Source organism: Corythoichthys intestinalis, chromosome 7, assembly GCF_030265065.1.
Source record: "Corythoichthys intestinalis isolate RoL2023-P3 chromosome 7, ASM3026506v1, whole genome shotgun sequence".
NCBI classification, from domain to species: Eukaryota; Metazoa; Chordata; class Actinopteri; order Syngnathiformes; family Syngnathidae; genus Corythoichthys; species Corythoichthys intestinalis.
In genome coordinates this window covers 34,783,974-35,045,941 of record NC_080401.1, presented here as the reverse complement: position 1 = coordinate 35,045,941, position 261,968 = coordinate 34,783,974, and the positions used below count along the sequence as shown (strand labels likewise).

At 38.9% G+C, this 261,968-nt stretch overlaps 6 protein-coding genes across 9 annotated transcripts; 2 read left to right on the top strand and 4 right to left on the bottom strand.

The window, feature by feature from the left end:
- Positions 1 to 62,800: 62,800 nt before the first annotated feature.
- Positions 62,801 to 89,059, bottom strand: fam20b (FAM20B glycosaminoglycan xylosylkinase). Its single transcript, XM_057841794.1, has 8 exons — positions 88,837 to 89,059; positions 78,005 to 78,194; positions 77,689 to 77,936; positions 73,711 to 73,797; positions 72,530 to 72,811; positions 65,672 to 65,863; positions 65,541 to 65,600; positions 62,801 to 64,578 (listed from the first exon to the last, which is right to left on the bottom strand). The coding sequence occupies exons 2-8, from the start codon at positions 78,131 to 78,133 to the stop codon at positions 64,347 to 64,349; spliced, it is 1,230 nt and encodes a 409-aa protein (XP_057697777.1). The 5' UTR covers positions 78,134 to 78,194; positions 88,837 to 89,059; the 3' UTR covers positions 62,801 to 64,346.
- Positions 89,060 to 94,506: 5,447 nt separating this feature from the next.
- ralgps2 (Ral GEF with PH domain and SH3 binding motif 2) lies at positions 94,507 to 220,400 on the bottom strand. 2 transcript variants are annotated; one of them, XM_057840156.1, is made up of 21 exons: positions 220,232 to 220,400; positions 191,262 to 191,364; positions 190,622 to 190,754; positions 189,568 to 189,675; positions 188,304 to 188,354; positions 178,817 to 178,900; positions 170,624 to 170,713; positions 170,445 to 170,537; positions 166,994 to 167,120; positions 125,915 to 126,052; positions 125,224 to 125,314; positions 123,158 to 123,225; positions 122,935 to 123,073; positions 120,634 to 120,785; positions 119,243 to 119,297; positions 118,802 to 118,879; positions 115,466 to 115,571; positions 111,977 to 112,069; positions 104,355 to 104,460; positions 104,148 to 104,239; positions 94,507 to 97,121 (listed from the first exon to the last, which is right to left on the bottom strand). In XM_057840156.1, the coding sequence occupies exons 3-21, from the start codon at positions 190,679 to 190,681 to the stop codon at positions 97,092 to 97,094; spliced, it is 1,761 nt and encodes a 586-aa protein (XP_057696139.1). In that variant the 5' UTR covers positions 190,682 to 190,754; positions 191,262 to 191,364; positions 220,232 to 220,400; the 3' UTR covers positions 94,507 to 97,091. The 2 variants fall into 2 exon arrangements, with proteins under 2 accessions (XP_057696139.1, XP_057696140.1); XM_057840157.1 differs by lacking the exon at positions 118,802 to 118,879.
- On the top strand, positions 137,144 to 165,123 carry angptl1a (angiopoietin-like 1a). The gene is made up of 6 exons (XM_057840158.1): positions 137,144 to 137,418; positions 154,833 to 155,083; positions 159,144 to 159,764; positions 161,551 to 161,744; positions 163,925 to 164,195; positions 164,276 to 165,123. Exons 2-6 carry the CDS (start codon positions 154,894 to 154,896, stop codon positions 164,461 to 164,463), a joined length of 1,464 nt encoding a protein of 487 aa, XP_057696141.1. The 5' UTR covers positions 137,144 to 137,418; positions 154,833 to 154,893; the 3' UTR covers positions 164,464 to 165,123.
- Positions 220,401 to 223,209: 2,809 nt separating the features above from the next.
- LOC130919218 (cytochrome c oxidase assembly factor 7) lies at positions 223,210 to 226,488 on the bottom strand. Its single transcript, XM_057841747.1, has 3 exons — positions 226,095 to 226,488; positions 225,874 to 226,014; positions 223,210 to 224,854 (listed from the first exon to the last, which is right to left on the bottom strand). Exons 1-3 carry the CDS (start codon positions 226,198 to 226,200, stop codon positions 224,406 to 224,408), a joined length of 696 nt encoding a protein of 231 aa, XP_057697730.1. The 5' UTR covers positions 226,201 to 226,488; the 3' UTR covers positions 223,210 to 224,405.
- Positions 226,489 to 227,128: 640 nt separating this feature from the next.
- On the top strand, positions 227,129 to 242,175 carry zyg11 (zyg-11 family member, cell cycle regulator). Of its 2 annotated transcripts, XM_057841751.1 has the most exons (18): positions 227,129 to 227,532; positions 227,610 to 227,775; positions 227,887 to 228,098; positions 228,184 to 228,501; positions 228,592 to 228,705; positions 228,843 to 228,959; positions 232,275 to 232,415; positions 232,475 to 232,651; positions 233,562 to 233,626; positions 233,705 to 233,804; positions 233,870 to 233,920; positions 233,995 to 234,156; positions 236,761 to 236,808; positions 236,932 to 237,129; positions 237,202 to 237,254; positions 237,343 to 237,440; positions 240,400 to 240,592; positions 240,756 to 242,175. In XM_057841751.1, exons 1-17 carry the CDS (start codon positions 227,509 to 227,511, stop codon positions 240,579 to 240,581), a joined length of 2,226 nt encoding a protein of 741 aa, XP_057697734.1. In that variant the 5' UTR covers positions 227,129 to 227,508; the 3' UTR covers positions 240,582 to 240,592; positions 240,756 to 242,175. The 2 variants fall into 2 exon arrangements, with proteins under 2 accessions (XP_057697734.1, XP_057697733.1); XM_057841750.1 differs by having other exon boundaries at positions 240,400 to 242,175.
- echdc2 (enoyl CoA hydratase domain containing 2) lies at positions 241,669 to 261,644 on the bottom strand. 2 transcript variants are annotated; one of them, XM_057841753.1, is made up of 11 exons: positions 261,556 to 261,644; positions 252,342 to 252,409; positions 252,177 to 252,264; positions 250,349 to 250,435; positions 250,185 to 250,277; positions 245,724 to 245,780; positions 245,579 to 245,641; positions 245,380 to 245,504; positions 244,561 to 244,611; positions 244,444 to 244,491; positions 241,669 to 244,354 (listed from the first exon to the last, which is right to left on the bottom strand). In XM_057841753.1, the coding sequence occupies exons 2-11, from the start codon at positions 252,390 to 252,392 to the stop codon at positions 244,277 to 244,279; spliced, it is 741 nt and encodes a 246-aa protein (XP_057697736.1). In that variant the 5' UTR covers positions 252,393 to 252,409; positions 261,556 to 261,644; the 3' UTR covers positions 241,669 to 244,276. The 2 variants fall into 2 exon arrangements, with proteins under 2 accessions (XP_057697736.1, XP_057697735.1); XM_057841752.1 differs by lacking the exon at positions 261,556 to 261,644 and adding an exon at positions 255,244 to 255,483 and having other exon boundaries at positions 241,670 to 244,354.
- Between the last annotated feature and the right edge of the window lie 324 nt (positions 261,645 to 261,968).

Below are 261,968 nucleotides of genomic sequence, written 5' to 3'. Positions count from 1 at the left end.
AAATGTATATACATACATATATATATATATATATATATATATATATATATATATATATATAGACACTCACCGGCAACTTTATTAGGTACACCATGCTAGTAACGGGTTGGACCCCCTTTTGCCTCCAGAACTGCCTTAATTCTTCGTGGCATAGATTCAACAAGGTGCTGGAAGCATTCCTCAGAGAGTTTGGTACATATTGACATGATGGCATCACACAGTTGGTGCAGATTTGTCGGCTGCACATCCATGATGCGAATCTCCCGTTCCACCACATCCCAAAGATGCTCCATTGGATTGAGATCTGGTGACTGTGGAGGCCATTTGAGTACAGTGAACTCATTGTCATGTTCAAGAAACCAGTCTGAGATGATTCCAGCTTTATGACATGGCGCATTATCCTGCTGAAAGTAGCCATCAGAAGTTGGGTACACTGTGGTCATAAATGGATGAACATGGTCAGCAACAATACTCAGGTAGGCTGTGGCGTTCCAACGATGCTCAATTGGTACCAAGGGGCCCAAAGAGTGCCAAGAAAATATTCCCCACACCATTACACCACCACCACCAGCCTGAACCGTTGATACAAGGCAGGATGGAGCCATGCTTTCATGTTGTTGACCCAAAATTCTGACCCTACCATCCGAATGTCGCAGCAGAAATCGAGACTCATCAGACCAGGCAACGTTTTTCCAATCTTCTATTGTCCAATTTCGATGAGCTTGTGCAAATTGTAGCCTCAGGTTCCTGTTCTTAGCTGAAAGGAGTGGCACCCGGCGTGGTCTTCTGCTGCTGTAGCCCATCTGCCACAAAGTTCGACGTACTGTGCGTTCAGGGATGCTCTTCTGCCTACCTTGGTTGTAACGGGTGGTTATTTGAGTCACTGTTGCCTTTCTATCAGCTCGAACCAGTCTGGCCATTCTCCTCTGACCTCTGGCATCAACAAGGCATTTCCGCCCACAGAACTGCTGCTCACTGGAAATTTTTTCTTTTTCGGACCATTCTCTGTAACCCCTAGAGATGGTTGTGTGTGAAAATCCCAGTAGATCAGCAGTTTCTGAAATACTCAGACCAGCCTTTCTGGCACCAACAACCATGCCACATTCAAAGTCACTCAAATCACCTTTCTTCCCCATATTGATGCTCAGTTTGAACTGCAGGAAATCGTCTTAAATCATGTCTACATGCTTAAATGCACTGAGTTGCCCCCATGTGATTGGCTGATAAGAAATTAAATGGTTAAATGGTTTTAAGCACTTCAAATGGAATAATTTTAAGTTTTAAACATGTTACTGTCCCACCAAATTATTTTTAAACAAGAATAAAGTAGAAAAATGCTTGTCTTTATTAAATGCGTCATTGAGCGAGTCCACTTAAAACCCGCTCAAGCTGCTCACTTACACACAATGAGTTGCCACAGCAACTGTTTAACAAGTTAAACGATGGTTGACGCATGCGGCGCTTTGAAGTTTCTGCTTTTCAAGCGTCTCTGGCAAAATTAAACCTTAACATTCGTCAATCATCTTTAACTTTAATAAGCAACTCCAGTACACTGCTCTGCTCACTCTATGAAATAAGGGCGCGACATTTGAAGCGGCAAGTAGCGAGGAATCACTGTGTATGTACTGTAGCGTCACTAGGATGACTGCCCGTCACAGCCGCAATAGTGTGTAAACGTGACACCCCTATTGGTGCGTTCGATGTGCCAACGCGACGCTCCCATTGGTGGGATTCACATGCGCACATACTTGTGTGTTAACTGGCACTAATATTGTAAATAGAGTGAGTGAGTGAGTGAGTGAGTGAGTGAGTGAGTGAGTGAGTGAGTGAGTGAGTGAGTGAGTGAGTGAGGGAGGGAGGGAGGGAGGGAGGGAGGGAGGGAGGGAGGGAGGGAGGGAGGGAGGGAGTGAGTGAGTGAGTGAGTGAGTGAGTGAGGGAGGGAGGGAGGGAGGGAGGGAGGGAGGGAGGGAGGGAGGGAGGGAGGGAGGGAGTGAGTGAGTGAGTGAGTGAGTGAGTGAGTGAGTGAGTGAGTGAGTGAGTGAGTGAGTGAGTGAGTGAGTGAGGTGTGAATAAATGTGTGTGAAAAGTGATTATGACTGTTGGGCTTACTTCAGGGGAATCAAATTCCTGCTGTAAATTATCAATAAGTACCCTGTTGTGTGAAGAGGGATAATTACCGTGTTGGCCCGAATATAAGACGGCCCTGATTATAAGATGACCCCCTCTTTTTTAAGACTCAAGTTTGAAAAAAGACTGCTTTAAAACCAAATGAATTTGTATACAGAAAATAATTACAGTAGATCTGAAACAAATGATTATAACAATATATTTGAGAGAAGAAGCATGTTATTTTACCTCATTCAAATCTTAATATCTGAACATTTAAATATGTAAACTAAAGTGCAATCACATTTGTAAATGAATGGCTTCTGGTTTTTGAAATGTAAATAAACCAATTTATTGTGATAAAACAACAAAATTGCAATAACTGCATTAACTATCAAAGTGAAGTCTAACTGTAAATGTAGTCTTGAAACAAATCTGAATAAGGAAAAACATTGCAATAAAAAATTGCAAACTGGTTTAACTAGTAGCTGAGATCTGTCATGACTTAACGTCGCTTCAATGATATCTGGCGCCATCTAGCGTCGTGAATGGGGAGAGTAGCTGAGATTTGTCATAACAGAGCATCGCTTCAATGATATCTGGCGTCATCTAGCGTCGTGAATATAAGACAACCCCTCTTTTTCAATCTTATTTCAATGCAAAAAACCCCGTTTTATATTCGGGCCAATACGGTAGATTAATATGCAGCAATAGGTCGTTTCGTATACATTATAGTACACCCATGCAAATTTGTAGTTAAGGACAAATGGATTTTCAAATTGTTCTTTTTTCACAATTTCATTTCCTTCCCTTTAATAAAAATACATTTTTTATGTAGTTTTTTTTTTTTAAGTAGTTTTTTTCCCCTTCATTTTAACCAACATAAAACCATACACCAGTAGTTTATTGCATGTTTTCCTCAAATGTAGAGATTTTGAGAAAATTGCCATCAGATTCTCACGGATATTCATGGATAATACTAATTTGCAGGCGTTCCCTTGCGAAAGGTGCGAAAAGTGTGGGTTAACCGTAATGCTGAATGATTAATTTTAAATCAAAATGGTAATTCCAGAGAACACGATGTTGAAATCGGCAAAGCCATTATTACCTACCAACGTCCCCATGAAATTTTACACAGTGGCATGCAAAAGTTTCACTAAGCATCTCACCTGTCTGCACAGGTGCAAGTAGTGGTACACGGCGGCTGTTACTGAAGCCCCAAGCAGCAGTGCTCCAATAATGCCGACTGCATATTTGATGAGGGTCCAGCGTCTCAGCACAGGTTCTTTCATGTTATGTTTCACCCCACCAGGCATGGGGGAGCCTTCCAGGAGAATCTCTTCTGCTTCTGCTCGGTGTTTCTCCATTTGCACATGTGATTCCACTGAGCTATTTATAAAGGAATTGTGACGCAACCCTATCAAAACACACCTCTCAGATCCAGCCTTGGTGATTCCCCTCTGTTGTAAAATGGAAGAAACCTCTCCGACCATAAACGTTGTCATTAAATAATATCACTATTAAAGTGTTTCCACTCTACAAACGTTTTAGTTCTGTATTATTCGTCTGATAAGGGAAGTTTAATCTCACACTGGAACACAGCCCAAAGAATTTTCTGTGGTAAACAGCACACTCGTCATTACGCCATCGACAAGTTTGACATTCTTTCTGCAGACAAGAAATAATAGAGAATACAATATCCCAATTCCAAATCCTTTTCAATCTAGAAGATGCAATCCCTGGAGAAATGGTTTGGAAATTCTTTCACACTCTTTGGTAAACTCCTGTGGACTTTGGTCCCTTTCTGTTGGTTTATGGGGCATTTCCGGACACTTCCTTTATACCGTATTGGCCCGAATATAAGACTGTGTTTTTTTGCATTGAAATAAGTCTGAAAAAGAGGGGGTCTTTTTATATTCGCGGTCTAGACTTTATACCCATTCACGACGCTAGATGGCGCCAGATATCATTGAAGCAATGTTCTGTCATGACAGATCTCAGCTACTTTCAAGTTTAACCAGTTTGCATTATTTTATTGCAATGTTTTTCCTTATTCATATTTGTTTCAAGACTACAGTTACAGTTAGGCTTCACTTTGATGGTTAATGCACTTATTGCAATTTTGTTGTTTTATCACAATAGATTGGCTTCTGGTTTTTGAAATGTAAATAAACCATTCATTTACGAATGTGACTGCACTTTAACTTTACATATTTAACTGTTCAGATATTAAGATTTGAATGATGCAAAATAACATGCTTTTTCTCTCAAATATATTGTTATAATCATTTGTTTCGGATGTACTGTAATTATTTCTGTATAAAAATTAATTTGGTGCTCAAAAAGTCTTTTTTGAAACTTGAGTCTTGAAAAAGAGGGGGTTGTCTTATAATCAGGGCCGTCTTATATTCGGGCCAATACGGTACTCTTACTTTCAGGTAACTGAGTTACTAACTCAATTAACTATTACACATAACACAATTAACTAATTAATTTTGTAACTGTAATTACTTCTTTAAAGTAAGATTAACAACACTGGTCATAAAGATGCAGTCTGCGGAATGAAAAGTGACGAAGGCGGAGATTTTATTCTGCCAATTTGGTGCCGAACACAATTTGCCTGCAACTATTGCTGATCGCTTCTCAGAATTAGCAAAAGAAATGTTCCCTGACTCAAAGTTTGCATCGGTAAGTTAATTTTATCAATTGACCTTTGTAATTTATAAATTAGACACAGTAACAAACTACCTTCAAGTCAAACTGAATTGCGAGCTGAAGTGCAACCATCAAAAGACATGATAGAAATTGCCAAAAGTGCTACATACAATTATAACAAAAGTCACTGTTAAATTTTAGTAATCATGATGTAGCTGACGATATTGCTTGTTCTTTGATTGCACCAGGTTATATGTGACAATATCACCAATAAATTCATATTATTTGGAAATTGAGTTTTATTTTTGTTTCATATTGCACGCTATATAAAACGTAAGATTAGTCATCAATTTGTAAGGGCATTGTAAGATTGTCAATGGCCTTGTGTTGACAGGTATGGTGATGGCAAAGAGGAAAAGTGTAAATCACAGAACAGGAAATTGGTCTGTATCCTGATTGCTCAGGCCTGCTGTCAACCCTTTCGAGCGCTAAATTATCAATAAGTACCCTGTTGTGTGAAGAAGGATAATTACCGTATTGGCTCGAATATAAGACGGCCCTGATTATAAGACTACCCCGTCTTTTTCAAGACTCAAATTTGAATAAAGACTTTTGAACACCAAATTAATTTTTATACAGAAAATAATTACAGTAGATCTGAAACAAATGATTATAATAATATATTTGAGAGAAAACGCATGTTATTTTGCCTCATTCAAATCTTAATATCTGAACATTTAAATATGTAAACTAAAGTGCAATCACATTTGTAAATTAATGGCTTCTGGTTTTTGAAATGTAAATAAACCAGTCTATTGTGCTAAAACAACAACATTGCAATAACTGCATTAACTATCAAAGTGAAGTCTAACTGTAACTGTAGTCTTGAAACAAATCTGAATAAGGAAAAACATTACAATAAAATAATGCAAACTGGGTAAACTAGTAGCTGAGATCTGTCATGACAGAACATCGCTTCAATTATATCTGGCGCCATCTAGCGTCTTGAATGGGGAGAGTGGCTGAGATTTGTCATAACAGAACATCGCTTCACTGATATCTGGCGTCATCTAGCGTCGTGAATGGGTATAATGTTTAGACCGCGAATAGAAGACAACCCCTCTTTTTCAATCTTATTTCAATGCAAAAAACACCGTCTTATATTCGGGCCAATACCGTAGATTACTATGTAGCAATAGTTTGTTTCGTATACATTATAGTACACCCATGCACATTTGTAGTTAAGGACAAATGGATTTTCAAATTGTTCTTTTTTCACTATTTCGTTTCCTTCCCTTTAATAAAAATACTTTTTTTATGTAGTTTTTTTTTTTTAAGTAGTTTTTTTTCCCCTTCATTTTAACAAACATAAAACCATACACCAGTAGTTTATCGCATGTTTTCCTCAAATGTAGAGATTTTGAGAAAATTGCCATCAGATTCTCACGGATATTCATGGATAATACTAATTTGCGGGTGTTCCCTTTCTCTGCGAAAACTGTTGGTTAACCGTAATGCTGAATGATTCATTTTAAATCAAAATGGTCATTCCAGAGAACACGATGTTGAAATCGGCAAAGCCATGATTACCTACCAACCTCCCCATGAAATTTTACACAGTAGCATGCAAAAGTTTCACTAAGTATCTCACCTGTCTGCACAGGTGCAAGTGGTCGTATACGGCGGCTGTTACTGAAGCCCCAAGCAGCAGTGCTCCAATAATGCCGACTGTATATTTGATGAGGGTCCGGCGTCTCAGCACAGGTTCTTTCATGTTATGTTTCACCCCACCAGGCATGGAGGAGCCTTCCAGGAGAATCTCTTCTGCTCGGTGTTTCTCCATTTGCACATGTGCTTTCACTGAGCTATTTATAAAGGAATTGTGACGCAACCCTATCAAAACACACCTATCAGATCCAGCCCTGGTGATTCCCCTCTGTTGTAAAATGGGAGAAACCTCTCCGACCATAAACGTTGTCATAAAATAATATCACTATTAAAGTGTTTCCACTCTTAGGGCTCTATTATCAGTTTGACAAGGGAAGTTTAATCTCACTCTGGAACACAGCCCAAAGAATTCTCTGTGGTAAACAGCACACTCGTCATTACGCCATCGACAAGTTTGACATTCTTTCTGCAGACAAGAAATAACAGAGAATACAATATCCCAATTCCAAATCCTTTTCAAACTAGAAGATGCAATCCCTGGAGAAATGGTTTGGAAATTCTTTCACACTGTTTGGTAAACTCCTGTGGACGATGGTCACTTCCTGCTGATTTCGGGTCCCTTCCTGTTGGTTATGGGGCATTTCTGGACACTTCCTATATATTTAGGGCAGTGATGTCCAAACTTTTTGCAAAGGGGGACAGATTTGGTTTGGTAAAAATGTGGGGGGCCGACCTTGGCTGATGTGCTTTATGTTGAACAATATATTTAAGCAAATTTTAGCGAGTCATTATGTATGTCACATTTGCTTTATTTTATTTTTTTTAATTCATAATTTCAACAGTCTCGACTTTGTGGCGTTCTCTTTCGACACTCGGGCTCTTGCGAAACACTGGTGCTGTAACATTAAACTAAACATTAAACTTTTTGATTAATTAAACAATCTCGCAACTAGCCATTGTGGCGTTCAACTCTCAGGATCTTGCGGCTGTGAAATTAAACTAGCTTCAAGTTGCTTCAATTTCTCGCTACGTATCTTCCCTGTAATCTTGTCGTACATGTCAGCGTGTCGTTGGTAAAATCGCCATACATTGAACTCTTCAAAAACAGCGACTATCTCTTTGCAAATGAGGCAGACACAGTTGTTGCGTATTTTAGTGAAGAAATAGTCCAATTTCCACCTATCCTTGAAGCGTCGGCCGTCACAGTGAACTTTCTTTTTTTTTGTTGATTGTCGCCATTTTAGAAAATTAGGAGTAAAAGGTCACACGGGGTGATGTTGCTTAGAGTAATGTTGCTTTTTAATGGGTAAATGAGGAGCAGCATTTAGTGTGTAAGCTACCTCATATGATGGTAGCAGTACTGCTGACCAATTTATTTAGTCTGTGTGCGGGCCAGACGTTATTGATTTTATGACAGATGCTGGGGGCCGGATGAAATTTGACCACGGGCCGCATTTGGCCCCCGGGCCGGACTTTGGACATGTCTGATTTAGGGTGACCATGTTGATTTTGGGGCATTTCAAGGCCAGACTCTGTTGATTTTTAAGTCATTTTCTGTTGATTTTCGGGCAATCCTGCAACAATTTCCTGTTGAATTTGAGCAATTTCTGGTCACTTCTTGTTGATTATTTTTAATGACAGCAAAAAATAGAAATATGAAAAAGATTTTTGTGTGTGTGCGTCTAAGTAAGAAGCCAAACGAAGCAAATAATGTTATTTAATAAGTAATTAAATATTTTTTTGTCAGCGGTAATCAGTGACAATGACAACTGATTAAGCAATGTCAATATGTCAGGTTGAATGTGTCATGAACTGGAAAAGAATGAAGACGAAGTGAATGGTGTGGTGAATGGCGACATTTTTGCAATTATTTTCATTTTTAATTTGATGTCTGCAGCACGTATCCCAAAAAAAAGTTTTTGCATTGCACTGTTGAGCAGGTTACAGGTAATTGGAAATGGAAAAGTGTTCTATGGTACGGTGGCCGGGAAATGTCAGGTGAACTGCATCTTCCAAGTGCTTTACAAAAAAAAAAAAAAAACAACGCACGAATGCAAATTGCTACTACATGAACGGAAAATGCTACAACACATACCCCAATTGCCACAATACAAACCCCAATTAGCACAGCGCGAACCCCAATTGCCATAACAGGAACACCAATTACAGTGGGGGAAATAAGTATATTACAAAATATTAGAGAGGCCTGTAATTGTCAACATGGGTAAACCTTAACCATGACAAACAGAATGTGGAAGAAAAAAAAACAGAAAATCACATTGTTTGACTTTTAAAGAATTTATTTGCAAATCATGGTGGAAAATAAGTATTTGGTCAATACCAAAAGTTAATCTCAATACTTTGTTATGTACCCTTTGTTGTCAATAACAGAGGCCAAATGTTTTCTGTAACTCTTCACAAGTTTTTCACACACTGTTGCTGGTATTTTGGCCCATTCCTCCATGCAGATCTCCTCTAGAGCAGTGATGTTTTGGGGCTGTCGTTGAGCAACACGGACTTTCAACTCCCTCCACAGATTTTCTATGGGGTTGAGATCTGGAGACTGGCTAGGCCACTCCAGGGCCTTGAAACGCTTCTTACGAAGCCACTCCTTTATTGCCCTGCCTGTGTGTTTAGGATCATTGTCATGCTGAAAGATCCAGCCACGTCTCATCTTCAATGCCCTTGCTGATGGAAGGAGATTTTCACTCAAAATCTCTCGATACATTGCCCCATTCATTCTTTCCTTTACACAGATCAGTTGTCCTGGTCCCTTTGCAGAGCAACAGCCCCAAAGCATGATGTTTCCACCCCCATGCTTTACAGTGGGTATGGTGTTCTTTGGCTGCAATTCAGTATTCTTTCTCCTCCAAACACGAGAACCTGTGTTTCTACCAAAAAGTTCTATTTTGGTTTCATCTGACCATAACACATTCTCCCAGTCCTCCTCATCATCCAAATGCTCTCTAGCACGTCTGGCAGTGCAGGATTTGAGTCCCTGGCGGCACATTGTGTTACTGATAGTAGCCTTTGTTACTGTGGTTCCAGCTCTCTTTAGGTCATTCACTAGGTCCCCCCGTGTGGTTCTGGGATTTTTGCTCACCGTTTTTGTTATCATTTTGACGCCACGGATTGAGATCTTGCATGGAGCCCCAGATCGAGGGAAATTATCAGTAGTCTTGTATGGCTTCCATTTTCTAATAATTGCTCCCACAGTTGATTTCTTTACACCAAGCGTTTTACCTATTGCAGATTCAGTCTTCCCAGCCTGGTGCAGGTCTACAATTTTGTCTCTGGTGTCCTTCGACAGCTCTTTGGTCTTGACCATAGTGGAGTTTAGAGTGTGACTAGAGAGTTGTGGACATGTGTCTTTTATACCGATAATGAGTTAAAACAGGTGCCATTAATACAGGTAACGAGTGGAGCCTCGTTAGACTTCGTTAGAAGTTAGACCTCTTTGACAGCCAGAAATCTTGCTTGTTTGTAGGTGACCAAATACTTATTTTCCACTCTAATTTGGAAATAAATTCTTTAAAAATCAAACAATGTGATTTTCTGTTTTTTTTTTTTTTCCACATTCTGTCTCTCGTGGTTGATGTTTACCCATCTCGACAATTACAGGCCTCTCTAATCTTTTCAAGTAGGAGAACTTGCACAATTGGTGGTTGACTAAATACTTATTTGCCCCACTGTACCACAACACACAGTATATAGCATATGTTGCAATTTGCATTTGTACTTTTTCGCAAAACGTTCAGAATATGCAGTTTGCCTGACACTTTTCGGCCACCGTAGTATGGTCTTTCGTGTCTGCACTTCAAATTTTTTTTGAAAATCACAGACATCTGATAACAGTGATAGAGTTCCAGTCCATTTGAACTGGGAGGACTGGCAACAATCCTTCAGAGCCAACCTCTCCCAGTTCAAATGGTATGGACATCTATTGCTATTGCACTGAAACACGATCATTAATTGGACGTCTCAATAAAGTTGATCAGTTTAAACATGTGCTGTCTTTGTCGTGTATTGAACTCAATGCAGGTTGAAAAGGATTTGCAACTCATTGGATTCCGTTTTTTTTTTCTACTATGTAAAACTGAACAATCCTTTTGGACTAAAGGTAAAATGTTTAACAAACAACAACGGTCACCGTTGAGCTGATTGTGGGTTTCAGTTCAATGTGTTAAATTTAGAATCCCCACGCTTTTCAGAGAAACTTCTTCCCCCGTCTTTCTTGCTTCTTTTTATGACTGTTATTGTTACGCCCGTGCTCACTTTCTCCAGACCTTGCGTCACCACCCACAGCTGTTTGGCCTGCTTTAAAGTCTTCACGGCGGAATACGTGGGCTGAGTTTCATCACTCGCTGCAGTTTTACATGCGCTATCAGCTCTTTCACTCATTGTAATGACACCAATACACTTGGCTACTGTCTGTCAAGTCAGCTGAAATGTGTCAAGGTTGAACGATTAGCAACGATTAGCGATTAGAACCTCAGAAAACAGGAAAATATTGTTGCTTTAATTTTTTTTTATGACAATTAAAATAAAAACAGGTCTACGATTTACAAGTAATTATGCACTCACAAAAATAATCTGCTATAGAGCCTACCCACGTACCACGTGCTCGCTGTATGGTTCCGCCCACTTGTCCGTCATTTTGACTCTGTATTAGCATTGTTTTCAATTGATGGCGGAATTTAAAATGCATTTCATGGAAGACCCGGTGCTTTCTGATGCCGCAAACTCACTGGATCTGTTGCATAAAAGGCATTCGCTATAAAGCTTCGTTTTATACAGTCGCCAGATCCATATTTGATGCCCAAATCGATGTTTTTCGACCCACTGTCTTCGCCCTGTCTGCCTGACATCTGCTACGCTGATATTTACAATGATCTTGTCCACACAAAATCAGCCTATTCTCACGAAAAACTTCAAGAGCTTGGACGCTTATAAATACTTCGTTGCTGGTTGGGTGAAACAGGTCCTCGTTTGGCAGGAATCTATCTTGTGCTTGGAAAGGTGAGTTACGAAATTTTCAATTCGAATTCTTTTGTTATTGCTAACATCCACTGTCAAGTCTAAAGAATTTCATGTCGTTTGTCAATGGAGTTAAGGCTTTTAATGTTTATATGGTTTAGCGATATCACTCACTACATACATACGTGTATGTTGTCGGCGATTAGCTTAGCAATGATCTTAATTGTGGTTATTTGTCAGCCCCGTAGACGAGGCCAGTTTCTTTCACTTGGTACAGCTAAATATTATTCAAAAAATAACGATGGTGGAAGAAAGGGAAGTCACAAACATCTTGAATTTGAAACTATGTCGTACTACGTCGTATGTTGTCGGCGATTAGCCTAGCAGTGATCTTAATTGTGGTTGTCAGGCCAAAACCCTCTAAATATATATTAAATGCATCTTACCGGATATAAAATGACTACTACATAGTCTGTGGTGATTTTTTGGTGTCCAGTTTTCACGTCGAATTGCAGCCGTCCATTTCGCTCGTCTCTTTGGATCCCTCGGAATACGGTAAAACTTCAAGTCTCTCCTTCCATCTTCTCTGTTAGTGCAACCAATAGCCACACACGCCTTCACCATTTTGATTATTAATGTTAAGGAGCAGAAAAACACGCCGTAAATAGGAGAAATGTACGTAGCCGTAATAGGTTAACACTATGTTTTGACGGACAAGTGGGCGGAACCCTACAGCGAACACGTGGTACGTGGGTAGACTCTATAGGATCCAGCCTGAGGTAGGAAATTAAAGGTGTATAATGTAGGCTTGGTGGCGAAAAATGGTACTGCAACTGGATCAAAATATTGACAAGCACAAAATGCTTTGGGTTGCCAGAATACTCCTTCACATTGAAGAACTTGCATAAAAAGAACCTTAAGTGGCAAGCGACGGGTCCTCCGCAGAAGGTATCTTATTTTTGATTTTCATTTAAAAAAGAAACATCATCACCTAAACAGTGAACATAACATTTATCGTATTATATCAGCTATATATTGTTCGATGGCCGATCTTTAAGAAAGTCAGCATACCAGCCCGATATATCGTCGACTTTTAGTTAAGACCTTTAACCCTTTATAGAGGAAGTGAGTATTTTTGGTCATTTAAAAAAATATACATTGGCAATTATTATATATATTTTATTTATTAATAATTACTGTATTTTTATATTTTTTATTATTATAAATAAGTGTATATATTACTACAGTGTTATTAAAAGCTAAATTAATAAAGTTAAAATGAATAAAACAAATGCTCGGCAGTTGCAGTTGACGTCCAATCCGTTCTGACTGGGTGGGATTTGCCCTTCCCTGTTAAAATGGATTATACTGTATGTCTCGCGCCGTCAATGAGAGCTCTTTAAGGCAGGGGTCGAGAACCTACAGTATGTCTCGTCTAATATATGGCTCTTTTGATGAGCGCATATGGTTCTCTGCCAACCTGTCATCTTAAATGTGGAACCCGCCGGATCGCTTGACATGAACCAGCTATGATTAGCTGATGGCGCATTTGCACATTAACCTTAGACACTTCAAATGTGCGTTGCAATAATATGCTTCAAGTCGGGTCGCGCTGAGATGGACGAGATCGCCTCGTGCGTTAAGTCACCACTCGGCAAGTGGCGGGGTCGGCCCTCCCAACTCGATGCCGAGCAAAATGGAGTATATTAAAAATACTTTGGGAAAATTAAACCACTAAATGGAACCTCGTGGTACCCCAAGTCACACAAGCGCACTTTTGCTTTTGTGACTTTTTGGACTGCCAAATTCAGCGAGACTCACGAAACGACCATCCCGAGAGGTTCCGCCTGTCTCGGCCACTGTTACACCCCTGATCGTCCCCGATTGCGGTTTCCACTTCTACGAAATATACGCGGCGCCACACCGTGTTTCTATTTATTATTTTCCTTGTGGTGAGTGCACAACTGCGCAACGATTGTAACAACCCAAGTAACGATGTTAGACTTTCTTTGTTGCTTTGCCAAGATATATTTCAATCGCAACTCGGTGACTGCTCGCAAAAGCAGAGTGTGACTACCCTCTGCCTCCTGTGTAATGCATTCAAATGCGTTCACGAAATAAACAGTGCTTATAAAACGGAATCGGACAAACTGACAAAAGAACATAGAATATACAGTGTGTGTTTTTATACACAAATATACATAGTCACACACTGTATGGCTCTTTTGGAATCACATTTTAAAATATGTTAGGTTTTGGCTCTCTCTGTCTAAAAGGTTCCTGACCCCTGCTTTCAGGGTTTTAAAAAAAAATTGTGCATTAAAGTGTTATATAGATTGATGGATTGATGGTCGTGTGTCCATTTAATGTGGGTTCTAATCTTTGCAATGCAACCACCATGACAAAAAAATGAATCCCTTAAATGGATAAGCTTTTATTTTTAGAGGGAATTTGTTTTAATTTAAACACATGCTGTGTGCTGTTTATTGTTTACATCAGGACTTTGAACTCAACTACAGTGTGAAAAAGTTTCGCTTCAAAAATATATTGATGGCAGTTGAGCCTTTAACTTAAATCTGCTGTTGCAAAAAGCTCAAGATGTTAATATTTTTTTGTGCCAATCATACTATTATTCTAATGTAGACTGATCAGAGTAAGTCAATTAATTGCACCTATGCTTGGCAGAGTGTCAAAGTTAGCTGTAAGCATTCTATCAAGGTAGAAACCTTTGAGCTCGCCTTGAAGTTACTATCATTTTATGACCCAAATGCAGAAATAGTTGCAGCACAGTGTACATTCAAGCCTAACTCATTGGCAGCAGTTGAAGATGATAGAAGTCAAATCCATTTCAACTTTTTCTTTGCCATTGACTTTGATACATAGATATTTAATTCATTTGAAATGTCTAAAAAAAAAAAACTCTATTTGTAAAGAACTGTTAGAACATGGGTGGGCGGGGACGTGTCTTGGACGACTTATTTACTTATTTCTCAACATGCCTATACAATACTCAGCTATCTTGATATTCTTTTTTTTTTTCCTTTTTTTAACAAGAAGGTGCAAAAACATGAGCTGTTTCAAAGGCAGTACTTATTTCTCTCAACAACACAATAACATTTCCATTACGGAATGAATTCCACATTTTCTGTAAACAAAGTGTCTTTAGAAATAAGACCATAACCAATATACTTTGTTTTCACAGATTTCTGTACTATTTCACATGTTTGAAGTATTTCCGCTCTACTTAATCCTGGTTTTAAACGTTCTGCATCTCGAGTAAGTTATGTCGCTAATTAGCATAATGCTCGGCGCTGACTAGTAACATCTCAAAAACAACAGTAAAGGCTAAACAGTACAAGAGGGTTTGTGTACTCACCTCTGATAGACGGACATGGGACTTAGAAAATCCCTAGGGACTTCTTCCAATTAACATGACTTAAACCTACTGCTGGAAAACTGAAAGACAATTTACAGTATATACTCTTCTAAACGTTTTTTTTTTTTTGGGGGGGGGGGGGGTGTATTATTTATCATCTAAAATATCAGGGAAAATACGGCAGTAACCAAAAAAATACAATTAAGCGATAGTTATGAGGTAGATAACCGTGACTTACTTACAGACACACAGTAACAAAAAAAAATACAATTAAGCGATAGTTATGAGGTAGATATCCGTGACTTATTTACAGACACCAATTTTTTTCATTGTGGAGTAATTTGTTTAAAAGTTTAAAATATGCGAGTGAATAATTTTTTAAAGTTGTTTTTTTTTTTTTTTTTTTTTTTTTTTTTTTTTTTTTTTTTTTACAGATATTATACATTGATTAATGATTCTAAGCTAAAAATGACGGACAATTTGAATAATAAATATAATTACTTACCTTCTTTTAATGGATGGGTTGAAACAAAAGCGGTTGCGCGACGTCTGTAAACGGGGGTTTCCAGGGTAAAACAGACAAATTAAAAATTGTTTGGGGGCTTAATGCGCCATGAATCTGCTATGGCAGCATATAGACATATTGTTCTATCAAACACAACAGTTCTTTTGGCTTAAAATACAGCAGTTTATTTTAAAGTGGGGTGCAAGAGCAGAAACTGCTTTTTCAGCCTTGTCTGTGTTTTCCGCCATATATATATATATATATATAAGCATTAGAAACTACAACAGTAAAGAAAAGTGGAAAATAGAATTTAAAAGTTGTGACCACAAACCCAAACTTTTTGGGAAACGTGTTTTTATATGTCAATGTGACGGAACAAACTGGGATGTACCACTTAGAACTTGGGAACAAAATATGTAATACATGGTGTTATCTTTAATATATTACCACGAGTAGGTGAATCACGGAAATCTAGACATTCTCTGGAAAAACAGTATTCCAGTTTTGAAAAAAGAAAAACCTAAATCATCTTGGATTTCAATGTAAAATTCGATTTCCTGTGCTAATGCTAACACAAACATGAAAATTTCACTCCACAACATGGGAAAGTTCACTTCTGCGTAAGAGTTTACATGGTTTTCAGTTGTCACCTTACCGCTCCAATTTTAAAACTAGCATTTACATACAGTGGTGCAAATAAGTATTTATTCAACCACTAATTGTGCAATTTCTCCCACTTGAAAATATTAGTGAGGCCTATAATTGTCAACATGGTTAAACCTCAACCATAAGAGACAAAATGTGGAAAAAAAAAGAAAAAAAAGAAAATTACATTGTTTGATTTTTAAATAATTTATTTGCAAATCATGTTGGGGAATAAGTATTTGGTCAATACCAAAAGTTCATCTCAATACTTTGTTATGTGCCCTTTGTTGGCAATAACGGAGGCCAAATGTTTTCTGTAACTCTTCACAAGCTTTTCACACGCTGTTGCTGGTATTTTGGCCCATTCCTCCATGCAGATCTTCTCAATAGCAATGATGTGTTGGGGCTGTCGTTGGGCAACACGGACTTTCAACTCCCTCCGCAGATTTTCCATGGGGTTGAGACCTGGAGACTGGCTAGGCCACTCCAGGACCTTGAAATGCTTCTTACGAAGCCACTCCTTTGTTGCCCTGGCTGTGTGTTTGGGATCATTGTCATGCTGAAAGACCCAGCCACGTCTCATCTTCAATGCCCTTGCTGATGGAAGGAGATTTTCACTCAAAATCTCTCGATACTTGAATGTGTCTCTCGACGCATTCATTCTTTCCTTTACACAGATCAGTCGTCCTGGTCCCTTTGCAGAAAAACAGCCCCAAAGCATGATGTTTCTACCCCCATGCTTCACAGTGGGTATGGTGCAATTCAGTATTCTTTTTCGTCCAAACAAGAGAACCTGTGTTTCTACCAAAAAGTTCTATTTTGTTTTCATGTGACCATAACACATTCTCCCAGTCCTCTTCTGGATCATCCAAATGCTCTCTAGCGAACCGCAGACGGGCCTGGACGTGTACTTTCTTCAGCAGGGGGACACGTCTGGCAGTGCAGTATTTGAGTCCCTGGCGGCGCATTGTGTTACTGATAGTAGCCTTTGCTACTGTGGTCTCAGCTCTCTGTAGGTCATTCACTAGGTCCCCCCGTGTGGTTCTGGGATTTTTGCTCCCTGTTCTTGTTATCATTTTGACGCCACGGGTGAGGAGGGAGTTGAAAGTCCGTGTTGCCCAACGACATCACCAAAACATCACTGCTCTCGAGGAGATCTGCATGGAGGAATGGGCCAAAATACCTGCAACAGTGAGTGAAAAGCTTGTGAAGAGTCACACAAAACATTTGGCCTCCGCTATTGCCAACAAAGGGTACATAACAAAGTAGTGAGATGAACTTTTGGTATTGACCAAATACTTATTTTCCACCATGATTTGCAAATAAATTCTTTAAAAGTCAAACAATGTGATTTTCTGTTTTTTTCCACATTCTGTCTCTCATGGTTGAGATTTACCCATGTTGACAATTACAGCCCGCTCTAATATTTTCAAGTCGGAGAACTTGCACAATTGGTGGTTGACTAAATACTTATTTGCCCCACTGTATATATGGTATAATGCACAGGTGTCAAACCGATTCCAGAAAGGGCCAAGTGAGTGCAGGTTTGCTTTCCAACCAATGAAAAGGACACCTTTTCACCAATTAGATCTTTTACATGTGTAATCAGTTAAACTTTGTCAGATGCTGCTTGTTTCAGCAGGAAGTTCATTGGTTAAACTCTCTGTGTGGTATCGGTTGGAACAAAATCCATCACCCACTTGGCCCTTTCTGGAATCAGTTTGACACCTGTGGTATAATGCAATGACATACTCAAACAAGTACTTTGATGTATGATTTTATCGCAATTACCGCTGTCAGTTCCATTGAAAACCCCTACAGCGCTGCTTGCGCTTGGAACTACTCACACCCTACATGAACCACGTGACCACCTGCGGCGAGATCGAAGAGTGTCGCAACTCTCTTCGCTGGGCAGAGTAAGTGGAATGTTGACACTCGTTTTCTTTTTCAGTTAATGGCACTTGTTGGTGCCATTTGACTTTATAAATACATACAGATTTTGAAAGCATACATGGTCTGGGTAAATATAATTAATTTCTACTCTGTTGTTAAAATGACTTGAAAGGGCTCAAAGCTCAAAGTGTAAGACCCGTGAATTAACTTAAGACTCGAGACTTGACTCGGGACTTGATTAAGACTTACAAAACAATGACTTCCACCCATACTCAGGGGTGGAAGTGGGCCAGAACAGTCAGGAACGCAGTTCCGGTATAAGATTCAGGGCCGCAATGCTGTTCTGGTACATGGTGCTTTGATTCTGAAAATATGACGACAACTGTCAAAACGCGATGTAAAAAAAAAAAAAAATGCTAAGCTGCCACACATGCATTTCATCTCCAAGAAGAAAACAATCTAACAACATCAAATTTACATACACATAATAAAGTGCTTGTGTAGCATAATCCATTTCCACCGATATTTATTATTTACTTTATTCCACGGACGGCATGGAGGTTTCCCCAGCTGCTGCAGTTTTCTGAGTCTGACGTCGATGAGTCAAGTCAATGTTTGCGCGTTCCTCAAAATATATTCCATTTCACTCTGCGTAATATAAGTAATTTGTACTTATTTTTCTGAATGTATGTTATTTATGTCTTTATAATTAAAAAAACAACGAAAAGTAATATTATATCTGTTTTTGTTCAGTTTTATTTTGCAACTCATTGAAAAAATACAATTTTGATTGAAAATCAGTTTATGTATGTCTTATAGAAATATCTGACCAAAAAGGTTTTCTTTGTATTTCAGTAGTTTTGACCCCCCCCCCAAAAAAAAAATTTTAAAAAAGAAAATAATAAAATAAAATAAAAAATGACATTTCTGGCTCCGTGGCGACCTCCACGTCGGGGAGTTCCGGCAAAAAATTCCAACCACTTTCACCCCTTCCCATACTGTATGTGCATATTTGTGCAGAGGACGGGCATGGGCCATGTTGAAAGCCGTTTTTAAGTCTATTAATGGATAGTGAAAGTATTTTTGCCCAAACATGTTTGGAAATCGCTAGCTTAATCATTGTGCATTACTGTAACATGGTACAAGTTCAGACAATGGGTACAAGCTCAGACAATGGTGTGAACATACACATTTTATGAAACTTTCGGAAATGCTTTGGAACAGGCGAGTTCTGTTGTGTCAGGCGAGTGAGTGCGTTACACAGGCAATTGCACTTTTACTTTAACATCTTGTATAATGTTTAACTAAGTTCAGCTGCCAATGAAACCACAGAGTGACACGCAACAACGTCATGAAACGCAGAGAACAAAAAACAACCCACACAAGTTATTGAAACTACTATTGGCAGATAATAAACATTCAAATCTTTAATTGAAGTTTTTCTTTATCAAATCATGTGGCACCGTTGAAATTCATCCTCTCAACTCTGGGACCATTATTTCCAAAAGAAATCCAAAATGGACTTTTATTAGAAAAGAAGACTTTTCTTAACATTTGTCCAGTTCTTCTTCTTAGCCCAGTTTGGACATTTCAAATACAGTTACTGGTTCAGGTCAGGGGTGAATCGATACAAATCAGAGCTGAGCTCGGGGCGGGACTCATAACCTGGTGCCCTGAACCCTATTAATAAAGATCGTTATGACATTTTCATCATTCGTGTGCTCTCAACAGTCTCGCTTACAAGCTTATGGGTTCCATTTTCTGAGGTGGCTGGCTCACAAAAAAAAATTGAACTTCTTCAGAATAATCAATTTTTTTCTCTGTAGTTGAAGTGTTATTTCAATAAACAACTTCTTCATATTACTGGTGCACAATAATTATTGGTCCAATAACTATCGGTCCAATAATAGGAATTATGATGTCATCCCAATAAATCCAATAATATTATTCATAGGACTGATAATACAGGGTGTCCATAAAGTCTCTTTACCAATTCAAAAATTTGTTAAAAATGCTAGTGATTAGATATTTTATTCAGATTTGTTACAAAGTAATCAGCGTTTAGTGAAGGGTTTTTTTTCCTCTTTTAATACACGTCTACATGGGCACCATTAGTTGCACGAAGCACATCAAGACGGTACTCGATTTCTTGCCATGTTCGCTGTAGCATAGCCTCATCAATTGTGGCAATGGTATGAGTAATCCTTCGCTTAAGGTCAGTAACGTCCCTTATCTTTGTTCGCTACACGATATCTTTAAAGGGCAACTGAAGAGCTCCCCGGATTTTGGTGTAATTTTACGAATATAAACTTTGGACGAGTTCGTCAAAACAACCATGACAATATCAACACGTAATTGCAAGGATAATTTGCGGTTTTTTTTGTTGTTTTTTTTGCACTCCGTTAAATGTCCCTTCCCAAACCCGGAAGTGTGACGTAGATTCCCCGACGCAACAGAAGACTAATATCCACAGCTAGCATAGCAGCAACAACTAGGCCTGAACGATATATCGTTTAAACATCGCCATCGCGATGTGCGCATGCGCAATAGTCCCATCGCAAGGACGTGCGATAGTTTTTTCATTTCATTTTTTTAAATCCACAAACGTTTGTTTTGAGGAAGGAGCGCGAAGGAGAGCGCACAGCCTCTCATCTCATTCCCTCCAACTCGCAGTCATCGGCTCCTCCCCCTCCCCTGCTACAGCGGAGTGGAGGGAGGAGGGGCCGAACAGCAGAGCGGAGGGAGGAGGGGCCGTTTTCAAAGTGAAAGCAAGCAACACGTTGAATAGGGAAGACTGTCTCCAAAAGGAGTTTTGGAAGTATTTTGGCTATCGACAAGAATATAAGGAACAAAAAACAGCCCTGTTGACAGTGCCTCGCCATGGTTGCCTCAACAAGAAGTAATCCGTCGAACATGTGGGACCATTTAAAACGCAGGTATCTATGCATTCCTGCTACGAGCTTCCCATCAGAGGCTTTTTAGTACAGGTGGGAACATTGTTACGTGCCAACGTTGTTGTCTCAAGCCTGCAATGGTGGATAAACTAGTAGTCTTGGCCAAAAACCTATGAGACCCAGTTGAGAATTGCTGAGCAAGGAAGGTGGACGATATGCAGACAAATACATAACACAGCTGCAGGAATGTCTTTTCTTCTTTTTATTCATGTGACAGCTAACAGGAAGGCAGGAAATTTGGGAGTTAAAATGGTTCTGTTATTCATCAGTTATTTGCTGTTATTCAGTTCAATTATTTACAAGTTCAATTGAGTTTCTGTTTCTTTTATATTTAAATTAATTGTAAATCGTATTTTTCAAATAACTATAGTACAGCTGCACATAAAGTTTTGATACTTAATATTTTTTAAATATTTTTACAACTTTGTTGCAGTTTTGCAGTTTTATATTGTTATATTTTGTGTAAACAACTCAGGGGACTAATGCACTTGCACTTTTATTTGACAGATTTAATATTTAAGTTCAAATATGTTGACAACTTTATTGTTTTACTGAGGTTTTTATTTATTGTTATAGTTTGTGAACAACTCTTATTTGTCATATTTAATATTTTTGTTCAACTATGTTTACAACTTTGTTGTTATTTTACAGAAGTTTTTATTTATTGTTATATTTTGTCAAAAACTTAGGGGACGAATGCACCTGCTCTTTTATTTGTCATTTAATGTATTTGCTGCTGTTGAAGTGTCAAATATTGTGTTCAATAAATTATCTATTTTGTGCAGACATTGCTTCCTGGATCCCTTCATAATAATACAGCAATCTTAATCATTCACAAATGAAACGGTATTATATGAATACACTGTGGTCACGGTGTGTCATGCAAAGTATTTCCAAACAGCTATTCAAGTCATCTAGTGAAAATTTCTTTAAAAAAAAAAAAAATATATATATATATATATATATATATATTTTTTTTTTTTTTTTTACTATCGCAATATAATATCGCAATATATTGCACACCTCAAAAAAATCGCAACAATAGTTTTTTCCAATATCGTTCAGGCCTAGCAACAACTATATCAGTTATATTTCCACCAAAGGTAACCATTCAGGATCGCTCTTTCGTGACGCTACCGATGGCAAAGGCTCCCAGGAAGGATGATCTACGATTAATCCCTACATGTTTAAACCTGAGGCGTCAGATGACGACGATTTACTTGACACAGCAGATGTCGTCATGACGCCAATTGACAGCTCGACACTTCACTAACGGGAGAGTGAGTGGTAAGCCTAAGTCCAGCATCATAATTTTTCTATTTGAGAGAATGCGATTACATGGTTGTATATATTTTCCATGCTCGCCACATAGCTAAAACTGGATATTAGGTTATGGGATAGCTCCTACTGATCTAAAGATGGTAAAGCTAGCCCAAATGTGGCTAAATAAATGATATAAGTTATTGATTTTTCAAAATAAATGACAAAACGATTTTATTTTCCAGGTGTTGCTGTAAACCTTCAAGTAATTACCCTTCCAAGAGTATGCCTGTGTTGTCAGGAGATCCCAGACGTGAGAGCCAAACTTGAGAAGGCTGAAGCACTGACAGGGGCATGAATTACATTAAAAAAATAAAACCATAAATTGTAAACAACATTGACATATTTTGTTGACTGTTCAATGTATTCTATTGTTATTAGGGCTGTCAAACGATTAAAATTTTTAATCGAGTTAAATACAGCTTAAAAATTAATTAATCGTAATTAATCGCAATTCAAACCATCTATAAAATATGCCATATTTTTCTGTAAATTATATATATATTCTGTAAAATAAATTGTTGGAATGGAAAGATAAGACACAAGATGGGTATATACATTCAACCTACGGTACATAAGGACTGTAGTGGGCATTTCACTCTACTGTCATTTAAATCTGTCTATGCTGTCCTCACTCCGAAGCGTCTACTTTTTCCAAAGCTAGACAGCTAGTGAACGACGCCTTCATAATCAGACTTCTTCCTTTTTCATCGGATTTATTAATAAAATGGCCTCAAACCATTGTCCTCTTTAGACCGTTGTAAAACTACAAAAAAAAAAAGTACACAAGCATTGCATTAGCAACAACGTTAGCTTAGCACGCTATACAGGTTCACTAAACATAAACAAAAAGCGTCTCATACAAAAAATATAACATTTCGCTTACTAACATAATATGTACATTCTTTACAACAACCATACTTACGGACAAATCTTGTCCAAGAATCATATAAGCACAATATTACAACGTAGGCGTCAGCCCGAGACGTCATGCAGCCATATTGAACTGGCAAGAACACAATAAACCATGTCGCAAAGCAACCACAAGAGTTCGCTGTTAGACAGCACAAAAAGCCTTGCTGTAAAACTTTCCAAAAGGCAGAATACTGTCTGAGCGGGACATATGCGATAATTGCGTCAAATATTTTAACGTGATTAATTTAAAAAATTAATTACCGCGCGTTAACGCGATAATTTTGACAGCCCTAATTGTTATATGATATACTGTAATTCTATTACAGGGTGACCCAAAAAAAAGTTTACACTGCCATAATACAACTTAGATGCCATGTTTATTCATCTTAGAACTAGAATTTAATCACAAATTATACATTATTGTAAAGAACATGTACAATACACTCTATTTTTCAATGTGTCCTCCCTTAAGAGTCACAACAGCCTCCAGGCACCTGCGGAATGCTTGACAGGTCTTCTTTACGTAGGATGCTGTCATCTTTTCCCAAGATCTAACAATGGACCTCTCCAAGGCTGCCACAGAAGTTTGTGGCTTCTTACAGGCACTGTCCTCCACAGTTGCCCATATGCCATATGCAGGGGATTGAGATCTGGACTCTGGGGTGGCCACATATCACCTTGTCAATCAACTTTTTGGTCCGCACAGATCGCCACTTCCAGACCCAGGTTTTCGTGAGGCTGTTCCAGTATCTTTCAGCTTCTTTTTAACTTGTAGACTGCACATCTGGATATTCTCAGTTTTGCTGCAATCTCAGTAGGCGTCAGACCGGCACGCAGCAATTCAGGTACAGCTAAAGTTTTCTTCATTTTCAGCAGGAGCACAGGAACTGTAAAGACGAGAGATTACCAGCTGCATTGAGTGACCTTAATGAATCACTTAAGCATGACAACCTATTTAGATATGTTTCAATGGCTTTTAAACAAGCAGTCAACTGAGTGTAAACTTTTTTTTGGGTCACCCTGTACATTCTGAAACAATATTCAATAGGCCACAATAATAAGTGATACCAGATTTATGTTGAATCGGCATCAGCTTTCGCTGTCAGATTGTGACACAACAAAGTTAAGTTTGGCACACATCAAAGAACATAAATTTAGTAAGCAACACAAAGTTAGGATAGCAACGTACTAGCCCAACATTGAAAAATGATAATGGCAGTGGGAAATATGTATTTACTCTTTTTCTGTAGCATTAAGTGTTCTTTATACCAAGATAAATCATAATTATTAAAATATGAAGGTAACTAGATTTTTCTTTTAAAAATGTGTACTGTATATATGACTAGTTTATGATTTCATTTAATCAAAATTTGCTACATTTATTTCTCCTGTCATCGTCATCTGATGTCGCAGACGGTAGAAATTCAGCATCTGGCAGGCCTCATAGGATCTCTTCAGTCGTCATCGCTGGAGACCGCATCACTTGAGTCATCATATGACTCGACCCACTCCCTCTTGATTTTGGGAAATTGGGTGGCGACTGACTTGCAACCCTTTTTTCATCGTGTTGAGGGTTTCTGCCGCTTAATTTTTTATGTTTGGCTTCCTGGGGGGGGGAAAAATCACAGCAGCATGAAAATATTGGATGAATCCTAATTTTAATAATTATTAATAATAATTTCTTGGTGATCAAATAATAATGCTCAAGTCAAAGCAGCATCTATTTGACGCTATTGTTCCCTCTTCAAACAGGCAGACCTTGATGTTGATGCTGTAGTACAATAGTCATTGTTTTATTGAGATGTATTTGGTACATTAGGGTCTGGCAGGTGGATTGTTTTAAATATAGGCTTTACATTTACCCTGTGACAGGCCAAAAAACAACGAGCCAAGGACCTATTTGGTGCTGGGGACATTTGAATTTACAGAATACCTATTGATATAGTAATAAAATCACATGAGTAGAACACCTGTCAGCAAACCTATCTACTTATGACAGGCCAACGGCAACAAAAAAAAATTGTCGCACTTCAACAAACAGGCAGTTGGAGTCCCCCTCGTTTATCAATAAAACCCAATAATGGTCTACTTACGTCTTTGTAAAACCAAGTTTGCATCGTTGTAGGTTTTCAAAGCTGTCGTCGCTGAAATGATGAAAACAATGAGCCGATTAGGGACCTGTATGCATGCTCACAAAAACGGTCCAAACCTTTGCAGGAGAAGTTTTTTTGGACCACTCATAGAGTCTCAAGTCTTCCTGTGAGCAAATCATCGCTTCACATCAAGATGGCATGACGAATCTCGCGAGTAAAACCCAGAAAATGTTTGCAATATATGGCGAGGATAGCGTGGTGCTATATTTCCGTGTTCAGAGTGGTGGCGATGCTCCCTGGAAGCTACGTCATCAGGTAGCGGTCGGCAGGGCGGCGCGTCCCTCGTTGCTATGGTGTTGCTATGGCCATAACTTAAAAACTACGCGGTCAATTATTTATTTTATTTTTTTTTTAATGTGACTTTTTGAGACAGCGAATGATGCATTTAATACAATTCAACCGAGTAAAACACTCAAGAACAAAATCCGAAAAGCTCTTCAATTGCCCTTTAAATAGCATAGCCCCATAGAAAGAAGTCCAGGGGAGTGATATCTGGTGAACGTGGCAGCCAAGGAATTGGCCCATCCCTTCCAATCCATCGGTCTGGAAATATTTGATTGAGGAACCCATGAACATGCAGCCCCCAATGTGGTGGTGCACCATCTTGCTGAAAAATGATGGTTGGTTGAAGGTCAGTCAGTTGTGGTGCCACATATTCAGTTAAAAGGTCAAGGTAAACATTTGCAGAAATTGATGTCTCGATGAAGAAAAACACACAAATGCAGTGTAATTAAAAACTTTAATAAACACTGAATACGATAAAACAAATCTGAATAAAATTGCATTGCATTCAATTGCATTTTTAATACATTTTTGAAATGGTAAAGAGACTTTATGGATACCCTGTATGTACTGTAATATTTTTGGCAAGGTGTTGGTGGATTGGGATGTGTGCGTTTGTAAATGAAGCGGTCCCTTTCTGTGAGGTCACACTCAAGTGTGCCGCACGCATATTGATTATTACAAGGCAAGCCATTAATCCTTTTTTTTCCTACCATATTTTTTGTCATGAGGAATGAGTGATGAATATATATAATGTTTGTATTTTAGTTTTAGCATTTAAGTTATTGAGAGGCCTTTTGGTTATTGATAGGCTTTCTGTCCTAACGTGTCTCCCAGGTTAAGAAAGTTGTTTCATGGACCAAGACCAAAATAGTCTCCTTTCCTGTATCACCAAATATTTTTATCTGATGACAAAGCACGATATCCATTGGGTTTATGTTTTAGTTCAATCATAAGTGGATTTTAAGGGGAAGGCAGGGGGGCCAGCCCCCACCCCCACCCCCCACCCATGTGTCCGAAAAGTGTCATTGCATGTAATTGACTTTCCTATATTTATATAAAAGTTGTAAAGCAATAAAACTGCAACAAAAATGAATGAAATTAACCCAAAAATATATTTTTATAATGGGTCAAAATTATTTTTCGAGCATCTTAGACGGTCATTTGCTTTGCATATAATTTGAAAAATATATATAAGAAAAAAAATATTTTAAATAGATTTTTTTCTTTGATCAATTTTTTTTTATTTTTTATTGAAGCGACTTTTTTTTAGGATTGAATGATTTAGAACAAATGTCCTAAACATAATATGGCCCAACCAAAAAATGATTACTTCAATCAAAGAAAACTTTTTCAATGAAAAATTAAGTGTTGCAAAATGCAAATGCAAATTTTTCAATCTCAAATATTTTTTTGCATTCAAAAACTTTTTCTATGACTGAAATTTTTCTTTTTTTTTGATTGAAGTGATTTTCTTTTGAAAATCTATATTTTCTGAAGCAACTTATTTTTTGATTGAATAAGACAAAAATGCCCTAGCCAAAATGTGGCCAAAAACCATCGACATTACTTCAATCAAAAAAGTTGCTTCAATAAAAAAAAAAAAAGTGACTTCAATCAAACAAAAAAAAACAAACAAAAAATCAAAGAAAAATAGCTTCCACATGCATTTTTTTTTTTTTTAGCTTTTTGAGTTTCTAATTTATTTATGCATTCAAGCACATTTTTTTTTTTTTTTGAAGCGTACTTTTTTTGGTTGAATAATAAAGACACTAATCTACCTCTATATGGCTCCGCCCAGGGGATACAATTTTTGACTGGTGTAACTACATTGGCACGACACCAGTAGGCGTACCATATTCAATGGATGACGATCTTGGCAAAAAGTATTACCTAAGCAGCCTGATTTAGAATTCCCCTCAAGAATGATGGGGGGGAAAAACCCTCATCGTCAACTTATTATTATAAATATTCTTGTAAGTTAATTTTATTGCTGACACTGCGTTTCGGGGTCATCAACATGTTGTGCCCCCCCTGCCCCAAAAGTCAAACTACGCCCATGAGTTCAATGCTCATTGTTCAGGAAACTCATATTCAATTATATTGACTAATTGATTGACTCAAATTATATTTATTTGAAAAAATAAATATTGGCACTTTATTTGACGTCAGGACTCTTCTTGTCTTTGTTTTGTTCATTATAATAATGTTATCATTATGAAAAATCTGGTTAGGTCAAAGGCAAATCTATGTTGAATCCACCACTAGTTTATTTTAAACCTTGAGGTGTTCAAAAACTCGGGTGAATATACATTTTAAGGATTATATACCATATCGGCCCGAATATAAGACGGCCCTCTCTTTTTCAAGACTCAAGTTTGAAAAAGACTTTTTGAACACCAAATGAATTTATATACAGAAAATAATTACAGTACATCTGAAACAAATGATTATAACAATATATTTGAGAGAAAAAGCATGTTATTTTGCCTCATTCAAATCTTAATATCTGAACATTTAAATATGTAAACTAAAGTGCAATCACATTCGTAAATGAATGGCTTCTGGTTTTCGAAATGTAAAAAAAACAATCTATTGTGATAAAACAAGTCTAACTGTAACTGTATTCTTGAGATAAATCTGAATAAGGAAAAACATTGCAATACAATAATGCAAACTAGTTGAATTTGAGAGTAGCTGATATCTGTCATGACAGAGCATCGCTTCAATGATATCTGGCGCCATCTAGCGTCATGAATGGGTATAACGTCTAGACCGCGAATATAAGACGACCCCTACTTTTTTCTTCTTATTTCAATGCAAAAAACACAGTCTTATATTCGGTCCAATACACTATTTATTATCGGTTATCAATATCGGTATCGGCTTTGAGGAGCAGGAAGTTATAGAAAATTGGTATCTGTTTCAAAAAATGGATATCGTGCACCCCTACTTCATATGTTAATTTGCAGTTGCGAAACAGTTAACTAAGCTGGTTTGAGGAAATGTAAGGGGTACAGGTGGGTATCAAAATTCTCCACACCCATTTTCAATTGCCAGGTTTTTGTCAGCCAAAACATTATTCCAATATACATTGTGTTTAAACATTTCCCACATATATTTTTCTTAAAACTGGCATCTAGTGCAATTCAAATTGAACCCCATTTAATTTATGGTAAAATTCTGGCAGCTCTGATTGGTAAAATTGAGTCATATGACTATTGTTGCAATGTCTCATTGGTGAAACTGGAAGGCCACTGTTGACATTTTTAAAAAAAAAGTAAAATCTGATATGTTGCATGTGCCTGTATGATATTCTGACAGTATGATAACCTTAAGTCAAAAGTTCACAGTTTCTCTGTATCACGGTATTGCAATTTCAACTCTAAAATGTGTTACTTTGATATATCTGGCTTTAAGAATTTTTTTTTTTTTTTTTTTTTTTAACTTTTTTCCGTTGAACAGGGTTTTTATTTTTCAAAACATATTAACAAATGGGAACATAAGTATAACGTAAAGTTGAAATAAGATTAAAAAAATAAATAAAACTCTAAATAAAATAAAAATAAATGCAGTCCGTTAGGTGAGGCTTAAACCACAGCCACAGATCAACATTATTACCATCAGAGCAAAAATAACTGGATTATGTTCCATAAAAATCATGTGTGTATCGCTTGTATCATGTTTACATTTTGCACACACTCTATTTCTCAACACAGACAGTTGCCAGAGAGAAAAAAAAACACGTTCTACCACCGCTAGACACACTACACACGCTGGAGTTAACTCTCCTAGCTGGTGGGAAACGTTCATGACAGTGCCTTCTAACCTTTAATTTTGTATAAATGTGAAATCATTTTAGAGGTATGGCCTCCTCGGCAGCCACCCTCCGCAAATATGTTTTACATGTCGGTTGGCCCTCCTCTTCTAAGCCGCGGCCGTCTGTAACTTTTCTGTAGCTTTATTCCGATTACAGCGATTTCATTTTTTTTTCGAAGGCGGAAAAGTTCAGGAGTTTCACCTCCACCAGCCATCGTGTAGCACAGCTGACTCACTGACACTGAGCAACAACTGGTGGAGGAGTGTTAAGCCTTGCAGCCGCAAGTGAGGAATTTCTCCATGCATTTTAGGCACAAAAAATAGCTAATACCTTAGGGACGGAATGATGGAAAATATATGCGATTTTGAAATCTTGACGTTTTCATACCACAGTATATGTAGAGACAAGTAATTGGCACATGTCTACGTGTAGCCCAAAGTGGCGGAGTAAGAGTAGCGTTTCTTCTTCACAAATCTATTCAAATAAAAGTAAAAAGGATGGCTTCGTAAAACTACTCTTAGAAGTACATTTTTCTCTAAAAGATACTCAAGTAAATATAACGGAGTAAATGTTACGCATTACTACCCACCTATGATTATACACCATGTTACAGGAAAAAAATAATACAATTTTCTTCCTGGCGTGTGATCATTTTATTTGTGTAGCTTGGGTCCAAACTTAATGGAAAAAGTGCCACTACAAAAGGTAAAAGTTTGGTTTTCGGGAGTAGAGTGGGACTTCCGGTTTGAGCAACATGGACGCGTGAACGAGGAGCTCCCACAAGCCAATTGATTAAACTCCATTCAATTCAAGGTAACACGACAAAAGGGCTTAAAATTGAGGAAATGAGTGGAGTTGCAACAAAAACGAAGAAAAAAAAAAAGAACCCGATCGCCCAAGGTGAAGAAAAATCTGCCGAGAACACGCTGGACTCTGAATCTAACATGGAGACGCCCCAAAGCGGGTTTGACAACATTAGCCGACAAATTCAAGTCTTACAAAAAGAAATGAAGATCGACTTGAAAACACACCGAGATCAAATCACAGCACAGATGAAGAGTGAGTTGGCTGAATTCAAGGCCGATATAAATCAAAAGTTGGTGAAAATAACCACTGACATTGGTGTACAAAATGAGAAAATTCAGGTTACACTTGATCGCACGGAGGAAATTGAGCGATGGAGCCATGAAGCTAGCGGCATATTGCAAAAAGTCACCCACGATCAGCAAACACTTATGGACAAAATGGACGACTTGGAATCAAGATCACGGCACAACACCCGAAGAGTCCGAGGCCAAGAGTGAATCTGCGGCGCAGTTTATTGACAGCTGGCTTCGGGAAGAACTTTCCATGGACATTGATTTACAAATTCAGCGGGCGCACCGGGCCCTTGCGCCAAAGCCGAAGTCCGGTCAACAGCCAAGATCCATGGTCATCGCCTTCTTGCAATTTACGGTAAAGGAGATGATTTTTTAAAAAGCATGGGAGAAGAAAATAGTCACTTTAAATGGTCACCGGATCTATTTTGACCACGACTATTCAGAGAGGATTCATCAGCAACGTAAAGCGTACTCTAACGTGAAGAAAGTCCTGAAGAAGGAGGGCGTCCGATTTCAATTACTGACCCCTCTCAACAAAATGCGCATATACTGGTCCAGCGGCGTGAAAACGTACAACAGCGCGGAGGAAGCTGCCAAAGAGTTGATGAAAAGAGGATACGAGGTGGACAACGCGACGTCGGAAGGTGGGAGGACAACGCTCGTGGGGAGTCTCCAGCCGGCCGGGATCGCGACGTGGGAACTCGCTGGGAGCAGACGCACGGAGGCGGCCATCAAACGTGTACGAGGACGACCTCGGGAGTATCAGCTGAGGGGCGAAAGGGCTGAAACTACGTCCTCGGCGTCATCTAAGAATTGATGGGAAATTCGCATCGCAGTAAGGTACGCTTTCTTTGGAGGGTTCATAAGAAAAATGAAGTTGGCATTGGGAGGACTATACCAACATGACCGGTAAATGTACATTAATCCCTAGTGGATTGATCGTCGTTACTGGATGGGGGCCCTCTCTCCAAGAGAGGCAATCCCCCTCACAACTAAAAGAGGGTCAGCAAAGTAGGTGGGTGGTTGACTTTTCTTTTTGGAAGTCATTGTATGTAGTTTTGACAATTTTAATTGTTTTGTTTTATTGGGGAGCCTGTGTGGAAATTTCGAAGACAGAGCTGAAACGGAATATGAGTACACAACAAGCTATAGTTAAAATAATTTCCCTGAATGTCAACGGCCTGGGTAACCCAGTTAAGAGAGCACGTGTCATGACTAAATTAAAAAAGGAAAAGGCTGAAATAAATTTCCTACAAGAAACACATTTGCCTAAAATGGAACACGAGAAATTAAAGAAGTTTGGCTTTAAAAATATATATTACAGTTCACATTCTAATCCGAGGAAAAGAGGAGTAGCAATACTCATGCCTGATGCAATTAAATTTAAACTTCAAAAAGAAAGAAAAGACAAAGAAGGAACTTTTATTCTGGTTAAGGGAACAATAGCTCAATCAATGCTAACATTAGTGAACATATATGCTCCACCAGAGAGTAACAAGGATTTCTTTAAACGTATACTTGACATAATTATTATGGAAGCAGAAGGAATTTGCATTTATGGGGGCGATTTCAATGTGGTAATGAACTATGACCTGGACACAACTAGCAATAAGAGAAATATGAAATCAATCTCTAAATTAATAAGTAATACATGGGAGGAGATGGGCTTCTTTGATGTCTGGAGAGATTTAAATCCATCACGGAAAGATTTCAGTCACTACTCGGCCACACATTGTTTACTCCAGAATTGATTATTTTTTCATGCAAAAAGAAAATAGAGATACAGTACAAGATTGTCAAATCGGAGTGGCAGATGTGTCTGACCATAGTGCCATCTACTTAACAATTTGTTTGAATACCAGAAGGATGAATACAATATGGAGAATGAATGTGGGGATATTGAACAATAACTCAGTCATTGAACAAATTAAGGAGGAAATAAAGACTTATGTAAAAGAAAACAATAACGGGGAAACAAACCCAGCTATATTATGGGATACTCTGAAAGCAGTAATAAGAGGGAAACTGATTGCACTTACAAGTAACCTCAAAAAAGAAAAAATGAAAAAATATAAAACTTATATTGCAGAGTTAGAATCTCTAGAACAAACACATAAGGGGAACAACAATCATGACCCCAAAATTAAACAGAGCCTGAAGGAAAAAAGGAAGGCAATCAATGATTTGCTTCAATCTGAAATTGAAACCAAAGCAAGGTATTTAAAACAAAGTTACAATGAATCAGGCCCCAAAGCAACAAAACTGTTGGCGAGACAATTACGAAGACAACAGGCTGAAAGGACAATTAACAAGATATATGATCCTAAAGCAAACCAACTTAAATATGAACCAAAAGAAATAGAAAATATTTTTAGAGATTACTACAAAACTCTCTACTCTCAGTCATCTTCACTAGATCAGAGTGTTTTCAAGACCTTTTTTGACTCCTTGGATCTACCTTCCATTGGCACACAACAAAATGAGAAATGACCAGCAGAGATTACAGCTGGTGAAATTCAAAAAGCAATTGGGAAATTACGATTGAACAAGATGTCAGGAAGTGATGGCTACCCGTCAGAGTGGTACAAGTCATTCAAGGAAGAATTGACACCCCTGTTATGTGACGCCTTTAATTGGATTCTAACACAAGGAAAAATCCCCCCATCCTGGACAGAAGCGATAATTACAGTTCTTCCCAAGCCACAAAAAGATAAAGATTACTGTCAAAATTATAGACCAATATCAGTTCTGAATATAGACTACAAGTTATATACGTCAATTTTATCAAATCGTCTCCAAACTTTTTTACCAGATCTGATAGACGAAGATCAGTGTGGGTTTGTCAGAAACAGGCAAACACAAGACAATGTTAGAAGAACGCTACATATCATACAAAAAATAAGAAAGGATAAAATACCATCAGCTTTAATTAGTCTGGATGCAGAAAAAGCATTCGACAGGGTAAATTGGGAATTTTTATATTTGACTTTGGAGCGATTCGGTTTTAATGCTAGATCGATCCAATGTATCAAATCAATTTATTGCAAACCCACAGTAACAATCAAATTGAATGGTTCACTGTCTCAAAGATTCCAGCTAGAAAGGGGGACCAGGCAGGGTTGCTGTCTTAGCCCCATACTATTTGCTCTGCATATAGAACCCTTGGCCCAAATGATAAGACAGGATACATCAATAGAAGGGGTGATGGTTAATAGTCAAGAACATAGAGTGAGTCTATTTGCAGACGATATTATGATTTATTTAAAGAATCCAAATGACTCCTTTTCATACCTTACACAAATACTTGACACATTCGGTTTGCTTTCAGGTTATAAAATAAACATACTCAAAACCCAACTCCTCATGTTCAACAGTTTACCTTAATCTCAAGAATTAAGGAAATGGCAAATAAATTGGGATGCAAAATCAATTAAGTACTTAGGTATAAACATACCTAAAGATTTTTCAAAATTATATGAAAGTAACTATCCACAAATAGATAAGACCATAAGAGATGACATGGAAAGATGGTCTACCTACTCACTGGGATTGGGAGATAGGGTAAATGTGGTAAAGATGAATATCTTGCCACGTCTGCTCTATCTATTTTTGTCCTTGCCTGTTCATGTTCCAAAAGACCAATTCATTAAATGGGATAGGTGCATATCTCGATTTTTATGGGAAGGGAAGCGGCCACGAGTAAGATACACTACATTACAAATAAGTAAAGACAAAGGGGGGTGGGCACTTCCAAATTTGAAGCATTATTTTCAAGCTGCACAGTTGAGACATTTGATTTTTTTGGTGTAATGAGGGATATACGGCAAAATGGAAGGATATAGAAGTTTTTTCACAGAAGTACCCGTTACAATCACAAATTGGACAAATTCAAAACCTAACTAAAAAAATCAAGGATGGAGCTGGCAATGTGGTAGTGTCTTTTACACTAGACATATGGTATTCTGTAGTCAAACTTTTAAAGATAGATAAAGAAATAGGTCTACTAAAATGGATATCATATGATGATAAATTCATACCTGGAAAATTAGATGATGGTTTTAGCAGGGGTGTCCAAACTTTTTGCAAAGGGGGCCAGATTGGGTGTGGCAAAAATGTGGGGGGCCGACCTTGGCTGACGTCCTTTACGTAGAACAATATATTTAAGCAAATTTTAGCAAGCCATTCTGTGTGTCACATTCGCTTTATTATTATGTTATAATTAATAATTTCAACAATCTCGCAATTCGCCTTTGTGGCCTTCTCTTTCGACTCTCGGGCTCTTGCGAAATACAGCTGCTGTGAAATTAAACTAGCTTAAAGTTAATTCAATTTCTCGCTGCCTAGCTTCCCTATAATCTTGTCGTACATGTCAGCGTGTCTTGTTTGGTAATATCGCCTCACATTGAACTCAACAGCGACTGTCTCTTTGCAAATAAGGCAGACACAGTTGTTGCGTATTTTAGTGAAGGAATAGTCCAATTTCCATCTATCCTTGAAGCGTCGGCTGTCGCAGTCAACTTTTTTTTTTTTTGTTAATAGTCGCCATTTTAGAAAATTGGAAGTAAAGGGTCACACGGGGTAATGTTGCTTAGGGTGCTGCTGCCTTTTAGTGGGCAAATGACGAGCAGCATTTGGTGTGTAAGCTACTTCATATGCTGGTAGCAGTACTACTGACCAATTCATCAATCTGTGTGCGGGCCGGACGTTATTGATTTTATGACAGAAGCTGGGGGCCGGATGAAATTTGACCCCGGGCCACATTTGGCCCCCGGGCCAGACTTTGGACATGTCTGGTTTAAGACATGGACAGATAAAGGAATTACAACTATAAGTAAAGTGGTTAAAAGGGGAGAAATAAAAAGTTTCCAAGAACTGAAAAATACATACAATCTTACTAACCAAGACTTTTTTAGATATCTGCAAATACGCGATTACTATAATAAGGATGTTAAGATAGGTGGGGACGAAGTACACCCTATAATACAGATGCTGGTACGATCCTATGAGAATGTTATCCCTAAAACAGTGTCAACTATATATCGCATATTGAGAGACTCAGTAACTGAGTCAACACTATATGTGAAAATGAAATGGGAAAGAGAGCTGGGCGAACTGATACCAGAGGAGAAATGGAACAACATGTGGCGGTCACACTTATCAACATCACAATCACCTAAATGGAAGGAATTCAATTGGAAAAACTTAATTCGATACTTCATCACACCCAAAATTAAAAGTAAACAAACAAGTAGCCAACAATCTTGCTGGAGACGATGCAACGACTTGAATCCAGACCATACACATATATTTTGGACATGCATTAATATTCAATTATTCTGGGAGAAGGTTCACTCAGCTCTCTGTGTTATGTTGGGATACGCAATTCCCAAATCCTGTCAGGTATTATATCTGGGACTTTTAGAGGATGTAATACATAAAGAGGACCAGTATATTGTAAAAATTCTCCTTGTGGCTGCAAAAAAGGCCATAACAAAGAACTGGTTAAGAACTGAATCTCCAACATATGAACAATGGCTGCTAATAGTGGATGAAATACTTGACATGGAACGGCTAACATATGGGCTAAAGATAAAAGAATATTTGTTTTGGAAAAACTGGGGGAAGTGGCTGTCTTACAGGGAAAAAGGGGGATAATATGGATTTCTGGCTCATCATGATAGAGGAGAACACAGGCCCGTTTGGTGCTCATTAGTTATTTTTTCTTTATGTTTGGTGTTGGTGTTATTCGGTGGTGGGGAATGTTGTATTTGTGTTTTTGTGTGGAAAATTAGAAATAAATAAAAAAAAAAAATTGTAAAAAAATAAAAAAGTTTGGTTTTCGCTAAAATTTGAGGCTATATTCATAATTTTTGATTTTACGTCCTAGTTATGCAGAAAATATTAAATGTCATTTCTTCGTGTTTCAGGTCAAACTAACTCTATAAAATTAGGAGGAAAATGTAAATACAGTGCCTTGCAAAAGTATTCGGCCCCCTTGAACCTTGCAAACTTTCGCCACATTTCAGGCTTCAAACATAAAGATATAAAATTTTAATTTTTTGTCAAGAATCAACAACAAGTGGGACACAATGGTGAAGTGGAACAAAATTTATTGGATAATTTAAACTTTTTTAACAAATAAAAAACTGAAAAGTGGGGCCTGTAATATTATTCGGCCCCCTTGCGTTAATACTTTGTAGCGCCACCTTTTGCTCCAATTACAGCTGCAAGTCGCTTGGGGTATGTTTCTATCAGTTTTGCACATCGAGAGACTGACATTCTTGCCCATTCTTCCTTGCAAAACAGCTCGAGCTCAGTGAGGTTGGATGGAGAGTGTTTGTGAACAGCAGTCTTCAGCTCTTTCCACAGATTCTCGATTGGATTCAGGTCTGGACTTTGACTTGGCCATTCTAACACATGGATACGTTTATTTTTGAACCATTCCATTGTAGATTTGGCTTTATGTTTTGGATCATTGTCCTGTTGGAAGATAAATCTCCGTCCCAGTCTCAGGTCTTGTGCAGATACCGACAGGTTTTCTTCCAGAATGTTCCTGTATTTGGCTGCATCCATCTTCCTGTCAATTTTAACCATCTTCCCTGTCCCTGCTGAAGAAAAGCAGGCCCAAACCATGATGCTACCACCACCATGTTTGACAGTGGGGATGGTGTGTTCAGGGTGATGAGCTGTGTTGCTTTTACGCCAAACATATCATTTTGCATTGTGGCCAAAAAGTTCAATTTTGGTTTCATCTGACCAGAGCACCTTCTTCCACATGTTTGGTGTGTCTCCCAGGTGGCTTGTGGCAAACTTTAAACGAGACTTTTTATGGATATCTTTGAGAAATGGCTTTCTTCTTGCCAGATTTGTGCAGTGTACGACTGATTGTTGTCCTATGGACAGACTCTCCCACCTCAGCTGTAGATCTCTGCAGTTCATCCAGAGTGATCATGGGCCTCTTGGCTGCATCTCTGATCAGTTTTCTCCTTGTTTGAGAAGAAAGTTTGGAAGGATGGCCGGGTCTTGGTAGATTTGCAGTGGTCTGATGCTCCTTCCATTTCAATGCACAGTGCTCCTTGAGATGTTTAAAGCTTGGGAAATCTTTTTGTATCCAAATCCGTCTTTAAACTTCTCCACAACAGTATCTCGGACCTGCCTGGTGTGTTCCTTGGTTTTCATAATGCTCTCTGCACTTTAAACAGAACCCTGAGACTATCACAGAGCAGGTGCATTCATACAGAGACTTGATTACACACAGGTGGATTCTATTTATCATCATCGGTCATTTAGGACAACATTGGATCATTCAGAGATCCTCACTGAACTTCTGGAGTGAGTTTGCTGCACTGAAAGTAAAGGGGCCGAATAATATTGCACGCCCCACTTTTCAGTTTTTTATTTGTTAAAAAAGTTTAAATTATCCAATAAATGTTGTTCCACTTCACGATTGTGTCCCACTTGTTGTTGATTCTTGACAAAAAAATTAAATTTCATATCTTTATGTTTGAAGCCTGAAATGTGGCGAAAGGTTGCAAGATTCAAGAGGGTCGAATACTTTTGCAAGGCACTGTATACTGTATTTAAAAGCATTGGAAAGTAGGACTGCACAATATATCGTTTGAACATCGCCATCATAATTTGTGCATGTGCAATAGTCACATCTTAGGACGTGCAATTGTTTTTGTTTCATTTTTTTACATGTAAACTTTTGTAATACTTCATAAAAGCAGCAAGTGTGCAGATCCTGGATAATTTTTATATACAGCAAGCCTGGATTAAATTGTATTATATAAATTAGGGATGTCCCAATCCAATCACGTGATCGGAAATCGGGCCGATCGCGCCATTTTTCAGAGGATCAGAATCGGTTGAAAAGGATCGGTTTATATTCATGTTTTTCTGCTTCATTATCATACACAACCACAGACCATCACGCTCCCTGCTGCTAAGCAGTGCGACCAAACTGTTTTTCTTGGTCACCGGTGCAGCGGGCATTTGGTACTAAACATTAACGATGATTGACATGTTTGTAGCTTTGATCTGACCAGAGAAGCCTCGCTAGATCGACAGCCAAAGGCACAAATATGTTAATCATTGTTGTACTTGCGGCCCAGTTTGAAGTGGGCTGTGCCAACTCATTCATTGTGTGAGAGGCTGTTCTAGGCTGCGTGAGCGTCAAAGCTTAAGTGAATTTGAGTGGACTCACTCAATTAAGCATTTAATAAAGAGAAGCCAAGAGAGTGAGCCATTCAAATTATCCAGTGAAAATTCTCGTAGTTTTAAAATTGCAATATAATATCGCAAACCCCCCAAAAATCACAATGATAGTTTTTTCCAATATCGTTCAGGCCTATTAGAAAGTACAACAATTAAGAAAAAGAGGAAAATAGAATTTCAAAGTCGTGACCACAAACCCAAACTTTTTAGGAAACAAAAGTGTTTTTATATGTCAATGCAACGAAACAAACGAGAAAATACCACTAGGGTTGTTCCAGTCATGTTTTTTTTGCTCCCGATCCGATCCCGATTGTTTTAGTTTGAGTATCTGCCGATCCCGATATTTCCCGATCCGATTGCTTTTTTTTTTCTTTTTTTTTTTTTTTTCTCCCGATTCAATTCCAATCATTCCTGATAATTTTTCCCGATCGTATACATTTTGGCAATGCATTAAGAAAAAAATGAATAAAACTCGGACAAACATATACATTCAACATACAGTACATAAGTACTGTATTTGTTTATTATGACAAAGAATCCTCAAGATGGCATTTACAATATTAACATTCTTTCTGTGAGAGGGATCCACGAATTGAAAGACTTGTAATTCTTAAAGGATAAATTTGACTTTGTATATTCTGACTAAATATTGCCGTCTAGTGTATTTGTTGAGCTTTCAGTAAATGATACTGCAGCCATTTAACTTCTGCCCAAATGCATGATGGGAAGTCCAACCATGACTGTGCGTAGGGGCACCAATTGATATATCTTCTCTGCGTTGGGAAAGAACATAGGGTGTTAAGAAAATGATCAACTACGACCTTTCTTCCCACATTGCCTCCCACGTTAGTTTTAATTGCTGAGAGAGGTATTGTAAGGCTTTAGCCACATAAAAAAATGCTCCAAAGGCTGTCAAAATTCTCTCTACTCATTATACGCTGCCTTTTAGCGCTATCTTTAGGTAAAATGGCGTCTTTATAGATTGAACGCGACAATGCGTGAGTGGGTCGCGCAGCAAATGCGTTAATTATTTAACATGATTAATTTAAAAAAATTAATTACCGCCGTTAACGCAATAAATTTAATCCAAAACTACTCTGGATGAGTGTAAGATTTTTGACATTTTGACATTCATACAGACATTTTGTCTGTAAAGGTAGATACAATTAGAAAACGATTTTAAATAAAATATATATATATATTAAAAAAAGGCATGTCCGATTTTTTTTTGCCGATTCCAATACTTTGAAAATGACGTGATCGGAACAGATCGATTAGCACATCTTTACTTAGAACCTGGGAACTAAATATGTGTTACGTGTTGTCATACTGTAGCAATCAACTGAGGGTCATTACATCATTTATTCCTGTTGGGAAAAAGAGTTGTTGTTGTTTTGTTTTGTGAGTGGACCATTTATTTTTAGCGGATCAAGCACCCGGCTGCTGTTTGAGTAATCAGGGTGGAATGAACAAAAGTCTCTAGTGGAGTGTGCATAATCCTCAAAACTCACAGCGCCTGCCCAGCTGGTAGTTGAGGCCCACTGTCACATTTTTTATCTTGAAGCGTCCTCTGGAGCGCAGTTCCAGCTCAGCCTTCTCACCGGCCCGCAGGTAGGCGACTGCATGGAGTCCCTCACAGGCCTCGCGATGGCCCGCCAAGTGGAAGACACACAGGGGTTTCACCCTGCCCACTGCTCTGAGTTTCAGGGTCCCACTGGCATCCTCGTCAAATCGCAGGTAGCAGACATCCGCGTAGAGCACGTAGGGCCCGGTGCAGCTCACTTCAATTTTGCTTTGCCTTTCGTCTGCTAGGCGCATCAGGTAGTTGCTGCGGATGTTGCTGAAGGACAGTGTGGTGTTCCTGGGAATATCTACCAAAGGCCGAAACAATGTTAAAACAAAAAAAAAATTTTTTTTTTCTATAACCTGTCCTGTTCAGCTGTTTGACACAGAGAATGGAAGTCTAGGTGTCCAGTTGGTCTGAACAGTTTTAATGTTTCACATTGAGATCATTCAACATATCTTGTTTATAATGACAAAACAGCGAACAGGAAGGGGTTATGGGGGGACAAAAGAAAAGAAACACAAGAAAAGAAAGCAAACAACAGGCCACCCATGCTCCCATCAACCGGCCATCAGGGATGGGAAGAGGGGACGCACCACCAACCCCCAAAATCACGAGGGAACCGGGCCAGGACTGTATGGCCCCGTCCCAACTCTCCTCAGTGGAATGAATGAGTATGTAGGTGCTAGGGTGAAAGATATTTACAGTGCAGAGGAGTGCGTGAATTTAGAGGCGGGCTCCCGCAGACGTGGACCCGTTTGCCAGAGCCACCGGCCACAGGGCGGGAGGAGCCCCAGGGGCCCCGATCAACCCCCACCCCAGACCACCCCTGGCGCATCCGCCAACCTTCCCCCCGCACCCCGAGCACCCACCCCGCACCCCGAACAGGCGCTACACCAGTACTTCTCAGATAGTGGGGCGCGCCAGGGGTGGCGCGTGTGACCTCGGGGAACATTTTTTTTTTTTTTTTGCCTTACTAGAATAAAGTGTACTTGCACATCCACTCAGTGGGTGGCAGTGGCGCTCTCCTTTTCAAAGTGCTCGCAGTATTTTTGAAGTAAGCAAGAGCACACGGATTCACGGAAGAGACTCATGAAGAGCTGGAGAGCTGTGTGCCGTTTTCGAAAGCCATTTTCCGGCCGGACTCACGCAGCGACCCACTGTCTTCTCCGGTTCTCACATGTCTGCCCGAGAAGTGCCATTTTCGCTTGGGATCGTCACGACGACCGCCCTCACCTACGGTTCTCCCTCGGGCGCCAAGAATGCGCTTTTTTCGGGCCGTTTGCCTTTTGGCTTTGACATTTAATCCAGTGGTAGATGAGGAAAGACCACTGTTTACTGTGTCTAAAAATGATTATAGCGGACAGCCGGAAGCCAAATCAATTAAGACGCCACTTAAAGACATTAGACCCTAATCTCATTGATAAGTCGCTTGGTTGTTTTTCCAGCGTGCCGAATATTGCCAACAATCGTCCCGCTTTGTCAGTGTGATATCAGTAAACCAGTGAGCATTGTTAGCATGCTCAGTGCAAAATAACCCCACATCATTGCAAACTGGAGGTGATACTGGGAGCAGCGAAAATTAAAAACTGTCCTTCTGTCCAAAGACACTTTTTTTTTCTTCTTCTTCTATTCAGTTTTGTTTTTTCGGTCAAATTTTTTGGCATATTCTCCTCATGAGTTAATGTTTCTAATCAATATGAATTTGTTATTATTTACTGATTTTATTTTTCAGTATCAAATGGTCAAAAATGTACCTTGACTGTATTTTTACAGTTTGGATGTGACTTTTTTTTTTTTTTTTTTTTTTTTTAAATTCAGGCAAATTGATGCACGTTAAGTCTTTTCTGTTACAAAATAAAACAATGTTAATAAAGTTATACTTTATAGGTTTATTTGTTATTTTCTCTAATAGAAAAAAAAAGGATACATTGTGAGGCAGAGGCGTACTTATAATAGTAATATTATAGACAAATGATGCTATTTACAGTGGCGGCAGAGTTTGGGGGGGTTCGAAACATTTACGTCTTCCTTGGGGGGGCGTAACAGAAAATAATTGAGAAGCACTGCTCTAATCACAAACAAAAAATTCAATCAACGAAAAATAGCTTTGACGTGCATTTTTATTTAGTTTCAAATTTATTTTTGCAAACACATTTTTTTTATTGTTGAAGCGACGTTTTTTTCGGTTGGAAATATATATTTTGATTGGGGCAACTTTTTTTTTTGTTGTTGTTGTTGGAAGCAACATTTTTTTGATTGAATAATAAAGACACAAATCTACCTCCATATGGCTCCGCCCAGGGGATACAATTTTTGACTGGGGTAACTACATTGGCACGACACCGGCGGGCGTACCATATTCAATGGACGACAATCTTGACGAAATGTATTGCCTAAGCAGCCTGATTTAGAATTCCCCTCAAGAATGATGAGAAACAAAAAACGCTCATTGTCAACTTCTTATTATAAATATTCTTGTATGTTAATTTTATTGCTGACACTGCGTTTCGGGGTCATCAACATGTTGTGCCCCCCCTGTCCCAAAAGTCAAACTCCGCCTATTCTACATAAACATTTCAAGCTAAAGTTACGCTATTTTTTTCCATTCATTTCATTGTTTTTACATTTCAAAGTGCATGCATGGTGCAAAAAATATAATTGCCTTGAATCCTTGACCAAATCACACTTGAGAGACTCCTGTCCGCTTGTATGCACTAAAACGTTTGTCCTGTTTCCGTTTCCACCTTTCCAACCGGCGTTGCACTAAAACTTTTGTCCTGTTTCCGTTTCCACCTTTCCATCCGGTGTTAGAACGCAGCGTGTGTATGAGTTTATCTCAGTGAAAGAAAACCACGGCGCTCTGCCTGGCCCGGCCCCCTACGGGAAGCCGTGGCGCAATGACTGTAGTAGCTGTCTCGTCAACTGATAGTGAATTCTATGGTGCAGTATTATTTTTTATTTTATTAATATGATGTATAATACATGTTTTTGGTAGTTATTTTGGATTGCATTTAGGGGTACTTAAAGGGTTAATTCCAACTCGCAGAAATTCGGGTTACGTTGCCAGTGTCGGAACTTGTTCGTAACCCGGGGACTACTTGGAGTGGTAAACCAATAATTGAAACTCACCTGAGATCATGTCAAAATGAATGCACAAAAATTTGTTGTAAGCCAATTAAGGAAACTCACCTGAGATCACGTCAAACTGGATGTGCACGTCCTCTGGTGAGGCCTGTACAGGAAAACGGAATTAATTTTCTTCCTTGATGTAACGTAGGACGTAATTTGAGTGTGCAAAAGTACAGGGTACAAAAGCATGTTTGGCTTTTTAAGGTCATTCCAGAATTTCACATCTTACCGTGCAAATTTTAGGTAATTCTCATACAAAATTCTAAAACATGTAGTTTCTGATTTACCGTATTGGCTCGAATATAAGACGGTGTTTTTTGCTTTGAAATAAGACTGAAAAAGTGGGGGTCGTCTTATATTCGCGGTCTAGACATTATACCCATTCACGACGCTAGATGAAATGTTTCTTGTCATCATCATCGGTATCATTGACAATCACAATATGTGATATGATTTGCCCGAAGAAAGAAAGAACAGAAGAAAGACAAGGGCAGACGGGAGAAGCATATGCTTATCATTACCCGTCCCCCTACAGCCAAGGACGCACAATCAAACATAATAGAGCTGCATACATGACATTACATGAGCCTTTTTTTTTTGTTTTTGTTTTTTTCTTTTTCACATGAATTATCTTACCAAAAGTTATTAATTAAGCAATGTTGTCGATTAGTGTGAGTTCATTGATTAGGGTGATTGTCAAGTTTTTGTAGGGAGGGATAGCCGAGGCAGTCGTGGAGGCCCACATCCGCTGCAATCCGCTCAGGTGGGTTAATCGTCACCCGCCCTGGCCCGGTTCCCGCGAGTGAGCCTTTCTTGATCCCGGATCTCCGTAATGATTTCGTCACCATTTGAGCGGCGGCATCACTAGATGCTGCTTGTTCCTTCTTCACCTGGGACAGTTCATCACAGGCCTTGTTGACAGCGTCACCGATGTTACGTGCAATCTCCATTGCCTCTTTGTGTTGCCGCATCACTCTCACCGAGAATCGGTGTATCCAGAGGGCACCAATAAGCAGCGGGAGGGCGAGCGCCAGCAGTGAGCCGAAGATAAAGAGGTCTTCCACTTCCTCACTCTAGAGAGCCTTCAAGCATATGGGCCTCCATTTTCCCCAGGCATCCTCCGCGTATCCAGACGTGAAGGTGTTGGCCGGACATGGCCATTGTTTAGGAGTAGGCCGCATTGTTGAGAAAATTTTGTCCAGATAACTCAGCGTCCAGTCAAGCAGCTCCATTGTGCGGTTGTTGAGATCACACAGCAGGCTCGTGCACAAGCAGATTAGTGGTCTGAGTTTGCTACAGGGCGTATTTTCAGGGCGTACAAAGTTATGGCTTTGTCTCTGTCCCTGACATTCCATCATCTATTTGTTGTGGGAACATTTTGTTGTGGCTGTGTGTGTAGCAACAGTGTCATGTGTTATCACAGCTGGTGTGCAAGTAGCGACTCAAAATGCTTTTCTTATAAGTCTCTTTGAAGTAACCAAATGATTCTATACTCGTAAGTGCTGGGTCACTAATATTCCATCGGCGAGCGCCAATGTTTGTAACCGAAAAGGATTTTAAGGTTGTTCTGACTTTCCGATAAGAGAACAATCTGATTCCTCTCAGGTCGTAATTGGATTCCCTCAGTTGGAAGCTGGCGCCAGATATCATTGAAGCGATATTCTGTCATGACAGATCTCAGCTACTCTCAAGTTTAACCAGTTTGCATTATTTTATTGCAATGTTTTTCCTTATTTAGATTTGTTTCAAGACTACAGTTACAGTTAGACTTCACTTTGACGGTTAATGCAGTTATTGCAATTTTGTTGTTTTATCACAATAGATTGGTTTATTTACATTTCAAAAACCAGAAGCCATTCATTTACGAATGTGATTGCACTTTAGTTTACATATTTAAATGTTCAGATATTAAGATTTGAATGAGGCAAAATAACATGCCTTTTCTCTCAAATATATTGTTATAATCATGTTTCAGATGTACTGTAATTATTTTCTGTATAAAAATTCATTTGGTGTTGAAAAAGTCTTTTTTCAAATTTGAGTCTTGAAAAAGAGGTCGTCTTATAATCAGGGCTGTCTTGTATTCGGGCCAATACGGTAGTTCTTGTCCTGAGACCTGTGACAAACAAACACTTTTTTTCTATGCCTACATGTTCTATGGAAAAAACACAGAATTGCATCGCTTTCATGGAAAGTTCTTGGGCTTTTTTATGCATGTATGTATATGAGTGTTGTTATTGGAAAGGTCACGCCACCAAATAAACCACAAAATAAAAGCGTCCGAAGTAGTGATTCAAGAGGAGAATGTGGGGCATGAGAACATTTTGAGTCATCCACGTCAGCCGTCCAACTATGACTTTTACTGCTGGTGTAATGGTCAAAGAATGCAGTTGGACAGAAAGGGTTTTTTTAGGGACATAGAAAATGAAAAACAAAGGGACTACTGATTTAAAAATTATGACTTAATATACATGCTACCTGATATGAGCAATGTTTTCGCAATATGACTCATCTCTTAGTAAGCAGAGGGATCATTAAATATTTGCAAAGATCTGCTTTTGCTTTTCAAAACAATGAGTTAATTACATTTTATATGATATTCATACAGTAATCCAACTTTTCTCAGTGCATAGTAATACAGTATTAAATAACGTGATTTATATATGAGCCTATTAATTGCAAAAACAATTGATGATTGATTGGGTATAAATTCTTTTGTGGCAGGCCAACAGTCAACACAATGGTCAACACCAAATTATTTGGGGTACTCACCAGATGCTGGAGATCCCAGTAGACGTACAGTGTAAGCGCCAGGCAGGCGGCCACCAGGACACTCGGCAGCACTGACACCACCGTTGTCAACCGCTGTTTGATCGGACTGCATTGTTCTGCGCGCATCCTCCTCCACTTCCTTCTCGTCGGCATCCGACCCCACAAGTGAGTTGAGGCAGCTTTTAAGGCCATCGGTTGGTGTTGACAGGAAACGTGGGTGTGTCCATATGTCATATCAAGCTGGAGAAATTGCGTGGGGATGCTACTGGTCGGTAAACTTTGGTAGGTCACTTTTTTTTTATTCTGGAGCATTTACTTGTCACTTTTTGACTTGCTGATTTTGGGTAATTTCTGGCTCACGTTCCTATGTGCTAATAAGGTTGACAACTGTGCCCAAATTTTTGCACCTGTGTTTTGTTTGCATTGGATATCTTCCATTAGCCCGATGAACCAGTTTCCTTCCTGGATTGTTACCCTGTGCAACGGTTTGCTTATTTATTTATTTAAAAAATATTTTTTACATGAGGCGGAAAACCCTCAGGTGTCTTGGAGTTCCGCTCTGAGACCCCCAATTTGGCCAAATTTCAAAATTGTCCTATATGCATGTGTGATACATCATTGAAAAGCTTAAAATCTCAATTTTCTGGGGGAAGAAATTTTTTGAACCAGAGGGAATTTTAAAAAACAGAACAAAAAATGTAAACCCTAACTTCAGATGAGAGCATGAGGGAGCAGGGCAATTTTATTTTTCAAATGATTTTTTTCTTTGAATGAAAATATTTTTTTTTGATTGAAGCAACATTTGGGGGGGTGACTGAATGATTTAGACACTAATGAAACAAAAAGGATTGCTTCAATCAAAGAAAACTTTTTCAATGAAAAATGTTCAAATGCAAATTTTTAAATCTCAAACATTTTTTCGCATTCAAAAACATTTTCTATGATTGAATTTTTTCTTTATTTTGATTGAAGTGATTTTTCTTTTGAAAATATATATTTTTTGCATGAAGCAACTTATTTTTTGATTGAATAATAAAGACAAAAACTTCCTAGCCAAAATGTGGCCCAAACACAAATCAACATTACTTCAATCAAAAAAGTTGCTTCAATCAAAAAAAAATTGACCCCAATCAAAAAAACAACAACAAAAAATTCAAACAAAAATGGCTTTCACATGCATTTTATTGAGTTTCAAATGTATTTTTGTATTTAAACACATTTTTTTATTGAAGCGACTTTTTTTTAATTGAAAATATAAATTTTGATTGAAGCAACTTTTCTTTTTATTGAAGCAACTTTTTTTTTTTTTTTTTTTTTTTGATTGAATAAAATAGACACAAATCTACCTCTATATGGCTCTGCCCAGGGGATACAATTTTTGACTGGGGTAACTACATTGGAACGACACCGGCGGGCGTAGCATATTGAAGGGATGACGATCTTGGCGAAAAGTATAGCTGTCCTAAGCAGCCTGATTGAGAATTCCCCTCAAGAATGACGGGAAACAAAAAAACGCTCATTGTCAACTTATTATTATAAATATTCTTGTAAGTTAATTTTATGGCTGACACTGCATTTTGAGGTCATCCACATGTTGTACCCCTCGTGCCCCAAAAGTCAAACTCCGGCTATGCTACCGTCCTTATGCAAACCTATGCCCTTGGTGTTGAGAGTTTTGAAGAGATGATGAAGACAATTATGGCTAACAATTTTCAAGCTAAACCGTCGTTATAACGATATTCTTTTCTCCTGCAGTCAGGTGGACACGAGTTATAACATGTTAATACCATAGGTTTCTTACTCGATTACTTTTCTCTAACTTACTTGTCTGCGTATGTGGGCATTGATCTGTACACCTCACAGTAAACCTTGTTTTTGGTCTCATCGTAGCCGAGCCAATTCCAGCGGTTACCCACTCTCTCTCACTTTCCCTCATCTCTCGCTTTCCCTCATCAACGCCTCCAGTGACTTTCTCTTTCTTGAGAGGTCTTTTTTCCCCAGTGCTTGGAACTTGTCAGGGGTGCCAAATCTTTTTCATACCACTGCATTTATACAGTACGTATGTAAATTTGTACATCCTGAAGATGGTTTCATGGATTTGTGAGAGCACTTCGACAGAGCCAGCTCAACTTCTCATAGAAAGGTGAAAATCAGTACTGTACTTAACATATGCGGAGTCTAAGGGGGGACCAGGCCCCGCCTGGTGGCCGAAAAGTGTCGTTGCATGTAACTGACTTTCCTCTACATATAAAAGTTGTAAAGCAAGAAAATAAACAACTAAAATGAATGAAATGAACAAAAAAAGATATTTTTATAATGGGTCTAAATTATTTTTCAAATAGATCATGTGACTAGCACCTTTGACGGTCATTTGCTTTGCATATCATTTTCAATTTAAAAAAAAAATGGGGAGGGCAATTTTATTTTTTATAAATGATTTTTTTTCTTTGATTAAAAATATTTTTTATTATTAAAGCAACTTTTGGGGGAATAGAATAATTTAAACACAAATGCCCTACCCATAATATGGCCCTAACACAAAAAGGATTGCTAAAATCAAAGAAAAATGCAAATGCAAATTTTTGAGTCCCAAATATTTTTTCGCATTCAAAAACGTTTTTTCTATTATTAAAATTTTTCTTGTTTTTGATTGAATAATTTTTCTTTTGAAAATATTTTTGGGGGGATGAAACAACTTATTTTTTGATTGATTAATAATGACAAAAATGTCCTAGCCAAAATGTGGGCCAAACATAAAACAATATTACTTCAATCAAAAAAATTTACTTCAATCACAAAAAAAAAAAATCAAATAAAAATAGCTTTCAAATGCATTTTTTTTTTTTCAAATTTATTTCTTCAATTCAATTCAATTTTATTTGTATAGCCCTAGATCACAAAAATGTTGTCTCAAAGGGCTTTGCAGAGGCAATATGATACACAATCTGAAACAGCAAACGAAGCAACAAAAATTAATAAATAGACCCTCCATGTCGGCAAGGAAAAACTCCAAAAACTCCAGAGTCTTCGGGAGAAAACGAGAAACCTTGGGGAGTACCACAGTCAGGAGAGATCCACTCCCAAGACGGATAGACAGGAAGCCCCAGGACCGCTACTGGGATTTAGTAGGCGAAGTTACAGTCCGTAAAAAATGCGGTGGAGTAGAGGTCCATCTAGCCAGATGAGACGGGGGTAGCAACGAGGACGTCCATCCAGCTAGGGGTCCGGACAGTCAGGAGGCTGCAGCTGAAAAATAGCCTCTCCCCAGAGGGGAGGAGGGAAAGGGGACACCGGGTGACTAGTGATGAAGAGACTAGACAACTAGATATTAACATTAGAAAATAGAAATAAAGTAAGATAAGTGGTAGGTAGAGTGAGAAGAAAGGAGATAGAACTCAGTGGCTGTACTTCCTCTAGCTTTATAGCTTCTAGTGCAGCTTAGACTAAACTTTGAGTCTACTCCGACTTCAACTAGCCTGACCATAAGCTTTGCTGAATAGGAACGTTTTTAATCTAATCTTAAATGTGCAGACTGTCTCAGCTTCTTTAATATTAGCTGGAAGCTGATTCCATATAACGGGCTTGGTGGCTAAAGGCTCTAGCTCCGACAGTACTCTTAGTACTGTCGGAGCTAGAGCCTTTAGCCCTACCCTGGGAACTACCAGTAGACCTGCATTCTGAGAGCGGAGTGTTCTGCTGGGGCGGTATGGAACCAGAGCATCGGAGAGATAAGATGGCCCCAACTCATTAATGGTCTTAAATGTAAGAAGGAGGATTTTAAATTTAATTCTAAATTTGACTGGAAGCCAGTGAAGGGCCTGGAGCACAGGGGTGATGTGCTCTCTTCTATTGGTTGCTGTTAAAAGTCTTGCTGCTGCGTTTTGGACAAGCTGAAGACCTTTTAGGGAACTTTTAGGACAAACTGCAAGTAGGGAGTTACAGTAATCCAATCTCGATGTAACGAACGCGTGAATTAATTTTTCTGCATCGCTTTTAGATAAAATATTTCTAATTTTGGCTATGTTGCGCAGGTGAAAGAAGGCCGCTCTGCAGGTTTGTTTAATGTGAGCTTTAATGTGAGTCAAATAAAACTCCTAGGTTTTTAACTGTGGTGCTGGAGGCTACACTAACATTGTCCAGAATGACTATCTGGGCAGTTAAAGAGTCTCTCACACTTTTCGGGCCCATTATAAGGACTTCTGTCTTTTGAGGATTAAGTAGAAGATAGTTAGTGCTCATCCAGGTATTCATATCTCGGACGCAGGTGCTTAGTTTGTCCACTTGCCTGATCTGCTCAGGTTTAATTGATAAATTCATTTGTGTGTCGTCAGCGTAACAATGAAAGTTAATGCTATGTTTTCTGATGATATTACCTAGAGGAAGCATATACAGCGTAAACAAGATGGGCCCGAGTACCGATCCTTGCGGCGCACCATAACTAGCCCTAGAGTACGGTGATGATTGCTGGTTTACATTGACAAACTGGTACCTATTAGATAAATAGGATTTAAACCAGCAGAGGGCTGCTCCTTTAATGCCTATGTCACATTCTAATCTCTGCAATAAGATATTATGGTCGATTGTGTCAAAGGCTGCACTCAGGTCCAACAGAACCAGGATCGAGACTAATCCAACGTCAGCGGCTAGAAGTAAGTAGTATTTCTGCATTCAAACACTTTTTTTTGATTGAAGTGACTTTTTTTAATTGAAAATATACTGTATATTTTGATTGAAGCAACTTTTTTTTGATTGAAGCAACTTTTTTTTTGGATCGAATTATAAAGACGCAAATCTACCTCCATATGGCTCCGCCCAGGGGATACAATTTTTGACTGCGGTAACTACATTGGCACGACACCGGCAGGCGTACCATATTCAATGGATGATGATCTTGGTGAAAAGTAAAGCTGTCCTGCCAGCAGCCTGATTTAGAATTCCCCTCAAGAATGATGGGAAACAAAAAAACACTCATTTTCAACTTATTATAAATATTCTTGTAAGTTAATTTTAATGCTGACACTGCGTTTTGGGGTCATCAACATGTTTTGCCCCCCTGCCCCAAAAGTCAAACTCCATCTATGGTACTAAATCAATTTTAGAAGTTCCTGTGCCCTGCTGTTTACTTCAAATGTTCCTTTCATAAGGACTATCAAATGGATTGTCAAAATCTGTTCAAAAAAGGTGCTGTAATACCCACACGAAAACCTGCTTAAAATATTTGGATGGATGGATGGATAAAAGACCTGTAATATCGCAGATGTGTGAATTATGAACCACAATTTTGTGGTAGAACACTATACCCAGAACAGTTTCTTAGCGGGTCACGTCTGAACATGCAGAGGCATGACATCAGGAGTGTGGTTGCATTGAGCAGAACAAGTGTGTTCCTGATGAGTACAAACGAAACAGGTGTTTTTCACGGTCAGAGTGTGGGAAACAAAATCCCACCGCGTTTAAAACCAACAAAACCCCCAGAAGGCAAGGCAAATATTTTTAAATAGCACAATTCAACACAAGGCAATTCAAAGTGCTTTACATCACATGAAGATCATAAAAAATCACATTAAATCAATACAACGTAAAAACAAAGACAATCGAAACAGGAAATAAAATTATACATAAAAATCGCATTTTAATCACGAATAGCATAAAGAAAAATACTACTAATAATACCGTATCCCCGAATATAAGGTGGCCCTGATTGTAAGACGACCCCCTCTTTTTCAAGACTCAAGTTTGAAAAAACTTTTTGAACACCAAATTAATTTTTATACAGAAAATAATTACAGTACATCCAAAACAAATGATTATAACAATATATTTGAGGGGAAAAGCATGTTATTTTGCCTCATTCAAATCTTCATATCTGAACATTTAAATATGAAAATTAAAGTGCAATCACATTTGTAAATGAATGGCTTCTGGTTTTTGAAATGTAAATAAACCATTCTATTGTGATAAAACACCAAAATTGCAATAACTGCATTAACCATCAAAGTAAAGTCTAACTGTAACTGTAGTCTTGAAACAAATCTGAATAAGGAAAAGCATTGCAATTGTTATGAACGGCAAGCCGTTGATGTGGATCCCAAAAACAGACAAGGAGATCAGGTAGAGCTAATGTTTGTATTTAATAAGTACAACAAAGGGAGCACGCCAAAAATGCGAGTAGAACTGAGAGCACGCCAATAAACGCGGATATAATAAAGTACAACAAAGCGAGCACGCCAATAAACGCGGATATAATAAAATACAACAAAGGGAGCACGCCAATAAACGCAGATATAATAAAATACAACAAAGGGAGCACGCGAAAAATGCGAGTTTAACAAAGTACAACTAAGAGAGCACGCTAGAATGCATGAATATAACACAGTACAAGAATTTGACTACAAAGCCCAAAAGAGCACTAAAGTAAAGATGACCAAACCAAAATACGACCGTAGAACGTCGGGAAACTCGAAGGATGACGATGAACACACAGGCGGTAAGCAAGGCATATAGCAAGCAATAGTCCGACACTTGCAGATGGTGACAAGCTTCCTTAAATACTGAGCTTTCCTAATCAAGCACAGGTGTGTCGCATTACCCCGCCAATCTGGCTCAATCAGGTGCTGCATAAAGGAAAGAAAAAGAACTGAGATACACACAAATATGACAGCAATAAAATAATGCAAACTGGTTAAACTAAAAAGAGTAGCTGAGATCTGTCATGACGGATCATCGCTTCAATGATATCTGGCGCCATCTAGCGTCGTGAATGGGTATAATGTCTAGACCGCGAATATAAGACGACCCCCTCTTTTTCAGTGTTATTTCAATGCAAAAAACATTGTGTTATATTCGGGTCAATACGGTAATAATTGAAATCAGCAATGGAGATAAAGCAGAAAATGAATAAACCGCAAATAGCTTGAACTATATAGACAGTTATGGAAACGCTGTGCTAAATAAAAGCGTTTTTAGCCCTGATTTAAAGGAGCTAACAGTTTGAGCATACTTCAGACCTTCAGGTAACTTGTTCCAGAGGTGAGGAGCGTAATAACTAAATGCTGCCTCACCTTGCTTGGTTCTTGTTCTTGGAACATACAGTGGGGCAAATAAGTATTTAGTCAACCACTAATTGTGCAAGTTCTCCCACTTGAAAATATTAGAGAGGCCTGTAATTGTCAACATGGGTAAACCTCAACCATGAGAGACAGAATGTGAGGGGGGGAAAAAACTGAAAATCACATTGTTTGATTTTTAAAGAATTTATTTCCAAATTAGAGTGGAAAATAAGTATTTGGTCTATACCAAAAGTTCATCCCAATACTTTGTTATGTACCCTTTGTCGGCAATAACAGAGGCCAAAGGTTTTCTGTAACTCTTCACAAGCTTTTCACACACTGTTGCTGGTATTTTGGCCCATGCAGAGCTCCTCTAGAGCAGTGATGTTTGGGGCTGTCATTGGGCAACACTGACTTTCAACTCCCTCCTCACCCCGTGGCGTCAAAATAATAACAAGAACGGGGAGCAAGAATCCCACACAAACCACACGGGAGGACCTAGTGAATGACCTACAGAGAGCTGGGACCACAGTAACAATGCCTACTATCAGTAACACAATGCATCGCCAGGGACTCAAATCCTGCACTGCCAGACGTGTCCCCCTGCTGAAGAAAGTACACGTCCAGGCCCGTCTGCGGTTCGCTAGAGAGCATTTGGATGATCCAGAAGAGGACTGGGAGAATGTGTTATGGTCAGATGAAACCAAAATAGAACTTTTTGGTAGAAACACAGGTTATTGTGTTTGGAGGAGAAAGAATACTGAATTGCATCCGAAGAACACCATACCCACTGTGAAGCATGGGGGTGGAAACATCATGCTTTGGGGCTGTTTTTCTGCAAAGGAACCAGGACGACTGATCTGTGTAAAGCAAAGAATGAATGGGGCCATGTATCGGGAGATTTTGAGTGAAAATCCCCTTTCATCAGCAAGGGCATTGAAGATGAGACGTGGCTGGGTCTTTCAGCATGACAATGATCCCAAACACACAGCCAGGGCAACAAAGGAGTGGCTTCGTAAGAAGCATTTCAAGGGCCTGGAGTGGCCTAGCCAGTCTCCAGGTCTCAACACCATCGAAAATCTGCGGAGGGAGTTGAAAGTCTGTGTTGCCCAACGACAGCCTCAAAACATCACTGCTCTAGAGGAGATCTGCATGGAGGAATGGGCCAAAATACCAGCAGCAGTGTGTGAAAAGCTTGTGAAGACTTACAGAAAACATTTGGCCTGTTTTTGCCAACAAAGGGTACATAACAAAGTATTGAGATGAACTTTTGGTATTGAACAAATACTTATTTTCCACCATGATTTGCAAATAAATTATTTAAAAATCAAACAATGAGATTTTCAGGTTTTTTTTTCCACATTCTGTCTCTCATGGTTGAGGTTTAAGCATGTTGACAATTACAGGCCTCTGTAATATTTTCAAGTAGGAGAAATTGCACAATTAGTGGATGACTAAATACTTATTTGCCCCACTGTACAGGAGACCGGTTCCAGACGACCTTAGGGGTCTAGATGTCTCATAGGAATCTAAAAAATCAAGCATGTATTTTGGTCCAAGGCCATTAACTGTTTTGTAGACGAGCAGTAGTATTTTATAGTCTATCCTATGACTCACTGGAAGCCAGTGTAACGATTTCAAAACCGGTGTAATGTGGTCCAGTTTCCTTGTATTTGTGAGGACTCTGGCTGCAGCATTCTGTACTAGCTGCAGCTTCCTGATTGATTTTTTTATCAAGACATGTAATGGTTTTCCCATTGGCAGTGTATCAAATACTTGTTCTCCCCACTGTATACCGTTGCAATAGTCCAATCTACTGAAAATGAATGCATGCATAAGTTTTTCCATGTCTTTTTGAGTCAGAAGCTCCTTAATTCTGTTTTATTCTATATATTTTAAGTGGTAAAAAGCAGATTTCGTGACGAACTTTAGATGGCTTTTAAATTTTAGGTCTGAGTAAATAATTATGCCAAGATTTCTGACTTGATTTGTAGCTGTTAGTGACTTTGTGCTAAGGTGCCTGCTTATCTTTGACCTTTTCTTTTTTGTCCCAAAAATGATCACTTCTGTCTTCCCCACATTTAGCTCGAGAAAATTCTGGCACATCCATTCATAGATTTGATGAATGCATTTACTCAGGGAGACTAAGGGACTATAATCATGTGGGGAGACAGAAATGTAGAGTTGTATGTCATCTGCATAAGTGTGGTAGGAGATGTCATAATGTTCCATAATCTGAGCTGGGGCAAGCATATAGATGTTAAATAAGAGTGTTCCAAGAATTGACCCCTGAGGGACTCCACACGTGAATTTGGTTCATTCTGACTGATGGACTGATGGAAGAAATCCCTATCATGTAATTAAGATGTGAACCACTGAAGAACAGTGTCAGTAAGCCCTTCCAGTCTGGTGAGTAGTATGTTGTGATCAACCGTGTCGAATGCGGCGCTGAGATCCAGCAGAACAGATGATTTGCCTGCATCGGTATTCTGACGAATATCAGTTCGGACTTTGATAAGCACGGTTTCGGTGCTGTGTTGTGGCCAAAATCCAGACTGAAATGAGTTAAAAAGATTGTTTTGCATTATAAAAGCCTGGATCTGTTTGAACACAACCCTCTCGATAATTTTCCCCAGGAATGTCAGATTTGATATTGGCCTATAATTACTAATGGTTGAGGCATCCAGATTAGGTTCTTTTTAGAAGAGGTTTTATTACTGCAGTTTTTAAAGTCTGTGGAAACTCTCCTGCTTGGAGAGAACTACTTATAATCTGAAGTACTGTATGTCTGGGGCTATGCAATGAAAAACAGTTCTGAAAAAGTTTGAAGGAAGGATGTCAAGGCAGCATGTTGTGGGCTTTAATTTTGACACAAATTTTGTAAAGGTGGCATAGTCCAAGAGGATAAACTGTCTAAGATTGACGTGGGGGACATTTTGGGAGGCATTTAGTGTTACAATTGGTTATCTGGAGTTGCACACAGTCTGTCTAATCTTTAGTACTTTGTGTGTAAAGAATGCAGCAAAATCATTACAGGACACCTTAGATGCCAAATCCTGAGGTAGGATGCTTGTGGGTTTGTCAGTTTGTCAACAACAGAAAATAGTGTGCGGGTATTGTTGATGTTTCTACTAGGGCTGTCAAACGATTAAAATTTTTAATCGAGTTAATTACAGCTTAAAAATCAATTAATTGTAATTAATCGCAATTCAAACCATCTATAATCTATGCCATATTTTTCTGTAAATTATTGTTGGAATGGAAAGATAAGACACAATACGGATATATACATTCAACCTACGGTACATAAGTACTGTATTAGTTTATTATAACAATAAATTAACAAGATGGCATTAACATTATTAACATTCTCTTAAAGCGATCCATTGATAGAAAGACTCGTAGTTCTTAAAAGATAAATGTTAGTACAAGTTATAGAAAATTTATATTAAAACCCCTCTTAATGTTTTCGTTTTATTAAAATTTGTAAAATTTTAGATAAAAAAAATAAACTAATAGCTCGCCATTGTTGATGTCAATAATTACACCATGCTCGCTCATGGTGCTGAAAGCCATAAAATCAGTTGGACCCAAGCGCCAGCAGAGGGCGCCAAACACCAAAAAACAAAGCGGACATTACACTCTGCTATCATTTTAATCTGTTTGAGCGGGGCATGTGCGTTAATTGCGTCAAGCATTTTTCAGTTCCTTTCTACGAGATTCTCTTTGTAGATATCATAAAAAACCAGGAGTTTGTTTTTCCGCCATCTGCGTTCTGCTCGTCTGCAATCTTGCTTTTGTTTTAAAGCTAGTCTAGCATTTCTCCAGAGTGTCCTCTTCTTTCTTGACAAAGTTTTTGTCTTAATCGTGGCAAAGGTGTCAATTACAGTCATCGCGCTGGAACTGAAACTATTTACCGTACAAATTCTTCCACTGGAGCTGTTGTAAGGCTGCAGTAGAGGCTTTAATGGCAAAAATGTCAGTAATACAATGTGGACGTCTCGAAACAAGTAAAGGCTTGTAATGCTAAAGTCGGGAAATTGGGAAGTTTTTGTTCCGATTGACAGCGATTCATTTTGACTGTGAATCATCAGAGTTGGGCAATCACGTATCGCAGTATGATGCTGTTTTCAATGGGTAAAAAAAGAAATATTTGACATTAATGTTCTTTGTCATTTTTTCTCAGAGATGCCATCTTACCAATGTGACATCAAAGGTGGTGATTTAAAAAAATAATAAGTGTTCATTTATTGCTTGTTTTATTTACAGGTGGGATGAACAATAAATGTGTCTTGAGCACTTAACCCTTTCATTCCTGTTGGGACAATGCGTCCCACAGCTTTTCAAAAAATCACAGTGGGTACAGGAATTGTAGCAATTTCATGTATATCATTAATTATATTTAATTTTTCAAGAAAAAAAACTCGGTAATGTAAGGGTTAGTGTACTGAATTACTGTGCTATTATTCATTTATTTTTTATGACCTTTACAGGGCACTCATTTCACTCATTGGTTGGCATTGACGTCACGAGATATCCAAGGCAATTTGGCGAACGAACGTTAATTCGCCCCTTCTAGTTAAAAGGGATTGGACGTCTAGCGCCGTCAACGGTCCTGAAACGAGCGTTCACCGCCATTTTTTTTTTCCCCGTTTAAATTAGGGTTGTTCGGCTCATGTGTTTTTTGCACCCGATCTGATCCCGATCATTTTAGTTTTGAGTATCTGCCGATACCGATATTTCCCGATCCGATTGCTGTTTTTTTTTTGCTCCCGATTCAATTCCAATCATTCCCGATAATTTTTCATTTTGGCAATGCATTGAGAAAAAAATGAATAAAACTCGGACGAATATATACATTCAACATACAGTACATAAGTACTGTATTTGTTTATTATGACAATAAATGCTCAAGATGGCATTTACATTATTAACATTCTTTCTGTGAGAGGGATCCACGGATAGAAAGACTTGTAATTCTTAAAGACTTTGTATATTGTGACTAAATATTGCCATCTAGAGTATTTGTTGAGCTTTCAGTAAATGATACTGTAGCCATTTAACTGTTCTGCCCAAATGCATGATGGGAAGTGCAACCATGACTGTGCGTAGTGGCACCAATTGATATATCTTCTCTGCGTTGGGAAATAACATAGGGTGTTAAGAAAAAGATCAACTACTACCTTTCTTCCCCACGTTGCTTCCCACGATATTTCTAATTGTTGAGAGAGGGATAGTAAGGCTTTAGCCAATTAAAAAAAAGCTCCAAAGGCTGCCAAAATTCACTCTACTCATTTTACGCTGCCTTTTAGCTCTATATATAGGTAAAACGGCGCCATTATAGATTTAACGCGACAATGCGTGAGTGGGTCGTGCAGCGCATGCGTTAATTGCGTTTAATAATATAACGTGATTAATTTTTTAAAAATTAATTACCGCCGTTATCGCGATAAATTTGATAGCCCTACTTTAAGCCAAAACTAAAGACTCTGGATGAGTGTAAGACATTTTGTCTGTAACGTTAAATACAATTAGAAAACGATTTAATTAAAAAATATATATATATATTAAAAAAAAGGCATGTCCGATATTTTTTTGCCGATTCCGATACTTTGAAAATGACATGATCGAACCCGATCGATCGGTGTTGAGAGAAATGTTATGTATTTATGGATGTGTCCTCAGTTGATGTGGAAAAAATGTTCCTATTGCTTGTTATTATTGACATATTATCTTTTCGCCACAAGATGGCAGGATGGGACTTAATTGTCTAAAGTGCTACTTTTATTACTTCTTTGTGTTTGACTTTGATTGCTTTGATTTGAGGAATTGCCTGTGAAGACAGCAATGAGAGAGGATGTATCCGCATGTCGATGGAAATTAAATACGCCGAGTTTTGGCTGAAAGACAACTTATTCTCCGTCAATTTTCCTACGAATGCAACGTTGAGCTGCAAACACCTCAACAATCGGGATGCCGATCGATCGGGACATTTTAGTTTAAATCCATCTTATTTTTATTTTATTTCTATCTGATTTTATCTGTGTTTCTGTCTATTTTTGCTTTTACTCTTTTATTCTTAGTCTTTTTATTTTCATACATGATAATTTGCACTTTGAGATTTGTTTTTCAAATATAAAGTGCGTTAGAAATAAAATGTATTATTATTTATTAAATGTATTGGATGTCTAGCGCCATCCATGGCATGCGATGAGTTACAGTGGGGAGAACAAGTATTTGATCAAATACTTGTTCTCCCCACTGTAAATACTATGAAAAAAGTATAAAGCGTATTACTTTGAGCTGTAATTGGTATGCATTTGTTTAAATTCAATGCAATTTATGTAGTTAGAATAACAATGGATTTATTCATATATATCAGGGGTCAGCAACCTTTTTGGTGTGGAGTGCCACTTTCAAATTTTCTTGTCAATTGTGTGCCACACCGAGATTAACGACGCACATCCAATTTTTTATATCCAACAGAGCTGTAATTTTACCCCAAAGAAAACAACATAAACATATCCTGAAATCGTATAACTACCATTCTTTTTCAATTAACTAAAAAATAAATGCATATTGTAGAAAATGTCAAAAGTTGAAAATAAGTGCAAAAGTTCACTAGCTAGTTGTTCACTATCAACTTAAACAGTAAATTATATGCAGCATTTTAGATATTCTTTTATATTACAAAGATAAAAGATGCCTACCTTAATGTGATCCCTGGCCCTGTTTTCCTTGGCTCAGCTCTGATTTCGGGGTTGTACTTTGTGACTTTAAGCTGCTTATCCTTTTTTTTTTTTTTTTGAGTGTCTCTTTGTTAGTCAAGCCATCAACCAAAACCTCTGAGCTTGACAAGATCGCCTCTTTGATATATTCGCCATCAGTAAATGGTTTTCCTTGCTTTGCAATGCTGTGAGCAGTGATAGCTTGCTTCGGTGGCGGTGTTTTTAGCAGTGACAAAGGTTTTCAGGGTGTGTTTGTTTACTGTACCTGGACACAGCACGTTTTAATGTCTCTGCCTTGTCAGACTCATCCTTGAATGAATTTTCATGTTTTGTCTCGTAATGGGTGGAGCCGCCGCGGCCCCCAGGAGGCTACCTCTTGCGGTGCGCACGAAAGGCTCGGGCGCGGGCCCGGGTGGAGCCGCGAGGAGCGAGCCTTTCCCCGGGGAGAGAGAGGCTCGCTCTCGTGGTGCCCACGGAAGGCGCGGGCGTGTGGGGCTAGAAGACTGATCTAGCCCCATACCAGCCCGGGTGGAGCCGCGGGTGCAGATCTTGGTGGGGGAATAACACTCTTAAATACAGTCTTGATGAGATTGAATTGGCTGCAGTTACGACGTTGGGAACGCTGACTCTGGAATAAAACACGATTTGACCAACATTGTGACAGCCGATGCCTACCAAAAACGACGTAATGTCAGAGGTTATAAAATCGCGCCAGCGGCCCTTCCCGCACAGAGAGCGCCAGTGGGCAATACGGGACAAGTCTGTGAAAGCGTCCAACCCGCTCCATTCTCGGGACATCTTTTTATACGTGAAAGCAATGACGTGAGTAAATCCCATGTCTCTTTACACAGGAATTCCCTTGGATGTGTGTGTGGCTTAAATAACAGGGCGCGCAACAGAAAATGTCTGAATTTCAGGTAAAAAGGCGCTTTTTTCTTGTTTTTTTGCCATGCGCTCGCGTGTCACTGGTTAACCCTTCGCGTGCCAGTGCTGACACGCGTGTCATAGGTTGCCGACCCCTGATATATATAATCTTAACATTTGTTTTGTTTTTTTATCACCAAAAAATAGTCACTTGCCCTATAAAGGGTGGAAGGTCTTAAATGTCAACTTTTGAATAGCTGTCCACCAGTGTTGTTAAAGTGCCTGTGACAGCATTAAAAAATCTTAAATAGGATTATTATTTGAATTAGAATCATATTTTGAGACGATTTGACGATATACAACAGTTTGGCAAAGCACAGATGACGAAAAATTAGTCTTTTAATCTGCCGTTTAGCCCCGCCGGTCATTATAGCGCTCTAGCGTCCCCAGCTGGATGATGACGTCAGCGGGGTCACGATTTCATCTAATTTAGAATTATGGGGAAGATTGAGGGGAAGATTCAGAATGAGGAAAATAGGACAGAGAGCAGCAAAATGTCATTATTGTTTTGATCTCTCTACTCCAACATTTTTACAGGATATTCTTTTTATCCAAGTATTTTTTTCCCCAATTGCTAAAAAAAATGGTATGGTCATGACAAACAAGTCTTGTGCTAAATGGAAAATATTAAAAATGCATGTATTCAGTACGACGGGGCAAAATGACTGCATAATGGTCAAAACTGCCAACTTCGTCCTCTCCCGAACTGTATTTTATGCCACCAGAGTTGGTCGGGCTGCCCGTGGCCAAGCCGAGGAAAGCGCATTCTTTGCGGGCACACGAATAGGACAGAGGGGCGGAAGTGACCGTGGTGTGTGACAAGTCATCGGCTGATTGGCCTTCTCGGTGGACAAGAAGCATTGCCACCCACAAAATGCAAGCCACCTCCAAATTAATAAGTGTGCCACGATGACATAATATTAAACCCGTAGCTTACTTCCTCGTCGCACCAATGGTCCCACAGTTACTTGTTTTAGCCATTATTCGTGGTGAACAGGAACTTTTTGAAAACCGAAAAGGCTCACACGCCTCTCCCTGGTGCAGCAACAAAAGCATGCAGCACATTGGGCTGGCGGTTGCTAAAAATAAACAAAATAATCCACAAAATCAGCTGAATTGCAATCGTTCTGCATACTGTAGTATTAGCTGTATACTGAAGATGATTAGCCCGCTGACTACATTCGCATTCTTCGACAATCCAGGAAGTCACTCATTTTCATGGCGCGGGATTAAAAAAATTGATTATATCGATCGCTTTCACACACATCCAAACACACATGCATAAAATACCGTGTGAAATATGAAAAACATACTTTTTGAGAATTTTTATGTCAGTTACCTCATTGTAAGAGTAGTTACTCAGCAAAGTAACTGACTTATCATGTTATACAAGTTATTACATTATACATTGTATATATCTTTCACATGAAATATTATTGTGTCAATTATCTTTGCACTTAATTATCTAACATTGCACTACCCTCCCCCCACAATCCCATCACGGTGCTGGGTAATGGCTGCCAGCCGGGAACCTGGCAGCCACAGTAATAGGGTGGTAGGTGGGTCCCACACTTTTTCCCCCATGGCATGACTCCTGGGGCGTGGCCTCCCCTCTGCCTGGGCTGCCGGCCGCAGGAGTCGGGGCGCCGATCTTGCGTCGCCCCGTGGCGGCTCCTCGGCGTTCTCCTGCCGCCGCCTTCCCCTCTCTTCTCTGACTGGGTATCTGCCCTGTGCTCCGTCGCGGGTCGCTGGCTGGGCGCCGGTGTATCGGCGGGGTGTTGCCTGCTCCGGCGGGGGACCCTGCTCTGCCCTGAGCTTGGTGGGCCACTGGGGGTCCCGTGTCGTGCCGTACCGGTTGGGGGGGCTGCGGCTCGTGGGCCAGGTGGGCAGACGGGGGTGGAGGTGGGCGTGGGGTTGGTGGTGCATCCCCTCTTGCCATCCCTGAAGACCGGTTGATGGGTGCGCGGGTGGCCCGGGGGACCACCCTGGATCCCGGTGGGGGCGGGCGATAGCTCCTTTGCTGGGCTGCGGGAGGAGGGATGAGCTGCGCTGAACCCCCCCGCCCGCCCTCCCTTCCCAGGGTGGCTGGATGGGGGGCCGTGGCCCTGGGTTGGCAGCCGCGTGGCGTCTCCGCTCATCTGTGTGGCTGTCGCGTGCCTTGCATGCGGCTGGATGTGATGGGGCACGCTCGGGTGGGGGGTCACAGGCCAGGAATTGCTGATATGGGCGGCGTAGGGTTGGTCGCCAACGGGCTTACACTCACAAGGGATTCACACGATCACTGGGTTCTAGATCACAGAACTGATTTGTGTACACTCTACCCCTTTCAATCACTTAGCTTATAGACTCCCCCACCCCCATCCCTCTCTTTCCCTGGTCAACAGGTCCCCCACATGGTGTCAACCAGAAATACATCTAGCTGATGATAGCGCCAACATATTAGTATTAAGTACAGTATAGACGTTCAATGTATTTCTTGTAGTTTTTTTCTTTCTTGTGTTTCTTTTCTTCTGTACACCCATAACCCCTTCCTGTTTGCTGCTTTGTCATAATAAACGAGGTATGTTGAATGATCACAATGGGAGTATGTCAGACTCTCAATGTGAAACATTAAAACTGTTCAGACCATCCGGGCACTTAGACTTCCATTCTCAATGTCAAACAGCTGAACAGGACAGGTTAAAAAAAGGGTAAATTATCTTGACTGAATTGAACAGAATTTTTCCATTCTCATGACTGTTGCACTGTTCATGGTTGCATCATAATCAGTGTTTGTTTTGTTGTTGTTGTTTTTTTTAAGTTTTTCTGACCCATAATGCACCACAAAGAAAGTAAGGCTTTTGTAAGGTAAGGACAAGCTAAGATTGTTTGGCCTTTTTTGATATTAATTTTTACATATGCCTACTTCCCCACCATAGGCGATCATTACCATAATGTGTAACATTACATGATTTTAGAGCTTAATCAAGTAGATATTTTACTGCAAATAAAATAATAGGGAACTCAAACAGTTGATGAAAAAATGACAAGTCATCATTGCATTCTGCTAGCTTTGGTAAATGTCTTTCATTACCATCATGCATAGCTGTCATGAGAATCACCCAAAAGCTGACAAGCAAAGAGGTAATACTTGTACACAGTCAGAGAAGGCTAAGCTCCGGGGAATGCTTGGAGTCATACCTGGTCTGAGGCTTTATTATTTTTTCATTGTGTCAAATATGAACCTTAACTGATAAAAAAAGTTTTCCCCCCAAAATGTTATACCAAAAAACAGACAAGTGAAATGGAGGTTATGTTTAATATTGAAGATGGACCTCTGCATGCCCAAGCCCCGCCCCCTTTCCCCCCTTTTCAAGTCTGTGATGTCAGTAGCTTAACGGCACAGTATGGCGACTTTCCTCTCACAAGCACGCGCGCAACAACACCCACACACACTGTTATGCAATAATATTATAATTGACACACTTTTAGTGTCTGGTATTTCTTTTAACTATTTACACTTGGCTTTTTTGTCTCCTATCTGACAACTATCACAATGGCGTCTGCTTAGCGGTCTTCAGAGTTTCACTCAGAAAAAGTCTGCTATCATTTTCATGGATGCGGCAGGTTTACGCGGTCCTCCACTAGGGTGTTTTCCGCACCGTGGGCCTCAATGCACTGCTTGACGACAGTCGCCACGCCGGCTAGGCGGCGGTCCAAAGCGGCCAGGTGCGGCTCGGCCAGGACGGGCCGGATGGGGTCGAACGCTAGCGCCTGCCGCATGGCCGCGCTCAGGGCACCGCCCCGCAGCAGGCTGAGCCGGTTCCAGGTGGACACGCGGATCCTGACCAAAGACGAGAAGGTGGATTTTCTCGAAAGTAAAAGACAGTGTTGTTAATCTTACTGAAAAAAAGTAATTAATTATAGTTACAAATTACTTCTCCCAAAAAGTAATTGCGTTAGTAACTCAATTACCTGAATGTAAGAGTAATTAGTTACTTGGCAAAGTAATTGGTGATAATTACTTCTTTTTTTTTCCCTCAAAAAGATAAAAAAAAAAAAAAAAAAAACATTGGCCACACTATGTGAAGTTTTTTGTGGAGGTTTTTGGTACAATTGGCCCGAGCCCAATTCTTTACCCTAATTTTACCCTTTACCCTGAATCAACTGTTAAAAGTTGTTAAAATTGCTCCCATTATTGCATTAGTTCCCTTCTCTCTACTTTCGACATATGAAAGTTTTAAAACTGTTTCATCATTTAAAGATAGATTCAAGTCAAGATTTTGCCGATTTAGAAGTATTTTAGATAAAAAGTTATTTAGGTTCGCTAGGAAGGTTCTCTACAACAGAGCCGTCCTAAAAAGCCTACTGCTTTAAGATGGCGGCTGTCTACTAATGCATTTAGTGCCATGTCTGTCATTTTGCATCTAGTTATATCTATATACAGTACATGTGATATCTACCATGTCTAACATATCTACCATAACATGCGGGCGTAATTTGTCGGCTATCGGCTACAACATGTATTATTGGAGCTACCTAGCATCGCGTTTGCTCGGCGTCACAACTTTCTTGCCTCCTCCCCGCGCCTGCTCTGCTCTGTCGTCTCGGTGAGTCCGTCTCCCTCAGACTTTTCGACCAATATAGTAACGCATAGTAAGGCATGCCTTTCCGTCCTCAGTAACGGTAACGGCGTTGCCAAGATGAGAAAAGTAATTAATTAGATTACCCACTACTGAAAAAAATAACGCCGTTATTAACAACACTGGTAAAAGATCAAACACTGACGTGGAACAATGTACTCACATGCAGCACTGGTAAAGCGGTGCCAGGATGCTGCGCTCGTCCAGAGCGGGGTTCCCGAAGCTGAAAATTGAACGCAATGTTGTGGGGCATGGTTACATATTTATTCCCTAAGAACAAGAGTGAGCCCAAACCTTTTGGCGTTGTCCAGCAGGATGAGCATGCTTGCACCGCCGTCATCCTGGAAAGTCTCATAGTGATGGCGGTCGGCGTTCCCAATCAGATAATCGAAGACGGCTGTGTCGATGATGTCCAGCAGGCGTGGCCCGGCGTCGTACAGCGGCATCTTCTTCACCGCGGAGCAAAAGCTCTCATCGTACTCCCACCTTACGAATAACAAATGCACAGGACATTGGCATATACAGTAGAAGCCTTCAAAAACTCTTTTTAGTAAGTTAATGTTTCATTCTTTCATAGAATTTATTCAGAATAGGTTTGTCAAAATTTGGTAGACATTTACATGTTAAAATGTGGTATTTATTTGGAGTGTAATCGTAATTTTATGTACAGTGGTATGAAAAAATATCTGAACCTTTTGTAATTTCTCACATTTCTGCATAAAATCACCATCACATGTGATCTGATCTTTGTCAAAATCACACAGATGAAAATACAGTGTCTGCTTTAACGAAAACCACCCAAACATTTATAGGTTTTCATTTTAATGAGGATAGCATGCAAACAATGAGAGAAGAGGCAAAAATAAGTGGAGACTTAAAGAGCAATTGAAACCAATTTTTACCATTTTTACACATTTTAAGTCAGGTGTGTGCCCAATCACGGATGAGTGGTTTAAAGGTACCCTGCCCACTATAAAACACACAACCAGGTAAGAATTGTCTTGATGATAAGCACTGTCTGATGTGCATCGTGGCTCGGTCAAAAGAGCTGTCTGAAGACCTGCGATCAAGGATTGTTGATTTGTATAAAGCTGGGAAAGGATACAAAACCATCTCTAAAAATCTGGATGTTCATCAATTGACAGTCAGAGGAGTTGTCTATAAATGGAGAAAGTTTGGCACTGTTGCATCTCCCCCAAGGAGCGGCCATCCACCCAAGATGATGCCAAGAGTTCAGCGCAGAATACTCAGAGATGTAAAAAAGAACCCTAGAGTGTCTACAGAAATCACTGGCACAGTCCAATATCTCTGTGCACACATCAACTATATGTAAAACAATGGCCAAGAATGGTGTTCATGGGAGGACTCCATGGAGGAAGCCACTGCTGTCTAAAAAAAACATTGTTGCTCATTTAATGTTTGCAAAAAGGCACTTGGACACAGACGATTTGGCAAAATATTTTGTAGACTGATGAAACCAAAGTTGAATTGTTTGGGAGTAACACACAACGTCATGTGTGGAAGAAAAATTGAACAGCTCACCAACATTAACACCTCATCCCCACCGTGAAGCATGGTGAGGAAGCATCATGATTTGGGGCTGTTTTGCTACCTCAGGGCCTGGACAACTTGCAATCATTAATGGAAGAATGAATTCAAAAGTTTGGTAGGAAAACCTGAGGCTGTCCATCAGACAGATGATCCTAAAAAGAGGATGGATGCTGCAACAAGACAATGATCCAAAACAAAAAAGTAAATCAACTTCAGAACGGTTTCAGAGGAACAAAATACACGTTCTGGAGTGGCCAAATCAAAGTCCAGACTTGAACCCCATTGAGATGCTGTGGCATGACCTAAAGACAGCGATTCATGCCAGACATCCCAGGAATCTGACTGAACTACAGCAGTTTCGTAGAGAAGAATGGGCCAAGATAGGTCCTGATCGATGTGCCAGACGGATCTGCAGTTACAGGAAGTGCCTGATTGAAGTTATTGCTGCCAAAGGGGGGGCCACAAAATTTTAAATGTGATGGCTCACTTATTTTTCCCGCTTCTGTCATTGTTAGCATACTTTCCTCATTAAAATATGAAAACCTATAAATGTTTGGGTGGTTTTATTTAAAGCAGACAGTTTTTTCATCTGTGTGGTTTTGACAAAAAACGGATCACATTTGATGGTGATTTTATGCAGAAACTTGAGAAATTCCAAAAGTTTCAGACACTTTTTCATACTTTTTCATGATTTTACTTCATATCATTTTTCATACTGTACTTGAAAAGTTAAACATCAAACCCTTTCACTCCCCAAAGTGACATGGTGAGAAGACCAATAACTACACAAAATTTAAAAGTACATACCATCCCATAATACATAATTACAACCAATACATAATTAAAAGTCAGTCTACTTTCATGTAGAACTTTATTGTCATTGTCAGGGAGTGGGAAGAACTGCAATACTTGGAAATATATTCAAGTTTCAATTGTATAAGATATTTTAATTTTTTTATTTTGTTTCTGTAAAAACAGGTGGTAATTATTTGTAGTGTTTACACATCATTTTACTTGTGGATATTATTTCAGGGGTCCAGAATGTGACCATAATACAACAGAGGAAAAAGAGGGTGGAGATGGGCGATGTGTGGAACAGGTTATAATTGGGGGAGCAATGGGAAAAAAATTAAATTTCTTTTTTTCTTTTCATACTATGCATGAAAAGTTCAGAAACATCATTTAAATCATATAACCACCCAGAAATGACAGGGTGATTAATCCAAATGCACATAATTAAAACTACATAGTGTCATAAATTATTAATCAATAATAAAGTACATCTCTATGCAGTACTTGAAATCTGTGATTAAAATAGAATTGTTCTGAATTTAATCATACATTTTAAATTATTAAATAATATAGTATGTAAGTTATATTTAAAAAATACTTTTTAATTTATATTTTTTAATTTCTTATTGAAATGAATATATTTTATTGTGCACCAATAATAAAATGACCACGTTAATTTGTAATTAAGTAAATTATTGAGCTCTAGCATTTTTTTTTAAACTATAACAACTATAATATTATTAATAACTAAAGCAATTATTTTGAGTATTTTTCTTTTTTTAAGTTTAATTCAGTAGGGATTTAACCCCTTTAGACCCGCATTTTTTTTTCTTGCAGGGCAAAAAAAAAAAAAAATCTTACATATATAATTTTTTTTTTTTTAATGGAAAAAACACTAAACTTCACGTAATGTATATGGCGGAAAACACAGGAAAGACTGAAAAAAACAGTTTTTGCTCTTGCACTCTTCTTTAAAATAAACTGCTGTATTTTAAGCCAAAAGAACTGTTGTGTTTGATAGAACAATATGTCTATGTAGTGCCATAGCAGAATCATGGTGCATTAAGCCCCCAAACTATTTTTAATTTGTCCATTTTACCCTGGAAACCCCCATTTATAGACGTCGCACAACCGCTTTTGTTTCAACCCAGCCATAGATTGAAGGTAAGTAATTATATTATTTGAAATGTCTATCAGTTTTAGCTTAGAATCAATCATGTCTAATGTTTAAAAAAAAAAAGAAAAGAAAAAAAAAAGACTTTAAAAAAATTATTTACTCGCATATTTTAACCTTTTAAACAAATTACGTCACAATGAAAAAAATGGTGTCTGTAAATACGGTAAGTCACGGATATCAACCTCAAAACTATGGCTTGATTTAATTTTTTTTTTGTTACCGTTGCATTTTCCCCGATATGTTAGATGATAAATATTCGATCCAAACAAAGAAAAATTGAAAAAAAAAGTTGAAAAGGGTAAATATACGAAAAAGAACATCTCGACCACTCCTTGATGTCTGCGATTTCTGCATTGCGACCCTTGTTATATTACCATGTTTCCCCCATAAAATCCTCCAAGAATCCGGCTGTGACCATTCACAGCTGTGTCTTGACACCCGGTGATACACGCTACATGGCGTTTTTGGATCGGAACAAGGTAAGAACACGGTAATATATTGTTACAATCATGGTATCTTTAATTATGCCCCCTCATGATCTCACCTCAAGTTAGGGTTAAGGGGTTTACTTTTTTTTTTTTCTTAAATGCCCTTCGGTTCAAATTTTTTCTTCCCCCAGAAAATTGAGATTTTAAGCTTTCCAATGATGTATCACACATGCATATAGGACAATTTTGAAATATGGCCAAACTGGGGATCACCTCAAGTCACCTGAGTGTTTTCCGCCGTATACTTGTTTTATATATGTGCTTTGTAAATATTGACATATTATTGACATATTAACCCCTTAAGACCCACATTTTTTTCTGCTGAACAAAAAAAAAAAAAAACTGCTGATTTTTACTGTACTCAAACACCAAATCAAAGTGCAATTTTTGGTCGGGGTTATTTTTTATCTGTTTTTGATAAGAAATGAGCACTTACGTTTGTTTTTTTTAAGTTGCGTTTCGTCTTAGCCATTTTCAAAGATCCAAAAATAGCAAAAAGGGAGCGCTAAACCTCATGATTAAGTTTCGTCCAATCATCTCCAAGGGGCAATAGCTACTAAATTCAGAGTATTTTTTGGTTTCGAGACGCGAACGCGTCCTGTCCTTCAGCAGCAAGCTCAGGTCTGAAGGAGTTAAATATTGCAAGAGTTTTAATAAGTTTTTGAAAACATGTTTTGATTTAATTTGATGAAATTTAGGGATTATTACGGAAGAGGAATTGGGCCACTGAAGAAGAAAAAAACCAGTGGCCAAGATTCTGAAAAAAGTCAGAATTCTGAGCTAAAAGTTAGAATTCTGAGAATAAAGGCAGAATCTTGGCCAGCTTTTTTTCTTTCGGTGGCCCTAAACCTCTTCTGTAGTTTACTTATCATTTTATTTTCTAATAATATGTAAGTCAGGGGTGCCCAAATCCGGTAGTCGAGAGCCCTTGACCAGCTTCTTTTCCATGTCTCCCTCCTTTAACACACCCGAATCAAATGATCAGCTCATCAGCAAGTTGTGCAGGAGCCTGATAACAATCCTGATTATTTGATTCAGGTGTGTTAGAGGAGGGACAAGCCGAATACAGGCTTCAAGGACCGGACTTGGGCACCCCCAATTTAAGTTGTCCTTTTAAAATGAGAAATAAACTATAATTTTTTTTTTTTTTTTTTTTAAACGCAGAATTTGTTTTTGCAAAATCCTCACAAGACAGTTCAATTTCTCCTTTGGTAGTTTTTAAATATAACATCCCGAATGGTTTTACAATGTTACTAGAGTTCTTCAATTTAAAAGGTATAAATTCCTGAATGGGTAACGATCGAGATTGGAAAAAAAGCAGTATATAGTGCAGGGGTCGCGTTAACCGAATATTTTCCGTCGTTGACCGGTTTTTTAAAACGGTGACGGAAAAAACTGAAGTCCATCCGTCATTTGGACAGGTTGCAATTCACACCCCAGACCACAGGGTGGCGAGTGAGCATATTAATTAGCTATTGTCTCTCTTGATGCATGACGTCATTGGCCTTACTCGGAAAAATGTCAAGGCAACGGAGTGTTTGCCTGGCACGGCCAGACTGTTCTCCCTGTATTTTTCAAACACTGAGAGAAAAGTCTGGGACACAGCCTCTCGAGTAGGTACAAAATCAATCGACAAATCAGATTTATTTGCGTGACGTGTTCTTCACGAGCAACGTCACTCTTGCGCGCCGAAAGTCGTCTCTACATCAACACGGTTGGCGGAAGGGTGAGCCGAGAATATGTTCCAATCCGCGGTAAATTCGGTTTTAAATGAGCTAAAACACATCCATTCGAGACATTGACAACAGTCTGTCTCGCGCTAGCCATGTTGAATAAACTCCGTTCTCCTCGTATGTTTACTTCCGCGCGCAAGTCCCTCGTCCTGCCCTCGTCGCTTTGCTAACGGCATGTCTGCTCGTCGCTGATTGTTGCACTCCGCTGGTTATTTTGCCTCTTGTTAAGCTTGTTCGGACAGAATATTAATTAAAAATGAATGAAAACTAAATACTATTGAATATGTCATTATTATCATTTTAAAAATGTAAGTGACGGGTAAAAATAGATTATGACCGGACTTTTATGACACTGTCCGTCAAAATGAAACGAACAACAACGAAAAAGTCTAGCGCAACCTCTGATATAGTGATACCTCTACATACGAAGTTAATTCGTTTCAGGACCTTGTTTGTAAGTCGAAATTGTCGTATGTCGAGCAGCATTTTCCCATAGGAATACATTCTAATTCAATTCATTTGTTCCACAGCCCAAAAACCTTCACTAAATCCTTAATAAATACTGCTGGTACTATTGCAAATGGCAGTTACACATAGCAAAACAAATAAGTTATCAATAAAAATCAGAATAATATAATAATAATAATTCCTGTAAATAATGTAAGGAATCGGGTTCTAATGTGGATGACGCTTTTTCCTGTACCTGAACCCACCACGGAGCTGACGTCACAGAGAGATAGGTCGGCGCGGTAGAGATATTCCTTTCACTTTTAATGTATTCTTGAGAACACCGTCAACAGTGGAGGACAGTAGGTGTTTTTTGTTGAATAAGTCTTTAAATAAATGATAAAAACGTGACAAAGCTGGCGATTTCTTTGGCGATGTTACCACAATAATTGTCACTTTAACTTATGAAGACTGGCATCGGCATTGGCGTCGGAGAAGGACCGTGGAGAAGTATTGTTGAGCTAGTTCACGGATGCGCACCCCAAGCTCATATTTTTCTATAATTTGCATCTTCATTTCAAAGGTAAGCATCACCTTTTTCCTTGTTTCACCACCTGTACCAACCTTTTTGTAACCTGTGTTGATTTCTCATACAAGAAAATCTGCCGTGCCCTCTGCGGTGCTGTCATGTCGTCATATTTCGAGCATGTCGTCGGATGTAGAAACAAATTCAGAGTCAAATTTTACTACGGATGTCGAAAAGATCGTGTGTCGAAGCAATCGTATGTCGACGTACCACTATATGTGCCATTCTTGTTTTTTCCAATTTTATTATTTAATGCTAGGTTCTTTAATGCTTTGTTGTTCTTCACTGTTTGGCTATGTGGTTTTATACTGAAAAGCCCTTAATTATTTTTTAATCGTAATATTTTTGGGCCTTCTGTAAAAGGAGCAAATGCCCTACCTGGCGAGCTTGCCCTCACGGTACGTGCGTCCCCAAGGGTGTCTGTGCTTCTGCAGCGGCCACACGTCAGGCAACCACAGCGTCAAAGATCCCTCCATGATGTCGCCCTGGCCGCACGCAGGCTCGCTCTCCCGACAGTAGTAGCACTTTCCGTAGAAGCACGTGTTGTTACCCTGCGACAGGAAGGTGGCGAGCAGCTGCTCGCTGGCCACAGGCTTGAGCTCTGTGCGCAGGTTGATGTACCTTCCCACCACAAGGGGCGCTCTCCTGAAGCCCAGGATTCTGCCGTTGAGTGACGTGACGTGAGATTCAAGTTGCCTTGACAATGAGCACAATTCTACACACCAATGTGGGGTTCGTCTACAAAGACGATAATGAAAATATTTCTTCGACGAACAATTTTTTTCATGATGATGACAAGACAATAACGAGCTAAAAACGTGTCTTGAGAGACAAAAACATAACTCGAGGAATGCCCATTTTCGTCTGACAAGACGACAACGAGAAGAAAACGTGCCATAACTTCCGTCAAATGTTCACAATGTCTGACATTTTTTGATAAATACGTAGTTACCCTGCATTGTAGCAGTGTTTGGTTGTGTCGTGATGTGCTGCACCGCCCACTCATCGGTGTCCTCAGGCTTTTTTGTTTTGAAACACACAATAAGATTTGTTTTCAGATCTTGGCAAGAAATAACATGCAATGTTGCTTTAACCTTTAAAGGTCTGTCCTGAGTGATCATCACACACTCTACGTTAACTCGAGCGTTAGCTTTCTCGTTAGCATTAGCATTTAGTGTGCGAGCGTCCACTTAAACTTTTACAACTGTTTTTTTGACATACCCATCTGGACACTACAAACTGTATAATTCATCGAAAATAATTTAGAGTACTGCTTTCCTGCTGAGTGTGTATTATCATCACCAAGTTGGCGTTGTCCTTGTAGACGCTACAATATGTGCTCGCCTGTCAATGTTCGTTACAAATTGTTGAAAACTTTTATTTATTTATGGACTAAAACTTTTTGAGTAAGAGTCGAAAGCTAAAGAAAATTTGTCGTTGTTTTCCTCAACGAAAACGAGACGAACACATTATGAAATGACTAAATTATGACCAAGACCAAAAAATATACATAAAAGACTAAAACTAGAGAGGATCCCAAAAACATCACTGATACACACCTGTCCAAGTGAAAAGCAGCCACCTCGGCATTGTGCCGATCGTAACCGGCATACGGCTCCCCTTCCACCACGTGGTCGCGACTGTATCTATCAGACAATAATAACAAAAGTTGATTAACTATTTAGCTGCAATTGACAGCAAAAGATGTTCAATCCATTTTGACTGGAATCTCAATCCAATTGAAAATACGTAGTGAAAGTTAAAATCGTCCATGACAAGGCCCCAACCTGAAATGGAAACTTCCATCACGTATTTGCGATTATCTTGGAGACATAACATCATAATACATACTACTATTCCTTCTTAAAAAATTAACAAATTGTGATAAAGTTCATTACTTTCTGTAATGTACTGAAAAACATTAGGCTTTCATATATTTTAGATAAAGATACACGATAATATCGGTCGCCGATAATTATCGGCCGATAATGGCAATTATGACGTCACACAGATAATCCAGATAATAAAAAAATTCAACCGATAATGCAATCCAATAATTATATACTTGATTTAGCCTCCAAATGTGCACAACCCAAGAATTCAGCACGCCGCCTCCTCAACCCCTCCCCTTTCTGAAGCCCCTGAGGGAGGAGGGGTTGAGGAGGCGGAGTTACACGACAAGAAATAGTTGAATATTATGGCGGCTGGTACTAAAAAAACGACGCTCTCGCCATCTGCGAAACATGTACCGCAGAAGTTCCACGAGGCCGAAAGAAAGCGTCCTCATTCAAAACCACTTACCCAGCATCCATTTAAAACTGCATCACAAAGATTTTTGGAACGAATACGAGGCTGCTGCTAGCGGGAATGCTAAAGCTATTGTAAACACTAAGTTAACCTACGGGGCTTGTGACGATACAGAGTTGGGTTGTTTGGGAAAGCAGCCCAAGGCGGGTGGTAAACTCGCATCTAAGGCTAAACACCGGCACAACTGGAGACCGATAGTCAGCAAGTAGCAGTCTTCCGACGGAGCCCACCGCTCTGGCCGGTCCGGCAGGCCGCGGGGCAGAGCCCGCTTCCCCGGCTTCAGGACCTCCAGCGAACACCCCGGTTTCTTGAACGGTCCCTCACGGCGTGCGAACAGAGCCAGGCCCCAAATGCGCCGCGGCGAACCGGCCGGTGCGGGCGGATTATCCGGTACGAATGTAGCCGCCGAGACGAGACACGATTTTTTTTTTTTACCGAAATGACCCTGAGAGCCAAAGCCCTGGATAAAAAAATAATGCAGTTTATACGACCACCATTCTTCATGAAAAACACGCCAATCACATTTTCACCACGTACATTTGGAAAAGTGATGTCCAGTAAGCAATCTTATCATGACGGCACAGTGGTTAGATGATAATTTAAACATGGAGAAAACGAAGTCAGCCAGTCAATAATGCATTCCGTATGTAAATTGACGAGCGGTCAGATGACTTTGTAACGCTGCCTTTATTTTCGGTTTAACAAAACTCTGGCACAAAACAACACGCACAGAGATACAAGCTCCAACTCCATCCAAATAGTACTGCCGTGTATCAGTTTAGCTGCTGTAAAGCAAATGTCGTGAGTGCCGCAAATGTAAACAAAGCGCTGCAGAATGGGTACATGACATCTCGCTCTTTTTAGTTAATCATTTTCACAGTGTGCAACAAAGCGTATAACATTAGCAATCACTTTTCAAATTAATTTAACTTATTTGTCTGCTCAATTACAGTCACAGTAGATAATCAAAACTAACTGGCACTTATTAACACTAATTAATTTAAATATGCAGATTCCTGTTGTAATGAAATAACAATAATATTCTGTAGCCACAAATATTATTCAAAATCTTTTCTTCTTCCAAGTTCTTTTTTTTTTTTTAGTATTAAGTATAATAATTTATTGCTTAAAATAAGGCTGTTAAGATTATATTCAGCTAGCTATTTTTCTTCCAAGAAATCTGAGAGATATACACTTGAAGCGCTGGCAGATAATTTCACTTATTTCAAATAGATTTACACTTAAAACTGACTAGTTTTAAGGAGGTGTTTTGCAGTGTATTAATGTTATATATGTTAGGAATGGCTTACTTTTAAAGGCATTTTTGTGCAACTTAGGTATTTACTCTGTAAGTAATTGTTGCCAAAAGTTTACCATTACACAATGTCAGACAATCTGTCATTATTTAGATGTTGGAATTGACGACATGCTCATATTTTATGTTGAAAAAAAAAGAGCAATAAATTATATTTTTGCACAGTAATATTTTCTTTTGTGTATACTTTAAAATTTTACATAAATCTTTTAATAGAATTATTGGCTTGACATTATCGGTTATCGGTTGGAATGAGGAGGAAATTATCGGTTATCGGTTGTATTATCGTGCATCACTAATTTTAGATTAATTACACACAACTGAAGTAGTTCAAGCCTGTTATTGTTTTAATATTGATGATTTTGGCAAAAAAGTCAAGAAAAAACAAAAATCCCAATCTAAAAAAATTAGCATATTTCATCCGACCAATACAAAAAAGTGGTTTTTAATACAAAAAAAGTCAACCTTCAATTAATTACATCAGCTATGCACTCAATACTTGGTCAGGAATCCTTATGCAGAAATGACTGCTTCAATGCGGCGTGGCATGGAGGCAATCAGCCTGTGGTACTGCTGAGATGTTATGGAGGCCCAGGATGCTTCGATAGTGGCCTTGAGCTCATCCACAGTGTTGGATCTGGTGTCTCTCAACTTCCTCTTCACAATATCCCACAGATTCTCTATGGTGTTTAGGTCAGGAGAGTTGGCAGGCCAATTGAGCACAGTAATGCCATGGTCAGTAAAACATTTACCAGTGGTTTTGGCACTGTGAGCAGGTGCCAGGTCATGCTGAAAAATGAAATCTTCATCTCCGTAAAGCTTTTCAGCAGACGGAAGCATGAAGTGCTCCAAAATCTCCTGATAGCTAGCTGCATTGACCCTGCCCTTGATAAAACACAGTAGACACACCAGCAGCTGACATGGCACCCCAGACTGTGGGTACTTGACACGGGACTTCAGGCATTTTGGCATTTCCTTCTCCCCAGTCTTTCTCCAAACTCTGGCACCTTAATTTCCGAATGACATGCAAAATTTGCGTTCATCTGAAAAAAGTACTTTGGACCACTGAGCAACAGTCCAGTGCTGCTTCTCTGTAGCCCAGGTCAGGCGCTTCTGCCGCTGTTTGAGGTTCAAAGGTGGCTTGACCTGGGGAATGCGGCACCTGTAGCCCATTTCATGCACACGCCTGTGCACGGTGGCTCTGGATGTTTCTACTCCAGACACAGTCCACTGTTTCTGCAGGTCCCCCAAGGTCTGGAATCGGCCCTTCTCCACAATCTTTCTCAGGGCGCGGTCACCTCTTCTGGTTGTGCAGTGTTTCCTGCCACACTTTTTCCTTCCCACAGAAGTGCCTTGATAATGCAGTCTGGGAACAACCTTTTCGCTCAGAAATTTCTTTCTGTGTCTTAGCCTCTTGCTTGAGGGTGTCAATGATGTCCTTCTGGACAGCAGTCAGGTCGGCAGTCTTGCCCATGATTGCGGTTTTGAGTAATGAATCAGGCTGGGAGTTTTTAAAAGCCTCAGGAATCTTTCGCAGGTGATTTGAGATAATTCGCTGATTCAGATGATTAGTTTAGTAGCTTCTTTAGAGTACCTTTTCATGATATGCAAATTTTTTTGTGATAGGGATTTTTGGTTTTTCCTGACTTTTTGCCAAAATCATCAATATTAAAACAATAAAAGGCTTGAACTACTTCAGTTGTGTGTGATGAATCTAAAATATATGAAAGTCTAATGTTTATCAGTATATTACAGAAAATAATGAACTTTATCACAATATGCTATTTTTTTAAAGGACCAGTATAATAAAAAGCTAAATAAAAGTAATAAGCAATAATAAGCCAAAGAGTAAAATTATAAGCAAAGAGCTAAATCAACAATAATGGATAAATAAGCAAAGAAAAACAAAGCTAACCTCTTGGGTTTGAAGACCACCTTCTGTCCGCCGTCCAGCACCAGCAAGGCCTTGAGCTGCGTGCCCTTAAAGCCAACATCGGCACTCTCAACGCGGGCTTGGCTAAGTGCGGTGAGTACAGCGGCCAGCTCAGGCGCATCTTCGGGGTACACCTCTCGGGGGCCTACCCACTGGCTAGCTATCTCCCACGGTGACTGCAGGGTGTGAGTCAGTCGGGCTCCCCGCGACAAAGACAGCCCGGCCTCCATCTAAAGGACACTCCACCTTAGCCAGGAAATGGCGGGTCGCCCGGCAACGCCCGGCGCGAGCAACCCACCTTGCGGAAGGCCCGGAGGTCACGCCGGCTGGCCGCCGAGCCATCACCGCCATCTAGAAGGAATATCTTGGCCAACCCCAGCAGGAGGAGCACGGCGCACAGCAGAACCACGCGCTGCTTCAGCTTCATCTCCGCACTTCCCCCGTGCTGTCACCCTTGCCACATGGTGTGTCGGCAAAATGGCGGCCGCCTAGAGAAGGCGAGAACAGATAACGTGACTATATTGATTTATCTCTTTGTGTGCCCCAGGACATCCGCTGACCCGCTCTAATAAACACCATGTCCTAATTACGGCCAAACCTAGCTTTTAACTCATTCAAAGTTATTGACGGCGACATTTACGTTTAATCCATCGCAACTGGCCATCGCAGCGAATGATCACCAGCTCTGCATTACACATGTGCCGGTTACCTGTTTCAAAGTATACCATGGTATGAAAACGTCACTGTTCCAAAACCACTAAAATTTTCCAACATACCATTCCTACAGTATTAGCTATTTTTTTATGTCCCAAAGGTAGAAATCATTCGCTTGCGGCTGCAGGGCTTACCTCTCCCCCTCCAGTTGTGGCTTAGAGAGTCAGCTATGCTACACGATGCCTAGAAGAGGTGAAACACCTGAAGTTTTCCCCCATTAAAGTAAACGAAGTCGTTGGTATGGGAATACTTTGGCAACAGAAAAGTTACAGATGGCCATGACTGAGCGAAGAGCAAGGGCGTAAGTTTGGTCTCAATATTGGTAGGGATGATATAACAGCATAGGCTGCATGTACACTTTTTGCTGGGGACAGGACATTAATAAGACCAAGCAGATTGGGTGATTGGCGGTCAGCGCTACATTTCGCACTAATAAGAACGTAATTAATTCATAGGCTCAATGATTAATGCAAAATAAATCAGTATTTACCTGTAATAACTTTCACACTGCAAATTTTGCAGCATAACGTCCTAAACTGATAATTTTTCTTAAATCTAATGGAATAATTTTTGTTCGTCTTGTTTTGAGTTTTAAAGGCTAGTTAACAGATAAATGAGTCAGATTCTTCCACTTACTTTTAGTAAATATTACCATTTGTTCGTATTAGGCCTATACATCTAAAAGTCGGTCATTTTTCACCTAAATCAAGAAAAAAATGCTCTCAAATAATGTTTCGAACAATATCTATTCTTGAATTAAGAATATTTTTTTAAGATTAAATATATAAACTTTGTTTCAAATAAGTCTTATTTTCAGCTAGCAATTTTTATTTTAGGAAATCCGAGTAAAATTTACTTGAAAATCACTGGCAGATAATTTCACTTATTTCTAGTAGATTCACACGGAAAACAAGGGAATTAAATTTGTTTTTTTCATCTGTTTTAAGGAGGTGGATTTTTGCAGTGCATATGTATTGGTTCAGGTGATACATCATTCGATTGTACCCTTTGTTTTCAAAAACTACTATAAGACACATTTTGAAAACTTCCAGAATAAATGTCTGGATTTTATTAGCAAATTTAAATTGCATTTTTTGAACACAAATTATATTAACTTACACAAGAAATACAAACTTGTTAATCATCTCTTAAGTATCCAGAATCGCAAAAAAAAAAAAAAAAACATTTTTCTTAACACCACTCAAAATTGTCTTTCTAAATAAATTAAATATAACAAAAAAGGTTCTTGGCCATGGAATTACAAAAATAAATAAAAATGGAGGCTTCTTTCAGGATTAACACTTTTTTTGGCCAAAAGCACAAGTCATCGGCCAATCAAAAATGGAGCGGCACATTCAGCAAGTGAAAAAGGGGATAAATGTAAGTCTGATGAAAATAATTCATTTAATAATGGTAGGATCAATACTATCGTTACAACATATGGGAAGACAATCTAAATGACCTATAGGAGTGGGAACCTCTTGTTACCTCACGATACGATACGATTTGTGATACAAAGCTCACGATAACGATGATCTGACCATATGGCGATACATTGGTCAGGAAATCATTCTAGGATATTCTAGAACTAATCTACAGAAAAACAAGCTTCTGCTGTGAATTGGAATGAGTTTATCACTAGTAGACGTCCAATCCATTTGAACTGGGAGGGTGGCAGCGAATGAACGAATTCGCTGCCATCCCTCCCACTTCAAACGGATTGAACGTCTATGGCCATTAGTGACAGTCAATGCCAGGCAATGAGGTAATTTTGGGCCATTTAAGATCATTTACCTGTTTATTTTCAGTTACTTCCTGTTGATTTGGGGATATTTTATGAGTCACTTCCTGTCTGAGTTACAGAACAGGAAGTGACTGGGAAATCATCCAAATGCATAAGCAGCAACTCAAATTCAACAGGAAATGACCTCTAAATGTCCAAAAATGAACAGAAAGTGACCTGTAAATGCCCTGAAAACCAGACATAATAACTGTGAATGCTCTGGTTTTGAATGAACAAACATTCCCAGTCTAAATGGACTGGGCGTCGAGCACCGTCAATGCAGCCTTAGAGTTAACTGAGACCAGGTGTCGCGTTAACCGAATATTTTCCGTCGTTGACCGGTTTTTTAAAACGGTGACGGAAAAAAATGAAGTCTACCCGTCATTTTGACAGGTTGCAATTCACACCCCAGACCACAGGGTGGCGAGTGAGCATATTAATTAGCTATTGTCTCTCTTGATGCATGACGTCGTTGGCCTTACTCGGAAAAATGTCAAGGCAACCGAGTGTTTGCCTGGCACGGCCAGACTGTTCTCCCTGTATTTTTCAAACACTGAGAGAAAAGTCTGGGACACAGCCTCTCGAGTACGTACAAAATCAATCGACAAATCAAATTTGTTTATTTGCGTGACGTGTTCTTCACGAGCAATGTCACTCTTGCGCGCCGAAAGTCGTCTCTACAACAACACGGATGGCGAACGGGACAGCCGAGAATATGTTCCAATCCGCGGTAAATTCGGTTTTAAATGAGCTAAAACACATCGACACGAGTCATTGACAACAGTCGGTCTCGCGCTAGCCATGTTGAATAAACTCCGTTCTCCTCGTATGTTTACTTCCGCGCGCAAGTCCCTCGTCCTGCCCTCGTCGCTTTGCTAACGGCACGTCTGCCCGTCGCTGATTGGTGCACTCCGCTGTCTGTTTGCCTCTTGTTAAGCTTGTTCGGACAGAATATTAACTAAAAATGAATGAAAACTAAATACTATTGAATATGTCATTATTATCATTTTAAAAATGTAAGTGACGGGTAAAAATAGATTATGACCGGATTTTTATGACACTGTCAGTCAAAATGACAGACAACGAAAAAGTCTAGCGCAACCTCTGACTGAGACACTATTATGGTGGAAGATTTTGGTAGCTTTCTGGTTCCTTTTTTTTCTTTTTAAAACATTGACACCATTTTAAAACGATATCTCAATTCTTGGCAGGAGTATATCGATAACCTTTTGGGATACAAAGTATCATGATATATCACCATTTAGATATTTTGTCACACCCCTAATGACCTATGTAAGTGAACACATTATATAATGCAAATAAGCTTGCTTAAAAGTTGGTGGGGACAATTTGAGCATCCTGAAAAGTTGGTAATGTTTAATTTGTCCCTACAGTCTCACTCTCTATGCAAACCTACGCCCTTGGCGAAGAGGGCCAACCGACATGTGAAACATATTTGCTGAGGGTGGCTGCCAGAGGAGGTACTTCTTCCAATATGATTTTGCGTTAATGTAACCATCCCGTCGCTTTATACAAAATTAAAGGTTAGTATACTGTACGCTGTTATGAACATTTCCCACCAGCTACGAGAGTTAACTCCAGCGTGTTTAGTGTGTCTAGCGGTGGTAAAACAAATATGGAAATTAGACAATATTTCAATTATTTTTGTTCTGATGATAATAATATAGAGCTTTGGCTGAGAGTTTAGGCTCACCTGAAGGATTGCATTTATTTTAATTTTATTTAGAATTTGTCATCGCACTTATGTTCCAATTTCCTTGTATGTTGTTTTGAAAAATAAAAATCCTGCTCAATGGAAACGTTTTTTTTAACCCGGACATCTCAAAATAACAGATTTTTAGAGCTGTAATTGCAATACCGTGATACCGTGAAATTTTTGCTTAAGGTTATCATACAGTCAGAGTCTCATACCAGCACATGCCAACTCAGCATGCCTTGCGGTGGCCTTTTGGGAAAAGTTTATAATTCCACGTTTGTTGCTTTTGTTTGCGGCTAATTCTTTCCCAATAGTTTTTTTTAGTTATTTAATGTTGCAAAGTTTTGAGTCATGCCACTGTTATGACACTGTTTTGTTGATTGAGACATGCTAGAAGTAACAGCTCCTTTAATGTAGTGTTTGGTCAACTTGTATTGCATACATAGCCAGAGTCTAATAAATGGCGAGTTTTCCTTTTTGCACTGAATATTTTAAGTCCCCCCCCCCGATAATAACTGAACTGTAAAAATGACTCCATTAATCCCGATGCTAAACTTGAAGACAATTATTTCGATATTTGTACATTACTTTAGAAAAAAAAAATTGACATAAAGTACATTATTATCAATTTATTTCTGAAACTTCATCTATCACTCAAGTACACACAGGGTTTCCCGTACGTATCAAAACTTGTGGCGCACTGCCACAGCAAAAGAAAAGCCGCCACGCCATGCAAATGTTTCTTTTTTTTTTTCCCAAGAATTTAAAGATACATTCTAATTTATAATTTGTATTATTTAACAATATGGCTACATTAGGCATGTGCCGGTATGAGATTCTGATGATATGATAACCTTAAGCCAAAACATCCCGGTTTCACAGTATTGCAATTGCAGCTCCAAAATGTGTTACTTTGAGATATCTGGGCTTAAAAATACACACAAAAAACAAAACTGTTTTCCATTGAACAGGATTTTTATCTATCAAAACAATAATGTTACGTTAAAATAAATGTCTTAAAAAATCACAAAATATTCTAAATAAATGCGGTCCTTTAGGTGAGCCTAAACCCACAGCCACAGCTCAACATTATTACCATCAGAACAAAAACAATTATTTTCCATAAAAAGCACGTGTGTATGACTCGTATCATGTTTTCATGATACACACACTGTCTTTCGCAACACAGACAGTTGTCAGACAGAAAAAAAACACATCTTTTACCCCCGCTAGACACACTAAATTATTACGTGGGGCTAATGTAGCTGAATAAGCAGCTACATACTTTACGTAAGAGCGTTGGCGCCTTGGTTAAAATAAAAAATATTGAGGGCATCTCGTGTTTTAGAATTGGTTCTACCAATAACGAAATTCTTGATATTTTGCCTCATCTACACCAAACTATTATCCATAAAATGATTTATCTTAATTTTAAAAATTCCAAGATGTATTTATTATAACGTTACTGTTTCATTCACTGAGGTGTATAAACACTCCAGTAATGGCGGCCACCACTAGAGCGCAAAGTCCACGAATATCTACTCGGATTAGTCTACAAGCATGTGTATAAAGCACAACTGCAGATAGATACACACGAAAAAAGTTTAAAGTACCAAAAAAAAAAAAAAAAAAAAAAAAACAACACCAAAAAAATAGGATCCTGCTTCACATCTTGGGTCTATTAAAGGGTGTATTGTTTATAGAAGCTCCAAGTACAATGGGTAGCCAATAGAGGTGTGCAAAATTTCCGATTCTTAGATTATTCGCGATTCGGCCGTGGAAGATTCGAGAACGATTCACAAACATCCAAATTCCGATTATTGAAATATGCGAAGTAAAGCGGAAGTACACGACACTCAGCGCGCCGCGCGGTCTTCGGGACAGAATGGAGCGAGAGTAGCTAAACATCATGCTTCCCATTACCCGGCGCCTCGGGTAATGCCAATGCTCAACTCACGGCTCTAGCTCAACTCATGCAACGAGATAAAAAATACACAACAACATACCTGACTGCTGCCGAAAAACTGTACATCCATATAATGTTATGGTGGATATAATTTATATAAGACTAGATGCAATATAGATTTGGTAGTGTTAGCAGCACATCTACAAAAAGCTAGATGCGGACGTTATAAACGGCCGCCAACTTAAAGCAGTACACTTCCCTGCAAGGCTGTTGTAGCGAACCTTCCAAGCAAACCTAATTAACTTTTTATCTAAAATACTCCTAAATCGGTAAAATATTGACTTGAATCTATCTTTAAAATAGTTTTAAAACTTTCACATGTCGAAAGTAGACAAAAGGGAAATTATGGAATAACGGGAGCAATTTTTACAAATTTAACTGTTGATTCACAACATTAAATTAATTGAATGTCGTTTAAAGCTGCTGATACAGAAGAGTTTTTTATTTAATGTTATTTTTGTATATTTGTTTACTGCTATATGTTAACTTGATACTGAAATAGTAGTGTGGTTTAACCTGAGAGTATTTTTGAACAATTTTGGAACTAATGTACAAAACTTTTTTTTTTAAAAAAGAGAAAAAAAAAAGGAGGGGGGGTGCATCAATAATCGTTTTATAATCGAATCGGAGCCTCTGAATCGTAATCGTAATCGAATCGTTAGGTGCCCAAAGATTCCCAGCTCTAGTAGCCAATATGTAAGGAGTACCGTAATTTCCCGAATATAACGCACACTTTTTTTCCCCAAAATCAACTTGTAAACTCATGGTGCGCATTATAAACGGGTACATGGATGGAGACAGAAATATATATGTATTACATATATATATAAACCGATTTTTTTTCATTGACACGGCCACGTTGTGTTGAAGAAACGTATGCGGCGACCCGTTGCCGACCATTACGGTACGTGACGTCACCATTTTGTTTCGGTAATACTTCACTCTAATCGGCCGAATGATTTCGTCTGTGTTAAATTCTGCTTTTTTCACTCTTCATAAAGCACAGAATTTAGTTTCTTGAACTCATTTGAGTCGACGTTTATTGCAGCTCCGCAATTCGGACCATAACAAATGTAAGGACACACACTTCCTGTGTCCGTCAACTATATCGGTCCCTCGTGAAACTCAAACCCAAATTACAATAGTTCCTTTGGTTACTGTCGTGTTGACAGTGATGAGCTCTCACGGATTTCCGACTTACGTTCTGACTTTCATTTTACCGTATCAATCCATGGAAGAAACATTTATTCATCATGAGGAAACGAGCAAGTTATACACCAGCCTTTAAAAGAAAAGTCACATCAGTTTTGTTTTCTCCTAGATTCTGGTAAGTTGGAGAAATTGTCAAATCATATTATTACCGTAAATATTGTCAGTTTACGGTAATGTTTTGAACTACCAATGTGCTATGCTTGTGCTGTTTCACCAGTCAGTAAAATGACATCTCTGTATCTGTACACGAGCTCTGTTTTCTTGTATTCTTCTATTTATTGGTGCTAAAATTAGGGTGCGCGTTATAAAGGGGTACAATAATTTCCCCTAGATTTTACAAGTAAATTTGGGGTGCGCATTATACACGGGTGCGCCTTATATTCGGGAAATTACGGTAAGCGGGACAATTTGCATTTAATTGTCTAAAACAGCACTGGCATTTAAAAATGTCTGCCAACGGCTTTTTCATCTACTTGAGGAGTGCCTTTTACTTACATTTTTCTCTACTATAACAAATCAGAAAAATAAAATTGTGATTTTTTTTTGTCATATTAATCAACAATTGTAGACTACTTGGATGCACATAAAACTGTTGTCTTTCCTTTAATACCCATCAGCCTGAGAACATCACTAAAGGGAAGACCACAGCATTTGATATTGTGCATGTCCTGAGTATATACTCTAGTAACACAGACACACACACAAAATTCTTGCTGAATTAAAATGTTGCTCCAATGAGATTTACCCCAAATTATATTTTGATAGTTGAACAAACTCGTTATTGCGATTAGTTCACCAATCCGCTTGTATAAAAATTGCATAACTATTCATCTTATTTACCTTAAAATAATTCTGGGCTTCCACCCTTGCTAGAAATGCGGATTGAAACCAAAACCTACGCGCTAAGAAATGTTGAGAATAACCATATAGCTCTAGCTTTGTTTTCCAAAGCATAAGCTGATTTTTGAAGTTTGATTAATTACAAAGATATCGGTTTTGAATGAGGACCATTGACTATTTTTAATTTTTTTTTGTTTCTAAAAATAAATAATTGAAAATATAATCAGGAATGGCGGCACGGTGGCTTAGTGGTTAGCACATCTGCCTCACAGTTCTGAGATCAAGGGTTCAATCCCGGGCTTCGGCCTTCCTGTGTGGAGTTTGCATGTTCTCCCCGTGCCTGCGTGGGTTTCCTCCGGGAACTCCGGTTTCCTCCCACATCCCAAAAACATGCATGGTAGGCTGATTGAACACTCTAAATTTTCCGTAGGTATGAGTGTGTGCGTGAATGGTTGTATGTCTCCTTGTGCCCTGCGATTGGCTGGCAACCAGTTCAGGGTGTCCCCTGCCTACTGCCCGTAGTTGGCTGGGATAGGCTCCAGCACCTCCGCGACCCTCGTGAGGAAAAGCGGCATGGAAAATGAATGAATGAATAATCAGGAATGTCCCGATCCAATCCCGTGATCGGAAAGCGGTCGGATTGTGCCATTTTTCTGAGGATCGGGATTGGGTGAAAAGGTCTGTTTTTTAATTTAAAAGATATTTTGTTTTTTAAGGCTGCAGCTATCGAATATTTTGGTTATCGAGTAATCAACTGAAAATTATATCGATTAATCGAGTAATCAGATAAAACATTTTTATTTTTAGGTTGAGAATAATTATAAATATACATGAGAAAATGAGACATGTCATCTAATATTGAACCATTTTCAGTCAATCAATGTCTTTATTTTCGATGTACATTGTTGAAAACAGCCAGCAATTGCATCTCAGATATGAAAAGAATAAAAACACTAATTCGCTGCTTTTACTTAAAAAAATTTCTAGATCTTAAAAAATATACATATTTCTTACCTAAAAATGTCTTTACGCTTGATAACACACATCACTTAAAAGTTTGGTGTTTTTCCCATGTGTTTCAATTGAATTTCCATTTGTGTCAAGCTATTTTTAAGTTCTAGTTAAGTTTTAAATTAGTCTGAACTGTAAGTCTTGATAAGATTTTGAGTTTTTGCAGTGTTTAAAATAAATGTATGATACCTGCTGTATTAGAGCTCATTAAGGTCCAGTGATACTTAGTGTTTTATCCAGCAATGACCACTGAGCTAAAATTGACAGTTAGCATTATTTTTTATTTTACACCCTCATCACTCTACAGCGCTATGTTTTCATAGATTAAATAAAGCCTGCATGTAAGACACGTTAGCCACGCATTGACAGTGGTCATAATTAATAGAAAATTAGCCCTCCGCAGGGCTAACGTTACGTAAGGGAGTGACGTAAACGTTAATCTTATTTATTAGCGCTATGTAGTCTACTGCTTTAAGATGGCGGATGTTTACTAACGCCACCCTGTCTGTCATTTCGCATCTAGTTCTACTTACATATGATATCTATGAGACACATCAGAAGCTACCTGCTCCCACCGTAGCATCATGTGGGCGTAGTTTAAAGCAATGTCGGCGTAGTTTGTAGCGGCTGTCGGCTGCCGTAAGGTTTTTTTTTTTTTTTAATTGCTTCTTCCTCTACGCACGTGACGTCAGTGCGTTGTCCCGCTTTAAAAGTACTCCGGACAAAACGTGATGCTTAAAGCTGGCAAAATGAAACGATTCCTCCAGGTGAATAAAATTACTCGTATCAGTTTTTTAACTCGAGTTACCCGAGTTGCTCGAGTATTCGATTCAGCTCTAAATATGCTTCATGCTCGTACACCGCCACAGCCTCTCACCCCCCCTCCTGCTGAGCAGTGCAGCCAAACTGTCCAGCTTGCATTTGGTACTTAAAGCGATGGTTGACAGGTTTGTAGCTTTGATCTTGCCAGTGTGTCAATGATTGTTAAACTTGCATAAGTGTGCTGTGGCAACTCATTGTGTAAGTGAGAGGCTGTTCTCAGCAAAGGGAGCGTCAAAGCGTGAGTGGATTTGAGTGGACTGACTTAATGAAACATTTAATAATGACAAGCATTTTTGTACGTTATTCTTGTTTAAAAATAATTCAAATTATGACGGCAGCACGGTGGGACAGTAACATGTTTGGAACTTTTGTTCAACAAAAACTCAAACTTTTTTCGGTATTTGATCGGGAATCGGTATCGGCATTCTCAAAATCAGGTGACTCAGACTCGGGTGCAAAAATATGCGATTGTGACATCCCTAAATATAATATTTATAGGTTTTGTTTATTTTTTTGTTCATTATTATTAAATATAATATTTATAATCGTGAAAATAAAAATCCCAAAATGTGAAAGTTTTTTTTTCCTCCCTGTTTTTGTATTCAAAACATATTATTAAAAAGAAGCAAAACAATTTAAAAATACGTCGAGTATTAAGAACAACTTTGGCACATTAATAGGTCCGATATCATATAATACAGAAACACTACAACTTGTTTCACCAGTAGTGCAGGATAAACAGGATACTTCATAAATTCTCGATTCATTTCTAAATGAATGGAGAAGCCACGCAGGCAAAATCTCACCTCATTCAGACACAATCGCTCTTTCATTACGTCCATGCAGTTTAAAAGAAATCCTAAACGTACACATAATTTTTCAAAGAGAAGTCAAGTGTTTAATAGTTTCCTTGTCATGTATATCGAGTGGCTGCTGCGTTTCAAGCTGGCTGTCTTCTTTATTTATTTTTATCCAACCCGTGTCTACTGTTATGGATGCACCTGGCTGATATAGCTAAAGCTAAGCTAGTTAGCGACCGAACGTCATCCGTATGTGTTTTCTCACCTCGCGGCCATACGCGGTGCACCTTTGGCTTTTTTTTTTTGCCCAATACAGATGGTGAAGATGGAAGATGCTAAATGAGCAACTATCCCTTCCGGTGGTGACGTGACGGTCAGTCAATCGCCCACGGTGGCTCCCTTATGGTTGATTCCGGACTGGCTCGTGTCTCTAGTCGGTTTCGTCCACTTCCTAGACATTTCCTGCGGCTCCCTTTACTGACTTCAGGGGGCGCCGTTGTACCGAGAGTAGGGGCAGTCCACACGATGCATTCAGGCAATATCAGATTTTACGGACGCAAGTCAACTCCAGTCGGGATACTGCGATAAGTATACGTTTTCATCCACTAGTTTTAATATTTTGATTATAAAATATATATGTATGGCGGAAAACGCAGAAAAGGCTGAAAAAGCAGTTTCTGCTCTTGCACCCCTCTTTAAAATAAACCGCTGTATTTTAAGCAAAAAAAAAAAACTGTTGTGTTTGATAGAACAATATGTCTATATGCTGCCGTAGCAGATTCATGGCGCACTAAGCCGCCGAACTATTTTTAATTTGTCCATTTTACCTCGGAAACCCCCATTTACAGACGTTGCGCAACCGTTTTTGTTTAAACCTAGCCATAAAAAGAAGGTAAGTCATTATATTTATTATTCAAAATGTATGTCATTTTTAGCATAGAATCATTCATTGGTGTCTAATATTTAGTTTTAAAATAAAAAAAATACTTTAAAAAATTATTCACCCGCATATTGTTAAACAAATTACGTCACAATGAAAAATTTGGTTTCTGTAAATAAGTCACGGATACTACCTCGTAACTATCATTTAATTGTATTTTTTTGTTACTGTTGCATTTTCTCCGATACGTTAGACTATAAATAATCGATCCAAACAAAGAAAATCTGAACGTTTAAAAGGGTAAATATATGAAAAAGAAAATCTCGACAACTCCTTGTTGTCTGCGATTTCTGCACCATGACCCTTGTTATATCACCATGTTTCATCCATAAAATCCCCCAAAAATCCGGCTGTGGCCATTCACAACTGTATATTGACACTCGGTGATACATGCTACATGGAGTTTTTGGATAGAAACAAGTTAAGTACACGATAATATCACGTTAAAATCGAGGCGTCTTTAATTCTGCTCTGGCGTGTTCTCCCCTCCAGTTAGGGTTTTGCTGTTTTTTTGTTTTTTGTTTTTTTAAATGCCCTCCTGTTCAAAAAATTTCTTCCCCCCCAAAAATTGAGATTTTATGGATTCCAATGATGTATCACACATGCATATAGGACAATTTTGAAATTTGGACAAATTAGGGGTCTCAGAGCATAACTTCAAGTCACCTGAGTGTTTTCCGCCATATGTATATTAATGAGAAACTACATGAATAAATTCAGAATTAAGGTTTTAGTGGTGCAATGCCGTGCTTTCTTAGACTACTCTCTAAAACAGTGGTTCTTAACCTGGGTTCAATCCAACCCCAGGGGTTCGGTGAGTGAGTCGAAGGGATTCGATGAATGTAAAGAAATGCAAAACCCTTTTTTTGTTTGCTGATTAAATCCAAGCAAAGTGTTTTCTTAGACCAGGTTTTGAACTGGTTGGAGCCCAATTTACAGACTTAATCCATTTCTTTTAACTTCTAGACCTCGATCAGATGGGAGGAGGAACTGGTTTGCTCAGTGGACGGTTGACTCACACTTGGTATAAGGGAATACAACAGACAATGGGCAGTGCGGCCTCAAATTTTGACCTGTTTATAAAACATGCTGTCAAAATGAGAATAATTTTGAATGGGTATTTGCAAAATGCATTAGCTTGGTAGCTTTGATATAGCGGTTTTGAATTTGAAAATAATTGCTTTATTATCCAATTCCGAAGGGTTCGGTGTATCCACATGTTAAACTTGTGGGGTTCGGTACCTTTAGCAAGGTTAAGAACCACTGCTCTAAAAGTACCATAGAACCTGAACACTAGTTTGGAACCCTAATTGAAAGCCATAATTTAGATTTTAAACCTTACTTTGGAACCAAAGCCCTAGTTTGAAATCCTAATTTGGTAATTTGAGCCATAGTTTGAAACCCTAATTACAAACCCTAAACTGGGATTTAAACCCTACTTTGAATTTATGACCTGATGTTGAAACCCTAATTTGGAAGCCTAAAACTTTGGACGCTAACCAACCCTAAGTTCAAATCCCTACTTTTGAACCCTAACCTTCATTTTAAACCCTAATTTGGAACCCCAGACTTCAAACCTTGCTTTGGAACCCAAACCCTAATTTGGAACTCTAGGCTGATATCCCCTACTTTGGAACCACAATCCTAGTTTGAAATCCTTATTTGAAACCTGAACCTTAGTTGAAAACCATAATTACAAACCCTGAACTGGGTTTTAAACCCTACTTTGAAATCCTAACCTCATTTTGAAACCTAAAACTTGACCCAGTGACACGTTTGACCCTAACCAGAGTTCAAATCCCTATTTTGGAACGGTATTTCTTGTTTTATACCCTACTTTGAACCCCAACACAAGTTACAAACCGTAATTTGGAACCCCAAAACTAGTTTGAAACCCTAATTTAAAGCCATAATTCTGACTTTAAACCTTACTTTGGAACCCAAACCCTAATTTGGAACTCTAGGCTGAAATACCCTACTTTTCAACCACAACCGTAGTTTGAAATCCTACTTTGAAACCTTAACCATAGTTTGAAACCCAAATTACAAACCATGAACTGGGATTTAAACCCTACTTTAAAACCCTAACCTGATTTTGGAACCCTAATTTGGAAGCCTAAAACTTTACCCGGTTACACTTTGGACCCTAACCTGAGTTGAACTCCCTACTTGGAACCCTATTTCTAGTTTAAAACCCTACTTTGAACCCTAACCTTCATTTTAAACCCTAATTTGGAACCCGAACACTGGTTTGAAACCCTAATTTAAAGCCATAATTCAGACTTTAAACCTTACTTTGGAACCCAAACCCTAATTTGGAACTCTAGGCTTATATACCCTACTTTGGAACCACAATCTTTGTTTGAAATCCCAAATTGAAACCTCAATCATAGTTTGAAACCTTAATTACAAACCCTAAACTGGGTTTCAAATCCTACTTTGAAATCCTAACCTGATTTTGGAAGCCTGAAAACTTTACCCGGTGACACTTTGGACCTTAACCAGAGTTCAAATCCCTACTTTGGAACCCTATTAATAGTTTAAATGGTAAATGGTGTTATACTTATATAGCGCTTTTCCACCTTCCAAGGAGCTCAAAGTGCTTTACACTATCTCGCCATCCCCAAGACAAGTTTCAAACCCTAATTTGGAACCCAAACGCTAGTTTGAAACCCTAATTCAAAGCAGTAATTCAGACTTTAAACCTTACTTTGGAACCCAAACCTTGTTTGAAATCCTAAATTGAAACCTCAACCATAGTTTGAAACCCTAATTACAAACCATAAACTGTGTTTTAAACCCTATTTTGAAATCCTAACCTTATTTTGGAAGTCTAAAACTATACCCGGTGACACTTTGAACCCTAACCAGAGTTCAAACCTCTATTTCTGAACCCTATTTCAAGTTTCAAACCCTACTACTACCGAACATTCATTTTAAACTGTAATTTGGAAGCCCAACACTAGTTTGAAACCCTAATTCTAAGCCATAATTCAGATTTTAAACCTTACTTTGGAACCCAAACCCTAATTTGGAACTTTAGGCTTTGAAACCCTACTTTTGAATTACAACCCTAGTTTAAAATCCTAACTTGAAACCTTAACCATAGTTAGAAACCCTAATTACAAACCCTAAACTGGGTTTTAAACCCTACTTTGAAACCCTAACCTGATTTTGGAACCCTAATTTGGAAGCCTAAAACTTTACCCAATGACCCTTTGGACCCTAACCAAAGTTCAAATCCCTATGTTGGAACCCTATTTCTAGTTTAAAACCCTACTTTGAACCCTAATCTTCATTTTAAACCATAATTTGGAACTCGAACACTGGTTTGAAACCCTAATTTAAAGCCGTAATTCAGACTTTAAACCTTACTTTGGAACCCAAACCCTAATTTGGAACTCCAGGTTTACATACCCTACTTTGGAACCACAATCTTCGAAATCCTAAATTGAAACCTCAATCATAGTTTGAAACCCTAATTACAAACCCTAAACTGGGTTTTAAACCCTACTTTGAAATCCTGATTTTGGAAGCCTAAAACTTTACCCGGTGACACTTTGGACCTTAACCAGAGTTTAAATCCCTACTCTGGAACCCTATTTATAGTTTAAAACCCCCACTTTAAACCATAACTTTTAAACCCTAATTTGGAACCCTGAGTCAAGTTTCAAACCCTAATTTGGAACCCAAATGCTAGTTTGAAACCCTAATTCAAAGCCATAATTCACATTTCAAACCTTACTTTGGAACCCAAACCTTAATTTGGAACTCTAGGCTGATATACCCTACTTTGGAACCACAATCCTTGTTTGAAATCCTAAATTGAAACCTCAACCATAGTTTGAAACCCTAATTACAAACCATAAACTGTGTTTTAATCCCTACTTTGAAATCCTAACCTTGTTTTGGAAGCCTAAAACTTTACCCGGTGACACTTTGAACCCTAACCAGAGATCAAATCTCTATTTTTGAACCCTATTTCTAGTTTAAAACCCTACTACTCCCGAACCTTCGTTTTAAACCGTAATTTGGAAGCCCAACACTAGTTTGAAACCCTAATTCAAAGCCATAATTCAGACTTTAAACCTTACTTTAGAACCCAAACCCTAATTTGGAAGGCTTTGAAACCCTACTTTTGAATCACAACCCTAGTTTGAAATCCGAACTTGAAACCTTAACCATAGTTTGAAACCCTAATTACAAACCCTAAACTGGGTTCTAAACCCTACTTTGAAACCCTAACCTGATTTTGGAACCCTAATTTGGAAGCCTAAAACTTTACCCGATGACCCTTTGGACCCTAACCAAAGTTTAAAACCCTACTTTGAACCCTAACCTTCAATTTAAACCCCAATTTGGAAGGCTAACAAGTTTCAAACTCTAATTTGGAACCCGAACACTAGTTAGGGTTTCCCTAATTTAAAGCCATAATTCAGACTTTAAACCTAACTTTGGAACCCAAACCCTAATTTGGAACGCTAGGCTTATGTACCCTACTTTAGAACCACAATCCTAGTTTGAAACCCTTATTACAAACCCTAAACTGGGTTTAAAACCATACTTCTAGTTTAAAACCCTACTTTGAACCCGAACCTTTGTTTTAAACTGTAATTTGAAACCTCAACACAAATTTCAAACCCTAATTTGGAAGCCTATCTAGGGTTTTACACCCTACTTTGGAGTACTAACCCAGTTTAAAATCCTTCATTTAAAACTTCAACCCTACTTTGAAAACCTACTTACAAACCCCAAACTGGGTTTTAACCTACTTTGAAATCCTAACATGATTTTGTAGCCCTAAAACTTGACATTTTGGACCCTAACCAGAGTTTAAAACCCTACTTTGGAACCCTATTTCTAGTTTAAAACCCTACTTTGAACCCTAACCTTAGTTATAAACTGTAATTTGGAACCCTAACCCTAGTATAATTCTAAAATAGTCATGTAAACAAACTACACCATTGATGAGACCAAGAGTTGCAGGCGAATATGTGGAGTAAAAAACAGGGCAGAGTGTTTATTGGTTCTCAGTGTTCACACATGGGAGCACATCACTCGGCAGTGAGGTCACGGCGCTCCACAAACACATGCACTCACACACACACACATCAGCTTCGCCACCTTTTCGTCTGGTTGTGGACGGCAAAAACGCTCAGAGGGTAGGCTTCATTCACAGCATAGAGACAATGACCAAATCATGTATTCAAACACATCAATACAGGAGGGGATGTGGGGGTCCACTGTAAACTGAATAAGCGTGAGAAGAATTTTTAAACTGGAGTCTATTCTAGCTGACACTTTTAGTGAGAGTTGTTCACATTGGACTGTTCACCAGTCAATGGCAGCACACAGACAACCACTAAAACGCAGGTCAATTTAGTCTCTAACTCATTGACGGACATATACGTCCAATCCATTTCAACTGAGAGGGCAGGTTGGAGCCTTTTTTTCTTTAAATTCCATTTTAAGATTTTTTAATTTGATTGATTCAATAACTATTTAAAGAAACATCACTAAATCACTTCCATATCCTCCCAGTCCAAACGGATTGGACGCAGTGCAATCAACAGTAGCTCATGAATTAACTGAAACATGCTGCCCTCTAGGTCATTTCAAATGCATTGATATCTGGTGTTCAATCATCCCCCAAAATGGTGTTTGTGTGGCCCCTAAATTTCATTCACAGCCTCTTTTTAGATGCCTTCAAGTCACCACGCAGATGATTGTGTCACAGCTACTAGTGGCTCAAGTTAGGACCTTTCAAAAATATATATCTATATATGCATTACGTACAGGTGTGCAGGTATCTGCCGAGCCTGGCTTTGGTTTCTTCATTCATTTCTCCACAGGATCGCCTGACTTGTGCGAGGAAGTCTGTTAATATAGTTAGGGCCAAGAAAGGGAGTGTGTGAAGCGCCATTAGTGGGAGCTCACCGTGATGTAAACGCACACATGTAAACATCCGTTTCAGGAATAAACAGCCAAATGCGCGCAATACCTTTTTTTCCCCACTTTGGGTGCAACACTGGCAAAGTGAGGACACCAATGCTGAAATCTAGAGGCGGGGGTGTGTCATTAAAAAGGCGCCTATAACACAAAGGAGGAAAAGAACACGAGGTAGATCTGTGCCAGCTGAGTTGGATTGAATTTATGAGTTTGGGGGGGAGGGGGGGGATCCTGACAGAATGATCTTTTTACCATCAAAATATTTCACAAAAAAAGATATATTTGCAAAAATTCAATGTTGAAAAGAAAATTTCATCTAAATTTTATATTTCTCTGATTTCCAAGATGTTGACTTCAGAAAATGCAGCGCAAAACTGAAAAAAAACTTTACTTTGCATACGATATGGATCTAAAACAATTGAATTAAACCTATTTTTTACACAAAACATTAAGATTCAGAATTTTGTTGAATTTGTATTTTTTTTTACCTGAGATTTTTAAAATGACTTTTTAAAGGAACATTTTGATGGTAAAAAAAAGTAAGCATTCCAACTTCACAGGCTTTCAAATCAATAACTTTTTTTTAAACAAAGCTAAATTGTGTTTTTCATTTTTTGGGGAGATAATACATTATAATTAGGATTTTTTTTTTTTTTTAAAGATGTTGACTGTGAATGAATATTTTTGAGATCCAACTTTTTACAAGTTATTTTTTTTCCAACTTTTTGTGGTTTAAAAAAAAAAAAAAAGTTCAAGTAATTCATATCCAAACTCGGATAGCACGTGGTCTACTTCCAGAACAACAACAAATGTAACAGTTTCAATGTAACAGACACACAATGTGCAATCAATCTACTGCGTGATAATACTGTGTCAACTGCACTGACGCTCCCTAAAAAAGAAAACACTTTGTACTTTTTTGTAAATATAAAAAAAAGGAAAGAAAGACTACTTTGTGCAGAGCTCCAGGTCGCTTTAACGTCCACATCACAGACTATCTGCTTCACAGTCTGCTTGTTTTGTTGCCAACCCAAAGCTGTTACAAAAAGGAGGATGCATCCAAGCGCCATTCCATTTTTGGAATATCGTACCTGGTTGGTATGACAAATGGGCCTCCCCACAAACACATTTTATATACAAAACACTATACAAAAACAAAAGAAGACGGTGGCGGGGCTTGTAATAAAAACATTCACAACGCAACCAATTAGTGGAGCCCTTTTTTTTAGAACTCTATTTCCTCAGCAAAAGTGTGGGCCAGAACCCCGAAATGTTTTAAATGGCCCCAAAGTGAGTCCTATGAATGCCTCCTCATTTGCAGAGAGCTCATAAAAAGAAAACTGTACATCAAAAGAAAAAAAAAACATAAAAATAAAAGGAGAGAACGAGCTCCGTCTGATTGATGACGAGTCCAATCACTCAATCGGACACGAGAGCAGTGGTGCGCTTCCTTGTTCAGTAGTCGAAGATTGTTTGTCCACGTGCACACAAACACACAAATAGGGTTCTCTGTTAAGGCAGTGGTGACAGGTGAGCCTGCAATGAGACCAGCAGGGGGCGGTGATGGGTTTATCGGGCAGTGAAAGCTTCCAAGCGGTGCGTTAAAAAGCTCCACCGCCTCCTTGGGCCGCTCACTCAAATGACATCAGATTAGCTGGCACCTGCATACAAACGAGAGAAAATGGTTAAATAGCTTCCTTCCTACACAGCACACTCATGTGACTGTTTCATTGTTTTGTTGCATCGGGGTCAAAGTGCTCCTTGACCTGTTCAGGGACTGTGGACAGCTATTCAAAAGTTGATACTTAAGATCAGGAACCTTTACAGTCCAAGTGACTATTGTACTATCATTAAAAAAAATATATTTATATATATATAAGCAATTTTTTTTTTTTAAAGATTATTGCGGTAATTTTCAGACTATAAGCCGACACCCACCAAATTAGACACGAAAACCGCATTTGTTCTTAGAAAAGCCACACCGATAAGAAGCAGCTGTCCTCACACTATTATGGGATATTTACACCAAAACACATTAACCGGTAACACTTTATTCGACAGCGGCATCATATGACTGTTATAAGACCAAATGAAACGCCTTAAAGCTCTGAAACAATTGGATGCAAAGCTTCATTGCTTCAAGAAGCTTCATTTGGCCATTGCTGTTAACACTGTAGTCGTCCAACATGCCTCCAAGTAGAGATGTCCCGATCGATCGGGATGTCCGAGCACGTCATTTTCAAAGTATCGGAATTGGCAAAAAAATATCGGCCATGCCTTTTTTTTAATATATATATATTTTTTAATTAAATTGTTTTCTAATTGTATTTAACGTTACAAACATAATGTTACACTCATCCAGTCTTTAGTTTTGTCTTAAGGTAGGTTTATCAAATTTATCCCGATAACGGTGGTAATTAATTTTTTAAAAAATGTATCACGTTAAAATATTTAACGCAATTAATGCATGCGCTGCACGACCGACCCATGCATTGTCGCACTCAATCTGTAATGGCGCCGTTTTATCTATATAGAGAGAGAAAAGGCAGCGTAGAATGAGTAGAGTGAATTTTGGCAGCCTTTGGAGCTTTTTTTAATTGGCTAAAGCCTTACAATCCCTCTCCCTACGATTAGAAATATCATGGGAAGCAATGTGGGGAAGCAAGGTAGCAATTGATCTTTTTCTTAACACCTTATGTTATTTCCTAACGCAGAGAAGATATATCAATTGGTAGCACTACGCACAGTCATGGTTCCACTTTCCATCATGCATTTGAGCATGGCTACAGTATCATTTACTAAAAGCTCAACAAATACACTAGATGGCAATATTTAGTCACAATATACAAAGTCACAAGTCTTTCTATCCGTGGATCCCTCTCACAGAAAGAATGTTAATAATGTAAATGCCATCTTGAGGATTTATTGTCATAATAAACAAATACAGTACCTATGTACTGTATGTTGAATGTATATATTCGTCCGAGTTTTATTCATTTTTTTCTTAATGCATTGCCAAAATGTATATGATCGGGAAAAATTATCGGGAATGATTGGAATTGAAAAAAAAAAAAGCAATCGGATCGGGAAATATTGGGATCGGCAGATACTCAAACTAAAACGATCGGGATCGGATTGAGAGCAAAAAAACATGATTGAAACAACCCTACCTCCAAGCATGCTTTGCGGCGCTACAGACAAAAATTCATGTTCTATGCTAATTATGTCTCCAATTACTTTTCCAGTTGTTTCAATAATTTCTCGTTATGCTATTTGGTAACACTTCATTTGACAGTGGCGCCATAAGACTGTCATTAGACAATCATAATTATGACATGACACTGTCACGAGCATTAATGAATGCTTATAACGGACGTCATTTATGATGTCATCTGGGAAATTATCTCACTTTTGAATGGATGTAAAAGATGCAAACTAGACATAAATCGAGTTAGTGACTTAATTTGCCGGATGACAATTAATGACATCCGTCATAAGCATATGTTAATGCCCATAATAGTGTCATGTCATATTTATGACGGTCTTATCACAGTCTTATGATGCTGCTGTCAAATTAATTGTTGCCTATTAACCCAAATAGATCAACAAATAAGATGCACTGGACTATAAGCCGCAGGATTCAAAATGAGGGAAAAAAGTATCAGCTTATACTGCTTACGGCTTATACGGCAAAAATAACGCTAATAGTTTTTGCATTTTTTTATCTTTGTATGTATGTATTTTTTTATAATAACAGTATATATTATTCATAAATTAGTACAATGTTAACAAAAACTAAGTTAATGAAATTACAATCAGAAATACCCACTGTGATTATGGCACCACAGTAACACTCTAAATTTGTATTTTCATAGTATGTAACGCAGGGGTGTCCAAACTTTTTGCAAAGGGGGCCGGATTTGGTGTGGTAAAAATGTGGGGGGCCGACCTAGGCTTACGTCCTTTATGTAGAACAATATATTTAAGCAAATTTTAGCAAGCCATTCTGTGTGTCATACATGTCAGCGTGTCTTGTTTGATAATATCGTCTCACATTGAACTCTTTAAAAGCAGCGACTGTCTCTTTGCAAATGAGGCAGACTAAGTTGTTGCGTATTTTAGAGAAGAAATAGTCCAATTTCCACCTATTCTCGGCCGTCGCAGTCAACTTTCTTTTTGTTGATTGTCGCCATTTTAGAAAATTGGGAGTAAAGGGTCACACGGGGTAATGTTGCTTAGAGTGCTGCTGCCTTTTAGTGGGTAAATGAGGAGCAGCATTTAGTGTGTAAGCTACTTCATATGCTGGTAGCAGTGCTGCTGACAATTATTTTAAGTCTGTGTGTGGGCCAGACTTTATTGATTTTATGACAGAGGCTGGGGCCGGATGAAATTTGTCCACGGGCCGCATTTGGCCCCCGGGCCTGACTTTGGACATCTCTGATGTAACGCATTGCATGCCATTGATCATAGTCATCCAGTAAATTTAAAGTAATACTAGGTAACTTTTCAACCTTCATAAAATAGTTTCATAACATTTGTGATAATATGTTGACTGAAAACTAGTTGAATGACACCTCTTTTATATCTTGATGGCGTCTGTATCGCTTTCACCTGCACTAATTGAACTTTGAGAAGGGTGGCCACACAAACAACAAATGTGCTTACGGCTTTATGGCATGCGTCACTTCCCCCTTTCCCTAGTCATTATAAAGACGATGCGAACGCTTTCGTGCGAATTTTGCAAAGATGCAGAGCAACCAAAAGAAAAAAAAAAGTTTTGTGTGACGCGGAAAAAAAGGGAGGCTACCAGGATATACAGTGCTGCTCAAAAGTTTGTGAACCCCCTCAACATTTTGGAATTTTCTATTATTTCAACCTGATTTCCTAATCAATCAATTCAGTAGTTTTTTTTTTGGTTTTTTAACAGTTGTGTTGTCGAGACTAAATTAAAAAGAGTTTTCATCAACTGATGTAGGTGCAAAATTGAACTGTTTGGTCACAACCAAAACCGCCATGTCTGGCGAAAAGTCAACACTGCATACCACCAAAAGAACCTTCTCCCAACAGTGAAGCATGGAGGTGGGAATGTCAAGATCTGGGCTTGCTTTTCATCCTCAGGACCTGGACAACTCCACATAGTCCAGGGAATCATGAATTCTGAGGAATATTGTCAAATCCTAGAACATAACCTGACGCCATCTGTTTTGAAGTTAAAGCTTGGCAGAAGGTGGATCATGCAACATGATAATGATCCAAAGCATTCCAGCAATACAACCAAGGAATGGCTGAAAAAGAAGAAGATTCGTGTTCTGGACTGGCCCAGTCAAAGTCCTGACCTAAATCCCATTGAAATGCTGTGGCGGGACCTGAAGCGAGCAGTTCATGCCAGACGCCCATCAAACCTCTCTCAACTGACTGCGTTCTGCAAGGAAGAATGGGCAAAAATCCCCCAAAGTAGATGTGAGAGGCTGATTAGTCACTACAGAAACCGTTTGGTTGAGGTAATCTCTGCAAAAGGAGGCGCAATATCCTATTAACTGAAGGGGTTCACATACTTTTGCACACATGATGTCTGAGTTTTTCTTAAATCAACCACTTTTGTTAAATAAAGAATGACAATATAACTATTTCTTTTGTTTCAGTCCATTATTTGGAATGTCAGTATTGTGGATTTGGGTATAACTTAACATTTAATAAGGTTATTTTAGTTTTTTTTACAAAAAATCTGACCATCGCTGTGGGGTTCACAAACTTTCGAGCAGCACTGTACATATACAATGGTACCTCGGCATAAGATCGGGTGAACACACGATCTTTTCGACATCTGACGTAAAATTCGACTCGCCATTTGTTTCTACATCCGACGACATGCTCGAAATACGACGATTTATGACAGTGTCATGGACAGTTTCTATGTTTTTCCGCAACACGGACGCATGGCGGATTTTCTTGCGAGAGAAATCAACATGGGTTCCAAGAATGTTAGTGCAGGTGGTGAAAAAAGGAATAAGGTTGAGGTTAACCATTGAAATGAAGATGGAAATGATAGAAAAATATGAGCGTGGTGCGCGCGTCCGTGAAGTGGCTCGACAATACGGCCGTAGAATGTCTACAATCTCAACGGTCCCCCTCAGACCGCCGTTCGTCAGTCTTTATAAGGTGACAATTATTATTGTGGTAACATCGCCAAAAATCGCTAACTTCGTGAGGTTTTTAATCATTTGACTCATTTGTTTCAAAACACAAAATGCCTACTGTCCGCCGCAGCTGAACATGAAAAGTGAAGATAAAAAGTCCTCTCTCACTCTGTCAAGTCAGCCACGCGGTTCATTCAGATACACCACGCAAAACACATCCGCCACATTAGAACCCGATTTGTTGCATTGTTACAGGTATTATTATTATTATTAGGGTTGTTCTGATCATGTTTGTTTGATCCCGATCGTTTTAGTTTGAGTATCTGCCGATCCCGATATTTCCCAATCCGATTGCTTTTTTTTTGCTCCCGATTCAATTCCAATCATTCCCGATAATTTTTCCCGATCATATACATTTTGGCAAAACATTAAGAAAAAAATGAATAAAACTCGGACGAATATATACATTCAACATACAGTACATAAGTACTGTATTTGTTTATTATGACAATAAATCCTCAGGATGGCATTTACATTATTAACATTCTTTCTGTGAGAGGGATCCACGGATAAATGACTTGTAATTCTTAAAGGATAAATGTGACTTTGTATATTGTGATAAAACATTGCCATCTAGTGTATTTGTTGAGCTTTCAGTAAATGATACTGCAGCCATTTAACTTCTGCCAAAATGCATGATGGGAAGTGCAACCATGACTGTGCGTAGGAGCACCAACTGATATATCTTCTCTGCGTTGGAAAAGAACATAGGGTGTTAAGAAAATGATCAACTACTCCCTTTCTTCCCCACATTGCCTCCCACGTCATTTTTAATTGCTGAGATAGGTATTGTGAGGCTTTAGCCACATAAAAAATGGCTCCAAAGGCTGTCTAATTCTCTCTACTCATTATACGCTGACTTTGAGCGCTATCTATAGGTAAAACGGCGTCTTTATAGATTGAACGCGACAATGCGTGAGTGGGTCGTGCAGCGCATGCATTAATTATTTAAGGTGATTAATTTAAAAAAATTAATTACCGCCGTTAACACAATAAATTTGATAGTCCTACTTTAAGCCAAAACTACTCTGGATGAGTGTAAGACATTTTGTCAGTAATGTTAAGTACAATTAGAAAACGATTTAAATAAAATATATATATTAAAAAGAGGCATCTCCGATATTTTTTTGCCGATTCCGATACTTTGAAAATGACGTGATCGATCGGCATCTCTTTAATTATTATTACTGTTATTACATTATTATTCCGATTTTTATTCATAATGTATTTGTTTTGCTCCGTTTAACTGCTATTTGCAATTGTACCAACAGCATTTATTAAGGATTTAGTGTAGGTTTTCGTATGTAGAGGCACCCCTGTATAGAATAAACATTGGCCCTGCTTTTACTCGCTGCCGTGCCCCCCTCAACCAAACTCGTCAGCGTTGGGGGTTTAGCAACACTAGGCCACACGCTTGCTAACTGTCATATGCTATTGTTTAGCCACAGCTGGATTCATTACCTTTATAACTATTCATCCTTCAACCAGCCGCTGGAACCAGAAATATTTTTTAATCCACCTGCAGGCGACTGGGAGATTGATTTTTGATTGATTGATGATTTTAAGACACTGTGCGGGTATTACAATGCAGTCTTCCTTACGGCAAAACACTACCGATTTTGTCCACCGGCGTCAATAAAATCGACCAAAACTGAAAAGTTACCAAGTGTTGCTTTTAATCATGAAGACTGGCTGTGAATGCTCATGTTTAAGTGCCATTGACGGCACTAAACGTCCACTCCGTTGACTGGGAGGGGAGGGCGGATGAGCGAATGAAGGGGTGTGGGGTAAGGTTCGATCGCTGCTAGCCCCCAAAACAAATTGGATTGGACGTCTATCGCTGTAAATGGCAGGGAAACATGATCACTCAACACCAGCTTTCCCAGTTGAAATGCATTTTAAGTCTATAACAAGTAAATGAAGGGTTTAATAATAATTGCTAACATCATGAATATTAATGAGCAAAAGTGACATGTTGCTCGCGGTACGCCATTGCTTCAAAGCTTCATGGTGGTTCATTTGGTTTTATGACAGCCTTATGATGCTGCTGTCAAATAAAGTGTTACCGGTTAATATATTTTGGTGTAAATATCCCATAATACAGTGAGGACAGCTGCAGCTTACAGTCCAGTGCAGCTTGTCTATGAACAAATGTCGTTTTTGTGTCAAATTTGGTGGGTGGCAGTTACACTACTGAAAAACTGCAAGACAAAGAGAAAATGTCTAGCGCCAGAGAAAAAGTCAGTAAATCACAACCAAAATAGCTCACTTTATCAGCTTGGATGATAAAATCATTTTTTATATAAATTTATGTAAAACAAAATATTTAAGCCTAATTTGTTGATTTTGGAAAAAAAAAGACATTTAAATAAGCTTTTTCCCCCACCTTAATACATTTCCGAGGTATCGGATCAAGACTTAAAACCTCAAAATCAGGTGACTTGGACACACATGCAAAAATATGTGATCGGGACATATGATATATGACACCTGTTGTCTGTTGCTCTGACACGCAGCACTCAGATGTTTAAACCACAGCAAGGCGTTCATCCTGTTGCCTGCTTGGTACTTGTAGGTGTTACCTGGGTAACAGAGACAAATTTAAAAAATGAGGAAAAAAAAGCAAGACTATATTGCGCTGTCATGATGTTTAAAAGGCACGTTTGCTAAACCCCTGAGCGAAAACACGAGACCTACCGTGCTCCGAGTCGGTCAACATGAAGACATCCGGATGCTCTGGATCGTCCGCCATCATCGCCATCAGACCCACCACGCACACGCTCTTACTGGACTTTGACTTGAACTGGCAGGACGACACCAAGAAACCATGTTAACGTACTGTACATGTGTGTTCGCCCAACACAAGGTTCTCATTATCCCGTGATTGACAAGCGGAATGAGAGTGATGTCATTGTTCTCATTAGTCAATGAGTGCTACCATCTGTCTGCACACGCGCACACAGCATGGCTCCTGCACAGTTTCACTTCACATTGCCATCAATGTGATACAGCCCAACAAGAAGCTTTGTGCAGCAATTTTTAGAGTCGTACAACCTTTTTCGGCATTTCGTCTAAACATGCACTTAGAGCGGGGTACACGCATACTGACAAAATGGTCAGCAATTTTCCTCCTTGCAATTCCTTTTTATCCTGTGGTTTGCAGTTTGATGAGCGATTTTCTTTTTGACTTGCCAGGGTCCCCCGAGAATTTATAAATCTAAATTCAAGACTTTGAAGACCTTTTTTAATGCCATTTCAACTGAAAATTAATACTTTCCTTGGACCCATTATTTAGACCATATTGAATCATATTGAATAAATAAAGCACTGAACATCAAATTTAAACTCAATTACTAAGTGTGTTTCACAAAAGAATGCACATATATTGAAGATACAATTTAAACACATTTAAAGTAACATTATAAGTCTGTCAGAATTTTTTTAAACCCACACACGCACACAATAATTATGGACAAAAAGAGGAGAAGGACAGGACTCAGACCAGCCATCTTCTGTAACAGGCTAGCTGCTAGTGTACCTGCCAAGATCCCAGTAAACATGGCTAACTCTTGAGTTTTAAAACGGCGAAATTCACATTCATTCGAAAGGCAAACCTACAGTGCCTTGCAAAAGTATTCGGCCCCCTTGAATCTTGCAACCTTTCGCCACATTTCAGGCTTCAAACATAAAGATATGAAATTTAATTTTTTTGTCAAGAATCAACAACAAGTGGGACACAATTGTGAAGTGGAACAACATTTATTGGATAATTTAAACTTTTTTAACAAATAAAAAACTGAAAAGTGGGGCGTGCAATATTATTCGGCCCCTTTACTTTCAGTGCAGCAAACTCACTCCAGAAGTTCAGTGAGGATCTCTGAATGATCCAATGTTGTCCTAAATGACCGATGATGATAAATAGAATCCACCTGTGTGTAATCAAGTCTCCGTATAAATGCACCTGCTCTGTGATAGTCTCAGGGTTCTCTTTAAAGTGCAGAGAGCATTATGAAAACCAAGGAACACACCAGGCAGGTCCGAGATACTGTTGTGGAGAAGTTTAAAGCCGGATTTGGATACAAAAAGATTTCCCAAGCTTTAAACATCTCAAGGAGCACTGTGCAAGCCATCATATTGAAATGGAAGGAGCATCAGACCACTGCAAATCTACCAAGACCCGGCCGTCCTTCCAAACTTTCTTCTCAAACAAGGAGAAAACTGATCAGAGATGCAGCCAAGAGGCCCATGATCACTCTGGATGAACTGCAGAGATCTACAGCTGAGGTGGGAGAGTCTGTCCATCGGACAACAATCAGTCGTACACTGCACAAATCTGGCCTTTATGGAAGAGTGGCAAGAAGAAAGCCATTTCTCAAAGATATCCATAAAAAGTCTCGTTTAAAGTTTGCCACAAGCCACCTGGGAGACACACCAAACATGTGGAAGAAGGTGCTCTGGTCAGATGAAACCAAAATTGAACTTTTTGGCCACAATGCAAAACGATATGTTTGGCGTAAAAGCAACACAGCTCATCACCCTGAACACACCATCCCCACTGTCAAACATGGTGGTGGCAGCATCATGGTTTGGGCCTGCTTTTCTTCAGCAGGGACAGGGAAGATGGTTAAAATTGACGGGAAGATGGATACAGCCAAATACAGGAACATTCTGGAAGAAAACCTGTTGGTATCTGCACAAGACCTGAGACTGGGACGGAGATTTATCTTCCAACAGGACAATGATCCAAAACATAAAGCCAAATCTACAATGGAATGGTTCAAAAATAAACGTATCCAGGTGTTAGAATGGCCAAGTCAAAGTCCAGACCTGAATCCAATCAAGAATCTGTGGAAAGAGCTGAAGACTGCTGTTCACAAACACTCTCCATCCAACCTCACTGAGCTCGAGCTGTTTTGCAAGAAACAATGGGCAAGAATGTCAGTCTCTCGATGTGCAAAACTGATAGAAACATACCCCAAGCGACTTGCAGCTGTAATTGGAGCAAAAGGTGGCGCTACAAAGTATTAACGCAAGGGGGCCGAATAATATTGCACGCCCCACTTTTCAGTTTTTTATTTGTTAAAAAAGTTTAAATTATCCAATAAATTTTGTTCCACTTCAAGATTGTGTCCCACTTGTTGTTGATTCTTGACAAAAAATTAAAATTTTATATCTTTATGTTTGAAGCCTGAAATGTGGCGAAAGGTTGCAAGGTTCAAAGGGGCCGAACACTTTTGCAAGGCACTGTAAATGTTTAAGCAGGTGTACTGCCTTCGCATGATCCATAAACTGCAACCTAAAGTATCTGGATGTAACTTGAGCCTCTATCACATACTCCAAAACAACGGGAATATCGCGGGACTTAACCGTGCAGCAGTTGTGTGTGAAAACAATTCCCCGTGTCGACTGACATGGGAAGCAGTGTGCGTGAAAGCAGGCGTTAAATTCCCGGGTCACAGCAGATGGCTGATGACTTAAATATCATAGCGGCGGCCGATGTAACTTCCTCCCTCTTTGCAGTAAGAGGAAAAGCGGTAAACAAACACCGCAATTATAAACACAGCGAGCTGGAAACAGCTAAATTAAACTGAAAACATGACCAAAATTAAAATGTCAAATATTATGTCGGGCCGGGCCAGGGTTCTTTCTCGCTAAGTTTTTGAAATAACTATATATTAACGATGTATGAATGATAAACTAAGGAATACTTGTTATAAAATAAATAATTTGGATTAAAAAAAAGAAGGCGCTGTATGGTCATTGCAGAGCCAGAGCATGCCTATACGCCCTTTTTAATCTTCCCCTCTGCGAGTCCGCAAAACCGCATCTGTTTATTTATATTTAACAAGCATACAATTTTGTCTCTGGTGTCCTTCGACAGCTCTTTGGTCTTGGCCATAGTGGAGTTTGGAGTGTGACTGACTGAGCTTGTGGATAGGTGTCTTTTATACCGATAATGAGTTAAAACTGGTGCCATTAATACAGGTAACGAGTGGAGCCTCAATAGACCTCGTTAGAAGAGGTTAGACCTCTTTGACAGCCAGAAATCTTGCTTGTTTGTAGGTGACCAAATACTTATTTTCCACTCTAATTTGGAAATAAATTCTTTAAAAATCAAACAATGTGATTTCTTTTTTTTCCCCCCACATTCTGTCTCTCATGGTTGAGGTTTACCCATGTTGAGAATTACAGGCCTCTCTAATCTTTTCAAGTTGGGCAACTTGCCCAATTGGTGGTTGGCTAATTACTTATATGCCCCACTGTATATAATACATATATATACTAGTATATACAGTGGTACCTCTACATACGATCACTTCGACACACGATCTTTTCGACATCCGACGTAAAATTTGAGCCGCCATTTGTTTCTACATCCGACGAGTTGCTCGAAATACGACGACATGACTGCACTGCAAACGAACCCACGGTGGATTTTCTCATGTGAGAAATCAACACAGTTTTCAAAAAAAGTTGATACAGTTGGAGAAACAAGGAAAAAAGTGATGCTTACCTTTGAAATGAAGATGCAAGTTATAGAAAAATATGAGCTTGGGGTGCGCGTCCCTGAACTGGCTCAACAATACAGCTCCATGGTCCTCTTATGACCACCGTTCGCCACTATTTATAAGTTAAGGTGACAATTATTATTGTGGTAACATTGCCAAGGAAATCGCCAGCTTTGTCACGTTTTTATCATTTATTTAAGAACTTATCCAACACAAAACGCTCATTGTCTTAAGCAGTTGACTGCTCTCAGGAAAACGAAAGTATTATCTCTACCGCACCGACCTATCTCACTGGAGACGTCACCTTCGCGGTGCGTTCAGGGACAGTAAAAAGTGTCCGCCATATTAGAATCCGATTCGTTACATTATTTTCAGGAATAATTATTAATTCTTCTTCTTCTTCTTATATTATTCTGAATTATTTATTTATAACTTATTTGTTTTTCTATGTTTAATTGCCATTTGTAACAGTGCCAGCAGTATTTATTAAGAATTTAGTGTATGTTTTTAGGCTTTGGAACGAATTAATGGAATTATAATGTATTCCTATGGGAAAATCCTGCTCGACATACGACCATTTCGACTTACAAACAAGGTCCTGGAACGAATTAAATTCGTATGTAGAGGTACCACTGTATATATTTTTAAAGGTGGCTTGTATAATTAAGAAAAAAAAAACTTGGCGTAGTACAGAAAAATTGAGACCAGTTTTCGTTTCCGCACCTAAAAATTAGTTAAGGACCTAAAACAACAAAAAATGTTTTGCCAGTTATCATCTTTGTAATTAATCAAAATAAGATTTTTGCAAAACCCATGCTTTTACGTTGGAAAACAATGATACACTTACATTGTTTAAGTAGTCATAGTACATAGTTTTGGATCCAAAGCGCATTAACAGCTAAAATGTTAAGCCTAGAGTAATGGAACAGTAAATTACATGTACTTTATAAACAATTACTAAACTATTCACAAAAATAATCGTGGGTTCGTTGACTATCAAAGTAATAGTTTGTGGCAGACTTACTGTATCTATAATCTATATTACATAAATCATGCTATAGCACCAAATCATTGCAACTGAAATTAAAATAATCACCCAGAATCATCTTTTAGAAATGCGTTATAACACCATGTTACAGAAAAAAGAAAAAAAAAATTGTTCCTAGCTTGTAATCATTTTATTTGTGTTGCTTGGGTTCAACCTAAAAGAAAAGTTTGCTAAAATTGGATGCTATATTGACAAGTTCTGGTTTTACATCTTAATTGTTAGGGCCTCTGCCCCTCCCTCCTGAGACCTGACACACATTGGGCAGGTGGACATATTTTTATATGATTACAGGTTGGGGCGTCAGATGGGTGGATACAGATCGTCATCTTTAAAAGCCAGTGGACGCCGCCAGCTCGTCGCCCGATCAACTTGTCTGTTTCCTTCCGTCAGTTGCATCTTGCGTTTCTGATACATCGTTTTGATAACCGGTTTCTGACTATTTTTGCTCTCGCCCCAGGAACTGTTATGATTGTCGGATCCTATGCCGGCTTCCTTCCGAGCCTCATCATGCACCCCCCGCCCCCAAACTACTCTGAGCCAAACATCACCTGCCTTCTGCCTTGGCTCTCACATCACTAACGCCCGTCTTGTGTTCGCCCATAAATTATTATTCATCACAACCAGCTTGTCTGCTTCGGGATCCCCCCTGCTCACGCACCCCTAACAATTATGCGGGAAATGTTAAATGTCATTTTTTGTGTTTCAGGTCAACCTAAGTCTATAAAATGAGAAAAATGTACGCACATATATATATACATACATACATAGTATATATACTAGTATACACACACACATATACTGTATATACACATGGCGGAAAACTTGCACCCCTCTTTAAAATAAACTGCTGTATTTTAAGCCAAAAGAACTGTTGTGTTTGATAGAACAATATGTCTATATGCTGCCATAGCCGTTTCATGGCGCATTAAGCCCCCAAACTATTTTTAATTTGTCCGTTTTACCCTGGAGACCCCCCGTTTACAGACACTGCGCAACCACTTTTGTTTCAACCCAGCCATAAGAAGACGGTAAGTATTTATTATTCGAAATGTCTATCATTTTTACCTTATAATCATTAATTGATGTGTAATATGTAGTTAAAAAACGACTTTATAAAAATGATTTACTCACATATTTGAAACTTTTAAACAAATTACGCCAAAATGAAAAAAAAAATGTGTCTGTCAATAGGTCACTGATATCTATATCATAACTATCCCTTAATTGTATTTTTTGTTATTGCCACATTTTCCCTGATATTTTAGATGATAAAAATTGATTCAACAAAGAAAAATGGAGAAAATAAAAATGTTTAAAAGGGTAAATATTTGAAAAAGAAAATCTCGACCACCTTGATGTCTGCGATTTCTGCATTGCAACCTTTGTTATATTCCCGTGTTTCACCCATAAAATGCACAAAAAGTCCAGCTGTCACCATTCATAGCTGTGTCTTAACACGCGGTGAGACATGCTACACGGAGATTTTGGATCGAAACAAGGTAAGTACACGATAATATCTAGTTAAAATTATGGCTTCTTTAATTACGTATGCTCTTACCTTGAGTTTAATTTTTTTTTTTTTTTTTTTTTTAATCCTCATGTTCAAAATTTTCCATCCCCTTCAGAAAATTGAGATTCTAAGCTGTCCAATGATGTATGACACATGCATATAGGACAATTTTGAAATTTAGCCAAATTAGGGCTCTCAGAGTGGAACTACAAGTCACCTGAGTGTTTTCTGCCATATATACACACGCACATATAAGAAATAGAAAGTACAACTGTAAAAAGAGTGGAAAATAGAATTTCAAAGTCATGACCACAAACCCAAACTTTTTGGGAAACTAAAGTGTTTTTATACTGTATGTCAACGTGACCAAGCAAACTAAGAAATGCAACTTAGAACCTGGAAACAAAGTATGTGTTACATGGTGTAATAGGCCATTTGGAGAGTTTAATCAGAAAGAAGGACGTAAAGCTCAAAATCAGATGAATAATCAGATGTTACACCCCCCCATTTATTCAAATAACAAATACCAAAATCAAGCCTTAAAGGGCCAGACAACACCTTTATTATGTGCATCCCAGTGGAACGATTCGTTAATAAATAGAAAAAAAAAACACAAAATTTCCTTTTTGTTTGTAATAGTGTTATAAAAACGTGATTAAAAGCCAGTATTTCCAGGGAATGGTCTGCCTGCGGGCAATTGTTTTAGCCAATCAAATGTGAGACTCCTAGGTTGCCCACCCTTCTTCGAGATGTCATTAAAATTCATTATCACATGCATGTGTGCTTGTGTATCAGCGTGGGTATAATTGACATCACAAAATTTCATGTGTGTAGACAACTAGACATACAGTAATTTTCTCCATAATAAGAAATGGGATTTGTATACTTAAATACTTTGAGCAACCGTTTTTCACATGAAGGTCATTTATACTGAGTGTTGTTTCACAGTCTTCTCATCTCCAAAGAGACACTTTTAAAAAGAAAAAAAAATCGATCATCTCTCACAGCGACCATTGTTTCCCCTTTATGCCGCACACCGAGAAGAATGTTTCTCCTTGACATCATTGTGTACAGAGAGTAAATAATGGCTATCAGATGTCTTACGAAATCGATGATGTTTGTGCGGATCATTTGTGTGGCCGTTCTTGCGCTGCGTTTAATGGCTATCACCTGCGTCGGCATAGACAGATTGGAAAACCTGCAGTCTCTCATCAGTACGCATGCTCTCAATGTGTATGCGTGTGGGACTTACATGTTTTCTCTCTGTAGCCTTCAAGGACTTGACAGGATAGAAGTAAAGTTGGGTACTGCAAAGAGCCACCCAGTATTTGGTCCAGGACGCCACCTGCAGGTGTAGGAGATTAATAATGTCAAATGTCACAAGCGAGCCTCAAGATAAGAGTTGGGTTTGTTCTGTGAACAGACTCGTAACTTAAAACCCCATTGAAATGAATGGAAATGCTATTCCTCACAGGCATATGGATCAATCCACAATTGGACGACAATTTGTCTTCAAAATTCTTGGAAATATAAACCTTCACTTCTATGATGCTATATAATCATTAATAATTGGTAATAAACTATCAAGGGTTTGATTAGCTCATCTCGCAGATCAATGGTAATTTTTTTGTTGCATGATGTACGTTATATTTTCAATATTTGGCAAATCACAGGATCACGGTTGCATATCCGTACTGACGTTAGCTTTTCTCAACAGAAGAAGCTAGCCGTTTAGCTAGCTAGTTACAACTGATGAAGTGGACAATGTTACTGACGTAAATGAGTAAAGAAAAAAAAAGTCACGAGGAAGACTGAGACATTCATTCAAGACTATTTTATATTTAATAAAATTATAATGCTTTTCCAAACATTAAAAGCTGCTCAAAGCGCTTTATGATACTTATAATACTTCTTAAATTATAGATGTAGTTGTGCACTAACCCTGTGTATCTTAAAGTGGGCTGCATTTGATAAAGTTATGGCCGCCACCGTTATGAGTTATTGAAAATTTATGTTGTCATATTAAATATGAAATACACTTGATGAGAGTCCAAATGGTTATTAGGGGAAAAACAATACCACCACAATAGTGTAAAGGTATCTGCATTTTAATACAGAAAAAGAGGCAGCCACACAACTTTACGAAATGCAGTTCAGTTATCCTACCAGCGGTTAGCCCGCAATTACATCCATAAATTAACAACTTAATGTGTGAAAAAGCACTATACAGGTAGTCCCCGGGTTACAACGTACCCGACTTACGTGATTTCGACTTTACGACGCCGGAGTCTACAGTCTTTTTAAAAAAACATTTTTAATTATAATGTAATAATGTTGACTTTTGTTTTGTGATCCATTCTTTTATTTTGGGGCAGGAGAAGTACGGCAGTCAGTACTTCCACATGTGAGTAAGAGCACATGTACACACAAAGAAGAGTGCATGTACACACGCGAGGAAGAGCCATTTGCTCCATCGAAGGGAGAGCCCAAGGGCAGTGCCGCCACTGTAAATAGTATCAATTATCTATAGAATTATTATAAGTACACTTCTGCCTAACATTATCCTTTTTTTTTCTATTAAAGACAAAAAAAGGGAACATAGAACAACTCAAAATAGTGTATAACTTTATCAACATTTTTTGTCTATAACAGAAAAGATTTAAAGCACATCGATTTGCCTGAAGTAAAAAAAAAAAAAAATCACATCCAAACTGTAAAAATACACTCAAGGTACATTTTTTGACTATTTGATACCGAAAAATAAAATTTAATAAAATCAATAAATAATAATAAATTCAAATGGATTAGCAACATTAACTCATGAGGACAATATGCCAAACAATTTGACCGGAAAAAAAAAAAAAAAAAAAAAATAGAACAAAAACGACAGTGTCATTGGACAGGGGACAGTTTTTATTTTTGCCGCTCGCGGTATCAGCTCCTTTGCAATGGTGTGGGGTTATTTAGCATGGAGCATGCTAAACAGTGCTCGCCTGTTACTGATATAACACTGACAAAGCAGGACGATTGTTGGCAATAATCGGCAAGGTTTCGCTGACAAATAATCTGGCGGCTTATCAACGAGATTGGGGTCTAATGTCTTTAAGTGACGTTTTAATTTATTGGGCTTCCTGCCATCCACTACAAACATTTTTAGACACAAGAAACAGAGTGGTCTTTCCTCGTCTTCCACTGAATTAAAATTGGAAGCCAAAATCCAAACAGCCCAAAAACAGCGCATTCTCTGCGGCCGGGGGAGAACCGGAGGTGAGGGCAGTCGTCATGACGCTCCCAAGCCGAACATGGCACTTCTCGCGCGGACACGTGAGAACCGGAGAAGACAGTGGGTCGCTGCGTGAGTGAGCCCGGCCCGAAAAGGGCGCATAGCTCTTCATATCGTTTTGCTGTGTGCTCTTGTTTGGTTCAAAAATACTGCGCACACTCTGAAAATGAGAGCACCATTGCCACCCACTGAGTGGATGTGCAAGTACACTTTATTCTCGTACGGCAAAAAAAGTATGTTACCTGGGGTCACATGTGCCACCCCGGCATCTTTCTGCGCCCCCCTGGGGGGTCGTGCCCCACTATTTCAGAAGTACTGGCTTCGGGGAATGAGCTGGAAGCCTGCGCGCACATTTGTTGCTTGTGAAGCATCCACAGAGGCAACACCTGTATATAACACCTTTTGCACTGTTTATCGTGCGTTTTTGATTGTGGTCGAATACTTAGGGCAGGGGTGGGCAAACCGGCCCTCGTGGGCCGCAGTGGGTCCTGTTATTTGTTTCAACTGATTCAGCACAGACAGTTAAACCAATGAGGTTTCAGTGGAAACCAGAAGCACCTGACTTCAATCGACTAATTGCACTTGTAAGGAACCAGATTGTTGAAACGCTGTCCTTATGATTGGTATGAACAAAAACCCGCACCCACTGCGGCCCTTTGTGGAAGAGTTTGCCCACCATTAGGGCAAAGTGATATTATTGTTTTTGATGTTGTGCAAACGCTAACTGATACATGCTAATCATTTTTTTGGATTGTTATTGCTGTATCAGCAGCTAGTCATAATCGCAAATTTGAATTGCTGTTATTTTATTTTAGTTTCATTCTGCCAGTGTTGATGTCATGAGCAGCTAAATAAAGTCAGCAAACCACACGGACGTCTGACATCGTCAGTTCGGAGCTTAGCTCGCTGTCTAGCTAGGACTTAGCTCCAACATCTTGGTGAGGACAGTACAATGACGTATAATACATATTTTTTTTATTTTTTTAGTCAGATTTACGCGGTAATTCGGGTTATGTCGCCAGCGTAGAAACTGACTCGTTCGTAACATGGGGGCTACCTGTATAGTCATACAAGTATGCTAATCTGATAGAACACCAGTTAGCAAGCAGTGATCATTTGGTGCCAAGAGCCAACCCTCCAAGTAAAAATGGTCTAGATGTCTAATGGCGCTGAAACATTATCATTAGCTCCTTAAGGCTGGAGTACGAGAACGGAGAAAAAAAAGTCATTAATTAATATTCCTCATATGTGTTGGCAAGATTAACAATGGAGACTTTGTTGCAGTGCTTCGTCCACCTCATTAATCACCCACGATACCAGGAGCCAGATTGTAAACACCCACAAAGCTTCAGATTTGTTAGGATAACCTCAAAAGAGGCTTACGGACCACAAGAAAAACAATGACCCGTAAGTCAAAATCATTCATCAACTTAAGCCATGCCCTCTGCATGTTCTCACCGTTGGTTTCTTGCCTTCCTTGAGTACAGTTTTCCGCCTCAGCACCCCCTGCACCGTCACCGCTCCGGGATACAAATGAACCGCCAATTCCTCAGACTCGGCAGAGCTACAAAAAAGGGGGACATAAAATCTGACGTCAACTGAAACGTGTTATACAAAAATCTGTGTAAAATAAATAATATGACAATAATGACAGACGTAAGCGGTTACAGAAGGAGATGAGAAGTAGCAGGAAACGTAATCTGAAAAGCCAACTTCAAACTTTAGGTTTTGGCAGCAGATGCGTTGCAAGGAGGTGTTCAAATTGTAATTGGAGCTGAAAAACTTGAAAACAAAGATTATTCGGGTGTATGGAGCGCACGAAGGGTTCTTGGTTTGAAATGTTAAGTTATGAAGATTGCTTTTAAATGTATGTTATAGTCAAGTGTTTATCTTGGAATATTTAACGTGAAAAAATGACGTAAGAGCTGTGAGCGTAGTTTGTGATAGACTACAGAACTCCAACAAAAAGTGGTATTTTCATATAAATTCTGGTTACTTCGGTGCCGTAGAAACATGAATTACCATGACGTTTTTAGGAGACTGTATTAAGAATAAATGAGTGAATAAAAATGATCTTTGGAGAGTACAGGGATTTCCACAGTGTTTTATAAGCCTGGCGGTCCGCCAGATATTTCCAATAGAGATTTCGCATACATGAGGGAAAATAAAATATTATTATAATTATATTCTTATTCAAGCAGTAATGAAGTCTTTGGTTTTACAATGGTAATGAAATTCAACCTTTTCAAAGTTGTGTGCAAATAAATGCAGGAAAGGAAGACAATGGCAGATAACACCGGGGAATAATTTTTGTTGAGTTAGATGTTTTTTTTTTTTTTTTTTAAAACAAATTTTTGGGTGAGAAATTCAGAACGGATTTTAGTTTTCCTCTATCACGTGTACCGGTAATCTGAATCTGAAGAGTACAAAACCCATTTTCTAAAACATATTTTAAATTGTACTGCGTTACTGGGAGCCATAACCAGAGTGTTTTTAATCATTTTAAATTTTTAAACATATTCTTAAAAATTAAAACTTCATAACTGAAATTGTAACTATTCATTAAAAACACATCAATATAGTGGTGTCGTATCTGCAGAGGTGGGTAGAGTAGCCAAAAATATTACTCAAGTAAGAGAAGCGTTATTTTAAAATAATTTTACTCAAGTAAAAGTAGTCGACAAAAAAAATGTACTCAAGTAAAAAGTATTTGGTGAGAAGAATAATCAAGTAATGAGTAACATTGTGTGTAACTGCTTTTATACTCTCTCTCTCTCTCTCTCTCTCTCTCTCTCTCTCTCTCTCTCTCTCTCTCTCTCTCTCTCTCTCTCTCTCTCTCTCTCTCTCTCTCTCTCTCTCTCTCTCTCTCTCTCTCTCGTTTTGAAACATTGGTATTTTTTTTCTGAGAATTGTTATCTATAAGGACTGTTGTTATAATGATACTGTACAATAACCCATTACATAACCCCAATAAGCCACTGAGATACAAAAAACAAAAAATCATTGAATTTCAACAAGAGAAAAAAAAAAATTACATAAATGAAGGATTATTCGTCCAAATAGCATGACTGCCCTCTGGTTCCTAGTTTGAATAGTAAAGAGTTCCTTCATAATAACCGTTTTGAAATTAAAAGGATTCTATCTCCGGTTTTCCGCAGTCAATCGGTACCAAATAAAAACTGGGAGAGAGGTTAAAATCCGCACTTTCACGTCATGTTGAGGGCAGCCCTCTATATCAAATAATTCATTTTTTACGGTGCTTTAAAGATGCTAAATGATTGAACAGGCTGGTGTGAAAATAGAACGGCGAGCTTCTGTCTGATTGGGTATGATGGGAGTCATGTGATTATTGTTGTGACGTCTCATTGGTGAAATCGGTAGAGCAACCCCGGTAATATCCCAGACACGTCTCTACTCTTGGCATCGCAGGCAAAATAAATACAGGGTGTTCCATGGTTGACCCCGTTCTAAATGCCCATATCTAGGAAACTACTTGATGGATCTTAATGAAACTAAATACACTTTATGTTCAAGGTCATACGTTTTATTGGTTAAATTTATTTTTAAAAAAGTACGAATATTTGTTGGTTCTATGACAGATTTTCATAAATGTTCAAAATGAGCACCGTCTGTGACTGCACACATTGAGTTGGTATTCGAGCTCGTGGCAAACTCGCTGAAATTTCTTGAAATTTTTGGGGCCAAATCCTGATTTGTTTTGTAGTTGGTGCCTTCTTTGCACAATTTGTGAAGAACTGCACTGTCTTCGGTGACTGAGTCCGAGCATACTCTAACACGCAAAATGCCATTTCTTTTGAAGTGAATGGAAATTCTTAACCTGAAAAGATAGACATGCCAAACGTTACACACAAAAACTTGAAATGTTCGTACACAAGCTGTGAAAATTTGAGGTAATTCCAACGAAAATTGTCAAAATTATTGGCCTACGAAATGGGGTCAAACATTTTGGAACACCCTGTAAATAAATAAATGTAACATGTAGAATAAAGAGGGAAAATGTAACGACTTTTGTGTAGCCCAAAGTAGCGGAGTAGGAATAGCATTTTTTCCTTTACAAATCTTCTCAAGAAAAGTATAGCTTAGTAAAACTACTCTTAGAAGTACATTTTTCTCAAAAAGTTATTCAAGTAAATGTAACGAAGTACATGTAACACGTTACTACCCATCTCTGCGTAGCTGTATATCAAAATGTTAATAGTCTGATTTACGTGGTCAAAATATGCTGCCGGGTCTTTCTAGGGTTAGTTTTTTTTTTTTTTTTTTTAAATTACCAAAAATACTACTTTTCATATAAAGGGTTAATGAACTTAATATTGATAAAATATTAACATACAAAAAAATAAGATACAGACTTAACTGCAATGACTATTTCATGTTATCTTTTTTTTTTTTTAATTTTTTTTTAACACATGATATTGCTATTGTAATCTGCATATATTAACAAAATGGTAAGTAATTGTAAGTGGTAGGTAAAAAAAAATGACAGGCTAGGAAAAAAATATATAGTTTCAATCAGGATAAAAATCTAACTCAACTGATTTTTTTGTTCATATTATTCTCCAGTGTTATAGACAGATAATCAATTTTCCCCTTCACCTGATTTGTGATTTCACCCCAACACAGCAGAAGATCAGGCCAGCATTAAAATACAAGCACACGCACTCACACATACAGCGTCTGCCCCTGGCAGGTGCTGAAAAGGGGGCACCAAGTGAGGACAAAAGAGAGATTCGGTTTTAGGTGGGGTCGGTTTTCCGGTCGGGGTGTGTATACCTGCTGGGCCTCAGGACTCCTCGGTAGGGGATGCGGGCCACGCGGGTCACTGGGCCCAGAGAGTGATAGAACCGAGTCCTGTTCAGAATGGGATAAGATAGGACAGGGTAGGCGGTACGGAACAACTTTGTTTTCTTGTGTTTTCCCTTTAAGGTGCAAAGGGTGGGATGAAAGAGCGGGGCTTTCTTGTTAGAGCTTTTAGACGCATTTGCAAGGGGATTTTCAGTTCGGTTGGGAGTCAGGTAGCGACACCGAGGGGGGACTCTCACGATTTCAAGACCATCTTAGGTCTTAAAATCTAAGGAGCTTTGCAGGGGATGAGGAAAAGTGTGACGTACAGCATATCACATGATGAAGATACGTATTCATGTTCATCATCTTGATAATGGCTTGCGATGGAACAAACAGTTCAGACAAGGACGATTATCACAGGGTTCTTACCTCTCGAAAGCTGGCCACGTTACTTCCTCGCTGAGTTCTGAGCCGTCGCTGCTTCCTGTTCAAGTCGAAAACACAGGAAATAAAAAAGTCAAATGTGGATGTGTGCTGATAAGGCTGGGTAAGAAAGTGTTTTGATTAATTGAGGCATGTCAGAACATATTTTAACAAAGTCTGACTGATGTGTAGGGCTGCCAAAAACGATCATTTGGACAGTCGATTAAGCAACCATTATTTTTGTCATTGGTTGCCTAATTGGCTCAAATATAAATCACATTGTTTACTGTTCCATTAATGTAGGGCTGCAGCTATCGATTATTTAAGTAATCGATTTAATCTATTGATTTGTAAGCTCGAATAATCGAGTAATCAGGTTACAAACATTTAATACCTTGCAGAATAGAATTAAGGTGAGGTAAAACGAAAGAAACAAGTGTTTATGCTTGAAATAATACTTTTTTGGCTTGCTAAGATTGTACTTTCAAAAGAGCATCGAATGTGTATACAAAATAAAATTCGTGTTTCTTCAAATTATGCAGAATTGCACTTTCATTTCACGAGAGTAATAAATGAATTTAAAACTAAATTAAAACACCAGAGCTTAGCCTCAAACAGTGTGACAAAATAAATGAGCATCTAAGTACAACAAAAGAACAATTGGCTAACTTGCCTAGCAAAAGCTCGCTAACTTAAATGCTATAAAATGCTAAGATTTTTCTTTTTTACAAAGCTCTTAGCAAATCGTTCAAACAAATACTGGGTATTCCAACCAAAAAGTGCTAACGATACTTCAAAACTAAATTTAAAAATGCATAAACACATATTAGCACAAAGAAAAACGTACAACCCTATGTTGGCCTTAACAGGGAGCAGTTGGATTCAGCCTTGATAGGCGAGTTACGGCATATTCACTGTCGCCACTAGAGGCTAGTGTATCAACCAAATCAATAAAACTAAATGCACACTTTCAAAACAAACCATTACAACGGCACTCTAATGAAACGAATCCTCGAAGCAGCAAAATTTGATTTGAAGCTTTTTTCCTAATCAAATTACTCAAGTTAATCGATTAATCGTTGCAGCACTACATTAACGTGCATTTTACATTCTAAACTCGAAATGTGCATTGGAACAAATAACTACACGCCAAGACATGTCGGACTATGAATATTATGTCAGTGTATGAGCATGCTTGAAAAGATCCTATTCTGGATCATTTAATGATCATTCATTGAAAAAATTAAGCTTGAGAGAAAAAATGCACATAATGGGTTAGAAATTTATCAGAAGCAGAACTTGTATTAAATAATGCCAGTTATTTGCTTTTTTTTTTAAAGCCCAAAAACATGCCGATATCTTAATTGAAGAACACATTTCCCATCACTAGTGCTCACCCAGTGAAATGCCGCTAGACAATGTGGAGCTCTCGGCTTGGCCCCGAGTGGGACTGTTGCTCTCCATTACACTGTCGTCAAGCAGGTGGCGAGAACCGGCATTGGGGAAGGTGGCGCTCTTGAACTCCACCGTATTCATCTTGTGGATGAAACTAGCAGGAAGCAAGCAAATATATGTAAGTCTCAACTCGACCTGGGTGATAAATTTAATGAATTAATTTGACTTTTTTTTCCTGCAGATAATTTGAAAAATAATTAATTTTATGTTTCTTGCCAATAAAGGAAATCTAGCAAACAGTTATTCAATAGATTTTTCCATGAGAAAACGCTAGTTTCTTTGCTATCTTATTAATTATTTGGGGGCTGACAGCACAAATAGGAGGGAGAAAAAGATATTAAAAACTGAAGTATTGCACTTTATTTACATTATTTTTGTTTGACATTTAACATTGACTATTTTTGGCGATTACAATAAAATCCTACAAAGACCTAGCATCCACACAGCTGCACGTACATTTAGCATACAGGTGTGACCCACATGACCCAAAATGTGATGGAAACCAGATCTCAATTATAATCATGATTTTTTAAAAGATTAATCATTACAGTTTTTAATAAATTATTTTGAAACGTTAATATAGAAATATTTTAATATTTATATAATATATATATATAATTAATATATAATATTAATATTTTAAAATATTAATAAAACTACTCTGGTTATGGCCTCCAATTATTCATTTTTTGGGGAAAAAAAATAGTATTTATGCTCATTTTTCAGTACCATTGACGGCGCTAGACTGTTCATTCGCCCCTCCCAGTCAGAATGTATTGGATGTCTATTGCCGTCAATGACAGCCCATGAGTTCAGCGAGTGCCTCATAAAGGGTTAAAGGAGAAGTTCAGAATGTTTTACATTAGGCTAATCTTCGAGTTAGCGGGGGTTTAGTTAGTCGGGGGAGTTGATTTCAACAAATTCTGTGCAGTTAGTTATTTATTTATTAGTTTCAGGGCTCTTGAGTGGCTAAGCTAGTGCGAGTCAATGAGCCCGTCCTACCATGCCGACAAAAAACAACATAAGCACGCATGAAAATCACAGATGACCCATTCAATCAATAGTGTTGTGTATGTTTTCAGGATGAAGTTGCATGTCAATAACTGCTGTATGAACAGCAACATTTGTAATCCAGTAACTCTGTAGGTAGCAGGCCGCAGAGCGGAGTGATGATTTTTCCACCGGTGTGTTAATGTCGTAGCCAGCAGCAAGTATCCACAGTTTGTATTGTTCCATGTTCTTCACAGGGAATTTGTGGAAACTCTCATTTGCCCATTTGTTCTGTTTCCATAGCCTCTAAATGCACGTTTCACTATGTTGCCGTTCTTCAGTCAAGACACCGTAGACTAATGCTGCATTTGAGGAAGGTGGGAAGACAGCATTTTCCAACCTTCGACCAGGAAGAATATAATTGGAATGCCACTAGAACTGGAATGCCTTAGTCGCGAAGTCAGAAAAAAAGTACCCCGGCTTCACTAGTTGCTTCAATCCGACGTAACTAAAGAATGTAGTTTACAGTGTGGTCTATTTAGCTAAACCGTCGTTTTTCCTCTACTATTTCATCGCTTATGATAAGGCAGGTTTGCTGGAGGTCAACACGTCTTCTGATGGCCAAAAAAAACAAAACAAAACAAAAAAAAAACCACTTTGAACGCTTTGAGGTTGCAACTGGTACCATCCGAGTGGGATACGTCCGACTTCCCACCTTCCTCGAATGCAGCATGAGCACAAGTGGCCGAAGCACTCCTCTCTATTGTGGTCGCATTACGCATAATAAAAAAAAATAGTCTCGCAGAAATAAATGAATTACAGCAGTTTGGTGTGACATTGTTTTGGCTGCATGGGTATTTTGAGCAATGATCTGCATTTTGAATTCATTTCACTTTGTTAGATCTGTTCGTATCGTTTTTTTTAATGGCATGCTAGGAAGGGACCATTGACTCGCGCTAGCTTAGCTACTCCGGAGCCCTGAAATTAATAACAAACTAACAAAATGTACGGAATTTGTTGAAATCAACTCCACTGACTAATTAAACCCCTACTAACTTGAAGTATAAGCCTAATGTCAAAAATTCTCAACTTCAGCTTTAAACTTTCTTAGCGCTTTATCTGTCTTTTGTTCTTATTGCCTCCTTAAAAAGCTGGGGGCAGGGGGAAGAGAAATTGAAAATCAAATTTCAGACATTTTATTTTTAGCCCATCAATGCACAAAATGAGACAAACAAGACTCTGAAAGGACTGACTTGTAGCCCAGACTGTGACACTTGCGGTGTCCGTATGGCAGCAGGTTCCTTGGAGAGGGCGGTGTGGCTGGGACTTTAGCGCCGTCGGCCGCCATCGAACATTTACGGCCGCATAAAGGAGATGCAGACGCCTCCTGGCCTGTTGGACAAAGAACCACATTAAAAGGAGCCACATTATGGAAAACCAACTAAAATCAAGTTTAAGAAGGAGACAAAAACTCACCCGCAAGATCCTCCTTGGAGGCATTAGCTCGCGGCGTGCTGGTTCCAGGCTCGATCCTTTGTGACAACCTGGAAAAACAGAACGTCAACAATATTAGCTTTTTAGTTGGAAAGAAATTGTTAATGCTTTGATCTCAACATTCTGATTAAATAGGACTTTGTTTAAACTAGGGCTGTCAAAATTATCACGTTAACGCGCGGTAATTAATTTTTTAAATTAATCACGTTAAAATATTTGACGCAATTAGCGCACATGTCCCGCTCAGACAGTATTCTGCCTTTTGGTAAGTTTTACAGCAAGGCTTTTTGTGCTGTCCAACAGCGAACTCTTGTGGTCGCTTTGCGACATGGTTTATTGTTGTCTTGCCAGTTCAATATGGCTGCAGGACATCTCGGGCTGACGCCTACATTGTAATGTTGTGCTTATATGATCCTTGGACAAGATTTGTCCATAAGTATGGTTGTTGTAAATAATGCACATATTATGTTAGTAAGCGAAATGTTATATTTTTTGTATGAGACGCTTTTTGTTTATGTTTTGTGAACCTGTATAGCGTGCTAAGCTAACGTTGTTGCTAATGCAATGCTTGTGTACTTTTTTTTTTTGTAGTTTTACGACGGTCTAAAGAGGACAATGGTTTGAGGCTATTTTATTAATAAATCAGATGAAAAAGAAAGAAGTCTGATTATTATGGCGTCGTTCACTAGCTGTCTAGCTTTGGAAAAAGTAGACGCTTCGGAGTGAGGACAGCATAGACAGATTTAAATGACAGTAGAGTGAAATGCCCACTACAGTCCTTATGTACCGTATGTTGAATGTATATATCCATCTTGTGTCTTATCTTTCCATTCCAACATTTTACAGAATATATATATACAGAAAAATATGGCATATTTTATAAATGGTTTGAATTGCGACTAATTGCGATTAATTACGATTAATTCATTTTTAAGCTGTAATTAACTCGATTAAAAATTTTAATCGTTCGACAGCCCTAGTTTAAACCTTTCATGCTCGAATGACGTTTTTGTTTGTTGTTTTTTATATTTATGGGGCACTCATTTAACTCATTGGCTGCCATTGATGGAAATCTACTTTAAAGTGTTTCTTGGTTCAGTGACCAGAGTGTATTTCAGTTTTTGCGCATTTCAATTTAATTAATTGAGCTTTTATTATCGTATTAATAATTCCAACATTTACTTATAAGTATAGTAATTGCTAATATTTAACTTTTTTAATGACCAAAAATAAATCCTAGCCTTATACAAGGTAAAACCCCTTCAGACCTGCATTTTTTCTGCTGGGCAAAAGAAAAAAAAAATTTTTTTAAATCTCTTTTTACTCAAAATACCAGAACAAAGTGCAATTTTTGGTCAGGGATATTTCATGCTTTTATAGATTATTTTTAACGTTAAAGTTACATTGTTTTCATGAGAAATGAGCACTTATGTTTGCCTTTTTGAAGTTGCATTTTGTCTCAGTCATTTTCAAAGAGCCAAAAATACCAAAGAGGGCGTGCTAAACCTCATGACTTGATTTCGATGGGTAAAGCTCCGTCGAATCATCTCCCAGAAGTGGCAATAGCAACTAAATTCGGTGTATTTATTGATTTAGAGCAGCATGCTCAGGTCTGAAGGGGTCTTAATTTAAAAATAAATAACTAAATAAATAAATGTAATGACCAAAAATAGTCACTTGCCCTATGAATGTTTAAAGGTCTTATATGTCAAATTTTGAATAGCTCCACTGTAGTGACCACTCTCCCTGAAAGGATTGAGTAGTTTGAAAGCATTTTAAACAAAATGGACTTCACTTCAAGTAAGTATGTAGTATTTTGAACACAACAACGAAGCGTGCAGACAACTTAGCAATTACCCTGTTGCTAGGACGCCCTTTTCAAGGAACCGGAGTTGAAGTTTACAATATTAACTTAATAAAATGAGTTAGGAATACTCTGAACAACAATTCTCTCTAGAGAACTGAATAATTTGAGTGTTGTTAAAATCTTTAGTTAGCATGACTAATAGGAAGTTTTTTTGGTTTTTTTTGCTGTGATGGTGGCTTACTTGTAATTGTCATCCTCCACAAACTTCTGCAGCTCCTCGATGTATCTGACAGAGTTGAGATACTTTTGTACGTGATGTAAAAGAGGAATATCTGAAATACGCATAAAGACATGAAGGAAATCAGTGGGTCGGCATGGAAAATGGCAAAAAAAAAATTGCAGAATATGCTTCACACAAGGAGCTGGGGTGGCTTTCTCTTCTGAAGCAAGCACATTTGCCTCTTATTTAGAGAGTCTTTTCATTTTCTCAGTGAATCTCGACTGCGAGAAAGTGGGAACACGTACTTTAATAAGCATATGGGAAAGATAAAACTTACATTCACACAGACACGTTTGCAACAATCCTGTTTTAGATGAGCGGAGAATGGTGGGACTATTGGGCTGTCTGTAATTCTGCAACTTGTCAAGAATATGGAGAGTTTCGTTCCATAATGTGGAATCAGATGCTTCTCAAAGGAAATGACTACATGGGCATCATTTAAAAAATTTTTTTTTATACAGTATATATATTGAAATGGGGAGGTTTTCATGCCATGAGTATCACAGGTCTGTCAATCAGGCATTGAACGTTGCATATTTTAGCCCATTATAAAAACCAGAAGAGACATCATCATCAATGCTGATGGACTGCCATCGGCAAAGTGGGCAAACAAGGGCAATACTCAACAAGGAAGGGATGTCGGTCCGCTCACCGTATGTACAAGATCTCTGCAGATCTGATATAATTCTGAGAATGTTATTCATCAGGTTGGACCGCTGCTCATTCTCCAGGATGCTGCCCGTGGATGGGTAGGCTGAGTCCACGTAGGTCAGATCAGAGAGGTACATCCCTGAAAGAGAGCAGTATGAAGTCAGGTTAAGCTTGGTCACATTGGGTGGAACGTTGAAGCTATGCTCTAAATGCAGATCGGAACCATCTCTTGGCAGTCTAACAAAACAAACAAAAAAAAACAACAACAACACATTTTCTCAGGAGTTCAGCTCATTACAAAGCAAAGGCAAATACACAAACAAGACTGGGACACGGAGGGGCCAGATGCTAGGTCCAATGTGTGAGTGTGGTCGGCCTCGTTTCATGTTTCACTAGTTGTCGAGTAGACAATGTGAAAACTCCCCGTGGAGTTAAAAATATTCCCCCAACTTTTGCCTTGGAGACACTGACTTGTACTCTTCATCTCACATGATGTAAATCACAGGTGTCAAACTCATGACCCTTGGAGCCAGATCTGCTCCTCTAGATTTTTTTATAGCTAAAATGAAATTATATATAACAATATTTCTGTAGTCCTCTAAAATAAAGTGCTGCAGAAATTTAGTTAGATTTATGAAATTTAGAAGTTTATGACTTTAAAAAAAGTGTTTACTGTTTTTCCTTTTTTGTTTTCAAAATTAAAGAGAAATTGGAGCTCATTAACTGTTTTTTTAATTAAAAAAAAAAAAGTTTCCTGTTTTTGTTTCTTAAATTGAAATACAAAAATTCATAAAAGAATCAATGGTTTCCTAATTTTTTTGTTTTTCTTAGTAAAATATGCAAAAGGATAACAAATTAAAAAAAACACATTTAAAGAGAAAAAAAGACAGGATTTACTGGTTCTAAAAACAAACAAAATAATTTTTACCGTTTTATCCAATATTAAAAGAGCATACGACACAAGAAAAAAAGTCTTAAATGGCATTATTATGTGAATTAGAATCATATTTTGAGACGATTCGACGATATAGACCCTACCCACCGACGTCACAAAATCACGTGCTCGCTGTATGGTTCCGCCCCCTTGTCCGTCATTTTGTGTCTGTATTATCAATGATCTCAATTGATCGAGCAATTTATAATGCATTTCATGGAAGACCCGGTGCTTTCGGATGCCGTAAACTCACTTGATGCGTTGCATAAAAGGCGTTATGTGGAAAAGCTTCAGTTTATCCATTCGCCAGATCCATATTTGATGCCTAAATCGATGTTTTTCGACCCGCTGTCTCCGCCGTATTTGCCTGACATCTGCTAGCTACCCTGATATGTACAACTATCTTGTCCACACAAAATCAGCCTATTCTCACGAAAGTTTGAAAAACTTTAAGAGCTTGGAGGCTTATAAATACTTCGTTGCTGGCTGGGTGAAACAGGTCCTCGTCCACGAAAATTCGGCAAGAATCTATCTTGTGCTTGGAAAGGTGAGTTACGAAATTTTCAATTCAAAATCTTTTGTTATTGCTAACATCCACTGTCAAGTCTAATGTATTTCATGTCGTTTGTCAATGGAGTTAGGGCTTTTAATGTTTATATGGTTTAGCGATAGCACTCTCACTACATACATACGTGTATGTTGTCGGCGATTAGCCTAGCAATGATCTTAATTGTGGTTGTCAGTCCAAAACCCTCTAAATATATATTAAATGCATCTTACCAGATATAAAATGACTACTTCATAATCTGTGGTAATCGTTTGGAGCCCAGTTTTCTCGTCGAATTGCAGCAGCCCATCTCGCTCTCTTCTCTCCGGGTCTCTCGGAATCCGGTAGAACTTCAAGTCTCTCCGTCTATCTTCTCTGTTATTGCAACCGACCGCCACACACGCCTTCACCATTTTGATTATTAATGTTAACGAGCAGAAAAACACGTCGTAAATAGGAGGAATGTACGTAGCCGTAACAGGTAAACATGATGTGTTGACGGACAATTGGGCGGCACCAGTCAGGAGGAAGGAGTTGTGACGTCACGTGGGTAGGGTCTATACAACAATTTAGCAAAGCGCAGATGACGAGAAATTAGTCTTTTAATCTGCGGGTTAGCCACGCCTACCATTATAGGGCTTTAGTGCCCCCAACAGGTGGATGATGTCAGCGGTAGACCGGGCTTATCGGTTTTACTATTCAGCCCATTGAGGGGGAATTATTCAAAACGAGGAAAACGCGACGAAGAGAGCCGCAAAATGTCATTGTTTCAGTCTCTCTACTCCAGTATTTTTACAGGATATTCTTTTTATCCAAGTATTTTTCCCCAATAGCTATATAAATGGCTTGAGAAGGACCAGTCAGCCCATCGAGGGGGAACTATTCACAACGAGGAAAACGCGACGAAGAGAGCGGCAAAATGTCATCGTTTCTGTCTCTTTACTTCAATATTATTACAGGATATTCTTTTTATCCAAGTATTTTCCCCAATTGCTAAATAAATGGCATGGTCATGACAAATAACAGTCTTGTGCTGAATGGAATATGAAATAATAAAAATGCATTTATTCAGGACGACAGGGCAAAATTACTCCATAATGGTCAAAACTTTCGATTTCACCTTTACTGTCGCACCTCCCGAACGATATTTTATGACACCTAAATCGGACATATGTCATTTCCCTTCCCCGGCTTCGGAGAATGTAAACAAACCAGAAGGCGTGACAGCTAGCCGACATGCTAACCCGAACCGAGTGATGTTTCAAAGTCTTCGAAGCGGAAAATCACACATAACTAGCCTGGATTATTTGACATGACGACCTGGTTGTCGATTGTCTTCGCGGATCGGCAAACCGCCCGGCGGAGAGCAATTTACAGTTCGTTCCCCGGAGGAGGGTGGCTGGAGTTGTTGTGCAGCTAACGTGCCGCTAATGAGCATGAGGAGAGCTTTTTACATGCCTATCAATGATCAAACGTAAGTAGTCTTTTATTTAAAGGAAGTTTGTAGTGTTTACTTTATAATCGCTGTATTTGTATTTGACATAATACAAAAGAAGATGTTTACTCACTCCCTCGTAAGTCCAATGGTCCCAAAGTAAATATCCAAGGTGAATGGGAACCTTTTGAAACTCCAAAAAGGCGCATACGCCTCTCCCTCATACAGAATGATTTTTCTGCAGCCGTTTGGCTGGTGTGATCCGAAAAATAAACGTATTAATCCGCAAAATCAGCTGAATCCTTCGTCCTCATACATAACAGTACACTTTATAGTGAAGAGGACGTCTTCTACCGTACACGTCACAGCGCCCTCCTCCTCAATGCAAGACCGAAGCCGGAAGTCACTCATTTTCATGGCGCGGGATTCCAAAAACAAAATAAATATAGCGATCGCTTCCACACACATCCAAGCGGTCCATATCATTCAGGGGCATAAAATACAGCGTGTGTTATGAAATAAACATGCTTTTTCGTGTCACATGCACTTTAAGATAAAACAATGTAAATAAAAAATGAAATATAACATTTGCTATAAAGGGCCTCGAAAAAGACACATTGGATCACTTTAATGTCAACAATTTCTTTAAATGGTTCATCTATTAAAATAGCTAGTGATGTCCCAATATGATCACGTGATCTGAAATCGGGCCGATCAGGCCATTGTTCAAAGGATCGAAATCGGGTGAAAAGGATTGAGTTTTGAATTTATGCTATATAAAATTAAAAAAATTAAAACTTGTTCTGACTAGAGTCGCCTGTGTTTAGAGCCAGTTAACATTTTTCAGTACGCTACTCCCACCTTGTGGTCATAATAATTTACTGCATCCATCTTGTGATGCAGTTTGGAACACATGCTCATTCACTTTTACAGTACACAGTATGTCGGTTGCACTGATGCTGACTATGCAGCATATGTGTGTTTATGGAGAAAAGCTATATGAGCAGAGGTTGCGCTAGACTTTTTCGTTGTCTGTCATTTTGACTGACAGGGTCGTAAAAATCCGGTCATAATCTATTTTTACCAGTCACTTAAATTTTTAAAATGTTAATAATGACATATTCAATCGTATTTAGTTTTCATTCATCTTTAATTAATATTCTGTCCGAACAAGCTTAACAGAGAATCCACACCGCGCCATCACACGTCAAGCAGCTGTGCGTCATTAGCGCCTAGCTTGCCTTAAACACGGCTTTTTCGGAAGGGTCGGACTTGACAAGTCACAAAAAAAAAAAAGGGTTTGAGGATAAGCCTGAGAATGATCGGTTTTCTCTCTGCTCCATATAAGCAATATTTCAACATTGCTTACACGACCAAGAGTCGGGGCAAACTGCTTGGATGTGTGTGTGACATGCACGAACAGTGCGTGCATGCTATCGATCCATATACTTTGAATATAAACCTGTACAGGGATTATTTATGCCTGTTATTTGTGTCCTCTTTTTAATAAGCAAAATATGATATCCCTAGAATGACGGATGACAGCCAGCATGTGTGATTGTATGGTCATTTGTTTTGATGCTTCTGCGCATGCGGGTCGTCTTGCTCAGCGCATGTCGGACTGCGAATTAGTGCGCAGATATGACAAAAAATCGGATTCGTGCATTAAGACCTGTAGTATGAACGTAGCCATAGGCTTGTTGCTGTTAAAAAGAGGACACAAATAACAGGCATATATAATCCCCGTTTAGGCTTATATTCAGAGTATATGGATTGATAGCATGCACGCACTGTTCGTGCATGTCACACACACATACGGGCAGTTTGCCCCGACTCTCGGCCGTGTAAGCAATGTTGAAATATTGCTTATATGGAGCAGAGAGAAAACCGATCATTCTCAGGCTTATCCTCAAACCCATTTTTATTTTTTTATGACTGTTGTCAAGTCCGACCCTTCCTAAAAAGCCGTGTTCAAGGCAAGCTAGTCGCTAATAACGCACTGCTGCATCGCTACTGTACCGTCTCTCGCTTTTTGATGACGTAATTGCTGCATTAAATCCGATTTGCGGGACTGGACAGTACAGACCGCCGCGACAGTCTGGAAAAATGTGGCCCAGATCGGATTTAGATTACATACGAAAGTGACCCAGATCGGATTTGAAATGGTCCCGTTCCATGCGATTTGTCACGTTCAGACCGTCAAGTTAATGCCTCACTCGAGTCGGAAAAACACGAAAAAATCGGATTCATGCATTAAGACCTGTAGTATGAACGTAGCCTTAGTTCGGACGCTCAGTTGCCTTGACATTTTTCCGAGTAAGGCCAAGGACGTCATGCATCAAGAGAGACAATAGCTAATTAATATGCTCACTCGCCACCCTGTGGTCTGGGGTGTGAATTGCAACCTGTCAAAATGACGGATGGACTTCAGTTTTTTCCGTCACCGTTTTAAAAAACCGGTCAACGACGGAAAATATTCGGTTAACGCGACCCCTGTATATGAGCGAAATTTGTTAATAAATCCTGCTGTATGGAAGCTAACCTGTACTCAAGACTTGGAGCTCAAGGGAAGTGTTGTGTCTACATGGCATTTGTACAGTGGCGCTTCATACAAAAATAAGAAAAGACCAAGCCTCGTGTTTTATTGGAGGCCATACAATGTTAGCTGGCTGTTGGGCAGTGCACATGGAAATACACAGTTTTGAGCAGTACACTTATATATATTTTTTTTAAGACCTAAAAAGAAAAATAATCCAGAAATACAATGGCATTGCCATAAGAAACAAAAAGATATGTTTTATCCTCCATAACACACCCAGAAAAAGAGGAGGAAATATTGACAGTACAGTACTGTAACATGTTTGGAACTTTTGTTCAAACTAAAAAAAAAAATCTATACATTTTTTTTCGGTATCGGATCAGGACTTGGTATCAGCAGACTCTCAGATTCAGGTGACTCAGACTCAGGTGCACAAATATGCAATCGGGACATCCCTACAAATAACTGTTGATTTGATAATAGATTAGTTGTCAATTACTCGATTAATCATGACAGCCATAGTTGGGAGACAAGGCCCTGTGTAGGCCCGCGACAAAGATGAGTTGAGATGAGACTCCTGATGTAAATGAACAGATGAACTCATTAGCTCCCATTGGCGGTAACGTCCAATTCATTTAAACTTGGAGGGGCTGCCAGCGAATGGCATCCCTCCCGGTTAACCCTTTAACACCGAACGTGTCGGCAGCGACGCATTTACGCATGCCGTCTTTGAAGCTTCGTCACGCTGTAATTACGTCACCCACGTGCCGCTGGTTGGTCTCATTTGAACGTGCGGAAGTTGATGTCCACACCAGTTTTTATTTGAAGTCAATCGACCAAGAAAAACGGGAGATAATGTCATTTGAGTTTTATAGTTTTATTGCACTCATAAATATGCATTAAAACGCTGCATGGACCATGTATCTACCTCCATATTTCCATCATTTCTTGTCCTTTTTCAAAACCGAAAGCAGCACAAAAAAACTACAGATCCCACGACCGTTGTGATGTCAAGAAGGACGACCCAAATGTGGACATTTTTAATAAATTTCCGAGCGAGGCGCCAACTAAGGAAAAGGAGGCATGCGAAGCAAGCAACGGCCGGTGTTGTGCACCGGTTCGATTGAGCGAGCGACTTTGAAACGTGCAGAATGAATCTAAAACTAAATTTAGCATGAGCTAATGCATTATTTCATTAACTCAAGGAAGAAGATGAGCCGTATTTGTCGTTGTTTTCCTGGGACGAGTCGGCGTCTCGGCGAGTAGAAGTGACAGCAACGCGCTAAAGAGTAGGCTGTGTGACGTTGTGTGTGACGCAACTCCGTGACCTGTTCATGCAGAAGCTTTATTTAGTGAGCAAAAAAAAAAAAAAAAAAAAAAAAAAAAAAAAAAAAAACTTTATTGGGTCGTATGCCAGAAAAATTTAAATTGAACTGAACTACTTGTCAATATTTTTGAAAATACTTTTTTTCAATGTTATATATATTTTTTCTTCACTATAATCTTTTCAATTATATAAAGATGAGTGTTCGAGAAGCTTGATTGCATGTACGTATATACTTTAGATAAGGTGATGGGTATAATACCTAACTTCACAAAGAGATATCCTCCAAACCCTTTTTGTATTAGATGATTTTTGTTTTCTCACTATTTTGCACTGTATATAACCTGTTTTGACCATAGTATGTGTAAAGGCCAAAAACGCTTATGACCATACTTGCTGTTTGTGTTGAATTGTCAAACATAAAACTATTCAATCTTATTTTTTTCTATTGAATGTTTATCCTAACAAGTTGAATAAATATTATCAAGCTTCAAAACGGTTGGTCGAGCATGTTTGGTTGTCAATGCGACATCAACATTACAAATTTTGAAAAAATATTTTGGGATTTTTTTGTCTTTTTGGGTCTAAAATGTGGATTATAATTGGTCAGTGAAGAAAACAGTTTGGACATGAAGTTCAAGGTGTCCTTAAAAAAGGGACCCAACTTGGCCATTGTGAAGATTTTTTTCTTTGAAATATAAAGGCAACATCAAATGCATGCAAATTCGGCCAAAATAGGCTTAGGTGTTAAAGGGTTAATATGGAATGAATGTCCTGTTGACGGCAGCCGATGAGTTAAGGACAAAACAGAGCAGATGGAAAGTAACTCATCGCACAATTGATATGTCAGCTACACCTCAACTTGTTTTCTAGCAGTTGCAAGTGCGAGTCACATAAATGGCGATAGAAAAAAGGTGACAGTTACTACAAGATTAGGTGAAAGTGAGCGAAAACAAAGAGGTGCGAGATCCGACAGGCTCGACCAAACACGACGAGAATATCAACTGTTTTTTTCCACTCTGAATGAATGAAACCCAATACAAATGCACACACGTGGACCGCAGTTGATTTAAAGTGGCAAACATACATAGAGTATGAATGAGGTAATGGAATATCACCGTCTGAATCTTTGGGAGAGGAAAAAAAAAAAGTTCCCTTGTGTGGTTAGGCCCTAAGTAGATGACGGTGTTGATAAAAAACAAGTAGGCAGGGACAGACTACACACCCGCGCAGTCAGGATAGCTCCAATTATCATGTCAATCAGTTAGGTCTCTGCTACAGCCTCTGGAAGTACCGGTGGTAGTTAGTAATCAGTCTCTAAATTGTTAGGAAAGTGGGCAATCAGAAGGCTGGTAGTCTCTAGGCAGCCTTTTAGGAACAGCAATGATGTAAAGCAGGGTACACACATACGTATGAATAATGGAGCCAAATTTGAGCTAGGTTCCTTCGCTTCTGATCCAAGCCAGCAATTGTCCGATTGTCGGATTATCTGATATTATTTTTTAGTTGGGGACAATTTTAGAGATTTGTACCTCTTACTAGTCAAAGTTTCTAAAAGATTTGAGATTCCTTGAGATTATAATATACCACAGTATGGAGTGATTTTAAGGTGGCTAGTTGAGTGGCCATTCGTGCCAAGTGGCAAAAAAGAGGAACAGCTAGTTGAACTGAGTCATTGTATTACGGTATCTGTCTCGAGGATACCTCGAGGACGAGGAAAGAACAATAACATGATCAAATCTAAGCCAGATTTGACCCCTTCTGATCAAATTTCACAAAGGCCTGATTATTGGATATAACTGAAAGACTGAGAAATTACACTGAAGCCATGCCATGGACTAAATTCTTTCATTTCTATTACTTCTGCTGTGCATTATCTAGATTTTAGACATCCTCTGCTGCCTCTCAGAGTTCAGTTTTGGTATAATCTCGCCTATCGTTTGGGGTCGGGTCAGACAATTTGTACAGAAAATTAAAATAAATAAATAAATAAATAAAATAAATAAGGTTAGGAGCATGAAAACAGATATAAACAAAAAAGATCTTGTCCATATATGTAATAATAGTAATAATAATGATAATAATACATTTTATTTCTAGAGCGCTTGGTTGGAAATAAGGCAAATGCAACTTTTTAAAATACTGTATTGTTCAATAAAATAAAACTTTCAATTGGTCATGCTAAATTAAGATTTTAAGCAGACATAACTCAGATTCTTAAGTTCTTGTAAGTACAGTGATCCCTTGCTACTTCGCGCTTCACATATCGGACCCTCAGTCCATTGCGCCCCCCCCCCCCCCCCCCCATTAAAAAAAAAAAAAAAATACAGATGAGCTGTCCCGATCCGATCACGTAGTCTAACTCTCCCTCCTGTTCCTTTTCTTGGTCAGGCAGTGCACTGGAGTTGCTTATTAAATTTAACGATGATTGACAGACGTTAAGGTTTGATTTTGCAAGAGATGCCTGGAAGCTGAAACTTCAAAGCACTGCATGCATCAATCATCATTTAACTTGTTAAACAGTTGCTCTGGCAACTCATTGTGTGTAAGTGAGCAGTTTGAGCGGATTTGAGTGGACTCACTTAATGAAGCATTTAATAAAGATAAGTATTTTTCTACTGTATTCTTGTTTAAAAATAATTTGGTGGGACAGTAACGTGTTTAAAGTTATCATAATTATTACATTTAAAGTGCTTAAAAACCATTTACCGTATTGGCCCGAATATAAGACGCCCCTGATTATAAGACGACCCCCTCTTTTTCAAGACTCTAGTTTGAAAAAAAATAAGACTTTTTGAACACCAAATTCATTTTTATACAGAAAATAATTACAGTACATCTGAAACAAATGATTATAAAATAATATATTTGAGAGAAAAAGCATGTTATTTTGCCTCATTCAAATCTTAATATCTGAACATTTAAATATGTAAACTAAAGTGCAATCACATTTGTAAATGAATAGCTCCTGGTTTTTGAAATGTAAAAAAAAAAAAAAACAATCTATTGTGATAAAACAACAAAATTGCAATAACTGCAATAACCATCAAAGTGAGGTCTAACTGTAAGTGTAGTCTTGAAACAAATCCGAATCAGGAAAAACATTGCAATAAAATAATGCAAACTGGCTGAACTTGAGAGTAGCTGAGATCTGTCTTGACAGAATATAACTCCTCAAGTTCAGCATGCGCTAGAATGATCTGGCGTCATCTAGCGTCGTGAAGGGGTATAATGTCTAGACCCAGAATATAAAACGAATCCCACTTTTTCAGTCTTATTTCAATGCAAAAAACACTGTCTTATATTTGGGCCAATACGGTATTAAAATACATATAAAAATAATTTAAAAAAAAAAAAAAAATATATATATATATATATATATATATATATATATATATATATATATATATATATATATAAGGTTTACCTTGGGGGGGGGGGGGGGGCACTACTTCGTGGTTTTTCACTTATCGCAGCGGGTTCCAGTCCCCATTAACCATTAAGAACGAGGGATCACTGTAAGATATTTTGAATGCTCCTATCTTATTTTAACAAGAGGTGCATTAACTTGAGGTCTCAAGTTTACGGGTAATACGTACATTTCTGAGTAACCTGTAGGCTACCCAATGCCGTTCACAAGAGCATGCCATCGAGTGGCTTAGTCAGGGTGTTTCGCTCAGTTGTCTATGCCTAGGTCAGGGGTTCCCAAACTATTCCACATCGGGTCCCTGTGGGTGCTGGATTTCTTTCCAACAAAACAGGACGACACATGTGTACCAATCTGGTGTTGTACAAGTGTAATCAGCTGGTTGTAGTCAGGTGCTGCTTGTTATAGCAGAAACCTCATTGGTTAAACGGTCTGTGCTCGATCGGTAGGAACAAAAACCCGTACCCAGAGGGGTCCTTGAGGACCAGTTTGGGAACCACTGGCCTAGGTGCTGCCATTCAGGTGGCACGATTTCAAATTTTGCTTGAAGTTTATTATATACTGTATGTCATCCATACTGAAGTTCAGTTTATTTTATTTACTTTTGCCCTGGCATTTTTTTTCTTTTTAAATAAACAATAAAAACGTGTCTTTTTAGTTGTATCTACCTACCAAGTATCAATGAAAAGTAAGCATTTTTGTTGCAACCAATCACCTGTATGCATCTTGTTACTAGGGTAGCCAGACACCACAAAATATATTACAATTAATACCAACGTGTTGCTGAGATTGGCTAAAATAGCCATACAGTTCAACAGTAATGAAGCACCTGTTTTGGAATGCAAATGAGAGATTATGAGTTGCAACCAAGTAAGTAGTGGTAAAAAATGTAATTCCACTTTTCTCCAATCAGTGACATCAGAAGTAGGCTGGGCCACTCCAAAGAAAACAGAGGGGGGAGAGAAAAGAAGGGGGCAATCTGGAACTCTCACACCCCTTCTTCTCCTCCTCCTCCTCTTCCCTCCCTCTTTAAGTCACCCCTATCCTTTGTGGAAAAAGCGGAGGCATCCGTCGTCAAGAGTTCATTCTGCGCAAGAGGCCGGCTTTTGAACCTTGGCCTGGCAAACATCTTTGGGAAGTAGTAGGCCTCCGTAGTTAGGATAGGTTGATTTTGTAGCAGAGCTAAAGGAGAAGAAGACGATAGAGATGAATCCTGGACGCTGCTGCTGGGCGAAATCACAACACGGCGCACACACCAAACCCTAACTCCAGGACACGCACTTCACCGCTCAGAAAAAGGTACGAGTGTATTCTCCTTGCTCTAATTGTGCATGCACGTGGAGGCAGTCTGCAGTTTTTGTGCCTGGAAGCTCCAGACAGAACTATTTAGCAAGACTAATCTTCTCTAGATCGGTGTCAGGCACAAGAACACACGTGATCCCCACCATGACATCTGTGTCAATTCAGGCCGGGATTCACTTGAGAATCATCAAGTGACATTTTAATATGTGGCTGCCTAGCAGCAAGGGAGAGAAAAAGCACAAAAGGAAGGAAGCAACATTCCTGCCAAAACACTTGAGGAAGGTTGACCCGATCAAATGGGGTAGATAGGAAGATGTTTTTTTTTCCCCTTAAAGGCACAGCATCACCTGAGGCTTGGCTCCTCTCCAGGTTGAATTTAAACATTAGCGCAAAATACTGTGATCTCTCGCTATTTAAAATGACGACATTGGACTACTTGTGAAAAATATTCAACACAATGTATGGAATTGCTGTGAACTACCAGGACAGAGAAAGGACAGGCTTTTAGAAATCTTCGGATCATGAGGTAGGTAGACCTGGCGTACCAAGAGTCAAGAGAAATAATGTTCATCCATAGCTCTGATAAGTCTGGAAATTGAGAGCGTAAGGGAAGATGCAGATGTTAAAAAAGGGGGAGCAGTAGCTTGATAAACATCCAGGACATTCCTGCCTTCACCTGAGACAGAGTTACCGCAAGCTCAGGAGTAGTTTTCATGACACTTGGGAAGCGTATGACAGGCTGTCAGTACCAGTTGGCGGGAAACTGATACTCACTCAGGTTGGTGACCTCAAAGTCCGACCAGAGGCCACGTATTGAAAACTTGCTAATGCAGATGTCCAACAGACAGCTCCAATGGGCTTAGTGACTGAATTATACTACTTGCAGTTCAGTCTTGGTCAACGTAGCTGCATTTTATTGCCTTTCCATTGAAAAAGGTCCAAAAATCCATGTCAAATAGCCAGCAACAATGATCGGTTATATTGAAAGATTGAACAAAAACACAGAACTATCTGATGATTGGTTGACAAACCCAGAACCAGAATTTTCAAATGTGAGGCAGGCATGTGTCGTTCTCCTCGGGGTTGTGTGGGTTTTTTGTGGAAAACTCAAAAACATGCGCTTGTTTGATGATGCCCGATGATTTGCTGGCAACTCGTCCAGGGTATATACAGTCTTGCGGTCAAAGCCATCTGGGAGCGGCTCTACATCACCCTTAATAAGGACAAGCGCTCAAGAAGATGTATGATGAGTACTAATGGCACAGGCAGAGGGGATGAAGCCCACGTTGCAGTTTTACCACCGGTGTGACAGCAATGATGGGACGGGTGACAAGTTTAATCACTTTCACCCGTCGTTCTCCCGTAATTTTGTGGCAAAAATGATTGTCATTAAATGAATCGACAAATTGATTGATCAGAAAATATTTTAGATCAATCTCGGTGATAAGCCGTGCCATATTTAACCTACCATATGGATATGTAGATGTAAACGGACTTGTTTAGCGGATTTAAACAGTCCCATAAAAATAGTCCAACGTTGATAGATCTCAGACTACAGTGATTCCTCGCTACTTTACGCTTCAAACTTCGTGCACTTATTCCATCACAGATTATGAATGAATAAATGCAGTATTTTATAGAGCTGTCCCGATCCGATTATGTAGTCTCTCACTCACGCTCCTGCCGCTTTTCTTGGTCAGGCAGTGCATTGCAGTTGTTTATTAAAGGTAACGATAATTAACAGACTGTTAAGGTTTGATCTTGCCAGAGACTCTTGTAAGCAGAGACTTCAAAGCGCCGCAAGGGTCAACATGTTTAACTTGCTAAACAGTTGCTACTTTGCAGTTTTTCACTTATCGCGGTGGGTTCTGGTCCCCATTAACCGCAAAAAACGAGGGATCACTGTATATTGTTCGTTGTTGTAAAGCACTTTTTAAAAAATTTCAGTTTTTTCTAAAGGGCTGCATAAATATATTATATTTTTTTGAACGACTGCTAGCTTACTGCTAGTAGACGCCACTGTATAAAAACTAGCAGTTAAAAAAACAACATAAAAGACAAGTTTAAAAAAAATCCGAAAAGAATCAAGATTGGACATGAAAAAAAAAATCCTTGTCTTTTTTGACCAGATTGCTGAGCTCAATCGATGACTATTTTTGTAGCCGATAAATCCTTTAGACATTGTTGACCTCACAATTTTCCAAACCTTTTAGCTACTTAGTAGTAACTACTCTTTATGATTATTGTCTTTATATTTTCAGGTTTATATGTTTACATTTGTTTAAATAAATAAAAAAATACGGCACATGTAAATATTCTTTTCTCTGATTTTTTTCTATATTATTTTAATTCTAAAAGGAAATAAAACGTGAATATTCTATGATTTGTGTAATACAAATTATACAATACAAAGTTTTCGCGGTTAATTGTAAATTAAAAAGAATTTTTTTTCTCTTTTTTTGGCGTGTTCAATGTATTTATTCAGATTTAACAGCATTGCAAAGATATATATATATATATATATATATATATATATAATGTTTTGCCTTTTTATACATATGTTTTTTATATGTATATGTATAGTTTTATAAATGGTTTTTAAGCACTGAAAATGTAATTACTGTATGAGATACATAAGAAAACTGATTTGTACATGTACACATGCACATATATATCAATTTTTACATAAAATACTGTATTTTTAAAAATATTTTTATTGAAAAAAATGTACAATAGACTGAGGGTGGGAAGTTTGAAGGGTGAAGTAGCGAGGGATCACTGGACAGTAATACAAAAAATAATCTGTGATTAGTCGCATATCAAAATAATTGTTTTAAGTCGCAAAAGACATGGGACACAGCCAAGGTCATTAAAAATGTATTTGAGAGATTTTACTTAAAATGTACACTCAAAAACCAACAACCTTGCACTAAAATAATAAGATGTAAACAGAAAATGAGCACATGGATTTGCAGTGTAAATGCAGTATTTTTTATAGCTGCTTGGTTGTAATGAGAAGCATGGACACAGTTGACAGGACAGGTCATCGCAGGATTAGTAGGAGGACAAAGAATGTGAGGTTATTCATGGAAACCTTCAACACAACACTAGCATTTACACTCACTCCAGGATGAATATGCGGTGAAAAGAAACAATACCAGAAGTGAATCCTTAAAATTAAGGGGTTTTAATTCTCTTCCGTTTCTCCACTCTAACCTGGATCCCCGGACGGCTCGAGGCACAACTTTCAAGGGACAAGCACTATATTACGTCAAAAAGGGGGAACCCGCCGCAAGAGGCTCCAACAGTAGGAGTTTCCAGAATTGATCAGGTTTTAATACAATGTCTGTGTGTGTTTAAGGCAACCACACAGGAGGTTGTGTGTGTCCTGCAGTGATGGAGGAGGGTGATGGGAAATTGCAGGGTCCTTATCCTGACAGAGTGTGACGGACAGCAAGTGAGAGAGTGCCTTATATGAACTGCCATGAAAGCTGAATGGTGGCAATTGGGCTCCATTTGCCACCATTCAACTTTTGCCAAGACTAGGATGATTGAGAATCAGGAGCCAGCAAAGATACTCACACTCTGTTCTAAGGATACGTTGAGAGTAAAACTACAAAAAGAAAAAAATGCTCATGTTCAGTCAGCGACAGGAACTTCTGAAGGGTGGCGTCCTAGTATAATGTCCGGGACTTAACCGGAATGCGGCATGTATGAAAGCAGCTTGTTAAAGTGATGAAAAGACTTGTTCTTAAAAGATAAAGTTATTATTAGTTAAAATAATTTGATATTGAAAACCTCTCTTGATGTTTTCGTTTTTTGCAATTTGTAAAATTAGTTTAACTAGTAGGTCGCCATTGTTGTTGAAGTCGCAGGGTGGTGACATCACATAGGCTACGTTCATACTACAGGTCTTAATGCACGAATCCGATTTTTTTGTCATATCTGTTTTTTTGACGTGCCCGTTCAGACTGCCTTTGTCCATTGAGACCGTTCAAATATTACGCATGCGCACTAATTCGCAGTCCGACACGCGCTGAGCAAGAAGACCCGCATACGCAGAAGCATCAAAACAAATGACACATGTCATCCGTCATTCCAGGGATATCATATTTTGCTTTTCAAAAGGAGGACACAAATAACAGACATAAATAATCCCCGTTTAGGCTTATATTCGAAGTTTATATCGATCGATAGCATGCACGCACTGTCCGTGCATGTCACATACACATACGGGCAGTTTGCCCCGACTCTCGGCCGTGTAGGCAATGTTGAAATATTGCTCACTTGGAACAGAGAGAAAACTGAGCATTCTCAGGCTTATCCTCAACCCATTTTTTTAATTTTTTATGATTGTTGTCAAGCCCAGCCCTTCCCCAAAAGCAGTGTTCACTGCAAGCTAGGTGCTAATAACGCACAGCTACATCGCTACGGTAGCGTCTCTCTCGCTATTTGATGACGTAATTGCTGCATGAAATCTGATTTGGGAGAGTGGACAGTACAGACCGCCGCGACAGTCTGGAAAAATGTGGCCCAGATCGGATTTGAACCACATACGAAAGTGACCCAGATCGGATTTGAAATGGTCCAGTTCTATGCGACTTGTCACGTTCAGACCGTCAAGTTAATGCCTCACTCGAGTCGGAAAAACACGAAAAAATCGGATTCGTGCATTTAGACCTGTAGTATGAAAGTAGCCATAGTAAAGCTGCCGGGCTTCCACAGCATGACTCTAACGATATAAACATCTCATCTGTTCAACCCTTACAATTTGAGCCCGAGAGGAGCATTAATGAGTATGACAGCACTGTCAATATTTCACAAAACGAGCAGCAAAAGCAAAATGAACCGGAATGACTTGTTGAGAAAAGCAAAACGGTGTTCTGCCAAAATGTGCTGCACCAGCGAAACGTCTTACAAGAGGCGAATTTGACACCCAAAGTACTACCATGTGCTTTCAGCTTGTTATGTTTAGATGCATACAGAAAGAACATACTAAAGATGCCTTAAGAAAATACTTAAACATAGTAATGTCAAGTAATGGTGGCTTAAATGTGCTATCTGACTAATGTGGTCAACAAATCATCAATCTGCTTTAAAGCTACCACAAGAAAACATAATGCTAAAAAAGTATGAGAGGGAAACGCATGCAAAAGGTATTTTGAGGCAATTAAAAGGGATTAAAAGACTCAATAAAAACACATAGTAAGTACTCGCCGCTTTTAACCGATGAGCACATGTGTTGGACTTCTTGCCGCGTAGAAGGAATTAAAGTAACTCGGTAGTATTCGTCAAGTGGCAGTGACAATCTACGTCATCACCCCGAGCGTCCATTGCGCGCTTAAAACATGGCACCCCCCGTAGGTCAAAACGTACTAAATATTATAGATTTCTAAATCAATGGCAATATTTTATATGTTCTAATAACAAATTTTAGTAAAAGAGAACAATTGTGTCGTATTAGAGCCTACAAGTCTTTCAGTCAGAGGTTCCCTTTAAATCCCGGGTCACAGCGCGAAGGCTGATGACGTATACTGTATATCGTGGCAAGCCGATCGCCATTCCCTCTTTCTCCGCAGTAAGATGAAAAACAAACATGGCAATCATCAACATGGCAAACTAGAGGGATAGCAAAATTAAACTGGAAACATAACAAAATTAAATTGTAACTGGATCTTAGCGCTGAGGAAGAGACAGTCAATCATCGATCTTTGGAAATGTGTGGTATATTTTGTTGCCGATGCCGTCCAAAAATGACATAATGTCGTGGTTCTAAAATTCCACACGCCGCCCTTCCCGCACAGAGAGTGTCGAGTCGCCAACACAGCACAAATCTGAAAGTGTCCAACCCGGATAATTGCCAGTACATCTCTCCATGTCTGAAAGCAATGACATGGGTAAATCCCGCCTTACATTACGCCGGAATTTAGCCGGATATAAGTCTAAAAGGGGCTTAAGTCTTGCATATGGGCAAAGAAATCTGAATTAACCTGCAGTGCTAACACAGCCAAAGACTCACAAAATGTGGCCTCCAAACCGACTGGTCTTGAGAGATACAAGTTTCAACACCAGCTGTCAATGGTAGAGAATGATTTCCGTACAGTAACCGACTCTTTGTGCTTTGTTACTTTCCACTACTGCTTACATCAGCCAACTCTGAATCACAAAAGTCAACGGTAAATGCTAACTAAATAAAAGTATCTACACAAGACAAATCCTATGTTTGTGCATTTATTCAAAAAAAATGGAAGAGTGGGTGGGAGCAGAGGTGGGTCCTCACAAAGAGCAATTGATTGAAGCAGCAGATGGGTGTTGGCGGGGTGAGAGGGGGGTTAGTTCGAGGAAGGGTGGAGCTATACCCTAATCCAGTGTATCGACCTCTGACCTGACCATCAGCCAACATGTTTGAGGTTTACCTACTAGAAAAATTAAAACAGATTTGGGGTGAAGGAGCTGCCGGTCCACATTGTTGGGCTACTAAGGTGTGCTACAACTCAGTAGCCAGGCCACAAGACATCTTCTACAAAGTGAGCCACTTAATCTGAGCAAACATCTCCATTTTACCCCCCACCCCCATCTTTCACTTTCTAATCCCGAGGGAAGGCTCCGACAAGACCGCTGGCTCACGTCCCGTTCAGCGAAGAAAATCCTTCGTAGCACCATTTTTTAAATACATCACACATGTGGCGTTTAACAGCAAGACGTAAAACACCACCGCTCATACAGCAACACAAAAGCATTTTCCATCGCACGCTGGTGGCGAAGGCTAATCTCTTAGAAGGTATTTTTCATTTTACATCGCTGCATTTTTGTGCTTGGAAAGGTCAGCGTGCATGCTGTGCTCAACTCACATCTTGGGTTTTGTCAGCTTATCATCACTTTTTCTCCCCTTCTTCCACATTATTTGGCAGTTAGTGTTGAAACATCTGTGTCAGTAAGCTGTGGGAGGGAGTTCATTTGTATGTAGCACAAACAGTGGCTGGTGACATGATGTCGTAATCAAATACTTGGATGACAGCTGGAGACTTTTTGGGTCTCTAAAATTGCTCATTTGTTGCAGATTTCAGGGACCTTTTTGACAAGTGGAAAAATAAAAAATCCAGGGGGCGGGTGGGGGGGGGGGGGGGGGGTTTAAACTGAGAAATACTGTACAGGGGCAATAAAAATACATACATTTTTCCCCAGGTTACAGCGTTTGTAAATCACCCAAGACAATAAGGTCTTGAAAGTATATAATCTGATGGTCGGAAAATGCATTAGGACTTCAGAAATGAACTATTGCATCCATAAATATGTAATGAATCACTGGAGTCAAATTCAAGGCTCGGGGGCCAGATGTGGCCTGTTAAATAAATTTTGGTGGCAAATAAAGTACATCTGTTTCATGTTTCTTGGCTATGTTGATTAGCGCCCCCCCCACCCACCCCCATTTTTAAAGAAAATGTATCCCATATTTTTCTAATATACCCTAATTTTCGCACTATAAGGCGCACCTGACTATAAGCCACAGCCCACCAAATTTGGCACAAAAATGGCATTTGTTCATAGATAAGCCGCGCTGGACTATAAGCCGCAGCTGTCCTCACTGTATCATGGGATATTTACACCAAAAGATATTAACCGGTACAACCTTATTTGACAGCGGCATCATACGACCGACTGTCATAAGACCAAATGAACCATCATTAAACTTTGAACCAGTTACTGCAAAGCTTTATTGCTTCAAGAAGCTTCATTTGGCCATCACTGCTCCCTTGGGGGAGACAGTCTACCTCTGCTGCCACCTGCTATTGACTGTTGTCATCCAACATGCCTCTTAGCATGCATTGCAGTGCTACAGATGTAAATAATCAAAAATCATGTTCTTTGCTAAATATTTCTTCAGTTATTGTTCCAATTGATTCATCAATTGCTAGTTATGGTATTTACTGACACTTTATTTGACAGTGGTGCCATAAGACTGTAATTACACAATCATAATTATGACATGTCTCTGTCCTCAGCATTCATGAATACTTATAACAGATGTCATTAAGTGTTATCCGGCAAATGATCTCACTTTTGAATGGATGCAAAAGATCCAAGATGGACAAAAATTGAGTTAGTGACATAATTTGCCAAATGACACTTCATGACATAAGCATTCAGTAATGTCCATGATAGTGTCATTTCATAATTTTGATGATCTTATGACAGTCTTATGACACCGTTGTCAAATAAAGTGTTACCTAAAAAAAAAAAATCAACAAATAAGCCGCACTGGACTATAAGCCACAGGTATCAAAATGAAGGAAAAAAGTAGCGGCTTATAGTCCGAAAATTACGGTAAATAATAGTGATGGGCAATATGGAAAGAAAAATCATCCTTCACAATATGGGACATTTCAAGGCAAAATAACGATGTGCCATGATTAGGTATATTTTAATTATTATGATGTGCTACCTCCCAGTTCAAACGGATTGGACGTCTATCACCGTCAATAGCACTGAAAAATGATCATTCACGAACAGCCCTCAGAGTTCAAATGGATTTGACATCAATCACCATCAACGGCAGCTAATAAGTTTCATTTATGCACTACTACATGTGTTTGTGTTGTGTGGTGATTTATCACACCCCTGATTTGGTGGTATAGGGACATCTAGCAGCCATCCCGCATAATAGATTTTTTTTTAAAAGTATGTGTGTAATATAGTATTGAACATTACGATAGAGACAATACTGTCGTAGGAATTTTTGTGCTGTATCACGTCATATTGCCTAGCACGAATATTTAATGGAAAACAAACTGCAGCTGTGATTGCGTATATGTAATAATAGGATTAGGCCCTCTGTGGGAAGGAACCCCTAACTATGATGTGCCCCACAATGAATACAAGTTTGACACTCCGTCATGGTTCAAGTGACACAGTGGTGATTTACATCTCCCATGTGACTCCCCCTGCAAAATGCATGGAATTGGAAAACCTCCTAGTGAAAGTTTATTATTATTATTATTTCTTTACAAATGGAGACAAAGAGCCCTTATGTGATTTGGCTGCCTGTCATTTTAACTGGTTAAAATTGAAATTTTGTCTACAATGCTGGCTTGCACAAACAAGTTTTACCTAAACAACACAGAAGGTGATATATAAGTCAGTCATTATCCATAGTCATAGGCTAAATTGGAATTGGATATAAATTTACACAGCGCACCAGTTTTCGCACGAATCCTGACTTATGTCTGACTTTGTGTTGGGGTTTTTGTGTATGTGTGTGTGTAAACCGGGGGATCAGCAAAGAATCTGGCCTCTTCATAACTCATTAAACATTGATTATGATGTCATCTAAAAAGTTTTTCCATCTTCTTGTAACATATGCAGTTTTGCTTAATGAGCTAATATCTCAATCTTTTTTTAAACCCCTCAGACATGCACAAACTATTATTTCTCTCCCTTATAAACCAAAAACATTCTCCTCTGCAACCAGCAACACATGGAAACGTTTACATATTGTACCAACATACGTATATACTGTATGTGCAGGAAAACAACTTAAAGCATCAGGGAGTCCAACAAGCTACTACCAAAGTCTCTAATTATTAAGAGAAGGGGATGGGAAGGAAAAGACCTCACCTCCTGTTCATGCTGTCTGAGACAAAGAGCCACATTCAGTGGGAACAAGTAGGGTGAAAAACCTTTAAAAGGACCATAAATATCAGGAACTACTTGGCTCGCTGTAGCACACACATCTCTCCCAAGGCCATTTTTCACTCTGTCAAATTGATTAAATGGGTTACCTCTTGTTACTTCCGCAAAGTGGTCTTCTTTATGTATTTTCTCCTTCAAAAAACATCCTGGACTTTAAGGTGTGACACAACAGCTATATGGCATATTTAAAAAGTAATTACCAACACTGGGTAATCATTGCTTCGTGTTAAACCATGGGTGGGCAATGTTTCATTTCATTTTCAGTTCATTGACAATTTATATAACCAAAAGTCCAGTAAATTATAGTTGGTGTTTTATGTGGCTCCCTAAAATATGTATATTTGTACATTTATATTACAGTTTCATTGAACTTTTGAACAATTGTGTACACAGGATTCAACAGGTTAAATTTAAGAGCACTTATACAGCCAACTTCACACACTCACAAAAAAAAAAAAAAAAAAAAAAAAAAATCAAGCCCCTTTCACACACACCAGGCACCGTTAAAATCCCCGGATTTAAACATGTGGCCCTTATGTGTGAAAGCAATTTCCCTGGTCGACTGACACCACGAGTCGCGTCTTAGTATAATGTCCGTGACTTTCCCGGGAAGCAGTATGTGTGAAAGCAGGCGTTAAATTCTTGGGTCACAGCACGAAGGCTGATGACGTAAATATCATGATGGGGCGATCGTCATTTCCTCTTTCTTTGCAGGAAGACAGAAAGCGGCAAACAAGCATCGCAATTATCAACATGGCAAGCTGGAAAGAGCCAAATTAAACATAAAAGTGAAACATAATGAAATGAAATTGCTACTGGGTGGTAAAGCCGAGGAAATTTGTGTTTGTTTTTTTTTTTTTTTGCTGGTTTATGCCGACCAAAAATGACGTAATGTCCGGGTTATAAAATTGCGCCAGCCGGAATCCCTGCACAGAGAGTGCCAAGTCGGTAACACGGGACAAGTCTGTGAGTGTGTCCAACCTGTGGTTTTCCTAGGATATCTCCCAATGTCGGAAAGCCATGATACGATGAAATCCAGGGTCACCTTTCACGGGAAATTACCGGGATATGAGTCTGAAAGGGGCTTCAATAACCCTGCAGCTATTGATTATTTTAGTAGTCGATTAATCGATGAACTAGTTAGTTCAAATAATCGTGTAATCTGATAAGGAACATAAAAAATTAAAATACCTGACCTGAGACTCAAATGGTATGAAAAAAATATATAAATAAATAAGGATATATGTACAACAAAAGAACAATTGGCTAACTTACATAGCAAAAGTACGTTAGTTTAAATGCTATAAAAGTCCAACTTTTTTTTTTTACAATGCTCTTAACAAATAGTTCAAACACATATTCCCACAAAAAATGCCAAAATGTACCTTGAAACTAAATTACAAATGCATTAAAAACAACATTGGCTCAAACAAAAACTTAGCTTATGATGGTCTTAACAGGGAGGAGCTGGATACAGCTATTTGAAATGAGGCAGACTAGAGGGCAGTGTATCCACCCATATCAATAAAACTAAAGGCAAACACTTTCAAAACAAACCATTACAACGCTACTTTAATTAAACGAATACTCGAGGCAGCAAAATTTCATTTGAATACTTTTTTTCTAATCGATTACTCGAGTTAATCGATGAATCGTTGCAGCACTAAATAACTGAATAAAATTTCTTGCAATACAATTCAATTTAAAATTTAAGGACGGTAAGGCTTAATAGATGAAATTCAAAGCCTTTTTAAGACACCTTCAAGATTAGTTGATTTTCAGACTTTTTAAGACTTTCAGAAATCCTGTGTACTGTACATCTTGCTTGAATAATTGTTTGGGAATTTTTTTTTTAAACAAAAAATGACCCAACCCTCTATCAGTTTAAACCTTTAGAGGCATCCGACTATTTTTGGACATTTAAAAAAAAAAAAAAAAAAAAAGCCTTCACCCCCCTCATAAGGTTCTGGTGTCCACTGACACTATGTGGACATCACATTTTTCGTCGCGTATGCCACAATAGTAACACTTGGTACACAGGTGTGGTCAAGATGAAACAAAATGTGACGTTCACATACATTGACACCAGGTCTCAATTAAATATATTACTAATCAATAAATTATAAATCAATAAAATGTTTTTTTTTATTATAATATTAAAATTCCATAGTATTTATTTCTTAACCAGCAATTGACAACAATAAATGTCCAATTCATTTACAATTGGGGGACTGGTTGTGAATGCTAATTTTCAATTCCATTGATAGCTAACTAATGCTTGCTTGCCACTCAGTCAAAATGGATTAGACGTCTAGCGCCGTCAATGCCAGCCAATAAGTTCCCTTTTGTAGGGTTAAAAATCAAAAAGCTTGAGTTTGCCCACCACTGTGTTAAAGCGAAAATGACTAAAATTCCAAATGACCAAAAACCGTGTGATCTGAAGTACAAAGCAAGTAGGTGACACACAAAAAAACATTAGTTTCTTTCATGAATATGCCAAAAACAGCAAAGTAGTTGAATGAAACCACCGTGCAGAAATGGCAAGCTGGGAGGAGAAGCCTGTTAATAACTGTTAGAAGGTTGAGGACCCGGCTGTGCACTTAGAAAGACTTATGGCACAAGCCCTGTTGCCAAAGTACACTGTAAGGCGGGCGGGGTTGGAGGCCAGCAGCGGCTCCTTTGTGACATGCTGATTTTTGATGCTTTCACAGCTATGTTATTGAACATGCACATTGAGAGTGACGAACAAGGCGAGTGATGGAATCGATTCTACTGCTCGAAAAATCTGAATCAAGTTCCTCTTTGTATGCCAAATTGCATTCAGTCTAAGTGATTTAGCAGAAACCGCAAAGGGGAAGAGTGGGAAGACAGCAGAATGTGTGATTACAAGCAAGGAAATGGACTGAGAAGTGAGTGCTAACTCGACTAAGGTAAAAGGGGAATAGTCTTATCATGGATGAGAGGCTATGGTTCAACTGAGGATCAGTGCGTATACATTCCTAGAATCTGCCTACCAAATTTGATCCTGATATGTCCACGAATAACACAGGAGTAGCCAACTTAGCTTTTGTCGTTTCTGACAAGAACAACAACAAAGCGAGTGACCTTTTGAGCCCTCCTTCTGGGCAGCCTAAAAAGTGTGTCACAAGTACAGTATAAGAGAAAATGACCATCTTTACTGTGTGAAAAACAAACACCATTAACATTAACTTTGTGCCATACACCGAGTCAGCGTCACACGTGGTATGTTTCATGATTGTATAGTTGTAAAGATTTTTTAAAATCAAAAGCCCTGTCTTGTTTTTATTGTTTACAGTTTGAATCTCACCCAATAAAAAAAAAAACACAGCACCAAAGTCACTATTCTGCTTTTTTCCAAGAAAATGCTAACGTATTTTTCAGATTGTAAGTCACACCTGAGTATGACTCAGAACAGCCAAAAAATGCACAAAGAAGAAGAAGAAAAAACATAAGAAGCACCGGAATATAAATAGCATTCTGTATGGAATTATATTTTATCAGGGATCACGAACAAACATTACATGTTTAGTAACCCCCCCCCCCAGAAAAAAAGGACGACAACAGGCAAAATAAGCCATAGTTATTCCGAAAAATGGCTTGTTGACTAAAACTCCTGATCTCACGAAATCCAAATGAGTCTATATCTTCTTCATTACTCACCCAACTAGAAGAAACGCATACACCTACAGTAGAACCATCTTCTCACAACTGTCAGTGTGCAAAAACAAAGTCAAACCACAGTATACAGTGGGGCAAATAAGTATTTAGTCAACCACTATTTGTGCAAGTTCTCCCACTTGAAAATATTAGGCCTGTAATTGTCAACATGGGTAAACTTCAACCATGAGAGAGAGAATGTGGGGGGAAAAAACAGAAAATCACATTGTTTGATTTTTAAAGTATTTATTTGCAAATCATGGTGGAAAATAAGTATTTGGTCTATACCAAAAGTTCATCTCAATAATTTGTTATGTACCCTTTGTTGGCAATAACGGAGGCCAAACATTTTCTGTAACTCTTCACAAGTTTTTCACACACTGTTGCTGGTATTTTGGCCCATTCCTCTATGCAGATCTCCTCTAGAGCAGTGATGTTTTGGAGCTGTCGTTGGGCAACACGGACTTTCAACTCCCTCCTCATCCTGTGGCGTCAAAATGATAACAAGAACGGGAAGCAAAAATCCCAGAACCACACGGAGGGACCTAGTGAATGACCTACAGAGAGCTGGGACCAGAGTAACAAAGGCTACTATCAGTAACACAATGCGCCGCCAGGGACTCAAATCCTGCACTGCCAGACGTGTCACCCTGCTGAAGAAAGTACACGTCCAGGCCCGTCTGTGGTTCGCTAGAGAGCATTTGGATGATCCAGAAGAGGACTGGGAGAATGTGTTATGGTCAGATGAAACCAAAATAGAACTTTTTGGTAGAAACACAGGTTCTCTTGTTTGGAGGAAAAAGAATACTGAATTGCACCATACCCACAGTGAAGCATGGAGGTGGAAACATCATGCTTTGGGGCTGTAAAGGGACAAGGACGACCAATCTGTGTAATAGAACGAATGCATGGGGCCATGTATCGAGAGATTTTGAGTGGAAATCTCCGTCCATCAGCAAGGGCATTGAAGATGAGACGTGGCTGGGTCTTTCAGCATGACAATAATCCCAAACACACAGCCAGGACAACAAAGGAGTGGCTTCGTAAGAAGCATTTCAAGGTCCTGGAGTGGCCTAGCCAGTCTCCAGGTCTGAACCCCATAGAAAATCTGCGGAGGGAGTTGAAAGTCCATGTTGCCCAACGACAGCCCCAAAACATCACTGCTCTAGAGGATATCTGCATGGAGGAATGGGCCAAAATACCAGCAACAGTGTGTGAAAAGCTTGTGAAGAGTTACAGAAAACGTTTGGCCTCCGTTATTGCCAACAAAGGGTAGATAAACAAAGTATTGAGATGAACTTTTGGTATTGACCAAATACTTATTTTCCACCATGATTTGCAAATAAATTCTTTTAAAAAAATCAAACAATGTAATTTTCTGTTTTTTTTTTTCCCACATTCTGTCTCTCATGGTTGAGGTTTAACCATGTTGACAATTACAGGCCTCTCCAATATTTTCAAGTGGGAGAATTTGCACAATTAGTGGTTGACTAAATACTTATTTGCCCCACTGTAAGTCAATTCTCTACTGGATGGCCCAGCCAAACTGACCGATCAACTTAAATACAGTAATTTTTACCACTTTCTGATCATAAAAAGGTGTTTTGGGAGAAAGAAATGCAGACGTTTCTCACAAAACAATATTCTGTGAGTCTTGATTGAACAGTCGATGTCAATATTGGGAGGGGGGGGGGGGGGAGATTGGCAGTAAATGTATTAATAAAAAATTTTACAACATTTTGTGAGAGGCATCAGTTACTAGCGTTTTTTTGGCTATTCCCGGCAGATCTTATGTCGGTTTACTGCACTGCTGCCGCTTAAGTCATTCCCAGCATTCGTCTCAGCGCTGTCAACTAGCCCTCTGGAAAGATTAGTAACTCATCCGAATACTCACACATGCGACCCATAGTCGTAATCCTGTCCTTTCTTAACATGGATCCAAGGGATGGGGGCGGAGAAGTTGTTAGAATCCCTCAAAAACCACAATAGCGTCATACGGGTAGACACAGAAGGGACCAGGTTTCATCGTCTTTGCGATGAGTCAAGACTGTCTGTCAGGAGCGGTGCCGCCAGATTAGAAGAAGGAAAGACGAAGGCCAGGGAGCTAAATGGTGTGGCGTCATCGTTGTTGTGCCAGTTGTTTGATGAAAAACAGAAATAGGATTAACACTACATGTGGGTAAAGACTACTTGGTGCCTTTGTTAAATGCTCTATGGTTCGTTGACTCATGGTTTAGCTGGATTTGTACCGCATGGGTCAATTAAGATGATTGTACATAATCATCGTAGATGTTCAGAATTCAGCAATTGTCTGCATCCAGTCTTGTTCGAGCAGTCAGATTGCGTTACAGCAGCTTCCTCAATTTTAAACGTTTAACTAATAAAATGTTGACTCAACAATTCAACAGTAGATGGCCAAAATTGTAAAGGAAATTTAATATCTGTGTGCTGATTTTACAGCAGTCTGCGGTTGTCTTTACATAAACAAGTAGTTAATTAGAGACAGTGGTGGTGAGATTAGATTTAAAAGAACAATGAAACCAAACAAATGTATAGAAAAGGAAACACGCTGGGCAATTGAGTTAGCACTAAGGAATGCACGGCTTGAACACTTTTAGGGTTTTGGGACTCAAGTTTACATGTCATAGCAAAACCCAATGACTGACTAATATGTTTGACATTTTAAGATTAACATGGCAATGAGGAGGCATTTTTTCCCCAATCCTAAACGCCTCTGGCAAACCTATCAACAATCGTGAAGTGATATTCCACTACTTGTTTCAAATATTAACATTATACACTCCCAACTTATTAAAATGGATACCAAATGCAAGGTTGTTTGTTTTAAACTGAGACCTTTGGCGACATGAAGCGCCGATGATTGCCCAAGGCCCAGAAATTAAAGATTGCGCCAGCATTCTTGCTTTCCCTATTAGTTTTGCATTCCTTCATAATCACGTAGCTGGTCCCAAAAGAATTTATTTAATACCAATAATTAGGGATAAACAATAGAAATTCAACTTGTGCGTTGTTCTGAATGTGTAAAAAGATCTTCTGCTCAACTCATTGGCTGCCACTGACTGCGCAAGGGGGCGCCCCCTCCAAGTCTAAATGGATTGGACATCTCGTGTAAAAGGAAAGTGAAAGATGAACATTCACAGTTTTCCTAGTTTAAATAAATTGGACGTCTATCTTTGTGAATGGCAGTGAATGATTTCACAATTATCTATTTATGCAACGTATATGTACGTAGATTGTAAAAACCCAACAACAAATGGCTATAAAAACCTCAGATTTGTGTGATATTGTGAGAACATTATATCAGCTTTCTGTTCAACTAAAGGGGTCCAGATTTCGCAAAGAGTTAGTCACTTAATGAGTCAGACAAGATCGTCATCACTTCAGTATGCATTTTTTTTTTGTGTTCTAGCATGATTTATTTTTTAAACATAAAATATGTACCTTTCCAAGGAAAGCCAAGTAGGTGAATAGGTAGCAAAGACAAAGCTCAGTCATCAGCTGCCACACATTGGCTCTTAACCTACAGGCCCTCAGATATACAGAGTGCCTGAAAGTGGTGGAAGTAACAGATGCAAAACAGACCTCCTGTTGGCAGGACATCCATGTGTGTTCTTTCAGGTTATTCCATGCTAACAAAACTTAAACGCTGACACACTTCTTTAAACAACCACTCACTGAAATGCGTCAAATAAGGTCTCTGTAAAAGCCAACAGCCCGGTCGTAATCGACTTTGGTGTGCACTCTACACTGCGGCTGCTGCATTTTTGTCACAAGCTATTTATGAGAGCTATCATTGCCCAAGTTCATTTTACATAGTAATGCGTCATATTTAATTCGTAATTGATAGAGCGCTTGGGTTAAAGCAAAGGTAGGTAGTGAGGAGAAATTGGTTTGTGATGTTTTATAGGTTTCCAGTCATTATATTTAGGTAAAGCAGATGCATTTTATTGTTAATTGTTTTTGTAAACCACCAAATTACGGTTTGAGAAACATTTGACTTTCAAGATCTTATTTTCTTGCAGGCGAGCCTGGGGGGGCTTGGAGGAGGAGGGTTGGCACAAGTAGCTGTCCATCAAAGCAGCAATGGGGGGGCTGATGTGGAGCCTGTGCGCCCTACTCTACCTCTCCCTGTGGGAGGGAAGTTCCTGTCAGAGTTCTGGTGAAACCCGGCGGACTAAAGAGACATCTCTTCACAGAAGTAAAAGAGCTCCCGTAGATCCCGATGTCAAAAAGTGTTCCTACACCTTCCTGGTGCCTGAGCAGAAAATTACAGGTGTGAAACTTTGGTAGTTTTTACAGGTCGTTTCATTATAGGGGGAGCTAACCAATTTCATCTGTGCTGGTTGCCTTCTAACATTGCATCTTATCCAAATATCATCAGTTCACATTAATGAAATTCCAGCTATTTATTACCATAATTAAAGGCACTGCAATACGTGAGTACCCATCTTACACAGCCACAGAACATTTTAAGTTCCACCCCATGAAATTGTAAAAAATATTAGGGCTGCAGCTATTAAATATTTTAGTAATCGAGTAATCGACTGAAATCCTACCGATTAATCGAGTAATCGGATAAAACATTTTTTAGGTAAACGGCAATTATACATATACATGAGAAAACAAGACATTTCATCTAATATTGAACCATTTTCAGTCAATCAATGTCTTTATTTTCGATGTACATTGTTGAAAACAGCCAACAATTACCTCTCAGATGTGAGTAGAATTAAAAAAAAAAAAAAAAAGACCAATTCACAGCTTTCACTCCGAAAACTTTTAGATCTTATAATATATATATATATATATATATATATATATATATATATATTAAATGTAATTACACTTGATAACACACGTTACTTAAAAGTTAGGTGTTTTTCCCACGTGTTTCAATTGAATTTCCATTTGTGTCAAGCCATTTTTAAGTTCTAGTTAAGTTTTAAATTAGTCTAAACTGTAAGTCCTGATAGGATTTTTTGCAGTGTTCAAAACAAATGTATTGTAACATATCAGGTTATAATATGGCGGGGATATTTGCATGCGTTCCTGAATGCACCGGGTGATGTGCGAGGGTGAGGGAGGTGCGGGAGAGCAAGAGACGTGCCTTCCTGTTGTTGTTGTCATTCCACAAGTTGCCAAAAAAGAAATAATTGCAACCTAACGAAGCGGGTGACTCTTTGTCAACGTTACAGTATGATACCTGCTGTATTGGAGCACATTAGGGACCACTGCTACTTGGTGTTTTATCCAGCAATGACTACTGAGCTAGAATTGACAGTTAGCTGTATCATATTTTCATTTTACACCTTCATCACTCTACAGCGCTATGTATTCACAGAACCCTTTAATGCCAGCAATTAGAAGCAATCATCAAAGAATCCCAAAATTTGAAAAATAAGGTCGTAATGAAACCTTTTTTTCAAATTTGTAAAAAGAAAAGTCCAAATGAATATGTGTAATAAGCACTCAGATATATATAGATATATATATAAAACCCTTGCTAAATCATGTTTGTTTTTTAAATGGAACCTGCAGATGCATGTGTTGACTTGCATCCATATTTTTTTTTCCAAAAAGAAATGTCAAAATTCTGAATTAGTCTCAAAATCATGAAATTTTAGGTGTATCAAATGTGATACATTTGGCAATATAGGGTTAAATAAAGCCTGTATGTAAGACAAGTTAGCCACGCATCGACAGCGGTCTTAATTAATAGAAACCTAGCCCTCCGCAGGGCTAACGTTACGTGAGCGAGTGACAGTAACGTTAATCTTATTTATTAGCGCTGAGAAGTGTACTGCTTTAAGATGACGGCTGTTTACTAACACCGCTGACTCTGTCATGATATCTATGAGACGTATCAGATGCTACTTGTTATCACCGTAGCAACATGCGGGCTAGTTACAGCAACGTTGCCGTAGTTTGTAGCGACTGTCGGCTGCAGAAAGGTTATTTATAAATTTTTATTGCTTCTTCCTCTACGCACGTGACATCAGCGCATTGTCCCGCATTAAAAGTAGGGCTGCCGCTATCGAATATTTTAGCAATCGAGTAATCGACTAAAAATTATATCGATTAATCGAGTAATCGGATAAAACAAATATTTTTTTTTAGGTAAAGTATACATGAGAAAACATCTAATACTGAACCATTTTCAGTCAATCAATGTCTTTATTTTCAATGTACATTGTTGAAAACAGCCAACAATTGCATCTCAGATGTGACTAGAATTTAAAAAAAAAAAATAAATAAATAAATTAAAAAAAAAAAAAAAGAGAGACATTCACTGCTTTCACTCAAAAAACTTTTAGATCTTATAAAAAATATTACTCTTACCTAAAAATGCCATTATGCTTGATAACACACATCACTTAAAAGTTAGGTGTTTTTCCCACGTGTTTCAATTAAATTTCCATTTGTGTCAAGCTATTTTTAAGTTCTAGTTAAGTTTTAAGTTAGTCTAAACTGTAAGTCCTGATAGGATTTTGAGTTTTTACAGTGTTCAAAATAGATGTATTGTAACTTATCAAGTTATAATATGGCGGTGATATTTTTATGCGTTCCTGAATGCACCGCGTGACGTGCGGGGTTGAGGGAGGTGCGGGAGAGCGAGCAACGTGCCTTCCTGTTGTGGTTCTGGCGATTGCGTGTGTGTCGGCTTTGGCAGACAGCAGTCTTGTGTTGGTTGTTCCACAAGTTCCCAAAAAAGAAATAACTGCAATCTAACGAAGCGGGTGACTCTTTGTCAACGTTACAGTATGATACCTGCTGTATTGGAGCACATTACGGTCCAGTGGTACTTGGCGTTTTATCCAGCAATGACGACTGACCTAAAATTGACAGTTAGCATTATTAAGTTTTTGTTTTACACCCTCATCACTCCACAGCGCTATGTTTTCACAGATTCAATAAAGCCTGTATGTAAGACACGTTAGCAATGCATCGACAGTGGTCATAATGTATAGAAGCCTAGCTCACCGCAGGGCTAACTTTACATGAGCGAGTGCTTTAAGATGGCGGCTGTTTATTAACGCCGCTGTCTCTTTCATTTCGCATCTAGTTCAACATACATGTGATATCTACGAGACGCATCAGACGCTACCTAATGCTACCACGGTAGCATCATGCGGGCTAGTTTTTAGCAACGTCGACGTAGTTTGTAGCGGCTGTTGGCTGCAGTAAGGTTTTTTTTTTTTTTTTTAAATTTATTGCTTCTTCCTCTACGCACGTGACATCAGTGCGTTGTCCCGCATAAAAGTAGCCCGGGCAAAACGTGATGCTTAGAGCTGGCAAAATTAAACGATTCCTCGAGGCGAATAAAATTGCTCGGATCAGTTTTTAAACCCGAGTTACTCGAGTATTCGTTTCAGCTCTAATTAAAAGTAGTCTGGGCAAAACATGATGCTTAGAGCTGGCAAAATTAAACGATTCCTCGAGGTGAATAAAATTATTCAAATCAGTTTTTAAACTCGAGTTACTCGAGTTGCTCGAGTATTCGTTTCAGCTCTAAAAAATATACACACAATGTACACTTCCTACGGGCAACACACAGCCTAACCAGTCCCTCTCATGTTGTCGTAGCTCCCGCTCATGCACTACATTTGCAGTGAGATGATGTTGACTCTGCGTTTAAGCATTTTTACATGCCACATGCATAACACTATAACACTCTTTATAGGAATATAATTACTTGACCCAAGACCCATAAAAATCCTTGAAATGCTTTAAATCCTTTGACCCCTTTGAAATGAATCAAATCAAAGAGACAATGGCAACACCTCGTGGTGGAGATGGGAACAACGATTTGTGTCGTATCAATATCACAACAAAATTAATTATCGGGCCATCCGTTGAGCAATCGCTGACCAACACGCACTGCCCCAGTAAGTTTGAAGACCGTGCGCGACGTAGTTCTGATAAGAGGGACGATGTCTTCTAGGAAACCAAAATTATTCTGTATAGTTTGATATCTGGAAACATAAGGCACCAGGCAACTTCTGGGTGGCAGTAAGTAAGTGAACTGCACTGACAAGAACTGAATACGATGACAAAAACTTACTATGTATGGGGTTGTGCTGCCAGTTACACCCCAAAAGATTTTGTTCAGCAAAATTTATCTATCAGAACATGTGGTGAAAACACAGTTTCCCCCAAAATTGACCTCACTTGTCAACCAACACTTCAAACATTTAAACTACAGTGGTTGAGATTCATGACATTTCTCCATTGTTCTAGACTGTTTGTTGACTACTGGTACCCCGGGAGGTGAATGCTGAACAGAGCTGTAGCTGTTTCTCACTTCTCACTATTCGCACGTCATGTTTTATCAGGTCCAATCTGTGCCAGCTCCACGGGCCCCGAGCCAGACAAAGACAGAGTGACCCGCATGGACCTTGCAGACGTGCGAGAAGTACTGAACAAACAGCGGCGCGAGATCGACACGCTACAGCTGGTGGTGGATGTGGACGGCAACCTAGTGAATGAGATGAAGCTGCTGAGGAAAGAGAGTAGGAACATGAACTCCAGAGTGACCCAGCTCTACATGCAGCTGCTGCATGAGATCATCAGGAAGCGAGACAACTCCCTGGAGCTGGCCCAGCTGGAGAACCGCGTCCTCAACGTGACCTCTGAGATGATGCGTCTGAACTCCAGGTACAGGGAGTTGGAGGCCCGCTTTGCCAGCATGGCTGGGGTGGTCAACAACCAGTCCGTTCTCATCTCAGCCTTGGAGGAGCACTGCCTGAGGCCCGTGGGGCGCAGCGATCTGCCTGCGGTACCTCCGCTGGTTCAGGTGGTGCCGCAGAATATCCCTGTCAACAACCGCTTCACCAATGAAATACAGCGGGACCACAACAACCAGGCTTTTTCGCGAGGATCACGTACGAACTCGCCCACTCCAAGCCCCTTTGGAAATGAACCTCCGCCGCCGCAGGGAACACTCACTTCTGACGGTGAGTACCTGTTACATACGAGGAGTGGCGGTCCTCTATTTCCTGTGTCCTGACATCCAAAGCCAAAACAAAGGCGTGCATCCAGCAAGGAATGTTTTTAAACCGGCAAGACACAAACCCTATAGAGCATGCATTTTAACTGCTAAAGAAGAGACTTGAAGTAAATAAAAAGCAGTTAGATGTCAATTTAGCTTGCAATTGATCAATGACAGTTCAATCATGCGTCTCCCATGTTCGTTTTCATACATTTTTACAAACTACCATCTCAAATATTCTTTTAGCGTGCAGACAGGAACATTTCTGATGTATCCTTGGCATGTGAGTGAGACAGTGAAATCATCCAGTTCTCTACTGGGCCGCTGAGCATATGTACCCAATTACGCCAGATTTTGGTCCAACAACAAGAAGGAAATAAATCATCTAGCCCTACAAATCCTTATAGAGGTTTGAACATCCAGTAGACATGAGCATATCTTTTATGACAAAACACAAGAAAGGGGTTGCATAAAAACCTGAGCATCCAAACGCAACATTAAGGGTGTTCTCGGGTTATGAAGAAGTTTTATCCCAACAGCGCAGACATAACTGGAATTTGTATGCAAAAGGGAATATGCTACAGTCCATTACGTTAATATAAAACAGAGAGATTCCTTGTTTTACTTGAGTATAGGTGGTTAAACAAACATCAATATTGTCATCATCGCTTTCCATCAAACAAGGTTAGGTAAAGATCACTTACAACAACTGGCATTATAACTAAAACAAGTCTTTCATTTCATTGTCTTTACAGTGCACAGTGGTTGAAACAACCATTCTCACCATACTGCAGTGACAGTTAGGATGCCAGAGAAAAGGTCATATTTCACCCGACCAAACGCAACATCAACCACTAATAGAATCTGGTCCGTGCACGCTCACGACTACTATAAATACACATTAGTCGACCACAGTTTGGACTACTTGAGACCCTTTTTGAAACCGCTGTGGCTTTGCGGGTGGATTTAGTTTGAAGTCTCAACATCGCAGAGCCTGTGTTTGTACAAAGTGATGTGACATTGACATAAATGAAGAGCTACTGGCGAATGGGCAGGAGATCCATCAGTAGAAAATTAGAAAGGAGATTATGGCAGAAATACTGAGACCTTACAATGGGTCCTGGGGTGATCCAGAACTCAGCTGAGAAAATCATCTTCTAGAGGCCTCTAGGCCCCACACATAACACTCACAAAAGGGCAAATGAAGGAAATGCGAATAGATGATTCAGCTGCTTTTGCTTTGGCACTAGCCGCTCACTTGTGAACATTCATTCACATAACAATCAAAAATGTGTTTGGATGGCTTTAGACGACAGGATGTTTGGAGGGTTGCAGCTGAAAGCACTTGTTTTGTTTTGCAACCCCTCTAGACACGGATATACTTTTTTCCCCCACCAATTACTTTGTCTCTTTTTTTGCTAGAGGTAGAATACTTTTAAGATCTTTGGCACTAAAGTATCAGGAAAATGTATTCAAGTGTATGTTTTTGTAATGTTGGGAAATTTATTTCAATTATTTATTTATATTATTTTATATTAATATTTGTTTTGGATTCATTTTAGATTTCGCTCTAAAAATACATTCTTTTTATTACTTATTTTGATGTCACTGAATTATTATGCATTTTATCTTTAAATTGGCTTGCATTTTTGCAGAAGTTTGGATCCTAAAATGTTTTATTATTTTGGGAGGAGTTTGGGGGATGGAAATATGTAACCTGGATTTCATTAATATACATTGTTTAACTTCAGGTCCATTCAAGGACTGCTTCCAGGTGAGGAAAGCTGGTCACACCACTAGTGGGATATACCTGCTGAAGACTGACGGAAGCGAGCGTCTGATCCAAGTATGGTGCGAACACGGCCTCGACAACGGCGGCTGGACCGTGTTGCAGAGGAGGCGAGATGGCTCGGTCAACTTCTTTCGCAACTGGGAAAACTACAAGGTATGCTCCAATGGTGGGATTAAAGTAAGAAAGTAAACGCCTCAAGTTGAAGTTACTGTGACAAAAATGATGCAGGGAAAGACGAGGACAAAGTGGTAGGCTCTTGCTCAGACCCTAATGAGGAAAAGTGCTATAGAAATCAGCTGGATGTATGGAGGGTTCGTTTCGAGGCCATCAAGCTAACGCATGTTCCGTGACTGTAAACAATTTAGCTGCAGATTTTCAAAAAAACTGCAGTTGTGGCCAGGGACCGTAACGCAAATATACAGAATTAGTAAAGAGCCAGCAGGCTGAGACAGAAATGCGGCATGTTTTTATCCGTCCCCATGTGTCAGCTTATTTGCTTCACAACTTCATTGTGATACATAACCCCCTTCAGAAAATGTCTGCCCTGGGAGCTTTCAGCAGAGTCATAAAAAAACAGTACATTAAGAAAACAAACTCTCTGTTTGGCAGCACAGCAAAAAGGCATCTTAGCGCCTATAATGAAATCCCGACTGATGAGCTTTAGCTTTAATAATTATAATCTGCAAGAGTATGACGCTTCTTTCTGTTTACTTGATTGGAGGACTCGATCTTTTTGAACTCTTTGAGACGATCGAATTAGTTGCACTCTGCATGACTTGTTTGTGATTCTTAGGAGTTGATTGGCCCACCGTGACTGCAAAATAAAATGGGCTCACTTGCTGGGTTAAGCGATAAAACGTCGAATTATCAACTGGTAACCAATAGAGCTGGACAAAAGGGTTCATAATTAAACAGAGGTGGGTAGTAATGTGTTACATTTACTTGGTTATATTTAGTTGAGTAACTTTTTGAGGAAAATATACTTCTAAGAGTAGTTTTATGAAGCCATACTTTTTACTTTTGCATGAGTAGATTTGTGAAGAAGAAATGCTACTCTTACTCCGCTACTTTGGGCTTCCTCTTTATTCTATATATTAGATTTTATTCATTTATTTTTGCCAGATATGTCAACAGTGGCGCTACCAGTTTCACCAATGAGACGTTGCAACAATAATCACTTGACTCCATTTTACCACTTGGACTCAAGCTTGCCGTTCTATGATCACGCTGGCCTGTTCAATCAGGCGGCATCTTTAAAGCACAGTAAAAAATTTAAGCATTTGTAGAGCTGCCGTCATCATGACTCGAAAGCGCTGATTTTAACCTCTTTCTCATTTTTTTGGGGCACCGATTGACCACGGATTTCTCATTTTTTTGGGGCACCGATTGACCACGGAGATATGATCCTTTTAGTTTCATAAGAGGAAATATGTTTTCCCACTAGTGAGCACTCATGCTCGTTGAACAAATGATGCTTCATTTCTGTATTTTTTTTCTCTCGCCAGAATTCAATGATTTTTTTTTTTGTATTTCTTTGGCTTAATGTGGTAATGTAGTAGGGTATAGCCTCATATTTGTTCAAAGCATAATAATAACAGTTCATATCAATTAAAAAAAAAACACTGTTAAAAAACTGCGATTGGCTGGCAACCAGTTCAGGGTGTCCCCTGCCTACTGCCCGTAGTTAGCTGGGATAGGCTCCAGCACCTCCGCGACCCTCGTGAGGAAAAGCGGCATGGAAAATGAATGAATGAATGAATGAATGAATTGTTTAAAAAATAAACAACGTAAGCAGTTACTCACATTGTTACTCATTACTTGAGTATTGTTTACACCAAATACTTTTTTACTTGTACTTGAGTACATTTTTTGGATGAGTAATTTTATTTTTTTTACTTGAGTAATATTTTTTTGAAGTAACGCGTCTCTTACTTGAGTAAAAGTTTTGACTACTCACACCTCTGTAATTAAAATATGTTGAAAAGGGTTAAATAGGGTTAAATTCTGATTTGGAATTTTTCCCTGCCTTGCTTGTTAAACAAATATAATAATAATAATAAAAGAAACGTCATTATTGTTTAAAACAAATATAATAATAATAATAAATGTCATTATTGTTCTATGTAGCTTTCTGTCTCGACTCCCAAAGCTATTTTGTTTGCAGAAACTGAGGTTGCAAGTTGACCCCAAAACACACACAAAAAAAGATAGAATGTTACAAACTGGTGCAGAGTAGGGGTATTATCTGGTCCCTCACCAATTTCTGAAAATCTTTTTTTTTTTTTAATGTACAACATTGAACACTGCCTTACAAAGGTCATATGCCTTCGCAGAGAGGCTTCGGTAACATTGACGGCGAACACTGGCTCGGTCTAGAGAATATATACAACCTGGGCAAGCAGGGTGACTATAAACTGATGGTGGAGCTGGAGGACTGGAATGGCAAGAAGGTGTACGCCGAGTACGGCAGCTTCCGCCTGGAGTCGGAGAGCGAAGGCTACCGTCTAAGGCTGGGGGCCTACCAGGGCAATGCTGGTGACTCCTTCACTAGCCACAACGGGAAACAGTTCACCACGCTGGACCGGGACAAGGACGCGTTTTCAGGTAATTAACTGTGGCAGAAAGGGGAAGCTCTCTCTTTTCAAACGAAGGCACTAATTGCCACTACTGTGTTCCTCCTCAAGGAAACTGCGCCCACTTCCACAAGGGTGGCTGGTGGTATAATGCGTGCGGCCAGACCAACCTGAATGGCGTCTGGTACAGCGGTGGAGTTTACCGCAGCAAGTTTCAGGATGGGATCTTCTGGGCTGAATACGGAGGGGGATTCTACTCGCTCAAATCCGTGCGCTTGATGATCCGACCTATTGACTAGAACCTCGCTACAGTGGCTCCCTGAATTCCGTTGTCTTATTCTATTTTAAGTATCCCTCAATAAACACTGTACGAGGATAAAGACTGACATTTAAGGAAGAGAAGGAGGAATGTGTTTTTGCAAGGACTGAGGGATTCTGAGCATCTCTAATGCAAAAAACAACAACAGAAACTTTCAGGACGTCAAAATTTTAAATTAAAAAAAATATGTGTCACTTGAGTGTTAATCTAGCCTAAGGCTCCCGGGACTATCAGTATTATTTGCAAGTGTCCCAAATGACTCCTGTTGGAAACAGGGAATAGGTTCCTTTTTTTCCCCAATATGAAAAATGTAATTCTCAGGATCATCTTACCTATGGAAGTACTGTCTATATGGAAGGTTAATTAATAAAGTTGAATATTCATATTCCGTGTGTCACGTTATATCGGTCATTTCAGAATCGGAGTACAATTTGGCTTCAAATTTTTTTGATAAATAAGCCTTCACTTCCTCTGGTTTTCTGCTACATATTCATCAAAAATAGGTAATAAACTCTTAAAGGCTTGATTAGCTCATCTTACAGATCAATGTTAACATTTTTATGACAAGATTTATGAATATCATCATCACAGTAACAGGGTTGGAAATCCGTACTACTGTTAGCCTTTTCTCAGCAGTCGAAGCGAGCTGTTACGGCTGATTGACAAACTTGGTCGTGTAAAGTGTTATTCTGATCATACTGATCATACACATAACAGGGTTGCATGATGTAGAGAAACATTTAATCAAGGCTAACTTCTTCATAGAATTACAAAAATAAAACAGATTTTCTGTAGCTATTCTTTTGGTTAACTGCCTTATGTCAAGTCTTGCTTATCATGTGATTCCACAAATTTTGGTTGATGAAAAGAAATGTTCCCACAGTTGCAGGAGACACCAAGAAAATGAAGAATACCATCCAAATGTTTTGACATTCAAGCTAAATTTTAACAGTTTTGTTTGAGATTACATTTGGTCACGGGGGATGGGGGAAATTGTATTTTATTGGGTATTCCAGGCTTATTTGGTGTTAAAAAATATATTTTTGAGCATTCTTTTCTCTTATTATTATTATTATTATTTAGATCCCTCGCCCCAAGACAAGCAAATTTAAACAGCACTTTTTTAAATGTTGTAAGTAGATTATTAGAAGAACTTTGACGGACGGGAAGTAAAATGTGTAACAATTCTGAAATGACCCCTACACTTTTCTACATTTTGGGGGATTCCTGATACTGAAACGCGCCAGCATGTAATAACTTATGCTTTTACTTGTGACAGTTTAACTTAAGAGCCGAGACTCGACTCAGGCCAAAATGTTCACAGTGCCATTTTATGTCATTCGCTGCTCGCTTCTATCACCGGATATCTGAGGCAGTTTTAACTGATTGATTTTTAGCCCAGTCATGTCATGTGCTAAGTCAATTTAAAAACCACATGGGATAAATAGGCTTAGAGCAGAGCAAAGATGGAACAATAACTTTAATTTGGGGAAACGTTTTCCCTCTCTCTCCATTTGCATTCCTTTTACGTTTTATAGAAACCAAAAATATTTATGCAAAATGCCACAAAACACTGTTTCAGATGGGTGAAATGGGGGTTTTGTATGAAGGAAAGTAATGACTGACACACAGCAAGTTGTCAGTCAATTTGTCCAATTTAAAGTATTTTTAAAACCTCCAAGAGTCCTTTAATGCTGTTTTTTTTTTCTTAATAATCAAATACAAGTCTGTGGCAGACAGTGAAAAATTTGCAGAAGGGCCTTCTGCCAAGAGAAAATTCACTTACAGTATGCGAGAGTCCCCAAAGGAGCCATGCAATTACTGCTACTGCAGACAAGGGGCTAAATAATGACTTTGGGAAGCCATTCAAAGACGGTGTGTGTTTTATCACAGCGGAACCACAGGTCTCTGTGGTCTCTTTGTGCATGAGATTGACTTGTGTGAACAGGCACGAGTTAATCAGAGCGTTGAACAGAGTGGCACTGTGAAAAGTGCAGACAAGGAGGTGGTCTGTGTCTACAGGGTCTAATGACAGGTTTGACTTTCGAGTCCCTCAAGTCGCTTGAGTATGCAGAGCTCAGCTTCACACACGCAAAAACCATGACTACATTTCAGTAGCTACAATATGAAACTAGAAAATCTGCCAAGCGAAAACCAAAATACACAGTCCGACGATAAAACACACACGAGGATTTTCCTCGCTGGAACGCGTGTATGATGTCACCTTGGCGGCCACAGCAAGGAAAGGATGGAAATATGACACTCAAAGCAGCTTATTCCTAAATTTCTCAGTGATTTACACATTTGTTCTAGCTGAAAGGAAAAGTGGTTTTGTAAATAAAATAACAGCCAGCCAGATTATATATTCAAATAGGGAGGACAAAGCAGATACAATTTTGTGTTTTGTTTCGTTATGTGTCCCCATAAAACAGGACATTCCATGGAAATAAACAATCTTTATAAGTTTATGGGACAAATGTTTCTGTAAAAAAAGTGTATGAGTGCATTACCTAGGTATGGTATACATGACACCATGCTCTGGCTGCTAATGTAGTCCCGTAGCCGCTTGTAATTGTCCTCTTTTGACATCAAGAAGTCAAGACGGTCAAATGTGGCCTTGTCCTTGCGGCTCAGTAACTGGAAGAATCCAATGATAGGATTGTTTTAAGACTGTGACTTGAATGGGTACACTCACAGTCTCTCACACACACTCACAGACTACACCAGTGGTCACAGTAACCCTGCATCATTTTTGAATGTTGGAGCATTACAGTAAAGTCAACAGCCCTGAAGTTGGATGTGGACCATTGAAGAATTGGAGGACATTTTGACTTTTAAATTCTTTAAAAATAAATCTTCACTTCTAACGGTGCAAAAAAACAGTAACAGGGTAGTGGTAAAAAAAGGGTAACAGGAAAACACAATAGTTGACAACCCAGTAACAGGGTGAACAAAAGCAGTCCGTGCACGCATGCAAAAAATTGTAACGGGGTGGATAAAGCAGTAATAAGATTAGAAAAACTATTTTATGTTATGTCCAGTGTATCATGTGATTCACCACTTTCTTCTTCTACCATGACACATGAAGGTTAGGGTAACAGGGTGTATAGTGTAAATGTTGCGGGACATGCATTCAATGAATAGCAATTCATATTTGAAATCAAATCAAATCAAATCACAGTTGCAAGAGACAGCATTGAAACAAACAATATCCAAAATGAAATTTAAAAATTTAAAACCATGTTATTCAAAATTAAACACATTCATTACGGTGTGGGACAAGAGAAAATGGCATTTCAGGGGCTACCTCCAGACATCCCGTAATTTTCCGACTATAAGCCGCTACTTTTTTCCCCTCATTTTGAATTCAGTGGCTTACAGACCAGTGCGGCTTATTTGTTGATTTATTTGGGTTAATAGGTAACACTTGGCGGCGTCACAAGACTGCCATAATTATGACGTCACACTATCATGGGCATTAATGAACGCTTATGACAGATGTCTTTAGGTATTATCCAGCAAATATGCACCATTCATGTCAAGCTCGGATCTTTTACATCACAGGTGTCAAACAGATTCCAGAAAGGGCCAAGTGGGTGCAGGTTTGTTTTCCAACCAATGAAGAGCACACCTTTTCACCAATTTGATCTTTTACATGTGTAATCAGTTAAAGTTTGTCAGGTGCTGCTTGTTTCAGCAGGAAGTTAATTGGTTAAACTCTCTGCGCGGTATCGGCTGGAACAAAATCCAGCACCCACTTGGCCCTTTCTGGAATCGGTTTGACACCTGTGTTTTACATCCATTCAAAAGTGAGATAATTTGCCGGATGACACAAAATGACATGTGTCATGTCATTCATTAATACTCATGGCAGTGTCACGTCATAATTATGATGATCTTCTAAGCTTTATGGCACCAATGTCAAATAAAGTGTAACCAAATACCATAGTTAGGAAATAATGAAACAACTGGAACAGTAACTGAAGAAACAATCAGCATAAAACATGAATTTTGATTGTTATTTACATTGTTTGATTGTTATTTGTTCTTTAGCGCTGCAATGCATGCTAGGAGGCATGTTGGAAGACAAAAGTGTAGGGCTGCAGCTATCGAATATTTTAGTAATCGAGTAATCGACTGAAAATTCTATCGATTAATCGAATAATCGGATAAAACAAATATATTTTTAGGTGAAGAGCAATTATAAATATACATGAGAAAACAAGACATTTCATCTAATCTTGAACCATTTTCAGTCAATCAATGTCTTTATTTTCGATGTATATTGTTGAAAACAGCAAACAATTGCATCTCAGATGTAACTAGAATAAAAAAAAAGACTAATTCAATGCTTTCACTCAAAAAACCTTTAGATCTTATTTAAAAAAAAAAAAAAATATATATATATATATATATACATATATATACACAGTATACATATATATACCTGTATACCTAAAAATGCCGTTACGCTTCATAACACACATCACTTAAAAGTTTGGATTTTTTCCCCACGTGTTTCAATTGAATTTGTATTCGTGTCAAGCCATTTTTAAGTTCCAGTTAAGTTTTAAGTTAGTCTAAACTGTAAGTCCTGATAGGATTTTGAGTTTTTGCAGTGTTCAAAATAAATGTATGATACAGGCTGTATTGGAGCACATTAGGGACCAGTGCTACTTGGTGTTTTATCCAGCAATGACTACTGAGTTAAAATTGATAGTTAGCATTATTGAGTTTTTATTTTACACCCTCATCACTCCACAACGCTATGTTATGTTAAAGCCTGTATTTAAGACACGTTAGCCACGCATCGAAAGTGGTCATAATTAATAGAAACCTAGCACTCCGCAGGGCTAGTGACGGTAACGTTAATCTTATTTATTAGCGCTTAGCGCTCTTTATTAGTGCTTAGCGCTCTACTGCTTTAAGATGGTGGCTGTTTACTAACGCTGCCCATACGCAGCCGAGTCTGTCATTTCGCATCTAGTTCAACATACATGTGATCTCTATGAGATTCATCTGACGCTACCTGCTACCAACGTAGCATCGTGCGGGCTAGTATTTAGCAACGCCGGTGTCGTTTGTAGCGGCTGTCGGCTGCAGCAAGTTTTTTTTTTTTTTTGCTTCTTCCTCTACGCATGTGACATCAGCGCGTTGTCCCGCATTAAAAGTAGTCCGAGCAAAACGTGATGCTTAGAGCTGTCAAAATAAACGATTACTCGAGGTGAATAAAATTACTCGGATCAGTTTTTAAACTCGAGTTACTCGAGTTGCTCCAGTATTCGTTTCAGCTCTACAACAGTGTTGACAGCAGCTGGTAGCGGAGGTTGACTGTCTCCAACAAGGGAGCAGTGATGGCCAAATGAAGATTCTTGAAGCAATGAAGCTTCGCAGCCAATTGGTTCAAAGCTTCATGGTGGTTCATTTTGTCTTAGTCTTATTTTGCCACTGTTAAATAGTTTTACCGGTTATATCTTTTGGTGTAAATATCCCATAATACAGTGAGCAAAACTGCGGCTTATAGTCCACTGCAGCTCATCTATGAACAAATGCCATTTTCGTGTCAAATTTGGTGGGTGGCGGCATATAGTCAGGTGTGCCTTAGAGTCCGAAAATTATGGTACTTTGTATTTTTACAATGTTTTCGGAGTTTGGTTTTAGATTTGGTCTCAAGGGAATAAAATTTACTCAGAAACTGCATGTTTTAGTATTTGGTATGTTGAGTGTTTAAAATTTGAAGGTTGGGACATAAAAACAATTCTAACAACAAAATTGAGAGTGTGAGCAATGTTGAAAATGTTTTATTCCAAAGTCTTCTTTTGACATTGTTCATTTTCCCCACACCTTTTGAACCATTTTATGGTCATGTGTGCTAGTTTTCAAATGCCTTTTATTTATGTGGCCCAATTTCCAACAAAATAAACCTGGATCAAGCTTCAAAGTGAGGACAAACATACTCACCGCCCATGTTTTGGTGAGCCGGAAGATGGGAGCGCTCTGCAAACCCGACACCACTGCCATGACGGCGTGGAGGTTGTTTATTTCGCACAATTTCTACGATCAGTACATGAGACGTCAGTAAGTTTTCAATGCAAACAATCGGCAGGAATTTATATTTTGTAGAAGTAGGGGATGTGTACCTTGGCGGTGCGTATGTATAGACTCAGCACCTCGGCTCTGATCTTCAGCGTTTGCGCATGGAGGATCTCCCGAACCACCCAGAAACTTGTCTGGATCAAACACATACAAGAAGAAATATTGGTAGAACTGAGTAAAAGCAGATTCGCTATAAAAGCCATGACCGAAAACGTGTGACATTTTTCAAAGTCCTTATCTAGAGTTGCTGGAAATCTTTCCTGGGCCATAGCTCACAGACAGCCATGACGTCAACTCTGGCAACCTGTTAACAATATCACGCTCCATGCCAGGGGCCACAAAAGGCCTTTTACATCGTTTGATCTAGTTTAGCGGTGGAACCTTGAAAAATTGCCCCAATTCACAGTGGTTTTTTTGGGGAGAGTTACAAGCTGTTTGGGGGACTTTTAGCCCTGTGTTATGAGACAAAATGTGTTATGAGGGGAGATTTAGATGTGTTTAGTGTTGTTGCTGAAGGGTAGCCCCCCCCAAAAAATTGGTGAGTGTTTCATATCGGGCTTATCTTCACTTCCGGATTAGTAGTCCATTGAAGACAGACTTTGCTAATACCTTCTTGGTGAATCAAGAGAACTTAATTAACAGCAGGCATGAATCCTAATCCTGATGATCAGCGAGGCTGGGTGTAGATAAGGCTTTTCTTCCTTTTGGTTTCTGATTTGAAATGACAAGAGGCAACCAACCCATGAAGAGTTAGTCTCAAAGCTCAGATTCTTGCCCTGGTTGTTATGGTAACATAACTCAAGAGTGTATGGAAAGAATGAGGGTTGGCTAATTTGGATGAGACAAAAATGTTAATTAGGGGCTGACAAGACATGGATTTGTAAAGTGTAAATTATGCATTTTATTCAATGGGATATTTAGAGCGCGTTTGCCACAGATGTACTAAAGCACACGTGTCAAACTTGTGGCCAGATCGGGTCAGGCACATCATTTTGTGTCGTTCGTGAAAGAATCATAAGCATCGACTTGATATTTCTTATGGATAGATAAATAGAATTGAAACAAACTTTCTCTAGTTCTCTGAGATATTAAAGAAATCAAGCAATATTCCTATATTCAAGGAGATTCCAGGAATGTGTTTTTTCCCTTCCTTCTTTTATTTTTAAAAGGTAACAGTTTTTTTCTGAATTAAAAAATAATACTTACTGTTTCTTAAAATACATTAAAAATATATATCGTATTGGCCCGAATATAAGACAGCCCTGATTGTAAGACGACCCCCTCTTTTTCAAGACTCAAGTTTGAAAAAAAGACTTTTTGAACACCACATTAATTTTTTTACAGAAAATAATTACAGTACATCTGAAAAAAATGATTTTAACAATATTTTTGAGAGAAAAAGCATGTTATTTTGCCTCATTCAAATCTTAATATCTGGACATTTAAATATGTAAACTAAAGTGCAATCACATTCGTAAATGAATGGTTTATTTACATTTCAAAAACCAGAAGCCAATTTATTGTGATAAAACAACAAAATTGCAATAACTGCATTAACCATCAAAGTGAAGTCTAACTGTAACTGTAGTCTTGAAACAAATTTGAATAACGAAAAACATTGCAATAAAATAATGCAAACTGGTTAAACTTGAGAGTAGCTGAGATCTGTCATGACAGAACATCGCTTCAATGGTATCTGGTGCCATCTAGCATCTTGAATGGGTTTAGCGTCTACACCAAGAATATAAAACGACCCCCACTTTTTCAGCCTATTTTCAATGCAAAAAACACCGTCTTATATTGGGGCCAATACTGTATATTTGCTGTATCGCCCATTTTAAAAAAAGGAGAATATTTACAGTTTTTTCCTTTATAAATAAATATGAATAAGAATTTTTTTTTAATCCTTCATATGAAAAAAAAGTACAGTAAATAAATAAAATTCAAAAATGTCAAAAGAAGCTTAAAAAGGGGATTCGAAAAATATTTATATTATTTTTTTTTTTTTTTTTTCTCGAAAAGATTCACATGTAGACAGCGACATAGATGAGTTTGACTCCTCTGGCTTAGAAGAGCTGGTTTTACTTCCTTCCTTCCTGGAAAGAGCCTCTTAAGAGTTGTTTTTCTTTCGAGGTAAAAGCGCAGAGCTGTGAAGTGGTAAGTTCATCCTACTACTACCATCTCATTCTTTTTAAGTTATTTGAACATGAAAAAAAAAAAATTGTGCTTGTTTTCACCACTGATTCTAGCTTCCTTCCACCTTCCAAAATATATTTGGGTTCACTGAAGACTAAATTATCCATATGATTGGATAGTAGCTAGCCTATATTAGCCCTGCAATTGGCTGGCAACCAGTGCGGGATGCAGTCTGCTGGGAAGGATGGATTGTCTATTTTCACTGCACTAGCTCAGCCAACTGATTTATTCTGAGTACAGCACTCGTAACCATGACAACTAAAACTGGAAGAACTCGAGCTCTGACACTAAAAAAAGTGAGTGAAATGCAACAATATGGAGGGTAAAATTGGTGCACGTCGCACAACATTGCACAACCCATAATTTGGGTCACTCATATTTCAAAATACCTCTGTAAACAGATTACCAAAAATTCACTTGGATTAATAATTTCAAATTGGTTGGGTGGCCAGGCAGTCCAAAGACCCAAACATTTGTAAACAGTGAATCTTCATCAGTTTACAGTAGAGATCTGTCTTATGTCAGGACCGTCTTAAAACCAAGGACCTCCTTGGTTTTATAATATTCCAATTAGTGAAAGTCATGGCAGGCAAGCACTCCAGAGAGTCAACTATTTGTATAGAATCCATTAAAAAGGTCAGTGTTTCCGCTACATTTACAGTGCCTTGCAAAAGTATTCGGCCCCCTTGAAACTTGCAACCTTTCACCACATTTCAGGATTCAAACATAAAGATATGAAATTTAATTTTTTTGTCAAGAATCAACAACAAGTGGGACACAATCGTGAAGTGGAACAACATTTATTGGATAATTTAAACTTTTTTAACAAATAAAAAAACTGAAAACTGGGGCGTGCAATATTATTCGGCCCCTTTACTTTCAGTGCAGTAATTCACTCCAGAAGTTCAGTGAGGATCTCCGAATGATCCAATGTTGTCCTAAATGACCGATGATGATAAATAGAATCCACCTGTGTGTAATCAAGTCTCCGTATAAATGCACCTGCTCTGTGATAGTCTCAGGGTTCTGTTTAAAGTGCAGAGAGCATTATGAAAACCAAGGAACACACCAGGCAGGTCCGAGATACTGTTGTGGAGAAGTTTAAAGCCGGATTTGGATACAAAAAGATTTCCCAAGCTTTAAACATCTCAAGGAGCACTGTGCAAGCCATCATATTGAAATGGAAGTAGCATCAGACCACTGCAAATCTACCAAGACCCGGCCGTCCTTCCAAACTTTCTTCTCAAACAAGGAGAAAACTGATCAGAGATGCAGCCAAGAGGCCCATGATCACTCTGGATAAACTGCAGAGATCTACAGCTGAGGTGGGTGAGTCTGTCCATAGGACAACAATCAGTCGTACACTGCACAAATCTGGCCTTTATGGAAGAGTGGCAAGAAGAAAGCCATTTCTCAAAGATATCCATAAAAAGTCTCGTTTAAAGTTTGCCACAAGCCACCTGGGAGACACACCAAACATGTGGAAGAAGGTGCTCTGGTCAGAAGAAACCAAAATTGAACTTTTTGGCCACAATGCAAAACGATATGTTTGGCGTAAAAGCAACACAGCTCATCACCCTGAACACACCATCCCCACTGTCAAACATGGTGGTGGCAGCATCATGGTTTGGGCCTGCTTTTCTTCAGCAGGGACAGGGAAGATGGTTAAAACTGACGGGAAGATGGATGCAGCCAAATACAGGAACATTCTGGAAGAAATCCTGTTGGTATCTGCACAAGACCTGAGACTGGGACGGAGATTTATCTTCCAACAGGACAATGATCCAAAACATAAAGCCAAATCTACAATGGAATGGTTCAAAAATAAACGCATCCAGGTGTTAGAATGGCCAAGTCAAAGTCCAGACCTGAATCCAATCGAGAATCTGTGGAAAGAGCTGAAGACTGCTGTTCACAAACACTCTCCATCCAACCTCACTGAGCTCGAGCTGTTTTGCAAGGAAGAATGGGCAAGAATGTCAGTCTCTCGATGTGCAAAACTGATAGAAACATATCCCAAGCGACTTGCAGCTGTAATTGGAGCAAAAGGTGGCGCTACAAAGTATTAACGCAAGGGGGCCGAATAATATTGCACGCCCCACTTTTCAGTTTTTTATTTGTTAAAAAAGTTTAAATTATCCAATAAATTTTGTTCCACTTCACGATTGTGTCCCACTTGTTGTTGATTCTTGACAAAAAATTAAAATTTTATATCTTTATGTTTGAAGCCTGAAATGTGGTGAAAGGTTGCAAGGTTCAAGGGGGCCGAATATTTTTGCAAGGCACTGTATATAGGAGCGGCAGGCCACAGTTCCTTCAACTTTACCTATCATTGTTTTTAAAATTAATTTTGATTTAATTAACTGTTAACGTACAGTGTATCTGCTGCCATTTTTTTCCACTAACAAAGTGTCTAAGAAAAACAGGAATGTTACAATTATATAGTGTTGCTGTATGTATTTACAGAAATTTTGTAATGAAAAATTCTCTATCTCAGCAGACCACAATAGTTTTGATGAAAGATTGTCTACAAAAGTGCAAAAATATAATATTTGATTTTTTATTCCATTCATAAACAGTTTGTCTCTTTAATAGTTGCATTGTAAGATATCAGGAGCCTTGCATCGCAAATCGTATAGTGAGATACCCAGAGGATTCCCACCCGAGTGAACAATGTGAGGATTACATGAAAAAGCACCAATAAACGTGACCATTTGTCTTGCTTTGCGGTCTTCTGTTTAAAATGCGAAGGGGGTACTCCAAAAACGAACTGTTGATTGCCTTGCTCAAAACGTGGCATCAGAGAAGACCAAATTGAATTGAAACGGGGAAAAAAAACAAGTCCAGAACATTCAAATAAACTAATGCTGAGCCTGTTATAACACAGAATCAACCGATTTAATAGTGGGAAGGTGACTAAATATTAATATTTTAACGACCTGGAAGCAATGACGGAATATATGGAATATAGAAACTGTGATTATATCAAGTTGGAGGTGTTTGACAGTCTGCTATCTCTGCATGTCCATTATTTGTGGAACACTGGCATTTACATCTGGTATTACAGGATGTAAGCCATTACTGCATCAGCGTTTGTGACAAAACTCATAAAGCCAGATCAGGGTGCATTCGTCAACCAATCTGTAAATTATTATCTGTGCTTTTTTTTTTTTTTTTGAATAGCCTGGCTGGGCTCCACCCTTGGCGTATAACAGTGCCAACAAAGCCACGAGTGAAGGACAAAGATTATTGCTGCTCGGCGGGAGTCCTGCAACCCAATCTCATTATCCGAGCGGCTAATTATCTTTGGCTTTGGTTGGAGTGCCTGACATCTTGAATCGTCATTTGGGATCTGCCACTCGAAGACTGGCTTCCTCAGCGACGCATTCTTGGTGGATGGTCTCATCCGTTTACACTCTGCTGGCGCTTAATATGATTTAAAGGAGGCCGGTGATATGGATTAAAAATTGCCATCTTGACTACTCCAGAGTTTCATTTTCCCAACTGAGGATTTAGAATACAGGTGACGCTACTACTATGTTAACTCATTGTCTGCCAGTGACGCCCAATCCATTGTGACTGGGAGAGGCTGGCAGCAAGTGATCACTGCCAACTGTGTTTGACTCCCAGTCACAAAGGACTGGATGCCTATCGCTGTCAATGGCACTGAAACATAATCATTCACTGCAGTCCTCCCAGTTCAAATGAATTGGACATTTATTGTTGTTAATGGCAGTAAATGAGCTAAATACTATGAAATTTACAAAAAAATAATCAACTTCTGAGTTTTTCAAGGGCCATAAGCATAATTTGAATTTGGCGAATTAGGAAGTTTGTGCTCTCATAGTGCTCCTCTAGTTTGTATTTGTTATACTGCACTTGTGCTGCAACGAATAATCGACTAACTGGAGTAATTCGATTAGAAAAAAAGATTCGAATTAAATTTTGCTGCTTTGAGTATTCGTTTATTTAAAGTGTCGTTGTAATGGTTTGTTTTGAAAGTGTTTGCATTTAGTTTTATTGATTTGGGTGCATACACCTCCTTCTAGTGGCAACGTTTATTATGACATAACTCATTTCACATGGCTGAATCCAGCTGCCCCCTGTTAAGACCAACATAAGAAGTTTTTGTTTGAGATAATGTTTTAATGCATTTGTAACTTAGTTTATAAGTATATTTAGCCGTTTGAACCATTTGTTAAGAGCATTATAAAAAGATTTTTAAAAAAAGAGCATTTTACCACATTTAAGCTAGCGGACCTTTGCTATGTAAGTTAGTCAATTGCGCGTTTGTTGTACATAGATCCTCATTTATTTATTCTTTTTATACCTTTTGAGGCTCAGCTCAGGTATTTTAATATTTTATGTTCCTTGTACGATTACTAGAGTGTTCGCACTAATTAGTTCATCGATTAATCAACTACTAAAATCGATAGCTGCAGCCCTATACTGTACTTTTATTGGAATGCTAATGATGCAAAATGGGACCAATGTCCGTCATCAACACTTGGGGGGAAGGGGGGGCTGTGTAGTCGGACAATATAACAATAATCAATAGAGTGTATTCTTTGGCTTTTCAGAAAAAAACTGAGTACTAAAGCATAGCTGCAATTTACTGGGTCAGTTGTTCAACTCTTCCTTGTGTGTGTCCCTATCAGTGTTGTTAATAACGGCGTTACAATATAACGGCATTACTAACGGCGTTACTTTTTTCAGTAGTGGGTAATCTAATTAATTACTTTTCTCATCTTGGCAACGCCGTTACCGTTACTGAGGACGGAAAGACATGCGTTACTATGCGTTACTATATTGGTCGAAAAGTCTGAGGGAGACGGACTCACCGAGACGACAGAGCAGAGCAGGAGTTGGGAGGAGGCAAGAAAGTTGTGACGCCGAGCAAACGCGATGCTAGGTAGCTCCAATAATACATGTTGTAGCCGATAGCCTACAAACTACGCCCGCATGTTATGGTAGATATGGTAGACATGGTAGATATCACATGTACTGTATATAGATATAACTAGATGCAAAATGACAGACGTGGCACTAAATGCGTTAGTAGACAGCCGCCATCTTGAAGCAGTAGACTTTTTAGGACGGCTCTGTTGTAGAGAACCTTCCTAGCGAACCTAAGTAACTTTTTATATAAAATACTTCTAAATCGGCAAAATCTTGACTTGAATCTATCTTTAAATGATGAAACAGTTTTAAAACTTTCATATGTCTAAAGTAGAGAGAAGGGAACTAATGCAAAAATGGGAGCAATTCTAACAACTTTTAACAGTTGATTCAGGGTAAAGAGTAAATTAGGGTAAAGAATTGGGCTCGGGCCAATTGTACCAAAAAACTTCACATAGTGTGGCCAATGTTTTTTTTTTTTTGTTTTTTGTTTTTTTGAGGAAAAAAAAAAAGTAATTATCACCAATTACTTTGCCAAGTAACTAATTACTCTTACATTCAGGTAATTGAGTTACTAACGCAATTACTTTTTGGGAGAAGTAATTTGTAACTATAATTAATTACTTTTTTTCAGTAAGATTAACAACACTGGTCCCTATATCTGTATTATACTCCCCCAAGGTGGCCAAGGGGCACATATCACAAACACCAAACCATTAATTGAATTGAAGCAAAAACATAAACAATATTTCTTACCTCCTGACATTTTATTTATGTCATTCGTGTATGCCTTCATAATGTACAATATTACAGATTGTGATTTAAAAAAAAAAAAAAAAAAAAAAAAAGATGAAAAAAATACATTCAAAACATTTTCGTTTCATTTCATTGGGGAAACAATTTTGAGATGAGTGTTAGGTTTCAAGTTTCATAAATTTAGCAAATATCTCAAAGCATCAGTTAAAAAAATACAAACAATTGAAATTACTATAAAACGTAGTAACCTGTACAGTTACTAAGAGGGCTTCAGAAGAAAGATTTGCTCCATCAGGGATGGAAAACGAAGAAAAACAATAGAAGGATGAGGTGTAATCTGCCCAGTTGCAGACAACTTTGAATCCCGGATGATACAGTGTGCTCACCTGGTTGAACCGCCGAGTAAAAGCAACAACATTGGGAGCCGAGCTGTGTTTTTCCTTCTTGTTCCAACCGCAACTTGACAGCTCCTGAAAACACAGAGAATCAGGGGAATTGACATTAGGAGCCACAGCACACTTAGCAATTTTTATAAACCATTTTTTTGCTCGCAAGTCACTGAAAGGGAGGAAGCTTGAGGAATGGATGTAAAATACAAACTGTAGTAAGTGGAGAACAGACTTATACTAAGGCTTGACGATGCCAAACACATCTGGTCTTCCCTGGTCTCTCACCTAGCCCCAATGTCAGCAGACCATATCCTTTATATTATTAATTGTTTGGGTGCCGAGAGTTCCGCTTTTGAGAGGTAGGATGCACTCTGTCTCTAAGTGGTAAAACCACCAGTCAGCGCTTCCTTTAGCCCATGTCTGTCTGTCTGTCCGTCCGTCCGTCTGTCTGGAGGCTAAGGAGACTGATCTAACTAAGGTTATCAAGTAATACCCATCAAATTGCTAAACTTAAACAAAACACAATCTGCTGTATCAGGACTACACAAAATAACCCCTGTGTGACCGTCTGCATAGAAACTTGTAGCAACAGAAGAAAGAACCACATGTGGACCTCAGCATTTGTAATATCCGATTACAAATGGTAAAAGCAGACAATAGTGAGGTAAGAGTAAGACCAAGAGTCCAAAATGTTGGTACAGTCCAGACAAGGATTTGGAGTCAGGATGTGGCTTTGCAGGAAAGTAGGAGCATGTCTCATTAAGGTGAGTCAACTGTTTATTTGATATACTCTGCTTCCCCACGCTAGGCTTGCCAATCATCTTCCACCACTGAGCAAGTATTCCCAAATAAAAGTGCTTTATGGTCCATGATCTTAACATGTCATGACCACCAACCAGGTAGCCCAAGCAGGTGTTTGAAAACACTAAGACAGAAATAATGGACGATTATATTGAGGAAATTGTGAGAACCTGTCATGTCAGCAAGACGATCACAAGAAACCCCAAACACTAGAGCTGGGAATCTTTGGGCATCTAACGATTCAATTACGATTACGATTCAGAGGCTCCGATTCGATTCTAAAACAATTATTGATGCACCCCCTCCTTTTTTTTTTAATTTTTTTTTTTTTTTTTTTATGTTTTGTACATTAGTTCCAAAATTGTTCAAAAATCCTCTCACGCAAAACCAAACTACTATTTCGGTATCAAGTTAACATATAACAGTAAACAAATATACAAAAATAACAGTAAATAAAATACTCCAGTCCCCATTCTGTATCAGCAGCTTTAAACTACATTCAATTGATTTAATATTGTGAATCAACAGTTACAGTTGTTAAAATTGCTCCCGTTATTCCATAATTTCCCTTCTCTCTACTTTTAACATGTCAAAGTTTTAAAACTGTTTCATCATTTAAAGATAGATTCAAGACAAGATTTTGCCGATTCAGGAGTATTTTAGATAAAAAGTTAATTAGATTCGCTACAAAAGAGCCTTCTACCGAAGTCTACTGCTTTAAGATGGCGGCTGTTTACTAATGCCGGCAAGTCTGTCATTTCGCATCTCTGTTCAATAATACATGTTCTAACAATGCCGTCTGTCATTTTGCAACCCAGTTCTACATATATATGATATCTACTGTAGCCGTATGTTTGTAGCAAGTGGGCGTTGTTTGTAGTGGCTGTCGGCCGCATTCAGGTATGATTTGTTTTTTGTTTTTTTTATCTAGCGGCATGAGTTGAACATGATGTTTACTCTGGGTCCGTTCCTCATTGCGTCCCAAAGACTGCGCCTACTGTGTTTTACTTCCACTTTAACTGGTATAATTCAATAATCGGAATTTGGATGTCCGTGAATCGTTCTCGAATCTTACACGGCCGAATCGCGAATAATCTAAGAATCGGAAATTTCGCACGCCTCTACCAAACACCTGTTTAAACCAATCCACAGACTGTCGTGCTTCTTCTGTAATGTCTTAAACTGCCATGCAAAAACCAGGGCGCTATATGACAAAGATAACAGCAAAGTACCGTATTTTTTGGACTGTAAATCGCACCAGATAAAAAATGCAAAGAGGAAAAGAGATATAAGCCACACCTGCAAAGTCGCAAGCCCAGCCACATTATAAAAAAAGTGCAAATTAAAATCCAGAAAATATGGAAGTTTTTCTGGGGTTAGCTGCCGTCTGATGGCCAGTTAGTTTTGATAGCGAGCAACAATGTGATGTAATCTTATCTATTTTCATTATGGCTTTGTCACTAACCCCCGTGAATAATAACAGTTAAATGCATTACAAATAATACAATACTAACATGTCCTTGGAATTCGGATGTACCACTGTGGTGTACACTGTGGTGTCTTCATGCCTTATGGCAGGGGTCCCCATCTACCGGGCCGCGGACCGGTACCGGTCCGTGGCGCATTTGCTACCGGGCCGCACAGAAATAATGATTTAATAACGACCGCATTCTGGCTGAATTAACCCTGTGCCCCTGCTTAACACACCAATATCCCTGTCTACTCTAGATATAATACTACGGGATAGATTAGAATGTCGTCATAGAAATCCATTGATTGGACTGCTAGCAGTACATCTTGTTTGTGTATATAATATATCTATGTGCGCTTGTCCTTGATAATAACGTATTGCTAGGCTGCGGGCGCAGCACATTTGTTCCCGGAAATAATTAGCCCCCACACGAGCGAAGATGACTGAAAAACAGACGTCTTTGGAAATATTTTTACGGCGAAAAGGGCACCTGACGAGCGTACAACCTCGAAGACCCACGAACTGCGAAGGAGTGGATTCGTGACCCATTTGTTAATAAACCGAGTGATTCGAGCATGTCTGTGCAACAGGAAGATCAACTTGATCGCAAATGACGGCGACATTGTTAAATGTACATTTAAGACAACAACTCTACCGAGGTTCTGGATTAAAGTCATTCTGGAATATCCTGACATCGTTACAAGAGCATTGAAAACCTTGCTACAATTTTCAACATCGTATCTTTGTGAAGCGGGCTTCTGTTTAACGACAAGGGGAAGTCGTTAATGGTGAGAGCGGTGTGCAGTTGTGTGCAGCTTAAATGGCAGGATGTATTGAGGAGAACTTTTCTACAAGTCCTTCCATGATCAAACGTAAGTTAATATCCCTTTTTTTCAAGAAAGTTTGTAGTGTTTACTTTGGAATCGCTGCATTTGCGCATTTTGCGGCTATGTTTAACGTTACGTGCATGCGCAGAACCGCATCGTTGCAATTTTTGATGGGTTGCAAAATTTGTCAGAACACCGGTCCGTGAAAAAAAGACCCAAATAACACCGGTCCGTTGTGCAAAAAAGGTTGGGGACCCCTGCCTTATGGTCACTGCAGTAAGCACAGTGTCACATGGAACATCACTTGACACTGCCCAATAAAACTCGAAATTTTGATGATCAAGCACAAAGTAAGGCTTGCTGAGAATAACTGACGTCAGCTCATTTTAATTGCAAATGATCAGCTAACAACTACAGACATACTTTTGCTCCAAAAGGTCCTACGAGTGCGTCATGAGAAGTATAATGTAAACAGCCTCTTGGTGGAGAATAAGATAACCAGCTGTAGTGCAACCGCAGATGGGAATGACCTCATGAGTGATACCGCAGCAGTTCCTTTTCCCATTGTCTACATTGTAAACGGAAACCTGCAGTGCCGGGGTACCCTGGGAGAAGTGAGAACTCGCAGCGTGCCAGGACGAGCAGAGGAATGATGGAAAAATTGATTGAACAAGCGTACATCAGCTTGCGGCGAGGCAGAACGGTCAACTGATTGCCAGACTTCGCCAAGTTTGTGCAACAGACATACTTGTTACCTCTTGTTTTGATAAAAAACAACAACCACGGGAGGGAAGAGAGAATTACAACAGGGATAAGGCTGACTGTATAATGCACCGCTGCCTCCGAAATGTAGACTCTGGCCGGGATCTGCTCTGTGTCCCAGGCAACATTACTACCTTTTCCTGTGCACACCAGCAGAGGTGATGACTTAACCAGGCGTGTTTTTGCTACAGGCCAGCGGATTGATCGTTTGTCAAGAGCAGTAAAATTACACTGAGCGTGTTATAACATCAAGTCTGCTTTGCAACCTTTGCCACAGTTAGTGTAGATTAGTGGTTATCAACCGTTGCGCTTTGAAAAATCATCAAATTCATTATACCAGTGCCTGAAAAAGTATTTATAAAGGGGTCATTTGTCTTGTGTAAAAGGTACCAACATGGGATTTGTGTTTATTTACAGTTTATGCTGTATAAAAATAAAACCCTGTGGTTGGGTTATGTGCGCCCCACGAATTCGTTTCAACTTTTTGAAATGCATATTTTAGCCGTCAGCAAAGAATCACATACAACATACACCAACATATAGTATGTTTAAATTGGTGGTCAGCAACTCACGGCTGTAGAGCTACACACGGCTCTTTAGCACAGCCCCAGAGGCTCCCTGGAGCCGTTTCAAAAATGTTTGAAAATGGAAAAAGATGGGAGAGGGAAATATACTACTATTTATTGTTTTAATTTGATTTCTGTAGGAGGGCAAACATGATTCCAATTCAATAATATTGTAATTAAGTTAAACTTCAGGCTGCATCGTAAAACAGTAGTCACGTGGTGCGCCATACTGCAGGGGTTCCCAACCTATTCCACTAAGGCACACTGTGGGTGCAGGATTTCATTCTTACCAAACAAGATGACAACACTTTTTCCCCAATCTGGTGTTTTACAAGTGCAATCAGTTGATTGCAGTCAGGTGTGGCTTGTTTTAGCAGAAGCCTCATTGGTTCAACTGTCTCTGCTGGATCGGCTGGAACAAAAACCAGGACCCACAGTGTGCCTTGAGGACTGGGTTGAAAGTCTATAGGATGCACTACAGGGAAAATAAACATTTAATCATGAAGGCTCATTGTGTATTTGTAGCCAACTTAGTCATTTTGATAGTAAGCTACTATAGATACATTCAGCATGTGCTGCCTTCATTATAAGGCATAATGTTTTGCGGCTCCAGACATAATTGTTCTTTTTTGTTCTTTATGGTCCAATATGTCTCTTTCAACATTTTGGGTTGCCGACCCCTAGTCCAAATCCTTCTACTTTAAATTAGGACTGCCACAATGGCTCAACAACCTTTGATGACATGGAGTTACTGAGGAGGATACTGGCAGTTGGCACAAGACAGCCAGCACTGGAAGAAACTGGTTAATCTGGCCCGCTCAACACAGGAACTTCAAACAAGCAAAGGAGACTCGACCAATCCGCACCTAATCAATAATAGATTATCCCCTCTTCTTTTTAACTCATTGGCTGCCTTTGCTGGCGATAGAGGTTTAATCTAGAGCTGTCCCGACTAGTCGACATAGTCGACGTCATCGATGACGTAAATCCGTCGACGAGCACAACATCCCGTCGACGGTTAATGAAGGGTTAAAAAAATATATGCGTGGAAAGTTAGAATGTCGGATGCTCTGTTTGCAAGCGGTGAAAGCGGCACAAAGCCAAAAAAAGCGCACCAGAGTGTCCAAAACATTGACTTATTTCAAAGAAACAAAGGAGCGTACACTCTTCTGTCCTGTCTCTTCAATGCCAAGCTTGGCTGCACGTCGGCCGTGAATAAACACCTCAAGCGCCTTCACGCAGTTTGTAATTTTTTTTTTTGTACACCAGAGGGTGCTGTCGCCTTACTAAATAATAATGTTTCATTGACAATGGGCCTATAAGTGCTATTAGTATTGTTCTTAATGCTAATTGAAAGGTTTATTTCATGTTATGGTTTATTTTATGGTATAGAAAATTATATAAGGTTAAAAGGTCATAAATATATACAGTATATATAATGATTGCACTCAAGGGAGAGATTGTCAATGATAAGGTAATAAGGTAAAGGCAATTCATATAGGCAATTCATTGATATATAAATAAGGTTTGAAAGGAAAAAGGTGAAAAGTTTTTGTTAATTTCTAATTGTGTTGCTTTATTTGTGTGCACCGTAGCTCTACGGTGTGTTTACATCAAGGATGGAATAAAAGTTGTAAACCATCAGTTTAAGAGACCGTCTTTTCAATCGGGATGCTACACTAGTTAATTCTATCAGCATTTGAACTCATTGTTTATTTGTGATTTATTATTGTTATTTACGTATTTATTTGTACTTTAATAAATAATTTGAGTGTTTCAATGTTTTTTGTGAATTGATAAGCGTCAACAAAAATTTCATTGCTAAATTAGTAAAAAAAAAAATAATAATAATTAATTATTAGATTAGTCGACTAATCGTAAAAATAGTCGGCTGACTAATCGGGAGAAAATTAGTCGTTTGGGACAGCCCTAGTTTAATCCATTTTTAACAGGATCGGATGTCTATCGCTAGGAGCTAAAGAAATAACATTAAATATGATCATATTTATTTTTGAAGAATGTTTGCTAATTTTTATTTATTTTTTACATTTCATTTTTTAATCAAAAAAGGAAATATTGAAAAAACTGTCAACATATATATATATATATATATATATATTTTACTTGTATATAAATATACATACTGTAAAAGACAAGATTTGACTGAGTCTCACATGGAGCACTGAAAGCCATTATGAATACAGGAGGCCATGCTTGAGGAACACAACCTTCCATCTGCAAGTCTGACACGTCTACAGGATTTCCACAGCGTGAAAGTGCAAGAAATGCACACGCCGAGACATAAAATGGAATCTGATAGCCATGTTTCCCGAGGACTTAAAAAAGTGATGCTTGGCAGACGGGAGACACACCACATAACTCAATTGGCTGATGTGATCATGAGTGACTTTCAGGCAGTGCTCTCTGTCACTTAATATTTCATCGACTTCCATCTTGAGGTGATCAACTTTCAAATATTTGAAGGGGAAAAACATTGTAAAAACTGTCTCTGGGTATAGAAAATTATTGATGACCATAGAATCCAAAATATCTGGGGGAAATGTTGACTTTTGGCAGCACAGCCAATTACATGTCATATAAAGACAAACAAGCAATCACAATTATATACCATTCTCTAATCTATGGACAATTTATAGTCTTCAATTACTTGAAATTATTTGTTGCTGGAATACGGCAGGAAGTTGGGGTATCTGGAGAAAACCCACATAAGCACGAGGGTGACATGCAAACTCCTCCCCAGATTTGAACCTGAAACCTCAAAACTGAGGCAGATGCGCTAACCACAAGACCACCGTGCCTTCTATTGAACAAAATTGACTGCTGAGCAGTGAGGTCAAACATAGGTTAGCTTTCTTTGCTGCATATTGTTTTTAATAAACTCAAGATCTTTGAATTAATCCTGTGGAGGACAGGCTGGAGCCATTTCTTTGACGATTATGCAAGAGCATCATATAAAAACATCTGATCTGATATCATGTGAAGAGCAAATACGGACGAGTGGGAGCGCTGCAACGCGTGAAAATCAATTTACAACATCCAAACACAGAGACCCTCTCATCTCATCCTGGAGGAGATTTTTTTCCCGTGTTACCATTTTGCTTCCTTTATCCAAAAGAAAACAACACAGCACAATGATAATATCCATTTAAATCACTTCTAATTTCACATTTGACAGATGGGAGCATTTTTAGTTAAACCAACATTTTCTGGCAGAAACGTGCCTCAGAAACCAGTCAAGAAAACCTTTTGACTATGACATATCAGATCATAAATCATCTATAATAAAAAGAGCGATACTCTTTTTTGAAAGTTACATAAAATAATTGTACCAGTAAACCTAATTTAAATTTTTATTGATGACAGTGACTTTGGCATATCACCTCTTGCAACACTCAAAAAGCCATTCAACAAGCTACTTACTATTTTAACTGCTTTAATGTCATTTCATGAATTCGCTCATAAGTTGCCATTGACAGCAATAGAGACCCAATTATTTTGAGTGAGGGCCCCAGTCGCAGGCCAAGCTATTTAAAATAAGTGTGGAAGCCATTGACAGCACGAGAAAGCCAATGCATTGTGACTCATTTATGCAACTTCTACAGATTTTTACCTGGTTTGTGTTCCAGACTATTTACAGGCCATGATTGTGCCAGCCTGTTCCTGTCAAAATAGATTGGACATCTGATCATCGTCATTGGGACTAAATGATCATTCAATGTCAGCCACCCTAGCTTAAGTGTATTCTACACAGAGGTGGGTAGAGTAGCTAAATATTTTACTCAGTTAAGAGTAGCTTTACTTCAAAATAATATTACTCAAGTAAAGGTAGTCATCCAAAAAATGTACTCAAGTACAAGTAAAAAAGTATTTGGTGATAAGAATACTCAAGTAATGAGTAACATTGTGAGGAACTGCTTACATTTTTGTTTGTCAAACACTTAATTTTTTACGGTCCTTTAAAGACCCCACGTGGTTGAACAGGCTGGCGTGATCATAGTATGGCAAGCTTGCGTCCGATTGTTATAATGGAGTCATGTGATTATTGTTGCGATGTCTCATTGGTAAAACTGGCAGAACAACTCTTGGCATTGCTGGCAAAAAAAAAAAAATCTAATATGTATAATAAAGAAGAAAAATGCAATGACTCTTGTGTAGCCCAAAGTAGCGGAGTAAGAGTTTTTTCTTCACAAATCTGCTCAAGTAAAAAGTATGGCTAAGTAGAACTACTCTTAGAAGTACATTTTTCTCAAAAATTTACTCAAGTAAACGGAGGACATGTAACGCGTGACTACCCACCTGAGATTCTACATCTATCGCTGTCAATGGCAGTGAAAAAGTTAAGGCCACTTTGAAATTGACACAAAATGAAGGCAGAAAAGAAAAATATACAAATCCTGCTCTCATCAAAATTATGCTATTATTAGCCGAGTTTTCTCATAAAACAATTAACGTCTGTGCACTTCTATGACTGTCTAGAATGTTAAAATGGCCTGGTACAAATTAATTGACAGACATTATTATGTGGGAAAGGTATTCAGTACAAAATTTAACAGGTGCCAAGTTAAATGAATATTACACAACCAGTTATTTAATACTTTATTGCTTAGCCAGGGAACACAATTGAGATGGCGGGCAGGCGAGCACATACACACACGCGCACCTGCTTTTTGCATTATATGACCGCGAGAAGGACGGGGAAGTGGAAAATAAGACTTTCAATCACTAAAGTGTATTTTCCTCCAACACAGACCAAACTTACAATAAGCGTGGGCTCATAAATCGTACCCGGTGGCTGAATATAAAACAGACTTGTGAATGTTATGGGGGGTTTTTTTCCACACAATTTTAAAATGGCCGGTCCTTTTTGTCAGTCATTTAAAAAACCCGGTACCGTTGTTTTGCCTTCATTTTTTTTTGTCTGATCCTGTTATTTGTATGTTTGTACATGAAGAAAATTACTTCATTAAAAATATATATATTTTTTATTATTTATTTTTTTTAAGCCCATCTTTGAATGTATTCATAAAATATCTCACCTCTGGCTGGATGGCTTTGAACACTGGAGCATCCATAAGCGTAATCTGGCCCTGGGGGAGATCATTTAAATAGTTATTAAACAGTCAGTTTTTCTTTATGTAAAACTAAGACTAAAAGATTGAGAGTGCCCTCTTGTGGTCTAGGAGAAAGGATAGTTGTCAAACGTATGCTCTCACATTGCAGCACTAGTGAGCAAGGTCACTCCCATTAATGCTGGATTTACACTGCAGGTTCAAGTGCAGCCTTTTATCAATTTACCATCGTAATTTTCAGACTATAACATCATCAAAGAACAAGTTTATTTTCATACATCAGGTGCACCTGCCTGTAAAGCACATTTAGTGTGTCAATGCACTGCATTGTTCTTTATCTTTTAACATTATTTATTTATTATTTGGTTGGTTAATTGATTTTCATCTTCAATGAGTAATTTTAAACTACTAATTAAAGTACTAGTAATTTGAATGGAAATGCAACACCTAGTATAAATGAAATTAATGCAAAAGATTAAGTGCTTGTTCAAAGTATTAATGGCAAAAATGTTTGAACAAATGACAAAATGAAACTTATGAGCGCAGCCATTTTGTGATGTTATAGCAACGCACATACGCACTGATAGACTGGTGCATAGGTGTATGTGATGATGGGAATTAATGACATGACGAGAAAGGTGGGTAATTTGGGATACTAGCATTCAATTAGCTAAAATTGCACAAGCATTCACAGTGTCTGCCCCTGTGTCAAGCAGGCATTCCTTGGAATAACTGTCTTATTTACATTCTTCTCCACTATCACACAATACAAAATACATTGCTGTGTTTTTTTCCCCCAATGAATTAAAGATTTTTTTTCCCGCTGGGATGAAAATGTTAAAGACAAAAATATAGGATTTTAAGTACACTTTATAGTCTGAAAACTACGGCATGTACATTTGATGTAACACATATACCACACCAAGCACACTAATGCATAAATCATACAAATATAAAACATTACGTAAAATGTATTGCACCTGAGTAATTAAATATCAAACGTGTCATTTTAATCATGAAGTGTCCAATATTCGCCGAGGTGATTTGAAAATTTCCATGTGAAGTTCACTTCAGTCCAAAAAACTTTGGTTGTATTTTTGACATCAGTCTTCAATCTGACACCAGTTATCATTCCACCTTAGCTGAGTGCATCACGTTTGTGCTTACGTTTCAAAAATACACAGAGGTAAGTCGGACAAGGCCGTCCAGAAATGCAGACAAATGCACTTACAGCATATTCTTCTGGTGTGACCTTCAGCACGTCGAAGACAACCGCATCAAAGCTCTTCTTCAGCTCGGAGGAGCCCTTGTCACTAAGAGACTCTGAGCTGCTGCTCCTCTAGAAAATAAACATACAGTTAATCACACGGGCAACAACTGGGAAAACCAGCAGGCAGGTATTAAGAGGTAAACGTATGGGTTTGTAAGGCTTAAATATCAGGAAATGGAAAAAGTCGTTTGTAAAAGTTATATAATGTAAACAAAAGATGGATTTTGACATTACCAATAAAAAATGTATCGTTTATTCTATACTTATGCAAGTGTTATCTCTCCAAAGGATGTAAGTTTACGGTATACAGATGAACTAGCAGCATGAACATATTTATTTGTATCATTAATACTTTGTTAAATTTATATGTGTGTATACAAAATTATTTTTCTTTTATATATGTGCCAACAAAAAAATCTAATATTTTACATATACTAGGACTAGCCAATTTTAAGGTGGAAGATGGAAACAAATTACATCAATCACGGTGATCAGCCATATCATAGTTAACCGAACATCTGTGCAGATGCAAACTGATTTGTTTGACAGTGACCCTTGGCCTCATTCGCCCAAAATTTCATTACCCCTTCAGTTTCATATTTAAATCATATCATTCAAGTTTGATCATAATCCCTTTGCTTGTTTTCGTGAAGAAAAACATGCAGACAAATAACCAGACAAACAGACAGAACTTTTCAAGCACCCGCTAGTTTAATGCTAATTTCTATGGTAGAGACCATTGTACAAAAACTACCAGTTAAAACATTAGATTTTTTAATTTTATCATTTCATAGCATGATTGTTACATTGCCATTAACTGTGCTAGCCATCTAATGCATCTTCACTGGAAGGCCTGGCCACGAATGATCCCTGTAAAAATGGATTGGACATTTAGTGCCCTCAATGGCAGCCAATGAGTTGAATGAGTGCCCTATAGGCGGTTAAGACCAGTCCAAAAATACCTTGCTAAATGCCAACTGACGTGAAGAGAGAAGTATTGATGAGGTGGCCTCACCTCAGAGATAGTGGCAGCAATAGGGGCGAGGCTTAATTGGCCATTGGGGAAGTCCATCATTCCCACAGCATGCAGCTCTAGCGCAGAAGACTGCCGTTCATCATGCTCCGCTGCAGCAAAAGCCCGCCCTGCTCTGTGAAAATATGAAAATCACGACAATACATAAAGTAATGAATATCATAAAACATACATGGCTCTCACAGTAGAGTAGCACTACCACCTGGTGGCGAGCCTCCTTACCACGTCAACAAAAGTGAATTCCTCTACTGCACAAGATTAGTTCACTGACATTAAATTGTAGTGAGAGGTGACAAAATGAGATTAGGTTTTAGGGAGATCAGTGCTTAACACATGGAGACTTTCACAGTCGTTCAGTAAGGACAGAATGAAAGTGAGATTAGGAGAATGATCTGAACTAAGCATCTTGCATGGCCCAATAATGATACCCTTGAAATGCTACAGCGTGCATGACCTCATTGTATGTTCGGTGTTATTTACCCACAAGGCTGAGAGGACAGGACCAACGGGTGCTTCACATGCAAATGCAATTTTACGCTGGCTGATCCGGCGACATGCAACAGAGGTTTTATAACCCTCGCAGACAGAATAGTGCTTGATAAACAGCGATTCCTCAGCTCACCGGTTGTGTGTCAGATGAGCATGGTTTCAGAGGTGAGTTCAGTCTCTCGCCGTGTGTTGCTTTCTTGGCCTGTCACGTCGTGCCTGCCAGCTGGAAGTTGAAACTTTGAAGAAAAGAGAAAAGAGTCAATATTTCATGTAAATGGTGACATGACTTAGTTCCAATTTAATAGGTGTTAGGACACATGGGGATTTGGGCAGGTAGTTTGAATGTAAAACTGCATTAATACACAAATGTATTTTCCCCTAAAGGGATAAACAACTAAAACACAGACAAGACTGAAAAGCCAGTTTCTGCTCTTGCACCCCTCTTTAAAATAAACTGCTGTATTTTAAGCCAAAAGAACTGTTGTGTTTGATAGAACAATAAGTCTACATGCTGCCATAGCAGATTCATGGCACGCTAAGCTTCTGAACTATTTTGAATTTGTTCGTTTTACCCTGAAAACCCCTGTTTACAGACGTCGCGCAACCGCTTTTGTTTCAACCTAGCCATAAAAAGAAGGTAATTAATTATATTTATCATTCAAAATGTCTGTCATTTTCAGCTTAAAATCAATAATTGATGTCTAATATTTAGTTTGGGAAAAAAAACGACTTTAAAAAATGATTCACTTGCATATTTTAAACTTTTAAACTAATTACGTCACAATGAAAAATTTGGCGTCTATAAAAAAGTCACGGATATCCACCTCATAACTATCACTTAATTGTATTTTTCTGTTACTGTCGCATTTTCCCCAATATGTATATGATAATCGATCCAAACAAAGAAAAATTTTAAAATAACGTTTAAAAGGGTAACTATATGAAAAAGAAAATCTCAACCACTCCTTGTTGTCTGCGATTTCTTCATCGCGACCCTTGTTATATCACCATGTTTCACCCATGAAATAAAAACAAAATTCCGACTATGGCCATTCACAGCTGTGTCTTGACACTCTGTGATACATGCTCAATGGAGTTTTTGGGTCGAAACAAGTTCTCAATAATATCTCGTTAAAATCATGGTGCCTTTAATTCTGCTCTCGCTTCCAGTTAGGGTTTTGTTGTTTAATTTTTTTTTTTTTAAATGCCCTCCTGTTCAAAAATTTTCTTCCCTCGGAAAATAGAGATTTTAAGCTTTCCACTGATGTATCACACATGCAGATCGGACAGTTTTGAAATTTGGCCAAATTGGGGGTCTCAGAGCGGAACTTGAAGTCACCTTAGTGTTTTCCGCCATATACATATTTACACATATATACATATATATGAACTCAGCTCAAAGGTTGGAAAAAAACACTCATACACTGTGAAGTAGTAGTACATAACGGCCGCTAGGTGTCTCAGCAATCAAAGGAATGTTAGCTGCGATGCACTAGTAGGGGTCGGAGGAGTGAAGGAAAAGCAGCTGCAGAGAAATGCTGCATGCTGTCAGGCCTCTGGACATCAGTTGGGGGTTAAGATTCCCTCATTCCCTTCAGGTTGTTATCACAGAGGACGATAAGGTAAGGAGTTTAGAAAATTCAGGAGCGGAACAAACATGGGATTAAGATTTTTTTTTTTCCGGGGTAAAAATAATCTCAAACAGCCATTGTTTCTGACGTCTTGACATTCCTTTTACACTTAATGAACACATGTTTTTTTTTTAATTGACATTTTAATGACTTGCATACAAATATTTGTGTTTCTGGGGTGTTTGGCCATTTACCAAACATGAAATTAACTACCATGTAAATCACTGGTACATTGCTTCAGTCTGAACATGTCTGTGAATCCTTTCTGCACTTGTACTTAACTATGTAGATGACACACAACTCTACATTTCAGTGCCCCAAGATGATTGTAGTCCCTTTGTGTCCCTGAGTAAATGCATTCATTAAATCAATGAATGGATGGATGTGCCAGAATTTTCTCCAGCTAAATGTGGGGGAGACAGAGGTGATCATTTTTTAATTAAAAAACAGAAAGGTCAAAGATCAGCACGCAACTTGGCACAATGTCACTTACAGCTACAAATCAAGTCAGAAATCTTGGCCTATTTATTGACTCAGGCCTAAAATTTGCCGAACGAAGGTTTGTCTGCCTATTACTACCAAAAAAAAAAAAAAAAAAAGCCAGATTTAATGGGCTCCTGTTTAAACAAGACATGGAAAAACTAAACCATCGATTCATTTTAGTAGATTGGACTATTGCAACGGTATATTGACAGGTCTTAATAATAAAAAATAAAAAAAATCAGTCAGGAAGCTTCAGCTAGTACAGAATGCTGCTGCCAGAGTCCTTACAAATACAAGGAAACTGGACCATATTACACCATGGCCTTGCTTGATTTGTTTGACCTCTATGAAGCATGTAGACCTCTAAGGTCGTTTGGAACCGGTCTGCTGTATGATCCAAGAACAAGAACCAGCAGGGTGCGTCAGCATTCCGTAACTATGTTCCTCAACTCTGGAACAAGTTACCTGAAGGTCTGAAGTGTGCTCAAACTATTAGCTCCTTTAAATCAGGGTTAAAACGCTATTGTTTACCACAGCGTATTCATAACTAAATATATTTCAAATTTCAAGTCATTGCTTTTTATTCTTTTGTTTTATTTCTATTTCCAATTTCAAATTTTTTTTAATTTCTCTTGATGATTTAATGATTTAGCACATTTTAATTTTTATAATAATTTTAATAATTTTATCATTTTGTTTACTGTTTCAACGGTCTTTGTTTTTAACTTTTTTTTTTTTAATTTAAGGTGATTCTTAGGAATCATTTTATCTCCTTGGATCTTCATGTGATGTAAAGCACTTTGAATTGCCTTGTGTTGAATTGTGCTATAAAAATAAAATTGCCTTGTCTTAAATTTGGGGCTAATTTGCATAGTAACTGTCACCCATTATTTGGCTGAGTTACTTTTTAGCAACTGTCTGAAAACACGATCATGAACAAACATATATACCCCAACGGCGAGTTATTCCTGCTGGTACAATCCAAAGTAAGCAGATTTATATTAAGAGTTGACAATATTAAATTGTGGGTGGGGAAAGATCTCTATTGAGATTCAAAAACACATTTCAGCTCTACAATGTGGTTGTCAGATTACCTAATTGAGCCATGTCAAGATGTAATAAAGCTCGTTTGCCATTTGTCAGCAAGCATCCCCCAACACAACAGCGCCCACACAGAGCAGACACCACCTCCTCCTTCTGAGTCACCACCATTTCGAGTTCATCTCAACTGCCACGTAAAGAGAATATTAAACTATTGGTGACAAACAGGCCAAGTCGTGCCAAGGCTTGTCGGGGAGATTTGGAGCCTGGCTGCTAAATGACGCTCACACACTTACAGACTGACTGCAAGTTGTTGTGACATACACAAGAGGCATACTTGCGCACGTGACTACACATTCCATGACCAAGCCTTTGTTTTAGAAACTTTAGCGACTTTAGAGCCGAGACACACTTCTATTGTCAACAGCTGCCCATCTCATTTTTAAGTCAATTTCCGCTGAGTGGAAAAACAAACAATCTTTTGCTACTCACATCTTGTATCAAATTCATAGTTGTCACATCTTAGTTATGGCTTTCCTTAGAGGGCCATCACGACTGTGAACAAATATAAATGGATGATCCCTTTAGACATACACAATAAATTTAATTACAGTATTGGCCCGAATATAAGACGGCCCTGATTATAAGACGACCCCCTCTTTTTCCAAGACTCAAGTTTGAAAAAAACACTTTTTGAACACCAAATTAATTTTTATACAGAAAATAATTACAATAAATCAGAAACAAATGATTATAACAATATATTTGAGAGAAAAAGCATGTTATTTTGCCCCATTAAAATCTTAAAATTAGAACATTTAAATATGTAAACTAGGGCTGCTGCTATCGAATATTTTAGTAATCGAGTAATCGACTGAAAATTCTATCGATAAATCGAGTAATCGACTGAAAATTCTATCGATAAATCGAGTAATCGGATAAAACACTTTTTTTAGGTAAAAAGCTATTATAAATATACATGAGAAAAAAAGAAATTTAATCCAATATTGAACCATTTTCAGTCAATCAATGTCTTTATTTTCTATGTACATTGTTGAAAACAGCCAGCAATTGCATCTCAGATGTGACTAGAAAAAAAAAATTCACTGCTTTCACTCAAAAAAACTTCTAGATCTTATAAAAAATATATATATTTATATACTGTAAATTATATATTTCTTACCTAAAAATGCAATTACGCTTGATAACACACATCACTTGAAAGCTACGTGTTTCAATTGAATTTCCATTTGTGTCAAGCTATTTTTAAGTTCTAGTTAAATTTTAAGTTAGTCTAAACTGTAAGTACTGATAGGATTTTGAGTTTTTGCAATGTTCAGAATAAATTTATGATACCTGCTGTATTGGAACACATTAGGGACCAGTGCTACTTGGTGTTATATTCAGCAATGACAACTTTTTTTTTTTTTTTTTTTTAAATCGCTTCTTCCTCTACGCACGTGACGTCAGCGCGTTGTCCCACATTAAAAGTAGTCCGGGCAAAACGTGATGCTTAGAGCTGGCAAAATTAAACGATTCCTCGAGGTGAATAATATTACTCGGATCAGTTTTTAAACTCGAGTCACTCGAGTTGCTCGAGTATTCGTTTCAGCTCTAATGTAAACTAAAGTGCAATCACATTCATAAATGAATGGCCTCTGGTTTTTGAAATGTAAATAAACCAATCTATTGTGATAAAACAACGAAATTGCAACAACAGCATTAACCATCAAAGTGAAGTCTAACTGTAACTGTAGTCTTGAAACAAATCTGAATATGGTGTTATGGTGTTATACTTATATAGCGCTTTAAAGCGCTTTACACAATCTCGCCATCTACCTAAGGAAAAACATTGCAATAAATTAATGCAAACTGGTTAAACTTGACAGTAGCTGAGCTCTATCATGACAGAACATTGCTTCAATGATATCTGGTGCCATCTAGCATCGTGAATGGGGAGAGTAGCTGAGATCTGTCATGACAGAACATCACTTCAATGATATCTGGCGCCATCTAGCGTCGTGAATGGGTATAATGTCTAGACCGTGAATATAAGACGACCCCCTCTTTTTCAGTCTTATTTCAATGCAAAAAACACCGTCTTATATTCGGGCCCATACGGTATACCTCATTTTATATTCAATACATTTGTACAACAATATCATTTATTTTAAAAAGCTAGATTGGAAACAAAAACTACTTGCAATCTCAACATTAAAAACAATCTGCATTTATGCTATTTTAGCAAGAAATAAAACATTAGGTCATATGCCTAAATTGTAGACAGACATTCATAAACAACACCACTATGCTTAATGCATTTAAAAGATTTCAAGTGTTGGAGAAAGCATGACTCAAAATTTTGACACAAATCTTTTCTTTTACAGCAAATGAATATTAAGGTTACGGGACTTGTGGCAACCAATAATCAGTATGGCCCCTGAAAAAAAATCATATCGGTTCATTTCTAGTTAAAACTGTTGGGGAAGTGCTGCAAATGTTGGATTTAAGATCGCACAGCAAATGTTTTGGAAAGTTTAGCGGATTTTCAAATATTTAAATACTGTTTTACAACAAAGAATGTTGATTTCTCTGGAAATAACACTGTTTTTGGCTGTTTAGAGATGTTTACAAAAATAAAGAGTATGTGATTTCTTTAATTTTTTTAAAATGTAAAAACCTCTATATATTTGTATAACATGTTCTAAAGAATTTTTTTTAAAAATATATAAACTACTTGCCAATACAGATGTGTTCAGGTGAGAGGTTATAATGGGGCCACCGAGGTCTTAATCTGACCCAAAGAAAACCCTCGTAAAACAGCCTTCAAAAAAGAGAGCACAACATTCGAACTACTTACTTATAATGATTGCTTTGTTGCTTTATTGTATGATTATTTTGAGGTAGCCATAAAAATATCAATAAACCCGGATGGTCATTCATCATAGGGCCTTAATCCCATTTACTCCTGTGTATGTTTTATGTGTCCCAAGTCCAAGCACACAAACATGAGATTAGTTTAAAGCCTGTGGGGGAAATTCAACGGAAATGTCGCTTTAGTGCTTCCAGCGAAAGGTCATAGAGTGCGATATGGAACGGGGTTGGCCGTCCCTACAAGCGTCATTCACACCTCAAGGCCCTGCGAGTGTCAAAATGCCACTAATGATTGTCATTTTGTAATTGTCCTCACTTGAGTCATGTGTACAATGGAGCCTATCAATCTCATCTAACACTGGGACGGTCATTCCAGGTGAATTCACACAAATCCCTCGTGACACATTTTCAATTGGCCAGATATTTTTGGTGGCTTATGATGTAGAATACAAGTATCAGAGGTTTGAGCTTCCAAAGTTTGGGTACTAGTATTACTGGTATACCTGAGTATTGGTATTACCGTATAGGCCCGAATATAAGACGGCCCTGATTACAAGACGACCCCCTCTTTTTCAAGACGGAAGTTTGAAAAAAATACTTTTTGAACACCAAATTCATTTTTACACAGAAAATAATTAAAGTACATCCGAAACAAATGATTAGAACAATATATTTGAGAGGAAAAGCATGTTATTTTGCCTCATTCAAATCTTAATATCTGAACATTTAAATATGTAAACTAAAGTGCAATCACATTCGTAAATAAATGGCTTCTGGTTTTTGAAATGTAAATAAACCAATCTATAACAATAGTGATAAAACAACAAAATTGCAATAACTGCACTAACCATAAGAGGTCGCTTTGGCCTGGAGTCAAGTTCAGCATTCTCTTCAATGATATCTGACGCCATCTGGCGTCGTGAATGGGTATAATGTCTAGACCCCGAATATAAGACAACGCCCACTTTTTCAGTCTTATTTCAATGTAAAAAACACCATCTTATATTCGGGCCAATACGCTAAGTGACGTTCAAATACATATCTACAGGACTTCATACTGCCGATAGACCGACTATCTGCACTGATATTTACAAATTTGACGTATATCGGTATCGGCCTTTCTTTTAATCCGACCGGCCGAAATGAAAAAAATCCATTTAAAACTGGGATATGTCGATTCAGATGCAGCCACGCCTTGCTCTCTCCTGACTGTTGTCTCCTGTAATAGCAATCACCCTGTCCTCTGATTGGTTAAACGGTAATGGTAAATGGAGTTACACATGTATTGCGCCTTTCCACCTTTTTAAGGCCCTAAAAGCGCTTCACACTATATCCTCATCTAGCTACTGGTGACGCAGCACCACGAGCATTGTGGGGTTTAGTATCTTGCGTCTAGTCTCTTCAGCACTTTATTTGCGCATTACTGGCAACAATTAGGCTTCACTGTGGAGTAGAAGTTTGTCAGCCAGAAAAAAATTCAAGAATAATCAAGTTTTAAAAAATTAGAGTCTGCAAAAATCCTACTTGCACAGTTGTAAGTCAGTGAAAATTTTACTTGTGTTGTGTCAACATTTTAGGGGTGACATGCCCACATTTAGGAGCAGTCTGGAGACCTGATCGATACGTATTTGTTAGAAATACTCCCTAATTACCAAATTATGTTCTTCATCAATTTCCTTAACATGTGACGTCACAGATCAAGGTGAAGCGCACACGCATTTGAAGCACATCACTACTATAGACAATGGATTCGAGACTCCTCGCTGAATTTGCATTTTAGAGACAAATACAATCATAATCTCACAATTGTTTTTAAACTGATTTTCACAGTTTTTATAAATGTTAACTATGAAGACCTAGCTGTATGGCACTAGGCAGCGAGCTATGATTTCTGTAACATGAAATGAACAGAATTTGTTAAATATTTTTTTCCCATTTTCCATTAATCTGTTAACATAAAAAAAAAAAAAAAAAAAAAAAAAAAAACCTTCGACATTTTGTATCAACAAATACGCATTGTCTGACTTTTTTCGCCATGAAGTAAGCATATCCATTTGGTACCATTTTTACAAAATTTTGAAAAACGGCTAGATCTACTTTTGGTTTAACTGCGTATTGAAATATTTAATAAAAATGGATCCCCAAACCTGGATTAATAATATCGATTTACTTAGACTAGTAAAGAGGAAAGCCACCGCTGAGATTTCTCCAAGCCTCACTTGGAGGAACTGAGGAAGACATCCAGTAAATGACTACCGTAATTTTCCAAACATAAGGCGCACCCGTGTATAATGCGCACCCCAACTTTACCTGTAAAATCTAGGGAAAATTATTGTACCCGTGTATAAAGCGCACCCTAATTTCAGCACCAATAAATATGAGTCTCGTGTCTCGAACTTTTATAAAGTACGCGGTTGCAGCATTTTTTCATCTTTTTGTCAAATATTTTTTCTTAAAAATAGAATATTAATTCTCTGTGGTAAAATTGCTCACAGTATACGATAATAATTTTCACAAAGTAAGGAGTTGTAGCGAGTTTTAACAGAATTCACCAGCGGAACTAATGTTGGCAAGTTGTGTAGTTCCCGGGGGGAAGAGTTTAGTTAAGGGAACAGCCGGAAGTAAACAAATGTCCCGCGATTTGCGTGCAAGACGTACGTTGTTACTTTGCGAGTTTCAATGTGAATAAAACAACGTGGCTTGGCTCAGTGGTTCGACACTCTTCCTCAGACTCCTGTCCAAGCTCGCCACACGGTCAACATACGAAACGGATCGCCGTATACGTTCTCGTCAAGACAACATCGCCGTGTGCCGGCATGTTGCAACGCAAAGGTTAGAAAAATGTACCTGTAAATAATAAACGAATAGTACCAAAAAAAAATTTTTTTTTTTGAATTTCATTAGATGTGAAAAATATCACGAAAACAATTATTTACCACATGAAACTTGATTATTATATCACTGTCGTTCAGATTAGGTTATATTGTGCTGGTCCATGCTTACAATGGAGCATGAATCATGATGAATTTTTTCTGTCTCCGTCCCTGTACCCGTGAATAACGCGCACCCATGATTTTACGGGTAAATTTGGGGGGGGGGGGGGGAGTGCGCGTTATATTCGGGAAATTACGGTAACTAGTCTACTATTCATTTCACCCACAAAGTACAAATGCTATTGAAGATGAATGGCCCTTATAACTAAGAACCACAGTTGGCACTTCAGCAAAGGAGGAGGATTGCCTTCCAGTGTTACAAAATACCTAGTCCATTGGGGTTGTGTAAAGTAAAAGCTCTACTCATGCATGCACGCATTGTTTAGTCTGGCCGCAGCAGAACGTGATGCGTCGGAGAAGTGTGCCGCTGCTGCGCCAAAGTCAGGCGGACAAAAAGTGGGTCAGTGTGTTGCGGAGAGGAAGTGACAGGCCGCTGAAAGTGCCCTCCTTTTCTTTTGCTTCCCAAGCACAGTGCCGCCTGTGACGTTTCCGATTACTACTTCCACTAGGGTTCCTTTGTTCACCAGCAGAGCCTCTTATCATTGGTGCTTCATTAACGTCAGCCGAGGAGAGCGCTATTGATCTTAGTGGATCACGCACACACGGTCTACACCAGAAGCACACACAGAGACAAACACATACACCTGCTTGACCAGTTACAAATACTTTTTCTCACACACTCTTTCCATGACAAACACCTGTTGCACTCAAAAGGTACTCTTTTCCACAATACACTCTTTTACAACCACACTAACAAAACCAGTTACACTAGCATGAATCAAAAAGAATTTTAACCGTGATCGCGATTTTAGCAGTCACAATTAAGAATTTACATCTAAAATGTGGCGGTGCATTGAAGGAGATCAACATTCAATTACTGGACTTCTTTGAGATTCAGGGAAAGTGATGCCAAACGGGAAAAAAATAAAATATTATAAATTATAGCATGATTTTGATGCTTTTCGTGATTTTTCAAAAATATTTTTTAAAACTGGAATATGCCATGAAAAAAACTACAGAGTAGTTAAACATTTATTCACATTTTAAGTGTTTTGAGACTTAAATAAGGCCAATACAGCTCATTTGTTATTGTTTGTTCATAGATCATGGTTTCCACATCCATAAATTAGCTGAATTGTCAAAAGCAGGTTAAAAAAGTAGCGGCTTATATTCCGAAAATTACGGGAACAATACAATAATGATTAAATTATTCCCTACTATCATTTTGGCCATAATCATACAGCCCTAAATGACACTCCTAATTACACTCACGCATGCACACATGACCTATTAACACATATTCTCTTAGACAAGGTCAGCTCATACACACACAAACACAAACAATTTGTTACAATCACAGTCTCTTTCACAACCACACACTCCTGTGCCCTGTGACACATAGCTGACCTGTTACAGGAACGAACACGCACATGAGCAAACACAACCTTTCATATGCATGCCTACATTTTGCATGCATGCATGCATGTATAAAAGCAGTGGCTCAACCCTGCTTTGATTGTTAATGTGAGAAGTTTTTGCTATCACTGACTCTGAGCTCTCTGTTCATGCCATAACAGCCTTTTTACACCACCACCAAACAGCGACGTTCATCTCCAAATTTGTCTCATTCCTACTATTCTTGTGTCAAGCGAATTAATTTCTCTAAGATCAACACGGAAATGTAATAAAATTACCTCGGTAAACAATATAATATTTTAAGACAATATAAATGTGTGTAAAAAGCTGACCAAGGTGCTGTATGTTAAAACCTATTACACTACTATGCTCACCTACGGTGGTTGAAAATGGATGGCTGGAATCATTTCCAAAGATAGGCAAACGGACCATTTGGCTTGTTGGGCCACCACTTAAAGCTAAATATTGGACACCTTATAAACAAGAAATTATTTTCATTAATGGCCAATTTAAAGCATTCAATAAATCGAATTTATGTGAAAGGCATGTGAAGGAAAACAGGCTGCTGGAGTATCGAGGACAATGTGTGCAAAAATTAAATTAATATTGAAATAAAAATTTTAATAAATATTGAAACAATTGAATAAAAATGGAATTGGATAAATAAAAATGAAAAACATTAAATACTGACATAATGAAACATTTAAATGAATGCATGAAAACCGAAATGCATGTACAAAAAAATTGTAATTATTGAACTAAAAATTGAAATATATATAAATTTAAATAAATAAATATTGAAATAACATTGTAAATGGCAAATGGGATTTCAATTGGATAGTGCTTTTCCACCTACTTAGAACTTTGACACTCTAACCTCATTCCAATTCTAATGACACAGCACCAGGATCAACATGGGGTACATCTAAACTCTGACAGAATTTTTTTTTGCCTTGTAACTCTGACACTATTTTATATCAAGTTTATGGTGCATTCATAAACGCCATGCTCCTGACTACGCCTGTGCAAAAAGGAGCATCTTTGTGTGTGACGTCATCGTCCGCACGGGTCACCTCTGAACCGGAAGCTAATAATTTTTCACCGTTGTTTGATGTCTTCTCCGTAAAATTTACAAGCTCTTTCGGTTCTAAAAAGAGGAACAGAAAAGCCGCGTCTGTACCATTCTCCACCACTGTTTCCGATGCCCTAATGCCACACAAAAATGGCGCTGACACACTCCATGACGCCACTTTTTACACGGGTACCCGGTGACTACATTAAACCAGGTATCAGGCGTTGACGAAATTACCCGGGTCTCTAGCCCGTGTAATAAAATATCCAGACAAGAGGTGCATTAGTGTAGCCGATATGCCGTAGAGTGTAATAAATTGAACGTTTAAGGCCATTATCCATCCAAGTGTAGACGTAGCCTCAGCGTCTTGCTCAAGGATACATTGACACGGTCACCACTGCAGGTGATCGAACCCACACCCTTTGGGATGGAGACGACTACTCTACCACTGAGCCATGCCACCCCACATTTTAGTGACACATTCATTCATTAGTTATGTACTTCCTACTCCTACTAATACAACAGTATTTCCTGTACTTATTGGACACACCTGAATAATAAGCCTCACCCACCAAATTTTAGTTCATATAACGCACTGGACTATAAACCGCAGGTTATATAGTAGTATGGGATATTTACCAAAAGAGATCTGCAATACGGTAGTAAAGTGAGAATTTCATTGAAGGTACAAAAAGTCAAAAACTCTTCCATGCAATAACAAGACAAGTAAATGAAAAAAAAGTGAATGCAGCACTAACTGGAGCAAGCCTATGTGGCTACAAATCCTTATGCTACCCTGCAAACTAACTCATTGTGTGCCGTTCATAACTTCAAAAGATCCTGCATACTGTGCAAATCTAGCATGTTGGTCAAATTCTGTCGGTTCTAAATCTGTATCCTGGCAGCGGCTTGCACCATGGGGTGTTATTATGCTTTTTTTAGATGCGCGTTGCGCGTCTCTCCTTCTTCCTCCTCCAGCCTCCATCCATTACAGATTTCTGCTTTTGATAATTAGAACTTATAGCAAAGGGACTCAGGCCTGCCTCAGTTACTAGAGGAAAGCCAAAATGTTAACATGAGGGCTATGATGTTAACAAAAAAAAAGTTTGGGTAAGTTATTTGTATTTGAGTACTGCGAAATCAGAAGCTTTCAGCCTTTGTACAAGGGCTGGTCACAGCTTAGCACAGGAGTAATTTGGACTTATTGACCATTAGATGTCTCCAAACTAAGATGCTTGGGATTTGTTATGTGAGCAGATCATTTGCATTCATGGTACAAAAATTTAATGAACAATAAATAATTAAAAAATAAAGAATTATATTTGATTTGGTTTTATTTCAGCAATAAATATAGTTGTGCAATATAGGCACTTTTTCCATAACTTCAGTTTAGATTGTTTTATTTTTTTAGAGTGCTTATTTGAAAATCCTTTAAGTTGTTACATTTATCATTATTAAAGCATCTAGTGGAGTGTCACAATACAATTAGCCATAATATGTTAAGTCCGTGAGCGCATATGGCCTATCGGTATCAGATTTTTGGAGTTAAACAATACTGGGATATCGGTTAACAACATGTCATTATCGGACAACGCTACAGTGTACCATTTGGTTTCATGTACCATTTGTAACTAGTCTTGATGGTGACCCTCTCCAACAGGGTTTGAAACCAACAATCTCATTTTTGCAGTTAAGCGGCTAATTGCTAAGTAACTAAGACCAGAATATTTTACTTTTGAACACAATCATAAAATAAAATTTGACTTGTCAATCCTTGACCATCAAAGGTTTCAAGAAGGTCCCAAGTTACTGTGACAGAAATTAACAGTAGACTTGACATTTCAAAACATTAATGATTCAAGCAAGTCATAAGTCAAGTCATACAACCTTGCTTAGTCACATTACATCTCACTAAAATTTGTTACTAAAACTTGACTCAAGTATGACTCCAGCTCTGCTCGACAGTAAATAAAAAACATCCCGAAGTGGTGCCAAGCTTGTAAACGGTGGCATGTGGCCCGGTAGTGCTGTGTGATTTGTTGTCAGTCAGGCAGGCAGTGGGCCCGAGATCAAGTCCACTAGTACCCCGTGAGAGCAAAGTTGACAGATGAATGAAGGAAAAGAACGAAGGCGGAGGAAGAGGAAATGATGGAAGTGCACGGACTGTTAACAAGGAAAGGGCAGCGGAACAATGCAGGGCAGCCGAGCGGTCGGAGGAAACAAGATAACATCTTGATGTCTTCCTCGATGAGTCTCCTAGGATTGGCTAATGTCAACACTGCTGCGCTAGTATAACTAAAGAATTGTGTTTACTAGGGCAGCTTGAATGGCACTCAGTAGAGACCTCCACTCGGGCCAAACAAGACCAAACTGGACCATCTGACTTGTTGGACAAAGCTTTTTTCCGAAGCAGTATCTGGTCCCAATGCATGTAGACTAAGAATCATTAAAAATAATTAAATGATTTGGGGCTGGGCAATCTGGAAAACAAAAACAAATCACCACCATGTTTTTTAATCTCATCTCAAATATTTGATGGTGTATTAGCGACAAAGAAAAAATAGAATTCCGAGATTAAAGTCGTAGTATTAGTACGAGAAAAAAAGTCGTACTGATAGTACGAGGATAAAGTTGTATTGTTACATGACATAATATGTATTAGACGCTTCGTACTTTACGTAGCACTTCACTGCCTCTGTTAAAAATCAACAATATTGAGAGCATCTTGTGAGGCTGTGTTTTAGAATCGCTTTCACAAATAAGGCAATCCTTCATCTACATCAAATTACAATCAATAGAAGGATTTATACTAGGGGTGTAACAGTCCACTTAAATGTAATTTCGGCTTGGTTTGTTTTTTTTTAAGTGCTCGGTTTGGTTAATTTCCTGTACAAAAAAGGCAGGAAAAAATACTTACAATACTTTTATTTTTAAAATGTCAAATATATAATTTATGTATGGTGATATTTCAAATAAATTACAGTTAGATTTCGTAAAACAAATAAAGCAATTGTAACAATTATGAAATCTTAAAATTAGGAAAAAACAAGCAAAACTGTAAGCTTTGAATATTTAGCAGCAAGAACCTGAAAATGACAAATGTAATCATCTATGTTTAGAGGGGGTTTTTTTGCGTTAGAATAACAATTTCTGCAGAAAGCACATATCTGGTTGCAAGGCTGGTTTTCTTACATGGAGGTTCAACATTCAAAACATTCCTTGTTGGATTACGCTGTATTAAAGCGTAGTCCTGTAACGATTAATCGATTAACTCGAGTAATTCGATTAGAAAAAAAGATTTAAATTAAATTTTGCTGCTTCGAGTATTCGTTTAATTAAAGTGGCGTTGTAATGGTTTGTTTTGAAAGTGTTTGCATTGTTTTATTGATTTGGGTGGATACACTGCCCTCTAGTGGCAACATTGAATATGACACAACTAATTTCACATTGCTGAATCCAGCTGCTCCCTGTTAAGACCAACATTAGCTCAAACAAAAACTTAGCTTATGTTTTTTAATGCATTCGTAATTTAATTTATGGGTATATTTAGCTTTTTTGTAGGAATATGTGCTTGAACCATTTGTTAAGAGCATTGTTTTAAAAAAAAAAGTTAGCATTTTATAGCATTTAAGTTAGCGGACTTTTGCTATGTACGTTAGCCAATTGTTCTTTTGTTGTACTTGGATCCTCATTTATTTATTTATTTATTTATTTGAAATTTTGTTTGGGGCTCAGATCAGGTATTTTAATTTTTTATGTTCCTCATCCGATTAATCGATTATTCGAACTAACTAGTTCATTAATTAATAAACTACTAAAATATTCGATAGCTGCAACCCAGTAGGGTTAAAATATACATGCAGCAGGGTTGATATAACTTTGGATTCATCCACCTGCCTTTGTCCAAAAAGTGTTCCCTGTGCTGCCACCGGTTGTAGCATCCCCTACTGGATGCAGCCTGGACATCTGTTGCAATACCACCAGCTACTCCAGGCTGGCCGGCCCATCAGTAGCAAAGTAAAAGGAAGCCCTGTGCGTCCGACATTTAAGGCGTCCGAGCGGAAACCCCACAGTTGGTTCCGCACGTAGGCTTAACTTGCGCTAATAATAAATGTTATGTGGGAAGAAAAAAAATCATAAAACAAAACTGAAACGGTACGTGAGTGAACCGAAAATGCAAAACCGAATCGGTTTGCTACACCCACGTGAACCACTAATACTGCATTGTAGCGCCTTGCTAAACCGAAACGGACCTCAATTTTTTTTTTTTCAAATTAATGATCACAAACAATTGCCCCGCCCTATTTTGATCAGCCCTTTATTCAGTTTTACAATATATTTTCTTGATTGCTTACTTTCACACTCCAAAGATCCAACTATTTGCATACAATCAATCAGTGTGATCCAGTACACTTCTCCACAACAGCCCACTCCACTATTACCTAATGAGGAGTTCAGTGAGTTTACATCTTTGCTAAAGTGATAAGGGAAAAAAATCTGGACGTTTCTCACATCAAGAAAGTATACGGGATGTGTTTATTCTTGCAACATCCCAGTTATTGGAACCCGAGACGGACTCTCGGCTTTTCCCAGGACACAGTTCCGGGTGGGCCCTCGGGGCTCTTGTGTAAGACGCGCGTTTAAAGAGACATGACACGTTTCAACCTGACAGAGCTTATAATTATGTTCAGGGTTCAACACAACAACAAGCGGATTTGATGAGACAAAGACTTCTTCTTGGAGCTTTGCTGTCAAGTATGAAGAGACACGATTTAAACGGTAAATGTCTTCTCCAATCAAAACCTAAAAATGGTCAGATTTGAACACATTCGTTAGTATCCAGTGTTGTAAAATCCGTGCTTAACGAGAAGCTCACATTATGTGGAGATTGCATTCTTAATGAACACAGGCCTTCTAACCATTCTGTCACTGTTCTTGCCATTACTTCTATAATAATCTTTTTAATTATTCACACACATTTCAGTGATTTAGGGCACAAATCATCTCCAATATTTAACAGTGAAATCTGCAGTGTCTTGAAGCAAAATGCTAGCCTCATTTAAGTCAGCCAACTCAGCTCAGTTCCTTCAATAATGCAGCAGTCAAAAAAGCATTTTTTAAGAAGAAAGAGGTCAGTTTTGTTTAAGACTTTATATTTTTTTTGTAAAGAAGCAATACTTGTCTCCCTGAATGAAAATGTGTATTATGAAGATATGGTAATAAAATAAACACATTAGATATCATAATAACGTACAACTACATTGGACATGAATTTATTCTTGCAAAATTATGCCATTTAATCACAGCAATACATATGATTAAGTGAGTGGACAGGAACCTAAAAAAACAGGATCTTTGAGACTAACCACCAATCCGGAACCTGATTAAAATCTGTCCAATCGTAGGAAATCCAGCAACTACCACTTCAAATATTGACACTTTTGAAATTCATTGTTTTTTGCAGGTTATTTTTTTTATCTTGAATCGCTTTGAAGCTGCTTAATAGAGCATAACCGAGATCACAAGCCTCTTGTATCCACAAAACGCACACACAGTACAACACGCATGACTTCCTCTTACATGGCATTGCCCAGTCTCCAGGGTCTGATAAAACGCACAATTACGCTTGTTCCACAAAGGGCAACGTCATCGCTATTGGAAGTTCACAGCCCAGTCACAAGCAAGACCAATCTCTAGTCATTTTTTGAACAAATAAAATATTAACGTAGCGGCTGTTTTATATATTTTTTTTTAATTAAATAAAGATGATGAAGAACTATATGCACACACATGAAATGACACAGTTTGACACTTTCGACTACAGGTTTTTTATTTCTTGAGTCTAGTTGCACCACTTTTGGGACATTTGACTGGAGGCTCCACAGAGATTTGGCAATGTTCTAAAAAGGAAGTAAAAGTACAAACTAAGTCTAAGAAGATGCAGTCGAAAGTAAGACAGGGTAAGACAAGACAACAATCAGAAGATCGTTTTCCTAATGTGGACAAGTGGTCCTTGTGTTTGTGTCTCTGTGGGGAATTCCTATCGCGTCCCATCAGATATCTGATATTAAAGATTGATTTCTTTGTGTCGGTGCATGTGCGTGTAAGAAATGAAAGAGGTACAACAGCTGAGACGTTAAAGGGAAACAGCTGTATCGCTTGTACTTGGACTCCCCTAGAGAAGCCCCCTGCACTTCTTCCTGACCCTCCTCTCCCATCAAGCAAATCAAACAGGGGCAACAAACGCTCACACATGCACATGGGACGCCCCGTTCTGGCCTGAATAGACGAGTCTAGGCATGAGGCATGTTACTTCAAAAACCCTGGTCTATTGACTAAAAATAGGAAAGACAGTGTTTCCTGCCGTAGTGTCGCTCTCCACCTCCTTCTGAATCCCACAAACCCTCTCTGCTTTATTCCCTCATCACCAAACAAAGACCACCATTGCGAGGGAGGTAAAAAACAACAACAGAACCAAATTAAAGCGGTTCCAATATGAAATATCAAATGCATTTGTAGCATGTACATAGCAGATATTTAAAACCTCCTTCAATTGTTAGTGGTCAAGCATTTCGAAATTAACATATATTAGGCCTGCACAATACATCTTTTGAACATCACCATTGCAATGTGCACATGCCTTACAGTCCCATCACAGGAAGTGGATTGTTTTTGGGTTTTTTTTAACAACTTTTGTTTTGCTTCGTAAAGGTAGCAAGTGTGCAGAGACATGTCCTCCTTGATCCCTTTTATATACAGCGATCTTCGTCATACACAGATGAACTCCCTTAGCCTGCATTAAACGCTATTATATGAATACAATGTGGTCCCGATGAGTCAACCAAAGTCTTCCCAAACAGAGCTATTCAAGTCGTCGGCTGAAAAGTCTTCTAGTTTTAACATTGCAATATATATATCACAAAAACTTAAAGTTGCAATGTCAGTTTTTTCCAAAAGTGTTTAGCCCTCGTATACATTCAGTCTACAAAATGTTTTACGACTAAACATAGCTTCTGGCCTGTTATCTGTATGCCTGCAGACTTAAGTTATTTGTTCCCAAAAACGTATACATACGTTATATTTTTATTTGTTTCAGTGTCCCAAAGACGTATTTGTACGTCTTTTACGTTTTTTTTCCACAAGAGACATCTCTAGTTTCTGATGCAACTTGGCTCCAAAGCACAAAGCTGAAATCCATTTTAAAGCAATAAAACTGGCCACTGGAGGGCAGTAGCGCACTTGGTAAGACCCGCAACCCGATTCAACGGAACGAATGGGTGGGCCGCACGGATGGGGCACCGGTGGAAGACAACCGAATGGACGACCAGGAGGCCAGGCGGCGATGACCGAGCGGAACAACTGGGATGACGGCCGGGATGCCAGGCCTGAACGACCAAGCAGAACGACCGGGACCACCAGTGCAGCGGACGATGCCGTTGAGTCCGTGCTTGGCCACTCGCATCCCCTGTTACCCTCCAGTGTCCCGCGACTCAACCGGAAACGCACACGGCCAAACCAGTTCCCCCCCAGGAACACAACATGCCCCACAAAATTCCCCAGGCGAACTCCGCCACGAGGCAGTGGTCACCACAAAAGACAGACTAAAAAAAATCCATCTTGAGAAGACAGGCGGCGAAGAGGGAAAAGTTTACCCTGGCTGTCCCCGCCACAACCACGTCATTTCTCAGTTCGATAGTTTAGTTATGTGTAAATAAATTGTTACTTTGCTATCAAAAGCTCTATTTGTAGGGGTGTAACGGAACACAAAAGTCTCGGTTCGGTACGTACCTCGGTTTTGAGGTCACGGTTCGGTTCATTTTCGGTACAGTAAAAAAAAAAAAAAACGCAAAATGATGTGCTAGTTGTTTATTACACGCTTTTGTACTTTCAACAATAGGAACATTAGCCTATAAAAAGCTAGAATTCTGCTCAAAAAATAGCGGGTATTTAAAGATAATCCAACAACAATTTGCCTTTCAGACCCCGCGTATTGGTCAGCTTTCTTTCTGAAAGAAAGAAGAAAAAAGTCCTGTGCTAAAGAGAAAAGCAAACCCAATGACAAAGATTTTAAGATGTATTTTACAAATGAAATGCCTCAATGAAACATTTTTTTTTCTTATGAACGGTTTTCAAAAGCTTTATTGGTGGATTTTCTCAAGTTAAAGCGCCACACCAAAATGAATAAATTTCATTGTGTAAGCAGGATGTGTGTATTATTCTTATTATTTAATTACAGGTGTTTTAGCTCATTTCAATTTATTTTATTTAAATAGGCTATTATTTATTTCATGATGTGTTTATATTTTACAAAAGTGATGTAGTATTCATTTATATTCAAGGGTGCACATAATTTTTTTGCCCAGGTTCTCAGAGGAGGACCTGGAGATGTGACTTGGTCCTCATTGAGCTTGAGAGCCGACCCGCCTGATGCGATAAAATTATGACAAGCTTTACTTAGAGCCAATTACCTTTAATTAATTATATAAACAATTAACGCTTGATTAACATCAACTAGCACAACAAAATTGCCATTACTTTGAGGGGAAATGTAAAGAAATAAACATAAAAGCACCAATTCAAAATAAAGGGCATTCATATGCGGCTCTCACATTAACTCCAAGCCTTTGTAAAAATGGGATGTCCTCCTCATACGAGCTCATTGAACGTGCATGTTTAGCTTTGTGAAATGCGAGCAAAAACACGTTTGTCAGCGCATGGCGCTGTTCTACAATAACTTTATTCCGCCACTTGTCCATAGGGCGAGTGGGGTCCTATCTGACATCGATAGTTTGCTTAATTGCCACATGCTCTGTTTTTTTCGTGCTTTTCAAAGTTTGGATGGCTAAAATTCTTTGACCCTACATAAAATGCGCTGCTCTTATTAGCGACATTGGGATTCTCACGGCAAATGTTGCACCACATTTCCGTGCGAGCATCATTTGCTTCTAGCCATGGTACCTCCTGCAGCCACTTTTCAGCAAAAGTCCTTTTTTTCGGTAGCTCCGTTGATGTCTCTGTCGCCTGTCCGTCTTTTGACGGGGGTGGGGGATCACGGACATAATTACTCAGTGGGGCCGAGAGAAAGTGATTTTCTCGTGTCCGCCGCAAATACAGTTGTCAGCCATTGGTACGCAAAAGCGTATTGAAGCCGTTGAGGGCCAGCGCGTTTGTCTATGTCCGGTACGCATGCGCGCATGCGGACCACTTATGTGCACCCCTGTTTATATTGTATATTTTGTATTGTATAACTTAAGTCCCTATGTGAATATTAGTTCCTACTTGTTTTGTTGTGGTAGGAGTGTTTTGTATTGAACACGGGGCCGCGTTGGTTATTATTATAGCAGAGAAGACAGCCGTAAATCAACAAAGACAAGTCAACTGTGCCCCAATCTACCACTCAAGAGATCTGATGGACTCAAAAAGTAGGTTACGATTGCATATTAGTTTGAAAATCGACCAGATCCACCGTATTATTACACGAGTGAATTCCGGCCCGATCCAAGCTAGTAGTATTGACGCAGGAGGGCCGCGTCTCGCGTCAAATAATAACTCTGCCGTTCTTTACGCGTGCGTCGCGTTGAGCCGCTTCTGGGACGCATCTAACACGCGGCCGCACTGCGACTGGTGTGCATTGGCTGATTGACTCTAACGCCCGCGTTTCACTGCATTCTCGCGGCGGCCACGTTGTCACGCCGTTGACGTTTCTGGACTGTCCTGCCGTGTTGGTCCTCATTATTGTAGAGAAGACTGAGTAAATAAAATTTACACAAAGAAACTGTAACCCGATCGACTCACAGCCTCGAAAAGTAAGGGTTATATTACATCAAAAACTCGTTCGGTACGCGTCCGTTCCGAACAGACTACCGCGTACCGAAACGGTTCAATACTATATTACATGTACCGTTACACCCTTATCGATTTGTCTTGTTGTTTAGGTGATTTTGTAGAAGGAAAACATTATTCAGATGTTTGGGATGTCACAAAAGAAAAAATAACTGTGTTAAAGTCAATGTTATGTTTGCTTTTACAAAAAGTTTAATTTCTCTGTTTTTTCATCAGAAATTGGAAAATTGCCCAAACTAAGCTATTTTCTAATGCTGATTTCTAAAGAATGGAAAAATACATGAACTTTTCTCCTACTGAAAGAAGAGAGTCTAATCTTTCTTTTGGTGGGTTCCATGTTTATATAGCAATAGAACAGAATTTTCTGTGGGCTTTGAAAAATCAGTCAAAATCCAGTAAAACGGCCGGGAGCGGAGGGGGTTGCACCGGCGAAATTGGCTGGGAGTGAATGAGTTAATAACACAAACTGTGTATGTCTAGCAATGTCTTGTCACCAACAAAAGCGCTTGATCACATCCTCAAAATGTACACACAGCTTTTTCTACACACCCTACAAATATTTTGTTTAGCTGGCACATCCACAATTACACCTAACCTTTCTTGGCTGAGCTCATGCAACCGTGTGTTGAAATGTTTTTTTTGTTTCTTTTTTTTTGTTTTTTTGAGACTGCACTGATGTGTCAAATTAAAAAGGAAGAGGAGTGCATAGAAGTACCATTAATGTAATTTAACAGGCATGTTGGTAAGATTAATAACTTTGGGACCTGTGCTGATGTGTATGATGTTTTCAGTTTAACACTAGCAGGTGACAGCTGTGTTTGTCTATGGTTAATGTGGCAGGGTGCCATATTAAAGAAGAAATTGTTTTTAAAAAAATGAAAAAGACATATGGAGTTTTAATTTCTGGTTAGTTTATATGACAGTATATTTGACATCTGGATCTTTATTATACTAGCTTTAGTGTGCATAGCTCAAGGGACAATTTCCATTGTTGGCTGCAAACCTTCCTGGTTAAAATGGACTGATGTCTATTGCAGCCAGTGACACTTAAAGATCATACAGTGCCAGCCATTGAGATATGAGGCACTTGAAATGTACAAACAAAATCGGATGTAGGCATTAAATCAGTATAGGGCGCTTGGACCTGCAATGTAAATCTAGCCTTAAGCGTATTATTTGCATGAAAGTGTCTTCTCACATATAACAACATCTGCCAAGACTCATAAAATGAGTTGTTTAAATTGCACAAATTCAAATTAGGTTTTTGGATGCCATGGAGATTTGTCCAATGTAAATAATATGGGTTAGCAAGATCGGAAGAATACGAGGCAGGAGCGCAGGATGAAAACTTGGCTAGGTACGGCCTTATCCTCTTACTCTGTTTACTTAAGGCCTCAAAGGAATAAAAAGGGTCCAAAAATTGCATTAAAACGTTTGTCTCCTACGGATGTATTGTCTTTGGCTGGATCGAGGTCACATGTTTCCATGACACAAGCTGCTGTGTTCTGCTCCTCATGATTTCAGATAGTTGAAGCGCTGTGTGTTACCAGCACCTGATACAGGATACAGCATGCAAAGGGGAAGTGGAAAGGAGCGGCATTTGTCTGTTTATGAACAATTGGGTCAGTCGGTGGGCTTGAGGTTGACAAACTAGGGAGGAAACAGTAGGGACATGTTATCATATTGTAAGGATGTCATGTTTCAAATTTAGACTGGGCAAATTCACAGGGCTCAAACTCATGTCTTAAATTTAACTATAACATTGAGAATCAGAACTTTCTTTGAGTTCGGTCTGACAGCACTGCACTCAACATATAAGCTTTTTTTAGTTAAAAAAAAAAAAAAAAAAAAAAAAAAAAAAAGGGATATACAATTTGGTGTTGTATAAATAGGCCCGACTGCAATGTTTTTTTTAACACCTATGTTTTACAAAGCATACAAGTACTGTAAATATAATACTGTACTAAGCAAGTCGTAACAACGTAGTAAGAAGGTAAACTGAAGGGGGGGGGAAATTTTTTACAATTAGCATGCCAATTTCAGTTTTAACCAGCATGAAAATCTATTACTCAACTGTTTTTTTTTTAAATACAAACTGTTCCTCATGATGAATTAAGCTTTCATCGGGACTTTTTGTTGCCAACACAAGACCTTTATCCAAGTCACTAGATTTAATATTATCTAACTGTTGCTGGATGAGTCCCAATACCTTATAATACAGGCACTTCAAAATCACAAAATTATTTGAAATGTCATCACCTTTTACCAGTAATTGCTTTAATCACCAGTCCAAGCAATCCCCATATACGTGCTAAGCAAAGATAAAAGTTCCGCCACTCCAGTCAATCCAGATACACCACATGGCCTAGCAACCCAGAGGTGTCAAGTGGAATGGAACGTTCATAGCTGACATTCTGTGTGCCGTAATAGGCTTTACAGGCACCCTGAACTCACCTTTCACCCTAAGACCAGGACACCAAGACCCAGTCCAAGCAACAGTATGGAACAAGACCCACACATAACTTATTGGGTAGTAATGGCATCCACTCTGTCGTATCGTATGGCTGTTACTTGTGCTGTGCTCACGTTAAACACTTGTGAGACATGAAACTTGATTGTGAGTATAGAATAATACTGTTGTTTTCTGTTTTATTTCCTTATTGCAATATTGCTTGGTGTAAATCAGTTCATTATGCAAAATCGAACAGACCAGTTTTTGGCAGATTTTGAACAGACCCTCAAAAATAGTCGCTATCAACGCTAAAGGCTTTTAAGAGGTTTATTAAGCCCCTTTCAGGCTTATATCCCGGTAAATTCACGTGTAAGGTGACGCGGGATTTAGCCACGTCATTGCTTTCACACTCGAGCGATATCCCGGGAATAACTCGGGTTGGACACTTTCAGAGACTTGTCCCATGTTGCCGACTCGGCACTCTTTGCGCAGGGAGGGCAGCTGGCGTGATTTTACAACCTGGAAATTACGTCATTTTTGGTCGTCATCGACGACAAAACAAACCACATTTCCAAAGATGGACGATGGACTCGCTTCCTCGGCTTTACGATTCAGTAGCAATTTAATTTTGTTTGTTCAATTTTGCTATTTCCAGTTTCCCATGTTGATAATTGTGATGTTTGTTTACAGCAATTTCGTCCTACTGCAAAGAAAGAGGAAATGACGACTAGCCCTTCATAATATTTACGTCATCAGCCTTTGTGCTGTGACCTGGGAATTGAACGCCTGCTTTGCCACATGCCTCATCCCGGGAAAGTCCCAGACATAATACTTAAACAAGACCCATTAAATGACGCGTAATCTCGTGTCAGTTGACCCGGGAAATTGCTGTCACACATAAGGGCTACCCATTTAAATCCCGCGATTTAAACGGTGTTCAGGTATACGTGAAAGGGGCTTTATACTCCAGGTGAGGTAAACATTTTGTGCAGCTAAATACAAAATCAATTTCATTGTTCGAGTGCCCGATGGCTCAACAATACTACAATGTCCAACATAAAAACTAGAGTTGGAAAAAATCTTGAAAAAAAAAAATCGAGCTCAGTCAAACTTTAAAATTTTTCTGCTTTTGTCCCCGAGTTACTTGACACGTGGCCTCTGAAACAAATGAGCTGGAGATGAAAGAGGAGTAAAACATATGTATAGCATGCCATGCTTCATATACGACCTGTTCCACTAAATTTGACAAAATCAACTGCTGTATCAGGCGTCACATGAAAAATACACCGTGATAAAATTGATGCAAATTGATGAGACATCTTTCGGCATCAATGGGAGCTAATGAGTTAAAAGAAGGATAGACTTTGTGATTTTGCACTTGCGCTTACGCAAAAACAACGTATCAGACATTGAACATTAGCCAGGCAACTGAGAACAGAGGCATTATCAGTTGGGAGGGGAGGCATACAGAGTTATTTAATAATACAGAATTGAACTACAATAGCATTCGGATCCTGGGCACTTTATGCATTCTATTACCCGAGAAGAAAAAGTTGTTGTTTTTTTTGCTCAACTTTGAAGGCATTCTGGTCCATTTGCGGGACATTTTGTTCAAACATAAAATAATGTTCAAGACCACTTCCAACATATATATTCTAACCTCTCTCTGGTACATTCTGGTACACTTTATGAACATTCTAACTAGAGGTGTGCGAAATTTCCGATTGTTAAGTTATTCGCGATTCGGCCGTGGAAGATTCGAGAACGATTCACAAACATCCAAATTCCGATTATTGAAATATGTCAAGTAAAGCGGAAGTAAAACACTCAGCGCGCCGCGCGGTCTTCGGGACGCAATGAGGAACGGAGCGAGAGTAGCTAAGCATCATGCTTGTCATTACCCGGCCCCTAGGGTAATGCCAATGCTCAACTCACGGCTCTAGCTCAACTCATGCCGCGAGATAAAAAAACAACATACCTGACTGCTGCCGAAAGCTGCTACAAAGTACGTCCACATAATGTTAAGGTAGATATCATATTTATATAGGACTAGATGCAGAATAGACTCGGTGGCGATAGCAGCACATGTAGAGAAAGCTAGATGCGGGCTTAGTAAATGGCCGCCATCTTAAAGCAGTAGACTTACCTGCAAGGCTGTTGTAGCGAACCTTCCAAGCGAACCTAATTAACTTTTTATCTGAAATACTCTTAAATCGGTAAAATATTGACTTGAATCTATCTTTAAAATAGTTTTTTAAAACCTTCACATGTCGAAAGTAGACAAAAGGGAAATTATGGAATAACAGGAGCAATTTTAACAACTTTAATGGTTGATTAACAACATTAAATTAATTAAATGTAGTTTAAAGCATCTGATACAGAATGGGGATTTGAGTATATTATTTATTTTTTTAACTGTTAACTTGATACTGAAATAGTCGTTTATTTATGCCTGCGAGGCTTTTTTTTTTTTTTACAGTGTTTGTAACTAGTGTACAAAACATTAGCAGCTAACAGTGGGGGGGGGGGGGGGGGCCATCAATAATCGATTTATAATCGAATCGTAATCGTAATCGAATCGTTAGGTGCCCAAAGATTCCCACCTCTAATTCTAACCCAATATGATGACATTGTACTCAGTTTTTGTGTCATTCCGATGCACTCAGAGGACAAAAGTGAACCAGGATTAGGTCATAGTGTACCAGAATGTCACATTTTCTTCAATTTGAGGACTTCTGGAATATTTAGGCCACCCCAGGGACAAAACACTATATTGTCGAAGTGGACATGAATTGTCCCAATTTCTTTTACTTGGATGGCATGCTGGCAGTCTTTGGGAAACCTCCAACATATTCTTTGTGAAATTTACCATGAGCAAAAGCCTGTATTGCTCTAATGCAGGGTACACTGTTCTGGAGATAAAGGAAAGTTCAGAAAGAACCTGAGTTGAACTTGTTGACGCAAAAGCCCTACGGTGTTTGATCCTTTTCTTATGTATTCACCAGGTTTTGGTTCGGAGTTTCATTTCACAGACACACGCAAACACACAGATGTAATCTCCCACTAATCACATTTGCAGGCCTTGGGCTGAGCAGTTACACGACAGCTCTCAACAGATGGGCCTACAAGCAGTGGGCATGGTGAGGATTAGCTGAATCCAGAAGGCGCGGGAAGGTTTGTAAAGTCGCGGGGAGACCATTTTGTCTTGGCCAACCCAAGCAGGTGTCATGACAAGATGGCAGTGAATGGGGAAGGCAGGGGATGAACTGTGCCTTTTAGAGTACATCCGGGAAGTATTTCTAGTGCTTCATCCTTCAAATGTTATGCTACAGCCAAAATCCATGCAATATCTAAACAATCACTCAAACAATGCCTTTTGGTAGTTGCCATGACAGAGCATTGTGCAACGAACAAGTATGTTATTTCTGTGTAGCGAAGGATGTGGAGAAAGAGCAAAGCTGCTCAAGCCAAATAAGATTGATTTCGCCCTCTCAGCATAAACACGACAGTGCTGCAACAAGCATTCCGGTCACGAGTCTGAACCCTTGACCACTGTGTCATATGTTAAGGATGGAAGAGTAAATCTTTAACATTCTAAGGGGGATTTTTTTTTTTTTTTTAAATAAAGTATACTTTACAGCAAACAGTTTGCATATCACATTATTCAAACATGCAAGTGTCAGGCACCAAATGAATATGGCATTAAAAGACAACTGTTTGCGCTTTTGTTATCGATTGACAACGATATGCATTACATTAATGGGTGTTGAGAGTTATAAAGCACTTCAACGCTCATAACAGCTCAAGTAAGGCAAGTCAGACAAGACACACAAATATGCAGTGAATCCTTTGCCAATTTGTAAACTCACGCAAATTAAAGCAAATGACTGATTTGTGCTTTTATTTTGTAACATACCTACAAGACAATTTAGCAGGGAAGTTAATATTTTACCATAATCCTGACTAAAACAACTGGGATTCAAGTAAATACACTGGCACGTTGACGTATGCGCCCCGAATTTGATGTCTATTCAAGCCGCAAGCCATGACGTGGTTCATATCAATAAAAAATATGTAGGCAAGGAGGGTTGTTTTGTCCCTGAATTCTGCTTTCCCATAAAGTCAGAATTCTAGTCTTGAGCAACCACAGAAAGAAAAATGGAATAAAATCACTATTAAGGTGTACGAAATTGACATTATGGCAACATTTTGGACAGTCGTGATTCGTAACCAGTGTGTAGAAATTTATCAGCAGTCAGAAAATATGTACAGTATTTACACACAAAAAAAAGTGCTTGTATATCTATCTATGCAGCAACGCATTCCACCAGGCATAGCAATTAAATGTGCTTCATTAGGTCAGATGTATACATTTTTGTGGCATTGAGCATTGGGACTTTACTCAAGGTTGTAAAACACTGTCATAGATCAACTAATTAGGGAGAAAATAAGACGAACAGCATTACAATCTAACCTTATTGGTCTCAATTTAAGCCCCAGTTTGAGGAAATCACGATTTCACGCCCTTCACACATACACAAATAGAAATTTTCTTTAAATGTTCCCTCTGACACGTTAGATCATTTTAAAGACCTTTATTAGTAGTCTGCAATGTCTAGATTGATGATAACGAAATACCTGAGGTAGTGGGTGGCAAGATCGGGTATGGCAATGTGCACATGCAGCATTGTTCGAGGGTAAACCTCCGCCACACCCAAAGCACCCCCTTGGGGGCTAACCCGTGCAGGGGGTTCCACCTTCCCCATCAAACGCCCACCCACCCCCGGAACACACTACCATCGGGCTACCTACACCAACTGGTCGGCTTAAAAGTCCATAAATAGGACTCCCTGCTCCAGCACCAAATCGGTCAACGATAATGCGACTTAAGTGGCGCCATAAGAAGAGCACACAGAGGCTATTTTAACCATAGTTAGCATGTGGCTAGCTGGACGAGGACGGTGCGCGCGATTTATTGTCCGCGCTATCTCAACCACACTTCCGCGGTTGGACTTGATGTTGTTTGTGGCCTGCGTGTCGTCTTCACGTGGGCTAACATTAAAAATAGTTTATGGTCCTCATACAAATCAAAGAACATTTACTATCGAAACCAAAACAAAAATATTACTCAGATACAAGCTAGCGTCACCACACGTTGCCGCACGCCGACTGCTTTGATGGAAGACGCCGCAATTCAAAACAAACACACCTCCAAAAATAAAGCAGCGCATAAAATTAAGCTGCGCGGAGCGAAGCCAACTCGACGGTTGCGAAGTGAATTTGCAAAGCAACACTCACCAGAGTATCAAAGGTCCTGGAAATTCTTTCTGTATGGTATTCCAGCGGGTTCATGAGACAGTATTAGGGTGGTGGTTAAAGGCAGTAGTCGAGGACAGTCAAGAGAGGAATACGCGGGCGGGCGGAGCGCCCTCAACAGCTGTGTTCTGTTTTGAATGAGAAGTACAGAGGGGGATGCGCGGCGGAGGGGCGGTGCTTTTTCCGCTTCTTCTTCTTTGGTATCTTTTTTTTTTTTTTTTAATTGAACAATACAAAACATACAAATAACAAACAATACAAAACAACTACTTCACATAGAATATAACCCTCTCAACATATTTACATCATAAGACATACCAAAAAAATAATAGTAAATAAATAAATAAAAATAATAATTCAAGAGGAAACTAAATACTAAACAATTTTGTATGAGCTTCTATAGTAGACTTGCATTTATTATTTTGTATCATATTAAGTGATGTGAAATATGATTCAAATTCAACCAAAAAAAAATTAAAGTTCGGATTTACTTTTTGAAATTTAAATTTATGAATATGAAATTTTCCGAGCAATATATAAAGATTTAATATAGTAAATATTTTTTTCATCTTTGGATTCAAATACAGTAATGATCGTTTTCCCGTCAAGTCAATGTTTTGTTTAGTTTGACATAAAATATATTTTTGAAGATCCGTCCAAACTTTACTATAATGGGGAAACCATAAAACAAATGAGTCACGCTTTCAGGTTCAGTCATACAAAATGTACATTTGTTTTCTTCTTTGGTATCTATTGAAGGAGATCTTCGGATGTGACGTTGTCACGGTCTAGTTCGCTGAGAATGTCCTACTAAATGTGTGGAAATTAAAAAAAAAATAAAAAATAAAAAATCACGCACATACTGTATGGCTCTCACTACCAATGACGATATTGTTACTACTCAATTTGAGTCATCGTACAAATAGTTTGCGACTTTTTGGATGGCAATATAGAATGAGGTTGTTTAAACAAAAACCTGCCTTTTCATCTGACCCCACCTGGTGACCAAATAGCTACACTGCAGTGTTGCGATAACCGTTTTAGGTTTGGAAACAAGACCTAAATGGACAATTTGATAGACAGGTGGTGCGTCATTGTACTAAAAATACATAATTTTTATTTATTCTTTATTTTATTCAACCCTTTTGTAAGTGTCCACCTTTTATTCCTCATAACATTATTTTATCTGATGATACAGCAGCATATCCCTCCTGAGAACTTTAAACTTTCAATTTTAGTATAACAAACACTATTTTCTTGTAATACCCCCCCACCCCCACCCCATATAAATTTCCTGTATTAAGACCCCTTAATTTGTAATGTTTTTCCCTACTAGTTTGTAAATGTTCATTTTCATAATATTTCAACTTTTGGTCACGTAATGTGTCTCTCAAATTAGATCTTATTATGGAAAGATACTTCCCCCGTCATATTGCATACAGCTGTGGTCAAAAGTTTACATACACTTGTGAAGAATATAATGTCATGGCCCTCTTGAGTTTCCAGTCATTTCTACAACTCTGATTTTTCTCCGATAGAGTGATTGGAACAGATACTTCTTTGTCACAAAAAACATTCATGAAGTTTGGTTCTTTTATGACTTTATTATGGGTTAACAGAAAAAGTGATCAAATCTGCTGGGTCAAAAATATACATACAGCAACACGAATTAGCAATTTCTTGTGAGTGATTATTGACTTGAACAATCATTGACTTGAACAAGTCAGGAAAGTCACTTGGAGCCATTTCAAAGCAGCTGCAGGTCCCAAGAGCAACAGTGCAAACAATTGTTTGTAAGTATAAAGTTCATGGCACTGTTTTGTCACTGCCACGATCAGGAAGAAAATGCAAGCTATCACCTGCTGCTGAGAGAAAATTGGTCAGGCGGGTGAAGATTCAACCGAGAATCACCAAAAAGCAGATCTGCCAAGAATTAGAAGCTGCTGGAACACAGGTGTCAGTGTCCACAGTCAAGCGTGTTTTGCATCTCCATGGACTGAGAGGCTGCCATGCAAGAAGGAAGCCCTTGCTCCAAAAGCGGCACCTTAAGGCTCGACGGAAGTTTGCTGCTGATCCCATGGACAAAGATAAGACCTTCTGGAGGAAAGTTCTGTGGTCAGACGAAACAAAAATCGAGCTGTTTGGCCACAATGCCCAGCAATATGTTTGGAGAAGAAAAGGTGAGGCCTTTAACCCCAAGTACACCATGCCTACCATCAAGCACAGTGGTGGTAGTATTATGCTGTGGGGCTGTTTTGCTACCAATGGAACTGGTGCTTTACAGAGAGTAAATGGGATAATGAAGAAGGAGGATTACCTTCAAATTCTTCAAGATAACCTAACGTCATCAGCCCGAAGATTGGGTCATGGGCGCAGTTGGGTGTTCCAACAGGACAATGACCCCAAACACACATCAAAAGTGGTAATGGAATGGCTAAATCAGGCTAGAATTAAGGTTTTCGAATGGCCTTCCCAAAGTCCTGACTTAAACCCCATTGAGAACTTGTGGACAATGCTGAATAACAAGTCCGTGTCAGAAAGCCATCAAATTTAACTGAACTGCACCAATTCTGTCAAGAGGAGTGGTCAAAGATTCAACCAGAAGCTTGTGGATGGCTACCAAAAGCGCCTAATTGAAGTGAAAATGGCCAAGGGACATGTTACCAAATATTAGCGCTGCTGTATGTATATTTTTGACCCAGCACGTTTTTTCTGTTCACCCATAATAAAGTCATAAAAGAACCAAACTTCATGAATGTTTTTTTTTTTTGTGACAAACAAGTATCTGTTCCAATCACTCTATCAGAGAAAAATCAGAGTTGTAGAAATAACTGGAAACTCAAGAGAGCCATGACATTATGTTTTTCACAAGTGTATGTAAACTTTTGACCACAACTGTACATTACAGCGCACAATGAAACCTCTCAGCAAGAATATGTCATGTGGTGGGACTAGTGGTGAAAAATATTGTTGTAATAAGAAATAAACACTGGTGTCAACTAAAATGAACATCATCACAACTTCAGTCCAAAATTACTAAGGTTTAACTTAAGTAATATGTAAATGTAACCCGTTACATTTACTCAGTTACATTTACTTAAGTAACATCTAAGAGTAGTTTTACCACACCATACTTTTTACTTTTACTTGAGTAGATTTGTGAAGAAACGTTACTCTTACTCTGCTACTTTGGGCTCCTCTAGTGTCGTTACATTTTTTTCTCTTTATTCTACGTAATTAATGTTTATTTTTGTCAGAGATGCCCACAGCGGCTCTACCAGCTTCACAAATGAGACATCACAAAATAAGCACGACTCCATTATACCAATCAGATGTAACAAGTCACATGGCCACACACAAGCTTGCAGTCGGAAGTCCTATGATCACACCAGCCTGTTCAATCACGTGGCGTCTCTCAAAAAATGAACTGCAGAGTGTTGCTGTCAACACAACTCAAAAGCGTGAATTTCAACCACTCTCCGTTTTTATTTGGCACCAATAAACCACAGAAATCGGATGTTTTAATTTCATGGTAAGAAATGCTTTCTCCACAAGAGGGCACTCTTGGATAGGTAATGTTTTTTAATTTCTGTTGATTTTTCTGGTTGTAATTCGATTATACTTTATATATATTTGGGGCCTAATTTAGTCTTGTAATAGGTTTTAGTACAGTATAATAATAACACTTCATTCAGATGACGTTGTGCTGAGAAAAAAAAATTTAGAAGAAAAAAAAAAAAATTCTGAAATTGAATGCAGTTACTCATTCCTTGAGTATTTTTACCCGAATACTTTTTCACTTGTACTTGAGTATTTCTTTTGGATGACTACTTTCACTTAATATTATTTTGAAGTGACACTACTCTTGATTTTTGTTTTTTGCTACATTATAAACAGAATGTCATGTCATGAAACATGCTAAAATTTATAATTTTGTACATTGTAATGACTGGTAAAAGTAGAGCTTGGTGAAACTGTTTGAACCCAAACAGGTTAATGAGTTCAAATTATATTCAGAATTTTTATCATAATATTTCTTTAAAAACTTTGCCAGAATTACACATCTTTTGTACAATGACTATCACAACACTCAAGTCTGCTGGACATATATTATTTTTTGACACAAAGTTTATTTTGTCAACACACACTCTTCTTGTCACTCTCCAAATTTGAGCTGCTTCTCTTTTTGCATCCCGTGCAGTTCCCTGGCCCGATTCTTCAGTTCCTCCGCCTTCTTTTCATCCTTCTCGATACCGTCGCCCAGCTTGTACATTCGGCTGGCGTTGGCACAGCCCCACAAGTGTCCCAATTCGCAGGCGCGCTCGGCATACTTGAATGCCATGGCCATGTCTGGCTTCACTCCTTTGGCGTTGCCCTCTATGTACAGAGCGCTCAGGTTGAAGCAGGACGGGGCGAAGCCACCCGCGCATGCCGTCTCGTAGTAGCGGCGGGCGACCTCCGGATTAGGGGTGCCACCCTCCATGGCCCGACCGTCGTGAGCCACCAGGCCCACGCTGTGGCAGGCGTCCATGGACTTCTTTCCACCGGCGTCGCATGCTCGCTTGAAGCAAGAGTAGGCACTTTTCAGGCACTTACTTACACCACCTGGTGGCAACAGTTACGTGTTTTAAACGTGTGAGATTTTTCCTACAAGTAACAATTATTCTCATACAGTGATCCCTCGGTACTTTGCTCTTCAAACTTTGCGCCCTCAGTCCATCGCATATATCCCCCCCCCCCAATTAAAAAAGACAAATAAATACAGATGAGCTGTCCCGATCCAATAATGGTCCCTCTTGCTCCTTTTCTTGGTCAGGCAGTGCACTGCAGTTGCTGATTAAACTTAATGATGACTGACAGAAATTAAGGTTTGATCTTTCCAGAGATGCATGGAAGCTGAAACTTCAAAGTGCCGAATGCGTCAATCATCGTTTCAGTTGTTAAACAATTGCTGTGGCAACTCATTTTGTGTGTGTGAGCAGCTTGAGCGGATTTGAGTGGACTCAGTCAATGAAGCATTTGATAAAGAAAAGCATTTTTCTGCTTTATTCTTGTTTTAAAATAATTTGGTGGGACAGTAACATGTTTAAAACTTACCATAATTATTACCTTTGAAGTGCTTAAAATTTTTATTAAAATAAATAAATAAATAAAATCTTTTGATTATCTTAAATAAATCTTTTTAACTAAACATCTTTTCATGAGGGGGTGCACTACTTAACAATTTTTCACTTATTGTGGCGGGTTCTGGTCCCCATTAACCACGAAAAACAAGGGATCACTGTATTGCCCTTAATCAAAACAAATGTCTCTATGGGATTCACAGGCACACAGTTGACCAACAATTACGAATTTACGACATCCTCTGATCTGAACCCTCAAGAGCAAGAAACTACCAGGGGGGAAAAAATCAGAGCTCCAACTAAGTATAGTATTACAGTTTAGCAACATTACCTAGATATAATTTGAAAAACATATAGAATCACAATTTGTTAAAGAAAAAGTAGTAATTGTGGAGAATATTGAACAATTTCAGTATTTATCACATTTATACGTCTCTAAAAACAGTTCGGGCATTTGGATCATGGACTATGCATTTTCATCAATAAACAGATAATTTCTACCTCTGCCTACGACATGGTAAGACCCCAACTTGTAGCAGCTCCCTGGGTGGTTATATGTTTCACAGTTGTGTTTCAGTACTTGTGCAGCCGCCTCAAAGTTTTGCTTCACTCCTTCCATGTAGTCGGCTAACCTCTGGCATCCTGGCAAATACAATGAGGCAAAATCATACAAATCCCTTGAACAGTTTACACGCGTATATAAAAAGTACGCTATTTGTCACCTTCAGGGTTTTTCTCATTGTAGCACTGGAAGCTGTACTCCACCCCCAAATTATCCAAAAACTGTTTTACTTCTTCTTCATCTTCAAAATTGATGAGTCCCGCCATAATGTTGTAAATGTTTTTATGCAATCCAACTGGACATAAATTGTGCTACTGGCTCGTTATGACCTTGCGATGTTATACATTGTCTGTTTCTAAACTGTCTCTTTTAACCTATTTTCAGCGCAGGTGTAGAAATGCTTGACAAAGATTAAATACAAGGCGTTATAAAAGATATTAAATGCTTTAAAACAGCAATTTAACGTAGTTAGATCACGCGTGCCACTTAGCATTAGCTCTCCGTTCCGTCCACAGATTCCGTAGCCCCGCCTCCTCACGTACTACTTCCAGGTTTCGACATAGATATCATATGTATATGGGTAGACGTTCATATGCGCTGCGAGTCAAAAGTTGACGGGCTGCTTCACATAACCACGCCGAATAAGAATGTACTTTGAAATAGTATAGTATGTAATAAATTCATACATAATTGTAACGTTTCCTAAATTTTCAAAGTTGATGATTTTTCACGAGAAAAAAAAAATCTGCTGCAAGATGGCCACCAGTTACTTATGCCGCCGACTCCACCTAATGACATGTAGCCTAATATATAACATATCTATGAGTCATGTAACCTACCAACTTCCGGAGGTCTTCTGTATTTTTCGTTTTTAAAAGGTTTTTTTAATCCAGAAAAGAAAAAACGATGCATCAAGATATTATATTATTATGTTTTAACTAATAAAAATAATCGATAAATGCCACTGGATACAGTTTTTTTTTTTTTTTTAAGAAAAAAAAATCAAAACACAGGCACACATTCTCTCCCTAGGGTTTTTTTGCTAGTCCCTCACAAATTTCTATAGAGATGTTTTCGTTATTATTATTTCTACACTTTTTAATGTGTTTTCTAAAATAAAGGAACATCACTTACTACTTATTTTTGCAAATATATTCAATTTTTTTTTCTTACGTGTTCTCGTTTTGCAACAGTGCCACTCCGGCTTCCGTAGCCCCACATCCTCGCTTCGCATGTACTTCCCTTGTCATGACCATTTGTTTACTGCCTGTCAGGTCAAAAATAGCCGTGGCTACTTAGTTTCTACCTGTGCAGATAGATACGCACTTTGGCTGCTCGTGTTAAAGTAATATTCCGACTGTAAAAAAAACAAAAACAAAAAAAAAATGATTTTCAGCAACGTAGACAGCCATCGACGCTCAGCCCGAACGGAGGCGAGAACAAGTAAGCTAGCTAGCTAGCTTCACCGGTCGTCGGCCCGGCTTTTGGGCGAGAGAATCGGTCAAGCTGGAGACAATCAGAGATCCCTGAGGAGCGCACTTTGCCTTCGTACAAACGAAAATAGTTCCGCAATAATGGCCTCCAGCTTCCTCGACGCGGTAGGTTTTACTTTCTTTTGGGTTTCACGTTTGACTGGTTTCCATGCCTGACTTAAGTGGTGCTATGTGAACCGCAGGACGAGGCGTCCCCAGCGGGCTTGACAGACTTGTGCCTCACCTTTGTGAGCCAGAACCTGGAGTGCTTGTGCGTGAAGCGTGCCGACGGGTCCTTGTGCTTCAGAGAGCCCGTGCTTTTCCCTCAAGAGCTCGCAGATCAGCTTCTTGCCAAAATGGCAACTGAAGGTAAACATACGATTCAATAAAGGTGGCAAAAGTATCAATATTTCCACATGACGGTATTTACAAACCTTTTAAATGAAATTGATTTACGACTATGCGCACATATCCATGCAGGTCTGCTGAACGACAGTACAGTTGGCGTGTTCCGGAACTGCGAGTACCTGCGACTGAGACGGGCTTGTGTCCGCACAGCACGCATATCCGCTGAGGCTTTCCAGAAAGCCCTCTGTCCTCACAGGCTGTCAGAGCTGGACGCCGCTCGGGTCAATGCCGATCTCACCATCTCAGACATTTTGCACGGGTTGGCAACAAATAAATACTGTCAGGTAAGAATAAGATTTGCTATTCAATGTAACATTTCACAGACTAATAAGTGGTTCAATCTTTTCTATGGCACCGCCCACTATACAGGAATCACTCCAGCGATTGGTGCTGACAGGCCTCACCATGTCGTCCTTGGAGGAACCAAGCCACCACGGCTTCAGTGCCCTGCAGGGACTGCGCTCACTTTCTTTGGCCAACGTTGACTTCTACGACTCAGGTCTGGCCGACGTGTGCTCCTTGCCACGTTTGGAGAGCCTGGATCTGTCCAACACGTCTGTCACCAACCTGAACCCACTGCTGGGCCTGAAGGAGAGGCTGCGCTCACTCACGCTCCACCAGCTGAAGAGGCTGGAGATGAGCACCGCACAGTTGCTGGGTGTCATTGGACAGCTGGATGTGTTGCAGGTGAGCAGATGGAGAGCTTCCTCCAATCATGGACGTTGAATGGATTTGGTAAAGTGGGACAGGTTTATGTATGTGCCTATTTGTTAACAGCACTTGGACATAAGCGATGACAAACAGTTCACCTCCGACGTTGCTCGTCAGCTACTGGGTCAACCTGGTATACTACCAGCTCTTGTTTCACTAGATGTGTCTGGAAGGAAACAGGTAAGAACACTTTCCATTAAAAAGCATGCATAACCACGTCCGTCCATCTGTTTTCCCGTGTTTTACAAATGTCTTTGTGTACAAGTTTTAGGAACAGGCAGTAAAATGCAGGTTTAGCTAACAAATATTATTTGCAGGTGACGGATGCTGCTGTGAGGGCGTTTGTGGACGAGAGACCGCAAATGACATTTGTGGGACTCCTGGCCACGGATGCCGGTTTTTCTGACTTTCTCTCTGGAGACGGAAATCTAAAAGTAGGTTTGCACTCGTGCTGCAACAATTAATCGATTAACTCGAGTAATTTGATTAGAAAAAAGAATCAAATTTTGCTGATTGATTATTCGTTTAATTAAAAGTGGCGTAACGATTTGTTTTGAAAGTGTTTGTATTTAGTTTTACTGATTTGGGTGGATACACTGCCCTCTAGTGGCAACAGTGAAAATGACATAACTCATTAGTCATGGCTGAATCCAGCTGCTTCTTGTTAAGACCAACATAAGCTAAGTTTTTGTTTGCGCTAATGTTTTTTAATGCCTTCATAATTTAGTTTATAGGTAGCCTTTTTTTGTGGAAATATGTGTTTGAACTAAGGATGCAACAATACCCTGTTTCAGTACTCGAAGTCCGCCAAAACTTTGTTACTGACTTGACTGCTACAAACAACCTCACTTTGGCAACAGACAGCTGGATGGACATGATGAACAATGAGTGGCAAATTTAGAGCGCTGTTCTTCAAACTCGTCCTGTTTATAAAAGTCAATTGTCATATGCTGGTGTTGTGCAGTAATGAGCAGACGTGACTTCTGTGGTGTTTAACTTTTTTAATGCTCGCTCTGACAACACTCGCGCGCACACACTAGATATCATCAAATCACAAACTATATGTGCTACGTTAGATCCCATGCCATTGGCTACGTGAGCCCAAAATGATCATAGGACACGTAGTCCATATACTACATCGATGAATTATAAACCGCCATGACGGAATGGAAGTTAAGCAGGCCAAATCAATCCATACTAGTGACTATAGATAATGCTGCAAATATTTTAAATTCATTACGTGGCATAGATGGACTCGGACCACAAATGGGATGTTTTGCTCATCTAGTAAACCTAGCTGCTAAGAGACCTGTAGCAATCTACAGTGTGCCCCGCCTCACTTTACAAACACTAAAGATTGTTCTCAGCACTTTTATACAAAATTTCTTCAGATCAGTAAGAAGTAAGCACATAAATATTATGCACTAAAATGTATGTTTATATGATGGCAATTTATTTTTGCTTGTTAGCCAAATAAAAAAACATCGAAACAAAAAATACAAGTGGTTTTTTTTTCAGAGCATTAAATGTATTGAATCGAATCGAAAATCGTGTCCCCCGTATCGAAAATCTTACCAAACCGTGACTTAACTGTATCGATGCAGTTTGAACCATTTGTTAAGAGCATTGAAGAAAAGAGAAAAAAAAGTTTGCATTTAATAGCATTTAAGCTAGCAAACTGTTGCTATATAAGTTACCCAATTGTTCTTTTGTTGTGCTTATTATTTTATACCATCTGAGGCTTAGCTCAGGTATTTTAATTTTTTATGTTCCTTATCCAATTACTCGATTATTCAAATAAAGAAGTTCATCGATTAACTGACTACTAAAATAATCGATAGCTGCAGCCGTAGTTTGCAACAAGGAACATATTTTATATTATTAAAATCTCACGGGAGAACCTATGGCTGGGCGATATGGCTTAAAAATAAAATCTGTTAAAAAAAATAAAATCCCCCAATTCATTTTTCTCCTTCTCTACTTTTAAAATGAAATATTAAGTATGAAATATGGACAAAATTCTAATAAGTTTTTGCCTTTTTACAAAAAATATTTTGTAGCTACTCTCCTCATCTCCTTGCTTTCAGCCCCCAAATACAAAGTAAAAACTAAATATAAATGTATAGGATTAAATTTCTTTTCCTGCTTTTACTAATTTTCTTAACTAAAGGAGCAATTTGTTCCTGACACACCTTTTGTATGTGGCGGAAAACACTCAGGTGACTTGAAGTTCCGCTCTGAGACCCCAAATTTGGCCAAATTTCGAAATTGTCCGATAGGCACGTGTAATACATAGTTGGAAAGCTTAAAATCTCAATTTTCTGGGGGAAGAAAAATCCTGAACAGGACGGCAGTTTAAAAAAAAAAATTTAAACAGCAAAACCCTATCTGGAGGTGAGAGCACGCGAGAACAGAATTACAGATGCCATGACTTTAACAAGATATTATCGCATACTTACCTTGTTTCGATCCAAAAACTCTATGTAGCATGTATCACTGAGTGTCAAGACACAGCTGTGAATTGACACAGCTGGATGTTCTGGGGATTTTATGGGTGAAACATGGTAATATATCAAGGGTCGCGATGCAGAAATCGCAGACATCAAGGAGTGGTCGAGATTTTCTTTTTCATATATTTACCCTTTTAAACTTTTTTTCCCAATTTTCTTTGTTTGGATCGGTTATTTATAATCTAACATATCGGAGAAAATGCGACAGTAACAAAAAAAAATACAATTAAGCGATAGTTATGAGGTAGATATCCATGACTTTTTTACAGACCATTTTTTTCATTGTGACGTCATTTGTTTAAAAGTTTAAAATATGCGAGTGAATAACTTTTTAAAGTCTTTTTTTTTTTTTTTTTTTAAACTAAATATTAGACATCAATTAATGATTCTAAGCTAAAAAAGACATTTCAAATAAAAAATGTAATTACTTACGTTCTTTTTATGGCTGGGTTGAAACGAAAGCGGTTGCGTGACGTCTGTAAACAGGGGTTTCCGGGGTAAAACGGACAAATAAAAAAATAGTTCAGGGGCTTATTGCGCCATGAATCTGCTATGGCAGCATATAGACATATTTTTCTATCAAACCCAACAGTTTTTTTTTGGCTTAAAATACAGCAGTTTATTTTAAAGAGGGGTGCAAGAGCAGAAACTTCTTTTTCAGCCTTGTTTGTATTTTCAGCCATGTGCTGCTTAACCCTTTATTGCCAAATGTATCAAATTTGATACACCTAAAATTTCATGGTTTTGAGAGTAATTCAGAATTTTGACATTTCTTTTGAAAATAAAAAGATGGATGCAAGTCAACACATGCATCTGCAGGTTCCAAGAGAAAAAAAAAACTGGATTTAGCTAGGGTTATAGATATTAGAGCGCTTATTACACATATTCATTTTGAGATTTTTTACAAATTTGAAAAAAAAGGTTTCATTAGGACCTTATTTTTCAAATTTTGGGATTCTCTGATAAATGCTTCATGTTGCAGGTCTTTAAGGGTTAATTGATAAATCAATCACATTCGTGTGGTATTTAGAGGAGAAAAAGCGGCTCTCAATAGGCCTTTCTGCCCTCAGAGCAGAGCATATTACATATTTAAGAGGAGTAATATGCAATAAAAAAAAACTTGAATTAAATAATGCACTCACTATACAGTATAAAAAAATAAATAATACTTGTCTGCCTGTCACTAATATGACATTGCCTTAGCAATAGCAAACATGCAATGACGTGTTTTTCGATCAGGTAACAGGTGAAGCCAATGAAACTCAAATCTGCGAGGCGTTACGCCGCTATAGCGAGCGGGAGGGCTTTGTGAGAGAGGCGCTCTTTCATCTTTTCAGTCTCACACACGTCATGGAGAAGCCTCGACCTGACATTTTAAAGGTAGAGTCATTTTCTGTCCTTCAAAGATAGTCTTGTTCTGAAATAAATTGTCTTTGCAGCTGGTTGTTCTTGGCATGAAGAACCACCAGGCCACGCTCAACGTTCAGCTGGCAGCGAGCGCCTGTGTTTTCAACCTAACCAAACAGGACCTGGCTGCCGGGATGCCGGTGCGCCTGCTCAGCACTGTCACTCAGCTACTTCTGGAGGCTATGAGGACATTTCCTAATCACCAACAGGTAGAGGCTTTTCCTTCTCTGTCACGAAGCAATAGACATCCAATAAATTTGAACTGGGAGGTGCAGCCAATTAGTTAAAATGCTTGTATACATTTTTTTCAAGGACAGACATAATGGGGTTAACAGGTTTGATTTCACAATTTTAACTTTTTAATGAATATCTTCCCTGAATACATGACAGCATTTTAAAACTTGAACAGGTTTACAATGTTGTTTCAATAGAACAGAATACATTAGGGATGTCCCGATCGCATATTTTTGCACAAGAGTCCGAGTCACGTGATTTTGAGAATCTGCCGATACAGAGTCCCGATCCGATACTGGGAAAAAAAGTTTTTTTTTTTTTTTTTGTTTTGTTTTGTTTTTTTGAAGGGAGGGGGTGTTTTTATTTGTACACAATTTCCAAGGATGTTACAGTACTGTACTTTTTACAGTACTTCCTCTTCCGCTTTTTCCGGGAGTGTTGCAGAGTATAAAAAATTGATATTTCTGTATTTTGGGGGGCAATGCCATTGTATTGTTTTGTTACTTTTTAGCCCTTAAAAAGTGAACAATTATATAAATTAGGCCTGAACGCTATTGGAAAAACACAATCATTGGGATTTGGGGGGGTTTTGCAATATATTGTGATATTAGAACTAGAAGAATTTTCACCTCATATCTTGAATAGCCCTGTTTGGGATAGGCCTGAACGATATTAATTAACAATGCAAAATATATTGCCAAGGCCCCACACCTAATTTTTGCATTGGTTGCATTGGTTGCACTGGTGCACGGAACTTTTCCTTAAGGTGCACCAGCACAAAATGTAGGCGAACCCACATTTTTCATTGCATCACTTTTAACACCACACTTTTAATCGACAACCAAGCCTGTACCCCCATACATACTTCTCCTCTTTGTTTTCCAGTTGCAGAAGAACTGCCTACTGTCTCTCTGCAGCGACCGCATTTTACAAGAGGTGCCATTTAACAGGTCGGGATTGAACGTTCACAAGGTCAAACGTTACAATAATTCAACAACATTTTTCAAATTTTGGCACTCATTTTCAAGGTTTGAGGCAGCTAAACTAGTAATGCAGTGGCTGTGCAATCATGAGGACCAGAATATGCAGAGGATGGCTGTGGCTATCATTTCCATTCTAGCTGCTAAGGTATTTTTGTGTGTTTATTTTTATTCATTTTCTCCGTTGTTTGATCTTTAAAATGTTTTCACTAGTTGTCCACAGAGCAAACAGCTCAGCTGGGAGCAGAGTTGTTCATAGTCAAGGTAGCAATCCAAATTTGGCTTTATCAGAGTGGTCAACTTTAATTGTTTATGTACAACTATGTGGTGCCCTGCAGCAACTGCTCCACATTGTGCGTCAGAAGGCCACTCAGGGCATGGTGGACGCCACGCTTAAATTCACCCTGAGCGCACTCTGGAACTTAACGGACGAGTCACCGACTACCTGCCGCCATTTTATTGAGAACAAAGGCCTGGATCTGTTCATTAAAGTTCTAGAGGTACGTACAAACACAGACCACTGTCAATAAAACTGCAGTTTTTAAAGTAAAAAAAATAGGATGCCTTAGTACATTATTTAATAGAGGTGTGCATCGGCACTGCCCTCACGATTCGATTCGATTACGATTCGGAGGGCCACGATTCGATTCAGAGGGTCACGATTCGATTCGGTTCGATTTGGCAATGCATCGCGATGCCTGAAAGCCTGGGATGTATTACAATTCTAAAGCAAAGCATATTTTTGTGAATCATGAGGCAACGCAAGCGGTCAGACATTAAACAACTTTTTATTGGCTCTTGTGTCACTCCTGGTTGAAGTCAAATGAAAATACTTTCAGATGTATATATTAAAGAAAAACAGATCACAGCATTTAATTGGTGCTTTGAATGAGACCAGGGCTTTTCCTCTTTTTTTTTTACACATAGTAGCAGCCTTTCACACAGTGCAACATCTGAACTTCTGTGCAAAATCAGTAATAACAGTCACTGTATTTTAGTCACAACGACCCATCAATAAAAATATTCAAGTAAATATTAAAGAAAACGACAAAGAAAATATTGTAGTGTAGCAGCATCTTTATCGCAATATCAATCCAGGGATCAGTTCAGTTGCAAACAAAACATCTAAATTGCAATGTAGAACAAAAGTCAAATGTAGGCCAAGCCCACTATGTATGTGCAATCAACTTAGAAATGCAATCAGTAACTACCACATAACAATAAAAAATAATGAATTAAAATAAAGTGCAGCAGCATTTTAGCAGCCATAACAATCTGTTTCAACATGAGGAAATATCAGTTTTTTGCAACTGAGAGAGCAGAGAGATAGTAGAGGTTAGATCAGACCTAAAAAATCCAGCCCAACTCGACATGGCCCGCTGGTATTGAAGCCCGACCCGGCTTGGAGTGACGCGAAAAAAAAAACGCAGCAGCAGCAATTTATTTTCATTTCTTTGAGTTAGCAGAAAAAACGCAAGTTTTCTTAATGTTTGAATAGTCTACATATTTTCATGATCATTATAAAAGCATTTACACAACGAAATAATGCTGGGAAAGTTTAATCTAAAAAAACATGCAATTTTGCGGACACACAGAGAAGATTCAAAAGGATCATATTTGTGTTGCCTTTGTGTGCATAAAAAAGTCTTTCATAACGAATTCTCAGATGGCAGAAAAAACCCCAAGTTTTCTTAATGTTTAAATAGTCTACATATTTTTATGATCATTATAAAAGCATTTACATAATGAAATAACGCTGGGAAAGTTTTATATAAAAAAAAACATGCGATTTTGCAGACACACAGAGGAGAACTTTCAAAAGGATCACATTTGTGTTGCCTTTATGTGCATAAATAAAAGTGTCTTTGTAACGAATCGCAAGCGCCACAGCGAGGAGACGAAGAAAAAGTGGGCGGCGCCACTGCATTAATGTGCGTGCACAAGCAAATGCACAATACAGAGAGCCTGCTCTCAGTTTTATCCCATTTTTAAAAAATAATTTATTAGTCCGGCGCGGCGGCCCAACCCGACCCGAACGTGAATGCTTAACATTTTGGGGCCGACCCAACCCGTTCGGGTTCGGGCACAAGATCTAACCTCTAAGAGATAGGACATAACAAAACTATGGCTGGAGCGGAGAAAGAGGGAGCGAGAAAGATTATTGATGCACCTAAGACATTGAAAGCAGACATCTGGAGACATTTTGGCTTCCACGAGGTTGGTGGGAAACGTGACCAGAGTTATGCAGCGTGTAAAAAAATGAAACATGAGAATTGTAATACAAATGGGGAAACCAAATCCGTTGCATCACCAAAATTGCGCAGGGAAGATTTTTGAACATACTTAAATATTTTTAAATGCGCTGAATCGATTCGGCTTGTTGCCCGCATCAAATCGAATTGTCCATGCCCCACTTCGGGATGCATCGCCGCATCAATTATTGTTGACACCACTATTATTTAATACTGTTATTGTAAAATTGCTATTTAAATCGGATTAAACTGCAGCTTATTTCTCTTTGTTTTTGTAACTTTGCATTTATAACCACAATTGTATAATTTTGAAATGCTGCAGTAATTTTTTTAAACTTTAATTGATTTACAGCAATTTAAGTCTTTAAAAGGTTTTTTTTTAACATTACAAGTTGATTCTTTACAATTTAAATCCACTAATTTGTCATTATAGCTACATCGCTAACAGAGATTTAGTGATAGTAGGATCTTTGGTATAATCTCAGGATAAACATGAAATATACATATCTTCTAAATCTTAAATTAATTTGACCTCTAAAGTTTTGATTGCAAAATTCATCATGATGTAAAGTTGAACAGCACGACGAAGACTATTTGAACATTTGTTTGATCAGATGAAATTTATGCATAAAGTACTGAAACATTGAACAGTTGGAAAGGTGCATTTAGATTTTTTTGAATAAGTCAAAATTAGATTCATCTCTAACAAAGTTTCCAAAATGTGGTAGACCTATTTATATTATCGACATCATCAAGACACTTGCCAAACTATCTATTAATGTATGCTTGCGGGTGAGTAATGTATGCCTGCGAGGGAAGCATGACTCACCTGTTTTTCCTCTTTCTCTGCAGTCCTTCCCTAATGAGTCCTCCATTCAGCAGAAGGTTCTGGGCCTGTTGGTGAGCGAGTTGCAGTTTTTGACGCAATTTTAAAGACAAGCGTCATCTTTTTTAAAAAATGCATGCAGACATTCTCATAAAGTGATGGAGGATTCACTGAATGACCTTTTTGTCTTATGGTAGAACAACATTGCGGAGGTTGGCGAGCTGCACAGTGAGCTGATGGTGAACACCTTCCTGGACCACATTAGGACTTTACTGCACAGCCCTGAAGTAGAGGTTAGCTACTTCGCAGCTGGAATCCTGGCACACCTGACATCACGGGGGAAAGACGCGTGGACGCTTGGGCCGGAACTCAGGTCCTCCCTACTGGAGCAGTTGGTAATAGCAAAAACTGAGGGAAATGCTTGCAGGGAAAACTGTTCTGAGCCTCACTGGTTGCTTTTCTGTTAGCATGACGTCATCATGAAGTGGCCCGCGCCAAACTGCGAGATGGTAGCCTACAGGTATAAAATTATGGGAGGTAGTTGAGGCCTTTGTTACCAAACTGCGTACACATTGCTCAATCAAGTATGTGTGCATGTTGTCCTGTAGGTCGTTTAACCCCTTTTTTCCCCTACTGGAGTGCTTTCACACGCCGGGTGTCCAACTCTGGGCTGCTTGGGCCATGCAACATGTCTGCAGCAAGAATGGTGAGCCTTTGTGTACAATTACTGAACACTTCATTAGGTACCATCGAATGGCACCCAATACTACTATCAGAACTGGATGATTGATCAAAATATTATTTAAAAATGTTAATTACTATAAGCTGCACCACCCAGATAAAATATACACATGAGCTGTCCACATTTTAACATGCGATATTTACGTAGAAACATGTTACACAGAAAGATTTGATTGAGGAAAAATCTATTTAGTCATCAAATTATTATTAACAAGGCGAGTTGCATCCTCATTCACATGCAGCCGCCGTGGACTTCTAAAACCACATGGTGAAAATTACAAAAAAATAAAATAAAATACAGCTGCCAGCGCTAGCCCCAGCGTAGCAGCTTCCTCATGGCACTGTGGATGTCCGTACTTTTTTAAATATGTCATAACCACCAATTGTCAGCCTTAATTCTTTCTTCTGTAGTGGTAACCAAGCATCAGAAAGAGCCTTACTCAACGATGAAATCCCACGATGCCTAATGAAATCAGCTAGCAGCATACTAGTGTAGCAGCTGTGTTTTAGCAAACTGTAGAGTTTTTTTTAAATAAGTCAAACCATGCATGGTTAGCCCTCAAATTGTTCATCTATTGTTGCAGGAAGCATCGTACGAAGCCCTCATTGGCGATAAAATCCTTTTCTCAGAACCAGTTGAACCTGGATAGCAGCAAGCTAGCTTAGCAGCCTCGTAGTAGCAAACAACAGTGGATATCTTTTTATTTATTTTTATTTTTTTAATAATCTTTCAAACCACCCATGTTTAGCCTTAGCATGCCATTCTGAAGTGGCACCAAGCATCAGACAGAGCGTTCTTTGTGACTAAAAACCCTAGTGTTTGATCAAGTCTGACAGAGAGGCTATAGCTTTGTCTGCGCCAGCAAACGAGCGCCCTATTGTAGCAATCTTTTTCTGTAGTAGCACCAATGTTCTATTTTGATGGGGGAAAAAATAATACAAATAAAAAAATTGGTATGTACATATAAATAACCCACCTTCTCTCAAACATAGCCTCAGGAATGATATCACTAGGAAATGAAGCTAAGGGTGCGTGGTGTGACAATGCGCTACAATCACACAAAGCTACACCAAGAAACTCACGAGTTGTTGGATAATTAAACACTCACGCACCCTGACGCTGTCAGCCACTGGACAAGATTAATGTCTGCTAACTCAACAAGAAATGATGAAACCTGTTTGCCCGTAAAAGAAATTGTGTATTATTTTAGCTAGCAAGTAGGAACATTCTCAAATGGGTTCACTACAGTATATACTGTAATGAATATTTGTGACCAGGGCTGTCAACAGACTTGCAGGGGCCCGGGGACAAGAGACCATTATAGGGCCCCACCCCACCCCACCGGCTTGTCACAACAACATACGCAGTACTTTTAACGCTTTGCAAGCAGTGACAGTGTAAATTTTCAAATTATTTGAGATTGTAATTAAATTTATCAGACCGTAATGAGATGTGACACAATATAAACCATTTCTATCTATTGTCCCATGTAGGCTACAGTACAATACAACTGAGAGTGCTATGCCTCACTGCTAAGCAACGAAACAGTATTGACCCCAATCACCAACGTCACACAATCACGTGATCGCTGTATTGTGCCGCCATATTGTCCGTCATTGTTTGATCGTAGTTCTAAAGGTGGATTCACTTGCAAATTATGGAAGCCCCGGTGCTTTCAGAGGCTGTAAACTCATTGGATGAGTTGCATAAAAGCCGTTATTTGGAAAAGCTTCAGTCGATCCAGTCACCAGATCCATATTTAATGCCCAAACTGAAATTTGCTTCCGTCCAGTCCCGTCCCGTGCGTCAGAGCTCATCCTGAGACCACAAAATTTCCAATCATACTCCAGTTTATGTCATGATGAGGAGTCGGGTACCAGAAATCGGCACAGGCCCGAATATAAACCAACATTTGGTCAGCTGAGCGTCACCGTTGTCACGATTATAAAATGAAACTTGATCGACAACGGGCCGGTGTGTGCCGAAAAGTAGCTGCCCCGCGTGAAATGTCCCCCCTGACGGGAGCGCTTACTTATAACGCTTTATTGACGTGAAAACATCAAATGTTTTCATGGGCGCATTACAGTAATGGATTTACGACTGTAAGATCAGTTTTTAATAATTAAATTACACAAAATATTAGTACTGTATTTTAGTAACAAATAGTGGACTGGGCCACGTAACCATCTTTGAACAGAAATGTATTAATCTACATGTTTACACGACCATATCCCAATGACAATCACACAGGTATGACATTTATTAGTTCAAGCAGAGTAAAATAATACATTTTCACGGTACAAGAAAGTTGTTTTTGTGTGGGCGCTCCCGTCAGGGGGGACATTTCCCGCAGGGCGGCTATTTTTCGGCACAACACCTGTTGTTGCGCTTACCTTCTTGCTGCGCGACCGTGGCGACGAGCTTCGTGGTCTCTGTCTGATGATGTCTGCGATCGTGTTGGCATTATTGTGATGTTTTCGCCGCTGTCTTACGGCTGTCGACACAAACGCATCATGGACCGAGATAAACAAACCGTGCTGCTTTCGAGATTTGCCCTTTTAACAATGGGCGCACAGCAACTACTAAAATGACTGTTTATCTTCTCTGTTACTGCAACCAACCGCCACACATGCCTTCACCATTTTGATTAATCAATGTTAACGATTGTCAGGCGGGGGGGGGATTGTGCAAAAAAAAAAGGAAAAAATATATATTTGAAATATTTAACATGTTAGTTTTCAAGTATATATCGAGTATAACATAATATTAAATCAGACAAAGATTTTTTAAAAAAAATATATGAATGTAAAGTAAAATAAATTAAGGGTCATTCAGGGGCCCCCATGAGGCCCGGGACAACATACCCAGTTGCCCCCCCTTTCGACGGGCTTGTTTGTGACGGTATTGTACGGTGTGTTTGTAGCCGGGCGCTACTGCAGTATGCTGTTGGAGGAAGGTGGCCTGCAGCAGTTGGAGCGCGTACACGCCAACCCACAAACGCACCCGGATGTCGGGCAGCTGACCGAGAGCATATTGGAAAGCCTGGAACGCCACCAGGCGCGCACTGGACAGCACACCGCCGCCCGCATGCCACCTCAACAATAAGCTCCAACAGGGTAAAAAAATATATAGTTTCAGTAGGTGCCATTGTAATTTACTGCCATTGAGAGCGCTAGACATCCAACCCATTTTGACTTGGAAGGCAGACAGCAATCCTAGCGCATTTTCTTAATTTTTACTTAAATACAAAATAAACAAAGAAAGTTTTTTCTCTTTCAGGTAAACTAAACCTGCAAGACCTGAGTGTTGCATGTGGGGGGGGGGAATGGACAGTACGCGGTTGTTTGCACACAAACCTTATTTATATTACACAAGAATGTTACAATTACGCTTCAATGTTTTTGAGATATTTTTTCTTGTCTGAGATGAAGCATGTCGCAATGATACTTAAGTGCTGTAAATGAGATTAGAAACTGAGGTTAAAAATGTATTATAGGCTACATAGAGAGACAGTGTTATCGAGAGAGTGGCATATGTGTAAATGTGTCAATATGTTAAGGTTGCATTGTGAAGTCCAAATTCTACAGAAAATAATGTAATTTCATGATAAAACAGTAAAAGAATTTGACTTTATTCAAACAATGTGATATTAGTTTCCTAGCTTTGACAAAAAATGTGATTATGATGAACTTAAAATGACGATTTATTCCCATCACATCCCAACTTTATTTCCGTAACTTTTTCGACTTCTTGAGACACGATGGTATTCCCACCTTTTATACTATTATCAGAACTTATGACATTAGCATTTCCTGAATTTTACCTGTTACGTAACTTTGTTTTATCAATGGCAACATCACAACGTCCTACTCTCATTGCTGCAACTTCATATTTGCCAAGTTTCAATCACATCCTTTTGACTTATGACAATTCACACAACTTCAAGACTAAATTCTTGTTCCATAATGGCTGTAATTTTCATAAAAATTGTAACCTGTAATCTTTTAATGTAATACATTAAAAGCATGACGTTTTATTTGTATTCTCCTAAAACTGAAGTTTGCAGTTTGAACAAAAAGTCCAACATTTTGTCAAATTTTGGAAACTGACCGAAAGTTTAAAAAAAAAAAAAAAAAAAAATACAGTATTTGGAAAAATAACTGTTTTCATTGCTCATCAACTGATTCTTTTTGTAATCTTAACAGATTATACGTACATTCTAAAAATACTAAATTAAACCGATAATGTATACTGTTGGGTTACATTACAGTACATCGTATATAAAACATTAGCTGTTATCTCGTCAATATCTTCAATCCTAGGAGGCGTGGCTTTGGTCAGGATCGTAAGTCAACCCATTTGAACTAGGACTGGCGAGTACAATGCTTACTGAACCGTAACTGTCCAACTTAATTGTCACAGCATTTCGACTTCATTCCCATAATGTTTGACTAAATTCACATAACGCCACAAGTTTTTCAATTTTTGAATCTGAATTCTCGTAATGCTACATTTTTATCCTTGTAAGATTTATCCAATGTGTAAGCATGTTTGTTAGTTGCAAAGTGGTATTGGAATGTGTAAATATGCCTCAAAGGAAAAACTGTATTAGCTTGTTCAGAATTGCATCACATTTATTTTATTGTACATTAATGATTATTTTATTTCATTTTAAAGAATAAAAAAAAAATCAACAAGGTCTATGGATCTGTTTTGGTGCTAATAATTTCTTTCCAATTTGGAAACACATTTCTTATTGAATATACATTCCACTGCTTGATTAGTATGTCAAGTCATGCTGTTTAAGATGTTTTGGACAAATTCATTATGAATGTGCAAACTTGGACAAAAGCTGTCCAAAAAGACATGTTTCAGGAATTTTCCAAACTACAGTTTATTAAACTATACTTTGAAGGCTCACATTCAACTGCATACTCGAGAATATGAATAGCAGGAAATATATATGGCGGAAAACACAGACAAGACTGAAAAAGCAGTTTCTGATCTTGCACTCCTCTTTAAAATAAACTGCTGTATTTTAAGCCAAAAGAACTGTTGTGTTTAATAGAACAATATGTCTATATGCTGCCATAGCGGATTCACGGTGTATTAAGCCCCTGAAATATTTTTCTGTTTTACCCTGAAAACGCCCATTTACAGACGTCGCGCAAACACTTTTGTTTCAACTCAGCCATAAAACAAAGGTAACTATATTTATTATTCAAAATGTCTGTCATTTCATCTTAGAATCATTAATTGTCTAATATTTTGTTTAAAAAAAAAAAGAACTTTAAAAAAATATTCACTCCTATATTTTAAACTTTTAAACAACGCCACAATGAAAAAAATAGTGTCTGCAAAAAAGTCATGGATATCTACCTCATAACTATCACTTAATTGTTTTTTTTGTTTTTTTTTTGTTACTGTCGCATTTTCTCAGATATGTTGGATGATAAATAATCGCTCCAAAGAAAGATGTAAAAACGTTTAAAAGGGTAAATATATGAAAAACAAAATCTCAACTACTTCTTGATGTCTGCGATTTCTGCGTCGCGACCCTTGTTGTATTACCATGTTTCACCCATAAAATCCCCAAAATATCCAGCTGTGGCCATTCACAGCTGTGTCTTGACACTCAGTGATTTGTTTGTTTGTTGTTTATTGTCATCATCATCATCGGTATCATTGGCAGTTACAAGATAGCATTGTGATAAGATTAATTAACCCGAAGAAAAGACAAGGGCTTCCGGGAGAAGCCTGGGCTTCTTAAATCCCATCCCCATTAAACCAAAGGATGAAAATCTTCGCATGATAACGTAGGCATTTCACATTGTGATACAAGTACAGTTTTTTTGTTTTTGTTTTTTTACACATGAATTAACTTCCCAAAAGTCATTGATTAGACATGACACTTGGGTCAAGCAGTCAAACATCCGTTTGCTCATTGATTAGGTTAGAGTTTTTCTGCTAAGAGATCTTCCGTTATCCAGACGTGAAAGTGTTGGCCGGACATGGGCGTTGGCTCGATGTAGGTCACATTGTTGAGAAAATCTTGTCCAAGGTACTTAGTGACCAGTTAAGCAGTTCCATGACACATAAAATTGGCACAGATTTAATCAGAACTAGGCAGCATTCGCCTATGTCAGCAGATGGATAATGTTCTGTCTTTGCGACGGAGCTGATTGTTAAGGCATGTTATGACTATCATATCTTTAGTCACTCATATTCCTCAACTTTTTGTTATGGGAACACAATGTAGTGTTTGTGTGTCTGGCTGAATGCCCTGATTTGAACCTTGGGCAATTCTTTATCATGCTAGAGGTCAGTCTCTATAGCGGCTTAGAGTAATCTCTTTATAAGTTTTTTAAAAGGCTGCTAGGGTCCCCGTGTTGATCAGTGCAGGGTCTAGAGCCCCGAGCATGTGATAGTTGCTACATGGAGTTTTTGGATCGAAACAAGGTAAGTACGCGATAATATCTCGTTAAAGTCACTGCGTCTTTAATTCTGCTCTTTCATGCTCTCACCTCCAAATAGGGTTTTGCTGTTTGAATTTTTATTTTATTTTTTTTTAATTCCTTCCTGTTCAGAATTTTTCTTCCCCAAGAAAATTGAGATTTGAAGCTTTCCAATGATGTATCACACATGCATATCGGACAATTTTGAAAGTTGGCCAAATTGGGGGTTTCAGAGCGGAACTTCAAGTCATCTAAGTGTTTTCCGCCATATACATTTAGTTGGTTTGTATAACATTCACTGACTCCTTTTTGAGTAAAGTGATTCATCCCAAAAATAAGAACAACTCATTCACCAATATATCGCGGAGGTCTCTTCTCTATGAAGGCTGCCATACCCTCCCGCCTGTCCCGCGTCGGGATGACCTGAAACGGTCGACACCCACCAACCACTTGATTAAGCACACCTGCACAATCGAAGCCGCTAAACACTCCAAACCCATGAAGTTGTTTACCTGAGCGTAGCACATCCTCTCTATGGCCATTGCTGAAGTGATGTCAACCTAGCAAGAGTCAAAAATCAGTCATAGCACAAAAGTAGTGTAAACAAGAATAGCAAACAACTTGTGTACCTCCATGCCTCTGATCATTGCCTCTTTAGCCATCCGCACAGCAATGGGGGCCTGGGGGACAACAAAACTTAGATTTTTAACATCTTCCTCATTAGAGGTCGACCGATATGGGATTTTCAAATGCCGATTGCCAATATCCAAAGCCGATTTTGTAAACTGATATTTGAGTCCGACATACTTTTTAAAAAATTTTAAGTACATAGCTTATAAAGGTTTTTTTTTTTTTTATTGCTTCAAGAGCAGCAAATTTACAATGATGACCTAGGATTCAACGAATTAATTCAGTCTAGTGGTACTAAACCAATGAACGCAGCACTTCAACAAAATTTTAACTAGATTAACTTTAAAACAACCATTTCAAGTCAAACAATTACAATTTTGAACCACAATTCACAAGTCCAATGACTACAATTTTGAAAAAATAACCATGACACCAATGATTAATTGAGGTCGATTTACCTATCATCATAAACAATATCACTTTGTCACCAATTGGTCGCTTCTCCCTTTGAGAAGTAATTTTTTAATACTGTGCTTTTTTAAAAATTCGCCATGAAAGAATTCACTATAGTTGATTTGGAAAACATGGTGTATTCCATAAAATATTTTCAACTAGTAGTTTATAGTTAACTGATGTGAACGCTACGGTTGGCCCATTTCTCCACTCCACTGCCACCGCGGCCTCACCGACTGCAGGCGTCTGAGCTGGAGTAGAAGAAATACGGAACGACAGAAGCCCGCGGAGAAAGACGAGAGGGGGTGGAAAGGGTAAATTGAAGGAGGATTTAATAGTCTGTGGAGGGCAAGACGAAGGCAGACCTGGGGCAGGATCTCTCTGGCCAGGCCGAGCGCTTCCGCGTACGCCGCCTCACCCGTCCCGTCCTGCTGCACCACTCTGTTCACCAGGCCCATCTCGGCAGCCGCCTTCCCTCCCACGCATCTCCCTGTCGCGATTTAAAAAAAAAAAAAAAAGACAATATTTATTCTGTCCATGCAAGATTTTTACTGTATTTCTCACCTGTGAAGATAAGCTCCTTGGCCAGGGCCAAGCCCACAGCACGAGGTAGCCGTTGACTGCCCCCTGTGCCGCGAGGAAAATAACAAAACTCAAAGTCAACGCTTTCTTTGCCCCCGTTAAAAGATTTCGCAGCGTGACGTCTTACCGGCCCCCGGGAGCAGCCCTCGCGTCGTCTCAATCAGGCCCATCTGTGCGGAACACGCTGGGGAAAAGCCAAGCGGACGAGTGAAGGTCGGAGATGATGAGCATTGTTACGGCCTAAGTGTCAGTTATTATGGCCACCTGGACTGGTTGCATATTTATAACAAGATGGTAGAGGTGTGACAAAATATCGAAATGGTGATATATCGTGATACTTTGTATCCCAAAAGGTTATCGAAATGCTCCTGCCAAGAATCGAGATATCGTTTTGAAAAAGTGTCAGTGTTTACAAAAAAAAAAAATAAATAAAAAATAAATAAATAAGGGACCAACAAGTTGCTACCAAAATCTACCACCATAATAGTGTCTCAGGTAACTCAAAGGCTGCCATTGACGGTGCTCGACACCCAATCCATTTATACTGGGAACGTTCGTTCATTCGAAATAGGGCTGCAGCTATCGATTATTTTAGTAAACGATTAATCGATGAACTATTTATTTCGAATAATTGAGTAATCGGATAAGGGACATAAAAAATTTAAATACCTGAGTTGTGCCTCACACGGTATATAAAACTAAAAAAAGGATCTATGGTATATAAAATTAAAAAAAGGATCTATGTACAACTAGGGATGGGAATCGAAATCCGATTCCAATTCGGAACCGGTTCCGAGTGTTTCGAGGCCTCGACATCAAAATGAAAAAGCCTTAACGATCCCTTTAACGATTCCTAAAGACGCGTATTGCGTCGTGACGTGTCTTGTTGTCCAGACGCATCAAACTAGCATGGCGCCAAGAACCACTCGCTCCAAAGTTGGACTACACTTCACCAGGAAAGAGTGTGAAAATGAAAGGTTACGATGGGTAAGCACGAGCATTGCAGCCATAAACATAACAATGACAGCACGTAGTTTCAAACGCTCGAAAGTGTGTCTTCACTTCACGAGGAAAAATTACAACAAAGCGACTTGCAGTCATTGCAAGGTGGAGATAACTGCATCGGGAGGGAATAGACTGCACTGTCCTCACCGAGACAGCTATACAGCTAGCTAAACTCCGAAATGACGATACAGAAGACGTTGGTATAATTTGCTGACTTTATTCAACCATCACTTGAAGAGTGAAACTAAAAATAGAAATGAAACAAATCAATTTCGTCCCCAATAACAAACAGGTTTGCATCAACGTAAATCAGCGATGATTAGCTGCTAATAACAGTATGGTTAGCATTCGTTCGCTAGCATTAGCACATCGTTCAAACCACTACACAACAGAATTTAAGTGTCCGATCGCGAGTGGAAACACAACAACAACAACACAAAAGATTATTCATACAGGCGTTGCCTCTGTAGATATTAACATTAACAAAGAACGTAGGCTCGTAGAAGTGTATCCCTCTCTCACTTCGCACGCTCACTCGCTTGGATGCGGCATTTCTTCGAGTGCCCAAACTGCGGCCCGCGGCCCAAATACGGCCCGCCTCCACATTTGGTCCGGCCATTTTGATTTTTTTTTTTTCTCAATCGTGTTATTTATTTCCTGGCCTTTTTCCTTGAAGAATTCAGAGCGGTTTATTTGGTTATTATCTATTTAATTAATAGTGTTTTTATTATTAATTATTATTATTATATTATTATTTTTATTTTATTTACTTTAATTCCGTGAAGAATCCAGAAAGGGTTATTTGATTGTGGCTTTCTGAAAAACAATATTTTTTTTACATTTATGCACTTCTGCAATCGTCACACTTTTTTTGTTACAAACTGACCCCGGCCCCTCATCAGAGAAGGGAAAAGTTATGTGGCCCTCACAGGAAAAAGTTTGGGGACCCCTGCTTTAACACATATTGCCAAACGCAGAACAACAACCTATCTCCCAATATATACCAATATTTTTTATTTCTATTAGATAAATGTTTCAGTAAAATTTTACACATTCTTGTGTATTTGCCACTTATTGCCACAGTTAACATTGAGGCTTTGGGCCTCTTTTGATCTCGTTGTGAGTTTGTAAGGTTGTGAGTTCTGATTAAACAAACTCAATGCCAATCAAAACATTTGTTGTTCTTTTTCCCAAAATTAGAATCGATAAGAGAATCGATAAAGAATCGAATCGTTAAGCAATATCGATAATGGAATCGGAATCGTAAAAATCCTATCAATTCCCATCCCTATGTACAACAAAAGAACAATTGGCTACCTTACATAGCAAAAGTCTGCTAGCTTAAATGCAATAAAATGCTAACGCTTTTTTACAATGCTCTTATCAAATGGCTCAGACACATATTCCCACAAAAAATGGCTAAATATACCTTCAAACTAAATTACGAATGCCTTCAAAAAAACCATTAGCGCAAACAAAAACTTATGTTGGTCTTAACAGGGAGCAGATGGATTCAGCCATGTGAAATGAGTTATCATATTCACTGTTGCCGCTAGAGGGCAGTGTATCCACCCAAAGCAAGCTAAATGCAAACACTTTCAAAACAAACCATTACAACGCCACTTTAATTAAACAAATACTCGAAGCAGCAACATTTAATTTGAATCTTTCTTTCTAATCAAATTACTCGAGTTAATCGATTAATCGTTGCAGCACTACACTGTTAAAAAAAAAAGGGGGGGGGGACCAACAACTTGCTACCAAATTCTTCCAACATAATAGTGTCTCAGTTAACTATAAGGCTGCATTGATGGTGCTCGACGCCCAATTCATTTAGACTGGAAACGTAACTTTTAAAAAAACAGGGAGCGACCCATAAAATACCCCAAAATCCACAGGAAGTAACTGAAAATCAACAGGTACAGTAAATGACCTTAAATGGCCCAAAATTACCTCATTACCTGGCATTGGCTGCCACTACTGGCCATAGATGTTCAATCCGTTTGAAGTGGGAGGGTTCGTTCATTCGCTGCCACCCTCCCAGTTCAATGGATTGGACATCTACTAGTGATAAACTCATTCCAATTCACAACAGAAGCTTGTTTTTTCTGTTTATTAGTTGTTTGTAGAATATCCTAGAATTATTTCCTCCAATGTATCGATAATCGTTGTATCATCGTTATCGTGAGCTTTGTATCGCAAATCGTATCGTATTCTGAGGTATCAAGAGGTTCCTACTGCTACATGATAGACAAAGAGACAAACAAGGATCTACCTCAAACATTTTTTGTAAAATAATGAAGTCACTGCCGACTTGTAGAAATTATTTTAAACGACAAACTATTTGAACTTCAACCCAATGCCTTTTTTAACAATGCCTCAAAAGCAGTGGGAGATGCCTTTCAATGAGGAGAAGCTTTAAGTGTATCCGCTTTGTGATGGTGGAAGGGCTCAGCGGTACCCGGTTCTCAGTAGGTGAAGAAACTACAGTGCCAGAAGTCAAGGCTACAATAGAAAAAAAATAAAAGAACTAAACTGGATTATTTGCTAGTCCTTTTTAGTGAAGCAAGTGCCGCTAGGATGATTCTGAAAGTCTCCCGTTCGACTCAAAACAACGGAACGAAAAAATTGAAAAATGTCTCCCGCGGATGTTAATACGACAAGATCACAGATTCGTTCAGTTCGTTGTCAATCAAAAGGCCTCAGACAGATCATACAATCATTATGAAGAGAACCAGAGCATCGAAGCCAGCCAAACCCTGCCTACTGCTCATAGACTGTCAGCTAAACCCAGCCTTTAGCCAATGACTGGTTTCACTAAAGTGGATTACCGCACTCTCAACTCTGGAGACGCACAGCGCCCTCACTGTTTAAAGGACTGTGAAGCTGCGCAGGTAAATGAAAAGCAAGCCGCATCATAACCAGTGATAAGAAGCTAATTCTGAACAAAAGTTGAGCGTGTTGTTGCACATATCTAGTCAATGATATGTACACATAACAGTATACATTTCATCACTTGTGTTTTACACATTTTGTGGGAAGCTGAACTGGGCAATCATCTCTGCTCAAAAGTCAGACAATTTTTAGAAAATATGGCCATAAATATTCAATAATTAGAATTTTGAATAACAATCTAGGGAGGAGGGGCTTAAGTGTCCAACAATTTGAAAATGAAACCCTAATTTTCTAGAAAAACATGCCTCAGAAGTCAAGCAAGATTCAAATAAAAGGAATTAGCAATTTGAAATTTTGAAAATATAACATTTAATTTCAATTTTTTTGACCTCAAACGTAACTATTTTGAAGTTTGAACCTATATTTTTAAAAGTCAAACAATTGGAATTTTAATCCACATCCAAGTCCACTATTTTAAATTCTAAACGAAAGAATTCTCAATATGCTTCAGGAATGTTAAGCAATTCGCTTCTGGGGGATAAAAAAATAAAACCTTCTGGAAATATACGAATTAAATCAAAGGTTAAATAAATGCCTGTAATGAATTGTGAATGAAAATGTTATGGTAGAAATGCATGAAAAGTCCTGAACCCTAAAACCATTTTTATATGTCTATGCTGTCACTCACCAGCAGTGCGCAGATCACAGGCCAAGGCCAACTCCAGTCCCCCTCCCACTGCAACACCATCAATGGCCGCTATGGTTGGCATGGGCAACAAGGCTGAGTTGCAAAGACAAAGCAGAAGTCAAATTTGGAATGTTAAAAAACCTGAACATTTAATTTTCTCTCACCTATCTGGGTCATGAGGGATCGCAGACCGTGAACAAACAGATCAGACTCCTGGTTGTTCATCACAGCCCTTTCCTTCAGGTCGGCGCCTGCATGGAGCAGTAAAAAACATTCACTCACCGGCTACTTTAATAGGTACACCATGCTAGTAATGGGTTGGACCCCTTTTGCCTTCAGAACTGCCTCAATTCTTCGTGGCATAGATTCAACAAGGTGCTGAAAGCATTCCTCAGAGAGTTTGGTCCATATTGACATGATGGCATCACATAGTTGGTGCAGATCTGTCGGCTGCACATCCATGATGCGAATCTCCCGTTCCACCACATCCCAAAGATGCTCTATTGGATTGAGATCTGGTGACTGTGGAGGCCATTTGAGTACAGTGAACTCATTGTCATGTTCAAGAAACCAGTCTGAGATGATTGCAGCTTTATGACATGGTGCATTATCCTGCTGAAAGTAGCCATCAGATGTTGGGTACATTGTGGTCATAAAGGGATGGACATGGTCAGCAACAATACTCAGGTAGGCTGTGGCGTTCCAACGATGCTCAATTGGTACCAAAGGGCCCAAAGAGTGCCAAGAAAATATTCCCCACACCATTACACCACCACCACCAGCCTGAACCGTTGATACAAGGCAGGATGGATCCATGCTTTCATGTTGTTGACGCAGAATTCTGACCCTACCATCCGAATGTCGCAGCAGAAATTGAGACTCATCAGACCAGGCAACGTTTTTCCAATCTTCTATAGTCCAATTTCGATGAGCTTGTGCAAATTGTAGCCTCAGTTTCCTGTTCTTAGCTGAAAGGAGTGGCACCCGGCGTGGTCTTCTGCTCCTGTAGCCCATCTGCCTCAATGTTCGACGTCCTGTGCATTCAGAGATGCTCTTCTACCTACCTTGGTTGTAACGGGTGGTTATTTGAGTCACTGTTGCCTTTCTATCAGCTCGAACCAGTCTGGCCATTCTCCTCTGACTTCTGGCATCAATAAGGCATTTCCGCCCACAGAACTGCCGCTCACTGGATATTTTTTCTTTTTCGGACCATTCTCTGTAAACCCTAGAGATGGTTGTGCGTGAAAATCCCAGTAGATCTGCAGTTTCTGAAATACTCAGACCAGCCCTTCTGGCACCAACAACCATGCCACGTTCAAAGTCACTCAAATCACCTTTCTTCCCCATACTGATGCTCGGTTTGAACTGCAGGAGATTGTCTTAAACCATGTCTACATGCCTAAAAGCACTGAGTTGCCGCCATGTGATTGGCTGATTAGAAATTACGTGTTAACGAGCAGTTGGACAGGTGTACCTAATAAAGTGGCCGGTGAGTGTATATATATATATACTGCATATATTCAAATAATAATAAAAAAGATAAGAAAAACTTTTTTCGAGAAAAGTATGGCATAAAAAGTTTGAAATTTAACTATAGTATTTGGGGAAATTAAAATAATAACCATTTGAATTTTAAACCAACATTTGCGACATAAGTAAAGTTTTAATTGGCACACTTTTTTTCATTAATATACGTAATGGTAATGCTGAAGCAAATCAAATTTGGGACTGAAAATGTCTAAAAACTAAATGATTAAATGTAAGCTAAATTGTAAGGGCTGGTAGTGAATGAACATGTTTTGGTGCCATTGACGGAGACGTCTAATCCATTTTGACAGGAAGGGGCTGGCAGTGAATGATTGCTACGAGGCATACCAGTCAAAATAGATTGGATGTCTACCTTCATCAATGACAGCGAAAGAGTTAAACCCAAATTTTCAGTCAAGTCAAGCAAAGTCTGTTGTTTGACTTTGTTTTGACTGGAGTGCTTACCTGCACAGAACACCCCAGGAACCAAACTCCTGAAGAGAAGCACACGCACTGTCGAATCCGTGGCCATCATGGACACCAGCTCCCTCATCTGCTCATACAATGCTGCACTCAAGTCGTGCTTGTGAGTTTGCATCTGCAAGCACGCTTAAATGCATTTTTACGCACCTGTGACACAAACACATGACCCAAAGCGTTCCGGGCCTTATTTCTGCACATGAGCACCTCCACAATGCCTGAAATGGAGAAGAAACATTGTTTTTACAACAGGTACCAAGTAAAATAAAATTGGAATGTCAGTACAGTGGACCCTCATAATACGAGCAACTCACGTTACGGGTTTTTCACAATATGAGCATCGTCACGAGAGAAAATGAGTCTCAATATTTGAGCTAATTGTCATGATATAAGCAACTGGTGAAATCCAAAAAAGCTTCTCTCTCATAGCGTGTCCGAGTGCATCGGCATCTTGCAGGTAGCATGGGAACTCTCTTCCACTTTGACTCCCCAAATGTCTCAGCGTCCTGCTAGGTGGCATACGAGCATCTCGCATCAACAGAATCCCCAATCTGCCCACGTGCCGCTTATCCTTTTTTTTTTTTTTTTTAATTTTGTATCGAAGTGCATCCAAATCGTTTATGCTTACAAGTGATTATTAACTATGTTCCCCAGTTTACGTACACCAAAAATGTTTTGTTTTGTTGTATCGTATCCTTTAAAGTGCATTTGACACATAAAAGCATTACATGCGGTATTTTATGCTCCTCAATGAAATGGACCACTTGGATTTGTGCAGAAGCAATCGATATACTTATTAAATTTTTTTAATCTTGCGCTACAAAAACTTCTTTCGTCCACGGTCTCAGATTGAGGAAGAAGGCGGATGTGACGTTAACGGGAGACATCATCTTCACTATACAGCCATACTATTGTATGCAAAAGGACTGCGGATCCAGCTGAATTTGCAGATTGTTTATTTTTCGCGTCACGCCAGCACAATGTGCTGCAGGCTTTTGTTGCTACACCAGGGAGAGTGGTGTGAGCCTTTGTGGGTTTAAAAAAGATCCTGTTCACCATGAAAAATGGGCAAAACAGGTATGACAATCAAGAGACCATTGGATGGACGAGGAAGTGAGTAAGCTACGTGTTTTATATTTTATCAAATACTGGGATAATGGCAGACGTTTTAATTAGGAGGCGGTTGCATGTGTTTTGTGGGTGACAATGCTCCCTGTCCACCGAGAAGGCGGGAGTGGCCTCCTCCCTTGGCTGACACTCTCGCCTATGGTTTTCGATTGTGTCGAGATTTCCACCCCCTTTGGCCCTCTTTGTGTGCCCGCCAAGAGAGTGCTATCCTCGGCTTGGGCTTGGGCAGCCACGCACTCCGACGTCGGCCAGTTTGTCCACCGAGAATGCGGCATTTTCGGCGTTCATTCCCCTGCTGTGTCCCCGGCAACGAGCACTGCCTTCCTGCCGGGGCCGCAGCAGGGGAACAATGAGGCGAAACTTGCTCGTCACCAGGGGCTGGCTGATCGGTGAAGACAATCACACCCGCCGCCATGTGTGACATAAGTCAGGGTAGTTTTGTGAGATTTTTCGTGTTCGAAAGGCGAGGGAGAGACTTGGAAGAGCCGCTCGATTTGGGTTAGCATTTAGCCAAGCTCTTAGTTTTCGAGTCTCCGCAGGGAAATGACAAGAGCCGTACTACTAACTCTGGTGGCATAAAATACCGTTCGGGAGGTTTAAGAAGTCAGCAGTTTTGACCATTATGGAGTAATTTAGTCCTGTCGTACGGAATAAATTCATTTTTAATATTTCATATTCCTTTTAGCACAAGACTTATTTGTCATGACCATACAATTTATTTAGCAATTGTGGAAAAATACTTGGATACAAAGTATATCCTGTAATAATGTTGGAGCGATTAAAACAACAATGACATTTTGCAGTCTGCTCTCTGTCTGTCGCCTTTTTCTCGTTTTGAATCTTCCTCCTCCATTGGGCTGAATTCTAAATCCGCTGAAATCGCTACTCTGCTGACGTCATCACCCAGATGGAGGCGCCAGAGTGCTATAATGACAGGAGGAGCTCAACGGCCTTTGCCACATTGTTGTATATAGTCGAATCGTTTCAAAATATGATTTCAATTCACATAATAATGCCATATATATATAAAGATTTTTTTCATGGTGTTACATGCACTTTAATGCTATGGCTGCCCGTTAGCTCTCCTCCAGTTCAGCTGGCTCGCTCTTTCGTTATATCGCGAGACTTCAGTCCTTTTGGAATTTTTTTTTATATAAATAAAATTGTTCTTATACATTGCTTTTCCAGATTATCTAAACAGTATGCCTTGAAGTATTATTTAGGGGGTACATGGGGGGGGGGGTCATGGGAAGTGTTGCAGACATGAACTAGAATTCAGTTCTTTCATATGGAGAAAATCAATTAATTATACAAGCATATTCACGTTATGAGCTTGGTCATGGAACAGATTGTGCTCGTATCATGAGGGTCCACTGTATAATACTGTAGTCAATGATTAGATGTGAATTTATGGCTAATGTTTGACAAGGGTATGTAGTTAGGAATGAAAAGTGCGCCACATTGTAAAGCACTAAATTGTTTAGAATTTTTCTTAGCCTGTATTACTATGGTAAAAAAATAATGCCGTTTGGGACTTGTTTTTTTAGCCTGGTTTGTCAGGTTTTAAGGTGTTCTGGTTTTATGTTTTGTTTTTTGCTGTAATGACTTTTAGCGAGATGCATTGTTTGCTCAATTTTACTGTATTGCACTTCCCTGCCTTTTATTTATCATGCACTTCAATTTGCTTCGTTGTAAACTTTGAGGACCTCACGGGTTTGGTAAAGGGCTGTATGAATAAATATGATTTAACTGACGAGAAAATGTCTTTTTGAAACAAATGTCATTACTATCCTACTAAATCCCTCTCATTTAAATGGTTTTGGACGTTTATTGTCGTCATGCCACTCGCGGTTCAAATAATTGGACGCTTATTGCCGTCAATGACAGTTAATGAGTTAATGTTATAGTCTGTCTAAGGTGCTACCTTCGTCCTCCCCGGGCAGTCTCTTTAATTCTACCTCCAGGTCGCCACCTCCGAATTTAGTGTACCACCCTTTCCCGCCCGGATGGCCACCGAAGCCGGCTACAACCGCCGGTGCTCGGGCTCTCAGACGACAGGCGAGTGCCGACCATGACAAGCCGCGGAGGAGCAGCGACTGCATGCTGACGTCGCTTCGCTGCTTGGTGACGGATAGCTGTAAAGTTACTTTTTTTTTTTTTTAACAGGAAGTTTGCAGTTTTTTTTCCGGGTTGTTAATGAAACGACAGAGGAGGGGCTTTAGCTAAACTGCGTATCAGAATGTACCAACTTTCTTACAATGCCTGTTGACATGTTGTCATTCTTTGCCATGGATTGTCATTCAGCTGACATTTCGCTTGGGATAAAAAAAGAAAAAAAAAAACATTTTGTCGGCTTTGAATGGCTGTAGCGGCTTTCGCTTGCTAACTAACTTGTAGTTGCGGTGTGATGTGTTTAAGAACAACTTTTTGGCTCGGACAATTATGTATTTGAAAGTACAGTGGTACCTCGACATACGATCGCTTCGACACACGATCTTTTCGACATCCGACGTAAAATTTGACTCGCCATTTGTTTCTACATCCGACGACATGCTCGAAATACGACGACATGACAGCACTGCAAACGAACGCACGGTGGATTTTCTTGTGTGAGAAATCAACACAGTTTTCAAAAAAAGTTGATACAGTTGGAGAAACAAGGAAAAAAGTGATGCTTACCTTTGAAATGAAGATGCAAGTTATAGAAAAATATGAGCTTGGGGTGCGCGTCCCTGAACTGGCTCAACAATACAGCTCCATGGTCCTCTTGCGACCACCGTTCGCCACTATTTATAAGTTAAGGTGACAATTATTATTGTGGTAACATTGCCAAGGAAATCGCCAGCTTCGTCACGTTTTTATCATTTATTTAAGAACTTAAGCAGTTGACTGCTCTCAAGAAAACGAAAGTATTATCTCTACCGCACCGACCTATCTCACTGAGACGTCAGCTTCGCGGTGCGTTCAGGGACAGTAAAAAGTGTCCGCCATATTAGAATCCGATTCGTTACATTATTTACAGGAATAATTATTAATTCTTATTATTATTATTATATTATTCTGAATTATTTATTTATAACTTATTTGTTTCTCTATGTTTAATTGCCATTTGTAACAGTGCCAGCAGTATTTATTAAGAATTGAGTGTATGTTTTTAGGCTTTGGAACGAATTAATGGAATTATAATGTATTCCTATGGGAAAATCCTGCTCGACATACGACCATTTCGACTTACAAACAAGGTCCTGGAACGAATTAAATTCGTATGTAGAGGTACCACTGTATGGGGCCCCTAAGAAGGGACATCGACAGAAATAAAATAAATTTTAGCAATCTGGTGTGCACTAGAATTCTGGTGCGCATCAGATTGTTTCTACTGCGCACCAGATTAGTGTGTGCGTGTGTGTGTTTGCCGCAAACAAAAATTTATCAAATTATCCCCAGTTATTGGCCATCGGGCACGTGCAGAGGGGGGAAGTGGGCGGAGGGTGCTTGAGCACCTGCCCCTATATGCCCAAAGAGTCCCTTTTGACGGGCTTTTTTTTGTGCGTATGTGTGTGCTGGCGGACTGTGCAGGCACACCACCGAGTACTTAACTTGAACTCCGAAAACACCTTTACAAAAAAAATTAAATAAAAAATTAAAAAGTCATCTGTGTGCCGCTAAACCGGCGCATAACCCCCAACCTATCCCCCCACGACCCGCGTTCCCTTGCACGTGGTTCCTCTTTGACCTGGGTGTCTGGGTGTTTGGTGAGGAGTTTGAGGATATCTGGTGGTTAAAAAAAATGATGTTATCCTGTTAAACCGTGTTCGAGCAAATACTGTTATGAATTTTCCAGGTTTATTTGGTGGGATTAAAAAAATGTAATTTATCTTTTATATAGTTTTCTACTTTAATAATTAATTACCCCCTGCCCTAGGCTATTTCGATTTGTCTGTCTCTACTCTCTATAGGCAACCATATTTGTCCGTTCTCTTCACAAAGTAAAGGTACACATCTTTATGTTCTCTAATAATGAAATAATAGTTTTGAAAAAACTGTGCTGATGGTGGCTCAGTGAACATCTAATTTGGTTTGTTCTCAGATGTACAAGTTGAATAAGAAAGTTTTGATATGGAGGTTAAAGGAAGAAAAGAAGTTAAGACTGACTGAGTCACAGCCAGAAAGTGTTGATGACAGTGTTGATTTCTATTCACTGTTCTTCCCTCTCAAAGTCTGTCACAGTCACAGCCAATTATACTCTAAAGCTGGTTGAACTGGATGTTGTTGTAAGGTGTATTAAATTTTTGTTCATGTGCCCCTTTTGATCTATGAGCACCTGCTCCTCCATCACGTCTCTGCACAGCCCTGTTGGCCATACAAAAGTAATGTCAACTTTACTGCTGCTGCCATTTACAGGATTATACTAGGGCTGCAGCTATCGATTACTCTATTTAAGTACTCGATTCATCTCTGGATAAATTAGTTCGGTTATTCGAGTCATTGGATAGCAAACATTTCATGCGTCGCAGAATAATTTTAGATGTATAAGATGCTTGCTTGGATTAACATTTATGTTGACTTGCTTATCCATTGGCGCCAAGATTGCACTTTCAAAAGAGAATTAAATGTGAATACAAAATACAAATTCCCGAGTGTTTCTTCAAACTTGACAGAATTGCACTTTTATTTCACAAGAGCAATAAATGCATTTAAAAGATAATTTTAAATACCTGAGTTTAGCATCAAACGGAATAAAAAATGATCCAAGTAAAACAAAAGAACAGATTCAAATGGAGTTTAAATCTCTAAATAGTCAAATTGATATCGCAATAAATTTGCATAGTAGTAGTCAGCTAGCTTAAATGCTACAAAATGCTTACTTTTTTACTTTAAAAAGTAGGCATTTTGTAGCATTAAAAGTTAAGGCGAAATAGTCATTGTCAGATATTTTTAAATGCCAGTGCTATTTTAGCTAATCAAATGTATCTCTGATTGTCCCACCTACCCATAACGCATTGGTTACCCACTTTGCGAAGTTTCTATGAAGGAAACAAGCTTTAATGGACTCAGGAAATGAGTCTCAGACAGAGAAAAGAGAAAGACAGCGACAGATTGAATAGGTCCAGAAATTCTAACTTTGTGGCCATTTTATTTTTTATTTCTTTGCAACTTTCTACATTTCGAGTGTATCAGCGTTTGCGTGCTGTACGTAAGCTTCGTGGCGTGAATGGTGTCACGTTTGTAACACAATGGCTGTGCTCGTAAGTGGTGTCTTTTTTTTTTTTTTAACATTCTTTTCTCCGTTATCATAGGTCTAAGACATTTTCTTACTTTGATACCTTTCACATGAACGTCATTTATACGAGGTGTTCTGATTCGCTTTAACTATCACTGATAGCATGCTATTAGAGATTGAATTGTTGTAGTTATCAACAAAAAAAAATTGGCTGAACAACTGTTGAATTTTTATCGTCCCCACTATAACTACACTGCTAAGAAAAAAATAAAGGGAACACTAGCCTAACACATTGTAGATATAAATGAATGAAATATTTTTATTAAATACTTTGTTTGTTTCATAGTTGAATGTGCTGACAACAAAATCACACAAAAATGATCAATGAAAATCAAATGTATCAACCCATGGAGGTCTGGATTTGGAGTTAGAATGAAAGTGGAAAAACACACTACAGACTGATTCAACTTTTATGTAAATAAGTCAAAATGAGGCACAGTAGTGTATGTGATCTCCTCGTGCCTGGACGACCTCCTTAAAACGCCTGGGCATGCTCTTAATGAGACGACGGAGGGTGTCCTAGGCAATCTCCTCCCAGATCTGGACCAGGGCATCACTGAGCTCCCGGACAGGCTGAGGAGCAGCCTGGCTTTGCCAGATGGACCTAAACAGAATGTCCCAGAGGTGTTCTATTGGATTTAGGTCAGGCGAACGTGGGGGCAGTCAATTTTATCAATTCCTTCTTCCTTCAGGAACTGTTGTATACTACAGCCACATCAAATTGAGCATTGTCGTGGACCAGGAGGAACCCAGGTCCCACTGCACAAGCGTAGCTTATGACAATGAGTCCAAGGATTTCATCCCGATACTTAATAGCAGTCAGGGTGACATCTTCTAACCTGTAGAGTCTTTGTGTCCTTCCAGTGATTTGCCTTCCCTGACCATCACTGACCCACCACCACACTGGTCATTCTGAATGATGTTGCAGGCAGCATAACGTTCTCTATGGGCTCTCCGGACCCTTTCACGTCCGTCGCATGTGCTCAGGTTGAACCTACTTTCATCTGGGAAGAGCACAGAGCCAGTGGCATAGTTGCAAATTCTGGTGGTCTATGGCAAATGCCAATCAAGCTCTATGGTGATTGGCAGTGAGCACAGGGCTCACTACAGGATGTCAGGACATCCTCATTGAGCCCGTTTCTGATTGTTTGGTCAGAAACATTCATACCAGTGGCCTGCCTGAGGTGGATACTGATCCTGCTGAGGGTTTAAGGATCTTCTACGGCCCCGTTCAGCTCTCCTGGAGTAACTACCTGTCTCCTGGAATCTCCTAGGACGACAGGTTGGTCCTGAGACTGTCCAGGGACTCAGCAATGTGCTGGTCCAGATCTGGGTGGAAATCCCTCAGGAGAACATCCGCCACCTCATCAGGAGCATGCCCAGGCGTTGCAGGAAGGTCATACAAGCATGCAGAGGCCAAACACACTACTAAGCTTCATTTTGACTTGTTTAAAGGACATTACATCAAAGTTGGATCAGCCTGTGGTGTGTTTTTCCACTTTCATTTTGAGTATAAATCCAAATCCGGACCTCCATGGGTTGATACATTTCATTTTCATGGATAATTTTTGTCTGACTTTGTTGTCAGCACGTTCAACTATGGAAAGAACAAAGCATTTAATAAAAATATTTAATTCATTCAGATCTACAACGTGTTATGTTAGTGTTCCCTTTATTTTTTTTTAACAGTATATGGCGGAAAACACAGACAAGACTGAAAAAGCATTTTCTGCTCTTGCACTCCTCTTTAAAAGAAACTGCTGTGTTTTAAACCAAAACAACTGTTGTGTTTGATAGAACAACATGTCTATATGCTGCCATAGCCGATTCATGGCGCATGAAGCCCCCGAACTATTTTTAATTTGTCCCTTTTACCCTGGAAACCCCCGTTTACAGACGTCGCGCAACCGCTTTTGTTTTAACCCGGCCATAAAACGAAGGTAATTATATTTATTATTCAAAATGTCTGTCATTTTTAGCTTAGAATCATTAATTGATGTCTAATATTTCATTTGAAAACAAAAAACGACTTTCGAAAATTATTCACTAGCATATTTTAAACTTTTAAACAAATTTCGTAACAATGAAAAATTGGCGTCTTTAGAAAAGTCACGGATATCTACCTCATAACTATCGCTTAATTGTATTTTTTGTTGTTGTTGTTACTTTCGCATTTTCTCCGATATGTTAGATGATAAATAATCAATCCAAACAAAGCAAAATTGAAAAAAAAAAAGTTTAAAAGGGAATATATACGAAAAAGAAAATCAGAGCAGAACTTCGAGTCACCTGAGTGTTTTCCGCTATATATAAATTATTAATAATTTAAACATTAAGCCATATTGTGGACAAAAAATGGGAGAAGTGTAAGATTCACCGTTCTTTTTGGAGGAAACAAAAAGGTCTTCCACTAAACCCACATAATATTTCCGACACGTTTATACGGTACAACTAAAATGAGGGGAATCAGAATAATTGACATCCTTTTTCGGAATAGTAAACATCCTCCATTTCTCCATTCTTCAGCTAAATCTGCACATTCTTAACCAGTAAGTGTTGAGAGAAAACCACCATCTGTTCAAAAAATTTCTGATTCCTAAATGACTAAAAATGAATAAAGTAGAAGAAAATAACAGACCATTACTTTTGTCCATGTTTAAAAGGTCAATTCAGATAACTCCTGAACTGATGAGATGGCAACTTTAAACTGAAAAAAAAGAAAAACAAAAGGGTTTTAAATGGTGACAACAGAGCACACAGATGGTAATGTTTTCCACCTGCCTGCCATGACTACTTTGACCATGCATTATTGAGCAGGTCTTTACAGGTTATGCAATTACAGCCAGACTGTGATATAAATGACTGAACAGATGTGTGTGTGTGTGTGTGTTTGTGTGTGTGTGTCCAGACATGAGGTGTAATCTCCAGACGTCAGAAAATAGGAGTGCAACTCACATTGTGTGGTTTCTGTTGCAGCCAAGCGAAACGCTACCCGACGGATTGCCGAGGTTCTGGTTCCAGATGGGCAACAGGTCGCCTCATCGTGTGTGCGCGCACATGCAGTGAGATGGAAAACTGAAGGTAGGCGATGCCCGCTGTGGGATTGCCAGAATATGTGAGATAGAACCTGAGCTTGATGGACAGTGAGTGACACTGATGCTCCGTGGTCAAGAGCGCCGACGTCGATGACCTCCACGATTGCTTTTGATAACAACCTGCAGCTTAAACACTAGAGGACAAAGTTATTTTATGTAGGGTGCTTTACAGAGCTAATGCTCCAAAGAAGCATATAATATCAAATCAGTGAAGGATCACATTTCAGTGCCATTGACTGCTATGGACATCCAGTCTATTTAAACTGGGAGAGG

Bases quoted from the DNA above. Each gene is read 5' to 3' on its own strand.
- fam20b (XM_057841794.1), bottom strand. From the start codon at position 78,133: ATGAAGCTGAAGCAGCGCGTGGTTCTGCTGTGCGCCGTGCTCCTCCTG. The intron at 65,864-72,529 runs GTAGGGCATTTG...GTTATTCGTAAG, and splicing joins CGTGAGGGCAAGCTCGCCAG to GTGGGAGTACGATGAGAGCT. The intron at 64,579-65,540 runs GTGAGTACATTG...GTCTTTGGTCAG, and splicing joins CCGCTTTACCAGTGCTGCAT to GATCCGCGTGTCCACCTGGA.
- angptl1a (XM_057840158.1), top strand. From the start codon at position 154,894: ATGGGGGGGCTGATGTGGAGCCTGTGCGCCCTACTCTACCTCTCCCTG. The intron at 161,745-163,924 runs GTATGCTCCAAT...ATGCCTTCGCAG, and splicing joins GCAACTGGGAAAACTACAAG to AGAGGCTTCGGTAACATTGA. The intron at 164,196-164,275 runs GTAATTAACTGT...TTCCTCCTCAAG, and splicing joins GGACAAGGACGCGTTTTCAG to GAAACTGCGCCCACTTCCAC.
- ralgps2 (XM_057840156.1), bottom strand. From the start codon at position 190,681: ATGATGGACTTCCCCAATGGCCAATTAAGCCTCGCCCCTATTGCTGCC. The intron at 112,070-115,465 runs GTGAGAACATGC...CTACACCTGCAG, and splicing joins AGGAAGGCAAGAAACCAACG to GTGGCGTCCTGGACCAAATA. The intron at 97,122-104,147 runs GTGTCATATATC...GTTTGTATGCAG, and splicing joins GTCAGAGCAACAGACAACAG to GTGCCAGCTAATCTGATGTC.
- LOC130919218 (XM_057841747.1), bottom strand. From the start codon at position 226,200: ATGGCGGGACTCATCAATTTTGAAGATGAAGAAGAAGTAAAACAGTTT. The intron at 226,015-226,094 runs GTGACAAATAGC...TGTATTTGCCAG, and splicing joins CAATGAGAAAAACCCTGAAG to GATGCCAGAGGTTAGCCGAC. The intron at 224,855-225,873 runs GTAGAAATTATC...TGTTGCCACCAG, and splicing joins TTACCATGTCGTAGGCAGAG to GTGGTGTAAGTAAGTGCCTG.
- zyg11 (XM_057841751.1), top strand. From the start codon at position 227,509: ATGGCCTCCAGCTTCCTCGACGCG. The intron at 233,921-233,994 runs GTAGCAATCCAA...GGTGCCCTGCAG, and splicing joins CAGAGTTGTTCATAGTCAAG to CAACTGCTCCACATTGTGCG. The intron at 237,130-237,201 runs GTAATAGCAAAA...CTTTTCTGTTAG, and splicing joins CCTCCCTACTGGAGCAGTTG to CATGACGTCATCATGAAGTG.
- echdc2 (XM_057841752.1), bottom strand. From the start codon at position 255,421: ATGCAGTCGCTGCTCCTCCGCGGCTTGTCATGGTCGGCACTCGCCTGT. The intron at 252,265-252,341 runs GTGCGTAAAAAT...TTGTATGAGCAG, and splicing joins GTCATGTGTTTGTGTCACAG to ATGAGGGAGCTGGTGTCCAT. The intron at 244,492-244,560 runs GTACACAAGTTG...GACTCTTGCTAG, and splicing joins CAATGATCAGAGGCATGGAG to GTTGACATCACTTCAGCAAT.